This window comes from Tamandua tetradactyla, chromosome 5, assembly GCF_023851605.1.
Source record: "Tamandua tetradactyla isolate mTamTet1 chromosome 5, mTamTet1.pri, whole genome shotgun sequence".
In the NCBI taxonomy this organism is placed as follows: Eukaryota; Metazoa; Chordata; class Mammalia; order Pilosa; family Myrmecophagidae; genus Tamandua; species Tamandua tetradactyla.
In genome coordinates, this window is record NC_135331.1 from 20,992,075 (window position 1) to 21,252,187 (window position 260,113).

At 38.4% G+C, this 260,113-nt stretch overlaps 1 protein-coding gene, 1 long non-coding RNA gene, 2 other non-coding genes and 1 pseudogene across 9 annotated transcripts; 4 read left to right on the forward strand and 1 right to left on the reverse strand.

The window, feature by feature from the left end:
- Window positions 1-7,830: 7,830 nt before the first annotated feature.
- On the reverse strand, window positions 7,831-224,521 carry SPPL3 (signal peptide peptidase like 3). Of its 6 annotated transcripts, none has more exons than XM_077160041.1 (12): window positions 224,272-224,521; window positions 87,469-87,546; window positions 51,883-51,971; window positions 47,066-47,185; window positions 46,238-46,316; window positions 45,271-45,383; window positions 20,153-20,259; window positions 19,502-19,665; window positions 18,607-18,806; window positions 17,325-17,434; window positions 16,574-16,639; window positions 7,831-14,715 (listed from the first exon to the last, which is right to left on the reverse strand). In XM_077160041.1, the coding sequence occupies exons 1-12, from the start codon at window positions 224,292-224,294 to the stop codon at window positions 14,683-14,685; spliced, it is 1,182 nt and encodes a 393-aa protein (XP_077016156.1). In that variant the 5' UTR covers window positions 224,295-224,521; the 3' UTR covers window positions 7,831-14,682. The 6 variants fall into 6 exon arrangements, with proteins under 6 accessions (XP_077016156.1, XP_077016155.1, XP_077016159.1 ...); XM_077160040.1 differs by having other exon boundaries at window positions 7,831-14,718; XM_077160044.1 differs by lacking the exon at window positions 224,272-224,521 and adding an exon at window positions 223,952-224,203 and having other exon boundaries at window positions 7,831-14,718.
- On the forward strand, window positions 174,557-175,283 carry LOC143683744 (large ribosomal subunit protein uL30 pseudogene; annotated as a pseudogene).
- LOC143683745 (uncharacterized) lies at window positions 188,223-211,928 on the forward strand. The gene is made up of 3 exons (XR_013175629.1): window positions 188,223-188,324; window positions 189,303-189,418; window positions 211,429-211,928. It is a non-coding gene; the product is annotated as an uncharacterized LOC143683745 (long non-coding RNA).
- Window positions 224,522-236,719: 12,198 nt separating the features above from the next.
- On the forward strand, window positions 236,720-236,910 carry LOC143685383 (U2 spliceosomal RNA). The gene has a single exon (XR_013176623.1). It is a non-coding gene; the product is annotated as a U2 spliceosomal RNA (small nuclear RNA).
- A 9,204-nt stretch (window positions 236,911-246,114) lies between these two features.
- LOC143685302 (U6 spliceosomal RNA) lies at window positions 246,115-246,221 on the forward strand. Its single transcript, XR_013176548.1, has one exon. It is a non-coding gene; the product is annotated as a U6 spliceosomal RNA (small nuclear RNA).
- Window positions 246,222-260,113: the final 13,892 nt, after the last annotated feature.

Below are 260,113 nucleotides of genomic sequence, written 5' to 3' on the forward strand. Positions count from 1 at the left end.
TCCATTTATGTCTTTGCCCTCATATCCTCTGAGTAGATACCTAGCAATGGTATTGCCGGGTCATATGGCAATTCTATACTTAGCTTCCTGAGGAACCACCAAACTGCCTTCCACAGCCGTTGTACCATTTTACATTCCCACTAACAGTGGGTAAGTGTGCCTCTTTCTCCACATCCTCTCCAGCACTTGTCATTTTCTGTTTTATTGATAGTAGCCATTCTGATGGGTGTGAGATGATATCTCATTGTGGTTTTGATTTGCATTTCTCTAATAGCCGGAGAAGTTGAGCATCTTTTCATGTGCCTTTTGACCATTTGTATTTCCTCTTCTGAGAAGTAAGTGTCTGTTCATGTCACTTTATGGGCAAAATTGCTTGTGTTGGCTGAGAGAGATAGGCCACATCTGAGCAACAAAAGAGGTTCTCTGGGGGCGACTCTTAGGCCTAATTTTAAGTAGGCTTAGCCTATCCTTTGTGGGTTTAAGTTTCATATGAACAAACCCCAAGATTTGGGGCTCAATCTATTGCTTTGGTTGTCCCCAGTGCTTGTGAGAATATTAAGAATTCTCTACTTGGGGAAGTTGAATTTTCCCCCTTTCTTGCCTTTCCCCCAAGTTCTTTGCAAATGCTTTTCTGCTCACTGTTCCAATCACTCTGGGATTTATTGGGGCATCACTCTGGACAAATCTACAAAATCTCATGCTCTACTCAAGGTTCCATGTACTTATGGTGTTCAATTAAGCTATCCACGTAAATTATATTAAGAACTGCACTAGTCGAAATATAAATTTTGTACCAAATAAACATTTTTTTGCTTTAGTCTCACACATAAGTTAAAGTTTTAAAATATTAAATACCATTTATTTTCAATACCTTGCAATATTGACATTCCTTTGTTCTTCCTCATGCAAAAACATTTTTAAATTTGTACATTTAGTCACTATCATTTGTATAGGTCTTTTGTGTCCTTAGTTAAATTTATTAATATTTTATTCTTTTGGTTGCAATTGTAAATGGATTTTTTTCTTGATTTCCCCCTCAGATTGTTCATTACTAGTGTATAGAAACACTACAGATTTTTGAGTGTTGACCTTATAACCTGCCACTTTGCTGTACTCATGTATTAGCTCTAGTAGTTTTGCTGTGGATTTTTTTTTGGTTTTTGACATATAGTATCATATCATGGGCAAACAGTACGAGTTTTACTTCTTCCTTTCCAATTTCGATGCCTTGTATTTCTTTTTCCTGTCTAATTGCTCTGGCTAGAACTTCCAACACAATGTTGAATAACAATGGTGACAGTGGACATCCTTGTCTTGTTTCTGATCTTAGGGGGAAATTTTTCAGTTTCTCCCCTTTGAAGATGATGTTAGCTGTGGGTTTTTCGTATATTCCCTTTATCATACTGAGGAAGTTCCCTTCTATTCCTATCCTTTGAAGTGTTTTCAACAAGAAAGGATGTTTGAATTGTGTCAAATGCCTTTTCTGCAGCAGCTGAGATTATCGTGGTTTTTCTGCTTTGATTTGTTGATATGGTGTATTACATTAATTGATTTTCTTATGTTGAACCATCCTTGCATACCTGGGATGAATCCTACTTGGCCATGGTGTATAATTCTTTTAATGTGCTGCTGGATTCGATTTGCAAGAATTTTGTTGAGGATTTTTGCATCTATATTCATTAGAGAGATTGGTTTGTAATTTTCTTTTCTTGTAGTATCTTTGTCTGGCTTTGGTATGGGGGTGATGTTGGCTTTGTAGAATGAGTTAGGTTGCCTTCCCTCCTCTCCAATTTTTTTGAAGAGTTTGAGCAGGATTGCTACTAATTTCTTCTTGAATGCTTGGTAGAATTCACATGTAAAGCTATGTGATCCTGGACTTTTCTTTTTGGGGAGCTTCTTAATGACTAATTCAATTTCTTTACTTGTGATTGGTTTGTTGAGGTCATCTATTTCTTCTCGAGTCAATGTTGGTTGTTCATGCCTTTCTAGGAAGTTGTCCATTTCATCTACATTGTCTAGTTTATTAGCATAAAGTTGTTCATAGTAGCCTCTCATTACTTCCTTTATTTCTGCAGGGTCAGTGGTTATGTCTCCTCTTCCATTTCTGATTTGATTTATTTGCATCCTCTCTTCGTCTTTTTGTCAACCTCGGTAAAGGTCCATCAATCTTACTGATTTTCTCGTAGAACCAACTTCTGGTTTTGTTGATTTTTCTCAATTGTTTTCATGTTCTCAATTTCATTTGTTTCTGTTCTAATCTTCATTATTTCTTTCCTTTTGCTTGCTTTGGGGTTATTTTGCTGTTTTTTCCTCTAGTTCTTCCAAGTAAGTCCTCAATTTTTGCTCTTTCTTCTTTTTTTCATATAGGCATTTAGGGCAATAAATTTCCCTCTTAGCACTGCCTTTGCTGCATCCCATAAATGTTGATTTGTTTTGTTTTCATTTTCATTTGCCTCGAGATATTTACTGATTTCTCTTGTAACTTCTTCCTTGACCCGCTGGTTGTTTAAGAGTGTGTTGTTGAGCCTCCATATATTTGTGAATTTTCTGGCCCTCTTCCTATTGATTTCCAACTTCATTCCCTTATGATCTGAGAAAGTGTTTTGTATGATTTCAATCTTTGTAAATTTATTGAGACTTGCTTTGTGACCCAGCATATAGTCTATCCTTGAGAATGATCCATGAGCGCTTGAGAAAAAGGTGTATCCTGCTGTTGTGGAGTGTAATGTTCTATAAATGTCTGTTAAGTCTAGTTCATTTATTGTATTATTCAGATTATGTCTCATTATTGATCCTCTGTCCAGGTGTTCTGTCCATTGATGACAGTGGGGAATTGGAGTCTCCAACTATTATGATAGATGTGTCTATTTCTCTTTTCAGTGTTTGCCTCATGTATTTTGGAGCACTGTGGCTTGGTGCATAAAATATTTATGATTGTTATGTCTTCTTGTTGTGTTGTTCCTTGAATTAATACATAGTGTCCTTCTTTGTCTCTTAATTGCTTTACATTTAAAGTCTAATTTGTTGGATACTGGAATAGCTATTCCTGCTCTTTTCTGATTGTAGTTTGCATGAAATATCTTTCCCCAATCTTTCACTTTCAACCTATGTTTATCCTTGGGTCTAAAATGAGTCTCCTGTAGACAGCATATAGATGGGTCCTGTTTTTTAATCCATTCACATTTCATGTTATTACTGTAAGGGCAGTATTTTCTGCTACCATTTTGCTTTCTGGATTTTATATCATATCTAATTTTTCTTCTTTTTACCTTTACTGATAGTCTTCATTTCTACACTCTTCTCCACACCTCTCTCTCCTGTCTTTTCCTATCTGTCTCTAGTGTTCCCTTTAGTATTTCTTGCAGAACCGGTCTCTTGGTCACAAATTCTCTCAGTGATTTTTTTGTCTGAATGTTTTAATTTCCCCCTCATTTTTGAAGGACAATTTTGCTGGTTATAGAATTCTTGGTTGGCAGTTTTTCTCTTTTAGTATATTAAATATATCATGCCACTGTCTTCTTACCTCCTGGTTTCTACCAAGAAATCTACGCGTAGTCTTTTTGGGCTTCCCTTGTTTGTGATGGATTGTTTTTCTCTTCTTGCTTTCAAAATTCTCTCTGTTTTGACATCTGACATTCTGATTAATAAGTGTCTTGGAGTACGTCTATTTGGATCTGTTCTGTTTAGGGTACACTAAACTTCTTGGATCTGTAATTTTATGTCTTTCATTAAAGCTGGGAAATTTTCAGTGATAGTTTCCTCCATTAGTTTTTCTCCTCCTTTTCCTTCTCTTCTTCTTCTGGGACACCCACAACATGTATATTCATATGCTTCATGTTGTCATTAAATTCCCTGAGTCCCTGCTCATATTTTTCCATTCTTTTCCCTGCATTTTCTTTTGCTTGTTGGACTTCAGATGTCCCACCCCCCAGTTCACTAATCCTATCTTCTGCCTCTTAAAATACAACATTGTAGTTTTCCATTGTTTTTTTTCATCTCTTCTACTATGCCTTTCATTCCCATAAGTTGTGTTTTGTTTTTTCAGACTTCCAGTTTCATCTTTTTGTTCATCCCTTGACTTCTTTATATCCTCCCTAAATTCATTAATTTGATTTTTTTTCTGATATAGGCATTTAGAGCAATAAATTTCCCTCTTAGCACTGCCTTTGCTGCATCCCATAAGTTTTGATATGTTGTGTTTTCATTTTCATTCGCCTCGAGGTATTTGCTAAATTCCCTTGCAATTTCTTCTTTGACCCAGTCGTTGTTTAGGAGTGTGTTGTTGAGCCTCCACGTATTTGTGAATTTTCTGGCACTCTGCCTATTATTGATTTCCAACATCATTCCTTTATGGTCCGAGAAAGTGTTGTGTAAGATTTCAATCTTTTTAAATTTGTTAAGACTTGCTTTGTGACCCAGCATATGGTCTATCTTTGAGAATGATCCATGAGCACTTGAGAAAAAGGTGTATCCTGCTGTTGTGGGATGTAATGTCCTATAAATGTCTATTAAGTCTAGTTCATTTATAGTAATATTCAGATTCTCTATTTCTTTGTTGATCCTCTGTCTAGATGTTCTGTCCCTTGATGAGAGTGGTGAGTTGAAGTCTCCAACTATTATGGTATATGAGTCTATTTCCCTTTTCAATGTTTGCAGTATATTCCTCACGTATTTTGGGGCATTCTGATTCGGTGCGTAAATATTTATGATTGTTATGTCTTCTTGTTTAATTGTTCCTTTTATTAGTATATAGTGTCCTTCTTTGTCTCTTTTAACTGTTTTACATTTGAAGTCTAATTTGTTGGATATTAGTATAGCCACTCCTGCTTTTTTCTGGTTGTTATTTGCATGAAATATCTTTTCCCAACCTTTCACTTTCAACCTATGTTTATCTTTGGGTCTAAGATGTGTTTCCTGTAGACAGCATATAGAAGGATCCTGTTTTTTAATCCATTCTGCCAATCTATGTCTTTTGATTGGGGAATTCAGTCCATTGACATTTAGTGTTATTACTGTTTGGATAATATTTTCCTCTGACATTTTGCCTTTTGTATTATATATATCATATCTGATTTTCCTTCTTTCTACACTCTTTTCCATATCTCTCTCTTCTGTCTTTTTGTATCTGACTCTAGTGCTCCCTTTAGTATTTCTTGCAGAGCTGGTCTCTTGGTCACAAATTCTTTCAGTGACTTTTTGTCTGAGAATGTTTTAATTTCTCCCTCATTTTTGAAGGATAATTTTGCTGGATATAGGAGTCTTGGTTGGCAGTTTTTCTCTTTTAGTATTTTAAATATATCATCCCACTGTCTTCTAGCTTCCATGGTTTCTGCTGAGAAATCTACACAAAATCTTATTGGGTTTCCCTTGTATGTAATGGATTGTTTTTCTCTTGCTGCTTTCAAGATCTTCTCTTTCTCTTTGACCTCTGACATTCTAACTAGTAAGTGTCTTGGAGAACGCCTATTTGGGTCTAATCTCTTTGGGGTGTGCTGCACTTCTTGGATCTGTAATTTTAGGTCTTTCATAAGAGTTGGGAAATTTTCAGTGATAATTTCTTCCATTAGTTTTTCTCCTCCTTTTCCCTTCTCTTCTCCTTCTGGGACACCCACAACACGTATATTTGTGCGGTTCATATTGTCCTTGAGTTCCCTGATACCCTGTTCAAATTTTTCCATTCTTTTCCCTATAGTTTCTGTTTCTTTTTGGAATTCAGATGTTCCATCCTCCAAATCACTAATTCTATCTTCTGTCTCTTTAAATCTATCATTGTAGCTATCCATTATTTTTTCTATGTTTGCTACTTTATCCTTCACTTCCATAAGTTCTGCGATTTGTTTTTTCAGTTTTTCTATTTCTTCTTTATGTTCAGCCCATGTCCTCTTCATGTCCTCCCTCAATTTATCGATTTCATTTTTGAAGAGGTTTTCCATTTCTGTTCGTATATTCAGCATTAGTTGTCTCAGCTCTTGTGTCTCATTTGAGCTATTGGTTTGTTCCTTTGACTGAGCCATATTCTCAATCTTTTGAGCGTGGACAGTTATCTTCTGCTGCTGGCGTCTGGGCATTTATTCAGATTTCTCTTGGTGTTGGACCCAGCAAGGTTGTAATATTTTTCTGTGAAATCTCTGGGTTCTGTTTTTCTTATCCTGCCCAGTAGGTGGCGCTCGTGGCACCCGTTTGTCTGCGGGTCCCACCGGTAAAAAGTGCTGTGGGACCTTAAACTTTGGAAAACTCTCGCCGTCCTGGGGATTCGCTAGCCGAAACGGCTTGAGCCGGCCCGGGGTCCGAACGCAGGGAGGGTTGCTGGTCGCCGCAGCCAGGGGAAGAGCCCGTCCGAATTTCCTAGTCGGCCCTGGGCAACAAGCGTGGCGGGAGGGCGCCAGCGGCAGCGGCCCGCCCGAGAGAGTGCACGTTCCCCGGGAGTCACGGGTTTGGAAGGGGCCTCCCCCACCCGTCACCGTTCTCCGCGGCCTGGGGGTTTCCGATCCAATTCTCTCAGTTGGTCCGGGGGCTGCGCGTGGTGTGGGCGCCAGCCGTCTTTGTTTCAGGGGACCGCCTCTCCAATTCTCCCAGCCGGCCCGGGAAGGGGGAAGGGAGTAACTCCGGCCGCTTGCCACCCCGCCCGGTAAGGCCCGCGCGCCTCGGCGATCTCACCCGAGCTGCTTCTCTCAGCCAGCCAGCCGTTCCAGGATGGGGTACGCTGTCTTTTTTTATCTCTGTTGTGGCTTTGGGCGCTTTCTGTATCGTTTCTCCATTAATTTGATTTTTGATGAGATGAGATTTTCCATGTCTTTTTGAACATTCTGAATTAATTGTTTCGACTGCTGAACCTCATTTGTATTGTTGGTTTGTTCCCTTGACTGGGCCATATCTTCAATTTTCCTAGTGTGATTCATTATTTTTTGCTGGTTTCTAGGCATTTAATTTCCTTAGTTTATTCTGGAGATTGTTTTTACTTTTTTTTTTTTTTACCTAGGATTTTCTTGCTGGATGACTTTGTTGTATGTCTGTTCTTTGACATTCAGTTCAGTTTATTCTAGGCCTCTAGCTGAGGTTTTGTCTAACAGATCAGAATTTTTCAGTTCTTGTTTTCTTGTTTCTTGCCCTGCCTGTATGGGGTTTAACCATGGGGTTAAAACTTAACTTACCTTAGGAGGGTCTATTCAGGTATTATAGACCCCGGTCAGATTTTTCCAGACCAAACTGGCCTCCTCTCAGGAGGAAAGAGTCACCGGCATCAGTTTTCCCTGAGGGTGACACCCAGCAGGTTGAAAGACTTTCCTATGAAGCCTCTAGACTCTGTGTTTCTTGTCCTTCCCAGTGTGTGGTACTTGTCTGCCTGCGGGTCCCACCAGCATAAGTGATGTGGTACCTTTAACTTCAGCACATTCTCCCTCCTGGGGGGTGTGGTTGAGACAGAGGAGAGGTTGTAGGCTGGCTTTAATCACTTCAGTTTTCTAGACCCTAGGGTCTGAATTCCTTGAGGGAGGGATTTTACCTAAGCTGGGCCCTACCCCTCTCCTGGGGGAAGGCACAGCCTCCAGACAAGCTCTCAGAGAAGCTTAATTCTGCCCTTGCTTCGGGCAGTTGTAGCCTGAGAAGCCTTGCAGTTGTATCCAAAGAGCAGTCAAGCCATAGAAACACAGCTACAAAAAAGAAATCTTCCTTTTCAGAGCAGGACCCGCATTCCTCAGGTTTGCCATTCAAGAGCTTAACTTGGAACATTGCTCTGTGTATCTCTAGGTCCTGTGTGCCCCCTCCTTTCCTTCAGGGCCCAGACCCTTTCAAGTATTTTGGCCGATCTAATTGAAAAAAAAAAAAAAGGAGTTTTTTTTTTTTTTTTTTCCCTTTTCCATCAGCCCTGCCCCCTCTGCACTGGGGTGAAAACCAGCAACCTCAGCTTTTACTCGAGGTTCAGCTGAGCTGGGGGCGAATGTAATTCCTCCAACTTCATTCTTCTTTGTTAAGGTGGCTTTATCTATTTGTGGCCCCTTGATCTTTCATATGAATTTGATGATTGGCTAAGAAGGCTGTTTCGATTTTGATTGGGATTGCATCGAATCTATAATTTGTTTTGGGTAGGATTGAACGTCTTCACTATATTTAGTCTTTCAACCCATGAATGTGGAATGTCCTTCCATTTATTTAGGTCTTCTTTGATTTATTTTAGCAGTGTTTTATAGTTTTCTATGTACAAATCCTTTACATACTTGGATAGATTTATTCTTAGATAATATAGAACTGTCAGTTTCTCCCTTCAAATTTGCCAGTATATGCTTTGTATATTTTGGGGCTCTGCTGTTAGGTGCATATATATTTATAATTGTTACATCTTGTTGAATTGTCCCTTTTTAAATATATATATGTCTATCTTTGTGCCTCCTGTTTTTTACTTAAAGTCTATTTTATCTGATATTAGTATAGCTACCCCAGCTTTTTTTTTTGATTACTGCATGATATATTTCCCACCCTTTCACTTTCAGCCTACTTGTATCTCTGAATTTAAGCTGAGTCTCTTGCAGATAACATATATTTGGGTCATGCTTTTTTATCCATTCTGCCAGTATCTGCCTTTTGACTGGAGAGTTTAATCTATCTATATTTAAAATCATGACTGATAATGCACTTTTTCCTGCCATTTTGCTATCTAGCCTTTATACATCTAATACCTTTATTGTCCCTCAATTCCTTGATTTTGCTGTTGTTGTACCATATTGGATGGTACAACAATATGTTTTCTATTTGGATATATTTTTTAAAAATCTGTTTTCCTTGTGGTTACCATGGGGTTAAAACTTAACATCCTAAATATATGTCATATTTGGTTTGCTGCCAACTTAACTTCCATAGCATACACATATACATTTCCTATTTCCCTCTGTTCCCTCACCTTATTCTTTTGGACTTGTTACCACCTATACCTTTATACATTGTAGGTCCCAAACCATAGATTTATCATTAGTTCTTATAGTTACATACCAAACAGTACAGTACAATAAAAGTGGCCTTTTATAATTACTCAAGTGGTTACCTTTACTGCAAATTTTTACCTTTACTGCAGGTCTTTATTTCTTTATGCCACGTTGAATCAGGTAGCATACTGTCCTTTCCTCTCAGGCTGAAGAACTCGCTTTAGCATTGCTTGTAGGGCAGACTTAGTGGTGATGAACTCCCTCAGCTGTTGTTTATCAGGGCATTTCTTAATATCTCCATCATTTTTTAAAGAAAGCCTCACTGGATATAAAATTCTTGGTTGACAGTTGTTTTCTTTCAACACTTTAATATTTCAACCCATTGACTTCTTGCCAACCCAGTTTCTGATGAGAAATTGGCACTCAGTCTAATTGGATCTTCCTCACATGTAACATGCTGCATTTCTCTTGCAGTTTTTGGATCTCTCGCCTTGTTCTTTGCATTCATTAGAGTGATCAATATACGATAGGTTGTGTTTCTCTTCATGTTTATCCTGTTTTGGGTTCTCTGGGCTTCTTGGATGTGCATATTCACGTCTTTTGCTAAGTTATGAAATTGACGTTTTCTGTCATTTCTTTTAATATTCCTTCCATCCCTTTCTCTTTCTTCTTCTTGGGCTCCCATAATGTGTATACTGGTGTGCTTGATGGTCACCAGTGAGCTAGCCAGGGGCTGGGCCCTTTGGCAGCCTGTTGCAAAAGTGGGAACCCTGGAGAAAGCCATTTACTACTGTTCTTTATCATAATGTGCCAGCCTCTTCCTCTTGCTTTCCCCTGGATGCTGTACAGTGTTTTGGCTGGTGCAATTTCAAAGTAGTTGTTTCAGACTGTTCCTGCCTGTTTCATAGTTGTTCTGGTAGAAGGACTGAGTCTTGGAGCTCCCTACTCCGCTGTCTTCCCACAATCCTCTCAAAAATTATAATTTTGATGAAGTTCGATTTATAATTTCTTTGTTGTTGTTGCTTGTGCTTTAGGTGTTGTATCTAAAAAAAAATCACTGCTTTGTTTAAAAATAGGTAGGGAATTTGACTCATTGAGCCTAATGTTTTCATGTTCTTCCTAAGATATGAGAACTGCTAATACAGGCCCACAAAAAACTGGCACAAAAATAACTTCACAGCACAGCAGTTAAGGGTTTCCTCAAAATGGGCAGGACTTTAAAAGTACACTGATGCTAAAGAGTGGATAGCTAACATTTACTACAGGGAAAAAAATCATAAGTGTAGAAAACTAAAACCCATTGGCATTGGTTTATTTCCAGAATCTGGCTTCAGGTTGATTCTCCTGGCCTTAAGCAGCCAGAAGGTTGAGGCTCTATTAAGCAGAACCCTTCCCAAAAGAGTTACTCCAAGAGCAAACTCAGGGCTTCTCCTGGGCACCTGTGTTCTGTGCTGGGACACTTGGTGCTTCTGTTACAAGGATTAGGTTCCCCCTGAGTTGCCAAAAAAAAAGTAGTAATAAAATAAAGTAAAAATAATAGTAGTAAGAAATTAAGGACTAAGCTAACCTCTTCAGGAATGGCTCAGAGAAGGCTCTGAAAGGATTCTCCTTAAACCTGAATGAGAAGTGAGGCACACAGGCTGGACCCCATCTCAAGAGGTGCTGTGGCAGCAGAGGGGCTTTGGTAACCTCAGAGCTATCCTACAAAACATTCTGCTCAGACACCCCAGAACACACTGATGTGGACACAGCTATGCAGAGTTAGCCATCACTCGCAAGAGCTAGTATGCCCAGCTTTATGCACAGAGCTTTGTATCCAGTCTCTCTGTGTGTAAAAGAAAATGTCAAGACTTTTATTGGCTGAGGCTTCATATCCCTTTATCTATTCAGAATCCACTGAGTTGGACTAAAGTGCCACATACCCACCTCCCACCTCAACAACTGAAGGGGAATCAGTTTTTTCTCCAAACTGGAAGTAGTACAAGGAATCGTGTAGTGATTATTTGAATCATGAAACAGTGTATATGTTCAAACTGGAACATTAAAAATTTTTTTTCATTTTTAAAAAATACTTTATCGTGAAATATAACATATATACAGAAAAGAGGTAAATTTAAAAGTTTTTTAGCTTTCACTACCCTACTGGATAAAATAGAATTCTCCTCCTCCTGTTTCTTCCTTACCTGTTTCGGGAACTTAGTTGTTCAGGTCAAAAATACGTGGCGTCCTCTTTGAATTGTCACTCTCTCCATCCAATCTGGCAGTTCTTCTTGTCACAGCCACCACTCCCACTCGAGTCCAGGTCACTGTCTTCTTTCCCTGGGATTGCACTGATAGTCTCTGCAGTAGCAGGAGAGGCTTGTGGTAAAAAGGCTGCGGAAGGCCATGCTGAAAGCTAGATGGCAGGAGTGAGGTTCACGGGGCAGCATCCAGTGATGCTGGCCCGGAGGGAAGCAGGGTTGGAGTGCACCTGTGGCTGTTCGAAGGGCTTGGGATGTGGAAGGTGGTGGTGGCAGCCTGGAGCATGCAGGGGAGGACAGGGTTTTTCTCTGTACACATCCTTCTGTTCAGTGGAGCTTCTGAATGGGTGGGGCTCTTGGTTGGCATTAAACATCCCCTGCCAGCCCCAGCCAGCCTGCAGACGGTCTTGCGGAGGGCAGCACTGTGTTTTCAACAGCTGTTAAGCTGGCAAGTCCATGATTCATCTCTAGAATGTTTTGTCATTTTAGAGGTCAAGACTACTCCTCCCTGAACTAGAAAGTCCTCAACTTTCTTGTTTGAAATCACCTTCAAACCCTCACCAGGAGACTGCAGTCAGGTACAGATGCCCCAGTGTGCATTACTATCTACCTGGGAAAATGAGACATGACTCTGACTGCATGTGTGAGGAAATTCACTACTTCCAGTGGGAAAGCTTCAAATACACAGGCCTAGATAAAGCTGCCTGTACTTGAAAAATCATGGAAAATCCAGTGGGTCAAATGAAAATGTCTCATTAGAAGGCTGATAGGTAATTTGCAAGGGACCAGTCTGTTTGGCAGAGGATCTGGCGCTAGGATTTCCTGTTTAGTAGACAAACTGGCACTGACAATTCCAAGGCTGGAATGCTGGCAGTGACCATTCTCACTGCCCTCTCATCTTCGTCCTTTGGACGCCCATTTCCTGCCTTTCATTCCTCACCAGGCAAAAGCCCACAGCCCACTGCTTGGCAGATTTCCTAATGCCCAATCTATCAAGTCTTGTTTACTCTCCCTAACTAGTTTTCATTTCTGTCTTCTTTTGATCTAGTGAGAATTCCAGACTGGAGAAAGCTCACATACTGATCTGTTCCTGGGCCCTCAGAGCCTCTGTTCACCTGTGAACCAGTGGCAAATTTTGTAGGCTCTACCCAGCAAGAGGCCAGACTTGTTGAGACTTAGAAACTGATGAGGTAGAATCCAAATTGAAGGGACCATAAACTAAGCCGAAGTTTGCCCCATGAATTTTACATATTTTAAACGTGGAAGCCCTAATGCACACATGATCATTGCTAAGGAAACACTGCCTGAGCTTCCACAACCTACCTGCAGGGCCTTTAGATGGTGCTTAGTAACTTTTGGCTCCAAGTGATACATCCATATTGTGTTGTGATTAAAGAACAGGGCGCTTGGTGCTGTAAAAGGCTTCCACTTCTTTCTGTTGCCATGTAGGCCTGTGTCATCAGGATTACCTGGCTTCTCCCTCCTGGCACAGGAAAAAGGAGCATTTGTAACTATGCTTCCCACCCTTCCCTTAGGCGCCTCTGGGCCTGTAAAAGAGGTTTACCAGGCACTGCTTCTCAACTGCAACTCTGTGACTTACAGCAAGGCCCAGAGCCATGGACAGAAAGGTGTGTGCTCCTCGGGTTTGGCGCTGAGTCACTGCAGACCTGTGTGTGGGGAAGGCCGTCAGCCCATTTCTCCACATGTGCAGCCGCCAGAGCACTACCCGAGAGGAAGGATGAGGGTGATGGTTTTGTTCACTCCAGGGCTCAGTATCTGAAACAGCTTGGGCACTGAGAACCAAGACTCAGTTACCGCAAATGGATGGAGAGTGCTTTAAATTTCAAGGTTAAGGTTGAGGAGGAAACACATTATGGCTTAAGTGATCAAAAGGAGTGGAGGAAAAGTATCGCTTGGGGAGAGGCCCTACCAACATGAGAAGTAGGAATCTGAGCTTGAAGAAGTTAGTCTTGCAAATAGAAGGTGGTCTATAAATTATATAGGATTCAAAATAGTTTCTGGATTGAAAAAATAATTCTTACTTGGCTTATCTATTCCAGAAGAGGGAAGAAGCTTGAGCTCTATTTCTAGATTTGTAGTACTTCAAAAAAATACTCTTATAGCAAGTCTGACATCTGTGTTAGGAGCTATCTCTTCTTGAAGTATTTCATTGTTGGAAATTGCCAAAGAAATGTGATTTAGTGACAGGGAGGGGGAGAGTTTGTATAGGTCCAGGGTGCTTTGGCTGACCATCGGTGGAATGGGCTGGTTTCTTTCCGAGCCTGGACTTGGTCTCGCGCGTCTGTGGAGGAGGACTGCACAGCTAACATTCTTGACGGACATACTTCATGTATATACAAAACTGCTACATTACAAGGCTTTGACATAAATTTTATGTTAGACTTTACAAAACAGAAATTTCTACATACAATACTGGATCTGGTGAGCAGTAACGTGAGAGCTGCTATGCAGATACAGCAGATTCTATTTTTAACACTTTATTGGCAAAACAGAGAGACACTTTTCCTTCTCCCTGATGAACTAGTACTTTTGTTTTTCTTGTGGGTAACAACTTAGCTGATTAACTGAGGCTTATATTGACATGCTACAAAAGTAATTCATATCACTCTGAATTCTGTGATTCAGCCTTGGACTTCATCCAAGTCCCCACAGTTTGAACAGGAGGGCGGATAGTTAATTCAGAAAGGCATAAGCTGTAATAAAATAATACAATATGCTGGGCTCTGGGTAAACTCTGTTATTCTATCTTCATCACTTCAAATTAGAAAAAAGAATATTACTATTATTGAGAGTTTGAACATGCAGAGTCTCTTTTGGTGGAAAAAGAGCCTCAGATCAGTGAGGAAGGAAGGGGATCCATGCTGAAAACAGAAAAACATGCTATGACTAATGGAAAATACTTCCTAGATAGAAAATCGCAACCCCCAAACCCACATATCCGAGACACCAGAAAAGAGGAGGATGTAAGTCTTCTGAGCTGGTGGAGAGGAACGGAAAGGGAGGGGGACTATAAGAAAAATCTGAAGCATTTGCTTTAATACCACCCCCACCACACTTCCCCATCAAAACAGCTCTACTTCCAGAACTGGGTACAATTCAAGTGTACCTACTGTAGTTAATTTAGAATAAGACAAATATTTGCAGATCTTCTGTCAAAGTTTTTAAGGGGTATTTTTAAGGGCTTTGAAAAGACAAGCAACTGGAATCTAAGTTACTTTCAGAAGTCACGTGTAGGGTTTCTCCCCAAAACTACCCAGAAGGGAATATAACAAAAAATCACATTCATTCTGTTTGAGATTTAATTTCTTATTGGGGGGGGGAAGGCTAGAAAAATTAAAATTGTCAGGAAAATGGTTATTTCTAACCACTAAAGCTCTTGCGATTAATGAGTCATTTTGAACCCCATCTCCACCCCTATTCCCCCATTTAATTAGCCATTTGCATCCCCAAATCCAGAGGCTGTTCTGAGTTCTGTAGACAACAGAAGCTTTAATTCTTTGACATCCTTACGAATAACCCAGAGGTGCAGGTCTTCCTGTCTTCTGAAACAAAGCAGAACAGGTAGGAAGTGACTGTTTGGTATCAGCAACTAAAAGTGAAGATAGATAATGTGACAAAGGCTAGAAAGGAGTCATTTATTTAAAAAAAAAAAAACCCAAAAAACAAAACAAAAAACCCTCAGCAGGATTTGAAGACAACAACAGAGGAATCCAACAATCCCAATCGCTTCCCACTCCATTGACAACACAATGTGCACTACCTCTGTGAGCTCTGTCCACAGGGGCTCTGAGCAGTAGAAATAACAACACCTCAGTTTATTACACAGGTCAAGTCAAGTCAGGGCACTTACTTCAGGGAGGTGGCCCACATGGGCCTTTCTCCCATTTTGGCCACTGGATATTCTCAGGCGAGTGCCAGGCTCTCTTGGCCTCTGAATAACTTATCAGGCTTGGGGCTACTTAAAGAAAGACAAGTAGACATTACTCACAGTTACTACCAGAACGCTGGACCTTCTCCAGCAAAGACCTTGGCACACAGATTCTAGGGGACAGAGGAGCCTATTTTTTCCCCCAATTCCTGGAATTCAGGGCCTATGTCAGAGGGTCATTTGACATTTGTCCCCAATAGCAGCTATCACTGCAGATATACCAGGACCACAATCACAACAGCATGGTCAGAGTTGTGTTGTTTTCCTTTTTTTTAAAGGAGTGAGGCCATGGAAAATACAGCACACCAATGAAACAAAATGCAAAAACAAAAAACAAAAAAAACCAAAAATACAAAAAAATAGAAAATAGAAAAATGTATTTACAAGTAGTACATTACTATGATCAGAAAGCACAAAGACACCTGCTGCTATAATACATGCATTGGTTTGAGGAACTACTAAAAAACCTGCAAGGGAGAAGCCTGTAAAAAGATAAAACAGGGCAAAAAGCTTTAACTTTTTCCTCCCTAGTTTGCTATACTGATCAAAACCAAATAAGAGTCCCCTACAGTCCATGAGTATATAAGTACAAATACTACACTGGTTTTTAACTGCAGGTTCAGTTGTGAAGGAGAAACACAGCAGCTTATCCATATACAACAAGGAAGCCATAGTAAACTGCTCTACATGCTAAAAATTACAGCAAGCCCCTGTCTGCTATACAGCATGATTTTAGCAGGTTTTAATTTTTGTTTATTTATATATAGCTATATGTATTTGTGTGTGTGTGTGTGTGTATGAATGTATGTATGTATAAAAACCGTGCCCTTGTTCACTGCCAACATGACATCTGGGTGGACATGAACTCATTACAACAAATTCTTATGTGTATGTTGTAAGAAGTCACTCAATGTCTGTGGATTTAATAAGTCACTTCACACCACAGAAAATATTTAATATATCCAAAAAAAGGAAAAAAGAATATAATGACAGAAGAGCTTCTGTCTCAGTTCTCTGAAACTGAGTCCCCCAAAGGAAACTGGTCCCAAAGTTCTTGAGGGTTCACTGAAGAAACTTGGGTTTGCTAATTATTTTCATTCTTTTAGTGTTCAAAAGTTCTAAAACGACTCCTTGCCGTTTTCAGTTTTTTAAATAGTCAACTCTCCATCTCCCCCATAAGGTAACCGTTTGCTGCAGGTCCATAAAAACAGGAGGGAGGAAGGAGTGCTGGGGAGGGGCCTGTCACTTTAGGGAGGGGCTCCATCTCTACAACCACAGGAAGAGAAGGAACCAAACAGGGTTCCAGCACTTCTCCCTCTCAAACAAGCCCGCTTAAATGTGAGATCCAGTCACACGTCAGTTCCTTAAGCTCTGAGTACCAGGCCAGCTCTAAGAGGAAACAAAACCACGCGTTGAGAGAAAGGGACTAAGATGGCCATTCTGGTCACTTTCTGTATGATGCATCATACTTCCAGGAATCGGGAGCTGCTGGACTTGGAGTGGAATGGTTCGGACCACATCCGCCGTAGGTCACCCTAGAAAGAAGGAACATTACAGATTTGCACACGAGGCACACACCTCTACAAATCTTTTCTGAATCCCAATCTCAGATCAGATGGCTTCTGTGGAAGGTCAATGGGCAGTCAAATCAGTCTTACAAATCACTAGACGAGAAGCTCTGAGGCCCCTTGAGCAAAAAAGGGCTTTTACCAACGCCACCCTGATGTAAGTTCTATCATTGATGAGTCATATGATCTAGGTTACTTCATTAACCTTGGTGTCTCTGTTTCCTTATCTGTAAAATGGGGATGATATACATCTTATAAATATTATAATGTTCTCTCTCAGTCTAATTTATATCACATATTGACTCAATACTATTAAGTATTTCTTGGTTATTTCTAAACTTTAATGCAAAGTATTAAAAAACTGTTATATGGCAATAGGGAGTTGCTTTTAAGAGAAACAGGAAGTCTCCAAAGCTGAAGTTCTTTAGAAGTGTTAATTAATAATCCAAGGTGGTATACTCATCTAACTCATTAGCATTTTCTGCCAGCAACAAGCAAGAATCTGGAAGAGACTGCTAATGCCAGGTTAGCAAACAGAAAAATACTGTCAAAAGCAAGAGCCTGGGATCTTTCCCAGCAAGGAAAATAAATATCCAAGCACAGGGTTAATGCTAAGTTATTGCTTGCACAGGTTTATAACTGCTTCTCTCACCTTTAAATAGGCCATTGTGAGGAGTGGCAATAAGGTAAATGGCACCAAATAGAGAAGGGCAGGCTGGGCTGCTCGATGAATACGAGATGCCACAGTAGCAGTTAGCAGACCTATGAAGAGAGAGAAATAATCATGAGTAACTCCAAGAGGCCAGTGAAGACATGAGAACCTGACTGCTTCTTGGCAAAGTCTTGAGATGGTACGAATCTAATGTGATATATTCCATCCAATGGTTAGGGTGTGAAACCCAGTTTGAGCACAGCTTTAAAAAGCTTGGAACTCTTAGGACCCATGATTGGCCCAAGTCCCACTCCTTGTTCCTAGGTTCAATCCCTTACTACACTTAGCCCTGAATGTGCCTGGCCTCCCTTTGCCTCCTGTGGTATGTGATGTTGGACTTGGAGACCAAAGACCTGGGTTCTTTGATTCCTGGCCCATGTACTCCGTACCCATCTCCCGCCACCCAATTCAACAAATGGTGCTGGAATAATAGGGTAGTCACATGGAGAAAGAATGAAGTGTGATCCCTACCATATTTCATATAAAAGAAAAAAAAAAAAAGACCTGGGTTCAAGTTCCAATTCTGATACTGATGATAGCCATGATGTAGCCCTGGTTAAGGCATTTCAGAAGTACCTCTGTAAGCCTCAGCCTCTTCATCTGTCCAGAGGAGATAATACTGCCTCTGTCTTGCCCCTTTCAGTGAAGTCAGACATAAGAAACTGCTGATGTAAGCAGGAAGCAAGACGGAGAGAGAAGGAGCTTCTCTCCACTCATTTTGCTGTAGCTGTCACATGTACAGATAGGTTACTCTTCCTATTCCTAGATCAATTACAATTCTCTCTTCCTCTCTGCCTGTAAGTGAGCTGGCTACAGAGAAATGGGAGAGTCCTCCGTGGGAGATAACAGAATTGTTAGAGTAAGTTTAAAGTAAATATCTATTTAACAAAGTAGGAACTAAACATGACATTTCTTAAATCAAACCTAATGATTTAAGCACACAAACTGATTCATGATCTGTGTCTTGGCTTTGAGCACTGATCAGGCTTTTTCTACAATGTTTTTCAGATGTACTATTGGACAGGGAACCAAGCCTTTCCAGTATAGAGAGCGTTTATCATCTCATGGGCCATTAGGGTTACTTTCTAGTTGTCTGTACTGCAACCAGAGGTACTGATCACCTCCCATCCAACATCTGGGCCTAGACGACCTGATTTAAATCCAAGGGGTTGGAGGACAGCCAGAGAGGGGATCAGATGCAGTCTCTTTGGTTCGCTCTTACCTACAAAGTATCCAATGAGGGTGCAATGAAAGTAGGAGACCTTCTGCATGCGTCCAGAAATGTTTGCGGGTCCGGAGGCACCACAGGAGTCACCACTGGCTTGTTTTTTATAGTTGTCGTAACGAAGGACAAAGCACAACAGGAGGCCAGGCATCACAATGTCTCCAATGCCCAACATTGAGAAATGACTGCCTGTGGAGCTGGAACGTAGTTTTATATGTTAGGGGAACCACACTCTACAATTCAGTTTCTATTCCTTCAGAAGTCAAAGAACTTATCTTAATGGTAAATGGAAACTCTCTACCGGTCAAACAATATCTTTAAGAGTTGAGAGATTGAAAGGCACAAGAGGAACAGCAAAGGAGATCTTCAACCTGGCTCCTCAGGTTTCCAACAGAGCCCCTGACCATGGAAGTGATAGCTTAAGTACTCCCTCCCCTAGAAATGTGAGGCAACTTGTCACTGGTGCCACACTCACTGACGGCGACCAGACAGGAAATTAAAGCACCATATATAATTTTTCATACCAGAAACTATATCATTTTAGACATTTTCACAAATGTCTAAGAAGTGTAAAAAAAGAAATTTAGATTCTCCTGTTAATTACCTCCAGTTACTTTAAAAATGTGATAATGGAAAAAAAATGAGATAATGGCAGTGACGTAGGGTTGTATAAGATCAAAAATAAAAAAGCAGCACTGGTATTACTTAGGAAAAATCTTTGTGAGTTATGTCAGTATTCTTTTCCTCATTTGCAAAACGGAGATAATGACACAACTCTTTTCCATGTTAGGATAGGAGTGCTGAAGACAAAAGACTAATCAAGGCAAGGACAGAGAGGTCCAGGAAGGCAGAGTGATCTCTCACAGGCTGAGGCCCAACATACCAGTCCTACCTTGGAAAGACCAGTTTTCCGGGCAGAGACAGGCGAGGAACATCACGCCCAACGTTGGGCCCCAGGTGGAGCTTCCGGGATAGAACGTCAAGGGGATTGTCAGCCGGCTGTGTGGCCACCTTCACCATGACATTGCTATTGAAGATGTAGGCTGAGAAAAACACCTGCCAAGTTGGAGAGATGCCTTTAACAGAGGGAGCTGAGAACAACCTGCTTTCAGTATCAGCACTCTTTATTCTTAAGAGCTGAGTCTTGGAATACTGTGACATGAATGCTTTTGTGAGTGCATGCTTTGAGAAGGAAGAAAATCCCTGTTCTCTGTGTGTACTTGCAGACTTCTGAACCTCTCTCTACACCCAAAGATTAATCTCTTATGGTATAACTCCGTGTTCTCTCATGGCAGGGAACTTTGCCTGCCTGCTACCTCTTTCACCATAAGCCAAACACATACTACCTATTATAACATCTCAGCAAACAAAAGGCTCAAGCAGCTGCCTGTAGACATACGAACAAGTGCTATTCAGGAGCAAAGCGAGTGCTCTTTTCATGGGAGTCTGGCAGCCCAGATTTTAGATACATACGGATAACAATTTTTAGGATGAATGTTCCAGTTAAAACACAAAGGAGAGCAGGGGGGAAATACACACTTACCCAAAAGACATCGTAGATTAGAAGTCCTGAGAGAAGAAGGCAGGAGACCTTGAGGCTTGGCAGGCGGACGAAGGCGATCATGGCGACACAGAGACCCATGGCCAAAGCTGGGGAGAAGACGGCATGTAGCGGTCAGGGTGTGGAACACAGGCACAGCCTCTTTCCACAAGCAACTCAGCTTAAAAATGTAATAAAGTTTGCAAGTCCCCTCAAAAATCATGCAGCCCTAAGTGCCAGTTTAAGACATTTATACCCCACTGGTGCAAAAGGCCCACTTCAGTCCATGCTGACTTGAAGGTATTTGGGGAGATACCTTTTCCTTATGCTACAGAATTCAACTAAGATCCAGGAGGTTCTCTATTTTGACCTTCTTAACTTATTCAGAAAGGAATGAACCTGGTAAAAGTCACCCCCAACTCCTCTCCCACATGCTAATATCCACCAGCCTAAATGTCAAAGAACAGCTCATCTGCCCTATGGCTGGGCTATGCTGGGGATATCCTACTTCTTGTTTATTGCCTCTCTCCCCACCCCAATACTATTGATGAATTGTCCTTGCTCTTTAAAGTTAACTCACACCCTAGACAGCATCCCCTTTTGTTGACTCATGGATGTTATTTCAGCAATTTTCTGTCTCTACTGGATTTTCCCCCATCAACATACAAGCATGCTATATAATACTGATCTTAAAATCAAACCTCCCCCACAAAATCAAAACAAACAGAAAAAACCTCAATTCCCTTTCCTTCACATTTTCTTTAGGTTTTAAATCTTACTATAAAAGCAGTAAGTATACTGTAGAAAACTAGAAAATACAGATAAGCAAAATTATTAAGAATTTATATTGCCACCATCCAGAAATTACCACTATTAAAGGTCTCCCCAGAATTTCTGTATATGTATTTTTTAAACAAATTGCTATTTTTGGCCAACAATTTCCAGATTCCATTTCAATGAGTTTTCACATCATTTGATCAATTTTCCCCAACAGAGCTCAACATGTCTTTTACAGATGGTTTATAAGCCAGCTAAGTCTGTATCTGATCCAGGACCTGCATATCTGTGTATGTCTTTTAAATATTTTTCAATCTGGCAGTCTCTTTTTTTAATGGCTTTTGAGACTGGAGCCATTCGTCTACAGAATGTCCGACTTTATGGATTTTTCTGGTGCTTCCCTTCAGCAGTGCTTGGCTTTTCCCTCTCTCACAATTGGAAGTTATGCATTAAGTTATGCATTAAGTAGGTATCACCTTGTTATTCAAGATGTAATGGAGAGACTGGAGGGAACTGCCTGAAAATGTGTAGCTGTGTCCCAGTAGCCATGTTTCTTGATGATGATTGTGAAAACCTTGTGTCTGATGCTCCTTTTACTACCTTATCAACAGACGAGTAGAACACATGGAATAAAAATTCAAGCCATTCTCTCTCATGCCCACTCTAAGAAGGCTTTCTAACTGTTACTCCACTGAACCATGGTTCAGGGTTACCAAAGATTGTTCTTATTGCTAAACCCAGTTATCTCTCTCCTCAATTCACCTGACTTATATGCAGCAACTAACCTAAGCTGATGGCTCCCTTCTGGAGACACTTCCCCACTTGGTTTTCAGGATACTTTCCTTTTCCCTCTCATCTCACTGGCCATTTCTTCTTCTTCTTTTTTTTTTTATTAATTTTTAAATTAAAAAAATATATATTACAAGAAAGAAACAAACATTCTCAACATATTCCGTTCTATATATATAATTAGTAATTCAGAATATCATCACATAGTTGCATATTTATTTCTTAGAACATTTGCATCAATTCAGAAAAAGAAACTAAAAGACAACAGAAAAATAAAACGAAAACAGAAAAAAAATTATACATACCATACCCCTTACCCCTCCCTTTCATTGATCACTAGCATTTCAAACTAAATTTATTTTAACATTTGTTCCCCCTATTATTTATTGTTATTCCATGTGTTCTACTCGTCTGTTGATAAGGTAGATAAAAGGAGCATCAGACACAAGGTTTTCACAATCACATTGTGAAAGTTATATCATTATACAGTCATCATCAAGAAACATGGCTACTGGGACACAGCTCCACATTTTCAGGTAGTTCCCTCCAGTCTCTCCATTACATCTTGAATAACAAGGTGATATCTACTTAATGCATAAGAATAACCTCCAGGATAACCTCTCGACTCTGTTTGGAATCTCTCAACCACTGACACTTTGTCTCATTTCACTTTTCCCCCTTTCAGTTGAGAAAGTTTTCTCAATCCCTTGATGCTGGGACTCAGCTCATTCTAGAGTTTTTCTCAATCCCTTGATGTTGAGTCTCAGCTCATTCTAGAGTTTTTCTCTATCCCTCGATGCCGAGTCTCAGCCTCATTCTAGGATTTCTGTCCCATGTTGCCAGGGAGGTCCACACCCCTGAGAGTCCTGTCCCACGTAGACGGGGGGAGGGTGGTGAGTTTGCTTGTTGTGTTTGGCCACTTCTCTTTAAGACTCCTCTGTAGCTCTTTCTCAACTGCTGGACCTCCTTGGGCTTGTCCTCAGATCTCTTCTTTGACCTCCGTTTACTCTCTTGGTAATCTCATGCAGTCTCAAGGCTTTAAGGACTATTTTATATGCTAATAATTACACATTTTTATGCCTGTAACTCTTCTTTGAATTCCTGACTCACACATCTTAGGCTTAAGTGACATATTTAATAGGCATCTCAATTTTATCATTGAGCCCAAATTCAACTTTTCTCTAAATTGAGTCCCTCTTGGTACATTTTTTCCTATTCTTCCAGTTGTTCAGACCACAAATCGGTGAAGTCATTTTTGACGCCTCTCTTTCTCCTACACCCAGTCTGGCACAAGCCATTTTCATCTCTTGCCTGGATTGCTGCAAAAATCTCTTACATGGACTTTCTGCCTCCATCTTGCCCCCTACAGTCTCTTCTCCACGTAACAGATATAATGAATGATTTTCTTAACATAGAATTCTGGTTTTCCTGGTCCCTTGTGAAAACTTTTAAACAACTTCTCATTTCACACAGAGTAGAAGTCAAAGTCCTTACAGTGGTCCATAAGGGCTGACTACCTATTACCTTTAGACCATTTCCTATTACTTCCCTTGAGCCAGGTATCCTAGCCTCTTTGCTGCACCTCCAGTATGCCAGGCATGTTCTTGTTTCAGAGCTCTTGTGCTTACTGTACCCTTTGTCTCCAACAATCTTATCACAAATATCCATATGGATAATTCCTTCAGCTAAGGTCTTTATTCAAGTGTTAACTTTTCAATGACAATTGGCCTTTCCTAAAAAATGTACATCCTTCCCATCTTTGCCTTATTTTTTTCTTCCCTTGAACTTTTCAACATCTGTCTCTCCCTTTAACCCCTAAACTACAATGTAAGCTCCTTGATCTCTAAGCCCAACTCTGTAAGTGAAATCAGTGCCCTCCTCCCAACGTGGCACATGACATTCAAGGTTCGTGAAAGTCTCTGGCAGCATGGGAGATGACTCCCAGGGATGAGTATGCCCCTGGCACTGTGGGATCAACAAGGCCAACCTGACCAAAAGGGGAAAAAGAAGTATTAACTATTAAATTATCAGTGGCTGAGAGAGTTCAAATAGAGTCAGGAGGCTACTCTGGAGGTCACTCTTAGGCAACCTTCAGTTAGATACTGCTACCTACCAAACCTGCCAACCCTCAACCAAAACCATTACAGCCAGTCCTAAAGAATACCTAGGGCAATATAAAAGATTCTACAAAGGTCCCATCACTAGGGTAACTTTCCAGAGACCTACAACTTCCAGATGGGTTCCTGGACCACATAAATCCTAAAACCTAGAGGGCCCAGCCTCTTCAGAGTATCAGCTAGTTCCATCTCCCTATCCCATATTATTGATAGCCCCTTCCAACATGAAAAAGTTAGAATGGGAAGTGCCCAAATACCCCTAAAGAGCAGGACAGAATGATCAAAGGTGATGGTGGAGTTATACAGAGAAGGTAGGGTTTAACAAACAAATATGACTGCTGCATCATTAAATTGATATTTCTTTTAGTCTCTAGTATTTTATTAGAGCAGCGAGAAGTAAAAACCTAAAATTGTGGAATTGTAATCCATACCAAACCCTGAAATCTGTTCTACAACTAATTGTTGTGCTGTGCTTTGAAATTTACTGCTTTTTTGTATGTATGTTATTTTTCACAAAGAAGAAAAAAAAAGTCAATTGGGATGATAAAAAAATATTCCTTCTAGCCTTCTATATTTTGGAGCAAGTGGAAGGAAAAATCTGAGATGATGTTATGGAAGCCCATGACAAGCTCTGGGATCTGTCCTGTAATTAGTTGTTGAAGAGTGCTTTGAAAACTATTGATTTTTCCTTTCTTTGCTTTGTATATATGTTAGGTTATACAATTAAAAAAGTTAAAAAAAAAAAAAAGTAAGCTCCTTAAGGGTCCGGGTTCACTGCTACATCCACAGGGTTACCTAGCAGATAAACAGTCTCTTCTAGCCTTCAGCTCTCTTCCTCCATTTTTCTGATTAGTTCACATAGCTGCTTACAAATTTTGTATGTTCTCGCTGTAGTGGGATGAATGTCTTAACTCCTTGGCCAGGAACTGGTAGGTAGACAGAAGGGCATTCTCCATGGGTACTAACGTGCTTTTTCTGCTGTTCTGGTCTCTAGCCACTCAAACAGAATTATACCTCTCATACTGGATTGAACAGTGCCCTGTCCCCAAATTCATGTCCCTCTAGAACCTCAGAATGTGGCCTTATTTGGAAACAGGCTCTTTGCAGATTAATTATTTAATAAGATGAGTTCATTATGGATTAGGATGAAAACTAAATACAATAACTGGTGTCTTTACCAGAGAAAGAAAGAGGGAGATTCAGTCACAGACAGATATTCAGGGAAGAGGGTTCTGTGACAACAGAAGTAGAGACTGGAGTGATCTGTCTACAAGTCAAGCAACGTTAAATTGATGCTGTGCTGGTTTGAAACTGCCATGTACCCCAGAAAAGCCATGTTCTTTAATCCTCATTCAGTACTGCTGGTAGGATCTTTTTGATTGTTTCCATGGAGATGTGACCCACCCAACTGTGGGAGGTAACTTTTTTTTTTAAGTAGGTAAAATGGGAAATTTTATGGTGCGTTTATGGTACCACAACAAAAGAAAAAACCCCATAGACTTCTACAACAGTGAACCCTCATATAATTATATTAGTTCATCATTTTAACAAATGTACCACACTAAGAGAAAACTCTGGAGGTGGGAGGTAGACATATGGGAGCTCTGTACTTTCTGCATAATTTTTCTGTAAACCTATTGCTGCTCTAAAAAATTAGTTTTAATTTCAGTTGAAAGGAAGATATACTGAGCTGACAAGAAATGCAACGTGTTTAAGAACTGTTCTTTCCCAAATTTATATATTCAAGTCCTTCCACCCCAGAATTAATGCCATGCTATGTTTCCCTTTGGCTGGGAACCCATCTCATATTTCACTGGTTTCATGCAATCCATAATAGTGTAGTGGTAGGCTTTTTCTGAAACTTAGAATCATCTTAAAAAGTGGCAGGCAGCAGAGTGATAGTAACCACACCTAAGAGAAATCTCCCTTTCCTCTAACTTCATGCCCTTAAAAAAAAAATCATCAAAATCCATTGTGTTCTTCAGAGGATATTCAGTGGTGGACTTTGTGGCCTCAGAGGCTCTGTCCTCAGAGCTGGAAGTGGAGGACTGCACATCAGGAAAAAAATCAAACTCCAAGCTGTTCTTCAGAGGCTCTTCAACAGTTGACTCTGGCCTCAGTGGCTTCGTCCTCAGAGCTGGAAGTAACTGCACATCAGGAAAGAAATCTGTGGCCTCAGTGACTTTGTCCTCCATGCTGGGGGTGGCTGACATTGTGCTGGTTTGAAAGGATGGAAGCACCCTAGAAAAGCCATGTTTTAATCTTAATCCCATTTTGTAAAGGCAACCTTTCTTCTAATCCCTATTCAGTACTGTATGTTTGAAACTATAATCAGGTCATCTCCCTGCAGATGTAATTCAATCAAGAGTGGTTGTTAAACTGGATTAGGTGGAAACGTATCTCCACCCATTCGGGTGGGTCTTGATTAGTTTACTGGAATCCTATAAAAGAGGAAACATTTTGGAGAAAGTGAGAGATTCTGAGAGAGCAGAGAATGACAAAGCCACGAGAAGCAGAGTCCACCAGCCAGCAACCTTTTGGAGATAAAGAAGGAAAATGCCTCCTGGGGAGCTTCATGAAACAGGAAGCCAGGAGAGAAAGCTAGCAGATGATGCTGTGTTCGCCATGTGCCTTGCCAGATGAGAGAGAAACCCTGACCGTGTTCGCCATGTGCCTTTTCACTTGAGAGAGAAACCCTGAACTTTATCAGCCTTCTTGAACCAAGGTATCTTTCTCTGGATGCCTTAGATTGGACATTTCTATAGACTTGTTTTAATCGGGGCATTTTCTCTGCTTTAGAACTGTAAACTAGCGACTTCTTAAATTCCCCTTTTAAAAGCCATTCCATTTCTGGTGTATTGCATTCTGGCAGCTAGCAAACTAGAACACATACCCTGTGTTTTCTCATTCTCATGGTGGCCCTGCCAGGCTGGGTTTTTCGTCATGCTTACCTTGCAGGTGAGGAGCTAGAGGCTTTAAGAGTCTCTGTGGGGTGTTCAGGCTCCTACATGCACAGGGGATGGACCCCTGAGCCTGCTGGAGCCCAGGCCACCCTTTCCTTCTTCATCTCCAAAGTGCTAGCTGATGGACTCTGCTTCATGGTGCTGCAGCATTCTCTGCTCTCTCTGAATCTCCTTCATTCTCCAAAATGTTTCCTCTTTTATAGGACTCCAGAAACTAATCAAGACCTGCCCAAATGTGTGGAGACATGCCTCCACCTAATCCTGCGCAACAATGATACTTGATTAAATCACATCTCCAGGGGGGTGATCTAATTACAGTTTCAAACATACAATGCCGAATAGAGATTAGAAGAAATGGCTGCTTTTACAAAATGGGACTGAGTTTCAAACATGGCTTTTCTAGGGTACATACATCCTTTCAAACCTGTACATTCCACCCTCTGGATCTTAAAAAAGACATGTTTTTCCCATACACAAAATACATTAATTCCATCACAATATCAGAAATCCTTTAACCATTTCAGTAGCAGTACAAATGAAATACAAAGTTAGAAACAGTACAAACCCCTATCAAAGTCAGATACAGGCATGGTCTGTCCTACAGCAAATTTATCCTTTGGCTCTGGACCTGTGAAACTCAGAACAAGTTATTTGCTTCCAATATATAAAGAAGGAACAGTCATAGGGTACATATACCCATTTCCATAGGGAGGAAGGAACACAGGGGTCACCAGATCCGTACAGTCTCAAAAACCCGCAGGGCAAAGACCATTAGATTTCAAAGTCTGAGAGTCATTTATCTTTGGGGATTTAGAAAGCAACAGTTCTACCCTTTCCAAAGGCCTACGCAGAGGCCTGCCTCTCTCTGAATGCAACCTTGGGGGATACTGGGGAGACCACCTTTTTCTTGGCTCCACCCTCTCCAAGGATCGGGGCTGCACCCAGACTCTCTGCTATCTCTGGGGCACATGTTCAACCCTTCCATGTGGTGGCAGCCAGGTTCTCCCTAAACACCAAGGAATATGCTTCACCCTCTCCAAGGCCTGAGGCAGCATGACTCTTCCACTGCAACAAGGTGGAAGGCGCATCCTCTCTATGAGCTTGGGTGGATTCACTCTCTTAGCCCAAGGCTTCTTGACTTCAGACTCTGGCCTCCATGGTTTTGTCTCTGAAGTTATTTTTCCTCCAATGTGTCCCTTCTCTGAACCCCTCAGTTCAGACTGGCAGAGGCTCTGTTTATACAGGTTCCACAGCTCTCTCATTGGCTTTCTATGCAGTAGCCTTGGATCATGCCCATCAGACATAAGGAGTTTCCACAAATGCTTCCTGGATAACTCCATGTCTAGTCCTGGCTTTCTCTGAAATGGCTGGCTGGTTTCACATTTGGCCAAGACCTCATGTGGAGCACGATTACTTGGAGTCTCCCTTTCTGGAGGCCCAGAACTTTCCAAAACTTCAATTTCTGGTTTCTTTGTACCCAGGAGTTCAGTTTTCAGCTTATCTCTTTCCTGTCACATTTCACTATAAGTTGCAAGGAAAAACCAAGCTGCACTTTCCACATTTAATTTGGTGATCTCTTCTGCTAAATATCCAAGTTCATGGCTTTTAAAATCTGCCTTCCAGCCAAAGCTACTATCAACTTTGCCAGATTATCTGCAATTTTAAAACAAGGCTCGTCTTCCTTCTAGTCTATAATAACATACCTCATTTCTGTCTAAGGCTTTATCAGAAGTGTCTTTATAGAGTCCACATTTCTACCAACAGTCTCTTCAAAGCATTCTAGGCCTTCTCTATCAAACCTCTCACAACTCTTCTAGAATCTTCCCCTTATCCATTTAAAAAGCCATTCCAACATGTCTGGTGTTTGCAAACCACAGCAGCAGCATCCCATTGTCTGGTACCAAAATCTGTTCTAGTTTGCTAGCTGTTGGAATGTAATATACCAGAAACAGAATGGCTTTTAAAAAGGGGAATTTAATAAATTGCTAGTACAATTCTAAGGCCGAGAAAATGTCCCAATCAAAAGAAGTCTATAGAAATGTCCAATCAAAGGCATGCAGGAAGATACCTTGGTTCAAGAAACCGATGAAGTTCAGGGTTTCTTTCTCAAGTGAGAAGGCACATGGTGAACACAACAGTCACGGTTTCTCTTTTGGTTGGAAGGGCAAATGGTGAACACAGTGTCATCTGCTAGCTTTCTCTCCTGGCTTCCTGTTTCATGAAGCTCCCTGGGAGGCGTTTTCCTTCTTCATCTCCAAAGCGCTGGCTGATGGACTCTCTGCTTTGTGGTGCTGCAGCATTCTCTGCTCTCTCTGAATCTCCTTCATTCTCCAAAATGTTTCCTCTTTTATAGGACTCCAGAAACTAATCAAGACCCACCCAAATGGGTGGAGGCCTGTCTCCAGTTTAACAACCACTCTTGATTGAATCATATCTCCAGAGGAATGATCTGATTACAGTTTCAAACATACAATGCTGAATAGGGATTAGAAGAAATGGCTGCTTTTACAAAATGGGACTAAGTTTCAAACATGGCTTTTCGAGGGTACATACATCCTTTCAAACCTGCACAAAAGCCATTCCATTTCTGTTATATTGCATTCCAGCAGCTAGCAAACTAGAACCGACACCATCATCAGGACAGAAATCTGTGGCTGGGGTGGGGAAAGCCACAGCCAGGGCAAACAGGGCAGAGAAAAGCAGCGCTTTCCGGAGCATGGTGCTGGCAGGGGTGGCTGGAGAGGAGGCAGGGGAGGTGAGCAGGAGGGAGGTGCCACGGTGTGTGTGAGTGGCAACTTTTGATTGGATGGTTTCCATGGAGATGTGTCTCCACTCATTCAAGGTGGGGTTGCTTACTGGAGCCCTTTAACAGGGAACCATTTTTGGAGAAAGCTTTAGAGCCAACAGAGCCCACAGAGCCAAAGATCTCTAGAGATGGAAAAGGAAAATGCCCCCAGGGAAGCCCTATGAAATGATAAGGCTAGCAGATGTTGCCATATGCCCTCCCAGTTGAGAAAGAAACCCTAAACTTCATCGGCCCTTTCTTTGGAGTTAAGGTACCTTTATTTGGACATTTTCATAATCTTAGAACTGTAAGCCTGCAATTTAATAAATTCCCTTTTAAAATGCCATTCCTTTTTTAAAAGCCATTCTATTTCTGGTACATTGCATTCTGGCAGCTAACCAGAATCTAAAGCATCTAAAACAGATGCTAACCAACTGAAGTTAGGAGAGAGGCATGAAACAAAGATTCTCCCTTAGAGCCTCCAAAAGGAACCAACCTTGCCAACCCCTGGATTTTGACTTCTGGCTTCCTGAATTGTAAGAAAATAAACTTTTGTTGTTTTAAACCACCTTATGGGTGGAAACTAATGCACTTCCCAACATTAACTACGTGCTTTCAGAAGCACAGAAGGCCCTGCCATAAAGCCCTTGTTCAATGAGTCTTTCCTGATCTAACCAGAATAAACTATTCCTTCTTTGTGATGACACAGAACCTTGAATATTTCTCAATGAATTCATCCATCCTATAATAGTGTGGTTATTATGTACAGTGAACTTATTCTGTTAAGGTGCTCCTGGTGGGCAGAAACCACAACTTATTTTTTTCTCTGGTCCCCCAGCAATTGATAGAGTAGTCAATCAATAAATACTTCCTGAATGAATGACAAATTATATTAATTTCAAATTACTCTAAGGAAAGAAAGAAAATCCATATTATCAGATGTCCATTTGAAATAAACATAATGAACCATATTAACTAATTAGGATCAATTAGGCCTTGCAAAGGATTAAAGCATTCACAGATGCATAGGGGGATGACTAGGTGGAATTAACTGGCATACAGACTCACAGTCACCTTTAGCAGGAAAGAGAAAGCCACAATGTTTAAGTAATTAAGAGCCATACCTAAAGCCCAAAATACAATGAACTGGCTCCCATTTCTTAAAGGATGAGATTTCACATTTTAATTAACTTTAGGAAATGAAGTTCAGCTGTGTTGTTAATCAACAAACAGTGTATCAACAGGGATAAGCTCAGCTGGCTTGAGGAACAATGGCCATTAGTGGGTAGAAAGCCCAATGGGCAGAGGCTGGGAACTGATGACCAGGGACCAGGTAAGGAACATGTCTGTGTATGGCCGGGGGTGGTGGTGGCAGTAGGGCAGCAAGAGGTGATTTGTTCATGAGCTTATAGGCAAATACTTGGTATGCAAAGCATCAAGGGAGCAAAGGAAGAAATAAAGTACATATATAATGAAGCAAACTGGACAAAGAAGAAAAAGTGTTGGGTCCTCAGGTTAAATTTAAATGCACATGCAGGTAATTATTTAATTGACTACAGAATCACTGCAAATCCTAAATTTGCAGGTGCCTTTAAAGATCATCCACTTGCTTGTCACTCATCTGATGCTAATTCCACTCCACCTGGGTCTAAACTAAACATGGAAAGTAAAGAACTGCTTAGTGACAGGACTTTTCATGACGCCACACAATGCCATTCTATCCCTAATCTTCCAAACAAGAAACTGGGTTCATTTTCATCTTATTACAGTCTTTCGTCATGTATACTCAATTTGTAACCATTTTGGGGCATTACTCACTCTTTATTGTTACTGCAGACCTTGGTCATGCCACTGCACACTAGCAACTTTGATGTGTGTCCTTTCCTACTTATAATATTTAAAAATTCTTTAAAAAATTTGTTTATTAACTTTTTTCAACTTTTTAAATTGTATAATGTAACAAGTGTTTATTAACTTTTTATCTTTTTCCATTTATTCTTCATTGCTATTGCCAAAAAGCAGTTTACCTCACCTCCTCCTTTAAGGGTCACTGTTACGGTCCTTACTCTGCTGGACTGAGTCTAAGCTCCTTATGCCATTATAAAGTTGCACAATTTTGGGGGGTGGGGGTAGCTACAATGCTTACATAATGGAGCTAAGCAATGTGGTGACTCTCCCTCAGTGTCTCTTCCTTTGTTTCCTATTCCTCAATCTACTTCTTTACTCCTAAATTAAGTTGAGCAATACCCTCCTTCTAATCACACCAGCTAAATCTTCCCACAATGCTCTAAGTTCTTTGTATGAAGAGGCATAAAAAAGTATGCCTCTTCAAACACAGAACTTCGAGTATTCAAGACTTATGTCATGAATGGTAACATACTTGCATTTCTTTGGACTATTTCAGAGAAGGTCCTTATAATAAGTATGCTGAAGAGCATTTCATTACTCCTACCCCTGAACTGATTATCATCAAGAGCTAAGTCATATCCCAGAAACACAAATATTCATCTAGTTTGCCTCTCTTTTTCTTTATTCTTTCATTCAAGTAATCCTCAAAAATCTTACCTCCTCCTCAGGTTTTTCAAGGCCAAAGTGAAAGGAGGTAACAATCTTTCTTTGCTTCATGCTACTTGGAAAACTCTGAAGACTGTCCCTGAAAGCTTTACCAACAAACTTAACTTCTGGTTAAATGTAAATTAGCTAAAAATGTTATGGAAGTAGACTATAAATCTTAGCCACTTATTTTTAATTATTTTCAATTTAATTATTATTGATATAATATTGGTACCACTTTGTCTTTCACAGCCAGTAGGGCCAGGGACAAAGACAATGCAACCTAACAAAACTAAAATGTATTCTAAAAGCGTCACATAATCTTTAAGGTTTTAGCAGGGCTCATATTCTAAGGTAAAGGATTCCTAGATACCTCTGCCCTAAAAGGAATAAACACCAGAGTCTATCATTTCAAAACTAGGAAAAAAAAATCAACAGATTTGAAACTAAACATTTCCTGTTCATATGTTAGCTAAACCAAACATCTGTCAAGACTCTTTTAGACCCTGAAGAATCTAGTTTTGGTTTACTGATCTTTGAACAATAGGTGTGCTCAGGATTCATCAGCTTTTAGCTAATTTACCACACCACCTATTGCTCAAGTTCTTTCAAGCTTTTCCAAATTCAAAAGGTTAGTTCGTCAGATAAAATTAAGAGCACAGATAAAACAGCTCTAGATTTCAGTTCAAGAAAACTCTATAGTCCCTTCTTACCAATAACAATTTTTAGTATAAGCATGATATATTTCACACCTTGCTCTAACTTAACAACATTTATTATCCTATTTTCACTCTACATTAACTTCAAAGAATGTCTAATTAAGGATCACTCATTTTAAAAACCCTACTACCAAATCGCACTGCCTACAACATGATTTCTGATTCTGCAGAGAAGTACGGAACGATGATTTCCATGGCAGAGAGTAACATATTTCAGCATCTTAAGAGCATGGCTAGAAAGCCACCTTATTGTAATAGTGAAAGCAAGTTAAATACATACTAAACACTAATTCTGAGAAATTTAAAAATCTCAAAGGCCCTTTTTTTAAAGAAAAATTATTTGGTTTCAAGGGCAATGTAACTTAGGCAAAACTGGTAGGAAGAGTGATCACTGAATAAGTAAATATCAAGAAACTGTAATAATGTAAAATGATATAAAATGCTGTAACGTCTACTAGGTAAGTTAGGGTTTAGTGGAACCTTACAGAACACCCACCAAAATTTTCTATTATTAGAGGACTTTTACAATGGAAATGTATGTTTGATAATGGTCATTGGGACAATAAAGTTTTTCTTTCATGGCCAATTTTCTGTTGATGCTACTACAGTATAGAGGAAGAGGACCCTGTGGTAAAATGGGCCCTTTAGTATGTCTTACTGAGAGGTGCTTCTCCTGTTCCTTTTTTAGTGAATATAATAAATCTTCCCATAGAAGTACACAAAGAAAATTCTGCTGACTTGTTCGAAAATACGTATTTAGGATGGCTGTGTAACCAGTTTATCTTTAAAAGAGTGTCATCTTCCATCAGAACAACCTTTTCTTTTTTTAAAATCACATAGTAGTATGTGATATTCTGTCCTGTGCAGTGGTGGGCCAGAGTGGGACGAGAGTACAGAGAACACACTTCTTGCTATTTAAGAGGTATCTAATCTTCTTTAGGTCAAAATTCAGCACTTAGTAAGGGTCTGAAACCCTTAGCACAACATACAAATAGTATCATGTGTGCCACTGACAAATAGTATCAAGTGTGTCACTGCATGAATAGAAAGATGCATGAAAAGCCACAAAAAGTTAGGGGTGGGACTAGGGAAGCTTAGATTACACAAGGGGTGGAGATACTTGCATGAAGCTAAACATCTGTCATAATGAAGCTAAACATCTGTCAATGTCTTGAGTCTGCTAGCATCTAGACTCATCAGTCCTGGTTAGGTAGTTATTGCTTTATATTATTTTAGTTAAACCAAAGCATCTGAGGCTATCATCTCATTTCACATATTTGTGTAAGAGAATTTAAGTGTTATTTATGGGTGTGGACACTCAACCTGACATTTAAGGACCCCATCATAAAATAATCTCTCATAAGAACAGGTAGCTAACAATGATAAAAAGTCAATTTATACTTATTGAAATAATCATAAGGATTTAGATTTTAACCAGCTGACCAGCATTTTTAAAAGGTTTTTGATTAGAAGTAAAAGAGATTCTCCTCAGTGCTGAAGCCAGTGGACTAGATGAGTTTTAAGGGATATAATTATAAAAGCAGGTATGATTTGGACTAACATTTACTATCTCTGCTCCAATTATCACCATGATGAAGACTTCTTAATATTCTATAATACATACTTTAAAAAGAGATTAATTCTATTAAAGTCATTCAAAATCCTCTACATGCCCAATTCATATCCTGCTTACTTCTTCCTGCCTACTGTTATTTGCCTACTGTAATCATCCTTCTGTAGAAATCAAGAGTTAATCTCAGGAACAATTTAACGCACATACCTGCCAACTTTATCATTAGGAACGATACCTCGCCTATGTAAAACAGGTATTTACCCTTCTACTACAAGCTGGGCAAGCAACTTGTTGTGTGACCTTGAATATAATTTCTTTCTCTCAACTTATTCTTTATCTACCCCCAGAAACACTGACGTATTAAACACAAATCCATACGAATACTGAAAGCAATAATAATTGACTTGGGAAATTTAGCAGTTCTTATAAATCAGCAAAGGTGAATTATTGCACAGACCAGGCACTGGTGATACTGACTTTGCCTTCCTATTCTGAGGTCTGTAAAGGTCTGTATGTAAATCTAAAGGGTAACTTGATCTGCAACACCAAGGAACTGCTTTTGAGTTGCAAGAGCTTGGTGTATAGTTAGCACCCAAACAAGCACTGAATGACACAAATACACATACACACACATATAACATATATGTACATATGCATACATATACACACAAAATTTATATATTTACATGAGTATAAATGTTTAACATTTTACTTTTAAAATTATATAGTAAAATTGAGTTTTCTTAAAATATACAGTTCTGTGAATTTGAATACATGAAAACATGTATAGATTCATAGAACCACCACCATAATCAGCACAAAGGACAATTACATTACTGTAACAAAAAAATCCTTTGTGCTATTATCTCTTTGTAGTCATACCTTCCCCTCACTCATTACCCTCTGGAAACCAATGATCTGTTTTACATCAGTATAATTTTATCTTTCGAGCAAAATATGTCTTTTAAAATAATACCTATATCTTATAGTTGTACGTTTTAAAATTTAAAGAATGCTTCCTCTATAATCATCAACTTGGATTAAAATAATATGTGCCATTTAAAATAATTGTACAGGGCTTGAAATCTACTCTAGACTTTGTTTCCTCATAATATCCAATTTCTTTCAGCTTTTTACTAATTAACTGGCCACATATGAATTCCAAATCTTTGTACTGGTCAAAGTTTCTCCAGAGGAAAAAAATCCTCTTGAATAAAAGCTTAAATTTTTACTTTTCCTAAAGGCCTAAATTTTCTTCCTGATTATGATTATATCATAACATACTTTCCTTTCCATTGCACATTTTCAGAGAGCATTGATAAGAAACTCATTCTGGGTCACAGAAAAAAATGCAGTTTAAAATCCTTTTTGTCAAATTATATCTAATTTAATCTTGAACAGAATATACTTATTTTGAGTTAATCCATAGTTTTGATGCAAGTTTTCTTAAAATTATATATCTAAAAACACCAGTTAAAAAAAACAAACTATGCACCAAATACTATTAAGCAGATTTAAGATGAGGCATAGAAAGTATATACATATCCTGATATCATGATAGTTAATATTTGTTTGAATAACTTATAGCTACTCCTGGGCCTGAAGCATGGATAGCAGGCCTCACTCTGGGTGGCTCTGTGCTTAGAAAATAGTAGCTGAGCCAGCGTGAGCTTCAGGAAGACAGTGCCTGGCAAAGAGAGCAGAGGAACCACTCAGATGTGGCAGCTAGTTCCAAAGGGCTCGGTTTCCAAGGTCTTGATTAGTCTTGTGGTCACTTGAAACAGATAACGGGAACAAATGAAATCCATGCCTGTAATCTCCAAATTTCAAATTCCTCTTTAAAAAACTCTTTAGATAAGTATTACAAACAGTGTAAAATTGGCTGCCCTTATATTTTAACCACTTCTTCTGAACCACTGAAAGAAAGGAAGAGGTGAATAGACTATGTGGAGCTGAGAAGTTAGAGAAAAGTTTCTTGGTGTCAAGGTAGTATACTGTGAAAATGAGAGTAAGGTGTAAGTGAAAAACAAGGTGGAGACAATGCCAGGATCTTAAATTTAGAAAAGTTTTAAAGAAATCAGAAAATGATTTTTCGGTAAACCTACAACTTTTCTAATAAAAAATCTTATATGAAAAAAAAAAAAAAGAGATTTTGTGCCTCAAAAGACTTGATCAAAAAAGTGAAGAGGCAGCCAACTAAATGGGAGAAAATATTTGGAAATCACACATCAAAGGTTTGATATCCTGTAAAAATAAAGAAGACATACAACTAAACAACAAAAGAACAAACAACCCAATTATAAAATGGGGTAAAAATATGAATAGGCATTTACTGAAGAGCAAATACAGATGGCTAAAAAGCACATGAAGAGACGTTCATTTTCATTAGCTATAAGGGAAATTCATGCCCAGATTACAATGAGATACCACCTCATATCTACAAGAATGGCTGCTATTAAGCAAAGAGGAAATTACAAATGTTGGAGAGGATGTGGAGAAGTTGGGACACGTATGCACTGCTGGTGGGAATGTATACTGGTACAACTGCTATGGAAGACAGTCTGGCAGTTCCTTAGGAAACTATTGAATTGCTCTATGACCTAGCAATACCAATATATACCCAGAAGAGCTGAAAGCAGTGACACAAACAGATATTTGCACATCAATGTTCTAGCAGCATTATTCACAATCACCAAAAGATGGAAACAATCCAAGTGCCAATCAACAGACCAGTGAATTAACAAAATGTGATATATACACATGATGGAATATTATGCAGCAATAAGACAAAATAACATCCTGAAGCACATGACAAGATGGATGAGACTTGAGGACATAATGCCAAGTGAAATAGGCCAGACACAAAGGATAGATACTATATGATTCCACTTTTTATGACCATGGTAAAATGAGAGGCTTATAATACAGAATATAGGGGACCTAGAGATACATGGAAGCTAGAGATGGATGAACAGTTAGCTAATGTGGTTGAACTCAAATGTAATGGAATTGACAGATGTAAAGGCAATTCACCAGTGGATCTATAAGTAATATTACCATATTGAAGGTGAACATGATTGAAAGTGGTTGTACAGACCCATGTGTCCCACCAGTTAACACCACAAATATAGAAAAGTCCTTGCATGACTACTTCAAAGATATGAATCTTATACAAAGAATGTATAAGTTTGGAGTACGGGGAGAAGACCGCCATTGCATGCTATGGGCTGTGTTTAACACGAAAACATCAACAGTGCCACAGCAACACCGGGGTAAATAATGGGAGGAAGGATAACAGCTAAGGGGATGTGCTGGTTTGAAAGGATGTATGTCCTCTAGAAAAGCCATGTTTTAATCTAAATCCCATCTCATAAAGACGGAATAATCCCTATTCAATACTGTATGTTTGAAACTGTAAACAGATCATCTCCCTGGAGATGTAATTTAATCAAGAGTGGTTGTTAAACTGGATTAGGTGACATGTCTCCACCCATTTGGGTGGGTCTTGAGAAGTTTCTGGAATCCTATAAAAGAGGAAACATTTTGGAGAGTGAAAGAGATTCGGAGAGAGCAGAGAATGCTGCAGCACCACGAAGCAGAGAGTCCACGAGCCAGCGACCTTTGGAGATGAAGAAGGAAAATGCCTCCCGGGGGGCTTCATGAAACAGGAAGCCAGGAGAGAAAGTTAGTAGATGACGCCATGTTCACCATGTGTCCTTCCAGTTGAAAGACAAACCCTGAACTTCATCGGCCTTCTTGAACCAAGGTATCTTTCCCTGGATGCCTTTGATTGGACATATCTATAGACTTGTTGTAACTGGGACATTTTCTTGGCCTTAGAATTGTAAACTAGCAACTTATTAAATTTCCCTTTTTAAAAGCCATTCGTTTCAGGTATATTGCATTCAGGCAGCTAACAAACTAGAACAGGGAGGTTTATGATTTTCTATTTGGTGACAGTGTGCTTACTGGTTATTTTTCTCTTGGGGACAATGAAATTATCTAAAACTGAGAGTGTTGATGGACTGTTGACTTTGGACATTATACACAATGCCTAATGAATGGAGGTGGCTAAAGGATTCACTGACTAAGAAGTAGGCTGGTGAATGATGGTGTATACATATGGTCGAATATTGTGCTTCTACAAAAAGGACCAAAGTTGTGAGGCATGCAACATTGTGAATGAACCTGTGGGACATTTGGTAAGGCAAAATGAGCCAGAAACAAAAGAGCAATTACCGCATGGTCTCATTTAGAAAATACTTTAAAGAATGTAGGGGCCTAGATCATAAGCTCTGACAGCAGTCACATTTAGTCCAGAGTGGTAATTATTATTTCTGGATTTTGGGAGGCTGTTTTATACATGCCTAACTTGGTATTTAGAGTTAAGAATGAAGTTGAGACCCACACAGCCACATCTTCCCTGCCGCTGGGTGCCCGTGCATTTGTACACTGACTTCTTGACCTCAATGTATCACTGCACGGTAGCGCCCCACCCCGCACCCTGCATCCTCCTCCATACCCATCCCACAAATACAAAGTTTTAGACTACTGAAGGAAATCAACTTCCAAAGCAAAATAATCAAGATATTTACATGCCACGGAGACAACAGAAGATTGATCTACTAAGCATATCATGATACAGACAGACATAGCCCAGTCTAACGACCAAATTAAAACACCAGAAGAGACAAAGACCATGGAACAGCTAATCAAAGCTGTTCATATAACTCTACTAAATAAAATAAATGGATGGCTAATGACATAAAGGAGATCAAGAAGACACTAGAAGAGCATAAAGAGGAATTTGAAAGAATTAAAAAAATAGCACATATCAAAGAGATTAAAGATGCTGTAGACAAAATGAAAAATATACTCGAGACATATACATCAGCAGATTTGAAGAGGCAGAAGAAAGAATAAGTTACCTAGAGGACAAGCCAAATTATTTCAAGCATTCAAAACAGCAAATGGCAAAAAAGATGGAAAAATCTGAATTGGACCTCAGGGAAATGATGGACAAAACAAAGTGCACACATATAAGAATCACTGGTGTCCCTGAAGGGGAAGAGTAAAGGGCTAGGAAGATTAGTTGAGGATATAATGGTGTGGAAAACTTCCCAACCCTTATAAAGGACATAAATATGCAAATCGAAGAAGCCCAATAAACTCCAAATAGAATAAATCCAAACAGGCCTTCCCTAAGACATATACTAATCAGTCTGTTACATGTTAAAGAGAAGCAGAAAATCCTGAAAGCAGCAAGTGAAAAACAATGTACTACATACAAGGAAAATTGCATAAATCTGAGTTCGGACTACTCCATGTGGAGTATGGAGACAAGAAGGCACTGGTATGATACATTTAAGATCCTGAAAGAGAAAGACTTCCAGCCAAGAGTTCTGTACCCAGCCAAATTGTCCTTCAAAATTGAGGGAGAGATTAAAATTTTCACAGACATACAAATCCTGAAAGAATCTGTCAACAAGAGACCAGCCCTACAAGAAACACTACACGGAGTTCTGCCAGTTTTAAAAAAAAAAGACAGGAAAGGGAGGTCTGGAGGAGGGTACAGAACTGAAGAGTACCAGTAAGGGTAACTTAAAGGATAAAAAGAGAAAGAGAAAAGAATATATAGATCTGACAAATAAAACAAAGGATAAAATGGTGGACTCAAGAAACACCTTTTCAGTAATAACTTTGAATGTTAATGAACTAAACTTACCAATTAAAAGATACAGATTGGCAGAATGGATTAAGAAATATAATCCAGTTACATGCTGCTTACAAGTGACTCATCTTAGACACAAGGATACAAATAGGTTGAAAGTGAAAGGATGGAAAAAGATGTTCCACACAAGCTGTAACCAAAGGAAAGCAGGAATAAATATATTAATATTGGACAAAATAGACTTTAAATGAACATCAAAAAAGACAAAGAAGGACCCTATGTATTAATAAAAGGGCAATTAACCAAGAAGAAAAAGCAATCATAAATGTTTATGCTCCCAATCAAGGAGCTCCAAAGTACATGAGACAGACATTGGCAAAACTGAAGGGAGCAACACATGTTTCAATAACAATAGTAGGAGACTTCAATACACCACTCTCCTCTACAGACAGAGGATCAATAAGGAAATAGAGAACTTAAATAACTTGATATAAATTAATTAGACCTAACAGACATATATAGGTCATTACATCCCAAAACTCCAGGATATACCTTCTTCTCTAGTATGCTGGGGAACAAAACAGGTCTTTATAAATTTAAAAGCATTGAAATTATTCAAAGCACTTTCTCTGATCACAATGGAATGGAGCTGGATATCAATAACCACCAAAGAACGAGACCTTTCACAAATATATGGAGATTAAATAACACAATCTTAAACAACAAGGGGATCAAAGAAGAAACTGCTAGAAAAATCAGTAGCTATCTAAAGATGAATGAAAACAAGAATACAACACATCAGAATTTATGGAATGCAGCAAAGGCTGTGCTGAGAGGAAAATTTATTGCCCTAAATGTCTATATTAAAAACAAGAGCAAAAATCGAGGACTTAACTGCTTGCCAGGAGGAACTTGAGAAAGAACATCAAACTAACTCCAAATCAAACAGAAGAAGAGAAATAATAAAGATTAAAGCAGAGTTAAATAAATGGGAGAACAAAAGAACAATAGAAAGAATCAATAAAACCAAAAGTTGGTTCTTTGAGAAAATCAATAAAATCTATGGGCCACTAGCAAGGCTGGCAAAGAAAAAGAGAGAGAATGCAAATAAAATCAGAAATAAGGAAGGGGTCATTACCACAGACTCTGCAGGGAAAAAAAAAAAAATCATAAGACCATAGTATAAGCAACTAAATGCCAACAAACCAAACAACTTAGATGAAATGGACAAATTCCTGGAAACACACAAACAAGCTATACTGACTCAGGAAGAAATAGAAGATCTCAACAAACCAATCACAAGTAAAGAAATTCAATCAATCTTCAAAAATCTTCCTACAAGAGAAAAACCTAGGGCCAGATGACTTCACAGGGGAATTTTATCAAACATTCTATAAAGAACTAACACTAATCCTTCTCAAACTTCTCCCAAAAATTGAGGAAAAAAGGAAGAACGAAGCCAATCAGGTCAGGATTAAGGTAATTCAGACTACAGGGGTTAAGGAAAACATTGTTTATATTTTAGAACCTCATCTACTCTTTAAGACCAAAGGAAGAAAGGTTTATTTTGTCCAGAACCTTAATTTTCTATAGCATATAATCTAACTCAATCATCTGGATAGATCATTTAAACAATCCAAATACAGGGAGCCCAGAATAAGAGTGAGGGCCTTTAATCCTGTATAGCTTAATGTAATGCCTGGATACAACCCAGAGTATATTATGCAGATAATCAAAAGTATTGACAAAGTCCCATGAGGGATGGGAGAAAAAATATGGAACTATTAAACTTTACCACCAGGGAAACCCCGGATAACTGTGTCAAACATTAGGGACACCTAAATCAGTAAGCCAAGCCCTTAATCTTGAGGCTTGCTCTTGTGAAGCTTATATATGTAGCAGAGAAGATTAGCCTACCTATAGGCAGGCCTAAAAGTTACTTCCAGAGGACCTCTTTTGTTGATCACATGTGGCATCTCTCTCTCTCCAAGCCCAATTCTGCAAGTGAAACCACTGCGCTTCCTGCTACATTGGATATGACATCCAGGGATGAAAGTCTCCCTGGAGGCATGACAGATGACTTCCAGGGATGAGTCTGGCCCTGGTACCATAGGATTGCCAATGCCATCCTGACCAAAAGGGGGAAATGAAGTGTAACAAAGTATTAGTGGCTGAGAGAGTTCAAATAGAGTCGAGAGACCACTCTGGAGGTCACTCTTATGCAAGCTTCAGTTAGACATTGCTACCTACCATAATTTGCCAACCCCCAACCAAATCCATTCCTGTCAATCCTAAAGAACAGCTATGGTATTATATAAGATTCTACAAAGGTTGCATGCACTAGGGTAACATTCCAGAAGCCTACAACCTACAGATGGGTTCCTGGACTACTTAAGTCCTGAAATGCAGAGCAGCTAGCCTCTCCAGAACATCAGCTAGTTCCATCCCCATATCCCATATTATCCACAGCCCATTCCAACATGAAAATGTTAGAATGGGCATAGCCCAAATACCCCTAAAGAGTGGGAGAGAAAGATAAAAAGTGATGATGGAGTTATACAGAGAAGGTAGGGTTTAACAAATGAGTATGACTGCTGAGTCATTAAACTGATATTTCTTTTAGTCTCCAGTATCTTATTAGAGCAGGTAGAAGTAAAATACAAACTGGAATTGTAACCCATATCGAACTTTGAAATCTGTTCTACAACTAATTGTTGCGATGTGCTGTGAAATTTATTGCTTTTTGTATATATGCTATTTTTCACAAGAAGGAAAAATATTTCTTCTAGCCTCCAGCATTTTGGAGCAGCTAGAAGGAAACATCTGAAATAGTAGAATGGCAATCTATAACAAACTCTGAAATCTGTTCTGTAACTACGTGTTGAAGTGTACTTTGAAAATCATTGCTTTTTCTTTCTTTTCTTTGTATATATATTATATTTAACAATAAGATTTTTTTTAAAAGAATAGGGAAGATAAAAACATTTACTGTGTTAGAGTGATGGAATAATTATGGGGGATTTTCAGAAATATGCTTATAAGATATTGAAAGTTGATTTAGTAAATATGAAATATACACAGAATTTCTGTGACTCTGAGCAAATTACTTAACTTCTCTGAACCTGTTTCCTCCACTGCAATATGGGAAACAGTCATGCTACCTACCTTCATAGAGCTGTTTTGATGATTGAGACAATCTATATAAAACATCCAGATTCTGTGATCCTAAATTGGGTTTTTGGTAAACACTTTTTAAGATAAGGTAATAATAAACAAATTGTGAGCTAGTACTATACACAAATAATTAGGAGATATTATAGTATGTTAGAAATTTTATTGAATATTAATTTATTCAATACTAGGATTTAATCTGTAAATATAACATTTTCATAGAGTTGTAAAATCTTATTCATTTTAAATATCCATCCCCCCCTACAATTTCTTCTACTTATTCAGAAAGAACTTGCTAGTAAAGGGTAAATGTCAGATATGCTCTATTTTTTCATTCATTAAAGTTTTCTGATCACTCTGTTTATTGTACACTGATCATGGATACTGTACTTGTGTATACTATATTGATGATATAGTGTATGGTGGTTTCAAGCTGTAAGCACCCCAACAAAACATGCTCTTAAATCTAATCCACTCCTGTAGGTGTAAACCCATTGTAAGTGGGACTTTTTGATGAGGCTACTTCAGTTAAGATATGTTCCACTTCAATCAAGAAGGGTCTTAATCCTAAACTGGAGTCCTTCATAAGAGAATGAAATTCACACAAAGAGAAAGAAAGCCACAAAGGCGAGAAGCTGAAATTCACAAAACCCAGAAGAGAAGGGAGAGACCAGCAGACGCTGCCATATGCCATGCCATGTAGCAAAGGGCCATAGATATATATTTTCAATTCTCTTCCATATATGCCTATGAGTGAGTCATACAGTAATTTTATGTTTAACTTTTTGAGAAACTGCTTTCCAGCTATTTTCTAAAGTGGCCGTACCATAACGGCCACTTTAGAAAATCTGACATAACGGTATTTTTGTTGTTATTCAATTCTATATATTTTCCAATCTCCATTATGAAATCTTTCGTAACCCATGAATTGTTTTTAGAAGAGTTTTTAGGTTTCTGTACAGAAAAGGCCTTTCTTGTTATCTTTTTTTATTAATATCTACCTTAATTGTATTAAATGATCAAAGCATGTTGATTGTATGACGTTAATCCTTTGAAACCCATTGAGTTAGCTTTTGACTTAATATCATGGGTACTTCCATAAATGTTCCATGTATGCTTAAAAGAATGTTTATTTTTGAATTGTGTTATAAATATATGTTTATGCATGTATGCTAGTCATGTATCATCTAACAGACATACATTATCTGGTTAAAAAAAAAAAAATCCAGCAGTGTCCCAAATATACAGTAACTACTTAGTAAAATTTAGCTACTATTGTTATCACTATTTTATTATTATTATTATTGGGAAATTCTCATATGCTATAGGTAGGAGTGGAAATTGGTATGGCATTTCTGAAAGGCAGCTGAATAACAGATATAACTAACATTTTTAAATAAAAAAATCCTTTGTTGCAGAATTTCATAGCTCAGAATTCATCCTTAGCAAATAATCTTGGTGAATAAACTGATAGAGGTGGAACAATAATGTTTATCTCAGGGTTACTTATAACAGGAAAAGATGAAAACAATCTAAGGATCTACCATAATTAAGCAAATTATGAATCATACTGTGGAATAATCTGGAGTTACTTGTACACAAATGTTCACTGAAGCATTATTCAGAATAGCCAAGAAGTCAAAACTGATGAATGGGTAAATACAATGTGGTAAATAAAATGCTCTAAAATTGATTGTGGTGATGGTTGCACAATTCCATGGACATGTTAAAAACCAATGAATTATACACTCTAAATAGATGAATTATATGGTGGGTGAATTATATCTTGATAATTAACACATTAGAAAATGTGGGGAAAATGTGGGAAAAATAATAAAAAACCTAATTACACATTAGTGCCATCCTTTGGACATCTAATATTCATGGTAATCATGGGTAATATTTCTAAAACACAGAAAGTAGAGGAAAGGAAGACAAATACATTTAACTATCTATAAACTATATTAAGTAGAATTCCAACGTGTCACATGTTAGTTACTCACCATCCATGAGAAGCCAATGGCCAGTAAGAACCCAGATGAGGACGAGCATGACAGACAGAGAGAATGACAGTAACTCGGCAGCAGTGAAACGCCCACAGCAACCAAAGGATATCCTGGAAAACACATAACATTTACTGGACTAATGGGCAGACTTTGTTGAACAGCCAAACTCTTTTTGGTTTTTCATCATCAGATTTCAAGTTGGCATGATTAAAACAGAAGACAATACCTAGATACCTGGAAATTCCAAAGATTCAAACTCCTTTGGAGTAAGCCACAGAAAAAGGAATTAGACTTTTGCACCCATTTCATAATGCACAAATCAAATTGTCAGCATGGGTATTTGGAAGTTTAATGTGATACTATCAACCTTTAGAGAATTTAAGTATAGAGGAAATTCTATTCTTATTAATAAAACAAAATGAAAGTCAACAATTCATTTAATAAAGATGAATACATATTTATAAAATGGCAAATCTATTCAGTTATCTAATCCTTGAGAAGATCAGCTACCTCAAGTTACTGGTTTCCTAAGTGCATAGGGCACCTCTGTCAGCATAAGCATTTTGCTCCCAGGAGAAATGGCTTGAGGAGTTAAGGTGTGAAAATTGGATTAAACCTATGTGGCCATTATGTATTCTAGTTTACCTAAGATAAAAAGGAAAGAATGTTTGAGTTTGGCCACTATTCTCAAACCGCTTCTAAAGAAAAATTCTCATCTTTCAATTATCTAAGCAGGAACCATATTACAATGTTTCTGACTTCCTAAAACTTAATATTTTCTCTGCCATGAAAAGGTGCAAATGAAAGTAACATCTTCCAGTTTTAAAGATCAAATATCTCACTTCCCAGTCTTTTGTCATCTGTGTGCCCCAGTGAATAATAACAGACTCCTGATAATGTTTAGCAAGTATGAGAGAAAAATATATACAACTTTATAACTGAGAGGAAAATCCCAAGTCCTTACTTGTTCTGAGGTGAACAGGGTCTTGTTAAATACTGGCACATCGGGAGAAGAAGAAAAGCAAAAGCTATCGTTGCAAGAACTAGAGACAGAAAATGCAAGGTTACTTTTTTTTTTTTTGGTTTATTTTCTACCAATTTTAAGAAAAATGGCATGATGTATAGGAACTCAATCATTTTCTGGCATACTTTTCTTGACAAGAGGATATAATTAATTAACTAGGGAAGAAAAAACATTTTCTTTATCATTGAAGAATACCTCTAAAAATATATAGTACCTGACTTGAAGGTGGGGCAGCATGGGTAGGTTTTCTCATTCTCTCCTCTCTCGACAAGAAAGGATAAAGGAATGGAGAGTCAGGGGATGATCCCCAAACACGCCTTGTAGCATTTTGTTCATACTTTATACATTTTCATCATTACTTAGCTTGAAAACAGATCAGAGAGCTGATCTTAATCAGCTATCAATCCTTTATATCCAGAAACATTTATAGGTGTTGCCAACAACCACTTTGCAAACTGGACCTTCTGGTAAACTACCAGAAAAGGAGCTACAGCCAAAGCAATACAGCCCTGGCATCATAAAACTCACATGCTTTCAAATCCCTGGCCTTTGTTTCAGGTTATGTTGGCAGGTCTGAACGGAAGATACACATACATAGATATAAAAAATCTCCTTTTTCCAAATGGCTCAAAGGTGGAAGATGGGGGAAGGGGAGAAGAAAAAAGCCAGACTTATCAAGAAAAACTTACATGGAATGGTATATAAATCAGAATTTTTGAATGATGACTTTTAAAAGGTGAAAAAAAAAAGACACAAACCCTCATTTACCTGCTGTACATATTGTAAAAACTACTTGAACTGAGTCAAAGAAGAAGAACATTACTAGAAGAGAGACAGATGCTCCAATTGGAAGGAACAGGGCCTGGGTAGAGTCAATAGTTTGGATACCTGAAAGAAAGAAGTAGGGATATATTAACCACATACTATGTAACAGACACTGCGCCCATGCACTTCACAAACGTTAACTCATTAAACTGCAGATGGTTCTAGGGACTAGTTTAGTTATCTGTTGTAGATTATCCAGGCCCTACACTTTTCTCCGTCCCTAGGAGATTAGGAGCTACTCTCTTCACAGTGCCTTCATTATAGTTGGTACTCAAGAAATATTTGCTGAATTGAATTGCTACCTCCTCCTGTTTACCATGTAGATGGCACTGCAAAAAATCATCAGGAACATTAGGGAACAGTAAAAATTCAGATTAGTCCATATAAGTGCACTTGTAGTCCTGTGTAAATGCTTGGTAAAAGAGATGGATTACGCCTACTGACTAAAATAATTTCTCAACTGCGAATTTAATATACTCATATTTATTCTTCCCTTTATGGTTAATAATTGAGGACTGCCTGAGCAGGATAGGGAGAAGAGGACAGCTGAAAGAAGCAAATTAGAAAAATTATTTTATGGGAACATTTTAGAGTACCAGAAGAGAATCTCTTGAATCAGGATGGGTGGTGTAAATACATGTCAGCTATGAATTCACACTATAACACCGTAATCCCTCAGACCAAAACCCAGTTGACAGCAGGAGCGGTGGCCGAGTGAGTGCCCAGCACCAGTGGTCTCCTGGCTCAGCTGAGGGCTGGTTAACATTTGGATTGTTTACAATTTTTTGGTTATTATCAGTGACGAAAGCACAGCAAGAATTCATGAGCATTCTTATATGACTTGCTGGCAAACACGTGCTGGCATTTCTTGGGTATGTAATTAGGAGTGACATTGCTGGACCCTAGGATATATATATCATCACCTTTAAAAGATAATGCCAAGCTGTTTTCCAAAATGACTGTGCCAACTTACACTTCCTTCAGCAGTGCAAGAGATTCTTGTTATACATCCCTACTAACACTTCGTGTCGTCAGGTTTTAAGATTTTAGCTATTTTGGTAAATATGTAGTACTATTTCATTGAGGTTTTAATTATCATTTTCCTGTTTTCTAATGAGATCAGTACCATTCTTCCTGGGAGGTGTGTTTATTCCTTCCCCTTATTTCAAGGTGGCTGAAGTTGCCCAGATGGTGTGATATTCTATAATCTGAAGTAATAATTCCTCAGACTTTTGGTCAAATGCTCTAGAGAACTCTGCACTGAAACCTTTAGCAAAAAGAAACATTCATTTACAAAGTGACCTCTTTTCTTTAAGTTTTGCTTTTTGGTATGCATCCCATGGCCCATGTCATTTTTCAAGTTATCACTTTATGCTTCTTCCTAACTTCTTTTATAATCAAGGTAAACTTAATCATTTCTGATATATCTAAAGCACATATCATAAAGTAATCCTTCACTCCTTTTCCTGCATTTTCAAATCTATTTCCAACACCATGCTCTCCACTCTCCGACACGGATCTTGGTCTACACTTAAACCTTTTTCTTCTCATGCTTTCTTCATAAATTTTTTGATCCTTATAATTTTGGGAACGGGCAATTTCAATTGTTTAAAAATCGCCTTCTGGTCACTTTCTCCTTCAATCAGTTCAAAACACTCTTGCCAAAGTCTTAACATTGAATTAATGCCTTCATGAATTTAGAACCTTTTTTAGAACATTCCCCTCAATTCTTCTACACTGTTAATCTTATTAGCACCTACACAATCTTTCATGTTTCTCTGTTCATCTTTCTGGTTGTGGTTATTTCGTTGATTTTGGATAAATGCATCCTAGTTTGCATGCCATACTTTCAATGTGGAAAGATGTCATACTCCATAATCGAATGCTGGCCTTTCTGCAACGGCCTTTTCTTTCATTATGGTCTTCCCGATTGTGCTCTCTCTCTTCAGAGAGAACAGAGCAGAACGACGCAGCCACGAGAAGCAGAGTCCACCAGCCAGCGACCTTTGGAGGTGAAGAAGGAACATGCCTACTGGAGAGCTTCATGGAACAGGAAGCCAGGAGAAGAAGCTAGCAGAGGATGCTGTGCTTGCCATGTGCCCTTCCACTCGAGAAAGAAACCCACTTCATCGGCCTTCTTGAACCAAGGTATCTTTCCCTGGATGCCTTAGATTGGATATTTCTATAGACTTGGTTTAATTGGGACATTTCCTTGGCTTTAGAACTGTAAACTACCAACTTATTAAAGCCATTCTGTTTCTGGTATATTGTATTCCAGCGGCTAGCAAACTAGAACATTGATCATATGGAAATCGGCTACACTCATCCTAACCTGTCAATAAAGGCTGGGACTCTAACCTTATCCCTTTGGGTATCCTTGACCCAGAGTAGCTGCTGAAGAAACATATGTTGTCCAGGGTAATTCAGCACATCACAAGTAGATTAAAGAAAAATTATCCCTTAAAAAGGGCTGTTCTGCTACTCCTTAGATTCTGATTAATAGCAAGAAATAAAAAAGGAGGTAATTTTTTCTTCTTGTATTTGAGAACAAATTTATACTCAGACACACACTATATATTTTGCTTACATTACTGACCTAGATGTGATGCAGTGTACATGAGATTTATAATCTGGTTTAAGAACATCACATACATATTTTATATAGCACAGGACTTTAATGTAGTTTATAAGAGTATAAAGTTATTTGTCCTAAAATACTGATATTAGGTCAGCTGCTATGTAATATTTCATCCGAAAATCAGATTCGGTCACTGGAGTTTTTACTTGGTTCCTAGTAAGTTATTGGCATGGTATTTTACCTTATATCTGTACCATAAGTTTAATAAAGACATTACATTTAAATGTCTCTACTAATTGTGTTTATCATACCTATTTTGCACCATTGGGTGACAATGAAACACATTTAACGGGTGAAAACTGGGCAAGTGTAATTTGGTTGTTGGAGTATCATACAATAACTAGAGAAACTGAAGTTGATATTAAGGGATCGCTTTTCAATTTAAATTCCAAGGTCTTCCATCAATATACATATCTAATTTTATTTTAGATGCCTGGCATATCCTCCCTATTAGGCTGATAACTTTACCTATAAATTATGCTCACTGTCCCTCTGTATCTGTTATTAACTGCTCTTTCCATCTAGACTAACTTCTTTCCCATCAATCCATGTTCACTATTTCAAGTTACACTTACCTTTTCCAGTCAAGAGTCCCTTACTAACTTGACCCGCTGTTGCTCCCCCTGACTTTCTCTTTACCCTCTTTGTAAAGGACGTCCACTGATTTCATCTCCAGAGCTCTTCTCATCCACTGAGAGCAGCTGCTTGGTTGAAAGGGTTCTCAGGTTACGGTGAGGCTGACTGAGAAAAAGTACCTGCCCCACGTACAAGGGGGGAAGTGGTATTTGTCGTCTCTGTCTTAGCACTTTCTAACACCTTGGGAAGTATTTTGGTCACACTGCTCATGTGACAGCTTGGGTAGCAGCTCTTATACTTTTACATCTTTCAAAATATCTTAACAGAGTATCAAGTACATAGCAGGTACTCAATATAAATCTCTTAATGTCAAATTGAATCTCTCCTTATTTCTAATTCAATTCTCTTTCCATAGTAATCACTGTAAATTTTCCATAACTCAAAGGTATAATTTACAATACCATAAAATTCACCCATTTTTAGTCTGTAATTCAATGACTTTTTTGGCAAACTTAGCAAGTGGTAAAACCATCACTATAATCTAGTTTTAGAACATTTTCATTACTACAATAAAATCCCTGATGCACATTTACAGTTAATCCTCCTTCCCACTCTTAGCCCCAGGCAAAAACTAATCTACTTTCCATCTCTCTGTATTTGCCTTTTTAGAACTTTCATATAAATAGAATCATATAACTCATGATCTTTTGTGTCTGGCTTCTTTCACAGAGCATACTTTTTTTTTAATTATCAATTTTTATTTGTGGTAAAATACACATAAGATAAAAATAATTTCAACTACTTAAAGTGGATAATTCTTTGACATTAAGTACACTGACAAGATAGTGTAACTTTCACCTCTATCTATTACCAGACCATCTTCATTATCCTAAACCCAAACTCATACCATTTTGAGTTTGGGTATACCAGTAACTCCCCATTCCTCCCCTGCAGCATGTTTTGAGATTCATTCGTGTTGCAGCATTTATTAATACTTCATTCTTTTAATTGCAGAATAGTATTGCACTGGGTGGATATATCAAATTTTGTTTACACATTCACTAGTTTATGAACATTTGTGTTATTTCTACTTTTTTTAGCTATTATTAAATATGCTGCTGAACATTTACCATATAGCACATTTCTTTTTTTAAATCAAATATTCTTATCATTTCTTAAATACCAGAGAAGATTAGTTTTACAAGTACTTTAAGAAGCTATCTTTGAAGAGTCATTGAACAGAACTGATGATCCACACCTACAAAAATATCAACACTGCCAAAGTATTTAATGAACTTATACCCAGATAGATGTTAATTGATCCTGCTTATCTTCAATAAAGAATCAAGTTTTCAAAAAAGCAAACTTTCAGGGATGAGCTGAAAAGTATATAAGAAATCAGTAGTTTAAATTCAGAAGGGTAAGAATCGAACAGGTATACCATATAAATGAAATATTATTATTACACTAAGCATACGGGGGGTATAGGAAGAATCACATTAAGACAAATACCTGTGAGAAAATTAACTGACATAAAATGCCTTACTATTATTGGTGCTGTTGCCATTGAAAGACCCAGAAGAATTGTTGTTGTCTTTCTCCTTATCTTGATTTTCAAAATCCATATTAAGGGACCTGTGCAGGATAAAAATTATAGGTAAGTTTTAATTCTGCTTAAGAAAGCAGTAGGTCATAAGGTCAACAGTGAGACAATATTTTAAAATGTTAAGATATTAGGAATAAAAGGAACATTTTGAACAATTCTGCAAAGTAGTTCTTGTTGCCAGATTTTAAAAAACAATCTATTCTTTCCAGTATGTCAGCCCAAGACTCTTCCTTACTGTAGCTGAAAGCATTCTGCTGTGGATGAATATTCCGGCTAAATCTCTGTGCACATCTATAATTACTTCCTTATGATCACTGTCTAGGAGAAATGCTGGGTCAAAGGGTAAAAACAATTTTGAGACTTTTATACACCTACACAACTGCTTCCAGAAAGGTTGTAGCAATTTATTCTCTCTGATAGCAGTATATGGGAAGTATTCGTTTCTCTATACCTTGACAGCTCTGATTCAAAAAACAACAAACATTTGAGCATCTGTTATTCTAGATACTGGGAGGACAATAAATAGTGACCCAAATAGGATCTCATAAATTTTACACTCAAAGAGGGCAGACAGACAATAAACAAGAAAAGTTAAATATGTGGTGTGGTAATGGTAAGTACTAAGGAGAAAAAGTAGGGAAGGAGGTGTAAGGGTTTGAAATTTTAGACAGGTTAACTTGGGGGGAAGACTCACTAGTGACTTTTGAGTCAAACACCGAAGGAAGTAGTTATTATCAATCTGATTGGGGGAAGAACTAAAAATATCTCAGCTTGTTTTACTTTACAATTCTTTAATAATTAAACAATTGTGTGTTATAGAAGCTTAACCTTCTGATTTCTTTCTTTGTGAACTACTTGTTCTAGTCCTTAGCTCATCTCCTACTGGCACATTCCTTTAAAGGGGATTGTGTATGTCTGTGTCCAAAAGAAAATGTTCTGTATCTGCACTGGCCAATGTGGTAGAGACTAGCCATGTGAGCACTTGAAACGTGGACAATGCAACTGAAGAACCGAATTTTAGATTTGATTTAATTAATCTAGTTATTTCTTCTAGACTAAAGCTTTGATAAATAATGTTTTTCAAGGAATTCATTCATTTCATCTGTCAAATTTTTTGGCATGAAGTTGTTCACAGTTGTCCCTTGTTATCCTTTTAACATCTGTAGACTCTAATACTATCACCTCTGTCATTCTTAATACTGATAATTTGCATGCCTTTTTTTTTTTCCTTAATAGAGGCTTATTAATTTCACTGATTTTTCAAAAAAATCAGCTTTTGGTGTCACCTATTTCCTTGAAATAAATAGAGAAACTTCTTTCATTAGTTTTGGCTTTGATCTTCATTTTTATTTTTCATCTGTTTACTTTGGGTTTCATTTGCTCTTAAATGAAGGTCATTAATTTGAGAGCTTTTTTTTTTCTTTTCTAATACAGGTGTTTAGAGCTATAATTTCCCTCCAAAGTAGTGCTTTTGCAGCATACCACAAATTCAGAATTCTTGCCTGCCCTATGCCAGAAACCCAGGTCCGATTCCCGATGTCTGCCCATGTCAAAAAACAAAACAAAACAAAACAAAAACCTCTAATTCTGGCTGTTTAGTGGAAAAGTTTTCGCCCTTTCAAGTACCAGTAGGTTGTGGTTATCGTCAAACTAGTTTTAGCTGTCCCATTTCCTTAAAACCTAGTTTGACAAGAATTGCTGCAAGGAAACCTTTAGGCAGGCTGATGAGGTACTACTGGGGTTTGGGAGGAGACAAGAAGGGAGGTGGAAGGGAGAAAAAGCACTCTTCTTCAGTCCTCACGTAATGTGAAGTTTATTTTGAATTGCTCATTGCCTCAAATAAGGTTAGTTAAAATCAAACCTTGTCCAATCATCAGAAGCAGATCATGGGGTCGCTACTACACAAAACAGATCTGGTAAAATGAAGTTGGGGGGGTCCTAAATATGAACTCAAAGGATTAATATCTTCCAATTTTATGAAGCAAGATCAATGGCCAGGGTTTAGCAGATCCCAGGCCACTGTGACTGGGGTCCAGTAACAGTTACCCATAGTACACAGCTGACGGCAAACTTAAGTTGTTTAAATAAAGCCTTTTCAGAAGATTGCTTCCAGAAGTATCCAAAAGCCATGCTGAAATGTGAGCTTTATCCTCACTTACTTGCTCATCTTTATCAACTCGACAGACATGAAACTGCTTGGCTGGATCTAGAACAGGTTGTTCTGACTTCATACAAGACTACCCTTCACACACACATCCACCCACCACTGCCCCATCACCATCATAATCTTATTATTACTAGACATTCTATCCAAATTGCACCCTGGCTATTTGTTTAACAGACAGCAAGTCTGGGTTAATAAAATTAATGATTACATGACAATAGAAGGACTTGAGCTATGGTTATTTCATCATAAAAAACCATTTACCATCATAGAAAAAAAAATCACCTAAATTATAGCATATCATTTGCTTTTTCACCAACTAAGAATGAACATGAAGTGGTTGTGGGTCAAGCTGCTGAAGGCAAACACATTGCCAATTACTGATGCTTGCACAGAACCAACATCAAGATACTAAGTATTACTAATAATCAGGATGGGAAGAGACGGCTTCTGACTAAGTAGCTGAAAAATTCCTGAGGGTTAAAATAATGACAATAGTTAACTTTTATTGATCTTCTAATGTCAGATATTGTACTAGGTGCTTTACAGGCAAGACTTAATTAGAATTTTATAATTAACCTATGAGAAGGGTGACAACAAATTCCAGATTATGCCTGCTGTACTGTGACTTTATTAAGTTTCCACTTTTCAAACAATGCTAAAAGGGGTCTCAGTTTAGATAATAAATAGTACGATCATTCTACCTTTTAAGGATGCACTACTATACAACTAAGGAAACCAAGGCTCTTATACACACTGGTTGGCTGTATTATCTCATACTCATCACAAACAAAACAAAACAAACACAAAATCTATGATTTTTACTCCTGATAAATATATGTCATGGTTAAAAAACTCAAACAGAGATTCAGAGAGAGCAGAGAATGCTGCAGCACCACAAAGCAGAGAGTCCACCAGCCAGTGACCTTTGGAGATGAAGAAGGAAAATGCCTCCGGGGAGCTTCGTGAAATAAGAAGCCAGGGGAGACAGCTAGCAGATGACGCCGTGTTCACCATGTGCCCTAACAGCTGAGAGAGAAGCCCTGACTGTATTTGCCATGTGCCGTCTCACTTGAGAGAGAGAAACCCTGAACTTCATCAGTTTTTTTTTTTTTTTTTTATTAATTAACGGAAAAAAAGAAATTAACCCACCATTTAGAAATCATACCATTCTACATATGCAATCAGTAATTCTTAACATCATCACATAGATGCATGATCATCGTTTCTTAGTACATTTGCATCGGTTTAGAAGAACTAGCAAAACAACAGAAAAAGATATAGAATGTTAATATAGAGAAAAAAAATAAAAGTAATAATAATAGTAAAAAAAAAAAAGAAAAAACCTATAGCTCAGTTGCAGCTTCATTCAGTGTTTTAACATGATTACTTTACAATTAGGTATTACTGTGCTGTCCATTTTTGAGTTTTTGTATCTAGTCCTGTTGCACAGTCTGTATCCCTTCAGCTCCAATTACCCATTATCTTACCCTGTTTCTAACTCCTGCTGGACTCTGTTACCAATGACATATTCCAAGTTTATTCTCGAATGTCGGTTCACATCAGTGGGACCATACAGTATTTGTCCTTTAGTTTTTGGCTAGACTCACTCAGCATAATGTTCTCTAGGTCCATCCATGTTATTACATGCTTCATAAGTTTATCCTATCTTAAAGCTGCATAATATTCCATCATATGTATATATCACAGTTTGTTTAGCCACTCTTCTGGTGATGGACATTTTGGCTGTTTCCATCTCTTAGCAATTGTAAATAACGCTGCTATAAACATTGGTGTGCAAATGTCCGTTTGTGTCTTTGCCCTTAAGTCCTTTGAGTAGATACCCAGCAATGGTATTTCTGGGTCGTATGGCAATTCTATATTCAGCTTATTGAGGAACCGCCAAACTGCCTTCCACGGTGGGTGCACCATTTGACATTGCCACCAACAGTGGATAAGTGTGCCTCTTTCTCTGCATCCTCTCCAGCACTTGTCATTTTCTGTTTTGTTGATAATGGCCATTCTGGTGGGTGTGAGATGATATCTCATTGTGGTTCTGATTTGCATTTCTCTAATGGCCAGGGACATTGAGCATCTCTTCATGTGCCTTTTGGCCATTTGTATTTCCTCTTCTGAGAGGTGTCTGTTCAAGTCTTTTTCCCATTTTGTAACTGGGTTGGCAGTCTTTTTGTTGTTGAGTTGAACAATCTCTTTATAAATTCTGGATACTAGACCTTTATCTGATATGTCATTTCCAAATATTGTCTCCCATTGTGTAGGCTATCTTTCTACTTTCTTGATGAAGTTCTTTGATGCACAAAAGTGTTTAATTTTGAGGAGCTCCCATTTATTTATTTCCTTCTTCAGTGCTCTTGCTTTAGGTTTAAGGTCCATAAAACCGCCTCCAATTGTAAGTTTCATAACATATCTCCCTACATTTTCCTCTAACTGTTTTATGGTCTTAGACCTAATGTTTAGATCTTTGATCCATTTTGAGTTAATTTTTGTATAAGGTGTGAGATACGGGTCTTCTTTCATTCTTTTACTTATGGATATCCAGTTCTCTAGGCACCATTTATTGAAGAGACTGTTCTGTCCCAGGTGAGTTGGCTTGACTGCCTTCTCAAAGATCAAATGTCCATAGATGAGAGGGTCTATATCTGAGCACTATACTCGATTCCATTGGTCGATATATCTATCTTTATACCAATACCATGCTTTTTTGACCACTGTGGCTTCATAATATGCCTTAAAGTCAGGCAGCGCGAGACCTCCAGCTTCGTTATTTTTCCTCAAGATGTTTTTAGCAATTCGAGGCACCCTGCCCGTCCAGATAAATTTGCTTATTGGTTTTTCTATTTCTGAAAAATAAGTTGTTGGGATTTTGATTGGTATTGCATTGAATCTGTAAATCAATTTAGGTAGGATTGACATCTTAACTATATTTAGTCTTCCAATCCATGAACACGGTATGCCCTTCCATCTATTTAGGTCTTCTGTGATTTCTTTTTTTTTTATTTTTTATTTTTTTTATTAACGGAAAGAAAAAAAAAAAGAAATTAACCCAACATTTAGAAATCATACCGTTCTACATATGCACTCAGTAATTCTTAACATCATCACATAGATGCATGATCATTGTTTCTTAGTACATTTGCATCGGTTTAGAGGAACTAGCAACACAACAGAAAAAGATATAAAATGTTAATATAAAGAAAAGAAATAAAAGTAGTAATAATAGTAAAAAACAACAACAACAAACAAAGCAACAAGCAAACAAAAACAAAAAAAACCCTATAGCTCAGATGCAGCTTCATTCAGTGTTTTAACATGATTACTTTACAATTAGGTATTATTGTGCTGTCCATTTTTGAGTTTTTGTATCTAGTCCTGTTGCACAGTCTGTATCCCTTCAGCTTCAATTACCCATTGTCTTACCCTGTTTCTAACTCCTGCTGAACTCTGTTACCAATGACATATTTCAAGTTTATTCTCGAATGTCCGTTCACATCAGTGGGACCATACAGTATTTGTCCTTTAGTTTTTGGCTGGATTCACTCAGCATAATATTCTCTAGGTCCATCCATGTTATTACATGGTTCATAAGTTTATCTTGTCTTAAAGCTGCATAATATTCCATCGTATGTATATACCACAGTTTGTTTAGCCACTCTTCTGTTGATGGGATTTTGGCTGTTTCCATCTCTTTGCAATTGTAAATAACGCTGCTATAAACATTGGTGTGCAAATGTCCGTTTGTGTCTTTGCCCTTAAGTCCTTTGAGTAGATACCTAGCAATGGTATTGCTGGGTTGTATGGCAATTCTATATTCAGCTTTTTGAGGAACCGCCAAACTGCCTTCCACAGTGGTTGCACCCTTTGACATTCCCACCAACAGTGGATAAGTGTGCCTCTTTCTCTGCATCCTCTCCAGCACTTGTCATTTTCTGTTTTGTTGATAATGGCCATTCTGGTGGGTGTGAGATGATATCTCATTGTGGTTTTGATTTGCATTTCTCTAATGGCCAGGGACATTGAGCATCTCTTCATGTGCCTCTTGGCCATCCGTACTTCTTCTTCTGGTAGGTGTCTGTTCAAGTCTTTTTCCCATTTTGTAATTGGGTTGGCTGTCTTTTTGTTGTTGAGTTGAACAATCTCTTCATAAATTCTGGATACTAGACCTTTATCTGATATGTCGTTTCCAAATATTGTCTCCCATTGTGTAGGCTGTCTTTCTACTTTCTTGATGAAGTTCCTTGATGCACAAAAGTGTTTAATTTTGAAGAGCTCCCATTTCTTTCTTTCTTTCTTCAGTGCTCTTGCTTTAGGTTTAAGGTCCATAAAACCGCCTCCAGTTGTAAGATTCGTAAGATATCTCCCTACATTTTCCTCTAACTGTTTTATGGTCTTAGACCTAATGTTTAGATCTTTGATCCATTTTGAGTTAATTTTTGTATAAGGTGTGAGATACGGGTCTTCTTTCATTCTTTTACTTACGGATATCCAGTTCTCTAGGCACCATTTATTGAAGAGACTGTTCTGTCCCAGGTGAGTTGGCTTGACTGCCTTCTCAAAGATCAAATGTCCATAGATGAGAGGGTCTATATCTGAGCACTATACTCGATTCCATTGGTCGATATATCTATCTTTATACCAATACCATGCTGTTTTGACCACTGTGGCTTCATAATATGCCTTAAAGTCAGGCAGCGCGAGACCTCCAGCTTCGTTATTTTTCCTCAAGATGTTTTTAGCAATTCGAGGCACCCTGCCCGTCCAGATAAATTTGCTTATTGGTTTTTCTATTTCTGAAAAATAAGTTGTTGGGATTTTGATGGGTATTGCATTGAATCTGTAAATCACTTTAGGTAGGATTGACATCTTAACTATATTTAGTCTTCCAATCCATGAATATGGTATGCCCTTCCATCTATTTAGGTCTTCTGTGATTTCTTTTAACAGTTTTTTGTAGTTTTCTTTATATAGGTTTTTTGTCTCTTTAGTTAAATTTATTCCTAGGTATTTTATTCTTTTAGTTGCAATTGTAAATGGAATTCGTTTCTTGATTTCCCCCTCAGCTTGTTCATTACTAGTGTATAGAAATGCTACAGATTTTTGAATGTTGATCTTATAACCTGCTACTTTGCTGTACTCATTTATTAGCTCTAGTAGTTTTGTTGTGGATTTTTCCGGGTTTTCGACGTATAGTATCATATCGTCTGCAAACAGTGATAGTTCTTCCTTTCCAATTTTGATGCCTTGTATTTCTTTTTCTTGTCTAATTGCTCTGGCTAGAACCTCCAACACAATGTTGAATAATAGTGGTGATAGTGGACATCCTTGTCTTGTTCCTGATCTTAGGGGGAAAGTTTTCAATTTTTCCCCATTGAGGATGATATTAGCTGTGGGTTTTTCATATATTCCCTCTATCATTTTAAGGAAGTTCCCTTGTAGTCCTATCTTTTGAAGTGTTTTCAACAGGAAAGGATGTGAATCTTGTCAAATGCCTTCTCTGCATCAATTGAGATGATCATGTGATTTTTCTGTTTTGATTTGTTGATATGGTGTATTACATTAATTGATTTTCTTATGTTGAACCATCCTTGCATACCTGGGATGAATCCTACTTGGTCATGATGTATAATTCTTTTAATGTGTTGTTGGATACGATTTGCTAGAATTTTATTGAGGATTTTTGCATCTATATTCATTAGAGAGATTGGTCTGTAGTTTTCTTTTTTTGTAATATCTTTGCCTGGTTTCGGTATGAGGGTGATGTTGGCTTCATAGAATGAATTAGGTAGTTTTCCCTCCACTTCGATTTTTTTGAAGAGTTTGAGGAGAGTTGGTACTAATTCTTTCTGGAATGTTTGATACAATTCACATGTGAAGCCGTCTGGTCCTGGACTTTTCTTTTTAGGAAGCTTTTGAATGACTGATTCAATTTCTTTACTTGTGATTGGTTTGTTGAGGTCATCTATTTCTTGTTGAGTCAAAGCTGGTTGTTCATGTCTTTCCAGGAACCCGTCCATTTCATCTAAATTGTTGTATTTATTAGCATAAAGTTGTTCATAGTATCCTGTTATTACCTCCTTTATTTCTGTGAGGTCAGTAGTTATGTCTCCTCTTCCATTTCTGATCTTATTTATTTGCATCCTCTCTCTTCTTCTGTCAGTCTTGCTAAGGGCCCATCAATCTTATTGATTTTCTCATAGAACCAACTTCTGGTCTTATTGATTTCCTCTATTGTTTTCATGTTTTCAGTTTCATTTATTTCTGCTCTAATCTTTGTTATTTCTTTCCTTTTGCTTGCTTTGGGATTAGTTTGCTGTTCTTTCTCCAGTTCTTCCAAGTGAACACTTAATTCCTGCATTTTTGCCTTTTCTTCTTTTCTGATATAGACATTTACGGCAATAAATTTCCCTCTTAGCACTGCCTTTGCTGCTTCCCATAAGTTTTGATATGTTGTGTTTTCATTTTCATTCGCCTCGAGGTATTTACTAATTTCTCTTGCAATTTCTTCTTTGACCCACTTGTTGTTTAAGAGTGTGTTGTTGAGCCTCCATGTATTTGTGAATTTTCTGGCACTCTGCCTATTATTGATTTCCAACTTCATTCCTTTGTGATCCGAGAAAGTGTTGTGTATGATTTCAATATTTTTAAAGTTGTTAAGACCTGCTTTGTGACCCAGCATATGGTCTATCTTTGAGAATGATCCATGAGCACTTGAGAAAAAGGTGTATCCTGCTGTTGTGGGATGTAATGTCCTATAAATGTCTGTTAAGTCTAGCTCCTTTATAGTAATATTCAGATTCTCTATTTCTTTATTGATCCTCTGTCTAGATGTTCTGTTCATTGATGAGAGTGGTGAATTGAAGTCTCCAACTATTATGGTGTATGTGTCTATTTTCCTTTTCAGTGTTTGCAGTGTATTCCTCACGTATTTTGGGGCATTCTGGTTCGGTGCGTAAATATTTATGATTGTTATGTCTTCTTGTTTAATTGTTCCTTTTATTAGTAGATAGTGTCCTTCTTTGTCTCTTTTAACTGTTTTACATTTGAAGTCTAATTTGTTGGATATTAGTATAGCCACTCCTGCTCTTTTCTGGTTGTCATTTGCATGAAATATCTTTTCCCAACCTTTCACTTTCAACCTATGTTTATCTTTGGGTCTAAGATGTGTTTCCTGTAGACAGCATATAGAAGGATCCTGTTTTTTAATCCATTCTGCCAGTCTATGTCTTTTGATTGGGGAATTCAGTCCATTAACATTTAGTGTTATTACTGTTCGGATAATATTTTCCTCTACCATTTTGCCTTTTGTATTATATATATATCATATCTGACTTTCCTTCTTTCTACACTCTTCCCCATACCTCTCTCTTCTGTCTTTTCGTATCTGACTCTAGTGCTTCCTTTAGTATTTCTTGCAGAGCTGGTCTCTTGGTCACAAATTCTCTCAGTGACTTTTTGTCTGAGAATGTTTTAATTTCTCCCTCATTTTTCAAGGACAATTTTGCTGGATATAGGAGTCTTGGTTGGCAGTTTTTCTCTTTTAGTAATTTAAATATATCATCCCACTGTCTTCTAGCTTCCATGGTTTCTGCTGAGAAATCTACACATAGTCTTATTGGGTTTCCCTTGTTTGTGATGGATTGTTTTTCTCTTGCTGCTTTCAAGATCCTCTCTTTCTCTTTGACCTCTGACATTCTAACTAGTACGTGTCTTGGAGAACGCCTATTTGGGTCTAATCTCTTTGGGGTGCGCTGCACTTCTTGGATCTGTAATTTTAGGTCTTTCATAAGTGTTGGGAAATTTTCAGTGATAATTTCTTCCATTAGTTTTTCTCCTCCTTTTCCCTTCTCTTCTCCTTCTAGGACACCCACAGCACGTATATTTGTGCGGTTCATATTATCCTTGAGTTCCCTGATACCCTGTTCAAATTTTTCCATTCTTTTCCCGATAGTTTCTGTTTCTTTTTGGAATTCAGATGTGCCATCCTCCAAATCACTAATTCTATCTTCTGTCTCTTTAAATCTATCATTGTAGGTATCCATTGTTTTTTTCCATCTTTTCTACTTTATCCTTCACTTCCATAAGTTCTGTGATTTGTTTTTTCAGTTTTTCTATTTCTTCTTTTTGTTCAGCCCATGTCTTCTTCATGTCCCCCCTCAATTTATCGATTTCGTTTTTGAAGAGGTTTTCCATTTCTGTTCGTATATTCAGCATTAGTTGTCTCAGCTCCTGTATCTCATTTGAACTATTGGTTTGTTCCTTTGACTGGGCCATATTTTCAGTTTTCTGAGCGTGATCCGTTATCTTCTGCTGGCGTCTGGGCATTTAGTCAGATTTCCCTGGGTGTTGGACCCAACAGGTTGAAAGATTTTTCTGTGAAATCTCTGGGTTCTGTTTTTCTTATCCTGCCCAGTAGGTGGTGCTCGTGGCACACGTTTGTCTGCGGGTCCCTCCAGTAAAAGGTGCTGTGGGTCCTTTACCTTTGGAAAACTCTCGCCGTGGGGGAGGTTCGCCAGCCGAAGCGGCTTGGAAGAGTGCCAGCCGGCCCGGGGGTCCGAACGCAGGGAGGGTCGCTGGCTGCCGCAACCCGGGAGAGAGCGCCCGTTCGAATTTTCTAGTCAGCCCAGGGCGCCAAGCGTGGCGGGAGGGCGCCAGCCGCCGTGGCCTGGGAGAGTGCACCGTTCCCAGCCGGACCGGGGAGTCACGTGTTTGGAAGGGACCCCCTCCGGTCACCGTTCTCCATAGCCTGGGGATTTCCAATCCAATTCTCTCAGTTGGTCCGGGGGGCCGTGCATGGTGGGGGTGCCAGCTGCCGCGGCTTCAGGGGACCGCCTGCCCAATTCTGCCAGCTGGCCCGGGAAGGAGGAGGGGAGGGACTCTGGCCGCTTGCTACCCCGCCCGGGGGTGCCTGCGCCCCTCGGCGATCTCACTGGAGCGGGTTCTCCCAGCCAGTCAGCCGTTCCAGGATGGGTTATGCTGTCTTTTTGATCTTTGTCGTGGCTCCAGGAGCTGTTCTGTATCGTTTCTACTCCCCTAGTAGCTGTTCTTTGAGTAGCTTCTCTTCTTCGAGAATATTTTGGGAGATTAATGCTGTGTAATCTTCTTCCAAGAACCCAGACTTACAGTTCTGTCTGGACGTAAGATCCCCATATGGGCCCAGAGTGAGCCGGAGAGCGAGAGCAGCACAAGGAGCACGCCAGAGCCCGCGGTCATCTTCCTTGCCGCGCCGCGACCCGGCGCCCGCCTGGTGTCTGGCGCCCAGAGCCCGCTCCCCGCCGCCGTCGCCGCTGGTGCCACTGTAGCGCAAAAATCAGGAACAAGGCTGCAGGCCTCCAGGAACGTTATTGCATGTGGCCCAAGTACTCCACGAGCTATGGGCGCCTCCTCCGTGGGTCCAACAGGAAGAAATTGCTCTCATCAGCCTTCTTGAACCAAGGTATCTTTCCCTGGATGCCTTTGATTGGACATTTCTATAGACTTGTGATTGGAACATTTCCTCAGCCTTAGAACTGTAAACTAGCAACTCATTAAATTCCCCTTGTTAAAAGCCGTTCCGTTTCTGGTTTATTGCATTCCAGCAGCTAGCAAACTAGAACAGTCATTTCATTGGGTCATTGACTATTTCCATGCCACCAGCACGCTCGAACATTGTTGATGGGAATGTGGAATGGTGGAGCCACATTTTTTTTGTTTTTCATTTTTTTTATTGCTGGTAATTCAGGGAAAAAAGGTTGCATAAAATCCAATCTGTTCTAGAAATATAAGTGGCCTTTCCAGTACATAACATTTCAAATATCAAAGTATATGGTAAACATACAAATAAGGAGAAGGTAATATACCTCCTATGTACAGTACAGTATTTTAAATCATAAAATAAGCTCTATAAAGTATAACTGGCAAGTGATTCACAACGCATCCATACGTGGCTTATCAAAGGTTAAAGGTTAAAACATAGAGTTACCATGTGACCCAGCAATTCTTCTCTTCAGTACCAATAGAGATGAAAACATATCTGTTGTGAGTTTCCTGGTTGGCTTAAATAATGGGAATTTACTGGCTCACGGCTTTTGAGGCTAGGAGAAGTCCAAAATCAAGGCATCAACAAGGCAATGCTTTCTCCCAAAAGACTGTGTGACGTTTTGGAACTGGCTGCTGGTGATTCTTGCTTGTTGGCTTTTCTGTCAAATGGCAGTGCACATGGTGGCCTCCCCTGGTTTCTCTGGGTACCGTTGACTTCCAGCTTCTGGCTGCTCCCTGTGGCTTCCTCTCTATCTGTGGCCTTCCCTATAAGGCCTCCAGTAAAAGGATTAAGACCCATCCTGATTCACTTGGGCCACACCTAAACTGAAGTCACCTCATCAAAAGGTCCTATTTACAATGGTTTCACGCCCACAGGAATGGATTAAGTTTAAGAACATGTGCTCAGGGGAGACAGTGCCACACCTGTGCACAACTTCCCATACCAGACCGGCCAAGTGAGCTCCCTTGTGCACAGGATGGCAGCATCCACAGGGTGCAGAGAGATTTCAGCAGAGGAGAGTTCTGTGTTGCACGGAGCAATGGTCAGTGGGTAAGCACCAGACGCCTCTATGCGAGGCTGGTGGTCAGCCCTGGGATGACTGACCTCCAGCAGACGCAGCTCCGAGTGGGCTGTCTGGATCTGGTTAGTGTCCTGGAGGATATGACAGTGATATCAGCCAAATTTTCAATGGAAACAATGATTCACCAGCAGAAGCTTCTCCCAGGTTTATGAGGTAGATGCACTGCTCCATTTGGAAGTCAAGGTTGGTGCCACTTAAGTCGGTTCCTGCTGCAAGGAATTTAAGAATGTTCTCCTCCTCTATCTGCAGGACCACCAGGGCTCCAGACATTGGGAGAGTTGCCCTGTAAGTTGTGATGGGAACCCAGGACAGCGCTGCAGGGACCCCTCTCTGGGTAGGACGGAAAGGTCACAGCAGCATTATTAATTGACAAAAAGCAAACCCACCCAAGTGTCCATCGACAGGTGAATGATAAACAAAATGTGTTCTCTCTATACCATGGAATATTATTTGGCCATAAAAAAGGAATGAAGTACGGACACATGCCACAACAGGGACGAACCTTGAAGACATCATGCAAAGTGAAAGAAGCCAAGCACAAAGACCACATATTGTATGAATCCATTTATGTGAAATGTTCAGCATAGATTTCCAGGGAAAGGGGGTGTGGGGAGAGATGAAGAATGACTGCTATGGAGGTGGGGGTTCCTCTCTGGGATAATGAAAATTTTCCAAAATTGATGGTGGTGATGGTTGCACCACTCCCTGAATATACTAAAAGATATCGAATTGTACAATTTAAATGTGTGAATTGTATGGCATGTTAAAATAAAGCTGTTATGTTCCAGTTAAAAAAAACAAACAAACAAAAAACTCAAACAACAGAGAACGGTATAAAACAATAGAGAACTATAATCCCTATCTCCAAAGATATACTCATTTAGTATATATTTGTCTTTTAAAAAAAAATAAGGATTGATGGGGTGGAGTGGTAGAATTAGAGGGATATGGGAACCCTGCATTTTCTTCATAATTATTCCGTTAACCTACAACTACTCTAATTAAAAAAAAAAGATAATGTATGTACCTCATTTAGTATACTGTTAGTACACAGTAGGCACTCAGTAATGCTGGATGCTAATAAAAAAGAGAGGATTATCACATATACTATTTAGAAAATTTGTTTTCACTTACCAGTATAACAATGACATCTTTTTGTATCAGTATATACAGCTCTTTCTCATTTTCTTTTAATGCTATACAATCTTTGTTTTTGAGTTAACTTGACCTGGCATCATTTTTGGATAAGCTGCATATATGCTGACTTATTACAGTGGAATAATTAAGATAAACATCATTTTATATGCAGAAAAGTTTTTTCTTGCACTAGCTGAGGTCCAATCAACAACTGACCCTGCAGGTAATTATTGTCAGGACAAATGACAACATATTGAAAATTTTAAACTGTTTCATAAGTAAAAAAAAACCATTTTGCTTTTCTTTGGTTATTTTGATGTACATTTTACAAGTAGTTTGTCATAGGCAGTATACTAAGAAGTTAAATGTTAAATAAGATTTTATTTTGGCTGATGTAGAGATGAAGTTATAATTGCTGTAACTTAAAAAAATTTTTATTAGAGAAGTTGTGGGTTTACAGAACAATAGTGCATAAAATACAGGATTCCCATACACCTCCCTAACACCAACACGTGCATTGGTGAGGGAAATTTGTTACAATTAATGATAGTACTTTTTTTTGTAATTCTTTTTGAACAGTGGTTATATTTGTTACAATTGATGAAAGATTACTAAAACAGTATTATTAACTACAATCTATAGTTTACATAGGAGTATTTTTCTCCCTGATATTCCCAACCTAATTTTTTTTACACATTTTTATTATTACTTTTCTATCCATACATTGGATAAAGGGGGTGTCAGTCACAAGGTTTTTACAATCATATGGTCACAAGATGAAAGCTATATATTTAAACAAACATTACCAGAAGATCAAGACTACTGGATTACAGCTTGACAATTTCAGTATTTCCTTCTGACTATTCTAATACTCTAGAAACTAAAAAGAAAAATCTATATAATGAATTAGCAAATGATTATCATTTGTTAAATCCTAACTTCTCAGTTACAACTCCTCCCTTTCATCTGTGTGATCTCTCAATTCTCAGGGATATCTGGGCAATGACCATTTTAACTTCTTTGTGCTGCAAAGGGGTGTCAACCTTACAGGGTAGAGGAATGAAACTGGTTGATGGTCTTGGAGAGACTAGTACCTCTGGGTTTCAGGGCTTATCTGACATAGGAACAATAAGGAAGCTTTAAGTTTCTGTAAAAATAAACTTAATAGGGAAAACTTTTTATAGAGTCTTAGAGTCCAGGATTTTTTCAGAAATACTGTTGACAGGCATACTGTGGCAATTTGTAATATCTGGCTGAAGCTTGTGTCATAGTGACCTCTAGAATGTCCTCTCAACTCTACTTGAAATCTTTTAGCCACTGAAACTTTATTGTTTCATTTCTCTTCCACCTTTTGGTCAAGAAGGCATTGTCAATCCCATCATGCAGACTCATCCCTGGGAGTCATGTTCTATGTTGTAAGGGAGTCTTACACCCCTGGGAGTCATGTCCCACACAGGGGGAAGGGAGACTGCTTCAGCTTTTTACAGGCTAAAAAAATAATTCAGCTGTAATAAATAAAATTTTAGAAACTCCGCTACTCATTTCTCCATGTATTAGACTGGATTAAAAATGATTTTCTGAGAATTCAAGGCCTGCCTTTGTGAACTTTCACTGCTTGCCTCAGAGCAAGGGGAAACATGGGCTTATATTAAGATCCTGTTAGGTTTCTCAGCTCTGATAAAAAAACACACAAATGTGCTGTGGGTACTGTTAAGTCACCCAGGTCTGTATTCAGGATGCGAGTACATTTTGTGCTTACTGTTGCTAATATTTACCAAGAAATCAATACTCAGGAATAATCAGTTGAAGGACTAACAATCTATTCTCTTCTCCAGATATTCTAAAATATAACCTTGGATCATATCAGTTCAGCATTAAGCTAGGCATCTGGTTCACAACTTTCTACTGCTATCTATGTACCTCCAATTCTGGCAAAACTGCTTTTACTGAAATGCACTGTGGTGCCGCGCCAAGAGCTTATATTAAAGGATAATACAATTCATTCCACAAAACATCTGAATACCTACTTAGAAATGCTCTGCTACTCAGTGCGGGATCCTTCTTATGAGAGTCACTGGGATAAAAATCTGTCTGAATTTAAGACCAAAAACAGTTGCAATTCTCCTGAACAACTGGGCTCTTTTTATCCAAGGGCAAAGTTTTTAATTTTTTGCTTTCCTGTTTCTCTTTTTTTAAAGTTGGCTATTAGAAGGCTTATCGTGTTGATGGTGGGCCTTTGGGGCAAGCACTTTTAGACTTATCTGTGGCTCTACTTTGTCTCCATTCATACTTTTTCTTTTCTTCTTTTTTTGATTCCATTTTAATTTACCTTTTCTCATCACAATTTGCAAAACTTAAAAAAATGGCCTGAAATTCTTTGGGAACAGGGCGGAGCAAATATAAACAATTATAGGAAGACAAATGGAGCTGAGAATATATTCGTTTACTGGAAGTCATACTGTGTCATTTACTTGAATTCTTATAACTACGAGTATTCTGTGAATATTGGAGGGGAAAGACAAATTGGAATTTTTAATCTTAGTATTTTGCTTTAAGAATGCCATGTTTTTTTATTGTTTTAATATTGGATATAGGTACAAGAATGGGGAGAAATCACTTGGTTAAGGTCAACACTATATGGTTGAATTTGGCTTCAAGCTAAATATGTTCCTAGAATATTTTACAGTGGTTTTTATAAATTGAACATTTAAAAATTAATTGAAGGGCACACAGGTGGTTCAGTGGTAGAATGCTTGCCTTCCATGTGGAAGACCTGGGTTCGATTCCTGGACTATGCACTCAACACCCCCCCAAAAATTGATCAAACTTATTAAATATAAAAAGGAACTCATTTACATTAAAATTTATATAATCATCCCCTATATTATCTAGTAAGTTGAGATTTCTCTATATAATGGTTTTCATAAAGTAGTACTGAAGATTTTGGGATTAAAAAAAAGAGCAGCTCAAAAACCGAAAAAACACATTTGATACACCATTAGAACATCATGATATCTGTGAACCATATTAAGACTTGTCTTAGTTAACCAGTCTAATTTTACAGTTATATGCATTTAGTATGAATGATAATACAAATCGTATGAAGTATAGTCCTTATTATCTCAGCATCTAATTGACCTGTTGACATTGTCTTACTAGAGCAGGTCTGGGTATAAGCAAATAAGTTGCCTTCACCATTAAAGAAAGGACAGGTAGGTGTTTGCCTTAAAAAGTAATAGAAGGATACACAAGTAGTTCGGTGTTTAGAAAGCCTGCCGTCTATGCGGGAGACCTGGGTTCGAATCCTGACCATGCACCCCTCCACCCCCTCAAAAAAAAAAAAGTAGATACTCTATAAATGCTCTTTATAGTAACTTTTAAAGAACATTGAACATAAAGTGTATATTCCGTTTAAACCTGTGATTTCTTGTTCTACACCTCCTAATAGGACAGAACTTCCCTTAAGGTCTCACTGGTAATAAGGTGTCTGTGAAATTTAAAGCCAGCCTCATGTTGTAATTCCTGGGTCTACTTGGCTTATCAGATTTGGTCACTTTTTTCCTATTGATCCTGCCACCCCTACTGTCAGCTTTTTTGTTTCCATCTCTCTGTAATGCTCTCCAAGAGGTTTGTCAAACTCTTCTGGGACACACTGATTATATGTGTAGTTATATTTTTCTGAGCAGATGAAAAAATACGGAGACATGGGTGTAAGCCTTAGTATTATAGGAAGTTAAGCAAAATTCAGCCAACAGACAGCAATTTGCTTTGGTTTTCAGAATCTAGTTTTATTTTGTATGGTTCTTCCTACTGCTTGAAATGTGAAAGTTAGGTGGGAAATAAATTGTGTAATTTATAAATCTTTTATCCTAAGAACATGTTTGGTTGTACAGGTGGGGGGTGGGAAATAAGAGTAGTGCTCATCAAATTCAAGAAACATTTTTTGAGTATCTCCTAAATGACAACAGGCAGGGATGGAGACAATTTCAATTCTAAGTGTGGTACTAATTGATCATCAAGGATAGATCAAGGATGAAGACTGAAGGGGAAATTTCTTATTTAAACTTCAGGGGAGTTTCAGTAAGGCTGTATAAAGGATAGATATTGTACAGACAACAATGAATGGGTTGTTAAGATATTTAAGGCAATTAAGAATCAACAACTTGCTTCTATCAGGAGACACTTAGGATGGACTGCATAGTGTGTGTGAATAAAACTGTTTTTAAAATAACAAAGATACAAGTGCTGGAGAAGATGTGGAGAGAAAGATAAACCTATTCACTGTTGGTAGGGAAGAAGACTTGGCGTAGCCCCTCTGGACAGCAAGGTGGTGGTTCCACAGAAGGCTAAGTATAAGGTTGTAATATGATCTGCAACCCCGTTATTAGTTATGTATTTGGAAGAACTGAAAGCAGTGACTTGAATGGACATTTGCACACTGGTTTCTATGGCCACAGTTTACACAATTTGTAATGGATAGAGGTGGCTTAAGGGTACACTGGCTGATGGATGAAAGGGCAATCATATGCGGGAATACTGAGCGGCTGCCAGAAGTAATGCTGGGAGGAATGAAATTGTAAGAAATACAACTAGGTGAATGAAGATTGAGGACATAATGTTGAGTGAAATAAGCCAGAAATGAAAGGACAAATATTGTAAGACCTCACTAATATGGACTAACTATAATGGGCAAACTCTGAGAATTGAATTTGAGAGCACAGGTTATCAGAGGATAGAAAGTAGGCAGAGATTGGGTAATTGACAATTAAGGGGTACAGAATTTTCAAGAAAGTTCTTTGTAAAGGTTCCTAGATGGTAAGTTCTTATAGCAGTCACATCTGCTCCTGAATTTTAACTGTTACTTCTAAATTCTGAGATGATGGGGTCTTTGTGTATAACCTGCTAGCTCCCTAGAACTTTGGGTATCTGTGTGACACCTGAGACTCAAGTGATAGAGTTCTGCAGCTCTGAAAGTCAGCATTATTTCATACAGCAACTGTTAAAGCAGCTCAAAAAGAGATCAGACCTTATTAGAGATATGAATGAAAAGGACCTGGTTAGGACTAAGGTAAATCAGAATACATGGTAAAAGATTATATTATATTTTAAAACTTCAACTTCTATGTTAGAACAAAGGAAGAGATGCTTACTTGGTCCAAAATTTAAACTGTCTGCAGCACACCATTTAATTTAACCTGTATGGTCAGTTTATTTAAACAACATAATTACACGGGACCTAGAATAGGGAATGAGATCTTGTTATTATGTACAGGTTAACATTACACTCCGATACATTCCAGAATATTTTGTGCAGAGAATATAAAAGTATTTGCAAAGTCACATGGGGAGGGACTGGCGAGAAAGGAGGAAATACTAAACAACTCCATTTGGGGAATTTCTGATATTCCCACAAGCAGTGGGGACAACCAATTCAATAGGATGATCCTGGGGTTCGCCCCTATGAAACTTATTCCAGCAAAGGAGAAGCTAAGCTTACTAATAATTATGCCTAAGAGTCACACCCAGAGAAACTCTTTTGTTGCTCAAATGTAGCCTCTCTCTCTCTCTCTCTCTCTCTCTCTAAGCTAACTTGGCAGGTGAACTCACTGCCCTCCCTGCTACACAGTACATAACTCCCTGGGGTGCAAGATGGAGAGATTGAGCAAATGATCTTAATCTCAAGGAGTTGTAACAGAGAATTTGGGATTTAACAAAAGATTGTGACTAGTGATTCATTACACAGATACTTCTTTTTAGTTTATACTTTATTAGAATAGTCAGAAGGAAATACCTGAAATTGCTGTAATCCAGTAGCCTTGATCTTTGATAATTATGACTGTTTGATTGTTAAAACCTTGTGACTGACACTTTTCTTTATCCAGGATATAGGAAGATGAATAAAATAAAGATAATAATAATAACAGTGACAATAATAGGGGAAATAAGGCATATGGGATGTTTGGGCTTTTCTTTTTAAGTTTTATTTCTTTTTTTTGGAGTAATGAAAATGTTCTAAAATTGACTACAGTGATGAATGCATAATGGTATGATGATACTGTGAACCACTGATTGCATACGTTGGATGGATTATATGGTGTGTGAATATATCTCAATAGAATTACTTCAAAATATCAAATAAAAAAACAATAACAAAAAAAGAAACAACTTAAAAAGTGAGCTGAGTGTCAAAGTGTAGTGTATAATCACCTGAATGAGGTTGAGGTGCTGTGTCCCTATCCCAAGCCTACAGAATCCATCTCCCTCAGGTGATCCCCCCCACCAATATGTAATTTTTTTAAAATTATTTTTTATTGATATTCATATATCATGTAATCATCCAAGTATACAATCAATGGTTCACAATATCATTATACAACTGTGCATTTATCATCACAATCAACTTTCTTTTTGCAAAAAATAACATTTATACAAAAAAAGCATTAATTTTCAAAGGACATCACAACAATTAGTTGTAGAACAGATTTCAGAGTTCGGTATGGGTTATAATTCCACAATTTAAGGTTTTTACTTCTATCAACAGGTAATTTTTATACAGTATAAGGTTTAAGAACCTCTGCTGAGGGAAAAAGATTCACCAAAGAAAGAATTTTTAAGAATAATTCTCATTTTTTCTGACTTTACTGCTTGATCAATTTATTTGCGTCAGATACGAAATTTTATATTGTTTGCAATATCAAACAGCAGTATAGCTCTGCCTAGGTTTGAATCCAGCTCTATTACTTATTCACTAGATAAGCTACTTAACATTTCTGTGCCCCAGTGTCCTCATTTGTAAAATGGAAATAAGTTACTGTCTATCCTGTACTACTGATGCAATAATTAAGTAAGACTTTATACAAAGCGCTTAGTACTATAACTGGCACATAAATTGCTCAGTAAAGTGCTAGCTATCTTCCTCTTCTTCTTTTTCTCCTTCTCCTCTTTCCTCCATCATCATCATTTTTATTTAATATAGTTGATGTTATCTAAGTCAAAAGATATTTAATGGCCAATGCAAAATCACACATTTCCACCCAATCCCTCCAGAACAAGAAATGGAAGTCACAACAATGAAGAAGCATCTAAATTGTAGAAATCAGCACCAGTTATAGAAGTTAAATACTAGTTAGTCTGGGAAGCATCATTCAACACATGAACGGTACTCTACTGGCTATTCCTTAATGAAGAATTTCCTATAAGTATTTTAATCAATGAATTAATGTTTAAGAAAGACATAGGTGAATTTATCATTCAACTATTCCTTGTTTATGTTAAAGCAGGAATCAAGAAAATCACTTAACTACAAGTTTTACCCCCATTAATTACTGAAATTTCTGTTTCTGTTCCCACAAAGTATTTCTGAGAAGAGGAATATATAAAATGTCAATGAGTAAAAAGAATCTCCAGGTTGAACTATACGAAACTGCCAATATTATGAAAAGTTTTGAACTATCAAGGCAATAATTTTGGCAAAAATTTTGGTTCATTTATGAAACACTTTGAAAGAAAAAAGATGCGAGCATTTTACTCTAATAGCTCTGCTAAAATAATACACTTACAACTCACTCTAGAAAGCTTAATGAGAGATAGCATTACACAGTCAGAATATAGTTAATACTATAACACTGTCATTATAAATTACAGTAATATTCATACTTAATGAAATAACAAGTGGATTAAAATGAGGTATAAACTTTCAAGATAGAGTTCTGGAAAGGTTAAGTTATTTGCCCCAAATCATAAAGAGGTAAGAAAGAAACTAACCAATATTAGTTTCTTGACAAATTATATTTGCTTAGTATGTCAAGTTTCCATGAAAAAAATCTGCTTCTCTTACAGAGCTTTCCATCTCAAAACAGAACCATCAATGAATCAAGTTATTCGGACCTTAAATAAACCTGATTCTTCTTTCTCTCATATGTACTATATCTATTGTATCAGCAAATTTTGTCCTAAATCCATTCATATTTCATTTAATCACTATTAGTTTAGATAAAGCCATCCTCATTTCTTTTCTGTATTATGAGAATAGTCTCCCAAGTTTCCCATCTTTCATTCCCCACCCCAACCATCTATTTCCCACAGAAGACAGAACAATCCTTTTAAAGCACAAGCAAGATTGTCACTCTCTGCTCTCAGCAGAGAGTTGACTGGATTACTCTGGAGCAAATCTCTTAGACAATTAGAAAACTGGACAAAAACAAACAAAAACACATCTTTGTGAAGGCACTGGATACCTGTTTAGGCAGTGAGAATTTGGAGCACTGAATCTCAGAAGTGGAGGGAAATGAGGAGAGAGGTAAGTCTGGCATACAGGCAAATAGCCAATTCTTAAATTCAAAGGGATGGCTGAGGTGCTGAATAGGTAAACAGTACTTCCTAAAGCCTTGCTACAAAGGGGAAACAAAAATTAGAGTTCAGGGTCCACCCCAGGCTTCTATAAGACGGACCCACAGGACTAAAGTGTAGATACAAGAATCAACTGGAAATAGACTAGCCTATCTAAAACTGAAGCCCACCTTTGAATAACTCATTTACCACTGGATTAAGTTAATCCGTCCCTAGCCTAGTTGTCTATGAAAAACAATAGTAAATTCTGCTTGGAAGAAAATAACATCTCCAGAGTCTCATACTCCTGTAATTTTTCATAAACCATGTCTAACAAGTAAACATTATTTAACTGAAATCCAAAAGAAGCAGAACAACAGGAGATACAGATGTGGAGTTATTAAAAATGAACTTAAATAACCATGATTTAAATGTGCAATGAATTAAATGACAAGACAAAGTTTCTGGAGTGAACTGGGAAATGACAAAGAATCAAATAAAAATTCAGAAACTGAAAAATCAATTTGAGAATTTATTGCACGAGTTTAACAATAGATTAGACACAACAGAAAACATAATAAGTGAACTGGAAAAAGAGTTGAAGAACATATTCAGAATGAAATCCATAAAGACAAAGGACCAAACATATAGAAAAGAATTAAAGACATGGGTCATAGTGAAAGGGTTTAAAATATGGGTAACTGAAATCCCAGAGGAAGAGGAGAAAAAAAAATTTAGTAGAAGCAGTGCATGAATGGTCTAGAACTTTCCAAAACTGATAAAAGACAGTATATTAGTTTGCAAGTTGCTGGAATGCAATATACCAGAACTGGAATGGCTTTTAAAAAACAAAAATTTATACACACCATGATTGGAGTGGCTAGAGGGAAGTACTTGAAACTGTAGAGCTGTGTTCCAGGAGCCAGGTTTCTTAAAGATAACTTATAATGACATAGCTTTTACAATGTGACTGTGTGATTGTGAAAAGCCTGTATCTGATGCTCCTTTTATTTAGGGTATGGACAGGTGAGTAAAAAATATGCATTAAAAAATAAATACTGGGGGAACAAAGGTTAAAATAAACTGAGATTTAAAAAAAAAAGGAAATTTACTGAGTTGCAAGTTCACAGTTCTAAGGCCGTGAAAATGTCCAAATTAAGGCAAGGCTGTAAGAGTGTCCACATTAAGGCATCCAGGGAAAGATACCTGTACTCAAGAAGGCTGATGGGTCCAGAAAACCTCTGTCACAGCTGGAAAGGCACATGGTGACACCTGCTAGTTTTCTCTCCCAGCTTCTTGTTTTATGAAGCTCCTCTGGGGTGTTTTCTTCTTCATGTCCAAAGGTCTCTGGCTGTGTGGACTCTGTTGGTTGTGCTCGGTCTAAAGATTTTTCCAAAATGATTCCCTCTTAAAGGGCTCCAGTAGGCAACTCCGCTTTGAATAGGTGGAGACACATCTCCATGGGAACAATAAAAAAGATCTGAACCAGCAATACTGAATGAGGATTAAAGGATATGGCTTTTCTGGGGTACATAATAGCTTCAAACCGGCACAGACAGGAACTCACAGATTCAAGAAACACTGTGAACCCTAAGCAGTTTAAAAACAAACAATATTCAAATCAAAAGACAGCGAAAACCTTCAAAGCATCCAGACCTGGTATGGTTAAATGAGTAGGTTGGCAAACCCTCTCCTCAAAAAGCAATGTTTACAGTGGACAAAACTGTAAACAAACAAACAAACAAAAAACCCAACCATTTCAGGGCTCTGAAAATTGATCAAAGGTACAGCAAATCAAGTAGCAGTTATTCGAGTTTTCCAGACGGAGGTGGGACAAGATGGCAGCCTGGGAGGTGTGGAATTTAGTTAGTCCTCTAGAGCAGCTAGTAAATAACCAGGAACTGTCTGGAATTGTTTGAGGGGCATCCGTGGCTGGCTGGACATACACTGTACACCAGTCTGGAATGGGTAGAAGGGTCGAGATCATAGCACAGAAATGTAAGTAAAGCTCCCAAACTGCAGAGGCTGGCTACCCTCCCCTAGTATCACAGGAGGCTGTGTTGGAGACATTTTCCCATGGGAAAAAGAAGCAGATTCTACTTAGGAGAAAGGGAAGGTAGCTCAACAAAGCTAAAACTGTGGTTTTAAAGAACAAATCTGGACTGCTGAGTACAAGCTCCCAGCACAGATAAACCCAGAGCAAGCAGGAAAGGAACCCTGAGTATTCTCCTGGCAGAGAGGAGGTGAGGTTGATGGATGGTGGGGGGAATAAAAGGCGGCTTTTGGAGTCGACCAAACATAGAGTACTGGAAAAGGGCTGTGCCCCACGAAAGGGGCACACAGAGCCAGATATTAACTCCAGCTCTTGAATGGTGTGCTGGTTTGAAAGGATGTATGTCCCCTAGAAAAGCCATGTTTTAATCAAAATCCCATTTCATAAAGGTAGAATAATACCCATTCAATACTGTATGTTTGAATCTGTAATTAGATCTTCTCCCTGGAGATCAATCAAGAGTGGCTGTTAAGCTGGATTAGGTGTAGATGTGTCTCCATTCATTTGGGTGGGTCTTGATTAGTTTACTGGAACCCTATAAAAGAGGAAGCATTTTGGAGAAAGTGAGAGAGTCTGAGAGAGCAGAGAAGAACGACATAGCCACGATAAGCAAAGAGTACACCAGCCGGCAACCTTTGGAGATGAAGAAGGAAAACGCCTCCTGGGGACCATCATGAAATACAGGAAGCCAGGAGAGAAAGCTAGCAGATGACGCTGTGTTCACCAATTGCCTTTCCAGATGAGAGAGAAACCCTGACTGTGTTCACCATGTGGCCTCTAACTTGAGAGAGAAACCCTGAACGTCACTGGCCATCCTGAATCAAGGTATCTTTCCCTGGATGCCTTAGATTGGACATTTCTATAGACTTGCTTTAACTGGGACTTTTTCTCAGCCTTAGAACTATAAACTTGCAACTTATTAAATTCAACTTTTAAAAAATCATTCCGGAGGAGGGGCCAAGATGGAGGCTTAGCAAAGTGTGGGATTTAGTTCATCCTCCAGAACAGTTAATAAATAGCCAGGAACAGTGCAGAACAACTGCTGGGACTGCTTCAGTGACTGGACACACAGTGTACTCCAGTCTGGACCAGCTGGACTGGCTGCGAGCTCACCCAGAACCATGAGTTCTTCAAGCCAGGGCAGCCGGTGCCCCTCCCCCACAGGCTGCTTTCCAGAGGGGAAAGGAAAGAGACTTTACCAGCAGCAGGGGAAGAGTGCAACCAAACTCCAACTGCGGAAATAATCAACACATTCTGACTACTAAAAATAGGCCCCAGCTCAGCTGAACCTCGAGTAAAAGCAGAGGTTGCTGGTTTTTGCCCTGGCGCAGAGGGGGCAGGACTCGCAGCAAAAAACAAAAACAAAAAACAAACAAAAAAACCAAACAGAGGTTTTTTTTGGATTTGAAAAGATTTGGGCCCTGAAGGAAAGGAGGGGGAACATGGGACCTGGAGATACACAGAGCAACATACCAACTTAAGTTCTTGATTGGCAAACCTGAGAAACGGGGGTCCGACTCTGAAAAGGATTTTTCTCTTTCATTTTGGTGGCTGTTTCTATGGCTTGACTGCTCTTTGGATATAGCTGCAAGGCTTCTCCCGCTCCACTGTCCCAGGCATAGGCAGAATTGAGCTTGTCTGAGTGCTTGTCTGGAGCCTGTGCCTTCACCGGGAGAGAAGTGGGGCCCAGATCAGGTGGATTCCCTCCCTCAAGGAGTTCAGACCCCAGGGTCTGGAAAAGTGAAGCAATTAAAACCAGACCACAACATCTCCTCTGTCTCCACCACACCCCCAGCAGGGAGAGTCTGCCAAAGTTAAAGGTACTGCATCATCTTATATTGATGGGATCTGCAGGCAGACAAGCGCCACATACTGGGCAGGATAAGAAAAACAGAGCCCAGAGACTTCACAGGAAAGTCTTTCAACCTGCTGGGTCTCACCCTCAGCGAAAACCGATGCAGGTGACTCTTTCCTCCTGACAGGAGTCCAGTTTGGTCTGGGAAAATCTGGCTGGGGTCTATAATACCTAAGTAGACCCTCCTAAGGGGGGAAATAAGGCACCATACCAGCAAGGCAAGAAATAGGAAAACAAGTACTGAAAAATTCTGATGTGTTAAACAAAACCTGAGTTAGAGGCCCAGAATAAGCTGAAATGAACAACAAAGAACATATAGACACCAAAGTCATCCACCGAGAAAATTCTAGGTAAGAAAGTAAAAACAATTTCCAGAATAAACTAACTAAGGTAATTAAATGCCTAGATGTCAGTAAAAAATAACAAACCACACTGAAAACTGAAGATATGGCCTAGTCAAAGGAACAAACCAACAATTCAAATGAGATACAGGAGTTGAATAAGTTAATTCAGAATGTTCAAACAGACATGGAAAACCTCATCAAAAATTAAATCAGTGAATTGAGGAGGATATAAAGAAGGCAAGGAACTAACAAAAAGAAGAAATGGAAAGTCTGAAAAAAAAAACAAATCACAGAACTTATGGGGATGAAAGGCACAGTAGAAGAGATGAAAAAAACAATGGAAACCTACAATGGTAGATTTCAAGAGGCAGAAGATAGGATTAGTGAACTGGAGGATGGGACATCTGAAATCTGACAAGCAAAAGAAAATATAGGGAAAAGAATGGAAAAATATGAGCAGGGACTCAGGGAATTGAATGACAACATGAAGCACATGAATATACATGTTGTGGTGTCTCAGAAGGAGAAGAGAAGGGAAAAGGAGGAGAAAAACTAATGGAGAAAATCATCACTGAAAATTTCCCAACTCCTATGAAAGACTTAAAATTACAGATCCAAGAAGTGCAGCATACCCCAAACAGAATAGATCCAAACAGATGTACTCCAAGACACTTAATAATCAGAATGTCAGAGGTCAAAGAGAAAGAGAGAATCTTGAAAGCAGCAAGAGAAAAGCAATCCATCACATACAAGGGAAGCCCAATAAGACTTCTCAGCAGAAACCATGGAGGCGAGAAGACAGTGGTATGATGTATTTAAATTACTAAAAGAGAAAAACTGCCAACCAAGAATTCTATATGTAGCAAAACTGTCCTTTGAAAATGAGGGAGAAATTAAAACATTTTCAAACAAAAAAATCAGAGAGAATTTGTGACCAAGAGACCAGCTCTGCAAGAAATACTAAAGGGAGCATTAGAGACAGATATGAAAAGAAGGAGAGAGAGATGTGGAGAAGAGTGTAGTAATGAAGACTATAAGGAAAGGTAAAAGAAGGAAAATTAGTTATGACATATAAAATCTCAAAGGCAAAATGGCAGAAGAAAGTACTGCCCGTACGAGTAATATCACTAAATCTTAATGGATTAAACTTCCCAATCAAAAGACAGAGGCTGGCAGAATGGATGGAAAAACAGGACCCATCTATATGCTGTCTACAGGAAACACATCTTAGACCCAAGGATAAACACAGGTTGAAAGTGAAAGGTTGGGAAAAGATATTTCATGCAAATAACAACCAGAAAAGAGCAGGAGTAGCTATACTAATGTCCAACAAATTAGACTTCAAATATAAAACAGTTAAAAGATACAAAGAAGGGCACTATGTATTAATTAAAGGAAGAATTCAACAAGAAGACACAACAATCATAAATATTTATGAACCAAGCCAGAATGCCCCAACATACACGAGGCAAACAGTGAAAACACTGAAAAGAGAAATACACATATCTACCATAATAGCTGGAAACCCAATTCCCCACTCTCATCAATGGACAGAACATCTACATAGAGGATCAATAAAGAAACATATAATCTGAATAATACAATAAATGAACTAGATTTAACAGACATTTATAGAACATTACACCCCACAACAGCAAGATATATCTTTTTCTCAAGTGCTCATGGGTCATTCTCAAGGATAGACCATATGCTGGGTCACAAAGCAAGTCTCAACAAATTTTAAAAGATTGAAATCATACAAAACACTTTCTCAGATCATAAGGGAATGAAGTTGGAAATCAATAATAGGAAGAGGGCCAGAAAATTCACAAATATATGGAGGCTCAACAATAAACTCTTAAACAACCAGTAGGTCAAGGAAGAAGTTACAAAAGAATTCAGTAAATAACTCGAGAAAAATGAAAATGAAAATGTAACATATCAAAATTTATGGGATGCAGCAAAGGCAGTGTAAGAGGGAAATTTATTGCCCTAAATGCCTATATAAAAAAAGAAGAAAGGGCAAAAGTCAGGGAATTAACTATCCACTTGGAAGAACTAGAGAAAGAACAGCAAACTAACTCCAAAGCAAGCAAAAGGAAAGAAATAATGAAGATAAGAGCAGAAATAAATGGAATTGAGAACATGAAGACAATTGAGAAAATCTACAAAACCAGAAGCTGGTTCTGTGAGAAAATCAGTAAGATTGATGGACCGTTACCGAGGTTGACAAAAAGAAGAGAGAGGATGCAAATAAATCAAATCAGAAATGGAAGAGGAGACAAAACCATTGACCCCACAGAAATAAAAGAAGTAATGAGAGGATACTATGAACAACTTTATGCTAATAAATTCGACAATGTAGATGAAATGGACAACTTCCTAGAAAGGCATGAACAACCAACACTGACTCGAGAAGAAATAGACGATCTCAACAAATCAATCACAAGTAAAGAAACTGAATTAGTCATTAAGAAGCTTCCCAAAAAGAAAAGTCCAGGACCAGACAGATTCACATGTAAAGTCTACCAAGCATTCAAGAAAGAATGAGTACCAATCCTGTTCAAAATCTTCAAAAAAACTGAAGAGGAGGGAAAGCTACCTAACTCATTCTACGAAGCCAATATCACCCTCATACCAAAGCCAGACATAGTTATTACAAAAAAAAAGAAAACTACAGACCAAAATCTCTCTTGTGAATATAGATGCAAAAATCCTCAACAAAATTCTTGCAAATCAAACCCAACAGCATATTAAAAGAATTATACACCGTGATCAAGTAAAATTCATCCCAAATACGCAAGGATGATTCAACATAAGAAAATCAATTAATGTAATACACCATATCAACAAATCAAAAGCAGAAAAACCACATGATTATCTTGATGCAGAAAAGGCATTTGACAAAATTCAACATCCTTTCCTGTTGAAAACACTTCAAAGGACAGGAATAGAAGGGAACTTCCTCAAAATGATAAAGGGAATATATGAAAAACCCACAGCTAACATCATCCTCAATAGGGAAAAACTTAAAGCTTTCCCCCTAAGATCAGGAATAAGACAAGGATGTCTACAATCACCACTGTTATTCAACATTGTGTTGGAAGTTCTAGCCAGAGCAATTAGACAAGAAAAAGAAATACAAGGCATTAAAATTGAAAAGGAAGAAGTAAAACTTTCATTGTATGCAGATGATATGATACTCTATGTTGAAAACCCCCCAAAATCCACAGCAAAACTACTACAGCTAATAAATGAGTACAGCAAAGTGGCAGGTTACAAGATCAACACTCAAAAACCTGTAGTGTTTCTATACATTAGTAATAAACAATCTGAGGGTGAAATCATGAAAAAACTCCCATTTACAATTGCAACCAAGAACAAAATATTTAGGAATAAATTTAACTAACTAGACAAAAAACCTATAAAGAGAGAACTATAAGAAATTGTTAAAAGAAATCACAGAAAACCTAAATAAGTGGAAGAACATACCCTGTTCATGGACTGGAAGACTAAATATAGTTAAGATGTCAAGTCTACGTAAACTGATTTACATATTCAATGCAATACCAATTAAAATCCCAAAAACTTACTTTTCAGAAATAGAAAAACAAATAACCAAATTTATCTGGAGGGGTAGGGTGCCCTGAATAGCTAAAAGTATCCTGAGAAAGAAAAATGAAGTCAGAGGTCTCACACTACCTGACCGACCTTAAGGCATATTACGAAGCTACAGTGGACAAAACAGCATGGTACTGGCATAAAGATAAGATAGTTATACTGACTGTGGCAGAGTCAGTTGTCAACTTGGCCAAGTGAAGATGCCTAGTTATATTGCTGTGGCCATGAGCCAATGGCATGTGAACCTCATCTGTTTCTGATTTTACAGCTGCAGTCAGTTAGGAGGCATGCCTGCTGCAATGAATAATATTTGAGTTAACTGGCTGGTGCTTAAATGAGAGAGCTCAATGTAGCACAGCCTAAGCAGCTCAGCACACCGCATCTCAGCACTCACAGCTCAGCCCAGGCCTTTGGAGATGCAGAAAGAAATCACCCTGGGGAAAGTTGTTGGAACCCAGAGGCCTGGAGAGAAGGCCAGCAGAGATCACCCTGTGCCTTCCCACATAAGAAAGAACCTCAGTTGAAAGTTAGCTGCCTTTCCTGTGAAGAACTAATGAAATAAATTCCCTCTAATTAAAAGCCAGTCCATCTCTGGTGTGTTGCATTCAGGCAACCAGCAAACTAGAACATTGACCAAAGGAATCCAGTAGAGTGCTCAGATATAGACCCTCTCATCTACGGACAATTTTTTCTTCTGGAGAATCTAGGTTAGGGAAGGATAGGTAGGACAGAGAACTGCAGGACTTTTTGACTATTATGTACAATATTACTTCAATAAAAATTAAATTTAAAGAAAAAGAAACACAATGAGAAATCACATCCTACTAGAATGGCTATAGTAAAAAAGAATAACATTGTCTTTAAAAAGCCCTTACCAATATTTTTTTTAATGGAAAAAAATTAAAATAAAGCAATGACCTGAGCAGGTAAAAACAAAGATAAAAAAAAGTTGTTTTTCCATCAACAGTACCACAGCAATACCAGGGGTACATGACACGAGGAAAAACAAGAATTACGGGAAGTTTGGATTTTCTATTTGGTGAGGGTATTTTATTTGCCATCTTTCTCTTGGGAACAATGAAATTATCTAAAATTGAGAGGGTTGATGGACTGTTGACTTTGGACATTATACATGAGGCCCAATAGATAGAGGTGGCTGAAAGATACACTGAGAAGTAGACTGGCGAATGATGGTGTATATGTATGATCTAACACTGTGTTACTACAAAAAGGAATGAACTGGTGAGGCAAGCAACAATGTGAATGCACCTGTGCGACATGTGGTGTGGCAAAATAATCCAGAAACAAAAAAGCAAGTATTCTTTGGTTTCATTTAGAAAATACTTATAAGAAAACTGGGGCTTAGACTGTAAGCTCTTACAGCAGTCACATTTATTCCAGAGTGGTAATTATTATTTCTGTTTTTTGAGAGGCTGTTTTATATATGTATAACCTGGTATTTAGAATTAAAAACAAAGCTGATTAGGTTGGATCTAAGGTAACTTAGAATATAGGGGTGTGACAGTTTGAAAGGATTTATGTACCCTAGAAAAGCCATATTTTAATCCTAATCAATCTTCTGGGAGCAATGGTTTCTTCTAATCCCTATTCAGTACTATATTTGGAAACTTGATTAGGTGGAGACATGTCTCCACCCATTCTATGCAGGTCTTAATTAGTGTATTAGTTAGGGTTCTCATAAATATAAAATTTATATTTTATATTTAAAATATAAAATATTTTTATAACAGGGAACACTCGTAAATATAAAATTTATAAAAGTGTTTCACGTGACCATGGGAATGCAGAGTCCAAAATCCACAGGGCAGGCTGTGAAGCCAACGATTCTGATGGAGGATCTGCACAAACTCCACTGGAGAGGCTTGCCAGCCAAGCAGGAAGGAAGAGAGCCTGTCTCTTCTGAATCCTCCTTAAAAGGCTTCCAGTGATTAGATTAAGCATCACTCATTAAAGAGGACACTACCTTTGACTGATTACAAATGGAATCAGCTGTGGATGCAGCTGATGAGATCATGATTTAATTCTATGAAATGTCCTCATTGCAACAGATAGGCCAGCACTTGCCCAACCAGACAAACAGGTACCACCACTTGGCCAAGTTGACACATGAACCTGACAATGACAATTAGTTTACTGGAATCCTAAAAAAAGAGGAGACATTTTGGAGAGAGTGCCTTTTGAGAGTGAGGAGAGAGCTGCAAAACCACAACAGAAGGACGAGAGAAAGACAGAGTCCACCAGCCATGACCTTTGGAGATGATGAAGGAAAACATCTCCCAGGGAGCTTCACAAAGCAAGAGGCTTGAAGAGAAAGCTAGCAGATGCTGCCATGCTTGTCATATGCCTTTTCAGCTGAGAGAGAAATACTGAAAGCCATAGGCCTTCTTGAACCAAGGTATCTTTCCCTGGATGCTTTAGATTGGACGTTTCTATAGACTTGTTTTAATTTGGACAATTTCACAGCCTTAGAACTGTAAACTAGCAACCTATTAAATTTCCCTTTTTAAAAGTCATTCTGTTTCTGGTATATTGCATTCCAGCAGCTAGCAAACTAAAATGAGGAGCCAGGAAGACACTGTCTATATTTTAGAACCTCATCTACTCTTTAAGATCAAAGCAAGAAAGGTTTTTGTCCAGAACCTAAATTTCCTGTAGCACATAATCTAACTCAACTCATGTAAACATTCCAAATACAGGGAGCCCAGAATAAGAATGAGGGCTTTTAATCTTGTATAGCTTACTGTAATGCCTGGATACACCCCAGAGTATATTATGCAGATAATCAAAAAGTAGTGGCAAAGTCCCTTGAAGGATGGGAGAAAAAACATGGAACTATTAAACTTTACCACCAGAGAAAACCTAGGTAACTGTGTCAAACATTAGGGACACCCAAATTAATAAGCCAAGCCTGTAATCTTGAGGCTTGTTCCTGTGAAACTTATGTATGTAGCAGAGAAGCTTAGTGTACTTATAGGTTTGCCTAGGAATCACTTCTTCAGGACCTCTTTTACTGCTCACATGTGGCCTCACTCTCTCCGTCTAAGCCCAAGTCTGCAAATGAAACCATTCCCCTCCCCGCTATGTTGGATATGACATCCAGGGGTGAAAGTCTCCCTGGCAACATGGGAGACAACTCCCAAGGATGAGTTTGGCCCTGGCACTGTGGGATCAAACAATGCCATCCTGACCCAAAAGGGGAAAAAGAAGTGCAACAAATAAGGTATCAGTGGCTAAGAAAGCTCAAATAGAGTCAGGAGGCTACTCTGGAGGTCACTCTTATGGAAGTTTCAGTTAGACACTGCTACCTATCGTAACTTGTCAAATTCCAATAAAACCATTCCTGCCAATCCTAAAGAACACCTAGAGGGATATATAAGATTCTACAAAGGTTCTATGCACTAGGGTAACTTTCCAGAAACCAACAACCACCAGATGGGTCCCTGGACCAGATTAAGTCCTGAAACAGAGAGAGGCCAGCCTCTCCAGCACATCAACTAGTTTCATCCCTGTATCCCATATTATTGACAGCCCTCTCCAACATGAAAAAGTTAGAATGGGCATAGCCCAAATACCCTTAAAGAGAAGGAGAAAGATTAAAAGTGCTGGTAGAGTTATACAGAGAAGATAGGGTTTAACAAATGAGTATGACTGAAGAATCATTATATTGATATTTCTTTAGTCACCAGTACTTTAGAGCAACTAGAAGTTAAAACCTAAAATTGTGGATTTGTAACCCATACCAAACTCTGAAATCTTTTCTACAACTAATTGTGATGATGTACTTTAAATTTCTTGTTTTGCATGTTATTTTTCACAAAAAAGAGAAGGAGGAATATATGAGAAAAGAAAGGATTTAACAAATAAGTATGACTGCTGAATCATTATATTGATATTTCTTTTGGTCTCCAGTGTCTTGGAGCAGCTAGTAGAAAACATACTGGAAATGTCACCTATACCAAACTTAAAAATCTCTTCTGTAACTCTTGTTAAAATGTACTTGGAAATATATTGCTTTTTGTATAACTGGTATATTTCACAATTAAAAAAACGTTAAAACAAAAGTTGCTTTTCATAAAGAAAGGCCTGACCTTTAGATAGCTTCACTGGTGAATTCTATCAAATAAATAGTTAAAAAAGAAATAATACAACTCTACATAATCTCTTCCAGAAAACAGAAGAAGAAACACTTCCCAACTCATTCAATGAGATTATTTTAAATGTATAATTAAAGACCTCATGATTTACCTTTTGCAGAAAATGCATTATTAAAGCATAAAAGACAAGGTACTGGACCAGTAGTCTTGAGAAGTGGATTCCAATACCACTTGGCTACCAACTAGTTGGGCAATCTTTGTCAAGTTACATCATCTTGGGCTTCGGTCTTTCATATGTAAAATAAGAGGCTTTGCCAGAGAAATACTTTCTATTTGTATGCTATAATACATTTTTTTTTTTTTTTTACCAATTTACACTGGAAATTACCAACTTACTTGTAAGTCTGTGATTTTACAAAGTATCCATTAAAAGTCTAGATATTATAGTGTATAGCTTGAAATCCTTATGCCTGGCTCTTGTTTCATTTGTCACTGTTATTTTAAGTTCTCAATTTAAAACTCCTAAAAGCAGCTTTTTTTAAGCAGGTAGAAAATTTATTGAGAACATATGTGAGAGCACATGTGGCTACTTCTGCAAAGGCAGAAGTGAGACAAGGGAGAGGCCAACTTTCATTTTTAAGTGTATCAGCCACAATTTATCTTCTTTAATTATACAATACAACTACTAACTTGCTTTCAAATATGGAGAATGGAAAGAAGAAAGGAGTGAGTGTTAAGCTTCGTGATTTTTCTTCCTACTCTGATGGCTGCCTGCTATAATGAGGGTTTCACCAGGATCCAGTCTCAGCACTCCCAAGATCAGAAGAGAGAATCCTTGGTAACACTATCATCACAGCTCTAACAACACTAGGTTGAACTATATGAAACTGTGGGTTCTACAGGTCAAAAACGTTGACTACTGACAATTTCTTATGGTTCATATTATGTCTAATGTCTTTGTATTAAGAAAAATGTATGGTAAATTTCCATAAGGATATTATCTCCTTATTTTAAAGTACTCTAAGACAAGGTAAAGAACTCTACTAGTTTCTTAAGGACAGTTTAACCTTGGTTTCCCTTCTCTTTGTAAGTCTATTAAAGTTTTGAGATTATATCTTGATTTTTGGTTAAGAAAAACATGAAATTTTCTTTGTCATTTAATTGTCCCATTCTAATTCATCCTTTCAAAGTCATGCTTTCCTTCACAGAATAATAAACTTTGATGCCAACACTTTCAGAACAATACTTCTTCCATCTCCAATCGAAATCAATCCCATTCTGAAAGCACCTTACCTGAAACTACCATAGACTATAAGTAGAATGGATATCAGAAATGTAGACACTTGACTGGAATCCACCAGGGAATAAGCCCTAGAGAAATGAGAGAGAAAAAAATTTAAATCACAGGGCAAGAAGCTCTCATGGAGTGTACAGTCTAATGGAGTCCTACAAACCCCACTAAGTTTTGCTTTTGTCTTGAAGGAAAAAGAGGCATATATTAGCATTTACAAGAGAACATAATTAAAAATGATATTTGCTTGTTTAACATGAAGAATAAATTTACAAGCTCACACCTATTATCAGTTAATATTCATAGGATGTTAAGTGATACTAATATAAATATCACATCTCTGTATGGTATACAGTATCTGTATATCCACTGTACTAACATCCACTCCCAATGTAAAAAGCAGCAACCATGTCCAATGACAAAGTGTCAGTGATAAACTTTTATGAGTTTACACTTGAATCACCAATAGTATTTTAATGGGTTTACTCCTGCTGAGATAAAGCCTGTTTGTTTTCTGAATTCCATTTCCATTTTTATGACTACCTACTGATTAATTCCATATGGTTGTTCTATAGGAGCTTCTTCAAGTCAAAGGTCCAAACAAAGTCATTCTTTCCATTATTCACGATCCTCTCAAGGAATGGTACCATCGTCCCTTCAGATCCCAGAACTAGAAAGCATTTTTGACACCTCATTCTACTTTCCACACATACCAGCAGTCAGCAAGTGATGCAACTTCCACCTCACCAACTATTCAGTTTATCCCAGTCCCACTGCTAATTCTTTAGCTCCCTTCTCTGGCTTGATTATCGGAAATCTTGTTTCCAATTTCACCTCTACGAGCTCACCCTCTACACTGCTCACAGAGGGGTGTTTCTATAATAAATTCCTCTTTATACTTTCTTTTGGCAAATATTTAATCATATCTACGTACCAGGCACTCTGTTAGCCACTGGGGATATATAACAAGAAATAAGATTGTTTTGGTCCCTGCCTGCATTCCTTTTTTGTTTTTTAAGGAATGTTAAAAAAAATTAACATAGGTAATTGACTGTCATCATGGAAAGTGTTACGAAGGGGAAGAAGTATAGAGTATTTTAAGAATGTATAATAGGTGGACCCCACCTATGAACTGGGCTTTCCTTGGGGAGTGGATGAACTTTCTATAACACAAAGCAGAATTTAATGACTGTTCATAGGAGTTGGAGACGGAGGAGCCAAGGATAATTCCCAGGTTTATGCCGAGCAGCTGGTCGGATGGTTGAACCATTTACTAAAAAAGGCTACAAAAGAGGTGTGGAGTGATTCAAAGTTTTGGATGTGTTGAGGAGACCGTTGGATAGCTGGGTCTGAGCTAAAGCAGCTCTGAGCTAAAGATAAATACTGGAAGTTCATCAACTTCCCCCTTGATAACTAAAGCCATAAGCATGGATGAGTTTGCCTAGCAGTGAAAAGAGAACCCACAATCAAGGCGAGAAAACTCCAAATTTTAAGATCAGGTAAAAGGAGGAGCTGCAAAGAAAACTAAAAGTGAAACAAAGAAAGATAGGGAAAATACAGGATAGTAGGTTAAGTGACTAGTATTCCAAACAGGCAGAAGGACAGGATGGTACCTGAATTTACTTCCTTGATTGATACTAGTTTTGGGGCTAGTTACTTAACCTCTCTAAGCTTCAGCTTCTTCATCAAATGATGACACACACATACCTCAAAGAATAGTTAAAATTAAAGATAATTCAGATAAAGAACTTGGCACAGTAAGAACTCAACTTTCATTATTTTTATTTGGAGGAAACAAGATAAAAACTAAGAAGTGTCCATTGACTTTAACATTTAGGTCACTGGTGACCTTAGTAAGAACAGCTTAAGTAGAATGGTGGGTTGGGAATCAGACTGGAATTGGCTGAGACATTAATGGTATGGAAACAGAGACAGCTTTGTGAAAAGTATAGGCAAGACAATGGAGGGGAATGCAAGAATAAAGGAGGGCCTCGTTTGTATTTTTTTAAAGATAGGAGATAATTTAACCTTATGCTGACTTGAAATTATCACAGTGAAGAGGGAAAGACTAATGTATAAAGAGGAGAATAAGTCAAATTTCCTTTATTCTTTCGAGAAAATAGTATGTGTAATAAAATCTCATGCCTGTGATAAGATACCATTTTGGGGGTGTCCTTAGTTTTTACAGGTATATACTGAAGTATTTTATGGATGAAATGATATGATTTAAGACTTGCTTTAAAATGCTCCAGGGGAAAAAAATAAGATGGGAAGAATAGCTCAAACAAGAATGGTGAAGCTCTTTATAATGACTGATAAGAAGTGCATGGGACTTCATTATACTCTTCTCTGTACTTTTGTGTTTGAAATGTCCATAATAAAAAGTTGGTTTTTTTTTTTAAAAAAAGCAAAACCTTCCTTTTTGCTCAGCAATGTTTTAGTCAATCTGAATACAATTTAAATCATGAGAAGCAGATATGTATAGGAATTATACGTTGTAGGTCATGAGTTACCACAGCACCTCACAGAAAGCAGTCATCCTTTCCTAAAATTTCAGTGAGCAAGTGGAGTGAAGGGGAAGGCAGAAAATATAACTTCCCATCTAGTCTCTCTTACTGCCTGTCCAGTAATACTATTGGGGTGGCCGGCATGTCCTCTTTTGGACCACCAGATTACACAGACAGGGCTTTGAGATATTTCATATATTAGAAAAACTTATTTAATCAATTAATATTTATCTAAACTTGATACTTATTCTGACTATCTTCGCACAGAACTTTCACAATTCTGAAAATAAATGATCTCTGTTGAGAAGAAGCACTTTCTTAATGTTCTACTTTGTTAGCTGCCGGAATGCAATATACCAGAAACAGAATGGCTTTTAAAAAGGGAATTTAATAAATTGCTAATTTACAGTTCTAAGGCCAAGAAAATGTCACAATTACAACAAGTCTACAGAAATGTCCAATCTAAGGCATTCACGGAAAAGTTACCTAGGTTCAACAAGGCCGATGAAGTTCAGGGTTTCTCTCTCAAGTGAGAAGGCACAAGGCAAACACAGTCACAGTTTCTCTCTCATCTGGAAAGGCACATGGTGAACGAGGTCAGGGTTCCTCTCTCACCTGGAAGGGCAAATGGCGGACATGGCATCATTTGCGAGCTTCTTTTCCTGGCTTCCGGTTTTATGAAGCTCCCTGGGAGGCATTTTCCTTCTTCATCTCCAAAGGTCGCTGGTTTGGAGACTCTCTGCTTCGTGGTTATGTAGTTCTTCTCTGCTCTCTCTGAATCACTTATTCTCCAAAATGTTTCCTCTTTTATAGGACTTCAAAACTAATCCAAATGGGTGGAGACATGTTGTCACCTAATCCAGCTTAACAACCACTCTTGATTAAATAGCATCTCCAGCGAGATGATCTAATTACAGTTTCAAACATACAATACTGAATAGGGATTAGAAGAAATGGCTGCCGTTACAAAATGGGATTAGGATTAAAATATGGCTTTTCTAGGGGACATAAATCCTTTCAAACCAGCACACTTAAAATTAAAACCATTTCTTGAATAGGTCATAAATTCATGTGGTACAAAAATCAAAACTATAAAAAGACACACTGAGAAGTTTCACCCCTGTTCAAGTTCCTCTTCCCTAGGTCCTCTTTTATGAGCATTTTGTATAGCCTTCTGAAGTAAATGCATATATAAATTATATTTCACTCTTCTTACACAAAAGGTAGAACATTAAATAAACTGCTCTGTACTCCTCAGCCTTTTACAATATAGCTTAGAGATCTTTCTATATTAGTATGTGAAGAATTTTCCTCTTTTCATTTTTATTTTCTTTTAAACACCTGTATAATATTCCAATGTGCGGATATACCACAAGTATATCCCTTATAGATGCACACTTGGGTTATATCTAAAAATTCTGCTATTACAAACAAGTTTGTAATAAAGAGCCTTGCAAATATAACTGCATTGCACACACATGAAATGACATATCTTTAAAGAATAAAGTTCCTGGATCAAAGAGGAAATATATTTGCAATGTGTTGCCAATTGCTCTCAACAGAGGTTATACCATTTTGCACTCTTACCAGTAATGGGTAAGAGCTCCTGTTTCCCAACCTTTGTCAAAGTGGTTTTGTCAAACTTTATGAATTTTTACCAATCCAGTATGACAGACAAAAACTGGTATCTTAGTATGGTTTTCATTAGCATTAATTAAATTTCTATATAATTAAATTAAAAAAATTTTAAGGGAGATTGAGCAGCTTTTCATATGATTAACTGCTAGTAGGTATCTCCTAAAAATAATTAAAAAAAATTTTTTTAAACTCCAGAGCCACAATAAACAAAGGCAGTTTTCTTTTAAGGAACTTTTCTTTCAACGGGGTTTCATTTGGATGACTTGGCTTTTGTACCCTTGTATTCTGAAGCACACTGTCCTTACCCTCAAGGCAGATTAAACTAAACTTCCCAAAATCACTGTCTTAAAGTCTGATATTGTTGTTTAAACTATTTCTTTAGCTACATCTCTCAAATCAATGGAAACTCTCCAGAGGCTCATAACCTAAGACTTCTGGAAGTCTGGGTTGAATTATATTTAAAAAAAAAAGTATTAAAAATTTTTTTCCAAATTAGTTCCTCCTCCTTTATGCTCTAGCCTGTGTGGCTGAGCAACCTGTATTCATAGATGTTTTTCTTGACAAAGGCATGACCCCATGCAAAATAACTTTACAAAATAGCTGATTAGGAGGGCTATCCTGGCCATAAGTACATTATCCACTTGTTTCAGTGTACAACAACACATTTCTGTCTAAGGCCTGACTGGAAGAACCCTTAAGCATCCATATTTCTACCAACAGTCTCTACAAAGCATTCTAGGCCTTTCCTTTCATGTTCCTCACAATTCTTGCAGAATCTTCCCCTTATCCATTTAAAAAGCTGTTCCAACATGTTTGGTATTTACAAACTCAGCAGCACCACACTTCTTTGGTACCAAGCTGTCTTAGTGAGCATTCTCTGAAGAAACAGAACCAACAGAAGATATCTGTAAATATGTGATTTTGTAAAAGTTTCTCATGTAACTGCAGGGATGCAGAAGTCCAAATTCTGTAGGGATGGACAATGAAGTACCTGGCAACTCCAATGAAGGTCATCCACGAATTCTCTAGGAGAGGGTGGGTGGCTGAAGAAGAAACCAAAGTTCTCTCTTCTCCCTTAAAAATCTTCAATGATTGGATTAAATACAGCTAACTGGATTCTCTCATTGTGGAAGACACACCCTTAGTTGATCAAAGCTGTATTCAGCCACAGATACAATCAACTGACTGATGATTTACTACATCAGACTTTCAGTTTATCAACCAGCCAAGAAATGGCCTCACAGTAATAGTTAGTTAGGCCAGTGCTTGCCTGACCAGACAACTAGGCACCATCACCTGACCAAGGTGACACATGAACCTAACCATGAAACCACTGCAGAACTAAATGTGTGGTTTCAGGAGAAAAAAAGAGTTTTGATATTTAATAGTTTCTTCTAGACTGAACAGTTTTATCTTCCAAATAAATCTATTCAAGAAAGTCTGTCTAAAGCTGACTTCCAGACTATAGTCCATGTTATTTTCTCATTTGTAATACAAATATTGCAAACTGTACTTCATGGTGTTATTTGAAATTGTGTTATCTTTTCAATTTCAACTACTTTAATACAAGTTTTACAAAAAGCCTTTTAGCAGAGCTCCAATTTACTCCCACCCCTCTATGCTGCCCAGATACCCAGATGAACCAATTTTAACACCCTGCCACCTTTGCTGCATCCGTCGTCCCTCCCTTCGTCCTTCCCATTCATCCATCCATCCATTTTCTGAACATTTGAGAGCAGATTGTACATATCACACTCCTTGAACACATTAATACCTCCATGCACATTTCTTAAGAATCATACTATTATATAACCACTTTAAGTGCAATAATCAAGTTCAAAATATTCAATATTGATATAAAGCTTACACTCTATATTCTAATTTTTTCTTATGTTCCAAGAATGTCCTTTGAGTCTTTTCTCCTCTGTTCTTAGCTCTCACCCAGGATCATGTATTGCATTTAACTGCGGTTACCTCGTTTCTTTTATTTGCTGTTTTTTAAATTGTACAAACATACATATACACCTCATCCCAACCCTTCTCAAACATACATTGAGTGGATTAATCACATTCACAATGTTGCAGTATCCTCACTGCCCTCCATTACTACAACTTTCCCTTCACTCTAAACAGAAATGCTACACTCATTTTGAATTCACTCTCCATTGCCCCTGCCCCACCTATCCCTGGTAACCTGCATTCTACTTTGTCTCTCCGAGTATATTCTCTGATATTTTCTTTGTGGCTCCCATGGGGCTTAAATTTTAAATTTAGCATACAACACACAGCATTCTCATTTGGTTTGATACCAACTTCACTTCAATAGTACATATAAAACTATCTTCCTATATCCCTCTGTTCCCCCATTTTTCTCTTCCTTCAAATTACATATTTATATATTATCAACCCAAAGCATTGATTTATCATTACATTTTATTCATTTACCTTTTAGATCCTGAAGGAAATAAAAAGTGGAGCTATAAATCAAAATCACATTATTACTGCATTTATATTTACCCATGTATCCTTATGGGAGATCTTTTATTTCTTCATGCAGCTTTGATTTACTGTCAGTTGTCCTGTCCTTTCAACCTGGAGAACTCCCTTTAGCATTTCTTATAGGGTTGGTCCACTGGTGTCAAATTTTCTCAGTTTTTGCTTATATAGGACAATCTTAATATCTCATTTTTAAAAGACAGTTTTGCCAGATAGAGAATTCTCGATTAGCAATTTTTTTTTACTTTCAACTCTTTAAATATGTCATCCCTCTGCCTTCTTGTCTCTATGGGTTTCCAATGAGAAATCGGCACTTTGTCCAGTATGTCCCAAGTCTGGTCCTCCTCATTAATGGTCTCTAAGACTTTCATCTTCTCCTTTGCCTGGGCCATCACTTCTTGTTTCTTTGTATGTTTTGAAATATTTTTGTTGAAACAAAAAACAAAATGGCCTGGCCATTTTGATATTAAAATGTGTTATCACTAGAATTAGACTGAGGCATCTATTCCTTAAGCTTGTATCAAGCTAGTGTTATGACAATATGACAGAACGTTCCTTAAATGCTGAGAGCTAACAAAAATTAAAAAAAGAAAACTTTCTCAGTCTTTGGAGATTTGACCTGTGCAAGTGCTTTCTCCTTCAGGACTTATCCATACAATGAGTTTAGAGAATACATGCTGGCCTCCCTGATCCTTTTGGTGCATGTGTCTTGTCTTGGCCATGACCATCTGGTTCTACAAATTCCACTAAACAGTGGAGTATATATATAGGCATGTCCCTTCTTCCCTAGTAAACAATGCTGTCATGGTTCCTGGGCACTGCATTGCGTATGTCTACTGGTCAGCAATCCCTTGTCCCAGGCAACCATGACTTGAGTGCTCTCTCCAAATGTTTAGTACGAGAGTACTGTGAACTGCCTTCTGTATACAGGGCAAATTCTTGGACAGCAAACTTGAATGGAATATCCTGATTCAGTCCTTCAGGCCTCTGCCAGATACATGCTCCCAGGAAGTACACGAGGGTTACTCTGTTTCCTCTGAAACCAGGACCAGAAATCAGCACTGGGAATGCAAACTGGCTCCACACCGAGCCAGTGAGGGGGTATGGGAGGGACCCGCTAGGGTACCATGGGATCCTACCTCATATAACCGGCCATTTCTTTGATTTGACACTTGCCCTATTATTGCAGACCTTAAACTGTTTTCTAGGGTTCTGAGAAAGATGCTTCTGCTAGTTCTTGCTGGTTGTTCAAAGATTCTGTGGGGGGACAGGGCCCTGAAGCTTCTTACTCTGCCATCTTGATGGTCCCAACTTGCACTTTAAAAATACTTTATCAAATTTTCTTTTGAAAAATCACAAAAATAATTCATGCTCATTATCGAACTTCAAATAACAAGTATATAAATAAAGCAAAAGTAAACGTTTGCCTCCCTTCATCCCCCCTGTGCTCTTCCATTCCCTACGAGTAGACACTACTTACAATTCGGTGTATGTAACCTTCCACAGACTTATGTAGAATGTATATGTATCATAAAAATTGAAATACACATATTCTTCTAAAAAAAAAGCATGTTCTTTTTAAAACTCCACAATATACCAAGAACTCCTCTTTTTTATATTCTTATAATCTTTTCCTATTATTTATTATATGCTACTCTACTTAGGAGGTGTGGGAGAAGGGGTAATGGGGAAATGCTATATAGAAAGTTAAATTCTCAAAAGATATAAATCCTCAATCTTTACTTGGTAATGGAGGATGCTGTTATATTTTCTGACCCAGCAAAAAATTACCATTTTATTTATGATCACTTTGATGCATTTAGTTTGAGACTATGGCAAAAAATTCTTTTGTGGTCTTTTATTTCCAACTAAAATTTTGGGGAAATCAGAATGCTACATAGAGATAACATTTGGGGGAAAAACGTGAATTACTTACATTTAAAAACCAGAAAGTATTGCATAAAGAACTGTCAAGACTGGGCCTAGTTCTTACATATAGACAACCAGCTGGAGCAAGGAGGAAACGGCCTCTTTTGTTTGTCAGCACCACCCAAAGGACTTTCTCACTTCAGTTATCTGCCTGGCCCCTGTAGCCATTAGTTTGGCCAGTTACTTTTACCTCTGCTAGACCTGGATCCTAGTCTTCTGATACTAGTTTGAAATTCCACTCCATAACATGTGTCCAAGGCCAACTTCCTCTTTTCTCCAAAACAAGTAACCACAACCTCCAATCCTGAGCCTCTGTTTAAACTTGGGTCCCCTCTGTGTCCATGGTACTTATACTACCACCTTTTACCCACTATTCATGTTTACACTACTCAGAAAATAACATTTGATATGAAAATGCTGGCCTAATTTAATCAGATAATATTATAAGAGTATTGACTTTACTTTTAAATGTCCTACATTTTTATTGCAAACAGCAGTGAATTGCTAACTTTGAGGAATGTAACCTCAGTTTTTAACTATCAAAAAGAAATCACTGGTGGGCCATGGTGGCTCAGTGGCAGAGTTCTCACCGCCATGCTGGAGACCCAGGTTCAATTCCCGGTGCCTGCCATGCAAATTAAAAAAAAAAGAAATCACTAAATTCAACAATAGAAAAAACCCATCATAATTTTAAAAAGCATATTTTTCTGGACGTGGAAAACTTCACAATACAGAAATGCTCCCCTCTTTTCTTTTTATAAAGGGAAAACTTATAGGTTCAATGAATGTTACTTCTAATCAAATGTTTAGCCATTCTCATTTTCTGAATTATTAACAATGGCATATCTTCCAATGTTTCACACTGAGTCGTCATTTTATTTATCGTTAACTTTTTGAGTTAGGAGGGTAGATTCTTGGTTCTAACCTTAATAGAAACAAATAGATGCCACTGTCTGTGCCTCTTTTACTAGTCACTTAAAATTTAACGAAGACAGAAATATTTCTAACTACTTTTTATCACAGGTAAACCATGGAATTTCACTAGTAAAGATAATGTACATATTGTGATAATGAACATTCAAATCTGTGAAAATAGCATCTAGAAAAAATATACCTTGTGCTTTGGCAGGTATATTTGAACAATTCCTATCTAGCCTACAGGAATTATAAAAACATTGACATTATAGGTAAGAATATATTTGAAATGTATATAGAAATCATTTTGGAAAATAGCATCTGCTTAACAAAAGCCAATATGTTAGCACAAACATTTTGCTAGAAAACAACTTTACAATGAAACTTTTCATTCTCCCCAATTTTCAGGGAACTTTCTGCCACTTAAATTGTCTAAGTTTAAAACTTCTTAGAATAGACATATTATAATTAATGAATTCCCTAAGTTGATTTTGTCATAGGGCATATGTATCAAATTCCATGAAAGCATGTGCACTTTACTATTAAGTCTTTAAAGAGTTCTGTGCTGGAACTATTAGCTGATGCTAATACTAGGATGCATTTAGAAACACAAGTTCTCCGTCTCACACTAGCCACCTTAGCCAATAAATAATTTGTGTACCTTAAATAATAGAAGATAATTACTAAAATAACAAAAAATGAAGTATGAATGGATATGAATTCATATGAATTATACAGAGCTGTGTTGTCCAATATGGTACCAACTAGCCACATGTAGCAGCTTAAATTTAAATTAAATTAAAATTTCAGTTTCTCAGTTGCACTGGCTCTAAGAGCTCAATAGCTAGTGGTTACTGTGTTGGGCAGTTAAATATATAACATTTCTATTCTTGCAGAAAGTTCTAATGGATTGCACTGACATAGCACTGTATAGAAACACAGGCATGTTTAATTTTGAAATTGAGGTTCTAGGGTTTTATTGGTAGTAATAAAAACAATACCTAGCATTTTACTGAGCATTTTCTTCTTACAACCATTCTATAAGATTCTAAGTACTACATATCCATAACCTCTTATTCAGAACCAACCGACAAAACAAACTCTTGAGAAAAGATGTGTTTAAGAATTCAAAATTTTTTGGATTTTACAAAGAAAAACACCTATTGAGGTCTGAGAAGTACTCTGTAATCCAATATTAGTATTTTGATAGTAAAGCATATGAAAATTCACTCTAGTATAAATAGAGATTACTATATAAATCGCCTATTATCAGTTTAGGATAGGTTTTGATGCCAAATGAGTTACATAGAATTCTGAATTTTCAGAGTTCTGGATTTCAGGAATTGTGGACCTGTATGATTATCAATATTTTTGAGATTACGAGCCAGGTGCAGTTCTGAAGCTAGGCAGCCTAACTCTAGAGTCTCTGAAATCAATTTCATATTCTGCTATAAACTGATTGAGAGAGTTGGAGCCAGGAGACTCCAGTTTCTATTTTTAATTATATCATGATTACCAACCATGTGGTCACCTCTAGGCAAACTTGCATCTCTGTGGTCTTTATAAAATTCTCTTTTGGCCCAGAAGAACATGAAGGCCCAACTGATTTTAGGTTGGGCCTAAAATTAAGATTTAAGATTCTAGGTTTTAACAATGTATTTTTATTTTTACTCCCTGTGTTAGTTAGATTCAGTTGTCAACTTGGCCAGGTGAGCATACCTTGTCTTGTTGCTGCGGACAAAAGCCAACGGTATGTGAATCTCATCTGTTGCTAATTACATCTGCAGTCGGCTAGGAGGTGTGTCTGCTGCAATGAGTGACGTTTGACTTAATTGGCTGGTGCTTAAATGAGAGAGCACAAGGTAGCACAGCCTGAGCAGCTCAGCATTCCTCATCTCAGCACTTGCAGCTCAGCCCAGGCCTTTGGAGATGCAGAAAGAAGTGACCCTGGGGAAAGTTGTTGGAACCCAGGGGCCTGGAGAGAAGACCAGCAGAGACCATCCTGTGCCTTCCACATAAGAAAGAACCTCAGTGGAAAGTTAGCTGCCTTTCCTCTGAAGAACTAACAAAATAAATCCCCTTTTATTAAAAGCCAATCCGTCTCTGGTGTGTTGCATTCCGGCAGCTAGCAAACTAGAACACTCCCCAAACCAGAAATATAATCTTACAGGTATGTCTCAGTTGGCTGATCACTAACATTCTATAGAAAAATGAGTACTGAAAAAGATGACACTGTTCTCAGGCTACAAAAAACTGTTAATATTAATTTTCTTTTAACCACCAATATTTACAGATGTAAAAGTGGTTTATGGGCTCAGTGGCAGAGTTCTCGCCTGCCATGCCAGAGACCCGGGTTCAATTCCCGGACCTGCACTAGCCAAAAAAAAAAAAAAAAAAAAAGTAGTTTATGTAATTCCTACATTATACCAGCAGAGCTGGGTGAGGATTAGACATCATTGGGGACACAGTCTCTGGTTAGTTTATTTAAGTCAGGAGAAATTCTTCTCTTGGGTCACTTTCTTTTATTTGGCCAGCCCTAGTTTCTTTCATCCACAAGCTTTTTAAAAAAACTCGGCCGAACAGATTACTTTGCCCAAGATTTGTATTTGCTCACTTTTCACCTATTCTATAAACCCAAGAAATCATACAGTTGTTTAACAAATGTCTAAGGGTATTTTACTGATAGTTTAAAAAAATAAGGAAGAGAATCCTTCTGGGATCTCTACTTTCTCTGCTAATAATGCGCTGCTGCCCACACAAAGAACAGAAGTAAGATGATGAATGAAGAAGTAAGATTCATCATCTTACTTCTGTGTGTATCTAAAGTATCATCTAAAGTGGTACACACAGATCCTAGGATCTTACTATAGGAACTGGGATCTGGGCACAGAGTAAGAAGAGAAATGGGTAGGCAAGGAAGTAAGGGTATTTAGAGGAAAAGGGTGGGATGTCAGGCCAATTCCAGGAAATCAAAGTTCAACAATCTTATTTATTTCAGAGCCTCTCCCTATCTCACAACTTCAGTTTCTACCAAAGCATCAACAGAAATATGTTGTCCCTCAGACACTCCTACTGAACTGTCTGTTCCCACAGAGACTCTGGATATGACATTAAAGACTGGAACTACTCTTTACTCGAAAATCAAGAAATTTTTACTGAACTGCAAGAAGCAATTAAAATCTGTGCATTGGAAACAAGCCAAATTCAGATTAGCCAAAGGTACTGAAAACAGACTTAAAGACTTTATAAAGTGTGCATTAGTACAGGTAAGCTGTTGATTTGAAATATTACTCATCATTAAAAAATACTAATTTTTAAACTATCCCACCCCTGCCCCCAACTTTTACCACCTATGCTAGTCTGAGGCTGTTATGTACCCCAGATAAGCCATGTTCTTTTTCCTAGTCTAGTCTTGTGAGGGGAGACTTATTGTTTGGGAGGGATCTTTTTGATTAAGTTGTTTTCATAGAGATGTGACCCACCCATTTGTGGGTGGGACCTTTTGATTAGACGGTTTCCATGGAGATGTAGCTCTGCACATTCAAGGTGGGTCTTTATCCACTTACTTGAGTCTTTTAAGAGGGAACCATTTTGGAAAAAGCTTCAGAACCCACAAAGACAGAGACATTTGGAGATACAGAAAGAAAATGTCCCCAGGGTAGCTGTTTGAAAGGAGAAGAGAAGACAGGAGGGAAGTTAGACGTGTCATCATGAGCTTTCCTGCCTGACAGAAGTGTTCCTTACCTATTAACCTTTCTTCAAGTAAGGTATCTTTCTCTGGGTGCCTTACTTTGGACATTCCTTATAACTTAATAAATTCCCTGAATAAAGCCAATCTTTTTCTTAGTATATTACAATTCTGGTGCATGTACAAACTAATATACCATCTTAATGGATAAAGACAAAGAGCTACTAGAAAGTTCTCTCATATACAAGATTATACTCTATGTCCTGAGATTTTCAGAATTATGCTAAATTTTAGTAATGGCTCTGCAGTCAAACATCTGTTTCTAGTTGTTTTACCAGCAAGTGCTTATAACACACATCCTGCTGATGTGTGAGCATGACAAACCGAGATACAGAGAGTACTGTGCTACGTGTCAATCTTCCAGCTATACAATGAAAGCATTCTTGTCCACACAACAAACCAAACCAACTACTATTCCAACCCTGCACAGACATTGCCTTAGACCTGCAGTTTTCAAACTTTTTGATCTCAGGACTATTTACATTCTTAAAAACTACTTCAGTAGTTTTTAAGAACTACTTAAAACTGTTCTTAAAACAGTTTTGTTCACATGGGTTATAACTACTAACATTAACTATGAGACATTAAAAATGAGAAAAGTTTAAAATATTTATCCATTTGAATATCATAAAACCATTACAGGTGAATATAAAGAACATTTTTTTAAAGGAAAAATAACTACATATTCCCCCTCCCCCCCAAAAATTCAGTGAGACAAGGGGCATTCCTTTACGTTTCTGCAAATATCTTAAATAGAAGATGTGGTTTTTCACATCTACTTCTGCATTCAATCTGTTGCCATATGTTGCTTTGGATGAAGTCTAGGAAAAGACAAATCTGGCTTTACACAGATGGACAGGTGGAAAGGGAAAAAGTATTTTTCTTTGGTACTACACTGATATTTGACAAGTGGTAATTTTTCAGAGGTAAGTTTGCAAAGTAGAATCTGAAACACTATCAACGAAATTTACCTTACTATATATTATAAAATTCACTGGATTATCCTGTACTTCGAATGGATCTTTTACCCACAAACGACTGTGTACCATAATGCTTTGATCATTTGGAAAATAGTAGTTCATTGAGTTACAGAACTCTTGAAAATGTAATTTTTCATTATGCAACATCTGAAGGATCACAGTTTTTAAGTACATCCCTGAACTCACAGTAGTGGATAGAAGTTTTCCAAATTTATAAATTTCAATTGAAAGCTCAAATTTTTTATCAGCACAACATACTTTCGGGTTTTTTTTTCTTGAAGTGACAGGCTCACCGTTTTTTTTTATTTTTAAATTAAAAAAATATATATGACAAGAAAGAAACACAAACATTCTTAACATATGATCATTCCATTCTACATATATAATCAGTAATTCGCAATATCATCACATAGTTGACAGGCTCACTTGATTCATTTTTGAGAAAAACAGCCGGCCGCATGCCCAAATCTGAATAACTCTACTTTGTCCACCATTCTTTCAAGTAAAAATGGTATGCCAAACAAAAGTTTAAACTAGAATCTCAAATGACTGCATAAGTGTTTTTCTGAAATCAATCAATGGTATATCAGTATGCAGAAGTATTTTATAGGAACTTTCTGTTTATCTCCCAAAAAAAAAATGTGTGAATTGTTGAGATTTAATAAAACAATTTTTACTGCTTTAATCAAGAGCATTCTAAACGAAATATGCCTTTTTTTAAAAAAATTGCATTATGTTGGTAGTGAAGAATACAATTACTAGTACAGTTTGGTTCCAAAGCCATGATTCATGTTACAATATACCAGTAGTTTTACCCTCACTGATTTTTTACCATGAGAAAGAAAGACAAAAAGGCAAATAAATTTAATATTATGAAAATAGTTTAACCTTACAGACCTCTTGAAAGGGTCTAAGGAATCTGCAGCATAATTTGGAGAACCTTGCCTTAGATCTTTATCTACAAATGTGCCTGCAACTTTTAGCTAGCACCTTTTCACATGCAATTCTAATCGTACTGCAAAACAACAAGAGATAGTTAAAATCAGCACTTCCTCAATAGAGCGAACGTCTTCCACTCTCCCCTGAGGGTTGTCTCCTGAAGTCGTGTGCTGTGTGTCTGTGTCTGCGTGACTGACTCAGTATGGCCGCTGACCCCCAGCCATCAGCTAAGCAGCTGTCAGCTACCCCACAAGTGGCGCCGGCGTGGGGCCACCCCACCCTCCGGCGGTTCTCCGTGACAGCCGCCCCCTCGGCGATTCCACGGCGGTTCTCCGTGACAGCCGCCCCCGGTTCGCGGCTCTCCAACCACCACCGTCCCCTCTTCCGCCTTCACCGGCTCCTCCGCCACCGTCCTCGACAGCCTTGCCATCCTCACCTTTCCTCCTCCAGAACAGCTACTAGGGGAGTAGAAACGATACAGAACAGCTCCCGGAGCCACGACAGAGATCAAAAAGACAGCGTACCCCATCCTGGAACGGCTGACTGGCTGGGAGAACCCGCTCCGGTGAGATCGCCGAGGGGCGCAGGCTTCCCCGGGCGGGGTGGCAAGCGGCTGGAGTCCCTCCCCTCCTCCTTCCCGGGCCAGCTGGCAGAATTGGGCAGGCGGTCCCCTCAAGCCGCGGCGGCTGGCGCCCAAACCAGGCGCGGCCCCCCGGACCAACTGAGAGAATTGGATTGGAAATCCCCAGGCCGCGGAGAACGGTGACCGGGGGGGTCCCACCAAACACGTGACTCCCTGGTCCGGCTGGGAACGGTGCGCTCTTCCGGGCCGCGGCAGCTGGCGCCCTCCTGCCACGCTTGGCGGCCGGTGAACCTCCCCGCGTTCGGACCCCCGGGCCGGCTGGCACTCTTCCAAGCCGCTTCGGCTGGCGAACCTCCCCCACGGCGAGAGTTTTCCAAAGTTAAAGGACCCACAGCACCTTTTACTGGAGGGACCTGTGGACAAACATGTGCCACGAGCGCCACCTACTGGGCAGGATAAGAAAAACAGAACCCAGAGATTTCACAGAAAAATCTTTCAACCTGTTGGGTCCAACACCCAGGGAAATCTGACTAAATGCCCAGACGCCAGCAGAAGATAACAGATCACGCTCAGAAAATTGAAAATATGGCCCAGTCAAAGGAACAAACCAATAGTTCAAATGAGATACAGGAGCTGAGACAACTAATGCTGAATATACGAACAGAAATGGAAAACCTCTTCAAAAACGAAATTGAGAAATTGAGGGAGGACATGAAGAAGACATGGGCTGAACAAAAAGAAGAAATAGAAAAACTGAAAAAACAAATCACAGAACTTATGGAAGTGAAGGATAAAGTAGAAAAGATGGAAAAAAACAATAGATACCTACAATGATAGATTTAAAGAGACAGAAGATAGAATTAGTGATTTGGAGGATGGCACATCTGAATTCCAAAAAGAAACAGAAACTATCGGGAAAAGAATGGAAAAATTTGAACAGGGTATCAGGGAACTCAAGGATAATATGAACCGCACAAATATACGTGTTGTGGGTGTCCCAGAAGGAGAAGAGAAGGGAAAAGGAGGAGAAAAACTAATGGAGGAAATTATCACTGAAAATTTCCCAACTCTTATGAAAGACCTAAAATTACAGATCCAAGAAGTGCAGCGCACCCCAAAGAGATTAGACCCAAATAGGCGTTCTCCAAGACACGTACTAGTTAGAATGTCAGAGGTCAAAGAGAAAGAGAGGATCTTGAAAGCAGCAAGAGAAAAACAATCCATCACAAACAAGGGAAACCCAATAAGACTATGTGTAGATTTCTCAGCAGAAACCATGGAAGCTAGAAGACAGTGGGATGATATATTTAAATTACTAAAAGAGAAAAACTGCCAACCAAGACTCCTATATCCAGCAAAATTGTCCTTGAAAAATGAGGGAGAAATTAAAACATTCTCAGACAAAAAGTCACTGAGAGAATTTGTGACCAAGAGACCAGCTCTGCAAGAAATACTAAAGGGAGCACTAGAGTCAGATACGAAAAGACAGAAGAGAGAGGTATGGGGAAGAGTGCAGAAAGAAGGAAAGTCAGATATGATATATATATAATACAAAAGGCAAAATGGTAGAGGAAAATATTATCCGAACAGTAATAACACTAAATGTTAATGGACTGAATTCCCCAATCAAAAGACATAGACTGGCAGAATGGATTAAAAAACAGGATCCTTCTATATGCTGTCTACAGGAAACACATCTTAGACCCAAAGATAAACATAGGTTGAAAGTGAAAGTTTGGGAAAAGATATTTCATGCAAATGACAACCAGAAAAGAGCAGGAGTGGCTATACTAATATCCAACAAATTAGACTTCAAATGTAAAACAGTTAAAAGAGACAAAGAAGGACACTATCTACTAATAAAAGGAACAATTAAACAAGAAGACATAACAATCATAAATATTTACGCACCGAACCAGAATGCCCCAAAATACGTGAGGAATACACTGCAAACACTGAAAAGGAAAATAGACACATACACCATAATAGTTGGAGACTTCAATTCACCACTCTCATCAATGGACAGAACATCTAGACAGAGGATCAATAAAGAAATAGAGAATCTGAATATTACTATAAAGGAGCTAGACTTAACAGACATTTATAGGACATTACATCCCACAACAGCAGGATACACCTTTTTCTCAAGTGCTCATGGATCATTCTCAAAGATAGACCATATGCTGGGTCACAAAGCAAGTCTTAACAAATTTAAAAAGATTGAAATCATACACAACACTTTCTCGGATCATAAAGGAATGAAGTTGGAAATCAAAAATAGGAGAAGTGCCAGAAAATTCACAAATACCTGGAGGCTCAACAACACACTCTTAAACAACGAGTGGGTCAAAGAAGAAATTGCAAGAGAAATTAGTAAATACCTCGAGGCAAATGAAAATGAAAACACAACATATCAAAACTTATGGGATGCAGCAAAGGCAGTGCTAAGAGGGAAATTTATTGCCCTAAATGCCTATAACAGAAAAGAAGAAAAGGCAAAAATGCAGGAATTAACTGTTCACTTGGAAGAACTGGAGAAAGAACAGCAAACTAATCCCAAAGCAAGCAAAAGGAAAGAAATAACAAAGATCAGAGCAGAAATAAATGAAATTGAAAACATGAAAACAGTAGAGAAAATCAATAAGGCCAGAAGTTGGTTCTATGAGAAAATCAATAAGATTGATGGGCCCCTATCAAGACTGACAAAAAGAAGAAGAGAGAGGATGCAAATAAATAAGATCAGAAATGGAAGAGGAGACATAACTACTGACCTCACAGAAATAAAGGAGGTAATAACAGGATACTATGAACAACTTTACGCTAATAAATACAACAATTTAGATGAAATGGACGGGTTCCTGGAAAGACATGAACAACCAACTTTGACTCAAGAAGACATAGATGACCTCAACAAACCAATCACAAGTAAAGAAATTGAATCAGTCATTCAAAAGCTTCCTAAAAAGAAAAGTCCAGGACCAGATGGCTTCACATGTGAATTCTACCAAACGTTCCAGAAAGAATTAGTACCAATTCTCCTCAAACTCTTCAAAAAAATCGAAGTGGAGGGAAAACTACCTAATTCATTCTATGAAGCCAACATCACCCTCATACCGAAACCAGGCAAAGATATTACAAAAAAAGAAAACTACAGACCAATCTCTCTAATGAATATAGATGCAAAAATCCTCAATAAAATTCTAACAAATCGTATCCAACAACACATTAAAAGAATTATACATCATGACCAAGTAGGATTCATCCCAGGTATGCAAGGATGGTTCAACATAAGAAAATCAATTAATGTAATACACCATATCAACAAATCAAAACAGAAAAATCACATGATCATCTCAATTGATGCAGAGAAGGCATTTGACAAGATTCAACATCCTTTCCTGTTGAAAACACTTCAAAAGATAGGACTACAAGGGAACTTCCTTAAAATGATAGAGGGAATATATGAAAAACCCACAGCTAATATCATCCTCAATGGGGAAAAATTGAAAACTTTCCCCCTAACATCAGGAACAAGACAAGGATGTCCACTATCACCACTGTTATTCAACATCGTGTTGGAAGTTCCAGCCAGAGCAATTAGACAAGAAAAAGAAATACAAGGCATCAAAATTGGAAAGGAAGAAGTAAAACTATCACTGTTTACAGACGACATGATACTATACGTCGAAAACCCGGAAAAATCCACAACAAAACTACTAGAGCTAATAAATGAGTACAGCAAAGTAGCAGGTTACAAGATCAACATTCAAAAATCTGTAGCATTTCCTCATATCATCCACATATCATCCTCAATGGGAAAAACTGAAAGCTTTCCCCCTAAGATCAGGAACAAGACAAGGTTGTCCACTATCACCACTGTTATTCAACATTGTGTTTGAAGTTCTAGCCAGAGCAATTAGACAAGAAAAAGAAATACAAGACATCAAAATAGGAAAGGAAGAAGTAAGGCTGTCAGTGTTTGCAGATGATACGATACTATATGTTGAAACTCCCGAAAAATCCACAACAAAACTACTAGAGCTAATAAACGAATACAGCGAAGTGGCAGGTTACAAGATCAACATTCAAAAATCTGCAGTGTTTCTATACACTAATAATGAACAAGCTGAGGGGGAAATCAAGAAACGAATCCCATTTACAATTGCAACTAAAAGAATAAAATACCTAGGAATAAATTTAACTAAAGAGACAAAAAACCTATATAAAGAAAACTACAAAAAACTGTTAAAAGAAATCACAGAAGACCTAAATAGATGGAAGGGCATACCGTGTTCATGGATTGGAAGACTAAATATAGTTAAGATGTCAATCCTACCTAAATTGATTTACAGATTCAATGCAATACCAATCAAAATCCCAACAACTTATTTTTCAGAAATAGAAAAACCAATAAGCAAATTTATCTGGAAGGGCAGGGTGCCCCAAATTGCTAAAAACATCTTGAGGAAAAAAAACAAAGCTGGAGGTCTCGCGCTGCCTGACTTTAAGGCATATTATGAAGCCACAGTGGTCAAAACAGCATGGTATTGGCATAAAGATAGATATATCGACCAATGGAATCGAATAGAGTGCTCAGATATAGACCCTCTCATCTATGGACATTTGATCTTTGATAAGGCAGTCAAGCCAACTCACCTGGGACAGAACAGTCTCTTCAATAAATGGTGCCTAGAGAACTGGATATCCATATGCAAAAGAACGAAAGAAGACCCATATCTCACACCCTATACAAAAGTTAACTCAAAATGGATCAAAGATCTAAACATTAGGTCTAAGACCATAAAACAGTTAGAGGAAAATGTTGGGAGATATCTTATGAAACTTACAATTGGAGGCGGTTTTATGGACCTTAAACCTAAAGCAAGAGCACTGAAGAAAGAAAGAAAGAAATGGGAGCTCTTCAAAATTAAACACTTTTGTGCATCAAGGAACTTCATCAAGAAAGTAGAAAGACAGCCTACACAATGGGAGACAATATTTGGAAACGACATATCAGATAAAGGTCTAGTATCCAGAATTTATAAAGAGATTGTTCAACTCAACAACAAAAAGACAGCCAACCCAATTACAAAATGGGAAAAAGACTTAAACAGACACCTACCAGAAGAAGAAATACGGATGGCCAAGAGGCACATGAAGAGATGCTCAATGTCCCTGGCCATTAGAGAAATGCAAATCAAAACCACAATGAGATATCATCTCACACCCACCAGAATGGCCATTATCAACAAAACAGAAAATGACAAGTGCTGGAGAGGATGCGGAGAAAGAGGCACACTTATCCACTGTTGGTGGGAATGTCAAATGGTGCAACCACTGTGGAAGGCAGTTTGGCGGTTCCTCAAAAAGCTGAATATAGAATTGCCATACAACCCAGCAATACCATTACTAGGTATCTACTCAAAGGACTTAAGGGCAAAGACACAAACGGACATTTGCACACCAATGTTTATAGCAGCGTTATTTACAATTGCAAAGAGATGGAAACAGCCAAAATCTCCATCAACAGAAGAGTGGCTAAACAAACTGTGGTATATACATATGATGGAATATTATGCAGCTTTAAGACAAGATAAACTTATGAACCATGTAATAACATGGATGGACCTAGAGAATATTATGCTGAGTGAATCCAGCCAAAAACTAAAGGACAAATACTGTATGGTCCCACTGATGTGAACGGACATTCGAGAATAAACTTGAAATATGTCATTGGTAACAGAGTTCAGCAGGAGTTAGAAACAGGGTAAGACAATGGGTAATTGAAGCTGAAGGGATACAGACTGTGCAACAGGACTAGATACAAAAACTCAAAAATGGACAGCACAATAATACCTAATTGTAAAGTAATCATTTAAAAATACTGAATGAAGCTGCATCTGAGCTATAGGGTTTTTTTTGTTTTTGTTTGCTTAGTGGTTTGTTTGTTGTGGTTGTTTTTTACTATTATTACTACTTTTATTTCTTTTCTTTATATTAACATTTTATATCTTTTTCTGTTGTGTTGCTAGTTCCTCTAAACCGATGCAAATGTACTAAGAAACAATGATCATGCATCTATGTGATGATGTTAAGAATTACTGAGTGCATATGTAGAATGGTATGATTTCTAAATGTTGTGTTAATTTCTTTTTTTTTTCTTTCCGTTAATAAAAAAATAAATAAATAAATAAATAAAAAAAGAAAGAAAACCACAATGAGATATCATCTCACACCCACCAGAATGGCCATTATCGACAAAACAGAAAATGACAAGTGCTGGAGAGGATGCGGAGAAAGAGGTACACTTATCCACTGTTGGTGGGAATGTCAAATGGTGCAACCACCGTGGAAGGCAGTTTGGCGGTTCCTCAAAAAGCTGAATATAGAATTGCCATACGACCCAGCAATACCATTGCTGGGTATCTACTCAAAGGACTTAAGGGCAAAGACACAAACGGACATTTGCACACCAATGTTTATAGCAGCGTTATTTACAATTGCAAAGAGATGGAAACAGCCAAAATCTCCATCAACAGAAGAGTGGCTAAACAAACTGTGGTATATACATACGATGGAATATTATGCAGCTTTAAGACAGGATAAACTTATGAAGCATGTAATAACATGGATGGACCTAGAGAACATTATGCTGAGTGAGTCTAGCCAAAAACTAAAGGACAAATACTGTATGGTCCCACTGATGTGAACCGACATTCGAGAATAAACTTGGAATATGTCATTGGTAACAGAGTCCAGCAGGAGTTAGAAACAGGGTAAGATAATGGGTAATTGGAGCTGAAGGGATACAGACCGTGCAACAGGACTAGATACAAAAACTCAAAAATGGACAGCACAATACCTAATTGTAAAGTAATCATGTTAAAACACTGAATGAAGCTGCTTCTGAGCTATAGTTTTTTTTTTTTTACTATTATTATTACTTTTATTTTTTTTCTCTATATTAACATTCTATATCTTTTTCTGTTGTGTTGCTAGTTCTTCTAAACCGATGCAAATGTACTAAGAAACGATGATCATGCATCTATGTGATGATGTTAAGAATTACTGATTGCATATGTAGAATGGTATGATTTCTAAATGTTGGGTTAATTTCTTTTTTTTCTGTTAATTAATAAAAAAAGAGATAGTTAAAATCTATTTGCTATGCAAAATTTTGGATTTCAAGTATAATATGCAGAAAATGACTTGTATTTCAAACCTAAGAAATGCTACAGATTTTCCCCTTATGGTGAGATATCTTGAAATATAACTTAACTTGTATTTATATATATATATATACAAAATCATCTAACATTATAATGTCCACAATAATTCTCTTCCACAATTTAAGGGAAAAAACAAACGTATTTTAAGATCAGTAAAGAAACAGGTATCTTGTCAAGTAAAATTTTAATAAGAAATTAAATTAAATCATTTAAATGCAATGTACACAAAGCAAAGAAAAGACAGTTTAAGAATGTTAAATATACTAAGAAAGGCACACCCTACAAGGTGATCAAATATGTTTTAATAGAGAAATAAAGTGCTATGGAAAATACTATGGGTTGTTATCTACCAGGAGTTGGAAAAATGTGACCTGCTGCTATTTCGACAGACACAAGCTGAGTTCGTGTATTATTTCAACAGACACAAGCCATGTTCATGTATTTGGGTACTGTTTATAGTTGCTCCGTGCTTCAAAAGAAGAGTTAAGTATGACTCTTCAGATTGTATGGCTTGCAAAGTTCAAAATAATTTAACACCTAGCCCTTTACATAAAAAAACAATGAGTGATTCTTGCCAAGATGTTATATAGGACACAAGGGCTCCTACTCAAGAGGGTGACTGTTAAAATAAAACCCACCCCTTCCTCCTGGTGGATGTACCTCTGTATTGTGCCGCCTATGGCCTGAAAAGAGGCACCTTGTGCCTGGTGGGTAGATGCAGTCACCTGGAGAGAGGGGCATCTTTTTCTTTCACTAAGGAGATATTTGTGAACTTGAGCTCACCTGGCCAGGGGATGCCATTTCTATTTCGCACAAATGTGTGTGTTGAGTATGGGTTAGCAATATAGCCATAAACATCTCTGAGTCAGAAAAGAAAGATGGGATATATGTCAAATATTAAAATATTTCCTCTTATCCCTTCATTAGAACCAAATACTTAATGGAAAGAATATATATGAGATGCATCATATGTTAATATTGCACATTTTACCAAGACTAATTTAGTGAAAACCTGATAACTTCCACCAAGATACAAAATCTGATGACTGGGTAAATTCATATGAAAGAAAGGTCTGCAGGGCAGTAAAGATGATTTAGAGTAATTTTATTTTCAGGCACATTTTATTGCCGAGGACAGACAAGAAAGGAATTATAGTGGGATGAAACAGAAGACTCCACATTAAAGGCTTCCACAGCAATATGCTTCAACTCTTTGCCATAAATTACTCTCTTAGATGGGTATTCATATTTCAGTTTTAAAAGCATGTGTACTTTATCATGATTTGAGCATATATCCAACAACTTCATTGTGACTCTTGCATGAGTACATACCAGCAGCCAAAAATAGTCCTGTATTGTCTTAACTGCCATGTTTATAACGCAAAGGGGGAAAAAATGTAACTGAGTTTCTCAGACAAAGGAGATCAGAACAAGCTGAGTTAGTGGTTTATACTTTTCCATGTGACCAAAAAGGGGGGTTAAATAAAAAAATACATAGTGCAGTTTAGGAAGAAATGCTTGTTATCACTAACTGTTCTGCTTTAGAACTTAAATACAATTAATTTCCGTAAAAACTTGAAAAATTTGTGTTAACATGCTGGTCAAAATTAATAATTTCCTAAAGGAATTGAAAGAAAGAGAGAGGAATCAAATAAGTACAATCAGAAAAGAAAGGGGACCATTAAGATCAATCTTACAGAAATAAAAAGGATTTTAAGAGCTTACTGTGAACACTGTTCACCTCAAATTAGATAATCTAGATTAAATGGGACAAATTCCTAGAAATACACACTACCTACATTGACTCAAGAAGTAACAGGACACAGAATGAGAAAGAGGGCCTTTAATCCTGTATAAATTATTGTAATGCCTGGAAACATCCTAGAGTATATTGACTAGATCATCAAAGATTATTGGTAAATTCCCCTGAGGGAAGGGAGAAAGACTCGGGAACTATTAACCCTTACCATCAGGGAATCCCCTGATACTGTGTCAAACTTTAGGGACACCCAAATCAATTGGCCATGCTCTTGATCATGAGGCTTACTCTTGTGAAGCTTATGTAGGTAGCATAGAACCTCAGACTACCTATAGGCATGAGTAAGAGTTATTTCTGGAGGACCTCTCTTGTTGCTTAGATGTGGCCTCAGTCTCTCAAAGCCCAACTCTGCAACTGAAATCATTGCCCCCTGCTACATGGAGCATGACATCCAGGGGTCATAGTCTCCCTGGTGACATGGGAGAAGACTCCCAGGGATGAATCCAGACCTGGCACCGTGGGATCAACAATTACATCCTGACCAAATGGGGGAAAAGAAGCGTAATCAATAAAGTATCAGTGGCAGAGAGAGTTCAAAGAGAGTCGAGAGGCTACTCTGGAGGTTGCTCTTATGCAAGCTTCAGGTAGACCTATCATAACCTGCCAACCTAAAAAACACCTAGGGCAATTTGTAAGATTCCACAAGGGTATCATGCACTAGGGTAACTTTCCAGAAACCTACAACCTCCAGATGGGTCCCTGGTCCAGATAAGTCCTGAAACTTAACCCAGCCTCTCCAGAACATCAGATGGTTCCATCTCCCTACCCCATAATAGCGACAGATCCTTTCAATAAAAAAAAATTTAGAATTGCCATAGCCCAAACAACTCCAATGAGAGGTATGGAAAGATAAAAGATGATGGTGGAATTATATGTAGAAGATAGGACTTAACAAATGAATATGAATGTTGAATCATTAAATTGTCATCTCTTTTACTCTCTAGTATTTTAGAGCAGCTAGAAGTAAAAACCTAAAATTGTGAAATTGTAACCCATGTAAATGTCTGAAATATGTTCTACAACTAATTGTGGTGCTGTGCTTTGATTTATAGCTTTTTTTGTATATATGCTATTGCTCATAAAAAGAAGGGGGGATCTATATTAACATTCTATATCTTCTTCTGTTGTGTTGCTAGTTCCTCTAAACCAATGCAAACGTACTAAGAAATGATGATCATGCATCTATGTGATGATGTTAAGAATTACTGATTGCATATGTAGAATGGTATGATTTCTAAATGTTGGGTTAATTTCTTTTTTTTCCGTTAATTAATAAAAAAAATTCAAACAAATTAATAATTAACTATTTGTGTTGTTAAACTGCTACTAGCTAATCCAAATTCTAGGATGTCTGCCCACTTATTTTATTATATATTTTCTAAAACTAAAATACCTATGACTATGTGTAATTCTCTACCCTCCTAATAAATTTCCTTTACACATTAAAAAAAAAAAAAAAAAAAGAAGGGGGGAAAAAGTCGACTGCAATGACAAAAAGATATTTAAGCCCTCTAGCCTCCTATATTCTGGAGCAGTTAGAAGGAAAAATATGAGAGGATCATATGGTAGCCCATGACAAACTCTGGGATCTATTCTGTAACCACTTTTTGAAGTGTGCTTTGAAAACTATTGCTTTTTTATTTCTTTGCTTTGTATATATGTTATACTATACAATAAAAAATATTAAAAAAAAAATGAGACAGACCACCTTAGTCTAAACAAAAAGACTCCATGCTTAATTAACAGGCCCACGAATGGATGATTAAACTGCAGAAGTCTAAAATTTACTGCAGTCCTGCTATCTTTTCCTTCTCATGCTTCTATAACATCATCTCTAGCTTATTTTCTTGTGTTGGGACTGAATTGTGTCTCCCACAAATGGCATGGTTAGTTCTTAAGCCCTGGTCCTGCAGGTGTGAACTCATTTGTAAACAGACCTTGCAGAAGTTAAGATACACCCAAACTGAATGAGAATGAGTCATTATTCAATATGGCTAAAGTCTTTATATGTAAAGGAAACTGAATACACTGAGAGAAGCCATAAGGAGAAGCCAGAAGTTGGAAGTCAATGGAACCAGAAAAGTCAAAGAACCCCAAAGACTGCTGGCCAGACAGAAGGTATAAACTCCAGAAGGAAGCAAGCCTTCTAGCTTTTGAAACTGGAGCCAAAAAATTAAACCAATCCATTGTATGGTATTTGTTTTAGCAACTGAAAAACTAAAACAACTTTTTAACCTATATATATATAAAAAGAAGTAACAGAAGATCTCAACAGACCTACAACAATATTGAATCACTAATCAAAAACCTCCCAACAAAATATCTGAAACTGCTGAACTATAATCCAATAGCCTGGATTCATGAAGAGGATTGAATAATTATAGAGCTTTTAAGGTGTGAGTGTGAAAACCTTGTGACTGACCCTACCTTTATCCAGTATATGGACAGATAAATAAGAAAAAAATAAACAAATGGGAGGGGAGTGTAGGCCACAGGATATGTTGGGTGTTCTTTTTAAATTTTAGCTTCATTTTTATTTTTATTCTTTATTTTTTACTGTTTTTGGAGTAATGGAAATGTTCAGAATGGATAGTAATGATGAATGGCACAGCTATATGATTTGTTAATGACTGATTGTACACTTTTGGATGATTATATCTCAATAAAAAAGTCATTGGGAAAAAAACAAAAACAAAAACAAAATTCCCAACAAATTAAAGCCCAGGAGCAGATGACTTCACTGGTGAATTTTACCAAACATTTCAAGAAAAATTAATGCCACTCCTGCTCAGAGGCTTTCAAAATATTGGAGGAGGGAACACTTCGCAATTCATTCTATGAGCCCAACATCACCTTAATACCAAAGCCAGATAAAGACACCATAAGACACTTGGAGACCAACATCTCTTATGAGTACAAATGCAAAAATTCTCTACAAAATCCTAAACAAACAGAATCCAATATTAAAATTATATACGATGACCTGGGGTTTATCCCAGTTATGCAAGGGATGCTCCAACATAAGAAAATCAATTTGAAATACACCACATTAATAGAATGAAGGGGGAAAAAAAACCATCATCATCTCAATAGATGTAGAATAGGCATTGGTTAAAAAAACATTCAGAAAACTAGGATAGAAGGAAATTTCTTCAATATGATAAAGGGCATAAGTGAAAGCCCACAGCTAACATCATATCCAATGGTGAAAGTTTGAATGCTTTCCCTCTAAGATCAGGAATAAGGCAAGGATACCCACTGTCATCACTGTTACCAACACTGTACTGGAAGCTCTGGCCAGAAAAATTAGGCAAAAAATAAAAGGCATTCATTTGAAAAGGAAGAAATAAAACTTTCCCTATTTGCAGATGACATGATCCTATATACAGAAAATCTTGAAAATACATAACAGAATTACTGGTGCTTATAAACGAATTCACAAAAGTGGTGGGTTACAAAATCAACGTAGAAATCAGTAGTGTTTCTATATAGTAGAAATGAACAATCTGAAGAGGAAATAAAAAAAATATTCCATTTACAACAGCAACTAAAATAACTAAGTATCAATCAATAAATCTAAACAAGATATAAAGGATTTGTACATGGAAACTAGAAAACATTGTTAAAAGAAATCAAACAACCTAATCAAAGGAAGAACATTTCATGTCCATGGATTGGAAGAATAAATATAGTTAAGGTGTCAATTCTACACAAAGTGATCTGCAGAGTCAACACAATACCAAAACCTTCTTTGCAGAAATGAAAAGCCAATCATCAAATTGAGATGGAAAGGTAAATGGCCCTGAATAGCCAAATCCTCCTTTTTTCCAAAATATTTTTACCGAGCCATCTTCACACACCATACAGGTAGTCCTTCCAAAGTATACAATCAATGGCTCACAATATCATCACATAATTGTATTCATCACCATGATGATTTTTAGAACATTTTATTACTCCAGAAAAAGAAATAAAGAGAAAAAAGGGAAAAAAAGCATAACCCCACACCCCTTACTCCTCCCTCTCATTGAGCACTATTATTACAATCTACTCATTTATTTACCCCTTCTCACCACCTGCCATTATTTATTTATTTTTTGTCCTTACTTTTAACTCATCTGGCCATACTCGGGATAAAAGGAGCATCAGTTGCTTTTTCACTTTTGTGAAAACAAGGTTCCACAATCACAGAGGCACAATGTAAAAGCTATATAGATAACAATCATCTTTAAGAATCAAGACTATTGGAATACAGTTCAACAATTTCAGGTACTTTCCTCTAGCCACTCTAATACACCATAAATTAAAAAGGGATGTCTCTATAATGCATAAGAGCAGCATAAGAATAATCTCCAGGATAACCTCTGGACTGCTTGAAATCTCTCAACCACTGAAACTTTGTATCATTTCTCTCTCCTTCCTTCTTTTGGTCAAGAGGCTTTCTCAATCCATGATGCCGGGTTGCAGCTCATCCCTGGGAGTCATATCCCACACTATCAGGGAGATTTACATTCCTGGGAGTCATGTCCCACAAAGGGGGTGGGTAGGGCAATGAGTTGACTTGCCTAATTTAGCCAAATCCTCTTGAAAAAGAATTAATTCACATTTCCAGATTTTAATCTTATTACAAAGCTACAATAATCTAGGCAGAAAAGGCAGAACTAGAACAAGGACAGGCATGTCGATAGGACTGAATCAAAATTCAGAAATAAACCCTCACATCTATGGCCAAATTGCTTTTTTTTTTTTAACCAAACAAAACAACATACAAACATGAATATTCTTAATATATGAACATTCCATACTTGGTATATAATCAACGGTTCACGATATCATCACATAGTTGTATATTCATCACCATGATCACTTCTTAGAACACTGCATCATTTCAGAAAAAGAAATACAAAGAAAAAAGAAAAATCTCATACATACCGTACCCCTTACCCCTCCCCTCTCATTGACCTAAAATATTTCCATCTATCCAATATATTTTAACCTTTGTTCTGCCTATTTTTTTCCTATACTCCTTACCAGTACCTTTCATTGATTATTAGTATTTCAATCTACTGAATATATTTTAACATTTGTTCCCCCTATTTATTTATTTTCACATGGGAAGGCACCAGGAATTGAACCTGGGGCTCCAGCATGGCAAGCGAGAATTCTGCCACTGGCCCACCCTATTTATTTATTTTTAATCCATATTATTATTCATTTTTCCAAACTGTAGATAAAAGGAGCATCAGACACCAGGTTTTCACAATCACACAGTCACACTATGAAAGCTCTATCGTTATACAATCATCTTCAAGAAATATGGCTACTGGAAAATAGCTCTACAGTTTCAGACACTTTCCTCAAGCCTCTCTAATAATACACCTTAAACTAAAAAGGTGATATCTATATAATGCATAAGAATAACCTCCAGGATAATCTCACAAATGTTTGAAATCTTTCAGCCACTGGCACTTTATTTTGTCTCATTTCTCTCTTCCCCCTTTCAGTTGAGAAGGTTTCCTCAATCCCTTGAAGCTGAGTCCCAGCTCACCCTAGGATTTCTGTCCCACATTGCCAGGGAGGTTTACCCCTGGGAGTCATGTCCCACATAGAGACAGGGGAGGGCAGTGAGTTTGCTTGTCGTGTTGGCTGAGAGAAAGAGAGGCCACATCTGAGCAACAAAAGAGGTTCTCTGGCGGGGGTGGGGGGAGGGTGACTCTTTAGGCCTAATTTTAAGTACGTTTAGCCTATCCTTTGCAAGAATAAGTTGCATATGAACAAACCTTAAGATTGAGGGCTCGGCCTACTGATATGGTTGTCCCCACTACTTGTGAGAATAACAGGAATTCTCCAAATGGGGAAATTGAATTTTCCCCTTCTCACCATTCCCCCAAGGGAGCTTTGTAAATACTTCTTTATTCACTGTTCAAATAACTCTGGGACTTATCAGACCATCACACTGGACAAACCTACAAAATCTCATGCCCTACTCAAGGTTCCATGTATTTATGGTATTCAATTAACTTGCCCTTATAAGTAAAATTAGGAAATACACTAGTCAAAATACAAATTTTGTATCAAATAAACATTTTTTTGCTTTGGTCTTACACAGAAGTTAAAGTTTTAAAATATGACTATTTTTCAACACCCTGCAATACTGACATCCCTTTGTTCTTCCTCATGCAAAAACACCAAATTGATTTTTGATAAAGGTGCCTAGTCCATTCAATGGGGAAAGACTAGTCTCTTCAATATACGTTGTTGGGAAAACTGAATGTCCATATGTAAAAGAATGAAGGTGGACCTGTACCTCACACCGTACCACAAAATCAACTCAAAATGAATCAAAGAGCTAAATATAATAAGCAAAACTATCAAATGCCTCCAAGAAAACATAGGGAAGCATGTTTAGGATTTCCTAGGCAATTTTTTCTTAAACTTTATACCAAAAACACAAGTCACAAAGAAAAAACAGAAAAATGGGACTCCATCAATGCTAAAACTTTTTGTATATCAAAGGATTTTATCATCTCTGAAATGACAACCTGAAGAATGGGAAAAAAACATTTGGAAACATATATCTATACAGGTTTAATTTTCAGAATAGATTTTTAAAATCCTACAACTGAACAACAAAAACATAAACCAATTTAGATATAGGCAAAACACTTAAATAGACAATTCTTCAAAGAATATATACAAAATGCCAATGAGAACATGAAAAGATACTGAACATCATTAGTCATTAGAGAATAGAATGACTATTTAATGGCTACTTAAATAACAACAAAAATAACTGGTGTTGGAGTGGATGTAGAGAAATAGGAACACTTGTTCATAGTTGGTAGGAATGTAAAATAGCACAACATCTGTGGAAAAGAGTTTGGTGGTTCCTCAGAAAGTAATATATAGAATTACTGTATGACTTAGCAATCCCACTTCTGGATATATACCCAGAAGAATGGAAAGCAGGGACTCAAACAGATGTTTTCACACTGATGTTCACAGTGGCATAACTCACAATTGCCAAAAGATGGAAGGAACCCAAGTATCTAACAGATGAATGGATAAACAAAATGTGGTATGTACATACAATGGAATGTCTTCTACCATAAAAAGGAACGAAGTTCTGATACATGGGACAACATGGATGAACCCTGAAGACATCTAGTTGAGTGAAATATCTGTCTGAACATTGTGAATTAGTTGTACTGTAGTTGAACATCCTGTATCTCATTTGAAATGTTGATATGTTCCTTTGACTTGGTCTGTATCTTTGATTTTTCTAATACGACTTGTTATTGTTTTGCTGGCATCTTAATTAGTTTATGTGGGAGGTCCTTTACACTCTTTTACCTAGGGTTTTCTTGTTGGATGGCTTTGTTCTCTGTCCTGTTCTTTGGCATTCAGTTCAACTTATTCCAGACCTTCAGCATAAGTTCTGTTTAACGGATCAGAAGTTTTCAGCTTTTGTTTTACTATTTCTTGCCCTGCCTATATGGAATGTTTTTTTTTTTTTGAAGAGGGTCAGATACGACAGACCCAATCAGATTTTCCCAGATCAGACAGGCCCATGTCTCAGGACTGGAGAGGAGCCAGTATCAAGTTTCCCTGAGGGTAAGACCCAGCAGTTTGTCTGACTTTGCTAGGAAACCTGTGCTTTTCCTATCCTGCCCAGCACATAGTGTTTGTCTGCCCACAACCTACCACTAGTAAGAAGTGATGTGGTGCCTTTAATTTCAGCAGCGTCTCTCTGCCAGTGGTGTGGTTTAGACAGAGGCTGAGGTAGAGGACTTCGGTTGCTTCTGTTTTCCAGTCCCTGGGGCCTGAATTTCCAGAAGGAGGGCTGTCACGTGAGCAGGGTCCCACCCTTCTTTTCTTAGGGAAGACAAACACCCTTTAGGGAATTAACCCATTTATATGACAAGTTATTTTGACCCTCAGACATGACTTAATTCTATCCTTGTCTGGGGCAGTGCTGGAGCCTGAGTGTGTTCAAAGTTCTATCTATTGAGCTGTTAAGGAATTAAAAAACAAAACAAAACAAGACCTTTTCAGAGCAGGACCCCAGATTTCCAGGTTTGCAAATCAAGAATCGGAATGAGTTATGGCTCTGTATGTCTCCTTTTCTTAGAGTCCAGTCCTTTTCCACTATTTTGTGCTGCCCAACATTAAAGGCCTCTGGTTTCTTTTCTTTTTTTTTGTGAGCCCTGCCCCTTCTCTGCAAGAGGGGTGGGGGTGGGAACTAGTAGTTTCTTTAGTGCTTACTTCAGGTTTATCTCTGCTTAGGGCCTGTTTTCAGCAGTCAGAATTTGTTAATGAATTCCACAACTGGAGCTTGGTTCAGCTAATTCCTTGCTACTAGTAAACACTGTCCTTTCTCCCGGAGGAACGAGCCTGCTGTGACCTTGGAGGAGGGGCGCTGGCCCCTGCAACTAGGGAGATTTAAAATTCTGTGTGTGTGTGCAAGGGTAGTTCAGCTCACAAATATGTGTTATAGGTGTTCTAGAAAGAGAAGAGAAGGAAAAAGGATCAGAAAGACTAATGGAGGAAATAATCACTGAAAGTTCCCCATCTTTTATGAAAGACACGAAATTACAAATCCAAGAAGTGCAATGTACACCAAACAGAATAGATCCAAACAGACTTGCTCCAAGACACATACTAATCAGATTGTCAAATGTCAAAGACAAAGAGAGAATTTTGAAAGCAGCAACAGAAAAGCAAGCTATCACATGCAAGGGGCGCCTGATAAGACTATGTGTAGATTTCTCAGCAGAAACCATGAAGGCATAAAAGGCAGTGGTATGATATATTTAAGATTCTGAAAGAGAAAAACTGCCAATCAAGAATGCTATACCCAGCAAAACCATCCTTCAAAAATAAGAAGATTGGGCGGGCCGCGGTGGCTCAGCGGGCAAGAGTGCTTGCCTGCCATGCCGGAGGACCCCGGTTCGATTCCCGGCCCTAGCCCATGTAAAAAACAAACAAACAAACAAAATATAATAAAACAAGAAAATGTTTAAAGATGTTTCCCTTCCTTCCTTCTATCCTTCCTTCCTTCTCTGTCTTTCCTTCCCTTCCTCCCTCTCTCTTAAAAAAAAAAAAAAAAAGAAGATTACAATATCTTCAGACAGTCACTGAGAAAATTCGTGATTAAGAGACCAGCTCTACTAGAAATACTAAGGGGAGCACTACGGCAGATGGGAAAAGACAGGAGAGAGGTCTGGAGAAGAGTGTAGAAATGAAGATATCAGTAAAGTTAAAAAGAGAAAAAAAATTAGATATGACATATAAAATCCAAAAGACAAAGTGGTAGAAGAATGTACTACCTTTACAATAACAGCATTAAATATTAATGGTTAAACTTTCCCAATCAAAAGAAAGACTAGAAGAATGGATTAAAACACAGGAACCATCTATATGCTGTCTACAGGAGACCCACTTTAGACCCAAGGTCAAAAACAGATTGAAAGTGAAAGGCTGGAAAAAGATATTTCATGTAAACAACCAGAAGAGAGCAGGGGTAGCTATATTATATTAAACAAGTTAGACTTCAAATGTAAAACAATTAAAAGATACAGAGGACTATATATTAATAAAAGGAATAATTCAACAAGAAGACATAATGAGCATCAATATTTATGCACTAACCCCCTAGTGCTCCAAAATACATGAGGTAAACATTGACAACACTGAAGGGAGAAACAGACACTTCTACCATAATAGTTGGAGACTTTAATTTCCTGCTCTCAACAATGGACAGAACACTTAGACAGAGGATCAATAAGGAAACATATTTTGAATAATATAATAAATGAACTTGAGTTAGCAGACATTTACAGACCATAACACCCCAAAACAGCAGGATGCACATTTTTCTCAAGTACTCGTGGATTATTCTCAAGGATAGATCATATACTGGGTCACAAAGCAAGTCTGAATAAATTTAAAAAGACAAATTATACAAAACACTTTCTTGTATCATAATGGAATTAAATTGGAAATCAATAATATGGGGCCAGAAAATTCACAAATATTTGGATGCTAAGACACACTCTCGAACAACCAGTGGGTCAAAGCAGAAGTTACAAGAGAAATCAGTAAATATTTCAAGGCAAATGAAAATGAAAACACAACATATCAAAATTTACAGAATGCAGCAAAGGCAGTGCTTAGAGGGAAATTATTGCCCCAAATGCCTGTATTAAAGAAAGATGAAAGAACAAAAATCTAGGAATTGACTGTTTCTTGGAGGAACTACAAAAAGAACAGCAAACTAACCCCAAAGAAAATAAAAGGAGAGAAATGACAAAGATTAGAGCAGAAATAAATGAAATTGAGAATATGAAAACAAAAGAGAAAAATCAACAAAACTAGAAGTTGTTTCTTTGAAAAAATCAATAAAATTGATCGACCCTTAGCTAAAAGTTGATATAAGTAAATAAAATCAGAAATGGAAAAGGGGACATAGCCACTGACTCCGCAGAAATAAAGGAGGTAATAAGAGGATACTATGAGCAACTACATGCTTGGGTAGGGACTGAGTACTTAATACTTAATACATTTCTATTTGGGATGATGGAAACATTTTGGTCATGAATGGTGGTAATGGTATCAATACACTGTGGGTGTAATTAAACCCACTGCATTATATACATGAATATTGTGTAATGAGGACATTTTAGTTTATATATATTTAGTGGAATAAAATTTTAAAGACCAATAGGAGTGTATAACACAGTGAACTCTAATGTGAACTATGGACCACAGCCAATAGTACAATTATAATATAATTGTACAATTATAATATAGTACAGTTTCACCAACTGTAACACAGGTACCATACTACCAAACTAATGCAAAGTATTGATAACTGGGAAAACTGTGTGTGAGGTGGGTTACATGGGAAACCACTTTCTGCATGATTTTTCTGTAAACCTAAAACTTCTACAATAAGTGCTTTAAAAACGGGAGGAAAAAAATTAAATCCTGCCATTTAATGTTGATAATAGCTTTGGAAATGATTCTAGAAACTGTCTTGAAAGCATTTGTGCATTTCTAAACTCTAAGATTTAAGAAGAAAATTACCTATGACTTAAAAAAAAATGGACGCCACAGACTAACATTTAGTTATTTTCTGGCAGTAAGCCTCTCCTAGTGACAAATTTCTGTGCACAAGGGAAAGGAGCCTAGCAATTTAAGTCATCGTGCTTCTATTACTTCTAACAAGATAAACCAGAAAAGTTGAAAAAGAATGTCTCCTGAGTCCCAGAGCAAGGGAGATCTCCAAGACAGATTGCACTGACCAGTCTGAAGAGTCTACTGAAATGTGTCCTCTACTAGGACAGCTCGTGCTCAAAACTATAAGTTTTTTCTTTTTTTTTAATTGATATATATCATATAATCACATAGCATATAATCTTCCAAAGTGTACCACAATGGTTTACAATATCCTCATATAAGTTGTGCATTTATCATCACAATCGACTTTTTCTTTTTTGTGAAAATTAACATATACACAAAAAAGCAATACATTTCAAAGCACATCACAACAATTAGTTGTAGAACAGATTTCAGAGTTTAGTATGGGTTATAATTCCAAAATTTTAGGTTTTTACTTCTAGCGGCTCAAAGATACTGGAGAGTAAAAGAAATATCAATATAATGATTCAGAAGTCATACTCTTTTGTTAAATCCTATCTTCTTTAAGTCCTCCTTCTCCTTTGATACATCTCCTACTCTTTAGCAATATTTGGGCTGTGTCCATTCTCATTTTTTCATGTTGGAAGAGGCTGTTTATAATATAGGATAGGGGGTTGGAACTAGTTAATGTTCTGAATAGGCTGGCTCCTCTGCATTTCAGGACTTATTTGATCCAGGGACCCATCTGGTAGTTGTAGGTTTCTGGAAAGTTAACCTAGTGCAGCACGTCCCTAGATGTTCTTTAGGATTGGCAGGAATGGTTTTAGTTGGGGTTTGGAAAACCATGATAAACAGCAATATCTAACTTAAGCTTGCATAAGAGTAGCCGACAGAGTAGCCTCTTGACTTTACTGGAACTCTCTCAGCCACAATACTTTGTTTGTTACAATTATTTTCCCCCTTTTAGTCAGGAAGGCATTGTCGATCCCACAGTGCCAGGGCCACGCTCATCCCTGGGAGTCATACCCCATGTTCTCAGGGAAACTTTCACTTCTGAATGTCATGTCCCATTTAGTGGGGAGGGTAACAATTTCACTTGCAGAGTTGGGCTTACAGAGAGAGCAACAAAAGAGGTCCTCTGGCATTAGCCCTTGGGCATAATTATAGGTACGCTCAACATACTCTGGGATGTATCTGGTATTACATTAAGCTATACAGAATTACAAGCCCACATCACCCTTATGGGTTTCTTGTGTATGGGTTTTTTTAATGAGCTATCCAGACAGGTTGAGTTAGATTATGTGCCTCAGAAAATTTAAGTTTTGGAGAAAATAAACCTCTCTTCCTTTGGTATCTCAGAGTAACTGAAGTTCTAAAGTACAATTTCTCCTTACAGCTGTTTTCTGATTTACCTTAGTGCTTTGGGCTTTTTTTTTTTTTATACAACACCATACAAGCACATACATTCTTAACAAACAAACACTGCATACATGGTGTACAATCAGTGGCTCACAATATCATCACACAGTTGTATATTCATCATGATGATCTTTTTTTAGAACATTTGTATCACTTCAGAAAAAAGAAATTAAAAAACAAAGAAAAAACTCATACTACTCCTTACCCCTCCTCCTCACTGACCACTAGTATTTCCATCTACCCAATACATGTATTTTTTTAATTTTAACATTTGTTCCCCCTATTATTTATTTTCCACAATCACACAGTCACACTGTGAAAGTTATATCATTATACAATCATCTTTAAGAAACATGGCTACTGAAACACAGTTCTACATTTTCAGGCACTTCCCTCCAACCTCTCCAATATACCTTAATTAAAAAGGTGATATCTATATAACGCATAAGAATAACCTACCTCCAGGATAACCTCTTGACTTTGTTTGAAATCTCTTAGCCACTGACACTTGATGTTGTCTCATTTCTCTCTTCCCCATTTCAGTTGAGACCGCTCTCTCAATCCCTTGATGCTGAGTCCCAAATCACCCTAGGATTTCTGTCCCACGTTGCCAGGGAAGTTTACATCCCTGGGAGTCATGTCCCATGGAGAGAGGGGGAGGGTGGTGAGTTTGTTTGCCATGTTGGCTGAGAGAAAGACAGGCCACATCTGACCAACAAAAGAGGTTCTCTGGGGGTGATTCTTAGGCCTAATTTTAAGTAGGCTTAGTCTATCCTTTGTGGGGATAAGTTTCATAGGAACAAACCCGAGGATTGAAGGCTCAGCCTATTGACTTGGTTGTCCCCACTGCTTGCGAGAATATCAGGAATTCTCCAAATGGGGAAACTGAATTTTCCCCATTCTTGCCATCCTTAAGGGAACTTTGCAAATACTTTTTTATTCACTGTTCAAATCACTCTGGGATTTATCAGGGCATCCCTTTGGACAAACCTATAAAATCTCATGTGTTTTGGGCTATTTTTAACTATGCTGCTATAAATATTCATGAAGACGTTTTTGTGACATATGTTTTCTTTTCTCTTTCTTGTGTAAATAGTTAAGAGTGTAACTGTTGTATCATATGGTAGCTCTATTTTGAACATTTTGAGGAACAGCCACTCTTTTCCCAAGTGGCTGCACCATTTTACATTCTCACTAGCAGTATGAGGGTTGTACGATGGTTTACCATTACATGAGCGTTCTGATTTCTCCACATCTACTTGCTATTTTCTGACTTTTTGACTCTAGCCATCCTAATACATGTGAAGTAGTATCTCACTGTGGTTTTGATTTTCATTTCCCTGATGATTATGATGTCCGGCATCTTTCCACGTGCTTTTTATACATTTTCTTTGGAGAACTATTTAGATCGTCTGCCAGTTTAAAATTGATTTGTTATCTTTTTTATTATTGAATTGTAAGAATTCTTGATATATTCTAAATAGAAGTCCTCTATGAGATATATAAGTTGCAAAATTTTCTCCCATTTTGAGGGTTGCCTTTTTACTTTCTTGATTGTGTCTGTGCTAAATGTTTTACATAATTATCTCCAATTTTACAGATGAAGAAGCTGAAGAGCAGCAGTGTGAATCAATGTGTCTTATTCTTTTACTGTACAATTCACTCTACTATGAAGAAATTTAAAAGATGGCATGCAAAACTATAACATGAAACAGCAATTTGAAGAACAATATATCACATAATCCCTTCTTTATTAAAAATAGGGCTCGCTATTTCACATTTCTGTATGATTTCAACTTTTAGAAGTAACACTAACATTTTAAAAAATTGAGTTTAGGCTCCTAATGAACACATTAAGAAAAAATACAAAGAAGTGTTTATGATTTCTGATTTGGTTACTTTTTTCACTTTCTTTCTTTCTTTTTTTTTATACACATGGGCAGTCTCCAGGAATCGAATCTGGGTCTCCGGCATGTAAGGTGAGCTGTCTACCACTGAGTCACCATTGCACAGCCCTTCACTCACGTTTAAACAAATGTCCAAAAGTTATTTTCTACAGTTAAATGTAACATCTCATCTATTGAATTTATTTTCAAAGAACGACATTTAAAGAAAGGTTTCCCAACCGTTAAACCAAAAAAGAGATCAGACGCAAATTAGAGATAAGAACAAAGCTGATCTGGTTGGAACTATGGTAAATTAGTATTATGAGTTTCACCTTTTGTATGAGACCAAAAGCAGAGAGGGTTATTTTGTCCGAAACCAAAATTTCTATAACACAATCTAGAGCAACCTATCTGGATAGTTCATTTAAGCAACCCAAACACACAGAGCCTGGAACAGGAAAGAAGGCTTGTAAATCTGCATAGCTTAATGTAAAACCCGGATACATCCCAGGGTATGATGGACAGATAATTAAAGAGTATTGGCAAAGCCCCTTGAGGGACTGGTGGAAAAAATAAGTAACTATTAGTTTTTCCCACCTGGGAAACCCTAAAACTCCCTCAAACATTAGGGATTCCCAAGGTAATAGGTCAAACCCTTGATCTTTTTTTTTTGACAAGTCTTCACCCTTATGCATTCCATACATCAGTGCTCACAATATCATCATATAGTTGTGTTTTCATCACCACAATCACTTTTCAGAACATTTGTATCACTCCAGAAAAAAGAAATAAAGAAAAAAGAAAGAACTCATGCATACCATACCCCTTACCTCTCCCTCATTGATACATAGTATTTTAATCTGCCCAATTTATTTTATCCTTTATCCCCCCATTATTTATTTATTATCTATATATTTTTACTCATCTGACCACATCCTGGATAAGAGGAGCATCAGACACAGATTTTCACTATCACACACACTGTAAAAGTTATATCTTTATACAATTGTCTGCAAGAATCAAGGCTACTGGAACACAGCTCAACAGTTTCAGGTACTTCCCTCCAGCCACTCCAATACACCATAAACTCAAAAGGGATACCTATATAACGCATAAAAATAACCTCCAGGATAACCTCTTGACTCTGTCTGAAATCTCTCAGCCACTGAAACTCTATTTTGTCTCATTTCTCTCTTCCCCATTTGGTCAAGAAGGCTTTCTCAATCCCTTGATGCCGGGTCCCAGCTTATCCTGGGAGTTCTGTTCCACAATGCCAGGGAGATTTACACTCCTGGGAGTCATGTCCCACAGAGGGCAGTGAGTTCACATGCCACATTAAGCCCTTGATCTTGAGGCCTGCTCTTATGAAATTTATTTCTGAAGCAGAAAAGCTAAGCCTGAGTATAATCATGCTGGAGTTACTGCCAGAAAACATTTGTTGCTCAAATGTGGCCTCTCTCTCTCTCTGAACCAAATTTTGCAAGGAAAATCTTACTCTCCTCACTACATGGGATATGACATTCAGGGCTGAAAGTCTCCCTGACAATGTGGTACATGACTCCCAGAAATGAGGCTGGCCTTGGTACCACGGGACTGATAATGTCTTCCTGACTAAAAGGGTTGGTTAAAGAAACATAACAAAATAAGGTATCAGTGGCCAAGAGTTCAAATAGAGCTGAGAGGCTGTTCTGGAGGCTATTCTTATCAAGTTTCAGCTAGATATTGTTAACTGCCATGAGTTTGCCACATCCCAACCAAAACCATTCCTCTCAATCCTAAAGAACACCTAGGGCTCTATCTGAGTTTGGACAAAAGTTTCATGCACTACGTTTACTTTCCAGAAATCTGTAACTTCCAGAAGGTTCCTAGGCCAGAAAGTCCTGAAACCCAGAGGGGGCATCCTCTCCAAGAGTATCAACTAATTCCATCCCCATACTTGATTGTCAACACCCCTTTTCAACGTAAAAGTGTTGGATCAGGCAGAGGCCTAATACCCCTAAAGACTGGGAGAAGGATCAAAGGAGAAGGAGGAGTTATAACAGAGAAGATAGGATTTAATAAATCAGTATGACTGCTGAATCATTATATTGATACTTCTTTTAGTCTCCAGTGTCTTAGAACAACTAGAGGGAAAAACTGAAATTGTGGAACTGTAACACATACCAAACTTTGAAATTTATTGCTTTTTTTGTATATATATTTGACAATAAAAAATGTTTTTTAAAAAAGGTTTCCTTAAACTTCTAAAATCACTAACATTACAATTGCACATTGTTCCAGTGTGAAAGCTTCCAGAGTGCAATATACCAGAAACAGAACAGCTTTTAAAAGGGGGTATTAAGTTGCAAGTTTACAGTTCTAAGGCTGTAAAAATCTCCAAATTAAAACAAGCCTATAGAAATGTCCTATCTAAGGCATCCAGGGGAAGATACCTTGGTTCAAGAAGGCCAATAACGTTCAGGGTTTCTCTCTCAATTGGAAAGGCACATGGCAAACATGACGAGATCTGCTAGCTTTCTCTCCAGGCTTCTTGTTTCATAAAGCTCCCCCGGGGGCATTTTCCTTCTTCATCTCCAAAGATCACTGGCTCTGTGGGCTCTAAAGCTTTTTCCAAAATGGTTTCCTCTTAAAGGGCTCCAGGTAAGCAACCCCACCTTGAATGGACAGAGATACATATCCATGGAAACCATCCAATCAAAAGTTACCATCCAAAATCGGGTAGGTCATATCTCCAGGGAAACAATCAAGAAGCTCCCACCCCCCTGATGAACCCCAGAGTGATTTGATCAGTGAGTGGAAAAGTATTTGCAAAGTCCCATTCGGGGAATGGTGAGAACGGGGGGAAAACTCAACTTCCCCAAGTTGAATTCTTGATATTCTCACAAGCAGTGTGGACAACCAAAGCTATAGGCTGAGCCCCCAGTCTTGGGGTCTGTTCATATGAAACTTAACCCCACAGGGGATAGGTCAAGCCTACTTAAAAAATTAAGCCTAAGAGTCACCCCCAAGAGAACCTCTTTTGTTGCTCAGATGTGGCCTCTCTCTCCAGCCAACACAGTAAAAAGACTCACCACCCTCCCCCTGTCTACGTGGGACATGACTCCCAGGGGTATGGATCTTCCTGGCAGTGTGGGATAGAAATCCCAGAATGAGCTGAGATTCAGCATCAAGGGATTGAGGAAAACCTTCTCAACCAAAAGGGGGAAGAATGAAATGAGACAAAATGTCAATGGCTGAGAGATTCCAAACAGAGTCGAGAGGTTATCCTGGAGGTTATTCTTATGCATTAAGTAGAAATCACCTTGTTATCCAAGATGTAATGGAGAGGCTGGAGGGAACTGCCTGAAAATGTAGAGCTGTGTTCCAGTAGCCATGTTTTTTGATGATGATTGTATAATGATATAGCTTTCACAATGTGACTGTGTGATTGTGAAAACCTTGTGTCTGATGCTCCTTTTATCTACCTTGTCAACAGATGAGAGGAACATATGGAATAAAAATAAATAATAGGGGGAACAAATGTTAAAATAGATTTAGTTTGGAATGCTAGTGATCAATGAAAGGGATCAGTAAGGGGCATGGCCTGTAAAAATTTTTTTTTCTGTTCGTTATATTTTTCTGTTGTCTTTTTATTTCTTTTTCTGAATTGATGCTAATGTTCTGGGAAATGATCATGATGATGAATATGCAACTATGTGATGATATTGTGAACTGCTGAGTGTATGTGTTGGGAATGTTTGTGTTTCTTGTAATTTTTTTTAATTAATAAAAAATTAAAAAGAAAAAAAAAAAAGAAGCTCCCACCCAACAATACTGAATGAGGATTAAATAACTTGGCTTTTCTGGGGTACACAACAGATTCAAACAGACACACATATATACTTCAAGATTTCTTTAGTAATATAATCACATTAATTGAAATCAGATTGATCCAGTGCCAAATGCTACTTTAACATTTAGGTAAACATTAATTTTCTGGTTAATAACAGTTTCTCATGTAAGAAATGGTAGCAAAGCCTCATATCCAATTCATCTGAAAAGGAAGGTTAAACAGTTTAAGTAGCTACTTCACGTTTTTTTTTTTTAAAGCTTAACTGCAGATGAACCTGAACAAACATTACAGGGTAAACAGATTTCTCAGTCCCTTCCCACCATGTGTCCCCTTCTCTAAAACACTACCTTAAAACTATTGGATTTAGTCATTAAATTTGGATCACTAAAGTCTTAAAATCATTTTTTAAAAGACAGACACCCTACTTTCTTGATATGGAACTGAGAGACTGCTGTTTTTTTTGTTTTAAAAGACCCATTCACTTCCCGTTCTTCAAACCTCATCTCCCAAGGCCTAGACTCTGTGCTGGACTGACCTCCCTCTTTGGCAGTAAAATGTTTCTAGTCAGCACTCAATCTTTGGTTTCATTTTTCTCGAACAGTTGGCCTATTGGATATCAGAAGTTCCTGTGGCAAGCAATTAGAGCTGAGAGAAAAGACCACATGGGTATGCAACAAAGAAGAGGTGAATGCTGAGTGCATGTACTGAGGAAACTAAGGCAGAAAGACATTAAGAAACTTGCACGAGGTTATATGGATAGAAAGTGTCAGAGACAAAATGTGAACATAGGCAGTATAGCTCCAGTATAGTTTATAACTATAAACTATAGTTTATAAGGGTTGAGAATAGGCCATTCAATTTAAGAGCGATCACAGATGGTTTTCAAGATCAGTTTCAAGAGAATATTGGATAGAGAGAAAGTGGAAGTTGTGAGTTCACATCATTTCCTTAGGAATTCTAGAGCTAGAAGATAGGGACAGAATTTGCTTTTATATGTTCTAACGACAGTAGAAACTCATGTCATTTTTAGGACAGGAAAAACAGAAGTCCTCAGAAAAGGAAAGATAACCAGAGAAAAAGGGAAATGATTGTATGGGCAAGATTCTAGAGAAAATGGGAAAGAAAGTTAGCTTTAGAGAGTACAAATAACTCCACTGGGCTCAGAAAGGCCAGACAGTCAACAATGGGCTGAAGTAAAGATGAGGTTTTATGGTAGCTAGAAGGTATCAATCTTCTCCATAAAATTGGATGCAGGGTTAGTTATTTAATAACATTAAGAAGGTATGATAGGTTCCAAGAAAAGAGAGCAACTCGAAGTATCTTAAGCTAAAATTTCCTTAAATTCAAGGCATAGGTTTCCAAAATAAATTAATCACCTACTTTTGTAAAATTCACAAAACAGAATTTCTTTACATTGAGTTAACACATGAAAAGGGACACTTGAATTCCCTTCAAAGAATGATGAGAATCTAAGGGCAGTGTAAATCGGCCAAGTAAAGATACTGAAGAAAGATAATCAAGGATTGGGCAAAATGCACTATAGAAGACCAAAAAAGGGAGGTATTTCAAGCAGAAGAGATGGTATATAAAATGGTATGAAGATGGAAATGCACCAGATTAGCTTGGCTTGAGGCGGAACAATATCTATAAAAATATGAAACAGTCTGACAAAACATGTGGAGCAGACACAGAAGTACCTTATGAGGTTGTATAGTACAGTTAGAACATAGACTCTGGGTAGTGTTTGTGAAAAAAATTTAAACTAAAAAAAAATTTTAAACAGGGGGGAAGTTCCATGAAGCTGAGTCATGACAATAAATTGCTGGAAAATTAGGTATGAGTGAAAGAATTGTAAAAGATTAAAAAATTACTTGTAAAAATCTCAAAGAAGTCTGCACTCTGATTGTTCAGGCAGGTATCACTAGATTCTCACTCCAATTTAAAGAAATCAGGAAATCATAGTCTATACACTATCAATCTCATTTATGCAAGAAAGATGATGTGAGGCCTCAATTAGCAGACCCACACTCAATAAAAAGGCCTTGGCCCCACATTAAGTAGCAAAAGAATTAGTACATTTATATATTTAAGTTAAAAAAATTTAAATGATGTTAGTAGGAGCTCAAGAGTAAAAAAATGACACGATGAAATTAGATACTTTAGGAGAGATTAATATAAGGAGAAAGAGGGGAGGGGAAGGGATGTGGGGGTAGGGAAGGGGAGGGAGGGGAAGGTGAGGCAAGAACACTGGCTCTGCAATCAGTCTGAGTGCAAAATCTTGCTCTGTCCTTTTTGTAGTCTGTGTGACTTTGGGCAAGTAACTTAACCTCTCTGTTCCTCAATGCTCTCACCCTCACAGAGTTTAACACTCAATGAACATTATCTGGTAGGTGGAATACTAATAACACAAGTTTACTGTTGATGTGAATCACTATAAATTCTTTGGCTAAGAAAGGGATAATGAAATGAGAAGAGTAAGAAAAATTACTTTAAAAATTTATTTTAATTCTATAGGAGGGTTGCTAATGGCAACAGCTAACAATTTATTTGGCTCATTCTGAATAATTCTGTTATTTAGTCCTCCTTACCACCCCATGGAATAGTTTACTTTTATTAGCCTTAATTTACATTTAAGGAAACAGAGGAACAAAGAGATTAAATAACTTGCTCAAGATTACAAAGCTAGTAAAAGACAAAAACAGCTTGAGTACAAAGCTCTAAAGTACTCTACTCACTCTGAATATCTGTAATTTGGGGTTTCCCAAGTAAACCTCCTCTTCATTAATAAAAATAATCAAGGATTGACTGCAGATACAATTATTTGTCATTTACCAGCAGACAAGTCAAAGTCATCCTCAGGATCCCAATTGTTCCACAAAGTTCCAAGAGTGAGTATAGTGATTTAGGGGTGCTTGCAGTAGGGAGCTGGGGGAAGAAATGTTAATGCTTGCTGAAGTTAAACTTTTTCTCTTTTACTGGGATATGGGTTCCCAAGAGGCTATTACTTATTCCCCATCCTCCTTCACTTCTATGTGTTTCCAGAATGCTAATGTTCTGTTTCAACTTGATCCCCCAAGTTATTCAACTAGATTTCATCTGAAGGAAATATTACTACAGAATATGAGGAAAAGGCATACCTACACTTAGTGAAGCAGATGCCAGGACTGGCCATAGATGAAAGTCTTCAAGAGGAGAAAACAGACAATTTCTGTCTTACAATTATATTGCAGGCAATCTGTTAACTGCCTCAAAATTAGTAAGTAGTAAAGCATAAGGCTTCTAAAAAATATATTCAAAAATAAAAGCTCTTAGGATTCTGAAAGTTGTTGATTTATTTTTTGTTGTTTTTCTGAAAATGTTTAAATGTTTACATTACATTACTTCTTTTTTTTTTTCTCACATGGGTAGGCTCCAGGAATCGAACCCAGGTCTATGGCATGCAGGCAAGAATTCTGCCACTGAGACATGACTCCCAGGGGTGTGGACCTTCCTGGCAACGTGGGACAGGAATCCTACAATGAGCTGAGACTCAGCATAAAGGGGTTGAGAAAACTTTCTAGGCCAAAAGGGGGAAGAGTGAAATGAGACAATGTCAATGGCTGAGAGATTCCAAACAGCAGGGAGAGGTTATCCTGGAGGTTATTCTTATGCATTAAATAGATACCACCTTGTTAGTCAAGATGTAATGGAGAGGCTGGAGGGAAGTGCCTGAAAATGTAGAGCTGGGTTCCAGTGGCCATGTTTCTTAGTGATAACTGAATAATGATATAGCTTTCACAATGTGACTGTGTGACTGTGAAAACCTTGTGTCTGATGCTCCTTTTATCTACCTTGTCAACAGATGAGTAGAACATATGCAAATAAAAATAAATAATAGGGGGAATAAATGTTAAAATAAATTTAGTTTGAAATGCTAGTGATCAATGAAAGGGAGGGGTAAGGGGTATGGTATGTGTGAATTTTTTTCTGTTTTCTTTTTATTTATTTTTCTGACTAGATGCAAATGTTCCAAGAAATGATCATGAGGATGAATATGCAACTATGTGATGATATTGTGAATTACTGATTATATATGTAGAATGGAATGATCACATGTTAATGTTGTAATTTGTTTGTTAATTTTTTTTAATTAATAAATTAAAAATAAATAGATAAATAAGAATTCTGCCACCGAGCCACCGTTGTACCACCCATCATTACCTTTTATTCTATTTCTTATATACTTCATAATGAATCCAAGACCAAGGATACAGAGACTGACTTCAAAATCTGAAGTATTCTAGGGCAGGCCAACCTGGCTCAGCAGGCAAGAACGCTTGCTTGGAATGCCAGAGGACCCGGGTTTGATTCCCGGTGCCTACCCATGTATTAAAAAAATCTGAAGTATTCTAACTACAGCATGTTAAACACGGCATTTCCCAATTCAGAGTAAAAGGCGATTTATTGTGAAGAATTCATTTAATAAAAGTCAACTCTCCCTGCAACATCCCCACTCAAATGAAGAAAGTTTTGTTGCTGCTTTTCTCGCACATTATAAATATATGGTTACTCTATGGTCATATTTGTATTCTCAGTTCCCCCTAGTCCTGCTTTACCTTTATTTGGAAAGTAGCCTAACTTTTACTCCTTCACCTTGCACAGTACAGCCTCTTGTAGACAGAAATACAGTATACTTATTTTACAAGTGTCCTGATTATACTGAGGATTTAGTGACTCTAAGAGAACAGAAATGGTTAAAACAGAACCATAATAAAATTAGCCACAGCTGGGCTAATATCTTAAACCAAAAATAAGTGTGAAAATAAAAGACATTTGTCGAACTTCATTATCACTCAAAAAACTTTTAAACAGTGTTTAAACAGTTGAAGCAGGTTTCTATAGGACATTTTCTTAGGCAACTTTATAGATTTACATGACTAAGGTGATAGAGAGTGATAGACAAGTAGGTTTGGTAAATGCCAAATTAATCAAAGTTAACTTGACTATTGGACTTTATGTGCCAAGTGCCATTATCTGGTATTTTAATTTCATTATTTAACCTCATTACCACCCTATCAGATAGGCAATTTTTATTTTCCCTAATTTCCATATGAGGAAATCAACAGACAGAAAGGTGAAATAACTTGCTTAATGTTACAAACACAGTAAGGTACAGAATTTGGATTCAAATCCAGACAGATTGAGTCCAGATCTCTAAAGTATTCTACTAGCTCTCTCCAAAGAATAGACACTTAGCTGTCTGGAGAGGAATCTACTGTCTACAGCAATAATGAGAGTATTTAATATCCTTGTTTATTCAGAAATATTCAAAAAGGATCAATGACTAAGGTCTTTAACTAGAATTAATTCTCCTTCACTCTTCTAATTAGATTCAGATCAAATAACAAACCTGCAACTGCTGTCTAGGATGCCAGGAAGGGAAAAAAAGCAAAAAAAAGAACACATATACTATTAGAAACTGAAACAAGAATGAGAAATACTAGGTGATTTTGCATATAAATTTTCTAATTAACCTTGACAAAAACGGAAACAATCATAAAATGACTGTCAAAAAAAACCACACTAAGAAAAAGACTACTTCTAGTTGACAGCCATAAAGGGCATCAGGTCTGTCTACAGTTGGAGATTTCTGGCACTCTTGAAAATGTTTTCAGAGAAAACCACTGACTTAGCAAAAGCTGAATTCTTGGTTAGTCATTCAGATGAAGTCATTTAGCTATGAGGAAGCTGAGCTAGAATACTAACCTAACTAGTATGAGCCAAAGTTCATGCTCTTAAGCCATTTTAGAATATTTCCTTTCAACTTTGCTTGTCTCCCAACCTCAGTCCAGAGATCATTAAGACGAATCATGGACCAAAATAGAACATTATAAAAGTTAACTGTAAACAAAGCACACACGGATCATGAATTTAAAATTAAAGGGGCTGAAATGATACAAAATACGTTCTCTGATGATAATGAATTAAATTAAAAATCAACCACAGAAGTTTGGGTTGTTTAAATGAGCTACCCAGACAGGATGATTTAGATTGCATGTTACAGAAAATTTAGATTTTGGACAAAATAAACCTCTCTGCCTTTGGTCTCATATGGTAGGTGAAGGTCTAGAGTACAAACACTATAATCTTTTACCCTGTATTCTGATTCAGGTTAGCCACAGCCAGACTAGCTTTGTTTTTACCTCTAATTGAAGCCTGATTTCTTTTTCGGATACTCTGTTATTGTGTAACCTATGCTAACTTTCAGAACTGCAGCACTCTTTTTCTGGGTCTTAGGGGCCACAGAGTTACTCAAAGTTCTAAGGAAATACCATCTGATACATGGCTCAGTGTCTCAGAACCCAAACAGAAAGGGAAGGAGGCCTTGTGAGTCTGTATAGCCTAATATAATACCGGATACATCTCAGAATATGGTGGGCTGATAATTTGAAATTATTGGTAGAGTCCCTTGAGGGTCCAAAGCAAGGAAAATGGAATTATTAAACTTTCTCATCTGGGAATCACTGGGTACCCTCTCAACCATTAGGGACTCCCAAGAAAATTAGTCAAGCCCTTGATATTGAGGCTTGCCCTTACGAAACACACTTCTGTAGTGGGGAACCTAAGACCTATAATGAGGCTTCAAAGTTACTTCCAAGGAAACCTCTTTTGTTGCCCAAATGTGGCCCCTCTCTCTCTCTCTGTCTCTGTCTCTCTCTCTCTCTAAGCCCAACTGTGCAAGAAAAATTATTCCCTCCCCCCTACATGGGACATGACATTCAGGAGTGAAAGTCTCCTTGACACTGTTGGATTGACAATGCATTCCTGTCCAATAGGGGAGAGAGAAGTGTAATAAAATAAGGCATCAGGAACAAGACAAAGATGCCCTCTATCACCACTATTATTCAACACTGTACTAGAAGTTCTAGAGAGAGCAATCAGGCAGGAAAAAGAAATAAAAGGCATCCAAATTGGAAAAGAGGAAGTAAAACTTCCATTATTTGCAGTTGACATAATACTATACTTGGAAAATCCTGAGAAATCTACAACAAAGTTAGCTGAGCTAATAAACAAATTCAGCAAGGTTGCAGAATATAAAATTAATGTGCAAAAATCGGTAACGTCTCTATACACAATAATGACCTAAACGAGGAGTCAGTAACGGAAAAAATTTCATTCAAAATAGCAACTAAAAGAAACAAGTACCTACGAATGAACTTAACTAGGAATGTAAAGAACCTGTACACAGAAAACTACATAACATTGCTAAAAGATATCAAAGGAGATCTGAAGAGGTGGAAAGACATTCCCTACTCATGGATAGGAAGGTTAAATATAGTTAAGATGTCAATTCTATCCAAATTGACCTACAGATTCAACACAGTACCAATCAAGATTCCAACGATCTATTTTGAAGATTTGGAAAAGCTGGTTACAAAATTCATATGGAAGGGGAAAAGACCCTGAATAATAAAAGCATTCTAAAAAAGAAGAACAAAGTGGGAGGATTAACATTTTCTGATTTTAAAGCTTATTATAACGCCACAGTGGTCAAAACAACATGGTACTGGCACAAAGACTGAAGCCCTGACCAATGGAATCAAATCAAGAGTACAGAAATAGACCACCAAATCTATGGTCAATTGATTTTTGACAAGGCCCCAAAATCTACTGAACTGGAACAAAATAGTCTTTTCAATAAATGGATATGGGAGAATAGGATATCAATAGCCAAAAGAATGGAAGAGACTTTTACCTTATACCCTACACAAAAATTAACTCAAAGTGGATCAAACACCTAAATATAAGAACTAGCACCATAAAGCTTCTAGAAGAAAACACAGGGAAACATCTTCAAGACCTAGTAATAGGAGGTAGCTTCCTAAACTATACACCCAAAGCACAAGCAACAAAAGAAAAAATAGACAAATGGGAACTCCTCAAAATCAAATGCTTTCGCATCTCAGAACACTTTGTCAAAAAGGTGAGAAGGCAGCCAACTTAATGGGAGAAAACACTTGGAAATCAGACCTTGGGCAAAGATTTGATATCCTGTATACATAAAGAAACTATCCAACTCAACAACAAAAGAACAAACAACCCAATTACAAAATGGACTAAAGATATGAATAGGCATTTTCTGAAGAGCAAATATAGATGGCTCAAAAGTACACAAAGAGATGCTCATTTTCATTAGCTATAAGGGAAATGCAGATCAAGACTACAATGAGATACCACCTCACAATATAAGAATAGCAGCCATTAAACAAACAGGAAACTATAAATGCTGGAGAGGATGTGGAGAAACTGGGACACTTATGCACTGCCATCGGGAATGTATAATGGTACAGCAGCTATGGGAGACAGTCTGGCAGAGGAAACTAAATATCAAGTTGTCCTGTCACTCGGCAATAACACTACTTGGTATACACACCCAGCAGAGCTGAAAGCAGTGACACAAACAGACATTTGCACACTGATGTGCACAGCAGTATTATTCACAATTGCCAAAAGGTAGAAACAATTCAAATGCCCATCAACAGATGAGTGGATTAACAAAATGTGGAATATACATGGGATGGTACTATTATGCAGCAGTTAAGACAAAATGACATCCCAAAGCATATGACAAGATGGATGATCCTTGAGGACATAATGTTGAGTGAAATAAGCCAGACATAAAAAGATAGATACTGTATGACTCCACTTTTATGATCAAGGTAAAGGTAAAATCGGAGGCTTATAATACAGAAGAATATAGGGGACTTAGAGATACACAGAAGCTAGAGATGAGTGAACAGTTAGCTAATAAGGTTGAACTCAAATGTAAGGGAATAGATAGAAGTGAAGGTGGTTTGCTAGTGGGTCTATAAGTAATATTGCCATATTGAAAGTGAACAGGATTGAAAAGGGTTATATAGACCTATGTGTCCCAGTGATTAACACTACAAATATAAATAAGTTCTTGCATGAACCAATAAGATAAATAAATAAATAATAAGGCTTCAGTGGCTAAGAAAGATTAAATAGAGTCAAGAGACTATTCTGGAGGCTACTCTTATGCAAGCTTCAGTTAGATGGTGCTAACTGCCATGCTTTGCTAAACCCCAACCAACATCACTTCTGTTAAATAATTCTTCAGAACATCTAAGGTTTGAACTGAGAGTCTATAAAAGCTTCATACACTAAGTCTGCTCTCCTGGAACCTATAATTTCCAGAGGGTTCCTAGGCAGATAAATCCTGAAACCCTAAGGGCCCAGCTTCTCCAAGATTATCAACTAATGATATTTCCCTATCCTTTAGTGTCAATACCCCTTCTCAACATGAAAAAGTCAGAACAGGTATTGCCTAAAGAATCCTATAATTGGGAGAAGGATCAGAGGAGGAGGAGTTACAACAGAGAAAATAGGATTTAACAAATGACTATGACTGAATTACTATATTGATATTTCTCCTACCCTCCAGTGTTTTGGAGTAGCTTGAAGGAAAAAGATGAAATAGGAGAATGGCAACCCAAAACAAATTCTGAAATCTGTTCTGTGACTACTTTCTGAAGTACACTTTGAAAATTATTGCTTTTTCTTTCTATATGTTATATTTCACAAAAAACATTTTTTAAAAAAGAAATCTTTGAACTCCCCAAGTATATGGAAAGTAAATAACACACTTCTAAAGAGCCCATGGGTCAAATAAAACATCACAAGGGTGATTAGAAATCTTCAACTGAATGAAAATGAAAACACAGCATGTCAAAATTTGTGGGATATGCAAAAGCAGTGTTTAGAGGGAAATTGTACAGTTTTACAGGATTATATTGGGGGAAAAAAAGGTTTCAAATCAAAGATCTAAACTTCTGCTTCACAAAACCAGAAGAAAGCAATGAAACTGGAAATCACAAAATGTTTTTGTAGAAATCAACAAGCTAACTGTAAAATTTGAGTGGAAACCAAAGAACTAGCACACCAAAACTATTTTTGGCGGGGTGGGGGGGGCTGAAGGATACACACTAACTGATTTTAAGATTTACTATAACTAAGCTTATAGTAATAAGCTACAATATTAAATTCAAGACAGTGTGAGATTGGTGTAAGAACAGACATTCTAGAACAGAATCCAGAAATTCACTTATTTATGATACACTGATTTCAACAAAGGTGTCTCAAGAGGAAAGAATAATATTTTCAGCAACTACTGTTTGAACAGTTGGACATCCATTTGCAAAATGAAACAAAAAAAACCCCTTCACAATGGTATTCAAAAATTAACACAAAATGGACACAGACCTAAACGTAAAACTAAAATCCATAAAGCTTCTAGAAGAAAAAAAAAACCTTTGTAACATGGGTTTAAAGATTTCTTAGGACACAAAATGCACAAATCATAAAAACTGATAAATCTGACTGACAAAATAAAAATTTCTGCTCTTTGAAAGGCACTCAAGAAGATGAAAAGACAGCTTTCAGACTATGAGAAAATTCTATAAAATACTTATTAGAAAAAAGACTGGTTACCAGAATACATAGATGACTCTCCTAACTCAATAATAATAAAACAGACAACCTAATTTTAAAAATGAGCAAAGGACTTAAACGGACACTTCACCAAAAGACATACAGAAGTCAAATAAGTACATGAAAAGACGCTCCATGATCATTAGTCATAAGAAGATGAAAACATACTCCCACCATATGACTCAATGAACGTTCACACAAAATTCTGAATGAATGTTGAGAACTGCCCAAAACTGAAAACAACCCAAATGTCCATCAACAGTGAACTGGATAAAGATATCATAGTACCTTTATACAGTGAATACTAATTCGGCAATAAAAAGATATGAATTATCAATAGATGCAACATGAATAAATCTGAAATGCATCATGCTAAGTTAAAGAAGCCAGATTCAAAAGACCACAAATATGATCGCACATATAGGACACCGTGGAATAGATAAATCTAAAGAGATCTGCTGTCAGGGGCTGGGCTTGGAAAAGGCAACTGGTTACAAAAAGACCTGAGATAACCTTTTGTGATGATGGAAATGTTCTATTTCTTCCTTGTGGTGGTCATTACAAGGCTCTATATATTGTCAAAATTCATGGAACTGTATACCTAAAAAGGGCAAATTTTACTGTATGTACACAATACCTTAAGAAATATTTTTGAAAAAGTAGGGAAAAAAGGATGAATCTGGTTGATGTACTGAGAACTGATTACAGTGGAGTAATAGAATATCTCAGCAAAAACAGGCAAAAAATAATCAATGGTGGCTGGCACTGGGATGAGCACTGTGGTTGTGCTGATCTGACTCTAGATATTTTTTGAAGATAGTACACACAAGATTTCCTAATGAACTGAATGTGGAATATCAGAGAAAGGAGAGGAATCAAGGATGACTATCATAATTTTGTCTGAGTCAACATCAGCTGTGATGGGTAGAATATGTGTGTGTGCTTGTATTGGGGGAGAGAAGTGATCAGGAATTCAGTTCTAAGCTCCAGTCTGCTCTAAAATCAAGATAATACTATTACTTGCCCCATAGATTTTTTGTTTTTTAAAAACATAACTTCAAGAGATTGAGAAAAACCCTAGAATGAGCTGAGACTCAGCATCAAGGGATTGAGAAAACCTTCTCGACCAAAAGGGGGAAGAGTGAAATGAGACAGTGTCAGTGGCTGAGAGATTTCAAACAGCTACAAGGGTTGGTTATTCTTACCCATTAAGTAGATATCACCCTGCTCTTCAAGATGTAATGGAGAGCCTGGAGGGAACTGCCTGAAAATGTAAAGCTGAGCTCCAGTAGCCATGTTTCTTGATGATGACTGAATAATGATATAGCTGTCACAGTGTGACTGTGTGATTGTGAAAATGTGTCTGATGCTCCTTTTATCTACCTTGTCAACAGACAAGTATAACATATGGAATAAAAATAAATAATAGGGGGAACAAATGTTAAAATAAATTGTTTAAATGCTAGAGATCAATGAAAGGGAGCGGTAAGGGGTATGGTATGTATGTTTTTTTTTCTGTTTTCTTTTTATTTCTTTTTCTGAATAGATGCAAATGTTCTAAGAAATGATCATGATGATGAATATGCAACTATGTGATGATACTGTGAATTACTAATTATATATGTGGAACAGAATGATCAAAAATAAAAATGTTTGTGTTTGGTGTTTTTTGGTATTTTAAAAAAAAAATGTAAAAAAACAAACAAACAAACAAAAACCCATAACTGCATCCCTCCATTTCAGATGGAGTCCTGTATCACGCAGACGTTGTTGTGGCCCTAGAAGGAAACCTAGCCATCAGACAGGTCTTTTAGCTCTCACCCCTAAGTGAAATGAGTTCCTCTTATTTGTGTCTGCTCCCTATGGCTCCTTTAATGAAGTCCTTTACTCACACACCCCTAGAATAACTTCCTTCAAGTTACTATATCTGTATTTCACTGCTAATGCCTACTGTTCACCCCAGTGTTCATGAGAGGGAGAAGTTAGATGCTTTGAGAGTTCTGAACTACCTATATCTTTCTCTCTCATTGTGAAGATAATCATCCCCACCAACAAGTACGTGTTTAATAAAACAACTGTTCTAGTTTGCTAGTTGCTGGAATGCAATATACCAGAAACGGAATGCCTTTTAAAAGGGGGGAATTTATTAAGTTGCAAGCTTACAGTGCTAAGGCCATGAAAATGTCCCAATTAAAGCAAGTCTATAAAAATGTCCAGATTAAATCACCTAAAAGAGGCTACCTTTATTCAAGAAAGGCCAATGAAGTTCAGGGTTTCTCTCTCAACTGGAAAGGCACATGGTGAACATGGCGACACCTGCTAGCTTTCTCTTCAGGCTTCTTGTTTCATGAAGATTCACTGGGGGTGTCTTCCTTCTTCATCTTTAAAGGTGGCTCTCTTGCTTTTTCCAAAATGTTTCCTCTTTTAAAGGATTCCATTAAACTAATCAAAACCACCTGGAATGGGTGGAGTCACATTTCCCCTCTAATCAAAGGTTAATACCCACAACTGGGCGAGCCACATTGATAATCTAATCAAGTCTCCAATTTACAGTGCTGAATAGGGATTAAAAGAAATGCTGCCTCCACAAGATGGATCAGGATTAAAATATGTCTTTTCCAGGGTGCACAGTCCTTTCAAACCAGTACAACAAACAAAAACAAAACAAAAAAAGTCTCTTTTGTTTCTTCCCTCTCTTCAAGCAGTCATTCCTCTATAGTTTCTGGTGTTTTTTTTTTCCCAGAAGTTCTCCAATCTCTCTCCTATACAGAGACTGCCAATTTTTAAATCTGGTGTTAGGAATGATGATTCTGATAACAACAACAAAAATGTAGCAGCAGCAAAAACCAATAAAAAATTTTAAATTAGCATGGATTCCCATCGAAAGCCTTTTTCTCTGACGGGAGAGTTAGTTCTATTTCCTAGAAACCAAAATTCTCAGCACACATAACATTTCAGGTCTAATCTAATTCCTAGGAAACTACTCTACTCAGCACAGTTTAAAACGAAAACCATCAGTAGACTTGCCATCATACCACCAAAAACATGGAATCTCAAGTTATAAACTCCTACTAGTAATTATAGCTGCTTAGTTTCACTGAACTCTTAATATGTATGGGATTTTCTGCCAAGTGCTTCAAATAAATTGGGTCATCTAATACTCAAAATAACCCTGTGACGAAGTTATCGTTACTGTTATTCCCATTCCACAGATGAAGAAATAGGCTTAGAAGGCTTAAAAAACTTGTCTAAGGTCATACATCTAGAAAAGAGAAAGGAAAAAATTCAGACCCAGATTTGGCTTTATAGCCCAAGCTCTTAAACAATTACAATTTACTGTAATTTACATTTCACTAAACTCCAGAGGTCTTTATATAAATAGTTGGAGCAAAAATTATTAAGAGGCAGGAAGTAAAATGTACTGCTTCCTAACATAACAGAAATTTCATCATTGATGAACACTTCAGGACCCTAGAGTCAATTGTCAAGAGTCACCTTTTCTATCATTCAATACATACACATCCTTAACCAGAGTACCAGAAAGAGACCAACAGCAGGATCTCAGACGCTGCTATACAAATATTTTTTTTCAACACACTCTCTCAAAACATTTTTAACTTCTTTACTGTTATCCTAGATTATAAACATCCATGCTTTTTCTCTCTGTGTACAGTGAAATAAAAACTATAAATGATATACCCAATCTCTGTATATTTTGCTGTGTTTAGTGAGTCCAAGTGACTAGAAGGGTAAATTCTTCTTTTTCATATGCAAACTTAACATTAGTTGCAGTATACTAAAGAATATGACATTGATTATTCTCCAAAGGATTATGAGAAATTGGTTTTTGCTTTATGCTATTAATTTCTGTCTCTAACAACAACAGAATATAGGAGTGCCCCTTCTTAAAGGAAATGAATTATTTGAAAACGTTACATTTATGGAAGCCAAGGTTGCCCTCATAGTCAGTTCAGAGCTCATTATACCATAAAGGCAGCTTGTTTCCACACTGTCATTTAAAAAGAAATCTGCATTGCACAGCAAGACTCTTCTTTAAAACCAGGACAAATGCTTTATGTGATGATATTAAGCACTACATTCAGCAGTATGGAGATAAGGTGATAACTCACGTGACTCCTGACTCCAAGATTACGATTTAAATGGGGAGATAAGTCATGTGCATAAATAACTCTAAATGCACTAAAAGGAGATCTAAATTTCAGTAAAAGGAACAGACAGCCAAGGGGAGTTCTGAGAAGGAAGAGACTTCTTCCAACTGTGGAGGTCAACTTCTTCTGAAGACATGACATTGGAGTTGTTCTTGAAGGATAAGAAGGATCTAGACATGTGGAATCCAGTAGGAAGAAGAGCCCCCAGAAACGAAGTGTACAAGAATTATGGTGTAAAGAGAAGAAAGTGTGGGACATGTGTTAAGTATTTATGCTAACTCTGAAAGAAAATAGAGGGAAAAAAATTTCCGGAAACTTTAAGATGAACCATTGCAGGCCTTAGAAAGTAGAGTCTAATGGGAGAACCTCGATAGAAAACTACTATAATACTCCAGCAAGAATACAAAATCAAAGGAAACGCTAGAAATACTTTACGGGGTAAAATGGACAGCATTTGGCAGCTGACTTGGTATGAGGAGCAAGGAATAAGTAGGAATAAAGGTGGATAAATCAGAGAATGATAGTCCATTAAGGAAAATAAGGAACAAAGGAAGAAAAATAGATGTTCATGGGGAAGGAGAGTTCTTCAGTTTTATACTGTGAGCTTCAAGTGATAAAGAGACACTTAGGTGGTGAGACCCACTATAATTTATATAACTACTGTGAATGTAGTACTAGATTCAGGACTGAGATCTTGTCTTAACATACAGACATGGAGGTTTGTAGAGCATGGATCTTTGAAGACTCATCATAAAAATATATCAAGGATTAGACACTTCACATACATTCTCCTTTAGTCTAAAAACTGCTTATCATTATTTCTGGAAGTTATATTGGCCTGTAAGTTCTTACAAGCTAATGATTTCACAACGAGAACTAGCTTTATGTTACTCACAATCTGCTGGATGCAGAGTCAAAGAAAACCTCACCTCAGATGGAGTTTTAAAACTGTCAGTTGGTAATAGGCAACAATAATGGGAGAATCTTTCAGTTCTTTTTTGTATTTGTTTTTTATTCTTGTTGTTTGTGAAAAATAACATATATACAAAAAGCAATAAATTTCAAAGCACAACACAATTAGTTGTAGAACAGATTTCACAGTTTGGTATGAGTTACAATTCCAGAATTTCAAGTTTTTACTTCTAGCTGCTCTAAGATACTGGAGACTAAAAAAATATATATCAATAAAATGATTCAGCAATCATATCCATTTGTTAAACCCTTTCTTCTCAACCATCACCTTTGATCTTTCTCATACTCTTTAGGGGTATTTGGGTTATGCCCATTCTAACTTCTTCATGTTGGAAGGGCCTGACGATAATATGAGATAGAGGGACGGAAATAGTTGATAATTCTGAAGAGGCTGGTCCCTCTGCATTTCATGACTTATCTGGACCAGGGACCCATCTGGAGAGTTTCTGAAAAGTTATCTTACTGCATGGAATCTTTGTAGAATCTTACATAATATCCTAGGTGTTCTTTAGGATTGGCAAGAATGCTTTTGGTTGGGGTTTGGCAAGTTATGGTAGGTAGCAATGTCTAACTGAACCTTGCATAAGAGTGATCTCCAGAGTAGCCTCTCAGCTCTATGTGAACTCTCTCAACCACTGATACCTTATTTGTTGCATTTCTTTTCCCCCTTTGGTCAGGATGGAATTGATCCCACGATGCCAGGGCGGGACTTATCCCTGTGACTCATCTCGCAGGCTGCCAGAGAGACTTTCATCCCTGGATGTCAATGCCCCATGTAGAGGAGAGGGCAATGGCTTCACTTGCAGACTTGGGCTTAGAGAGAGAGAGAGACCACATCTGAGCAACAAAAGAGGTCCTCCAGAAGTAACTCTTAGGCATACCTATAGGTAGGCTAAGCTTCTCCACTACATACATAAGCTTCACAAGAGTAAGCCTCAAGATCAAGGGCTTGATCTATTGATATGGGTGTCCCTAATGTTTGATACAGTATCTAGGATTTCCCTGGTGGTAAAGTTTAATAGTTCCATACTTTTTCTCTCATCCCTCATGGGACTTTGTCAATACTTTTTGATTATGTGCTTAATATATTCTGGGATATATCCAGGCATTGCATTACACTATATAGGATTATAGGCCCTCATTCATATTCTGGGCTCCCTGTGTTTGGATTGTTTAAATGATCTATCCAGACAGATTGAGCTGGATTATGTGCTACAGAAAATGTAGCTTCTGGATAAAATAAACCTTCTTCCTTTGGTCGCAAAGAATAGATGAGGTTCTAAAATACAGAATATGTCTTCCTTACCACTGTGTTCTGAATTACTTAATGCCGACCTGAATGTCTTTGTTGTTAACTCTAAATACGAGGTTATACATATATAAGACAGACTCTCAAAATACAGAAATAACAATTACCATTCTGGACTAAATATGACTGCTCTAAAAGCTTACAATCTAAGTCCCAGTTTTCTTGTAAGTATTTTCTAAATGAGACCATACAATAATTGCTCTTTTGTTTCTGGCTTATTTTGCCTCACCACATGTCCCACAGGTTCATTCACAATGTTGCATGCCTCACAACTTCATTTCTTTTTGTAGCAGCACAATATTCTAATGTATGTGTACACCATAGTTTGCTAATCTACTTCTCAGTCAGTACATCCTTCAGCTACCTCCATTCATTTGGCATCATGTATAATATCCAAAGTCAACAGTGCATCAACACTCTCAATTTTAGATAATTTCATAGTCCTCAAGAGAAAGACAACCAATAAGCATACCGTCACCAAACAGAAAATCTAAACCTTTCCTTACCTCTTGTTCTTCCCATAAAATTTACCCCTGGTGTTGCTCTGATACTGTTAATGTTTTCCTGTTAAACATAGCTTATTTCATTTCTACTTGGCTTAGATCTGTGACTTCTTCATCATTACACATATTAACTGCTTCCAGGACAAATATGCCCTCAGTTAAAATAAGAGAGAAAAGAGTGGCGAGGTGGGTTCAGTTCAGTGATCCTTGATGTCTGATCTACTGTCTCCTACAGGGTCTGAGGTAGGCTCTGAGTGGGGGACCAGCAGGGATTCTGCCTGAGTTCTCAAGTACCTTTTCAGAGAACGCTGAGAACAGAGACAGATGGACCACAAACAGCTTCCATATGAACACCTAACATTCAGGAGATGGGAAACAGAAGAGGACCAAAGATACTGCCAAAGAGAAGTTAGAAATGTTATTTCTAAAGGAAATAACAAAAGAAGACATTTCCTTCCCAATGTCTAGGTGATAATTTCTTTCTGCAATTTTAAACTCACTCTCTTTTTTTTTATAAGAACAGAGACCAGCTTGTGCTCTTCTCACCATTAGTACAAAAAGCACTAAATACAGGTTCTGACTACCCTGATTTAACAAAAGATAAAATGAGCTCTCCGTACTTTCTTTTCTGTAACGATGAATAAAACACATGCTCATAATTGTGTGTACGTAGTTGGTAAATTACGCAAATAATTTAGGAATAAATCTTTCAAATCATTAACATGAAATATGATATATCTTATATGTCCCCAACTGAAAGCTGAAACATGCATTTTAGAATCACAGCTGTTCCAAGATGGAAAAGAACCAGTCCCAATTTATTTTACAAAAGCAACAAGTAAGGTTCAGGCAGCTTAGTTTATTATCCATAATGATTTCTCTCGTTATTTTGAACCTCTTCTATATTATCACTTTGGTATTTTATATCTGCTATTTGTATACATCTTATTTGCTCTCTCAGACCACAAGCTTCTGGAAAATAAGCACCCTGTTTTAATTTTCTTTTAAAAATGAACTGACAGGACTTCCAGGAAGCTGGCCAAACACAGTAGCTCAAGATTAGCCCTTCTCCATGGAAAAATGAGAGAAGGGACAGGAGGGCGACTGACGCAGCGAGTTGCGAGTGCAGCTGACCTGGGAGAGCCTTCTGCACCACATGCGGCAGCCCAGGTCGCAAAGGCCGAGGAACTGAGAGGCAGAAAGCTCAAGCCTGACATGGAGGTACAGAGCCTGGGGAAGCGCACAAACAGGAGCCAGGAACTAGGAAGTAAGCCAGGACGTGTTCCTTGGGTGCATTACCCTCACCAGTGTAGCCACGTGAACAGCAACTCACCCCACACCCCATGTACCTGAACCCTGTCACCTGCTGCCATTACCCACACTCCAGGCACCCCCACCCCACCAGCTCCCAGTACACATACTTGCCCCACACCCCCACCCCAAGTATAGCCCAATCCACCTCTCCTGCACTCCTTCCAAATACGACCTCCTGCTCCCAGTTCCCTACAGGCTGTTGCCCGTGCATAAAGGTTGTGGGGCACTAACCTCCATACCCAGGCTACCCCTGCCCCGTTTCCCATAGTGTTGCACAGCCTCACCTTGCCTGCTCTGAGACCTGAGCTTCAGTTTACAGCATTCCTAGGCCCACACATGTGCATGGGCCGCCCAATCACATCATTCAGCTCTGGGAACTGCACTTTACAGCTGTCCTAGAACCGTGCATGTGCACAGACCTCAGCCACATTTCTCAGTTCTGAGAAAGTGCTGACTTCTGCAGCCAAGTCATATCTGCTCCCAATTCACGAAGGCGTTACACCAACCTGCTGCCACAGCTCTATACATGTGCACAAAGGGCCCCATGCCCTAGACCAGTGCACAGTAGGGTTGCACACCAGGGTTACACCACCCAAACCAGTGCATCTGCACCGATGTAACCTCCCTGGCCACTGGGCACCCACGTTCACAAGCATCAGCGTAACACCCCCAACCTGCGCTGATACCTGCCCTGAAACAAATCACTGCACTGAATGCTTCACCATGTACCCTGCACCCTGCTGTACAACCATCCTGTAAACACAAGACCTTAGACTACTGAAAGAAATCAACTCCCAGAGTAAATCAATCAAGATGTTTACATGCCACGAAGACAGCAGATCACCAAGCATATCACAATGAAGACAGATATAGCTCTGCCTAATGACCAAATTAAAACGCCAGAGGAGATACAAACGTTGGAACAACTAATCAAAGATGTTCATACAAGTCTACTTAATAAAATAAGTGTGATAGCAAATGACATAAAGGAGATTAAGAAGACAGTCGTAGAGCATGAGGAGGAATTTGAAAGAATAAATAGAAAAAGAGCATATTACAGACTCTGTTAACCAAACAAAAACCATACTAGAGGCACACACCACCAGATTTGAAGAAACAAAAGAAATAAGTGATATAGAGGACAGAATAACTAACTTTGAAGACTCAAAACAGCAAATGGCAAAAAAGATGGAAAAAATTGAATGGGAACTCAGGGAAATGAAAGACAAAACAAAGAGCACAAATATAAGAATCACTGGTGTCCCAGTAAGAGAAGAGGGGAGTAAAGGGCTAGGAAGAGTAGTTAAGGATATAATGGGGGAAAACTTCCCTACCCTCATAAAGGACATAAATATACAAGTCAAAGAAGCCAAAAAAACTCCAAACAGAATAAATCCAAACAGGCCTTCCCCAAGGCACACACTAATCAGTCTGTCAAATGTTGAAGAGAAGCAGAAAATCCTCAAAGCGGTAAGAGAAAAACTAACTACTTCATATAAGGGAAACCAAATAAGACTGAGTTCAGACTACCAAACTAGCACCTGGAAGTGAGAAGGTAGTGGTATGATATATTCATGATCCTGAAAGAGAAAGATTTCTAGCCAAGAACTCTGTACCCAGCCAAACTGTCATTCAAAACTGAGGGAGAGATTAAAGTTTTCACAGACGAAGAAGTCCTAAAAGAATCTGTCAACAAGAAACCGGCCCTTCAAGAAATACTAAAAGGAGTTCTGCTGGCTGAAAAAAAAAGACAGGAGAGGGAGGTCTGGTGAGAGACACAGAATTGAAGAGTACCACTAAGGGTAATTTAAAGAATACAAAGAGAAAGAGGGAAAAGAATATATAGATCTGACAATAAAATTAAAAAGATAAGACGGTGAAAACAAGAAACGCATTTTCAGTAACAACTTTGAATGTTAACAGACTAAACTTATCAATTAAAAGATACAGATTGGCAAAATGGATTAAGAAACATAATCCAGCTCTATGCTGCTTACAAGGGATTCATCTCAGACACAAGGATACAAATAGATTGAAAGTGAAGGGATGTAAAAAGATTTTCCAAGCAAGTTGTAACCAAAAGAAAGCAGGAGTAGCTATACTAATATGGGACAAAACAAACTTTAAATGTAAAGACATCATAAGAGACAAAGAAGTACACTATATACTAATTAAAGGGTCAATTCACCAAGAAGATATAACAATCATAAATGCTTAGGCTCCCAATTAAGGAGCTCCAAAGTACATGAGACAGATGTTGGCAAAACTGAAGGGAGCGATAGATGTTTCAACAATAATAGTAGTAGACTTCAATAAACCACTCTCCTCTATAGATAGAACAACCAGACAGAAAACCAACAAGGAAATAGAGAAGTTAAATAACTTGATAAATGAATTAGACCTAACAGACATATATAGGTCACTGCACCCCAAAGTACAAGGATACACATTCTTCTCTAGTGCCCATGGGACATTCTCGAGGACAGATCATATGCTGGGCACAAAACAGGTCTTTATAAATTTAAAAACACTGAAATTACTCAAAGCATTTTCTCTGATCACATTGGGATGAAGCTGGATCTCAATAACCACCAAAGAACGAGAACATTAACAAATACATGGAGATTAAATAACACACTCTTAAACAACCAGTGGGTCAAAAACGAAATTGTTAGAGAAATCAGGAGCTATCTGGAGATGAATGAAAATGAGAATAAAACTTATGAGAACTTATGGGGTGCGGCAAAGGCTGTGCTCAGAGGGAAATTTATAGCCCTAAATGCCTATATTAAAAAACAGGAAAAGAGCAAAAATCGAGGGCTTAACAGCACACCTGGAGGAACTTGAGAAACAAAACAGCAAACTAGCCCCAAAGCAAATAGAAGAAGAGAAATAACAAAGAATAAAGCAGAGATAAATAAATGTGAGAACAAAAGAACAACAGAAGGAATCAATAAAACTAAAAGTTAGTTCTTTGAGAAAATCAATAAAGTTGATGGGCTACTAGCAAGACTGACAAAGAAAAAAGAGAGAGGATGTAAATAAACAAAATCAGAAATGAGAAGGGGTATGTTACCACAGACCCTGAAGAAATAAAAGAAATCATAAGAAGATACTATGAACTATACAACAACAAACTAGACAACTTAGATGAAATGGCCAAATACCTGAAGACACACAAACAAACTATGCTGACTCGGGAAGAAAAAGAAGATCTCAAGAAACTAATCATAAGTAAACAGATTCCATCAGTCATCAAGAATCTTCCTACAAAGAAAAGCCCAGGGCCAGACAGCTTCACAGGGGAATTTTATCAGACATTTCAAAAAGAACAAACACCAATCCTGCGCAAACTTTTCCAAAAAATTGAGGAAAAAGGAACTCTACCTAAACTCATTTTATGAAGCTAATATCATTTTAATACCAAAACCAGATAAAGATGCTATAAGAAAGGAAAACTACAGACCAATCTCCCTAATGAACACAAATGCAAAAATTCTCAATAAAATATTAGCAAATCAAATCCAACAACACATTAAAAGAATTACACACCATGACCAAGTGGGGTTTATACCAGGAATGCAAGGATGGTTCAATATAAGAAAATCAATTAATGTAATACAGCACATTAACAAATCAAAAGGGAAAAATCACATGATCATCTTGATTGATGCTGAAAAAGCATTTGACAAAATTCATCATCCTTCTCTGATAAAAACACTCCAAAAGATAGGAAGCAAAGGTTACTACCTCAATATGATAACAGGAATATATGAAAAACCGATAGCTAGCATTGTACTCAATGAAGAGAGACTGAAAGCTTTCCCACTAAGATCAGGAACAAGACAAGGATGTCCACTGTCACCACTATTACTCAACATTGGGTTAGAAGTTCTAGCTAGCGCAATCAGGCAGGACACAGATAAAAAAGACATCCAAACTGGAAAGGAAGAATTAAAACTCATTATTTGCAGATGATATGATACCATACTTGGAAGATACTGAAAAATCTACAGCAAAGTTACTTGAGTTAATAAACAAATTCAACAAGGTGGTGAGATATAAAATTTAACATTTCTATACACAAGCAATGATGCAGATGAGGAATCAGTTAAGGAAAAAATTCCATTCAAAATAGCAACTAAAAGAATCAAGTGCTTAGGAATGAGCTGAACTAGGGACGTAAAGGATTTATATACAGAAAACTATGTAACATTGCTAAAAGAAATCAAAGGAGATCTAAATGTTGGAAAGACATTCCCTGCTCATGGATAGGAAAGCTAAATTTAGATCAGATGTCAATTCTACCTAAATGATCTGGTGATTCCACCCAGTACCAATCAAAACTCCAACAACCTACTTTGAAGATCTGGAAAAGCTAATTACTGATTTCATTTGAAAGGGAAAGAGACCCTGAATAGATAAAAGCATCCTAAAAAGAACGAAGTGGGAGGATTAACAGTCCCTGACTTTATCTATTATAAAGCCACAGTGGTCAAAACAGCACAAAATACAAGCACAAAGACAGAAGCACTGACCAATGCAATCAAATCAAGAGTGCAGAAATAGACCACCAAATCTATGGTCAACTGATTTTTGACAAGGCCCCCAAATCCTCTGAACTGGGACAAGATAATCTTTACAATAATTTGGTATGGAAAAACTGGATATCAATAGCCAAAAGAATGAAAGAGGACCCCTAATCTTACACCCTACACAAAAATTAACTCAAAGTGGATCAAACACCTAAATATAAGAAATAGAACCATAAAGCTTCTAGAAGAAAACATAGGGAAACATCTTCAAGACCGAGTAATAGGAGGTAGCTTACTAAACTTTATACCCAAAGCACAACCTACAAAAGAAAAATAGATAAATGGGAACTCCTCAAAATCAAACGCTGCTCACTTCAAAAGACTGTCAAAAACGTGAGAGGCAGCCAATTCAATGGGAGAAAATATTTGGAAATCCATTATCAGACAAAGGTTTGATTTCCTATATATAAAAAGAAATTACACAATTCAACAACAAAAGAACAAAACGCAATTATCAAATGGGCTAAAGAGACGAGTAGGCATTTTTCTGAAAAGCAAATTACAGAAGGCTCAAAAGCACAGGAAGAGATGCTCATTTTCACTGGCTATCGGAGAAGTGAAGATCAAGACTACAATGAGATACCACCTCACACCTATAAGAATGGCTGCTATTAAACAAAAAGGAAACTATCAATGTTGGAGAGGATGTGGAGAAACTGCGACACCTATGCTCTGCTGGCAGGAATGTATAATGGTGTAGCCACTATGGAAGACTGGTGGTTCCTTAGGAAACTAAATATCAAGTTGCTCTATGACCTGGCAATAACACTACTTGGTACATACCCAGAAGAGCTGAAAGCAACGACACAAACAGCCATTTGCACACTGATGTTCATAGCAGCATTATTCACTCGCCAAAAGATGGAAACAAACCAAATGTCCAACAACAGGCTAGGGGATCAACAAAATGTGGTATATATATGATGGAATATTATGCAGCAGTAAGACAAAACGGCATCCTTAAGCACATTGCAAAATGGATGAGCCTTGAAGACATAATGCTAAGTGAAATCAGCCAAACACAAAAGGATAGATACTGTATGATTCCACTTTTATGACCAGCAAAAATGTATAATCAGAGGCTTAGAATACAGAATATAGGGGACTTAGAGATACACAGAAGATAGAGATGGGTGAACCGTTAGCTAATGAGGTTGAACTCCTACGTAAGGGAATAGAGAGGAGTGAAGGTGGTTCTCTAGTGGGTGTCTAAGTAATATCACCATATTGAAGGTGAACAAGATTGAAAGGGATTGTATAGACCTACGTGTCCCACTGATCCACACTAGAAATATGAATTAGTTCCTGCAAGAATTATTTCAAAGATATGATCCTTGTATAAAGATTGATTAAGTCCAGGGTACAGGGGGGAACTGCTATTGCATGCCATGAGCTATGTTCAAAAGGAAACTATCAGCACTACCACAGCAACAGCAGAGGAAAATAATGGGGGAGGGACAAAAGTTAAGAGGAGGTTTAGGTTTCCTATTTGGTGAGGGTGTGTTTATTGGTTTTCTTTCTCTTCGGAACAATGAAATTATCTGAAATTGAGTATGTTGATGAACTGTAGACTTTGGGCCCTCTACATGATGCCCAATGAATGCAGGTGGCTGTGGAATGCACTAACAGAGAAGTAGAATAGCGGACGATGGTGCATACTTATAAACGAAGGTTATGCTGCTACAAAAAGGAACATCGTGAGGCATGCAATGATGTGAATGAACATGTGGGACATCTGGTGAGACAAAAGGCAGGAACAAAAGAACAAGAATGTTCACCTTTAGAAAATGCTTATAAGAAAACAGCAGCCAAGACCGGAAGCTTTTAGAGCAGACACATAAGTCTGGAGTGGTGATTATTATTTCTGGATTTGGGGAGGCTGTTTTATATATATAACCTGTTATTTAGAGATAAGAACGAAGCCGAACAGGTTGGGGTTAAAGTAACTCAGAACATAGGGGTAAGGAAGACGTGTTTGTATTTTAGAACCACACACACTCCTTGAGACCAATGGAATAAAAATTTACTTGGTCTGGAACTGAAATTTTCTGTAGGGCATAATCTAATTCATCCTATCTGTATAGCTCATTTGAACAACTGAAACACAGGGAGCACAAAATAATAAAGCGGTCCTTTAATCCTGCATAGATCATTGTAATGCCTGGAAACATCCTAGAGTACATTAAGCAGCTAATCAAAAAGTATTGACAAAGTCCCCTGAGGGAGGGGAGAAAGACTATGGAACTATTAAACCTTACCATCAGGGAATCCCCAGACACTGTGTCAAACTTTAGGAATACCCAAATCAATAGGTCATGCCCTTGATCATGAGGCTTACTCTTGTGAAGCTTATGTAGGTAGTGGAGTAGCTTAGATGACCTATAGGCATGCCTAAGAATTACTTCTGGAGGACATCTTCTGTTGTTCAGATGTGGCCTCAGTCTCTCTAAGCCCAATACTGCAAGTGAATTCCTTGCCCTCCCCGCTATGTGGGACATGACATTCAGGGGTGAAACTCTCCCTGGCGACGTGGGAAAGGACTCCCAGGGATGAACCCAGGCCTGGCACTGTGGGATCAACAATTCCATCCTGACCAAAAGTGGGAAAAGAAGTGGAATTAATAAAGTATCAGTGGGAGAGAGCATTCAAAGAGAGTCGAGAGGCTACTCTGGAGGTTACTTTTATGCAAGTTTCAGTTAGACCCTGCTACCTATCAAAATCTGTCAACCCCCAATCAGGACCATTCCAGCCAATCCTAAAGAACACCTAGGGCAATATATAAGATTCTACAAGGGTTCCATGCACTAGAGTAACTTTCCAGAAACCTCCAAATAGGTCCCTGGTCCAGATAAGTCCTGAAACCTAGCCCAGTCTCTCCGGAACATTAGATAGTTCTATCTCCCTATCCTATATTAGTGACAGACCCTTTCAATATGAAAAATTTAGAATTGCCATAGCCCAAACATCCCTAAAGAGAGGGATGGAAAGATCAAAGGTGATGGTGGAGATATACAAAGATAGGATTTAACAAATGAATATGAATCCTGAATCATTAAATTGATCTCTTTCAGTCTCCAGCATTTCAGAGCAACTAGAAGTAAAAACTTAAAATTGTGAAACTGTAACCCATGTCAAACTCTGAAATCTGTTCTACAACTAACCGTGGTGCTGTGCTTTGAAATTTATAGCTTTTTGGTATATATGTTATTTTTCACACACACACGCACACAAAAAGTCAATTGTGATGATAAAAAAAGATTTAAGCCCTCTAGCCTCTTATATTCTGGAGCAGCTAGAAGGAAAAATCTGAAAGGATCATATGGTAGCCCATGACAAACTCTGGGATCTGTCCTGTAACTACTTGTTGAAGAGTGCTTTGAAAATTATTGCTTTTTTTATTTCTTTGCTTTGTATATATGTTATATTATGCAATAAAAAAGTTATTAAAAAAAAAAAAAGCCTGACACAGATATAAAAAAGAAAAGTAAAAAAAAAGAAAAAAAATGCCTGACAAAATACCCATGCATAGAGGGTTCAAAGCAAATGTTTGTGAAATCAAAAGCTCTCAGAAAGGAAAGCAGGAAGGAGACTCTTACCCAAGTAACATCGTTATAAAAATCAGAGTGAAAAAATTCATTTCTATATTTGAAACCACATGTATACACTTAATCATCTATCTGATTTATTAAATGTTCTTTAAACATGTAGTCCTCACTGAACAACAGCTCTTTAGTTACCTCTCATTCCCAAAATCCTATGAAAGCTTACAATCTTCATTGTAAAAGATGATCAAGAATTCTGCCAATGAAGTTAAGGAACTAACCTTTAGACCCATTGGACTGCTCCTCTCACAAAACTAAGGAAGTCTAACATTTCCTAGCCAGAAAAATCTTCAGAGAAAAAGTTCTCCAGGTTTCAAATTCTCAGCTGAAACGAATGTCTCTTTCCTTCTGTACCCTAACTCTCCCTTAAAAGATCTTTTTTTCTGAAGGTGAAAATATCTTGAAATTCATTATTCTTATGTCTAACCTAAAAAGTTCAATGTAAAGAGAAAAATCTGTGTGGTCTCTCTAAAATTATTACAGAAATCGGGAAATAGGTATACAAGTCCCTGGTATTTTACAATCACAAGAAACAGAGAGCCTGGGAAAATGAAAGAGGTGAACCATTCCTAACATCTTGACAGCCACTTTAAGCAACCAGTTATTCAGCAAATAACATGGGCCTCTTGGGAATTCTTAGATTTGGTTGATAACTTGAACTGTGGCAACACTGCTTGCAAAGGAACTTTTTATTTGAAACAAGCATCAGCAGCAGTAAACTATGTAACTTTACCACATTCTGTTTTGTACTTTCCTGAGATTCAAACTAATACATCGATTATACCCAGGCAGACACATGCTCCAGGATTCCTATAATCCAACTATCTTGCTCATAGTGTGCACTAGGCTGCATGCAAAGCTGGCCACCAACAATTTCCCATCCCTGTACATACCTACTGCTCCTTCCATCAAGAGGTGAAGTCTATTTCCCTTTCTTTTAAATCTGGACTATTTTTGCAACTTGCTCTGATCAAAAGACTTTTAGAAAAGTGAGGCAAGAGTAAGGCAGCGTCAGTTCTGTACCCTAGGTTGGAAAAGGCGTGACAACTTATGTTTTTGCTTTCTTGGAGCCCTGAGCTGCCATGTAAGGAACTTCAGGCTCTCCCACTGGAACAAGTGGCCATATGGAGATAGTGGCCCTACCGTAGAAGAAACTACATGTGACAGATGCCATGGAGAGGAGCACTTCAACACTCCATTTGAAAGCCTGTACCGAGGCTTCATACATGTGAGTGAGACCAACCTCGATCCTCCAGTCCCAGTTGAGTCTGCAGACACTATGCAGAGCAAAGACAAGCTACGTCATTGGGCCTGCCCCAACAGCAGATAAATCATCAGCAAGTACCACATTTTTGAAAGAACAAAATTTTAGAAATGGCAGACAGATTAGTGGTTACATGGGTTAGGGACAGGAGTGGGGGTGAAGGTGGGGGGTCAGCACTGGGAAGGAGGGAGGGAGGGAAGGAGGGAGGGAGGGAAGTGTGGTTACAAAACCACAAATAAACACTTTTTTGGTGTGGAACCTGTTTACTTGCCTGTGGTGGTAGATACACAAACATACATAGATGATTAGATCATTTAGAACTTATACACACAAATGAGTACAAATAAAACAAGGAATCTGAGTAAAATCAGTAGATTATATCAATGTCAATATCCTGGTTATGAAATTATACTCAGTTTTTGTTTTTTTTTAAATTTTTTACGTGGGCAGGCACTGGGAATTGAACCCGGGTCCTCTGGCATGGCAGGCAAGCATCCTTGCCTGCTGAACCACCGTGGCCCACCCTATACTCAGTTTTGCAAAATGTTACCACTGAGAAAAACTGAGCAAAATGTACAAAGGATGTCTACTTTTTAATTTTATGAATCTACACTTATCTAAAAAAAATTCAGTTAAAAGTAATTACTTTAACCTACTAAATTTTGAAGTACTCTATTATGCAGCAATAGATAATTGATACAAAGTAGTAATATTTTAATGCAATTTATCAGCTCAGCTTCATAAGAAAAGACTAATTGGGTGTATAACTGATATTAACAAGCACTATTTATTAGCATGGTACATTATTTTTGCCTAGTTTATTTGCATTTGACCAAACAGCTCTCATTACATACAGTAACTACCCCTTAAACTGGCTAGAGTGAAATCAAAGGAGACAAAAAACAGATATGAAAAAGGTTAATTACAATACACTGTTCCCACATTTTAACAGTCTGAAATCAGAGTGCATCTTACAATTGGCAGCATTTTTTTTCTTAGTGGTACATAAAATAATAGTCCACCTTAAATCAACAGTCTTAGATTGGCTGAAATACATTATATTAAAATCATAGTTCTTTTTCAGTCCAAATATGTATTTAGCTGCATTTTAAAAAAAAAGATTTTGTTATTTTCTATATTATTATTTGCTGTATAAGCACTGAAAGTGAGAATCAGTACTATATTTGGGCCTAGTCTTTATACAGTAACATTTCATTTTTGTTAAAAGGGAATGAGATTCCTAAGCAACAGTAACTAAAATTTACCCCTTCAAGTATCACGATTTTATTAAACAATTTATCTTAAAAAAACACCCATTTATCATTTAACAAATAAAAATGATGGAACTCAAGCAGCCCCCTTGAACAACACACTAAGGTGATAGATGGGTACGCTAGAAGGATCCTGGATCCCTAATCACAGTGAAGTTATACCATATCAGCTCGCATACTCTAGCCACCTTTTACGTGAAAAAAAAAATTGAACTAATCTAAACCACGATTATCTTGAGTTTTTCTTATCACACATAGCTGAACTTAATCTTAACTAATAAAAAAGGCCTACAACAATGCTATCTAAAATGTATCCCATGGAATCTTAGTTTTTAAAAATATCCTTTTCTTGGGGAGAAGAGTTCCGTAGTTAATAAGGATGCAAAACACCATTCTGTGCATTAAAACCTAGATTCCTCCACCTCACAGTTTACAAAACCACTTCCCTACCACCACTGGAAACTCTCTAAAAAGACAAAACAATTTTTTCTAGGGACACTGCATATGTTTTAAAATGTACCTTAGATTACCTAGATGTCTCTACATGTAATTTCAAAAGACTCATCTTTTCATTAATTTTATAGTCTGTCATGAATCCTTGCAACAGCTAATATAAGTTGATTAATTAGTAGCTTGCTAAATTTTAGAGAAAGAATGGGAATAAGAGTTGGCGTTTTAAGTTTCCTTGTTGCTAAAGCAAATACCATGCAATGAGTTGGCTTAACCAATGGAATTCACTGGCTCACAGTTTTGAAACCAGGAAAAGTTCAATTCAAGGCATCATTAAGGCAATGCTTTCTTCCCAAAGACTGGCATTCTGGGGTTGACTAATGGTGACCCTTGGTCCTTGGCTCCTGTCACAAAACAATGCACATGGCAGCCTCTCCAGGTCTCTCACTTCTCTTCTGGGTTCCAACAACCTTCAGCCTCTTGCCTCCCATGGCTTTCTCTCTATTGTCTGAATTTCTTTCTGCTTATAAAGGACTCAAATAATAGGACTAGAACCCATCGTGATTGAGTTGGATCACACCTTAAGTGAAGTAACCTCATCAAAAGGACCATCTTACAATGGGTTCACATCCACAGGAACAGATTAAGTTTAAAAACATGTTTTTCTAGTGTACAAAGCTCCAAACCACCACAACTGGTTAAAAATTTAAACCACAGGCAAGAATTTCAGCCCTTTGTAAATGTACACAAGAGGCTAGTACAAGGAATTACTAAACAATTTAAATTTAGCAAATGTCTACAGACACTGAGGTAGAGGAGCTGAACATATCATTAGTGTCTTTTGTTTCAGAGGTAGCAATATATATCATTTAGTACTTTAATTTGAACATCATTAATGATTTTACTATTAGACTGTGATGAATTACTCTTCCAAAATCCTAATATACTCACTCTAAAGGTAAATTCATTTTTATCACACCAAATTCCACAATAATACCTATGGCTAAATAGATCAACATTCCCAATTCTTTACTCTCCCCCACAGAATTATATCCCCATGCTGTTTGCTGTGTGACTTTGCAATGCCTATCACTGTGGAAGGAGTATATTTCCTTGTCCCACTGATATTGGGTTTGCCCACGTGACTTACTTTGGCCAAAGAAATTAGGAAGAAGTATCAGTGTGCCAGTTCCAAGCTGAAGCCTTAAGAGACACTGCATGTTTCTACTCACCCTCCTTATAACTCCTGTGATCTTACCTAAGAACATGTCCATGTACCCACTACCTCTCAGTCTGGGTCCCAGAGTAAAACTTAAGAAATAGACCTGAATCCATCCAGAAGCCTGAAGTACAACCTGGCCTAGCTGAGCAAAGCCTAGATCAGTGGATATGCACTAAGCTGTAGAACCCTGAGAGTGAAAATAAATGCTGCTGGTTGAAATTCACTGAAATGTTTAGCTTGTTTGTTATGCAGTAAGAGGAAAAAAAAGACGAGTAACAACTATGCAAGCAAAGTGATTTCATTGGATAATTCATATGATATGTGGAAGCGCACTTAAAGCCTATCTGCATTAAAATAATTTTTTTATTATTTTATAATAATATAAAATAAATTACTATTATTATCATGGTTAATTCCTACTGATGTTCAGAGGAGAATGTTTAAATCATCCTTTGCCCTGTTACTTTTCAGAGTTAGCAGGAAGAGTCATAAAGAGATGCTTCTTTATATAAATTCAGCTTGCACTGGTCATTAATAACCCAACCTTTTTCAAACAAGGGACAGTCACTAAGCAAAAATGAAACATTCTTAACAGTGATAAATACCTCTTTAATATTAAAACTCAGACATAGTGATTGTGAATGAACACAGCCCAAACTTAGCATTTAAAACAAAGGGGACATTTTTGCTTAACAAAGTTATAAAATACTTTCCAAAACAATTACTTAAGAATAAAAAGGCATACAAATATAAAGAGTCCTCAGGAAAGGCCAGAAAAACAAAAGGTTGGTTTCTTGAGCAAAGTTAGACTTTCTGAATTCAGTAGGTCATCATATACAGACTCAAATGCCAGACATATGCATTTATTTTTTTTCTTAGCTCTCCAGAAGAGTTATGTCTAACTCTGTAGTGGGCCCTTTCTGGATATCTCTCCAGAACTCATTATTCCTTTCTTTCCTAGAAGCACTCTGATTTGGATTGTACCTATTTCCAAACTTAGTTTTACCCAAACCCTGGCCAAAAATGAGCACAACAACCTAAGGCAGACCAATCAGGACCAATACAATTCAATTTTGCAACTCTCTTTAAGACATCAGGGAACACTGTCTTGCTTAAAGTCAGCACTAGCTGTACTTTTCAGAACTGTTCGAGAAAAGTCCCATTATTGCACCACTGAGCTTTCTGTTATTCACATCTAAACATTCAACTGATAAAACTATGAGAATAATCAAGGAGCAGAGGTGACATTAGGATTGGGGGTATTACCAAAGTATATAGTCGTTATTCCAAGAAAGTGGCAGACTCAAACAACACCTAATGAACTTTTCTCAATGCATCTCTTTAAATAATCAAAAGTGGGAAATCACATTAAAATCTTTAGCTCCATGATAAAATAATTTTTTCAGTATACAGTAAAATCTGACAGAAATCCATTACTGGACTAGTCAATAACTAGTCTACCTAAGAAACAACAGACTTTAAAATGGTGCAATCACTTTGGAAAACAGTTTGGCAGTTCTTCAAAACATTAAACAGAGAGATTCTATATGACGCAATTCCACTCCCAGGTATATTCCCAAAAGAACTCAAAACATCATGCCCACATAAAAAACTTGTACACAAATTTAAAAGCAGCATTATTCATATTATCCAAACAGAGGAAACAACCCAAATGAAGAACGGATAAACAAATGTGGATATACATACCATGGAATATTTTTGGCCATTATGTTAATGAAAGAAATCAGACACAGAAGGCCATATATTATATGATTCCATCTATATGGAGTGCCTAGAATAAGCAAGTTCACAGAGACAGAAAGTATGTTAGTGGTTGCCAGAGGCAGGGGGAAGAGACTGGGGAGTGACTTCTAATGGGTATGGGTTTCTTTTAGGGATGATAAAAATTAGACAGTGATAAAGGCTGGTCAACCAGAAACCACGGAATTGCATACACATTAAAAGGGTGGATATTATATGTGAATTATATCTCAATAGAGCTGTTGTGTCAAAAAATAACACAAAAGCTTTAAATTAATTAGCTCTTTATTATTCACCAGTTTTCTTTGCTAGTGAACTTTTATGTGAAAAGAACAGATAACTTTTATGTAAATATCTGGGCCTCAGTTTGTTCATTCATATAAATTAGCTTAAATTACTTGACTATGTAAGTTTAGAAGTCTTGGCATATGAAACAAAATGTATTAATCAGGCAAGTCCCCATCTGTGCTTTATACCATTATTCCAAAGTTACAAAAACAATAACCTCTTATTATCCAAATCTATTCCACTTTTGAGTGTGGAAAGTGAAAGGTCAGTTATTGAGTGAAAATGGGATTTTCCTTTGGTCAGAGAAGTTCAATAACTAACAATTAAAACTTCTTATTTCAAAGCCAGATAAGTATCAACTTAAAACATCGTTCTGCTCTAACCACAAATCAATAGCCTGAGTCACAGAACTACTAGCCTGTACATATAAATGTATATAACTATTATTAGACATTTAAAGAAAAATTTGACATTTAATAACTATTATGCCCTAAGCCTATATCATGCCTTAGTATTATCTTACTATCTGGAATAATAAGTCTGAGGATTCAGAAGGCTGAAGGAATTTTGAAAACCAACACAAACTATCTGTATCTCTTTTACTGGACTACACTAGTAGACAGGAAATACAACACAGCTAAATATGGTGATGGCCAGGAGAAAAGGACTTGGTTTCTGACATAAAGGGTCAAAGGCACATGCCCAGCAAACTGACTAAAACTTAGAGTATGGTGAGAGAAAATAGACATAAAAGGTCCCCAAAAGTCTACTAAATTGATAAAGGTGGTATTGCCAAGAGGCACCACGAAGTTACAGACAGCTATAGACAAGCATCAGAAACTCTTTTTCCTTAACCTAAGACAGTAGCACTTGACTGACTGTATTAGTTAGGATACTCTAGAGAAACAGAATCAACAGGAAATATTCATAAATATAAAATTTATAAAAGTGTCTTACATAACTGTGGGAACATAGAGTCCAAAATCTTTAGGGCAGGCTGTGAAGCTGACGATTCCGATGGAGGGTCTGGAAGACCCTCAGGAGAGGCTCGCTGGCCAAAGCAGGAAGAGAGCCTGTCTCTTCTGAATCCTCCTTAAAAAGGCTTCCTTCCAGTGATTAGATTAAGCATCACTCATTAAAGAAGATATTCCCCTTGGGTGATTACAAATGGAATCAGCTGTGGATGTAGCTGGCGTAATCATGATTTAATTCTATGAACTTTCCTCACAGCAAAAGACAGGCCAATATTTGCTCAACCAAACAGGTACCATCACCTGGCCAAGCTGAACCTGACCATGACAGTCCACTCCTTGTCAACTTGGCAGCTATACTCATCACCTTAAACCATACCAATTTCTAAATAGGAAACAATAAAAGACACTTTTTTTCCCTCTCACCTAACAATATTCAACTGTCCTACATATAACCGGAAACACCTTAAATCTCTCCAGAATAGGGTGCAAGTCCTTGGGTAATATTCATTCTTAAACTTGATATCTTACAACTTAAATAGTATAACATGAACAAAACAGCATTACACTCCTCTTTTCTGTAACTGATCACATGGCCGTAGCTCATATTTTTCACTACCTTTTTCCACTACCCATTTCATGTTCCCTTTATCCTCAGCAAGCACTTCAGCTGGCCGTGGTTCTTTGCCTGGTGGGGTGACCCAAACCTTCATTCCTGAAGTTTCAGAGCCACTGGTAGATCTGCCTGGATTCAGTTGTTGCAGTTTTTCACTGATTTTAATCACAAGGCATGGTAGTATGAAAAGACGTCCTAGGGGATCTCCTATATTCCAGGAAAACTCTTCTTTACCTTCACTGTGTAGTTGCAGTCCTATTTCCCCCTGATAGTCAGGGTCAGTCATGCCAGCTGGTAATGTAATCCCCTTCTTGGCTTGCTGATCCAAGGGCATGAGTAGCCCAAAGTGACCAGGTGGCAGTCTTAGATTCCAGTTCAATGGAATCATTGTTGTTTCTCCTGGTGGAAGCACTCCCCCTTTTGGAACTAAAACCTGTAGACCAGCAGAGCTCAGGGTTGCAGGGACAGGAAGCAAAAATTTTCCTACTGGATCACTAGGGGTAATAGTAAGTGGTGCCACTCCCGTTTCCACCCCTTGGTTCCTGGACCCATGCATCCTGGCTATGGGAGAAACAGCACCATACAATGGATGCTGATTCAAAGCATGCACAGCTTCCTGGAGAACATTACCCCAGCTTTTAAAGGTATTGCCACCTAGTTGGCACCATAATTGAGTTTTCAAAAGACCATTCCACCTTTCTATCAATCCAGCTGCTTCTGGATGATGGGGAATATGGTAAGACCAGAGAATTCCATGAGCATGTGCCCATTCCTATACTTCATTTGCTGTGAAGTGTGTTCACTGATCAGAAGCAATATTGTGTGGAATACCATGGCGATAGATAAGGCATTTTGTAAGCCCACGGATGGTAGTTTTGGCAGAAGCATTGCATGCAGAGAAAGCAAACCCATATCCAGAGTATGTGTCTACTCCAGTTAGAACAAATCGCTGCCCCTTCCATGAAGGGAGTTGTTCTAGTTTGCTAGCTACCTGAATGCAACAAACCAGAGATGGATTGGCTTTTAATAAAAGGGGATTTATTTTGTTAGCTCTTCAGAGGAAAGGCAGCAATCTTTCCACTGAGGCTCTTTCTTACATGGAAGGCACAGGATGGTCTCTGCTAGTCTTCTCTCCAGGCCCCTGGGTTCCAACAACTTTCCCTGGGGTGATTTCTTTCTGCATCTCCAAAGGCCTGGGCTGAGCTGCAAGTGCTGAGATGAAGAATGCGGAGCTGCTTAGGCTGTGCTACATTGCGTTCTCTCATTTAAGCACCAGCCAATTAAGTCAAACGTCACTCATTGCAGCAGACACGCCTCCTAGCTGACTGCAGATTAATTAGCAACAGATGAGGTTCACATACCATTGGCTTATGTTCGCAGCAACAAAACTAGGTATGCTTACCTGGCCAAGCTGACAACTGAATCTAACTACCACAAGAGTGGTCCAATATAATCAACCTACCACCATGCAGCTGGCTGGTCACCTCGGGGAATGGTGCCATATCAGGTGCTGAGTGTGGGTCTTTGCCGCTGGCAGACTGGGCACTCAGCAGTGGCTGTAGCCAGGTCAGCCTTTGTGAGTAGAAATCCATGTTGCTGAGCCCACACATAACCCCCATCCCTATCACCATGATCACTTTGTTCATGAGCCCATTGGGTAATGACAGGAGTTCCTGGGGAAAGAGGCTGACTGGTATCCATAGAACAGGTCATCTTATCCACCTGATTTTTAAAACCTTCCTCTGCTGAAGTCACCCTCTGGTGCTCATTCACATGGGACACAAATATCTTCATATTTTTAGCCCACTCAGAAAGGTCTACCCACATACCTCTTCCCCAGACCTCTCTGTCACCAATTTTCCAATTATGGTCTTTCCAAGTCCCTGACCATCCAGCCAAACCATTAGCTACAGCCCATGAGTCAGTATATAAATGTAACTCTTTTCCTTCCAAGAAAAATGAACAAGCAGGTGCACTGCTCGAAGTTCTGCCCACTGGGAGGATTTTCCCTCACCAATGCTCTTCAAGGACATCCCAGAAAGAGGTTATAGTGCTGCAGCTGTCCACTTTTGGGTGGTACCTGTGTATCATGCTGAACCATCTATAAACCAGGCCCAAGTTTTCTCTTCCACAGTCAATTCACTGTAAGGAACTCCTCAAGAGGCCACAGCTCTAGTCTGAGAAAGAGAAGGTAATGTGGCAGGAATATAGACCACGGGGATTTGGGCCACTTCCTCATATTATTTACTTGTGCCTTCAGGACCTGCTCTGGCCCTATCTTGTATGTACCATTTCCATTTTATGATGGAGTGCTGCTGCTGCACATGCCCAACTTAATGGCTTGGTGGGTCAGACAAAACCCAGCACATGATAGGCAACTCAGGTCTCGTGGTAACTTGGTAGCCCAAGGTTAAGCATTCAGTCTCCACTAAAGGCCCAGTAGCAGGCCAAAAGCTGTTTCTCAAAAGGAGACCAGTTATCTGCAGCAGATGGTAAGGCTTTGCTCCAAAATTCTAAGGGTTTGCATTGAGATTCTCCTATAGGGGCCTGCCAAAGACTCCAGACAGCATCTCTATTTGGCACTGACACTTCCAGCACTATTGGATCTGCTGGATCATACGGCCCAAGTGGCAGAGCAGCTTGTACAGGAGACTGGAGCTTGTACAGGCTCTGTCGCAGAGCCTCCTCTTGTTCAGGTCCCGACTCAAAATTAGCAGCTTTTCTGGTCACTCGATTAATGGGCCAGAGTAGCACACCCAGATGAGGAATATGTTGTTACCAAAATCCAAAGAGACCAACTAGGCATTGTGCCTCTTTTTCAGTTGTATGAGGAGTCAGATGAAGCAACTTATCCTTCACCTTAGAAGGGGTATCTCAACATGCCCCACACCACTGGACACCTACAAATTTCACTGAGGTGGAAGGCCCCTGTATTTTTGTTGGACTTATCTCCTATCCTCGGACAGGCAAATGCCTTACCAATAAGTCTAGAGTAGTTGCTACTTCTTGCTCATTAGGTCCAATCAACATGATATCGTCAGTATAATGGACTAGTGTGATGTCTCGTGGGAGGGAGAAAGATCAAGGTCCCTGCAGACAAGATTATGACATAGGGCTGGAGAGCTGATATACCCCTGAGGTAGGACAGTGAAAGTATATTGCTGATCTTGCCAGCTCAAAGAAAACTTCCTGGTGGTCCTTACTAACACCTATTGAGAAAAAAGCATTTGCCAGATCAATAGCTGCATACCAGATACCAGGGGATGTACTGATTTGTTCAAGCAATGATACCACATTTGGAACAGCAGCTGCAATTGGAGTTACCACCTGGTTGAGCTTACGATAATCCACTGTCATCCACCAAGACCCATCTGTTTTCTGCACAGGCCAAACAGGAGCGTTGAATGGGGATGCGGGGGAATCACTACCCTCACATCCTTCAAGTCCTTAAGAGTGGTAGTAATCTCTGCAATCCCTCCAGGAATCCAGCATTGCTTCTGATTTACTATTTAGCTAGGTAGGGGCAGTTCTAGTGGCTTCCACTTGGCTTTTCCCACCATAATAGCCCTCACCACATGAGTTAGAGAGCCAATGTACGGATTCTGCCAGTTGCTCAGAGTGTCTATTCCAATTATGCATTCTAGAACTGTGGAAATAACTACAGAATGGGTCCGGGGTCACACTGGACCCACTGTATGACAGTCCTGAGCTAAAACTCCACCGATCACCTGACCTCCATAAGCCCCCACTCTGACTGGTGGACCAGAGTGACATTTTGGGTCCCTGGAATTGACGTCACTTCTGAACCAGTGTCTAATAATCCCCCAAATATCTGATCATTTCCTTTTCCCCAATGCACAGTTACCCTGGTAAAAGGCCGTCAGTCTCCTTGGGGAAGGCTTGGAGGAAGATTAACAGTACAAATTTGTGGCAGTGTGTCATGGTTAGGGACAGGTGTCAACTTGGCCAAGTTGTGGTACCTGTTTATCTGATTGGGCAAGTGCTGGCCTGTCTGTTGCAATGAGGACACTTCATAGGATTAGGTCATGATCATGTCGGCTGCATCCACAGCTGATTCCATTTGTAATCAGCCAACGGGGAGTGTCTTCTGCAATTAATGATGCTAAATCTAATCATGGGAAGCCTTTTAAGGAGGACTCAGAGGAGACAGGTACCATTCTTGCTTTGGCTGGTGAGCCTCTCCTGTGGAGTTCATCCAGGCCATCCATTGGAGTCGTCGGCTTCGCAGCCTGCCCTGTGGATTTTGGACTCTGCGTTTCTATGGTCACGTGAGACACTTTTATAAATTTTATATTTACAAGTGTTCCCTCTTGATTCTATTTCTCGAGAGGACCCTAACTAATACACAGTGTTACAGAGTTCTCCCCCAAAGTGACCTGGCCTTCCCTTCATTCAAGGGGCTCTGGGTCTGTAAACTGTCTCAAGCCTGGAAACTGATTAAGGGTCCGTGACTCTGTCTTTTTGTAATTCAAGTTAGACTTCTGTTCACTTGACCTAGAACTCTTGTTTTATACAGCTCAAACAAGAATTCAGTAGACTGCCCATGTATTGTATTTCTATGTATCCCATGGTTTACTAGCCAATGCCACAAATATCTGTGAGTCAGATTATTTTGACTCCTGCTTTGAGTTTGCTGTCTATTATAATAGCCACGTCCACCCTGTCTTTGGTGATTAAGTGTTGCTACCTGGCTTCTGCCAACTCGGGAACCAGTCATCCCCATTGTGTTTAAGGATTCCAGCTCAGTGACAGCAGTTCCTACAGTAATATCTGACCTACAGAGAAGTGCAACTACAAAGCTCTTCAGGGATGATGGCACTAGTCTCACAAAATTATTTCTCACTGTTCTGGTGAAAGGTACATCCTCCGGAAATTCCAGGGGTGTAAGAGCAGGCTTTGCATGATAAATCCACTCTAACATTCCAATCTCTCTAAGCCTCTGGATCTCTTCATCTACATTACACCAGGGCAGTTCTGGCATTTCAACCTCAGGTAATGTCGGCCATCTTTTTTTTTTTTTTTTCATAAAGGAAAGACAGAGAGAAGGAAGGAAGGATAGAAGGAAGGAAGGAAGGAAGAAAGGGAAACATTTTCTTGTTTTTTATTGTATTCTGTTTCTCCGTATTTGTTACATGGGCTGGGGCCGGGAATCGAACCGAGGTCCTCCGGCATAGCAGGCAAGCACTTTGCCCGCTGAGCCACCGCGGCCCGCCCCATGTCGGCCATCTTTTGATCCATGTTTCAGCCAACCATCCAAACAAGCTATTAATGCCTTTTCTAAACCCTTGAGCTATATAACGTTAAACACAGAATCTCTGCTTACTGGACCCATATCAATAAATTCAGCTTGATCCAGCTTTATATTCCTTCCATCATTATCCCACACCCTTAAAATCCATTGCCACACATATTCCCCTGATTTCTGTCTATATAAATTGGAAAACTCACACAGTTCTTTTGGAGTATAACATATCTCTTCATGTGTGATACTTTGTACCTCATCTTTAGGGGCCTGTTGGAACTTTAGTCTAGTTATAGGTCTGGAAGAAATGAGAGGTGGTGGGGGTGGGTCATGAAAAGAATTAGAAGTATCTTCCAAGCAATTTGCTTCAGGGCATTCATTTGCAGTTTCAACTGTTGAAACAGGATTAATCACTCTATGGCTAATACCTTTAGGTAGAGGCTGGTGGCTAACTCCTCAGGGCAGACTATTACAGGGTTATCTAGAGAAGACTCCACATGACTTAGGGTTTCAACCTCTCCACCAACATCATTATCAATCCATATGTCGCCATCCCATTTTTTCAGGGTCCCACTCCTTTCCAATAATGACCTCATTTTAACAGCAGACACCATGCAAGATCGAGATTTCAGTTCACCTTGTAAAGGTGCTACTTTAACAATAAGATTCCGGGTCTGATTTTCAGAGATTTCAAGTCTAAGGCTACAGGATTAAGATTTTCCTTCAGGACACTCACAGAAATGTCTATACCTGCCAGATGGCACTTAAGCTTCCCGTTTGAAGACTTAAGCCCATCCCTTTACTCATTAATGTAAACAGTGTGTCTAACAACAACCAGCCAACATCTCCATACTCTGTAAAGGTGTCAAAAACATTATCCCCCAGAGTCTGGCTTTGTACAAGCGAAGCATTAGAAGAAAAGAATGGTGATATTTTGATTATCTCTTTTGCCAACTCACTCCATGGAATGGTAATGTTATTCTGATTATGGAAATCAGAGTCCTTGGTGCCTTTTAGTCCAGTCAGTTCAGAAAACCACACATAAAAACCCATTTTTAAGATTCTGTTTCTTAAGAACCACTCCTGGTACCAAGTCATATTAGTTAGGGTTCTCTAGAGAAACAGAATCAACAGGAAATATTTGTATATATAAAATTTATAAAAGCATCTCACGTAACTGTGGGAACGTAGAGTCCAAAATCTGTAGGGCAGGCTGCGAAGCTGACGATTTCAATGGAGGTTCTGGACAAACTCCACAGGAGAGGCTCGCCGGCCAAAGCAGGAAGAGAGCCTGTATCTTCTGAATCCTCCTTAAAAGGCTTCCAGTGATTAGATTAAGCATCACTCACTGCAGAAGACACTCCCCTTGGCTGATTACAAATGGAATCAGCTGTGGATGTAGCCGACATGATCATGATTTAATTCTATGAACTGTCCTCATAGCAAAAGACAGGCCAGTACTTGCCCAACGAGACAAACCTGGCCAAGTTGACATATGAACCTGACCACGACACTGACAGATTATATAAAACACAGTATTGAAGACAGAGCATTAGCAAGTATTCCTAGATAATGGAAGAAATGCAAAGAAGGAACTGGAAAAAATGCAGAAGAAAAGGACCTGAGATCTGTGATTTGGAAGCTTGCAGGAGGCGGTAAATGAAAAAAACATTTAACTGTGCCTTTTACATCATTTCTAACTTGAAATAAATTAAATCACAGCCTACTAAAGTGAGCTGCTTAGCACATCACTTGGAGTATGACTACCTGAAGGACCTCTGTGTTTATGCTGCGTTCAACAACATTCATTCAGGTCTACTAATACGTAGATGGGTGAAAGATATACATATATAAATTCGAGTGACATTTCTGTAGACCCATATTAGGAACAAAGCACAAGTTTGTTATCCCTCTTCTCAGAAAATATAATTACCTGTTATCACTATATAACATAATCCCTTGTGATTCAAGAGTTATCTATAATCACTCTCTCCTTCCTTACTCCTTTTCTCTCCTTTACCCATTCAAATTCTCTTATCAAGCTCATGAGGGACTCTGAAAGCTAATGCCTGTCGTTTTATCTAAAGTGACCTTCTCAGTAGCATTTGAGAGTTTCCATCTCTTCTTTTTTTTCTTGAAACCTTTCATTTTTGTTTTATCTGATGCCTCAGTCCACTGGTTTCTTCCTCCTACCTCTCAGGCTGTTCCTTCTCAGTCACGTTTGCTGGCTTTTTCTCCGCTACAAAACTTCAAAATGATGAAGTGCTGCAGGAGGCCGGATCTCTTCCTTTCCTCAATCTACACAACTTCCTTAATGACTTTTATCAAATTCAGAGAACAAAACTTGCTCTCTGCAGCTTAATTCCCAAATGTACACTACTAGTTTGGTCTCTCCACAGAACTGCACGGTCATATATGTTTAATTCTTATTTGACATCTCCAATTGCTTATCTAATAACTCGTGTCTTGAACTTAAGATGGGCAAAAGAGAACCCTCCATTTTCCTAAAAAAACGGTTCTCCTTCAGTTATCACCCTATCAAGTAAAGACACCATTCACCCTGGCACTCAAGCCAAAATCTACAAAATAAGTGAATTGACCATACCTCCAAAACATATCCCAAATCCTTATACTTTTCTCTAACTCCATTATTAGCACACCAATTCAAGTCACCACTCTCAATCCTGAACTACTGCAAAAGCCTCCTTAACTGTCTCTTTACTTGTTCTCCAAACTCCCTCTTCCTATAACCATTCTTCAGATCCAAATTGTATTATGTCATGTCTCTGTTTAAAATTCTCCAAAGGCTTGCCACTATCCCAATAAAATCCAAACTCCTATCTGACCTCGATCTTACCTTTATTCCCTGTGCTGCCACTGCCACCCTAGCCACAAACACAGGGCTTCAGCCTCACTGAAGCCTCACTCATTATGCCTTAGGACTATTCCCTCTGCTTAGAATTTGTTTCCTCTAATCTTTGCATTCCCTCTGCTTAGAATTTGCTTCCTCTCATCTTTGGATTGTTGGCTCTTATTATTCAGAAATCAACTTAAATATCACCTCTCAGAAAGGCATTTCCTGCCTGCCTCAATTTCGGAGTTACCCCAACCACTGTATCATCCCATTTTAATACTCTGCTTAGAATTTATTATTGATATTTTTCTGATTTGTTGATTGTTCTCTTCTACTCCCCACCCCAGCCAGAAGGTAAGCTCCATGAAAGCAGGAACCTTGCTACCTTGTTCACTGCTATATCTAGCACCCAAAATGGTGCCTGGTACATAGTAGAAGTTCAATAAATATGTTAAATGACTTAAGAATAGAAACTTTCATGCAAATGTACTAAGAAATGATGATCATGCATCTATGTGATGATGTTAAGAATTACTGATTGCATATGTAGAATGGAATGATTTCTAAATGTTGTGTTAATTTCTTTTTTTCTTTAATTAATTAAAAAAAAGAATAGAAACTTTCTAAGAGGATCAATAAAATAATTTTCCAATAGCATAAATTAATCTCAAATATACACACAGTATGGCACATTTGTTTAGAAATCACTTAACTTTATCAAAGATATACAGTGAGTTCTTCAAATAGATTTCTAACTACTTTAAAAGCAATGAATTTTAATGTTTTAAATTGATAAAATAAACTTCTAAAATCACTGGTTTACTTACACAGCTATTATTTTAATTTAAAACTGTTTTCTTAGAATTCTAAAGCCAGAACATGTTTGATTCTATAAAGTCTATGAAGTGTAAATAGTGGGTAAGGCATGTTGTTTTGCTTATTTACTATATGTCATTTAAGACTAGAAAGAGAGAGAAGTCTTAAAATTGGATTTTTTTTTTAACCTACAACAAATTAGATATAACTTCTTTAAAACATATCACAATTCTCAAGGAAAATAACCAATTATTTTTATTTTTAATTTAAAAATAATGGTGTCTGATTAGAATTGAAGATGTCGAAGAGAGGAAGAAGGTTCCAGCTATGCCAGAAACCCTTAAGAAAAAGCAAAAAAATTTTGCCAAACTGAAGATCAAGTGCCTGAGGAAGAAGTTTGCCCGAAAGATGCTTCAAAAGACAAGAAGGAAACTTATTTATGAAAAAGCTAAGCACTGTCACAAGGAATACAGGCAGATGTACAGAACTGAGATTCAAATGGCCAGAATGGCAAGAAAATCTGGTAACTTCTATGTACCCTGCAGAACCCAAATTGGCATGTGTCATCAGAATCAGAGGTATCAATGATGTGAGCCCAAAGATTCGAAAAGTGTTGCAGCCTCTTTGCCCTAGCCAAATCTTTAATAGCACCTTTGTTAAGCTCAACAAGTACTCAGTTAACATGCTGAGAATTGTAGAACCATAGTGCACAGGGCTACCCGAACCTGAAGTCAGTAAATGAACTGATCTACAAGCGTGGTTATGGCAAAATCAATAAGAAGCAGATTGCCTTGACAGATAACTCTTTGATTGCAAGATCTCTTGGTAAATATGGCATCATCTGCACAGAGGATCTGATTTGAGATCTATACTCTTGGAAGACGCTTCTAAGAAGCAAACAACTTCCTGTGGCCCTTTAAATGATCTTCTCCCAGAGATGGAATGAAGAAAAAGACCATCCATTTGTTGAAGATGATGGCAACAGGGAAGACCATATCAAAAGCTTATTAGAAGGATGAACTAAGGTGTTTACTACGATTATTTTTAGTAATCTGGTGAATTAATAAACAATGAATGCCTTCATATTGAAAACAATAATAATAGTAATAATAATAGTAATGGATTGCATGGAGAAAGCTGGCAAAAAAAAACTGGCAATAGTCCAGAATTTTTAACTTTAGTTAAAAATCTTTAGTTGACTTATAAAATTTCTACACCAGCTTCACAGCAGCTCTTGGAACAGATTCCAAATTTTTGTTTGCTAGATAGGGAGGCAGGAATAGAAAAACCCAAGAGAGTTGATGGGGTGGAAGTGTGGAGGCTTCATTCAGGTCCTCACCTGGGGATTTATATTTTGACAGCAAACTCTGTGGTTAAGCTCGTGCAGTAATTAAGTAGTGTGTTTATAACTTAAATCTCAATGGACTTTTCTAAGATTTCCCCTCAGGCTCAGGAAGAAGTAAAATAGGATTCTGGTTTATGAACGCATATAAATGAAGTTTTATGTGACTAAATATCTGCACTGATAGTCTCAAGCTTCACCATGTACAGAACTAAACACAAGGGGAGAAAAGGAAGAGGATATTCAAAGAAACAAAATGAACTCAAAGAATATGTAATATTGATGTCAATTCTAACCAGGGAGGGAAGAGGAAAGAAAAGAGAGTAAAGAAAGAAAAAGATTAATTTACTTAAGATTGCTGGGGAGGCTGGAAATACAGATTTGGATATTTTCATGATAACCATTTGAATTGGCTTTTAATCTAATAAAAGTATTAATATTCATACATTAATGTTCCAAAAGGAGAGCACTGGTCTTCCTGATCTCCTCTTTCTATACACCATAATCACATCGGGTGTGTCCCCTTACTTTTAGAATGTTACAGCAAATGTAAATTGCACTCATCCTAATTGCTGAGATAAAGGGGATACTTTGGTTTTGGTATAGTCTTACTCTTCTTGTTCATTTACCTACAGCATCTCATTTAATCTTCAGTAATTTTTTATGGTGACCTTTAAGCTGTAAGAAATATCTATTGGTTCTGTTATACCCAAACAAAAAGTATTTTATTTTTTAAACATTTTATAAATTGTGAAAAATAACACATACAAAAAAGCAATAAATCTCCAAGTACATTTTAGCTAGCAGTTGTATAACAGATTTATAAGTTTGGTATGGGCTACAGTTCCACAATTTTTCATTTTTTCTTCTAGCTGCTCCAAGACACTGGAGACCAAAAGAAGTACAATACTGATTTAGCAGTCATACTCATTTGTTAAGCCCAGCCTTCTCTGTATAACTCCATCATCACCTTTGATCTTACTCTCACCCAAACGTAATAACTATTTATGTCCTCACAATTTAGCCTTTGGGACAACCCATAACTTTCCAAATCTTGGAATTAGACTAGAAACTGTCACTCTCATTTTCTGTTCCACATTCATTTTCATACAGTACTTGTTTTTATTGCCAAACAATTGCCAAAATCCCATCTTCACAAAGATATCACATTATCTAAGGGAATGTAGTGATTTAAGGCTGAATCATGAACTACCTTAGGTAGTTTGTATGAAGGCTGACAGATGTCACTGTGTGTCTCTGGAAAATAAAAAATATCCTGTGATGCCCATGTGAATTTGTTGAGGCACCCCAAGGCACCTCGGCAAACTGAAACTGTGGTCCTTCACCCTTTTCATCACTGCCTGTAATCTGTTCTTTCGTATGTGTGGTAGGATGACTTATTATGTACTGTAGAAAAATTTACATGCCAATCTGACATTTTCTATTAAATATACATTCCTCATTACCATCTTATCTGCTCATGCATTGTTTTCTTCTGAGGAAGGCAAGCAAAGGAAAATGTCTGTATATAGTAATGATTTTGCTTTATAAGTCTTTAGGACTATATTATATCTAAAAGCAGAGAATTCTTGTACTATACAAATAAAATATACCAACATTTTTAACCGCCAAAAAGGAATTGCACTTATTCATTAACATAGCACAAGGACACACACCTGACTAAATATAAACAATATACATATTTTCACCAATCTTACAAAAGTAGCATAGTGAAAAACGGTAACATGTAATAAGCATCCTAAAAATTTAGCACCTTTGTGGCACTCCATAACTTCTCAAATCTTGGAATCAGATTAGAAACTGTCACTCTCAAACTTGTCATATTTCTTGACTCATTTGACATCATTTAAAGACTGATGATAGGAAGGAAGGATATGAAGCAAATGAAAGCATATGGGGGTAAGATTTCAGAGTTTGTCCAATTTATGCAAATTCATGGATCTTTCAAATCAGTGTTTTTCAAACTTGAGGGAAGCATCAGAATCACCAGGAGATTTGTTAAAACACAGAGTGCTGGGCGCACACCAGAGTTTCTTGTGCAGTATATCCAGGTAGTCAAGAATCTACATTTCTAAAATGTTTCCAGATGTTCGGGGAAACCCTTGATACTGTGTCAAACATTAGGAAGATCCAAATAGGGCAAGCCCTTGATCTTGAGGCTTATTCTTGTGATGCTTATGTATGTAGCAGAGAAGCTTAGCCTACCTATAGGTATTTCTAAGAGTTACTTCTGGGGGGCCTCTTTTGTTGTTCAGATGTGGCCTCATTCTCTTTAAGTCCAACTCTGCAGGTGAAATCATTGCCCTCCCCCCTACATGGGACATGTCATCTATGGGTGAAATTCTCCCTGGCGGCAGGGGATCATAAGTCTGGCCCTGGCACTGTGGGATCAACAATTCCATCCTGACCAAAAGGGGGAAAAGAAGTGTAACTAATAAAGTATCAGTGGCTGAGAGAGTTCAAATAGAGTCGAGAGGCTACTCTGGAGGTCACTCTTACACAAGCTTCAGTTAGACATTGCTACCTATCATAACTTCCCAAACTCAACCAAAACCATTCCAGCCAATCCTAAAAAACACCTAGGGCAATCTTTAAGATTCTACAAAGATTCCATGCCCTAGGGTAACTTTCCAGAAACCTACAAACTGCAGATGGGTCCCTGAACCAGGTAAGTCCTGAAACCTAGAGGGCCTAGCCTCTCCAGAACATCAGCTAGTTCCATCTCCTTACCCCATATTATTGACAGCCCCTTCCAACATGAAAGAATGGGCATAGCCCAAATACCCCTAAAGACTGGTATAGAAAGATAGAAGGTATGGTGGAGTTATATGGAGAAGGTAGGGTTTAACAAATGAGTATGATTGTTGAATCAGTATATGGTATCTCTTTACGTCTCCAGTATCTTAGAGCAGCTAGAAGTAAAAACCTAAAATTGTGGAATTGTAACCCATACCAAACTCTGAAATCAGTTTTCAACTAACTTCTGTGCTTTGAAATTTATTGTTTTTTTATATATACATTATTTTTCACAAAAAAAAGTTGATTGCAATGATAAAAAAAATATGTATTCCTTCTAGCCTTCTATGTTCTGGAGCAGATAGAAGGAAAAATCTGAGATGATGGTATGGTAGCCCACGAGAAACTCTGGAATCTGTCCTGTAACTACTTGTTTAAGAGTGCTTTGAAAACTATTGATTTTTTTTTATTAAACATATCAACATATAAACACAAACATTCTTACCATATGATCATTCCATTATACATATATAATCAGTAACTCACAATATCATCACATAGTTGTATATTCATAATCATGATTTCTTAGAACATTTGCATTAATTCAGGAAAAGAAATAAAAAGAAAACAGAAAAAAATTCATACATACCATACCCCTTACTCCTCCCTTTCATTGATCACTAACATTTCAATCTACTAAATTTATTTTAACATTTGTTTCCCCTATTTATTTATTTTTAATCCATATGTTTTACTCATCTGTCGAAAAAGTAGATAAAAGGAGCATCAGACATAAGTTTTCAATCACACTGAAAACAGTCACATTGAGAAAGCTCTATCATATTATACAATCACCTTCAAGAAACATGGCTACTGGAACACAGGTCTACATTTTCAGGTAGTTTTGTCCAGCCTCTCCATTACACCTTAACTAAAAAGGTGATATCTATATATATATTTTTATTGATTAAAAAAATTAACAAACAAAACATTAAGATATCATTCCATTCTACATATACAATCAGTAATTCTTAATATCATCACATAGTTGCATATTCATCATTTCTTAGAACATTTGCATCGATTTAGAAAAAGAAATAAAAAGACAACAGAAAAAGAAACGATAATAGAGAAAAAAAGATTATACATACCATACCCCTTACCCCTTGCTTTCATTTACCACTAGCATTTCAAACTAAATTTATTTTAACATTTGTTCCCCCTATTATTTATTTTTATTCCATATGTTCTACTCTTCTGTTGATATAGTAGCTAAAAGGAGCATCAGACACAAGGTTTTCAATTCACAGAGTCTCATTGTGAAAGCTATATCATTGTTCAATCATCATCAGTAAACATGGCTACTGGGACACAGCTCCATATTTTCAGGCAGTTTCGTCCAGCCTCTCCATTACACCTTAACTAAAAAGGTGATATCTATATTATACGTAAGAATAACCTCCAGGATAACTTGTTGACTCTGTTTGGAATCTCTCAGCTATTGACACTTTATTTTGTCTCATTTCTCTCTTCCCCGTTTCGGTCAAGAAGGTTTTCTGAGACCCTGGATGCTGAGTTCCAGCTCATTCTAGGATTTCTGTCCTATGTTGCCAGGAAGGTCCACACCCCTGGGAGTCATGTTCCACGCAGACAGGGGGAAGGCAGTGAGTTTGCTTGTCATGTTGGCTGAGAGAGAGAGAGAGGTCACATCTGAGCAACAAAAGAGGTTCTCTTGGGGGTGAGTCTTAGGCCTAATTTTAAGTAGGCTTAGTCTATCCTTTGCGGGATTAAATTTCATATGAACAAACCCCAAGATTGGGGACTCAGCCTATTGATTTGGTTGTGAGAATATCAAGAATTCTCCACTTGGGGAAGTTGAATTTTCACCCTTTCTTGCCATTCCCCCAAGGGAACTTTGCAGATATCTTTTTATTCACTATTCAAATCACTCTGGGATTTATCTGGGCATCACTCTGGATGAACCTACAAAATCTCCTCCCCTACTCAAGGTTCCATGTACTATGGTGTTCAATTAAGCTGTCCACATAAGTTATATTAGGAAATGCACTAGTCAAAATATAAATTTTAGTACCAAATAAACATTTTTTGCTTTGGTCTCACACATAAGCTAAAGTTTTAAAATATGAAGTAGCCATTAATTTTCAACACCCTGCAGTACTGACATTCCTTTGTTCTTCCTCATGCAAAAACATTTTTAAATTCGTACATTTAGTCACTATCGTTATTCACTCTAGGCATTCCTAGATTATACCATCTCAGTCTTTATTGTCTATCTTTCCTTCTGATTTCATTTGTGCCCCCAGGCCTCCTCCCTCTATCATTCTCACATTCAGCTTCATTTGGTGTTCTAAAATAATTATATTACAGTTAGGTAGTATTGTGCTATCTATTTCTGAATTCTTACAATCAGTCCTGTTGCACAATCTGTATCCCTTCAGCTCCAATTGCCCATTATCTACCCTATTTCTATCTCCTGATAGTCACTGTTACCAACTGAAGTTTTCCAAGTTCATTCACTAATGTCAGTTCATATCAGTGAAACCAAACAGTTTTTTGTCCTTTTGCTTCTGGCTAATCTCACTTAGCATAATGTTCTTAAGGTCCATCTACATGTTGTTACATACTTCATAACTTTATTCTGTCTTATAGCTGTGTAATATTCCATTGCATGTACATACCACAGCTTGTTTAGCCACTTGTCTGTTGATGGACATTTAGGCTGTTTCCATCTCTTGGCAATTGTAAATAATGCTGCTATAAACACTGGTGTGCAAATGTCCATTTGTGTCCTTGCCCTCATGTCCTCTGAGTAGATACCTAGCAATTGTATTGCCGAGTCATATGGCAATTCTATACTTTGCTTCCTGAGGAACCACCAAACTGCCTTCCACAGCAGCTGTACCATTTGACATTCCCACCAACAGTGGCTAAGTGTGCCTCTTTCTTCACATCCTCTACAGCACGTTGTTTTCTATTTTATTGATAATGGCCATTCTGGTGGGTGTGAGATGATATCTCACTGTGGTTTTGATTTGCATTTCCCTAATAGCCAGGGAAGTTGAGCATCTTTTCATGTGCCTTTTGGCCATTTGTATTTCCTCTAAACTATTGCTTTTTTCTTTCTTTGCTTTATATATATACTATATAATTTAAAAAGTTTAAAAAAAAAAAGGTTTCCAGGTGTTATAGATGGTGCTAATCCAAGGACCACAATCTGCAATAAAATTCTAGAAAAACATTTATATTTTTATGGCAAATCAGAAAAGTCACTGAATGAATTACGAAGGCTGGTAAGGATTTAAAATAGCCAAAAAAAAAAAAATTAGGAAAAGAATAATGACAGTCAGTTCTTACTCAAACAGAACAAAATTGAGCTACTCATATTTTACACAAATTATCAATTTATCCTTTTTTGACTGCTCTGTGAGGATTAAATGCGTTAACACATGTAACAGCCTCCTGTTAGATGGGCAGAAGAAAATAAAGCACAGAAATGCCAAGGGTTCACCATGAAGCAACAGATTATTTCTCAATATTTAAGTGGAAGGTGTTACATTTGTAAACACACTCCAACCCTAAACCATTTTAGAATGAAGAAATTAATATATTTTGGTGATGCTTGTCAAATTATACTCTAGCATTCAGGTATAAGTAAATCTGGTCTTACTGACATAAAATGGAGAAAAGAAGTAAGCAAGCAGACAGCATAATTTTTTTCTTTTCAAAGCAGGGGCAATGTGATGTGGTCAGCTACCTCTTCCAGCATATATATCTATTTAACAGAAACAGTAACTACTAATGGGTATGTACCTAAAATACCGTGAAGGCCTGAATAGTTACGTTAAACGTTAAAGTGCATTCCGTATGTTTTATTAAAGAAAGCAAACTCACACATACTTAAAAAGACTTTTTAAAAGACTCAGAAGTGGCTATCAACTGAGTCAACCAAAAATTCAGTCAGCCAGAATGCCCTAATTTATAAGCATTATTAAATTATAGAACCTTGTAAAAGTTATCAACAATGAAAAACTAAACTTTCTGTTATTCCTATTCCTCTTAAATAACAGGCAGTCAAGTGTTTCTAAAGCTGGGCATTTTGGTTTTGGTATAATCAGGACCTGCTCAATTGAGAGACACAGCTCAATAATAAGAAAACTCTTATATTTATGATAATCATGATGTTTGGGCCTAAGAAAAAGTCAGGATTTTCAGTCAAAGCATTTTAACTGATTAATGAAGACTTTCCACAAGGGGAAAGGCAGCAAGAGAGGGAAGAGGTACGCAGGGCTTGCCTGATTCTACCTGAGTACACAGGAAAGAGGAGAGGAAGATTTGTATCCTTCCAGTCATTGTTTCTTCTCGTTTTATGGAAAAACCATAGGAACCCAGAAAATGCAAGAACAAGTAGGGAAGCAAAAAGGAACTAGCAATGATCTTATTTCTGTTCTGACACCATAATGAAGAGAGTAAAACATGCTATTTAGGTAATGGCAAGCACTAGAATTCAACTTAAAGGCACATTCACAGTACTAATAACTTACGGAAGGAGATTCTCCAGCATAAGAGTTTCCAGGCAGCACAATAAATTAACAGATATATAGTTTACTAGTATTTTTCAACTATCCAATTAGAAACTGACAAATGTATATAAATCCATTTTTATCAAGTAAATCATAGTCTCTGTTATCTAGCACTATGACTTCCAAGATTAATTTTCAAATAAAATGACTGGTTTCAAGCAAACAATACTTTCTTCAAAATGTGTTCAGCCCTCTTTCAAACGGCCTTTCTACATTCAGAAAATATGTCACTTGTGCAAAGTAATGGAGGTATACCCAAAGCCCAAGAGCCATACCAGGGGGGTCTCATTATCAGATACTGCGTCTATTCACCATGTAGTTGTCCCGAGAAGGCAGCTGAAAGAATCCCAGTCTTAGGACAGAACATAATTCTGAAAGTTAGCAGAACAGATAAAACAGACGCTACTGACAATCTATTCACTAGTCATTCCCCAAATTTCCCATTCAAAAAGGAACTCCAATTTTGTCTAAGTATCTATTCTTCTCTCCAGAATCATGTGCTTCAGAAGAGGCAGATTCAGAGGGTGAAACATGGCTAATCTAAGCCAGCACTGTACAAAAGAAATTTCTATGATATGAAAACATTCTTTAACTGCACTGTCCAGTAAGGCAGCCACCAGCTACATGTGGCCATCCAGCACTTTAAATGTGGTAAGTGCAACTGAGGAACTAAATTTGTACTTTTATTTAACTTTAATTAATTTAAATATTCCATGTGGCTAGTGGCAACCTTACTGGGGACATCAATCCAGCCAATCATGGAGATCCCCATCCCAGGAGTAGCAACCTGTTTAGGCATAGGTTTATGGTTCATTTCTGACCAATGAGAAAGAAGGAAAAAGTTTTCACTAAGAAAAAAAAAAAAAGACACACAAAGAAAAGAAGAGAAAGTCCTTTTTGCTGCCTCTGGATGTAATCTTAACAATGTGATGTCTAAGAATGTAGTAGCCACTTTGTGAATAATAGGGTAGCAAACCTACAGATGAGGTTAGTATGTTAAAGAGAACAGAGCAAACAAATGGAAAGAACCCAGGCCCTTAATATTATCTAAATTCTTACTGAGTCAGGAATTTTTGTTACTTTCTGATGAGGATATACTAATTCATAAGAGAAACAAAGTAAAAGTGGATGAAAAAAAAATGGATGAAGTATAAACTGTTTTCCTTGGGAGAGAAGTTAAATAAATCTAGGTACTTATAGATGTTAATTTCAAAGAAAGAACTTTCAGAATAAATGTAGTCTAATAATGGGCCATAGGTATTTAGTTAAAAATAATTTTGTTAGTATGTATTAAGGCCAAAATACTAAGAAAAAATAAATATGGTTTATGGTAAACTAACCACCAATACACTACCATCCAGGACTCATTTTAAAGATATCTTTCTTAAGGTGTAGGTACAGAAAGAAAATTTTTCTAACTTAATTTCTCTTTCATTTACCTCCCTACCTGTTTCTTTCAATTAGGCAACTACAAAATGCATCCAATTAAATTATCAGCTCTCAAAGCAAGGAACAGTCCAGTAACACATTATGGATTTTCCTAATCATATATATGTATACACACACACACACACACACACACACACACACACACACAAACACAGACTAAATCATGTTTCCAAAGTGAAATTATTCAAACTTGTTTTCCACCATATTGACTTCAGCACATATGACATTAAAAAACAAAACCAAATATAAAACACTATCATTTTCCATTTTTGGCACTTTCTCGCTCAAAAAGTATACTAAAAACATTCAAATATGGGAGAGGATTCTGGAATTATCTCAGCAATCAGGACATAGTTGGTTTTGAATCCTCCTGAATTCTTTCTACAAAGAAAAGAGAGAGTAATGGGTAGCAAACCTAAAATGTATAAACATCTACCAAAAAAAAGCTATGTTGACAAGGAAATAAAAGTATAATCGGTGGGGACAAACCACTGACTTTCAACGCCAATGTGGAATTGGCATCTGTATGAAAAGAATCAGAAAGAAGCCACAGGGCATTTGATGAATATGAAATTAGGAAAACCCCAAAGACATAAAATAGGCATTCATCGGAAAGTGTAGTGGGTCAAATTGAGAATAGCAGCTGAGAATGAAAGGAGTTTTGCACATTCCAATTTGTGGGTGAGTGCAAGGAGACTGTGGCAAAGTTTAAAGGGGATATAGCAATCTGGGACTTATAAACTCAAAGCTAACCATCTGAAGCTACCTTTCAGGATACAGTCCGATAGGGAGTAATGGGAACAGAATCCAAATTAAGCAGAATACAGACAGCAGCACTAATGAAAGGGAAGGCTCAAATAAAGGACCAGGAAGAGTAAGCACCAGGAGATCACTGAAAATATAAGGCTTTTTCTCCCCTAGAAAATTCAGAAGAAGGAGTGCTAGGGCCATGACGCTAAAAAAGCTTTCCTGACTCATCTATCTTTTCAAATAGTTCAGGAAAAATAATTTCACTTAAAAGAGCATCAGGAAAGCACTGCAGTGAAGTCTCAAGGACAATATGAGAAGAAAGAATAAGAGGCAGAAGAATCCCCAAAGACAGTGAAAGCATCCAAAAAACAATAACAAAAAAACACCCCATGCCTTTAAAAGAGATGAAAACCATAATCTGATATTTCAAAACAAGCTAAAACAAATGAAGGATATAAAAAAATGACAGAATATAATGAAGGGGCAACATGAACTCAAATGGGGTGGTAAAATACAAGAAAGAATTAGAAATAAAAAATCATTAAAAAAATCGTTTCAGAATGAAGAGTAAACTAAAAGAAACACAAGAATGAACAAAACAACAGGTAACAGATAATGTCTTAAGAAAACTAGAAGATGAAAGAAGGAAATATGTTAAAACCCAAAAGAAAAAGATAAAAAAAAAAAAAAGATTAAAGGGAGAGTGAAGACCTATAGAGGATGGACAAGAAATATCCAACATATGTATAACAGAAGTCCTGAGGGGAGAAAATCAAAGCAATGGAACATAACAAATACTAAAAACCATAACTTAAGATCAATGTTACGAAATATTTAAAAAGGGAGCTACATAGAAAACCAATCCCTAATGAACAACTCTGAGACATATTCTATTAAAATACTGGAATTTAATAAAGAAAAAAGTTCTCTGAGTACCAAATAGACCAAATCACTTACAACGGAAAAACTATCATCAGACCTTGAGAGCAACACCAAACAACAGAGGAAAATGCAAGAAAACAAACGTGAGCACCAAAAATTTTACATGAAGTCAAACTTATAGGAATGAAATTGCAGAGTCATATGGTAAATTTGTACAGTTTTTTTTTTTTTTGGATGCCATTTGGCAGGGGTCATATTTCATTCTTTTTCCACTTGAGAATTACTGCAGCACCATTTGCTGAATTTTTGTTTGGTTTGTTTTTTGCTTTGGGAAGTACATGGGCTGGAAATTGAACCTGGGTCTCCCACATGGCAGGTGAGAATTCTACCACTGAACTACCCTTGCACCCCCAAATTGTACATTTTTTTAAGATCAGTTTCCTTCTATAATTTATTATTGTTTCCTTTACCTATTTTGTCACTCTGTGTAGGGTCCTTACAATAAATACTTATATTTTCATTTTTTATTCTACCTCATTATGTTTCTTGGAGGAACAGTAAGAAAATTTTCCTTTGGGGAGTGTCAAGTTCTATCTTTAAAGAAAACTTGTAAGGTGTTATAAGTGAAATATGGAAATAAATGCTTACATATCATCCTAAACAATATAAAGATTACCAAATCTAAGCGGACAGTCTCTTTTCAAGCAGTAATTGTGAGATAAAAATTAGGATAGTGTTTTAGCTTACTAAGGCTGCCTGAATGCAATACACCAGAGATGGACTAGCTTTTACAAAGGGGATTTATTTAGTTATAAGTTTATAGTTCTTCTGAGGAAAAGCAGCTGGCTTTCCTCTGGCTTTCTCTGTCACATGGGAAGGCACATGGTGACCTCCCCCCCACCCCCACTCCCACACCCCCTCACCCACACCCCACACCTGGCTTCTGAGTTCAAATGGCTCCCACCCCCGAGATTCCTTCCACATCTCCAAATGTCTGGGTCTGAGTTGCTGAGCTCTCTTCTAAACTCTGTGTTAAGCCTCCAGCTACTTAAATTAAACTTCACTCATTGTGAAAGTCACTCCCTTTAGCTGACCACAGATATATTCAGCCACAGATGAATTTCACATACTGATGGTTTAAGTCCATAGCAGCAGAATAACTGGATACTATCACCTGGCCAAGTTAACACCTGAATTTAACTACTACAGATAATATATACTAGATATGCTATAGTATGCAGCATTGCATTTAACCATATAAATACATGGTTTCCATTTGTTTGTTTGTTTGTTTTGCATGGGCAGGCACCAGATTCGAACCCTGGTCTCCGGCATGGCAGGTGAGAACTCTGCCTGCTGAGCCACCATGGCCTGCCCTAAATACAGTTTATTTATTTATTTTCTTTAATACAGTTTATTTTGACACACACACAAATGCAACAGTATTTGAAACAAAAATCCTATGGAGTTTTCAAATAATTATTTCTGAACATTTATATCTGCAGTCATATTACCCTTTTTAGTAAGGAAACTATGGAAAGCCTATACAGAGTCAGAAAGTCTATGCACTCACCGGGCAAGGTTTTAAAGGTGCCAAAAGTGCACATCGGATATTCCAGACAGGACTTGACTCATCACCAGATCACTTTCAGGACATGATTTTGGCATACTTAAACAGAAATACACAAATGTATAATTACAGTGGTTAACAAAAATACTTTCAGGAAAGGGATGAATCAATTTATCAAAGCTGTATATAAAGTTCTCTAGTAACAGATCAACTGCTAGAACAGAGCTATTAAAAGTATGGTCCAGCACAGATGCTGGTTCATGAACTGTTGGTAACTGATCCATGCCAAAGTTAAGTACAAAAATGGAGAACACGGTGGCTGAGAGAGTTCAAATAGAGTTGAGAGGCTACTCTGGAGGCCATTCTTATGCAAACTTCAGTTAGACACTGCTACCTATTATAACTTGCCAAACTCAACCAAAATCATTTCAGCCAATCCTAAAGAACACCTAGGGTAATATATAAGATTCTACAGAAGTTCCATGCACTAGGTTAACCTTTCAGAAATCTACAACCTGCAGATGGGTCTCTGGACCAGATAAGTCCTGAAATCTAGAGGACCCAGCCTCTCCAGAACATCAGATAGTTCCATCTCCCTACCCCATATTAGTGACAGCCTCTTCCAGCATGAAGAAGTTAGAATGGGCATAGCCCAAATACCCCTAAAGAGTGGTACAGAAAGATCAAGGGTGATGGTGGAGTTACACAGAGAAGGTAAGGTTTAACAAACGAGTATGATTGCTGAATCAGTATACTGACATCTCTTTTAGTCTCCACTATGTTAGAGCAGCTAGAAGTAAAAACCTAAAATTGTGGAATTATGACCCATACCAAATTCTGAAATCTGTTTTCAACTAATTGTTGTGCTGTGCTTTGAAATTTATTGCTTTTTTTGTATTATGTTATTTTCCACACACACACAAAAAAGTCGATTCTGATGATAAAAAAATATTTATTCCTTCTAGACTCCTATAATCTGGAGCAGCTAGAAGGAAAAATCTGAGATGATGGTATGGTAGCCCATAACAAATTATGGGATCTGTCCTGTAACTACTTGTTTAAGAGTACTTTGAAAACTATTTGCTTTTTTCTTTCTTTGCATTGTATATATGTTATATTACACAATTTAAAAACATTAAAAAAAAAGCCTCTACAAATCCTTTATTAAGGATGGATAAGCCTATAAGCTTTATTTTTATTAAAAATACCGAAAATGCTCTTTCTTTTTCTTCTGGGATTCTAACTGCAATTGGGTTGTACTTTTTTGTGTGTGTGTGAAAAATGTGATAACTTATTTTTATTTCTAAGAATAATTTATATCAGTATAAAATATATCTATTTTTACCATATCAATATCTGAAATTTTAAAATGAGTAGTGAATAAACAAAATTTTATTTATTATTTGAAATCCTGAAAACAAAATACTTTTTCTTAATTTCAGAACATCCTAGAATTGTTTCAGGAATTAAAATTAACTCTGTATAAAAATCCAATGCTGGGTGGGCCATGGTGGCTCAGCAGGCAGAGTTCTCACCTGTCATGCCAGAGACCCTGATTCAATTCCTGGTGCCTGCCCATGCAAAAAAAAAAAAAAAAGGAAAATCGAGTGCTTTTTGAAATGCTATGGCATTTAAGCATTTCTTTTACGTGAAGACCTTTTTGAAGGTCATGTATTGTTTATTCTTTTTTAGGCCAGCTCTAATGACCATAGTTGATGGAAGCCAAAAGGTTTGCATCCATGTGGGATCAGAGCTGACAGAGAAGATTCTTCTTAACATTTCTCCTGGCTGGCTCAACAGAGTTATAGGTAACATATCAAATGCTGAGATTGTTCTTGATGAAATCTTAATTTCAGGAATATATCCTATTTATTGTGATACTGAACAAATGCGAGGTTCTCTGCCTGATGTGTTTAATAGCCAATCTGTGATACCCGGTGTTCTAGTTTGCTAGCTGCTGGAATGCAGCACACCAGAGATGGACTGGCTTTTAATAAAAGGGGATTTATTTTGTTGGTTCTTCAGAGGAAAGGCAGCTAACTTTCCACTGAGGTTCTTTCTTACATGGAAGGCACAAGATGGTCTCTGCTGGTCTTCTCTCCAGGCCCCCGGGTTCCAACAACTCTCCCCAGGGTGACCTCTTTCTTCATCTCCAAAGGCCCGGGCTGAGCTGCTAGTGCTGAGATGAGGAATGCCAAGCTTCTTAGGCTGTGCTACGCTGCTTTCTCTCATTTAAGCACCAGCCAATTAAGTCAAACGTCACTCATTGCAGCAGACATGCCTCCTAGCCGACTGCAGATGTAATTAGCAAGAGATGAGGTTCACGTACCACTGGCTTATGTCCGCAGCAACAAGACTAGGTATGCTCACCTGGCCAAGCTGACAACTGAATCTAACATGTCCACCCCTTGTCAACTTGGCAACTTCAAGCATCACCTTAAACAGGTGCAAAAAATTCTGTTCTTGCTGTGGACCTGTGAATCTCAAAACAAGTTGTCTGATGCCAAGATGCAAAGGAGGATATTAGGTTTTCATTTCCATAGGGAGAAACTGGAAGAACACAGATGTAAAACCTGCAGGGCAAACACCATTGGATTTCGAAGTCTGAAAGTCATTCATCCTTCGGCTTTAGGAAGTGGCAATCCCACCCTTTCTGAGGTCCTATGCAGTGGCCCGCCTCTTTCCAAATCAACCTCGGGGAACATCGAGGAGACCACCTGTGGGCTCCACTCTCTCCAGGCATCAGGGCCACCCCTGGGCTCTCTGCCATTTCTGGGGCACACGCTCAACCCCTCCACATGGTGGCAGCCAGGCTCTCCCAGTCCCCCAAGGAGCGTGCTATGCCTTTTCCAAGGCCCAAGGCTGCACAACTCTTCCACTGCAATGAGAGGGGAGATTCATCCTTGCCCTTCAGGGTAAACTCACCCTCTCCATGTACATGGGTGGGTCCACTCTCCTGGCCGAGGTTTCTTGGCTTCAGACCTGAGTTTCCATGGTTCTTACTCTGCAAACTCCAATTTTTCCCTTTTGTGTCCTCTTTTGCCAAGATTGGCAGTGGTTCCATTTACACCAACAGTCTCTTCAAGCCCTCCAGGACTTCTCCATCATTCTCTTCACAGTTCCTCCAAAGTCTTCCCTTTAGCCATCCAAAAACTGTTCCAACATATCTGGTATTTGCAAACCACAGCAGCACCCCACTCTCTGGTACCAAATCTGTTCTAGTTTGCTAGCTGCTGGAATGCAACACACCAGAGATGGATTGGCTTTTTTTTTTTTATTAATTAACAGAAAAAAAGAAATTAACCCAACATTTAGAAATCATACCATTCTACATATGCAATCAGTAATTCTTAACATCATCACATAGATGCATGATCATCGTTTCTTAGTACATTTGCATCGGTTTAGAAGAACTAGCAACACAACAGAAAAAGATATAGAATGTTAATATAGAGAAAAAAATAAAAATAATAATAATAGTAAAAAAAAAACTATAGCTCAGATGCAGCTTCATTCAGTGTTTTAACATGATTACTTTACAATTAGGTATTGTGCTGTCCATTTTTGAGTTTTTGTATCAAGTCCTGTTGCACAGTCTGTATCCCTTCAGCTCCAATTACCCATTATCTTACCCTGTTTCTAACTCCTGCTGGACTCTGTTACCAATGACATATTCCAGGTTTATTCTTGAATGTCCGTTCACATCAGTGTGACCATACAGTATCTGTCCTTTAGTTTTTGGCTGGACTCACTCAGCATAATGTTCTCTAGGTCCATCCATGTTATTACATGCTTCATAAGTTTATCCTGTCTTAAAGCTGCATATTCCATCGTATGTATATACCACAGTTTGTTTAGCCATTCTTCTGTTGATGGACATTTTGGCTGTTTTCATCTCTTTGCAATTGTAAATAACGCTGCTATAAACATTGGTGTGCAAATGTCCGTTTGTGTCTTTGCCCTTAAGTCCTTTGAGTAGATACCCAGCAATGGCATTGCTGGGTCATATGGCAATTCTATATTCAGCTTCCTGAGGAACCGCCAAACTGCCTTCCACAGTGGTTGCACCACTTGACATTCCCACCAATAGTGGATAAGTGTGCCTCTCTCTCCGCATCCTCTCCAGCACTTGTCATTTTCTGTTTTGTCGATAATGGCCATTCTGGTGGGTGTGAGATGATATCTCATTGTGGGTTGCACTTTTTAAAAAATATTTTAGCCCTCATCTCTGGATGCTATGTTCTGTTTAGACTTTTTTTCTCTTAAAAAAATGGAGAACACATATTTTGAAACATTTACAACAATTTGCTAGAGTATTCTGTCTGTATTTAATAATGAAGACTCTGGGCATGCATTTTATTTGTCTATTTTTTTTTCTGGTAGTTTATTTTTATTGTATTTGCACAAAACAATCTGTGAAAAGTTGGGGCCAGGAGAGGACTAGTCTTTCACTACAAAGACTCTGAGAAACAGAAGTAGACAAACTTTTCCTGTAAGGGGTCAGAGTAAATACTTTAAGCTTTGAGAGCCAACTGGTCTCTGCTGCAACTACTCAACTGTACTGTTGTAGCATGAAAGCAGACATAAGATGATATATAAATAAATGTGTTACAATAAACTTTATTTACAAAAATAAGTAGTGGAAAGATTGGGAGAAGGATCAAAGGCGAAGGAGAAATTATAACGGAGAAGATGAGAGTATGAGTCTCCAAGTGTTTCAGAGCAGCTAGAGGGAAATACCTGAAATTTGTGGAAGTGGAACCCATACTATACACTGAAATTTGTTCTATAACTACCTGTTAAAATGCACTTTGAAATTTTTTTTAAAAAGCAAAAAAAAAAACCATACAGTGGGGCCAAATTTGGCCCATAGGCCCTAGTTTGCTGATTTCTTTACTAGCACATTCAAAAATAGAAAAAGGAAGAATATAGCACAGAATTCTAAAAAAGGAAACAAAAGGAAAGGGTTTTGGCAATAAAAGAAAGGGGAAAAGCATAAGAAAGAGATCTGAAATCTAATTCAGATGAGACTGTTATCAATGTGGTTTAGATTTCATCAAAGTAATCCAGCAGTTACATTTCTATCGTATGATAACCAGGTTGTGGTGGATCCTTGTTTTACTATTGTAAACCACAGTATCATCAGTGTGACATTACACAGTTAAGATGCCTTTATTTATGTGCATCATAACAAAGGCCTGAATTTTGGCATATCCGGAAGAAGATTCTGAGTATATTTAGTATAAATATAAATCTCTGAGCAGGCAAGGGTAGTTCAGTGGTAGAATTCTCACCTGCTATGCAGAAGACCTGGGTTTGATTCCTGACCCATGTACTTTCACCTGCCCCAACAAAAACAAAATCAACAAATAATGCTACGGTAACAGGATAATCATATGTAAAAAGAATGAACTGTAACTCCCACCATACAGCATACAACAACAACAACAAAATTTAAACCTCTGGCAGATAAAATCAAATCCTTGAAATTCTAACTACAAAAAGGCAGCCCACTCTCATAAAAGATTAGTCTTGTTCCACATTACTTATGTCATGAAACGGTTTCTGTGCCTAACATATACAAAGCTCTGACGCTATGCATTATTAAAGATGTAAAAAAAAAAAGGATTTGCCTTCAGAATAGGTTCTAACCTATTAGAATATGTTAATATTAGAGTAAATTCTATTCTAAATAGAATTTAGATATTTAGAATAGAATTAATTATTAATTCTAATAATTAAGATACGATATATCTATAAATAATCCAAATGCAAAGCAAGAGTGACATTACCTCTCCTAATAGATCCTAAGCTACTAAAGGGTAGAATTCATGCCTGTTACCTCTTGGTATTTTCTCTGTCAATCACGTTAAAAAAAAACATAACCATTTGCTAAATGAGTAAGGTGTGAGTAAGGAGGGGTAATTACTACCTTCCTTTCACAGATCAGGAAACCAAGGAGACAGAAAGGTTTATAGTTGGTTAAAAGTAGATTCAAGACCAGAGTCCACACTTCCTAACCTCGGTTTATGCAGGATATCTCACCAGACCAGTATGTATAAGGAACAAAATTCCACCCACAGTCAGAGTTCCAACCATCTGAAATAAAACCAGGAAATTTTTAAAAGACCCAGAACATCTCTGAAGAGCAATTTCTCAATTTTAAATTTAGGGTCAGTAACCATACTACAGAAACAAGAAGAATAAGAGATATATGGTTGAGGAGAGAAAAGCAGAAAGTACCCTTTAGAATATGCTCCAGATCCCTTATTCCTAAAATGTTTGAGATACCAGAAGGAGAACAGGCAAATTGTGAGGGAGTTAAGCATAAAAGAGAACACTGGCAACTGGGATAGCCAAAAGACTAGTGTTCTAGTTTGCTAGCTGCCAGAATGCAATATACCAGAAACAAAAGGGCTTTTAAAAGGCGGAATTTAATAAGTTGCTAGTTCACAGTTCTAAGGTCTAGAAAATGTCCCAATTAAAGCAAGTCTATAGAAATGTCCAATCTAAGGCATCCAGGAAAAGATACCTTGGTTCAAGAAGGCCAATGAAGTTCAGGGTTTCTCTTTCAAGTGAGATGGCAAATGGTGAACATGGTCAGGGTTTCTCTCTCATCTGGAGGGCACATGGTGAACACAGCGTCATCTGCTAGCTGCTTCTCTCCTGCTTCCTGTTTCATGGAGCTCCCAGGGAGGCATTTTTCTTCTTCATCTCCAAAGGTTTCTGGCCAGTGGACTCTGCTTTTCATGGCTATGTCATTCTGCTCTGCTCTCTCTGAATCTCTTCATTCCCCAAAATGTTTCCTCTTTTATAAGACTCCAGAAACTTCTCAAGAGCCACCCACTTGGGTAGAGACATGTCATCACCTAATCCAGCTTAACAATCACTCTTGATTAAATCACATCTCCAGGGAGATGATCTGATTACAGTTTCAAACATACAGTATTGAATAAGGATTATTCTACCTTTATGAAAGTGGGATTTTGATTAAAACATGGCCTTTCTAGGGGACATACATCCTTTCAAACCAGCACAACTAGGAACATGGCTTTCGGTGGTGGTTCTCAATATTCTGACGTTTACCACATGTTTTCAATACTAGAATTTTGGGCAACATATGTGAAGAAATCAAGACTCAAAATTAATAACAAGTCAACAATAATTGCAATGCAACCAGTTCCACAGTAAAACAATTTCTACAGAAATGGTTCTCGAACTTTTGGTCTCAGGACTCTTAATGAGGCCCCCCAAAAAAACTCTGCTGACATAGGTTATATCTATCATTATTTACCATGTTAAGACAGTAAAACTGAGATTGAAAAATATTCACTTAATAATAAACCATTACATATTGACATAAATTTTTATTTTGATAAAGATAACTATTTTCTAACCCAAAAAAAATTCAGTGAGAAAAGTGGTATTAGTTTACATTTCCACAAATATCTGTGTGCCTTAATAGAAGACAGCTGCATTATCATTTCTGTTTCTGAATTTTTATCTGTTGTGATACACTGTTTTGACTGAAGAACATGAAGTAAATCCAACTTCACATAGATCTGTACTTTAATAGCTTTTTCAGATAACTGTTAATATTCTTCTTTGGTATTACAACAAAATTCAATAGGAGGTAGTTTTTTAAAGGTTAGTTGCAATGTGGAATCTGAAACCGTATCAGCAAACATTTTTGGTCTATTACATTAAAATCCATTGGTCTATCTTGCACCTTGAATGGATCTTTATCCATGTATTATTTTGTACCATCATGTACTGGTGACTAAACAAATACTAGTTTGAGCTATGCAGCTTCTTCAAATATTGACAAATTATATTATTCAATACCAAGCATTGATATTTGTTAATACTACTATTTGATCTCATCAGAGAAGTCTTTAAGTACTGAGAAGATGTCACACTCAAGTTTTATCACTAGTAGCAAATACTGTGTCAGTTCTTTCATTTATGAGAAAATATCTGCCAAATACCCAAATCTCTATAACCATAGTTTCTTGGTTACTCCAAGTAAAATTACTGTTGTGACAAAAAAAGCGACTAGCTCACTTTGCAACTCAAACAGGATTACAAGTGCTTCTCCTCATAACAACCATGACACCTTAGTATGCATAAGTACCTTAAACATCCCATTACACATAGCAATGTGTGCTTTAGAAGTTGTATTCAGTAAAATACTTTTTACTATTTCAAGGACATTTTTAAGTAAAAACGGCACGGTTTTTTGTTTTTGGTTTTTAACTGTGGAGTATATGGTGGTGAGGAATACAATGGTTGGGCAACAGCTGGGCATCACTGCTTTGATGTGCATTTTGGTGTCAGGAGTTTTATTCAAAATGCATCTGTACCAGCAACTCAAATGTCAACATAGGGAAAAGGGCGTAACTTTCCAGTACTACTATGAAAGCAGTTTCAGCCTCAAGGACCTCATAAAAGAGTTTCAGGGATTCCCAAGGGTATAGGGATCTCACTTTGAGAATTGCTCATCTATGGAAGCATCAATACTTAACTGATCATTCTGTAGTCCTTCAAGACTGGTTACTGTTTGAATAGAGCTGTTTACTGTCCTGACTCTAGTCTCTCATATACTCGTGAGGCAACATCTTAGTTAAGCATTCAGTCTTTTTCTGTGGCTATTTCATGTTTTGTTATGTCTCATCATAGTCAGTGAATTGTGCACTCCTCTATAAAGCAATCAGCTTAGCTCAGTATTTGACCTACTAAACAGCCAGTATAGTGTGCTTAGGTGCAAAGAGTCTACAGTCAATCTGCGTGGATTCCAATCCCGGCTCTACCACTTACTAGCCATAAGACCTCAAACTAATTATTCAGCCTCATTTGTGAAATGAGGATATTAGACCCAATCTCTGAGAGTTGAGGATTCAGCATATTTTGTGTTTAGCATGATGCCTAATACATAGGAAGTACTCACAGTGTTATAACAATATGTTAACAGGGAGGGTAGGTGTATCCTGAGCTGTAGAAAAGCAAAGAAATTTTACAGAATAGTTAAAATGATGCAGCACTCCCAGGAATGAGCACAGGCTCTACAGAAGTTGTTCTAGTTTGCTAGCTGCCAGAATGCAAAACACCAGAAACAGAATGGCTTTTAAAAAGGGTAATTTAATAAGTTGCTAGTTTACAGTTCTAAGGCCATAAGAATGTTCAAACTAAGGCATCCAGGAAAGACACCTTGGTTCAAGAAGGCCAATGAAGTTCACAGTTTCTTTCTCAAGTGAGAAGGAACATGGTGAACACAGGGTTCCTCTCATCTGGAAGGGCACATGGTGAACATGGCATCATCTGCTAGCTTTCTCTCCTGGCTTTCTGTTTCATGAAGCTCCCCGGGAGGCTTTTTCCTTCTTCATCTCCAAAGGTCACTGGCTTGTGGACTCTATGCTTCATGGTGCGGCAGCATTCTCTGTTCTCTCCAAATATCCTTCAATCTCCAAAATGTTTCCTCTTTTATAGGACTCCATAAACTTATCAAGACCCAACCACATGGGTGGAGACATGTCACCTAATCCAGTTTAACAACAACTCATGATTAAATCACACCTCCAGGGAGATGATCTGATTACAGTTTCAAGCATACAGTACTAAATAGGGATTATTCTGCACTTACGAAATGGGATTTAGATTAAAACACGGCTTTTCTAGGGGACATACAACCTTTCAAATCAGCACACAAGTATTTCCAGAGCTAGTCTGGAAGAATCACCATGGGTGCCCCTTCACAAATCTAGATTCCTGGGCCCCACCATAGCTTTAACTGATCCAAAACACCAGGGAAGTGACCTGGGGATCATATAAAACAGCAGATTAGGGAATTCTTATTATTACGCATAGTTGGGAAACATAATTCTACAGGCAACACCATATTTGAGGAATTTAAATCATACGCCTTTCTCATTACACAACTAACACATTTTGCAAGTGCAAAGTCATTTTTTGAATAAACTGAAATGATAAGTAAAAGGGCACTAATTTTAAAAGACAGGCTTTAAAAGAGAGAAGTAATTCATTTCTTCCACTTTGACATACCAACCACTGTAAAATAAGGTCATACATTTCTGTATATTATGCATGATTGTTTTGTAAGCCCAAAACTTCTGTAATTAATAAAAAAAAATTAACTAAAGGGATAGAAAAAAATATACAATGCAAACACTAATATAAGGAAAGCTAAAACGGCACAAATATTAACAAAGTAAACTTTGGAAGAAGGAATATGAGAATTGACATTAAATAAAGTTAAAAGGGCCGATTCATCAGGACGTTAACAAGCCTAAATATCTATCAATCAAATAAAAGAGTTTGAACACTCACAGAACTGAAAGGAAAACAGACCAATTAAAGTTGGAAACTTCAGCACCACTTCCTCACCAACTGACAGAAGAAGTCAAAACAACAACCAGAATATCAGCAAGGACTTGGACACTATCAATCAACTTACCTCATATATATTTGTATAACACTTTACCCAACAACATACTATATATTCTTTACAAATGTACTAAAGAATATTCACCAATATGACGATATTCTGGACCACTAAACCCCCTCAAATTTGAGGAGATTGAAATAATACAAAGAATATTATCTGAGAATAACAGAACTAAATTAAAAGCTAATAAAAATATATGAAAATGTTTAAAAAGCCCACTGGCCAAAGAAACCAATTTAAAAGAAACTAGTAAACATTTTCACTTGAATAAAAATGAAACAGATCAATGTGCATGGAATGTAACGAAAATAGCACTTAGAGGAAAGTTCGAAACTTTAAGGTTTCAAATCAATAATCTAAACTTCTACCTTGAGAAAACTAGAAAAAGAAAGGTAGATTAAATACAAAGTAAAAAATAAATGAGTTGCAAATAAATAAATGAGAGCAGGCATCTATATAAAGGAAATGAGAAAAACAAAAGAAGAAAAGTGGTAAAACCAAAATTTTATACTTTGAAAAGAACAATTAAATTGATAAATCTCCAGCTAAAGTAATCAGGAAAAACAGGAATGAAAGAAGGGATATCACAACAGGTATTATTGACACCGAGATAGTAATAAAGCTTTAACATTAGGATGTGAAAGTCTTCCCAATTTGCGCTTCTATTTTAGGATATCCCTAGCTATTTGTGATCTCTTTTCCTTCCAAATAAATTTGATAACTAGTTTCTCCAAGTCTTCAAAGTAGGTTGTTGGGGTTTGGATCAGTATTGCATTGAATCTGTAGAACTGACATCTCAACGACATTCACCCTTCCTATCCATGAGCATGGAATATTTTTTTCATTTATTTAGGTCATTTTTAAATTTCTTTTGGCAATGTTTGTAATTTTCTGTGTACAAGTCCTTGACATCCCTGGTTAAGCTTATTCCTAGACACCTGATTCTTTTGGTCGTTATTTTGAATGGAATTTTTTCCTTAGGTATTTCCTCAGATAGGTCATTTTTGTGTGTATAGAAACATTACTGATGTTTGTAAATATTAAATACTTAAATTTTAAATTTAAAACATTTTAATTTAGAGAACTAAATGAAATGGGAATAAATAAATTACAAATTTAATCGTAGACTATGTTAAGTTAAAAATGTATACTATAAAGCCTAAATCAACTTCTGAAAGAAACAGATAAGGAAAAGGATTACTGGCTTAAAGACAAAGCATAGGTCTGGGACCAGGAGGAAAGACTAAATTTCCTGAGTGAACAGGGACATTAGGAACTTCTGTGTAAACGGGAAAATCATACGCCTATATGCATACATCCAGGACAAGACACATGCTCAGAAAACATCAACGAGAACCCTAGACTTTTGTTTTGGGCTATACTTTCGGCCCATTTTAAGACTGGTTAAGCTCTAAAGTAGAACATTCTCACATAGTCAATCCTGCCAAGACTGGGAACCATGGTCTTTTTCCTTTATTTTTGTCCTTAGCACCTGGCATTCAAGGAAATAAATTTCTGGTAACACTAGTTGGATATAAGCTTAAGGAACAGATATTTCAGTGATGAAATTCCAAAGCTAATACATTAAAAGAGTAAAACATTCAGTGAGCAACAAAAAATTATAAGGCAGGTATTGGGTGGGCGATGGTGGCACAGTGGCAAGAGTTTTCCCCTGCCATGCCGGAGACCCGGGTTTGATTCCTGGTGCCTGCTCATGCAAACAAACAAACAAAAAAATTACAAGGCATACAAAGAAAGAGGCAATTGTGGTCCATTCAAAGGAACAAAATAAAGTGTAAAAAAACCATCAGTGAGAAAGCCCAGACTCTGGACATACCAAATACTTTTATTTTTAATGGTTTTTATTGTGAAATATATATACAAAAAAGCAATAAATTTCAAAGTACATTTAATATGGTCTATAAAAAGTTACAGACCATATTAGTGGCAGACCCTTTCAATATGAAATATTTAACATCGCCATAGCCCAAACACCCCTAAAGAGAGGGATGGAAAGATCAAAGGTGATGGTGGAGTTATACAGAGAAGAAACGATTTAACATACGAATATGAATGTTGAATCATGAAACTGACATCTCTTTTAGTCTCCAGTATTTCAGAGCAGCTAGAAGTAAAAACCTAAAATTGTCAAATTGTAAAACATGTCAAACTCTAAAATATGTTCTACAACTAATTGTGGTACTGTGCTTTGAAATTTATAGCTTCTTTGTATATATGTTATTTTTCACAAAAAAAAAGAAGAAAAAAGTCGATCGCGATGATTAAAAAAAGATTTACGCCCACTAGCCTCCTATATTCTGGAGCAGCTAGAAGGAAAAATCTGAAAGGATTGTATAGTAGACCATGACAAACTCTGGGATTGTTGAAGAGTGCTTTGAAAACTAATTGTTTTTTTATTTCCTTGCTTTGTATATATATACGTTATACTATACAATAAAAAAAAAGTAAAAACTCTTAAGAAAAAAAGCAGTTATAGGACAAATTTCAAGGTAAGGTATGGTTACAGTTCCACAATTTCAGGTATTTCCTTTAGCTGTTCTAAGACACTGGAGACTAAAAAGATATCAGTATAATGATTCAGTAGTCACACTTGTTTATTAAATCCTACCTTCTCTTTCGTAACTCCTCCATTTCCTTTGATCCTTCTCCCAATAGTTAGGGATATTTGGGTAATAGCTATTCTAATGTTTTCATGTTGAAAAGGGGTGTCAACATTATGGGATAGGGGAATGCAACTGGTTAATGCTCTTGGACAGACTGGTGTTGATGAAGATGTGGAGAAATTGAAACCGTTATGCATTACTGGTGGGAATGTAAAATGGTACAGCTCTTTGGGGAACAGTTTGATGGTGCCTCAAAAAATTAAACAGAATTACCATATGACCCAGGAACTCTAATCCTAGGTATAAACCTCCAAGGAATTAAAAATAAGGACTCAAACAGATTCTTCTACACCAATATTCATAGCTGTATTATTCACAACACTCAAAGAACAGAAAGAACCCAATGTGCTCATTCATGGATGAATGGTAAACAAAATGTGACACAGACATACAGTGGAATATTTTTCAACCCTGTAAAAGAGTAAAGTCCTGACAGATGCTACAAAATGAATGAACCTTGAAGACATCATGATAAGTGAAATAAGCCAAACATAAAGGGCCAAATATTGTTATGATTTGACTTATGATAAAAACATAATATGCAAATCACAGAGGCAGAAAGTAGATTAAAGGTTATTGGGAGGAGTAGAGTCAATTCTTAATGGGCACAGTTTCTATTCAGGGTGATGAAAGGATTTTGGTAATGAAAGATGGTGATGATAGCACAACATTGTGAAGGAAAATTAGTATCACTGAATTGTATCCTTAAAAGTAGTTACACGGGGGTGGGCCACAGTGGCTCAGCAGGCAGAGTTCTCTCCTGCCAGGCCAAAGACTCAGGTTCCATTCCTGGTGCCTGCCCATGCAAAAAAAAAAAAAAAAAAAAGTAGTCACATGGTTTGTTCCCGGATTTTGGCACCAAAAAAAGCAGTTAGAATGGGAAACTTTATGTTGTATATGTTACCACAATAAAAATTAAAATAAGAAAACATCAATCAAGATTTTTAAAACTATATAATCACTTCAGGAGATGCAAAGATAGCAGTTGATAAAATCCTATATTCACTCCTGATAAAACCTCACAGCAAACTAGGAATAGAGGAGAACTTCTTAACCACTATGAAGATATCTAGGAAAAATATAGGTTATACACAACAGCTCAATCCTTTCTACCAAAGGTCAGCAACAAAGCAAAAATGTACACTCTATCACTTTTATTCTATATTGTAATGAAAGTCCCTGCCAGTGCAGTGAGGCAAGAAAAATAAATAAGTTATCCAAATTAAAAAGGAGTTAAGCCCCGATGAATCCCAGAGTGACTCGATCAGTGAGTGGAAAAGTATCTGCAAAGCCCCCTTCGGGGAGTGGTGAGAACGGGGAGAAATTCAACTTCCCAAGTTGAATTCTTGATATTCTTACAAGCAGTGTGGACAACCAAAGCTATAGGCAGAGCCCCCAGTCTTGGGGTTTGTTCATATGAAACTTAACCCCGCCAAGGATAGTTGAAGTCTACTTAAAATTTAGGCCTAAGAGTCACCCTCAAGAGAGCCTCTTTTGTTGCTCAGATGTGGCCCCTCTCTCCAGCCAACACAACGAGCAGTCTCACCACCCTACCCCTCTCTACGTGGGACATGACTCCCAGGGGTGTGGACCTTCCTGGCAACGTGGGAGAGATCTTGGAATGAACGGAGACTCAGCATCAAGGGATTGAGAAAAACTCTAGAATGAGCTGAGACTTAGCATCAAGGGATTGAGAAAACCTTCTCCACCAAAAGGGGGAAGAGGGAAATGAGACAAAGTGGCAATGGCTGAGAGATTCCGAACAGAGTCGAGAGGTTATCCTGCAGATTATTCTTATGCATCAAGTAGATATCACCTTGTTAGTCAAGATTTAACAGAGAGACTGGAGGGAACTGCCTGAAAATGTAGAGCTGTGTTCCAGTAGCCATGTTTCTTGAGGATGATTGAATACAGCTGTCACAATGTGACTGTGTGATTGTGAAAACCTTGTGTCTGATGCTCCTTTTATCTACCTTGTCAACAAAGGAATAGAACATATGGAATAAAAATAAATAATAGGGGGAACAAATGCTAAAATAAATTTAGTTTAAATGCTAGTGATCAATGAAAGCAAGGGGTAAGGGGTATGGTAGGTATAATCTTTTTTTTCTTTCCTGTGTTCGTTTTATTTCTTTTTCTATTGTCTTTTTATTTCTTTTTCTGAATTAATGCAAATGTTCTAAGAAATGATGAATATGCAACTAAGTGATGATATTGTGAATTACTGATTATGTATGTGGTTTTATTTTATTTTTAATAAATAAATTTTTAAAAAAGGAGTTAAGTAAAAATTTTTAATTGTAGATAACATAATTGTGCATATTCAAAAATCCTAAGAAACTGACCCCCCAAAATCTGCCAGCATAAGTAAATTTAATAAGAGTACAGAATACAAAGTCAATAAAAATCAATTGTACTTCTATTTACTAAGCGATGTAAAGCTAGAAATTGAAATTTAGAAAACAGCATTCAAAACCACAAAATAAGTGAGACACATTTAACAAAATATGTGAAAGAACGGTACACTGAAAATTACAAAGCACTGTTCTAATAAAGATGGTCTAACTAAATCAAGAGTATACTATGTTCATGGATTGGAAGATTCAATATTCTTGTCAATATCCCCCAAATCAATTTAAAAATTCAACATGATCCCAATAAAATCCACTTAGGCTTTTTATTAGAAACGGAAAAGCTAATTCTAAAGTGGTAAGGACCGAGGATAGCCCAAACAATTTTAAAACAGAAGAACAAAGTTGGAGGAATAAATTAGACTTCCTATAAAGTTATGGTAACCAAGATAATGTTGCACCCATGTAAAAATATGACACAGATTAAGAGACCAGACTAGAATCCAGGAAGAATCCACAAATTGATCAAATGATTCTTGACAATGGTGCACATAATTTACTGGGAAAATGTAGTCTTTTCAGTAAATAGTGTTGTAACTATATGGATATAAAAATGAACTTCAACCCTTACTTCATACCATATACAAAATTTAACTCAAAATGGAACAAAGACCTAAATAAAAGACATAAAGTGTCTAGAAGAAAGCATAGGAAAAAATATTATCTCAGTTCAGGCAAGCACAAAAAGCACAAAGCCTAAAAGGAAGGGGAAAAAAAAAAAAGACTGCACTTCATTGAAATTAAAAAAGAACCTTGTTCTTCAAAGATGCTGTTAAGAAAATGAAAACAAAAGGACCAACTAGAGAAAAATCTCTGTAAAGTACATATCTCATAAGGAACCTAAATCCAGAATATATATAAAGAACTCATACAACTCAATAACAAAACAACCCAAAGGGAAAAAAAATGGGTAGATTTCAAGAGACATTCAGCAAAGAAAATACACAAATGGCATTTTAGTATGTGAAAAGATCAACATCATCAGTCCTCATAGAAATAAAAATTAAAAGCAACAGTGAAATATCACTATGCACCCATTAAAATGGCTAAAATTTTAAAAGATTGACAATACCCAAGGTTGGTAGAATGGAGCAATCAGAACTCTCACACATTGCTGGTGGGAATGCAAAATGCTATGGTCTTTAGAAAACAGTTTGGCAGTCTGTTTTAAAAGTTAGACATACATGTACAATTTGTCCCACCAATACCACTCCTAGTTATTTATGCAAGAGAAATAAAAACATGGGTACACAAAAATACTTGTACCGAATGTTCACAGTTTTATTCATAACAGTTCAAAACAGGAAACAGACCAACTGTCCATCAACTGGTGAATGGTAAATGAACTATGATACCTCCGAAAGTTAAGTACAGAACTACCATAGGACCTGGCAATCTCACATCTCAGTATACACACAGAAGAATTGAAAGCAAGGACTTGAACAGATATTTGCACACTGATTCATAGCAGCATTATTCATAATTACCAAAACATGGAAGCAACAAAATGTGCTATATATACACAATGGAATACTATTCAGCTATGAAAAGGAATGAAGTTCTGATACATGCAACCACATGCATGAACCTTGAAGACAGCATGTTGAGTGAAATAAGCCAGACATAAAAGGACAAATATTCTATGATCTCATTGATATGAAAAAATTAGTATAATCAAACTCAAAGAATCATAATCTAGAATACAGATTAACAAGGGAGGGGGTGGGGTAGAGAATAGGGAGTGAAAACTTAAAATGTACAGTGTTTCTATTTGGGATGATGGAAAAGTTTTGGTAAAGGATAGTGGGGATGACAGCACACCACTGTGAATGCAATTAACACCAATGAACTATGTATTTGAATATGGTTAAAAGGGGAAATTTTAGGTTGTGTATATGTTACTAGACTCTAAATAAATAAGTAAGTAAAATAAACTATGATATATCTATTCAAAGGACTATATTCAGCAAAACAAAATAAAACAACTTCTGATATACCCAACATGGATGTATTTCAAAAACATCATGTAAGTAAAAGAAGCCAGAGACTCTATGATATCTGACTCCACTTACATGAAATTCTAGAAAAGGCAAACTATAATGACAGAAAGCAAAACAGTGATTTGCCAGGGCCTAGAAGTGACAGAATTAACTGTAAAGGTGCACAAGGGAATTGTTTGGGTTGATGGAAATGTTCTATATTTGATTGTGTTGCTGGTTTTACAATTGCATATATTTGTCAAAAACTCAATGAAGTAAACACTTAAAGTGGGTGAATTTCACCGTAATTAAACCATAAAAATAAAAATTTTTTAATTTTAATTTTCTAAACTTTAACTTTAATAAAAATTAAACAGAAAAAGAGAAATCTCAGTTAAAAATGAAAAAAATCATAAAAGCCAAAATTTAAAAATCAAAATTATTAGAAAATACCATATATTAGGTTCTAATATATTTGAAAAATTAAATTCAATGGATAATATGCTATTAAAATATTGAATGCTTAAAACAGAATGAAAGTTGAGTAAATAAATCTATAGCAGCTAAAAGGAAAAACCTGAAATTGTGGAACTGTAACCCATACCAAACTTTGAAATCTGCTCTACAACTACATGTTAAAATGTACCTTGAAATGTATTGCTTTTTTGCATACATGTTGCATTTCACAATAAAAAAGATAGCACCTCTTCCTTAGTAAGTTATCTAAGACTTTCAAGCACATTTCAAAAGAGAAGTTAATAAACAAAGTGTCAAATATGAAATGTTTGGAAATTACCAAAACCATAATGTATACCAAAAATTAAACACAGCCACCAAATAAAGTATTGACCAAAAGGATAAAACCACTCAGAATATTCTTTAATTGCACAATTGCCCAACAAGGGCCTCCAAAACATGTTATGTGGCCTTCAAATTCAAATCTATGGATTCACAAGTCTGCCAGGATTTACATTATTACAAATGACAAGAGTTCAAAGACAAGCAGAGTAGGATTTAGCATGTAAATTAAGTAGTGACCCTTGCTCTTCCAGTCAGAATATCATTCATGACCCAAAATCAAAACCATGTGAATTCTATTTAAAACAACCTTACGTCAATGCTCAGAAAACCAGAATGATAGCAGATGAAACATGTGTTAAAACATTAAGGTCCCCAATAGTCAGCAATACTTACTACAATTAAATCTGGTGAAAGCATTTGTGTCTAAATACCCAGGTTCCCATAGGCAATTTTTTTTTTAAATCACTGTAGCTAATCAGCTATGACCTTACCTCCATCCAACCCTTGAGATGAGGATTGAGAACTAACTATGGAAAAGGAATCACAACTCAAATGTTTTCAGGGGCTAGGAAGATAATATAAATTAGTGATGTAGAAATTTCTGTTTTCAGGCAACAGAAAGTGATGGGAACTGAGGCAAATTACAGAATGTAAGCTATGAGTAAAGGCATTTAGTTCTGGTAATCAAGGAATTGATTAGGACACAGTCTATAACATGGCTCACTCTAAAATCTACTTTTTCTTAAAGTCTTAATTACATTTGCTGGCATCTGACAATCAGTCTGTAACAAAACTATAAACTTCTGGAGGAGAGAGAATCCTTTTCATTTTAGTTACTATAGTGGACTTTATAGGCATCAAGTCATTCATAAATGACAGAGATCAACTCGGCAATCTTGTCTCTCTAATCAAGTAAGCTAAATGGTCACACAGTACTGATAAGGAAGAGGCCAAAGCAGACCCTGAACATCTGGAGCAAACAGAAAAGACCAAACAGCTGTAGTTCCAACAAATTTCTTTCATTTGCAAAGAACAGTATCTGATACATATCTAATGGTGGGAGTGAAAAATTTTTTTCCTCTTCCTACTAATTAATCTCTACCCCCAACCAAAAATCTGGTTGTTGGGGGTAGAGCTATAAGAAGCTTGTCAATCCAGATCCCTCTAAATGCATTTGACTAATACATGCTCATTAGCCTAAAGATTACATTAAAAACTCAGAGAGAGCTTAAGTGGACTTTCTCCCATGTTAAAACAAACAAACAAACAAAAACAGTAACAATATAATTAAAGAATCAAATATATAAGCTGATCAACAATCCATCTGTTTTTTCCTACAGATACACAGATCACTGTATTCATGTAAGCAGAAATTCTGGTCCTAAACTCCTAGAAAGATCCTTCAAAACCGCTGTTCAATACTGTATGGTGTCCAGTAGACAAATACAGCTATTGAGCACTAGAAACATGGCTAGTCTGAATTGGGAAGATTTTATACTAAAAAAGAAAAAAAATTAAAATCTCATTTTCACCTTTGGGGAATGGTGAGAAAGGGGGAAAATTCAACTTCCCCAAGTTGAATTCTTGATAATTTCACAAGCAGTGCAGACAACCAAAGCTACAGGCTAAGCCCCCAATCTTGGGGTTTGTTCATATGAAACTTAACCCCTCAAAGGATAGGCCAAGCCTACTTAGAATTAGGCCTAAGTGTCACCCCCAAGAGAACCTCTTTTGTTGCTCAGATGTGGCCTCTCTCTCCAGCCAACACAACAAGTAAACTCACTGCCCTCTCCCGTCTGCGTGGGACATGACACCCAGGGGTGTGGACCTTCCTGGCAACGTGGGACAGAAATCCTAGAATGAGCTGAGACTCAGCATCAAGGGATTGAGAAAACCCCTAGAATGAGCTGAGACTCAGCATCAGGAGATTGAGAAAACCTTCGTGATCAAAAGGGGGAAGAGCGAAATGAGAGAAAATGAAGTGTCAATGGCTGAGAGAGTTCAAAGAGTCGAGAGGTTATCCTGGAGGTTATTCTTAAGCATTAAACAGATATCACCTTGTTAGTCAAGATGTAATGGAGAGGCTGGAGGGAATGGCCTGAAAATGTAGAGCTGTGTTCCAGTAGCCATGTTTATTGAAGATGATTGTATAATGATAAAGCTTTCACAATGTGACTGTGTGATTGCGAAAACCTTGTGTCTGATGCTACTTTTTTTTTTAACTTTTTATTAATTAAAAAAAAAATTAACAAACAAAACATTAAGATATCATTCCATTCTACATATACAATCAGTAATTCTTAATATCATCACATAGTTGCATATTCATCATTTCTTAGAACATTTGCATCAATTTAGAAAAAGAAATAAAGACAACAGAAAAAGAAATAAAACGATAATAGAGAAAAAAAAGATTATACATACCAGACCCCTTACCCCTCGCCCTCATCTACCACTAGCATTTCAAACTAAATTTATTTTAACATTTGTTCCCCCCTATTCTGATGCTCCTTTTATCTATCTTATCAACAGAAGAGTAAAACATATGGAATAAAAATAAATAATAGGGAACAAATGTTAAAATAAACTTAGACTGAAATGCTAGTGATCAATGAAAGGGAGGGGTAAGGGGTATGGTATGTATGAATATTTTTCTGTTGCCTATTTCTTTTTCTGAATTGATGCAAATGTTCTAAGAAATGATCATGATGATGAATATGCAACTATGTGATGATATTGTGAATTACTGATCATATATGTAGAACGGAATGATCATATGTTAAGAATGCTTGTGTTTCTTGTCATTTTTTGTTAATTTTAAAATTAACAAAAAATTGAAAAAAATCTTTTTTCAGTTTGATTACATATAATCACCGATACAGTATTTTATATACTGAGTTAAAATATATTATTAAAATTAATTTCATCTATTTCTTTTTACTTTTTAATGTGGCTACTATGAAATGTTAAATTGCATATGTGGTTCACATCATATTTCCACTGGACAGTGCTGTTCTAGAAATTGTTTTACTTTACAACTAATTTCTCTTGTTATTATCTTCCTGGCAAGGAACTGATACAAAAGGAAAAAAACAGAAGCAAACAAAAAAATTTCAGTCATTAAACCAATCCCAGGTCTACTCTACTGACAATGTGTATAGCAGGCTGCCAGAGTAATTTGGTCATTCACCTATGCAAAGGGAGGAAAGTAATAATAATAATCATTTGAGACCAACATCTTTTTAAATGATTCTAATATGTAAAAGAAATAAGGAGTAGCTGAGTAGTCTGAATAAATATCTATGAGCTAAAACATCTATTAATTTTATTCCCAGAAGCTAGATTTTCCAATAATTAAAACTGAGATTCAACTTTGGTACTATACTGCTAAAGACAAACAGGTCTGACATATTTTAAGCCACTGCTTTTTCTCTATGTAAACCCTTTATAAAATATAAGCATTACCCAACAACCACAGTGAGATACCACGTCACACCTATTAGAATGGCAATAATCAAAAAGATGGACAATAACAATACAGGGAAGGATGTGGAGAAACTAGAATGCTCATCATACAGTGCTGGTGGGAATGTAAAATGGTGCAGCTACTTTGGAAAACTATTTGGCAGGTCCTCAAAATATTAAACACAGAGATACATATGACCCAGCAATTCCACCCCTAGAAATGAAAATTCATCCATGCAAAAATGTGTACAAGAATGTTTATAACAGTATTATTCAGAATAAAAAAGTAGAAACCCAAATTTCCACCAACTGAAGAATGGGTAAATAAAATGTGGTATATTCATACAATGTGATATTTTTTGGCAATAAAAAGGAATGAAGCACTGATACACGCAACAACATGGATGAACCTTGAAAACATTATGCTTAGTGAATGAAGTCAGACACAAAAGGACAAATGTGTATAATCTCACCGGTATGAAATAACTAAAATAAGCAAATTCAAAGAATCAGAAACAAATTCAAACACAAAAGAATAATGTGTCCATGTGATTGTGAAAACATTGGGGCTGACACTCCCTTTATCCAGGGTATGGACATATGAATAAAAAATTAAGGACAAGAAATAAATAAATAATGGGGAGGGAGACAACAGTTAAAAAAATAAATTGGGTAGACTGAAATAATAGGAGTCAATGAGAGGGAGGGGTAAGGAATATGGGATATATGAGTTTTTTTTTTATTTCTTTTCCTGCAGTAATGCAAATGCTCTAAAAACGATCATAGTGATGAACACATGACTCTGTAATAAAAAAACTGTTATAAAAAATTTTTAATCTACAAAAATATCTACACATATTGTTATAATTGATTCCGTTTATATGAAATGTGGAGCATAGATAAATCCATAGAGACAGAAGGTATATTAGTAGCTGCCAGGGACTGAGGGGATGAGGAATGGAGAGTGACTGATGATATGGCCTTCTTTTTGAAGTGATGCAAATGTTGTAAGAGTAAATGCAGTGACTGTTGTACAACCCTGCGAAAAAACATTGAATTGTACACTTAAACTGCATGAATTGTACAATATGTGAATTCCATCTTGAGTCAGAAGATCAAGACTTCTATCTTGATTTTAAAATAAAAATATTAGAATGAAAAACAGAACATTACAGAAAGGGACCTACTTGAAATCTGCCACTTGCTTAATTTTATAACAATAAAAAGAAGTAGCCTATGACAGTGAAAAGGGAACTTCAACTGTGGTCGACTGTATTATCAGCCCTAATTCCTCACCACTCCCAAGATTCATTCCTGTAGCCATGTGACTTTGCAGTTCCTCCTACTAAAGGGGCAAGGCTTGTTACTCTCTCTGTGTCTTTGGTTTTGACCTTATGAGTTGCTTTGGCAGAAAGAATGAGGCAAAAATGGCAGTGTGCCAGTTCTGAGGCTGAGTCTTAAGAAGCCTCACTAGTTTCTATGTGTCCTCTTGTGATTCTGCCACTGTCCTGAGAAAAGCATACCCTGGATAGGTGTCGCCTCAACCTGGGCCCCAACTTGAACATAAACAAAGTAGAGCCAACTGAGCCAATTTATGGATCTAAAGAGAAAAGCAGAGTTGCCCCAGCCATCACAGGTCCACATCCCTGTGGACCCATGAGAATAACTGATTACTATTTTAAGTCACTAAGTCTTAGCGCAGTTTGTTATATTATTGCGGCAATAGCTAAGTGATATAGTAACTCCACTGTATTTTGAAGAGTTTCTGTAAGTGAAACAGTGATTATCATGGTAAGTATGGGCTAACATATTGAAAAAGTCATCTCTTTCTCTCAGCATTAAGACAGTGATTTATATATTTGCTACTTGTCCCTTTAAGCTATTAAACTGAAAGCTGACAGTAACTTAAAATATCCCATACTTTCACCTTTCTAAATATAATTTTACCTTTTCAGGATTATCATTATGAAAATTAAATATGGAATAATATTCATTTTTTTTTTTTAACATGGGCAGGCACCAGGAATCGAACCCAGGTCCTCAGGCATGGCAGGCAAGCACTCTTACCTGCTGAGCCACCATGGCCCGCCCGGAATAATATTCATTTTAATAACTATGTACCAGATCACTGAGGATAAAGACAAGAACAAAATAACTATGTCATCAAAACCTTACAAGGAGATGAACAAGGAAACAAGCAGAAACAACTGAAAGAAGCATCCTGGAACAAAGATTCAGGGGAACAAAGACAGGAATGAAGAGGAAACAGATTAAAAACATATATATTAGACAAAAAACAAAGAGAAAAAAACAAAAACATATGTATTAGAATAAAAAAATCAACAGGACTTTCTGGGCTTTTTTGATGAGAATCAAGAACGTCTCTGAGGTCTCTAGTACCAATGTCCAAACCAAAACACTCTCAATAGCTACTGGAATAGGCATACATTGCCTATCACTGACTGTTGACTCATTATCAATTTGATAAGTCTAAACCGAAGCAAAAAGCTGGACTTTTAGAGATGTATAAGGCCATTTGGACCTTTGCTACATAATGACTCAGGTTATAGTTTCCTATTTTCTAGTAGTTGACCCATTTTCCATTTGGTCATACTACTTGAAGCTTGCTAAAACGTGGGTCTCAAAAACCTTTCATCTTTCTCTGCTTCTATTATCCAATCACATCTGCTATTAAAGTTCTTCCTTACTTCTATTACTTCCTTTTTTTTTTTTCTAAGTTGGTTGATAACATTTAGCCTTCACTTTTATAACTTTTGTCATCTTTGAATACCAGTATAATACATTATCCTTAGGTCTGCTGGTTATTTTTACCATTGTACAGAATGCAAAGGTTCAAAAACAAAACAGAACAAAAACTTCTCAATGCCCTAAACTTGTTTTATGCCTATTCCAGATGACTAGATTACCAAATTTTGTCCTAAGATTGAGAAACTGTTATAGCGATTAAATAATAAAGTACGCACACACCAGCTCAAGAGATTTTTTTTAAAAGATGGTCCTTTCTGAACAATCATTATTAAACAAGGGACAAGAAATAAGATAGAAAAGTCCTTTAGAAAAACATAAACACAAAATAGTTCATTTTAAAAAACATTTTTTACTTTTCAAACAAAAGCTTAAATACAAGGAATCTGAATTTCTGAAATACAGGATGAGCTGGTTTGAATCTTTTGTGTACCCCAGAAAGGTAAGTTCCTTCATCCTCGTTCAATATTGCTGGGTGGGAGCTTTTAGATTGTTTCCATGGAGAGGTGACCCACCCAAGTGTGGGTGGTAACTTTTTATTAGATGGTTTCCATGGAGGTATGTGTTCACCCATTCAAGGCAGGGTTGTTTACTGGAGCCCTTTAAGAGGGAGTAATTTGGAAAAAGCTTAAGAGCCACAAGAGCCCACACCACCACACACCTCTGGAGATGAAGAAGGAAAATTTTTGCCCCCAGGGGAGCTTCATGAAACAAGAAGCCAGTAGAGAAAGCCAGCAGATGTCACCAAGTTCACCATGTGCCTTTCCAGTTGAGAGAGAAACCTTGAACATTATTAGCCTTCCTGAATCAAGGTATCTTTCCCTGGATGCCTTAGTTGGACATTTCTATAACCTTGCTTTAATTTGTAATTTTCATGACCTTAGATCTGTAAACTAGCAACTTAGTAAATTGCCCCCTTTAAAAGCCATTCTATATCTGGTATATCACATTCCAGCAGCTTGCAAACTAGAATACAAGCCAAAAACAAAAGAGAGAGAGGGAAGTCAAAGACAGAAATATTAAATTGCTCAGCAGCTCGTTTTCCACATAGCGTACAGCTTCTCATACCTTGAAAGAAGTTTCCTGGAAAATGTTTTCATTTTAGCATGCTACTGAAATTTTCCCCCTAAAATAGCTTTGCTAACCAAAAAATAATCGCTAGAGCTTCTCCATTTAAAAAAAATATATGTGCGGGGGTTCAGTGGTAGAATTCTTGCCTGCCATGCAGGAGACCTGGGTTTGATTCCCAGTCCATGCACTTCCCAAAAAACAAACAAATAAGCAAAAACAAACAAACAAAAATTCAACAAAATGGTGCTGTAATAAGAGGATACTCACACAGAAAAATAATGAAATGTGACCCCACCATACAGCATACAAAAAGAAATATATTTATGATTGAAAATTTGTGTGTGTGTGTGTGTATATATATATATATAAAATTGAAAAAATAGAGCCATGCCATGTTGTACACACACACATATTATATATATATATATTCACTGGAAATAAATTATTAATAAATTAGTTGCAGTCAGTCTATGGCCAAGTTCAAGCAGAAGAACTAGAGATAAAGAAAGATGACTTTGCTAAAGGGCCTGTAGACTTCTATGGTAAATGGCTCGCTTATCTGTTCAGTTCCTGGGTTGAGCCCATTTTTTTCTCTAGACGTTGTTCAGATGTAGTAAGTTAGGCAAAACTGGCTACCATATTTAACCCAATCTGACAGTAACAATGTTACTTTTCTATTTTCTTCAAAGAGCAATAAGATGTTAGGAAAGTACCCTTCTCCTCTCTTCTAGATGCCCTATCATTTTATTTTCAGGTAGCCATGCTGTCTCTAAAATACTCATTTTAAAAAGAAAAAAATCTGAGCACCTACTATGAGTCAGGTTGCTGTACCGTGAAATTAATAACTTGAATCCTATCCTTACACAGGTCACTGTTATGGTGAGAATATTTATCACCACATAATTATTCACAAGGTCAGAAAATCTTAAATCCTAAGATATGATAGAGACAGATAAGAGCTATAAATATGAGAACAGTTTTTTTCCTGGGCCAACCAGAGGCCCTATTAACAGGGGACACATTTCAGCTGGATCTTGAAAAGACGGGTAGGCCTCAGACATTTAGGGATTTAGGATGAGGACTAACCACACAGAAGAGTCTATTTAAATAAAAGCACACAGGCCAGCTACTTAGGGGAAACAATGAGTAATGCAGTTTGGCTGAAATGACAAGTATTTTAAAGAAAATATAGGGAAGAGGGATTATAAGGTCAAACTGTTTTATAAGTCAGACTAGAGAGGCTGGATTTATACACAGGCAATGAAAAGTCCCGAGAACCCAAATATAATACAACCCAGGGTGGGCCACGGTGGCTCAGCAGGCAAGAATGCTTGCCTGGAATGCCAGAGGACCTGGGTTCGATTCCCGGTGCCTGCCCATGTATAAAAAAAAAAAAAAATGAAAAATACAACCCAAACTAGTGACAACGTAAAGACCAAGAGAGGAAGATTACTACATGGATGCACCAAGCATTCACCCCCATTGCACCAAGCATTCACCCCCATTAAGTTCTCTTCACAACTTTTGGCTGAAATTCATGAATGTAAAAAAGCAAATATCTGTAACTTTAAGCTACAGTATTTTCTCCAATGAAAATCTCATCTTTTTCCAAGATCAATTTCTCGACCTGCCTCTTAATACACAGTTCTCTCCCGTATTAAAAAACAAAACCAAATAAAATCCTTATAGCCCTATACCAACCATCCTCTTTTATTTTTTTTACAATTTATCTTCTCAAATAAACGGCTAGTACCCCAAAATGCCTTTAATTCTTCATTACCCATCCCTATTGTGGCTTTCACCTTTACTACTCTGATCTTTACTGTTTATTATACTTTCAACTTTAAAGTTAACTTTAAACTTTAATATAGTTAACTATATTGTTTATACTTTCAACAATGACTTCTGCAAATTCAATAGCCTGGTTGTTCTTCATTCTCTTTGAACCCTGTAGCTTTTTACACTCTTGCCCCTAAAAATTCTCTTGTGCCTTTTCATTAATTATCACACTTTCCTAATCATCCTACCTCTCATGGAACTTCCTCTGACTCCCCTTCTTCCTGCCATTTCTCAACTATGACTTTCCCAAGCCTCACCTTCTGGTTTTTCATTTTCTCATCTCTACACTCTGATCTTATTTCAAATCTCAACTAACTCTAGCTAGCTTAGCTGGGGTTCCTGGGGACATTTCTAAAGATGTGTATGCTAATCAATGGCTTACATGAGAGAATTTGTTTTTTAAAACACAATTTTTGCCCATGCAAAAAAAAATAGAAATTCCCATTAAAACATATTTTTATTTCTAAGAGTAGGGATATTTCGCAAGCATTTTTGAAAAATGACTGCAAATTTCTTAACTTCATAAAATCAGAGCATACAAAAGTTTAAAAGCTTAGGCTGTCAGGCAAAGTTGAGAAGGTCAAGCTAGACAACTCTGGACAAAAATTAAGACAGAGAAATCACAAAATAAAGTCAGGTACAGTACTCAGGTCAACAGGTCTGGATAATCAAGTTGAAAAAACAATGAAAACTTTGCTATTTAGGGAAACAAATCAAAACCACAATGAAATATCTCACGCCCACCAGAATGGCCATTATCAATAAAACAGAAAACAGCAAGTGTTGGAGAGCATGTGGAGGAAGAGGCACACTTGTCCACTATTGGTGGGAATGTCAAATAGTACAATCACTGTGGAAGTAGTTTGACGTTCCTCAGGAAGCTAAGTATAGAATTATCATATGACCCGGCAATACCATTGCTAGGTATCTACTCAGAGGAGATGAGAGCAAGGACACAAACAGACATTTGCACACCAATGTTCATAGCAGCATTATTTATAATTGCCAAGAGATGAAAAAAGGCCAAATGTCCATCAACAGTTGAGTGGCTAAACAAACTGTGGTATATACATATGATGGAATATTATGCAGCTGTAAGAATAAAGTTATAAAGTATGTAACAACATGGATGGACCTTAAGGACATCATGCTAAGTGAGATTAGCCAGAAACAAAAGGACAAGTACTGTACAGTCTCATTGATATGAACTGACATTAGTGAATGAACCTGGAGAATTTCAGTTAAGAACAGAGACCATCAGGAGATAGAAATAGGGTAGATATTAGGTAACTGGAGCTGAAGGGATACAGATTGTGCAACAGGACTGATTGTAAAAATTCAGAAATGGATAGCACAATACTACCTAACTGTAATACAATTATGTTAGAACACTGAATGAAGCTGAATGTGAGAATGACAGAGGGAGGAGGCCTGGGGGCACAAATGAAATCAGAACGAAAGATAGATGATAAAGACTGAGATGATATAATCTAGGAATGCCTAGAGTGTATAATGATAGTGTGAGACTAAAGTAAAAAATGTTTATTTGGTATAAAATTTATATTTTGACTAGTGCATTTCCTAATATAACTTATGTGGACAGCTTAATTGAACACCATAGTACATGGAACCTTGAGTAGGGCATGAGATTTTGTAGGTTTGTCCAGGGTGATGCCCGGATAAATCCCAGGGTGATTTGAACAGTGAATAAAAAAGGATTTGCAAAGTCCCCTTGGGGGAATGGCAAGAAAAGGGGAAAATTTAACTTCCACAAGTAGAGAATTCCTGATATTCTCAAAAGCAGTGGGGACAACCAAAGCAATAGGCTGAGCTCTCAATCTTGGGGTTTGTTCATATGAAACTTAACCCCACAAAGGATAGGCTAAGCCTACTTGAAAATTAGACCTAAGAGTCACCCCCAGAGGAAAAAAAAGAATTTTTGCTATTTGGGTCAAGAGTAAAATTCCAAGCCTGGGGCCCTCAAATAAAGGGAAGTGGAAGTGCCTGGCTGGATTGGTATAGAGTAAGGAAACCGATAAGAAACATCTTTACAGCCCCTCTTCAAGCATTTCAAAAGGGAGAAAGGCTTCCTGTGCATTTCAAAGAAAACCAGGAAAGACTTGAACTATCCACACCACTGTTCTTCCTTCATTTGAGTAGGTGATGAAGGAAATGGTGTTCAAAAGATCAAAATAAAACGATATATGAAAAAACTGTTTTATTCATTTTCCGTTTTTGTTTTGTGGAATACAGTGATGGCCTGTGAAGCTTTTAACTAAAAGAAGATGACCTGATAACATATTTCAAAGGCAACAGTATAAATCAATGACAATTTGCAAACTAGTATTTCTATTCCTTTTTATTTGGCATACCCAACAGAAGGATGAGACCATGGACTTCTCAAAGTTTAAATTATGAAACAAGAAAAAAATCATTTCACATTAAGGGAATCTATCTGGAATTTACAATGTAGAAAATAAATAGCTCGCCTGTAAATAGCACCACTCAATTTACAAAGCATTTCCATACATATTATATCATGATCGTATTCACAACAAACCTGTAGAGTAACACAGGAATAACCATCGTATAAATGATAACCCTAAGACTAAGACAAGGCTAGGTCCTAGCTAATCAGAAATGAAAATCACCCTCAATAGGAGAGATTTCCTGATTCAAAGAAACCAGAACAGTGGTAGGGTCTCCTATCTTAGAATCTTAATTGAAAATTTAATGACAGTGGTATAAGACAGAAATGAATATTTTGGGGGTGGTCACTTAAATTCAATGTAATTCCACAGACTTAAAAGCAGAACAACACTCTACTTCAGAGCACTTTAAAAATTCTCTAGTGGTTCTTCACTATCAACACTGGGACTCCAAAATAGAGATTACCAAATTTTGCTACCAGGTTAGGGTGAGCTCTAAAAACTCATTAGAAAATGGGATTATCTATAAAGTCTTGAGCCTTACTGAAAATAAATTCACTGGTCTTAATGCCTTAAAATCATCTATAAACATAACTTGTCCACAGGGACTCAATCTAGTCTTATCACAGCAACTGTGTGAGATTTGAATTTTAATCTATGGCCTACTGAATATGTGATGGACCTATTAATAAAATCTGAGGTAACAATTCATCACAAGGATCCTGGTGACTAACTGTAGATTTTTCCTGAAAATCTGAATTCAGTCACCTGAAGCCTCTCTAAGCATCTAACAGGTTAAAATCCCAGAAGAGGAGTACCTTGCCTCTAATCTTTAAGCAAAGGATTTGAAAACATGCTATAAAAAACCAAAAGCTGCAAATTTGTCTTAATATATATATACAACAAAGAAAATCAATATTTCTAACTCCTAAAAAAGGAGGCACTAAATTCCAGAAACACCTCAAAAAAAGATTACAGAATTTAAAAAATCAAATCATATTCATGGTTCTACAGCCATGGGCAGCAGTTACAGTTTCAGATACCAAATACAACCAACTAAACCAGCGTTTGATTAGATACTATCTTATTAGGACATCTCTTGATTTTCTTAAGATGGCTTGACAAAAGAAGCAAAAATGATGAAAAGTGTTATTGCTGAAATAAAATACAATTACTTAGAACTACATAATATCTCATAACTAAATGGAGGTTGCCATTTTTTAAATAAATAATCACATAGAAATCTATTTTGAGATATACATGAGCGTTAGGTATTTTAATTCCTAGTACTACTTTAGTTATAAATTCTCAAGTTTTTTCCTTCCTTTTTTTCCCTTCCTGTAAAGCCTTTATAGCAAACATTGAGGGGAATGACTTAAAAACAAATTCACAGTGTTAGCTTTGGCTTATTTTAATTTAAATCACACATCACCAAAACGACATCACACAGCACCTTAACCAAGGGCAAAACATGTTTTAAAAATAATAGGCAGGGTGGGCCATGGTGGCTCAGTGGTAGAATTCTCACCTGCCATGCCGGAGACCTGAGTTCAATTCCCACTGCTTGCCCATGCAAAAATAAAAAAATGAATTACAAATAATAATAATAATAATAATAAAGTAATAGGCAGGGGACAGGCCACAGCAGCTCAGTAGGCAGAGTTCTCACCTGCCATGCCAGAGACCTGGGTTCAATTCCCCATGCCTGCCAAAGAAAAAAATAAATAAGAAAATAATAATAATAAAATAATAGGCAAGACTTCTAAAGTCAATACTGCTAGACACACATTTTCAACTAAGTAATTTCTCTCTGGAAAACCATCAGATACAATAATCACAAGGTATATACAACAGTAATCCAAATGTACAACTGACTCCATTAGTTATGGAGAATTTGTATTATTTTTCAGTCTCCAGGTTAGCACTACTTGCAAATACCTTACATGATAATATCTATTTACCACAATATATTACCTCAATATAATGTAGTCCTTTGATTAGATCTTAAGATAAGTTGCATTCTTATTCACCTGTTCAATGAATATTTGTCAAATACCTATTATGTGCCAGGCACTGGAGAAGTACCAAAATACAAAGCATCTTACCTTTTCGTAACTTCTGGTTTATTGTCTGTTATCCCTCAGACACACATACAAGGCCAACCCATAAAGAGTCCTACTAAGGAATTTGAAATTTTATTCTTAGTATGATCAAAAGGCAGCAAAGAGATTTAAGCTGAGGACTGATATGATCTGACTTGGATTGTTAAAAGGGCCACTCTGGCTACTTGTATGGAAAATGAACTGTTGAGGAACAAGAGCAGAAGAAGCAATCCAACGTGGAGGCTAATAAAGGAACCCAGGCAAAGGAGCACAAGCTGGCTTAAAGTAGTGCTGTGGAACATAAGTGGACAGATTCAACATCAGAGCCTTGGTGTCAAGGGGTCTTAACTTTGAAGGCTTTTACCATTTACATCGCAGGGCAAGTTAAATTTTTTAAGCCTGACTTTCCTTACTTAGCAACTTTTGTAAGGCCTAGCACACAAGAAAAACAATAAATTCATCATCATTATTCACAGATTCTGTATTTGCAAATTCACATACTGAAATTTATTTTAACCCCAAAATCTATACTTGGGGCACTTTTGCAGTAATTCATGGACACATGCAGAAGGGTGAAAACTTTGAGTCACCTGACATGCACATTCCCAGGTCAAGAAAGATGACGCTCTACCTTCTTGTTTGGGTTATGCTGTGAATAAGTGTCCTTTTTGTGGTATATTCTGTGCCTCATTTTTCACATTCTTATACTTTTTCTTGGTGATTTTACTGTTTAAGATGGATCCCCAGGTATGGTGTTGAAGTGCTTGCTGTCTAGTGGTCCTAAGTACAAGAAGGCTGTGATGTGCCTTCCAGAGAAAACACATGTATTAGCTAAGTTTCTTTCAGGATTGAGCTACAGTGTGACTTCAATATTAATAAACCAACAACATATATTAAATAAGGTATCTTTACACAGAAACATACATAAAACAAGGACATATATTAATCCGTTGACAAAAATGCTGTGGACAGAGGCTCACGGGAACCTAACCCTGTATTTACCCTAGAAGCATCGCTTCATTATTCACTAACTCAGTGTTCGTGCTAACTTTAAAAGATAAATACCATGAACAAGAGGAATCAACAATATTATGATACTATTTTGCAAACTAAATTCACTTAAAAGAGGTTCCAAAAGACAGACTTTCTTTTTTCCCCCTGTACACCAACATTAACTCTAACATAGTAATTTTTGGCAGGGTTGAAGTAGAGTTATATGAAAGTACTACCTAACTCCATCAAGAGACAAGTTCCTTTTTCTTGGAGAACTTAGGCTAAAATGACTGCTCATAAACATACACTGAGTGAAGTGTTTTTCTCAAATTAGTAAAAATCTAGTTTGCACCTTCAATTTGTGTTTTCACATGTATTTTACTTTTTCAGTGTATCTGAGCGAAAAGGACACAAGTTGAGTTTTTGTGGTTAAATCGTGATTAAAATTCTAGTGTTACTCTCAATTATTTTAATTTCTTCTATCAATAGCTTTTATTTAAAATTTTAATAAGCATGGCATTCTTCATACAGCATGACAACACAAGGAAACAAAAAAAAGTAAGCAAAAGGACCCTTTTATAAATATATGGACTGCAAATATTCATCCATCTGTAGATATTCCTTACGCTTAAAATTCTTTCAACTAATGATGAACCACCCTGAAAATCCAGTATCATAATCAATCACCCAGCATTTTACTATGGGTGCTATGTGCAAAACTGTGGGAGAACAAAGGTTAGTGTAATATGGTCCTTACTCTTAAGGGGCTTACACTACAGTGAAGAGAGTAAACATTTCCATATGAAAAGCAAGGGGTGATACAGACAAAACTACAAATATTAAAAATAAAGGTCACTTTCAGAAGTGGCCAGAAAATGCTTCACAGTTGGGGGAATTTGAGCTAAGCCTCAATGTAACAGGATTTTGACAGAATTCGCTAGGAAGAAAGCAAGCTCAGAAATCAAGAAAGGGATAAACTTACATATTAGGGCTTTAAAAAATTTTTTTGTATCATGAAAAATCTAAACATGTCAAAGATGACAGAAAATGAACATCTACGTTCTCTCATCACTTAGCTTCAACAATTATCAACTCATGGCCAATCTTATTTAGCAATTTACTTGTTCTCTTCTTATAAAGATCCAAACGGAGTCTGTTTTCATATGCTTCTACATTATTCATCAATTTCATCACTAAACAAATCTATAGTGTCACAGTAGTCTCCACAAGGATGATTTTCCTAAAGGCCGCATACAAATAAAATATGATAAAGGCTATAAGTCTGTGTTAAAAAATTAATCAACTCTTGATTATTTGCACAAACCAAGGTAACAGTGACAAAGATACTGCAAAATGATAGATAATCTAAAAACCAGTTTATGTATACTTCTGAATTTCTTTTCTGTATTTTTATTTCATTGACAATGAATACAATGATAGGAAAATTCATGTCAAACAAAACAAAACATCACAGGTGCTAAAGTATTTTAGGCAAATCACTTGGCCTCCTGAGCCTCAGTTTCCTCCTCTGTAACCTAAATCTGGGATTTATTTAAAGTAAATAAAGGAAGCTGAGATCAAAGGAATATTTTAGTAAAATAAAATTTTAAACTGAAACTTCACAATATAATCACCCTTTAACTAATAGAGTCAACCAAAATCACACAAAGGGTGTTCGTGGTCAACCTATGTAGTGAAAATACTCTCATTTTCCCCACTTCTTAGCCACTATTTACTACTATTTAAACCATCCACAGTCTCTCTAGGGCCAGGTAAAAACACGAAGGCAGCCATCAGGAGTCTCAGCTCTCACAGTATGTAAGACTTTTGAGAGGAGTTAGCACAGAGTATGACAGGATCACCTCTACCTTCATTTCTAACTCTGTCCATAAGAAAGAGAGACTTGTAATCTTATGTTCCACATCACTTGCTACAAACGGGCAGTTTACTTCATCTCAAAACTATCAAATTAATTTAAATGATTTTTTCTTAAAGTACATGAACAGTCACAACTGATCAACAAGATTTTAATTCTTCCTTTTAAGTTTCTTTCAATCTCTCAGTTATCTTCTTGAGATTGTATATGCATCACTGAAATTCCCTTTGAATTATCTTCAATCACCTCTTTCCCTATGTGAAGACATATTAAGTTCTTGACTTATCACAACCCAAAACACCACAAACTATCCACTAAAGTTTTCTACCTAAAATTCATCTTTATTTTCAAAGATGTTAGCCATTTCTTTGATGTTTCCCTGAGATAATTATATTACTGTAGTAAGTATAGTTCTTGACAATTTGTCAAGTGTTTTGTAAAGTTTTCTTTATTCAATCTTCACAGCCTGTAAAAAAAGATAACTCCCCTATTTTAGAGGTAAGGAAACAGGAATGGAGAACTTTCTACCTTGTCCAGTTATAAAACAAGTTAGTGGAGAATCCCACTTCCAATTTCAATGCTTTGCTCTTCCCCATCTACTAAACCCTTTTCTAAAAAGGAGAAGTCTAGAGTTCCGTTTCGAACCATATTTGCTTCCAAGTGTATGCCATCTTCAAACAATCTCTCTAAATTGCAACCAGATTTCTCACACACACACACCCCACACATCTACAATCATCCCATTTCTTGCTTTCTCACCCTCCAGCCATTATTCCCTTCCCAGGATCCAATTTCCACTCTCACGGATACTATCACCATTCCTTCAACTTCCTCCTGCAAAATATTTCATTTCTGCATGCTAAAGGAAGGCCTCTAATCCCCCTTTCCCCAAACCTTGGCACCTCCTTCAAAGGATATGTATGTTGTCACTCCATAAGCTACATAACAAGCTTCTCAGTCTTTAACAAGCTACTTAACTCTGAAAGTCCAACAAGAGTGGGCATAATTCAGTCTTCATACTTGGCCCAGGGCACCAGGCCAGTTAAGGAAAGAGCCCCAGTCCTTACTAGAGACTGCCCATGTCCCACAGTCACCAACAACTTTTCTTCCCTGAACTCTCTTATCCCAACAGGCTCCTCTTCCAACCTCTCCACCTGTGACTCCCCTCTATGGTTTTCCTTTCCTCACTCCTGGGCCCCTGCCCACCTTTCCTCTCCCTTCGCTCCTCGTCCCAGAGCTAAGCAGCAGCCCCACAATCCAGGCGGCTCCTCCTCTTTCACAACTTTGAAGTTCTGCCTCTCATCGCCTGTTTTTCCCACCAAAGCTTCCCGCTCAGCCCAGTAGTCCACCTCTGCCCCGAACCGTTTCTCTCCATCCTTTCGATTCCTTCTGCCTAGGAGCCACCCCCACAACTCAGTTCCGGGGTGCCCGTCGAATTCAGCTTGCCATCGTGGGATTCCCACCTTCGGGATCATGCTCCCCTTTCTCCATCACCTGCTCCGCCCAGGGCCAGCTGACATCCGCCGTTGCCACCGCAGCCTCCTCCTACATCCCCTTCTCGGACGCCGGGTCCCGAGCCGCTCACCGCCTTCCGCGAGAGCCAGTCAACGCCTCTCGTCAGGGTACGGGGGGACCGTGCACCCCCCAAACAGCGCATCCCCCCGCCAACACGCACCTGTTCCTCTTGCTCTTCTCCATCTCTCTTCCTCCCCCGCGGGTCGCCCGCACCAGCGCCCTGACCCCCACCTTCACCGCGCCCGGCCCCCCGGAGCCCCGCACTCACCAGGAGTAGGTCTGCTCCGCCATGGCGCTGACTCTGGCGGGCTCCGCTGCAGGCTCAGGCCGGCCCGGCAGCAGCGGGCGAAGGAACGGGCGGCCGGTTCGCTCCGGCCGGGAACGGAAGGCGCGGCCGGGGCCCGGCACTCGCTCGCTCGGCGGACTGGGCTGGCGGGCGAGAAAGCCTGAAGGAGGGGAGAGGCCGGGCTGCGAGGCGGCCCCGCTCCCTGGGCCCCGGGGCGGGGCGGGCTCCGCTCTCGGCCTCCCTCACCCGCGGCGGCGGCGGCGGCTCCGCTGCGGCTCTAAACCCAACATGGCGGCGGCGGCGGCGGCGCTGAGAACAAGGGGGCCCCGGGGCGGGCGAGCGAGAGAACGGCAAGTGGGCCCCGCGCTCACTGCGCGCTGGGCCACGGGAGCGCCGCGCTCAGGCGGCGGCGGCGACGGCCTGGGGACATGGCCGGCGGGTGGAGGCGGCGGCGGTGGCGGCGGCAGCTGAGGGGGGCGCTAGGCGGTGAGGCGAGGCCGCACGGCTCACACCCGCCGAGGGGAGGAGGGGAGACGGCGGGGGCGAGCCTTGGCCGGCTCGAGTCACGTGCACAAAACACGCTCACGTGACGCGCGCGTCCCGCCCCCGCGCCGGGCCCTGAAGCGGAGACGGCGCTTCGTTGGTTCTGGGCGACTGTTGTTCGCACAGCCTCGGGCGGTTGGGCCGCTTCCAGCGGCCTGGTGCCGCCCTCCGCCCCACGCGGAGCGGTTGCCTCGCGTCCCCTATCCCGTCCCTCTCCGAGGGCTCCTTGCAGCCAGCCAATCGGGAGCCCCGATGCGCGTCCTTTGGCTGCCACTCAGCTGTCAACCGTCAATCAACAGTGTGCTGGCCGTGGGTCCCCAACTGTCAGTCAACCTGTCAGTCTGCAGGCAGAGCACTGGTTCATTCATTCATTTAGCAAGTAGCCTACGCTCTGCGCCCTTTATTGCGCTCAGGCTCTGTGCTAAGTCCTTGCGGTGCCAAGTCGAATACCCCATACCCATCTTCGTTTAATCAGCGGATATTTATTGAGTGCCAATTATGTGCGAGCTGGGTCTCTGCCCTCCGGGAGCTTACAGTCTAAAGGAAACAACTTAGACAATCCAAGCCGACAAATAAACGGAGATGATTTCAGATGTTGCTAAGTTTTATGAAGACTGTAAAGGCAGGTGAATAGGGATAGGGGCTACTTTAGATAGGGTGGTCACGCAAGAAGTTGCTGAGTGAACATATGAACTGACACCTGATGGGTGAGAAGGATCTGGCCCTGCATAGATCTTGGAGAATAGAGTTCCTGGCAGAAGGAACAGAGAGAGCAAATAAATAGCTCAGGGAACTGCTCATCTAGAGGCCTGGAGGCAGGCACAAAAGTAAACACAACAGAGCTAGACCAGAGAAAGTAAAAGTGAACTGAACCGAAGGCAAAGGGGAAGAGAAAGGAGAGGTGAATTGAGCCCACCTCTGAAAGGATGAGAGGCTCATAGGCAGAAAAGCATCCTTAGAAGGAGAGAATGGCAAGGTCCAGAAAGGTGAGAGTTCAAGGTGATCTTAAAGCCCAGGAGTGAGATGGACGATTGGGCTGGGAGTGGTGAGAGAAGAGATTAAATGTTGCATCGAGGCCAGACTTCGAAGGGCCTAGGTAAATCTTCCCTGCCAATTACTATGTTCATGAGTGAAAATGATCAGTGCAGCCCATGTTTTAGAAGCATGCATGGATAGTAGATACACTAGCCCTCTTGGACCTGCAGAGAGGAAAGCTTTCACACCTGCAACTGGCATACACAGGCTGCACTGAAGCTTGCCCAACTTTAGCCCAAGACCTAGCTCTGCTCCAGTTTCCCAGGGCCTGCCCAGGCTTACGGGGAATTACAGGCTTACTGCATCTATCTCCAAATGGATCAATTGGCCATTGCCCATACATATGCCACTTGTCTCTTCCCCTAGGGGAACCCTTTCATGAGAAAGCCAAGTACACTTTTCCTTCAGAAGTAAGCTCTCCTTCTTCCTCCTTCCCCTACTGCCAGATGCCAGGACCAGTCAGGTTGGACTTGTTTCCTCTAGAGCTCCACCGGAGAACCCTGGGAAAGAGCCAGCTGATAAGATCGAAGTCCTAGGAGAGGGTTTAAGATAGGGCTCCACGAAACTACCAAACTACCAGGGACCCTTCCTCTTAACCATTCACAGAAAGACACACAGCCTGCAAATATCTGCCCAGCCAGAAATTGCACTGGATGTGGGGATATCATGGGGCGATGGGAAGGCAATTGTTCAACTCTAACAACTTCGCCAGGTGCTTTCACAGAAAGCAAGCTGTATACTTGAGCATGAGACACAGTCACTCTGAGTCTCACTTGAACAAAGCTCCAAACTCCATGGGAAAGGCCAGAAGCCATTAGCACAAGGGGCTTTGGGAGGTACAGAAGCTCCTTCTGTGGAAAGCCAAGAACAAAATCAACCAGACATGTCACTAGTAGAACAAAAATGACACTGAGCCCTGGGAGATTTACTTGGGCTTTGGTTCCCAATGAGTCATAGAAGGCAAAGCCAAATGAAAAGTTGGTATTGGGCGGATGGAATAGGATGGAAAGAAAGTCAATGCCTTCCCAGAAGTAAAGGGATGATTCTTTCCATGAGAAACTACTGATGGGAGGGAGAAAGGGGAAGGGGTTTGGGTGAAGAAAGTATGGGGTCTGAAATTAGATGAAAGGTTTTCTTCTCTCCATTTAAACCAGGGGCTCTTGTGGAAATGCATGAATGCAGACCTTATAAGAAGCCAAACAGCATTTGACCAAGTGGGGAGGGTATCAGGCCATATGTGGCCCCAGGAGCGCAAGGAGTGTGCCAGAGACAGATAGCTTGAGCATCTCAGGCTATTGTTGCTGAGATATAAAATGTTCCTCCAGGTCCTGATCAAGATCTCTCTGGGCTCGAAGTCTCCCCAGAAGGCCAGGATGAAATGAATCTGAAAATCACAGTTTGGCTGGAGCCTGCCCAGGCACTTGGGAAGCAACCTTTATTCCCTCTGTCAGCAGCACTCAGCCCCAAGTTGGAGCAGCCCCAGGTGTATCTATGGCACCTCTGGGCCTCAACGGGGGAGTCAGATGTGCTTGGCAGGAAACGCAAGCATTGGCTCACCCAGGAGTGGTGCTTGGCTACCTTGCAGGTGAGGGCCACAGCTTGTGCAATGTTTGTTGAAAGAGCCAAGGAAGTTCCTCTAATTATCTCCACAGCAATTATAGAATCACTCCTTCTACCAAGTATGTTCAAAGGAGACTTAGTGAGTCTCCCCTGGACACGTCATCTGCCTCAGGCATAGACTCCTGGGAGCATGCATTGTCAGGACTGACTGGCTTACTTAGGCGATTCTTTCTGAGAGGGTCACAGGCTTAAGTCCAAGCACCTTAGTGTGGCTTTCATGGCCCTTTGGGAATTGTCATCTGCCTGTCCCTCCAGCTCCATCTCTCACTTCCTTCTATCCCCACCTCCCCAGTATACTCATACCCATGCACACTTCCTATTCCACAGTGAACGATTGCGGCTTCATGATGGGCTGTGTTCTCTTCTGCTTCCAGATCTCTGACCGAGCCCAGAAGGCTTTCCCATTGTCTCCCTAACTTTTGTTCATAACTTTGGGGCTTGGTGTCAATGCCACCTCCTCCAGGAAGTCTCTCTTGACCAAACCTAGGCTGGATTAGATACTCCTGCCCTGCAGTTCTACAGCCCCCTGAATTTACCTGCATCATAACACACAATAAACCAACATTGCTTGTTTGTCGCTCTTTCCCTCTGGACTATGAATGCCTTGTGGGAAGGAATTATGGCTAGATGCCAGTTACAGCCTCAGCACTCAGACCAGATCTTAGCTCAGAATAGAAACTCAGAGTTTGTAGGATGAGTGCTTTAGTGAGCAAGAAGGTGAACCAAGATCCAGGACAATAAATCATGCTTGATATTCCTTGTGATTCTCTCCATGATCTAATAATCCACATACCCTCCCACACCCCCATCTCTCCTCTCCTGGACTGAAAAAGAGAATCCTTAAGGACAGAAATATCTGTGAGAGACATTATGAGAAGACAGATAGAAGATCCAAAGTAAGGTATTTTGTGAGTTTCTTAGGAACCAGATCACTTACATTCTTTGATCGTGGGTTGTTGTTTTTTTTGGAAGCATGTTGTAAAATTTCCAAACCTTTTGGCCTTCCCCAGATATTTTATTATTATTGATTTCTAATTTACTTCTGCTATGGTCAGAGAATATATTCTGTATGATTTCAATCTTCTGAAATTTATTGAAATTTATTTTATGACCCAGCATATGGTTGATTTTGTCGAATATTCCAGGTGCACTTGCGAAGAATTTGTATTCTATTATTTTGAAGGTGTAGTATTCTATAAATGTCAATTAAGTCAAGGTTGTTCATGTCTAAGTCCTTACTGATTTTTCTTCTAGCAGTTTTATCAATCACTGACAGAGTAGCAGCAACATCTTTAATTATGATTTTGAATATGTCTGCTTCTCCCTTTACTTCTATCAGATTTTGCTTCATGTACTTGAAGCTGTATGATCAGATGGCTACACATTTTTAATTGTTTTATCTTTCTGATGAATTCCCTCTTTAATCATTGTAAAGTAACCCTCCTATTTCTGTTAACAGTCTTTATTTGGAAGTCTACTTAATCTGATATGAATATAGCCTCTCCCATTTTCTTGTGAGTACAGTTTTCATCTTATATCCTTTTCCATCCTTTTACTTCAACCTATCTGTGGTTTTCCATTTAAAGCGTGCGTCTTGTTGACAGCACTGCTTCTCTTTCCAATGACAATTTCTGTGTTTCAAGTAGAGTTTTTCCTATTTGTATTTAAGTAATCATGGTTCTGTTTAGGTTTAATTCCACCATTTGCTATCTGTTTTCTGTTTGTTGCATCAGGTTTTTGTTGTTGGCTTTCCTCTGTTTCTTCTTTCCTACCTTCTTTTGGGTCAAATGAATATTTTTAGTATTGCATTTTAAGTCCTCTATTGTCTTTTTTAGTTATACACTCTTTGAATTATATTTTTAGTGGTTGCTCTAGTGATTAAAACATGACTCTTTCATTTATCCACAGTCAATTCAATTGATATTGTACAACTATATATTAAATATAGGGACTTAACAATGTAATTCCATTATATTATCCCCACTCTCATCCTTTGTGCTATTGTTATGATCTGAATTACATTTATCTGTGTTATAAATCTCATCATACAATGTCACAATTTTAGCTCTGAAATTATAATTAAAAATATAAAATAAAAAGCCATATGTCTCTTAAAAAAAGCCAAGAGAAGGAAACATATAGCTCTATATATTTATACTTCCTGACATATTTACCATTTTGAGTGATTTTCATTCCATTCTATAGATCTCAGTTTTCATCTGTGTAATTTCTCTTTGCTGGCTAAACCTACTTTGGCATTTCTTGCAGTACAGGTCTACTGGTTACAAATTCTCTCAGTTTTTGTTTATTCTGAGAAGTCTCTATTTTGTTTTCGTTTCTGAAGGATAGCTTCAGTGGATAGAGAAATCTGGTTTGAGTTTATGTAATGTTTTCCATCAGGACTTCACAGATGCTGACACACTGAATTCTAGCCTCCATTGTTAGCAGTAAGTCAGCCATCATTTATATCACAGGTCTCCTGTTTAGGTCATTTTTCTTTGGTTGTTTTCAAAATTTTTCTCACTGGCTTTGATTTTCAGCAATTTGACTATGCTATGTGTAGGCCTAGTTTTCTTTGTGTTTATACCACTTCACCGACATCACTGAGCTCTTTTGAATCTGTACATTTGTCTTTGGCTGACTTTGAGAAATCCTCAGCAAATATTTCTTCAAATATTTTTTATGCCCCATTCTCTCTCCTCTCTTTTCCTGGAATCCAAATTACATTTGATGTGTAGATCTTTCAATGTTGATGCACAGATCTGTAAGGCTTGGTTTAATTTTTTCAGTCTTTTTTTCTTTTTTTCTCTCTCTGGTCTTCTTTTGTCACCACCATTCTGCTATTGAGCCTATCAAATTAATTTTTATTTCAGTTACTGTATTTTTCAGTTCCAGCATTTGAATTTGGTTCTTTTATATAGTTTCTCTGCTGAGATTCCCATCTGTTCCTTCGTTATGACTACATTTCCCTTTAAGATTTTTTTCCCTGAAAATTTTTTATAACAGTTATGTTAAAATTCTTGCTGTTGGGTGATGCAACGGTGGCTCAGTGGCAGAATTCTTGCCTGCCATGCCAGAGACCTAGGTTCAATTCCCAGAGCCTGCCCATGGCAAAAAAAAAAAAAAAGAGAGAGAGCGAGAGAGAGAAAATCCTCACTGCTATACCAACAACTTGGTCATTGCTTTTTTCTCTTTGAGAATGAGTTTTGAGTATGAGTCATAGTTTCCTGAGTTTTTTTGTTTGTTTGTTTTGTCTAGTACTTGGTTTTTGTGTGCTGGGCATTGTGAATGATACATTGTAGAGACCCATATTCAGATATGTTCCTCTGAAGGTATTATTTTCATTCTAGCAGGCAATTAATTGGCTGGACTGGACCCAAATTCCAAACATTGTCTCTCTTGAAGAGGGCAGTAGTTGAAATTTCCACTCGTTTATTTCAGGTTCCAGCTGCTGATTTCACTGGGATCCTTGGGGTATTCTCTGTAGTTCAGTGGGCAGCCAAGGAGTTGGACAGAGTTTATAAATAGATGTAGGGACTCATCTCCTCTATGGATCCCTTCTTTCTTTCTGGGATTTCCCTCATAATATTTCAGCCACTCTGTTTACCTGGAAACAAGCTAAGTTGTGGCTAAACTTGAGAAATCTTCAGCAAATATTTCTTGAAATATTTTTCATGCCCCATTCTCTCTCTTCTCTTTTCCTGGAGTTCAAATTACATGTGGTACATAGAGCTTTCATTTCAACTCTTTTCTGACACTTCAATCAAGTAAGACTACTATTTTCCACATATGTCCCCTCCCTCCCCAGAGATTAGAGAATACCCTCAAAGAGAAGCCATTAAAATTAGAATCTCACCCAATGCAGCTTCCCTCTTTCAAAGGTTCCCTTCCCTCCCATCTCTGCCTCCTGTTGGGTGGTCTCCAGGGCTTTCAAATAGTTGGGGAGCTTTGGCACATATTTGTTTTCAAATTTTATAAAATATTTTATTCTTTTACAATCTCTAATTTTTTTAATCCTCAGAGCAACCTTTTAAGGTCAGTATAATTAGCCCCTCCCCTTTTAAGCTGTGGAATCTAAGAGTCTGAAAAGTGAGGCCATTTGCCCCAGGTCATACAGCTACTTCATGGCAGAGCCAGAATTTGAAACCAGTTTGCTGATACAGCCCTGTACTTGTCCTCTTTACCACCATTCATAAATACTACAAGGTAGTTTGGATTCCAGCTTAAAGCCCAATGGAAAATATTTGGGGATTGAGAAGGGGAGAGCCCTCAAAGCCCTATTCAGGCTAGGGCAGTAGTTTTAACCCACAACATCAGAATCATCTGAAAAACTATGAAAAATAGAGATGCCATGCTCCACCTACTGAGCCAGTGTCTCTAGTGGTAGAGAGTGGGGATTTGCGTTTCATACTGTTTCCCTAGTGATTCTAATTCCCATTTACGGGATTTCCCAGTCCTGCCTCTGGTAGGAGCAAAGTATCTCTGATGTCTATTGTAGCTCAGGAATCTCACCTTTCCTTCATGTTGTAGTTAGTTGACAACACCCATGCTGAGATTAGGGCTGTGGGCTCTGGAGTCACTGGACTCTGTTTCAAATTCTGGTTCTCCAACTTCCTAGCTGTGTGGCTTTGAACAAGGTGGCTCCACCTTTCTAAGCCTCCTGCTTTCCCCTTTCATAAATGGAGATAATAATAGCAGCGACTTCACAGGGCTGTTTCAAGAATTAAGTGAGTTCATGCATGTGAAGTGTTTAGCAAAGTGCCTAGTACCTGTAAGCACTCACTACGTGGTAGCTATTATTAGTAACACACCTTGGCTTTTCTGCTGTCGTGAAATTCTGCTTTACCTCCTATCTAAATCCAACTTCCAGAATCAGACTAGACCTATGCCTTCTAAACTAGTTCAGAATTCTTCTCCTCTTAAAGTTAACCCAACCTCTAGCCTTACAACTGATAACCAACCCCTCCCTCCCATTCCCTCTTTCCCAGAGCAGGAAACATCTTGAATTGAACCCAACGCCTGGGAGAATTTGTTGCACTTGGTTTAAGAAGTCCCCAGCTCCAGGATATGCCCTTTCTTGCCTGTGAGTTGAACCTCAGTGACCATACCTTCAGTGAAGCCCTGAAAGGCAACTTCTGAATACAAGAATCGGGTGTGAGAATCGCAAAAACCACACTTAGATTGCTGAAACTAACCACCTGGGAGAGGCGCATGAGTCAGAGCGTCCCAGAGGAAACCCAGACCTGACTAAGAGGACCCAAGGGACGGAAAGCACTTAACACCCCATTTCCAGACGCCAGCTGAACAGGTCGGTGGCTTTCTGAGAGGGGGCTTCTCTGCTACCCTCACAACTTGCCTCGTGCCTAGAAGACTGCCCATCAAGGCTCCTCCTTTGGGAATCCTTTCCTTGGGTGCACAGCCCAGAGGTGACTAGTGTCCAGCACACTCCTGGAGCCCTTCTGCTGGCCAGAGCATTCACTCAGCCTCCATCACAGGTCAGGTTTTAAGGTTTCAGTGAGCTGAACAGCCGGAGCTGGGACATTGAACTACAAAGGAAGGGAGGGCCACCATTTACTAGGGTCCATCTTTGGGCCACGTGCTGTGCATCCTTTATTTCACCTCGTCCACCACAATGGTGTCTGTTTTCCTCAACATGGAACCCCCAATGCCTAGTAAATATTTAATTAGGATTATAGCAAAATAGCTGACATTTATTGCATGGTTATTAGGCACCAAGCACAGTCCCAAGTGCTCTGTATCTTTTAAATCATATAATATTTGCCGGATGAAACATCTGATAACAACTCTATGAGGCTAGACTCTTTATTTCCATTTCTCATAAGAAGAAACTGAAATGCAGCAAAGGTAAGGAGCTGGTCAAAGGGGGCACAGATCATAAATGGATGGTGGGGCCAGGGCTTCAAGTCCAGGGAAGTGTGATGTCCCAGGAAATAGAAAGGTCTGGGTTTGAGTGACTGAGAGGCAGAGTGCAGAGAGAGAAATACAGTGTGCACCAAAGGAGACGCTTCTGAGCAAGAAGGAGCAAAGGCTGGTGGTTAATTGGGGGAGGCCCCTGCCAGGTGGGTACATCTTAGAGCAAGTGTCTCGGATGCTGCAGCACAGCCCCAGGCCTCTCCCCTAGGAAATGCTGATTTCGTGTCCTCAAGATCCACACTCCCTTTCGCCCAGAAGAGGCAGGAATGAAACGAACCTCCAGTTTCACTGTGGCCTCTGTGGGGCGTGCAGGGGCAAGGGGTATGGATCCTGCCTCAGTGACAATCAGCCCTAATTTCTGTAGGTACCTCTGCGAGCGTCTCAGATCCTCTCCTAAAGCCTCTCCCTAAAAGGTGGCTGGAGGTTCCCCAGCTCTGCCTGCAATGAGTCACAGGTGACACCCTCTCCCTGCAGCCTGGGCCTACCTGGGCAGGTAGAAGCATATCCCAAAGCCCTTCCGCCCCTGCTGAGCATTCAAAGGACACCCACCCACTCAGCCTTATCCCTAAGGCAAGACCCCCCCACCCCCGCCCTGGGGATGGCACTCAGAGGGAGCTGCAGAGCCAGCCCTGTTTGCTCCCCACCCCCTGCCCCCCAGGTAAGGTAAGTCTGGGACCCCGTTGAGGCGAGGCCATCTGGAAGCAGTGCCCGGCCAAAAAGGAAACATCGATGTGACCCCCTGCCCCTGGCTACGTGCATTTCCTTCTCACAGGGCCAACTTTGGTCACTCAGCATCACTGACCTTAGCATCTCCCTCACATCGTCTTGTGTCCATCACAGCACTGGGTATTATCAAATTCCATGCGATGGATGCATCTGTTGACTCATTTGTCGTTCCCTCTCCTACCACCCCCAGCTCCTGGAGAGACCTTGACCGTAGACCTACATCATCCACCTGGAACGGAGCTTGGCACAGGGGGCTCCGTAAGTGTGAGGGAACAGTGAGAGTGTAAGGGACACGCTCACAGCCACACCCAGTCTTGCTGCTCCGAGCTGGGGTCAGCTTGGCCGGAAGGAAGTGCGTTTACTCCATGGGTCCCCTTAACCAATATTTCGGTGACCCTCCAGGCTCTGACAGGGGTTGTGGGTTGGAAGAAACTGGAAGGAGGAGCCTCGGGTGTGCACAGAGCTGCCACTTGCAGTCGGAAGCCCTCTGCTCTCCAGGTCTGTGGGTCTCCAGTTCTGCACACACCCCCACCTCCCCGCGGGGCCTGCCCGCCCACCTCGGGCAGCTTTCTGCTGACTGCTTTCTCTCGCTGGCCAGACTTCTGCAGCGTCTCCTAACCAGCCCTTTCAGAGAGGAATCCTTTGGCAGTGCTGTCTGGGCCCCACGGGACTTTATTCTAGCCTTCACACCACTGACCCACATCCATCCGGGAGCAAACGAGGAGCTACGTGGGGATGAAGAAAGGCTGGTTCTGGATGTTTCGAACCCGGTCTCAGATTGCTCCTTGAACCCCATTCTCTCCGCTCTCTAGGCACCCCTCCCGAAGAGAGGTCTTCCTCCTGTGATTTTCTCTCTGGGGCCCCTTCTCTCCCTGCATCTAGCTTCTCTCTGGCCCTGCCAAGCTTGTTGGGCTGGTTTGGACCTGTTTGAACCCAGGTTCAGACACCTGAACAGGGTGGTGGTTCTTTGTAAATGAGCCCATGGGTCCCATGCGATGCAGGGGTGTGGATGGCCGTAATTCCTGAGGCGTCATTCCCATCCCCCGTACCTATATCCCATCCCCCGTACCTAGATTCCATTGCTGTTAGGGGATGGGGCATGTTCCCGACTGTTCCAGAGCTACCAGGGGCCTGGTTTGCCCCCTCTGGAGGGAACCATGGCCCGATTGCTCAGCCCTGACCCATCTGCACCAAGTAACTCTGCCTGGTAACGAGGAAGCTGGGGGAAGTGGACGGACAAATCCCAAGCACCCACGCTGACTCAAGCCTGCTGCTAGGCTCTTTCAAATTTAGGATCTTCAGAATTCCCTAACTCTTTAACCACCTTTTACTGAATACCTACTCCATGCCATGCTTTACTGACCTTAGCTCATTGCATTTTTACATTCCTGGGAACGATTAATTCCAGTTCAGATTTGGGGAGACAGGGGTTGAGGGAGGTTAATGGACGTGTCCAGGTCACACAGCTAGTATGTGACTCCAAACCTGTGCTCACCTCACTGTGCCACATCCTGTCCCCAAGTATGGCCTTAAAAGACCAGCTCTAGGTTAAACAAGGCGTGAACCAGAATATTCTATTCACCTAAACAAGGGGTGCAAACTCAAATGCCTCCTGGACCCAAATAGACCATTTCAATGTGTAAGGCAGCCCAGGTGTAATACAACAGGAGTGGGTGGCCAGCTGCGGATAACCAGACAAATCAAACCCCAGCTAAGGGGGGCAGGTGCAGCTGCCTTTGGGCTATTCCTTTACTTTGGGAGGAGAGTTTGGTGACAGAGACAAGAGATACGCATCCAAATGGCATAACATACTTAACCCAATCACAGGACTGCTGAAGGTCTGGGCCCAGCAGGGGCCTCACTTGCTAGCAGCAGAATCCAATTCTAATTAACTTAGGCAGAAAAGAATTTGTTGGAAGCATATCTGGATGCTCAGAGAACTGGCAAAGAAACAGGATAAAAAAGCTGGCAGGTACTGAGAGGGGCTGGATGGCTGGAACCATGGATGAGGACGTTGCCACACACAGCCTGCTGCCACTGTGGGACAGCGGGGGCCACGTGAATTCCAGACCGCTCTGCCTTCTCGGTGTCCTTTCCATGTCCCTCCCCCACTTCCAAGAGGTTCCACCCAAATGACCTCGCCTGGGGACAAGAAACCCTATCTGATATTTTCAGCTCTGATAGTGGCTGGCCGACCCTGCCTGCCACCGAGACTCACGTAAGGTGGAGGAGATCTTGAAGATCCTCTTAATTTTCATTTTCAGAATGGGGAGACTGAGACCCAGGGCAGGCCAGTGGCTTGCCCAAGGTCACAGTGACTTGTCCAAGGTCACAACAGAGATCTTGTAATCGAGCGACATGTGGCACCCAGACCGCCTGCCTCAGCTTTCCTGACTGAGCTGTAAAGTACTCCAGAAACCCTGTGAGAAGGGAGGGGAGAGTAAGGAGTGGCAGCCAGGAAGGCACCCTGGAGGAAGTAGAGGGAGGAATAGGGAGGAGATTAGCCATAAGGAAGAAGCCGAAGATAATCACGTGAACGCTGGAGCTTTGCTGTTAGAAATGCTGAAACGTGGTCGCTTCTCGGCCTTTTGGCTAAGATCAAGTGTAGTATCTGTTCTTATCAGTTTAATATCTGATGCGTCCTCTATCCGAGGACAATACATTAAATGGATTTTTGGAGCAGGGAGATGGAATGGGAGCTTGCTCCGTCCACTCCACGCATCGACCTGGTATTGCAGTACTTCCAGGAACGGTGCACCCCCTCCTCAATTGCGGTGTGAACTGACAGACTTGATATTTCCTTGCTCTTCTGCTTTGCTTCTTTTCTTTACCAGACCGGGATGTCTACAGCTCTCTTTGTGTTTTTCCCCCTGAGCTGCTTGTACGGTCATTTCTTCTTCGTCTCTTTCTTTCTTTTTACTGACACATCCTTTATTCGTGGTGATGGCCAACCCAAGTTTTGCGCAAGTGATGAATAAATGCTAGGAAGTAAAAAAAAAGAAAAAAGAAAAAAAGAAATGATGAAATGTGGGTCTGGCCCAGACCTACTGCATCAGAATTTCCAGTTCAACACGATCCCCAGGGAATTCACGTTGCACAGGAAAGTTTGAGAAGCTCTGCTCTAATCTGTGTGTGTGTGTGTGTGTGTGTAAACAAGTCTCCCAAAAATCACAGCTTCAGGAGTGACAATGTTCTATTCTTAAATTGGGAGGGGGTTCACGGATGATATTTATTTTGTGATTAAGCTTTACAACTTATACATCAGGGGGTTAGCTCAAAAGTCACCTCCTCACTGAAGCCTTCTATGGTTACACTATTTAAAATTGCGTGCATGCACACACACACACATACACACACACAGCCGTCCCATCATCCACATGGTGTTTCTTAAGCTCTTGCCTGCGTTATTTTTTTTCTGGACCACTTATTACCACCCGATACATAGAAAGTGTCAGTTTTTTAATTTTTATATTGCCTGTCTCACCCTTCTACAAGGAAAGCTCTATGAGAAGAGTGATTAGGTCTGTCTTAGTCCCTGCTATATCCATAGTATCAACAAAAGGGCCCAGCACACAGATATAGTCTCAGTATTTGTGCAATCAATATATAATTTGGTATGTGTCAAATATTACAAGAGACGGGGGGGGGGGGTCGTGGGAGAGAAAACGCCCTCCTAATTCAGGACCTGTCCTTTTTAAAAGCTGGGGTTGGCTGGGCAGGGTCCGGTGTATCTGGGGACTCTGAAGCCATGTAGAGACATGCAGTTGTCAGTGCCCCGTGAAGCGTGTCAGGAGGCACTCAGGTTACAACAGTGTTCTGAGAAATGCTGAGAAGGCAGCTTGGGGCTTTCCAGGCTCACCCCTCCCAGTCCAAGGAGAGGCCCAGAGAGGACAAAGCCAGTGGCCCAAAGACACACAGCCAGCAAGCTCACAAGTCTGAGACTTTCTGAATGCCAGTACTGCATGGCCTCTCAATTCCATAAACAGCCCTGACTGGGGAACGGGGACTTCCTCCACAGTTGCTGCTGCTTCTGCTTTTCTCCAGATTCACACGGAAATGAACCCACCTCCAGAATAAATCCCCAATTCAGCTCCTTTCCTCCCTTGGGTCCAGGTCACATTTCCTTGGGCTCCTTCTTTTCTCTTAAATGGACATCATAATTTATATACCACCCAATTCACCCTTGTTGAACATATAATTCAGTAGTTTTTCGTATATTCCCAAAGTTGTACAACCATCACTACTATCAAATACCACAATATTTGCATCACTCCCAAAAGAAACCCCACACCTGTTAGCAGCCCCACCTCTGACAGCCTGGTCTCTGTCTCTCTGGATTTGCTTATTTTGGACATTTCATATAAATGGAATCATGCAATGTGTGGTCTTTGGTATCTGGCTTATTTTATTTAGCATAATGTTTTCAAGGTTCATCCATGCTGTAGCAGTAGTTCATTGCTTTATGGTTGAATAACATCCATTGTATGTACATACTCCAATAAATTTGCACTTCTGCCCCACTGGCTCTCTCTCAGAGAGAGAGCAAATATGCTCTCTCGGCTCCGTCTTCCATGTCTTTGTAGGTGCTGGCCCTTTGCTTGGAAAGCTCTTCCAGCTCCGTCTTCCTTTTTGTGTGCTAACTCCTTCAGGTCTCAGGGGGAGATGCACACTTTCCTAAAAGCTTTCTCTGACCTTACCACTAGGAGAGGTTGGGGGTAGGGCAGTTGGGTTAGAAAGGTGGCAGTGAGGATTTGACTAGAAACTGCCTAGTAGCTATAGAAGATGCTCCTGGTGCCCTGTCCACATCCCCTTTCCCAGAAGTTGCATCGATTCCTTGCCTCTATGGGTATTGGCTGCTCCCTTCTCCTGAGGACAGTCTTCACCCAAGGGGGTCAGCCACAAAAGAAAGGTGATGGCACTGCTCCTCTCTCCCAGCCACATGCAGTCAATGACTGGCTGATAGAAGAACACAAAAGGCTAGTCCCCTTGCCTCAAAGTGGGACAATGCCATGGTGCAATTTAGACTTGAGAGTAGCCACACCAATGGATCAGGCCAAGACTAGACTTTACCCAAGACACATACTTGCTTGGCCCCTCCCCTCCCAATCCTGTTTTCCTCACTTAAAAAAAAAAAGTGTTATATTGTAAAATATATATACCAAGAAAAGAAAGACAAAGCAATAATTTTCAAAGTACACCTCAGCAAGTAGTTACAAAACAGATTTCAGAGTTTGTTTTGGGTTACCATTCCACTATTTCAGAATTTTCCTTCTAGGTGCTCCAAAACACTGGAGGCTAGAAGAAATATCAACATAGTGATTCAGCAGTCATACTCTTTTGTTAAATCCTATTCTCTCTGTCATAACTCCTCCTTCTCCTTTGATCCTTCTCCCAATCTTTAGGGATCTTTGGGCTATGCCCTTCTGACTTTTTCATTTTAAGAAGGGGTGTGGACACTAAAGGAGAGGGGGATATAATTAGCTGATAATCTTAGAGAGGCGGGTCCCGCTGGGTTTCAGGATTTATCTGACCTAGGAACTCTCTGGAAATTATAGGTTCCAGGTTCCAGCAAACTTAGTGCATGAAACTTTTATAGTTTTAGTTCCAGCCCTAGGCATTCTTAAGAGGTAACAAGAATGATGCTGCTTGGGGTTTAGCAAAGCATAGCAATGAGCACTCTCTGAAGCTTGCATAAGAGTAGCCTCCAGAATAGCCTCTTGACTCTTTTTGATCTCTCTTAGCCACTGATGCCTTATTTTACTACATTTCTTTTCCCCTTTCTGTCACAAAGTCATTGTCGATCCCACAGTGCCAGGGCCAGACTCATCCCTGGGAGACATGTCCCACATTGTCAGGGAGATTTTCACCCCTTCATGCCATGTCCCAAGTAGGGGAAGGTCATAGTTTTCCTTACAGAGCTGGGCAACAAAAGAGGTTCCCTGGAAGCCGCTCTCAGGCCTCATTATAGGTTATCTTAGCTTCTCCTACGCAGAAATAAGTTTCATAAGGGCAAGCCTCAAAATCAAGGGCTTGGCCTATTTTCTTGGAAGTCCCCAATGGTTGAGAGGGTACCTGGGGATTCCCACATGGGAAAGTTTAATAGTTTCACTTTTTTTTAATCCCCCTTCGGACCCTCAAGGGACTCTACCAATACTTTTTAATTATCAGCCCCCCATGTTCTGAGACGTATTCTGGTATCACATTAAGCTATACAGAATTACAAGGACTCCTTACTGTTCTGTACTCCAGGAGTTTGGGTTGTTTAAATGAGTTATCCAGACAGGTTGATTTAGATTGTGTGTTACAGAAACTTAGGTTCGAGACATAATAAGCCTCTCTGCTTTTGGGCTCATTCAGTACGTGAAAGTCTAGGGTGCAAACACTGTCATCTTTTTACCCTGTATTCTGGTTTACCTTAGTGTCACCCAGATTGGTTTCATTGTTATCTCTAATCAAAGACTGATCTCTCTTTCGGTTATTTTAACTGTTATTGTGTAAGCTATGCTGACGCTCGGGGCTGTAGCACTCCATTTCTGGGTCTTAGGTGTCACAGAGTTACTCAAAGTTCCAGGGAATTACTAACTGAAACACACAGAGTTCAGTGTCTCAGAATCTAGAAACAGATTTACAACTTCAGGCTAAGTGGGGCTGTGATAAGAGTTTACAATCTAGGCTCTGATTTTCTTATAAGTATTTCCTGAAAGAGACCACAGCACATTTGCTCTTTTGTTCCCAGCTTATTTTGCACAGCACATTGTCCTCAAGGTTTATTCAGTTTGTTGTGTGCCTCTGACATCCTTCCTTTTTGTAACCGCTCCATATTCCATCATACAGATGCATCACACAGTTCGCCATTGTGCTTCTCAGTCATCGAACCCTTTGGCTCCCTCCATCTCGCGCACCATGGATAATGTCTAAAATAAACAATCCATGTCTTACACTCTCCTCACTTGGTTGTCCAATCAGCAGCACTCTGAACTTTAGACAGTTTTCATGGGTCTATAGAGGCAAAGAACCAACAAACACAACCTACTAAGTATCAGATCAAATCTATCTCTTATCTCTTTTCCCTCCTCCCCAGTTGGTTGCTGCTAGTAGAGCTGTAGTACTGCTGATGTCTTCCTGTTAATTATTAGCTATAGCTCGCAATTTTAGCTTTCCCGCTATACCCTATACTACTAACTCTTGTCCAATATTGAACCTTTGAAACAGTTCATGCGAGAACTTCTTTATAATTGCAGATTTAATCAGTGAGATACATGGCACTATGCATCCCCTTTCAATCACATTCATCTTCAATATGGCAATGTTATTTGTAACCCTACTAATTAGTTACCACCACTTCTATCCACTCCCTTGCATTTAAGCTCAACCTTAATGGGTAGACTTTCCCCCATCTCGAGCTTCTGTGTACCTCTAAGTCTGCTCTATTCTACAGGGTAATCTCTGAGATTACCTTTACCAGAGACATAATAGAGAAATCATACAGGATCAGTCCTTTTGTGTCTGACTTATTTCACTCAGCATTACGTCCTCAAGGTTCATCCACATTGTCTTATATGCTTCAGGACCTCATTTCATTTTACTGTTGCATAATATTCCATTGCATATATATACCGCATTTTGTTTATCCACTCATCTGTTGATGGGCGTTTGGATTGTTTCCATCTTTTGGTGATTATGAATAGTGCCGCTATGAATATCGATGTGCAAATGTCTCTTCATGTCGCTGCTTTCAGCTTTTCTGGGTATATACTGAGTATTGGTACTGATGGGCCACAGGGCAACTCAATATTTAGTTTTCTGAGGAATCACCAAGCTGTTCTCCACAGCAGCTACATTATTATACATTCCCACCAACAATGAATAAGTGTTCCAATTTCTCCACATCCTCTCCAACATTCGTAGTTTTCTGTTTGCTTAATAGCAGCCATTTTTATAGGTGTGAGGTGATAGCTCATTGTTGTCTTGATTTGCATTTCCCTTATAGCTAATGAAAATGAGCATCTCTTCTTGTGCTTTTTAGCCACCTGCATTAGCTTTTCGTATTTTTGTTTATTCATATCTTTGCCTATTTTATATCTGAATTGTTTGTCCTTTTCTTGTTGAGCTGTATAATTTCTTCATGTACACAGGATATCAAGCCTTTATCCGATATGTGGTTTCCAAATATTTTTTTCCCATTGAATTGGCTGCCTTTTCACGTTTTTGACAAAGTCCTTTCAGGCACAGAAGCTCTTGATTTTAAGGAGTTCACGTGTATCTATTTTTTTTCTTTTGCTGTTCATGCTTTAGGTATAAAGGTGTAGAAGCTACCTCTTACTACAAGATCTTGAAGATATTTCCCTATAGTTTCTTCTAGTAGTTTCATGGCACTGGCTCTTCTATTTGGGCCTTTAATCCACTTTGAATTAATTTTTGTATAGGGTGTAAGGTAGGGGACCTCTATCGTTCTTGTGGCTATTGATATCCAATTCTCCCATGCGCATTTATTGAAAAGACTGTTCTACCTCAACTCAGTGGATTTGGGGGCCTTATCAAAGATCAATTATCCATAAATTTGGTCGTCTATCTCTGCACTCTCAATTCTATTCCATTAGTCGATGCTTCTGTCTTCGTGCCAGTACCAGGCTGTTTTGACCACTGTGGCCTCATAGTAGAGCTTAAAATCAGGCAGTGTTAGTCCTCCCACTTCATTCTTCTTTTTTAGACTAATTTTAGCTATTCTGAGGCTCTTTCCCTTCCAAATAAATTTGATAACTAGCTTTTCCTAGTCTTCAAAGTAGGTAGTTGGGATTTGGATTGGTAATGAATGCATTGAACCTGTGGATCAGTTTGGGTAGAACTGACATCTTAGCAACATTCAACCTTCCTATCTATGAGCATGGAATGTCTTTCCATCTGTTTAGGTCGTTTTTGGTTTCTTTTATAGTTTTCTGTGTAAAAGTCTTTGATATCCCTAGTTAGACTTATTCCTAGATACCTGATTCTTTTGGTTGCTATTTTTTTTTTTTGGTTGCTATTTTGAATGAAATTCTTTCCTTAATTGTCTCCTCCAGTAGGTCATTATTTGTGTCTAGAAACATTACTGAATTTTGTACATTAATCTTGCATCCCACCACTTGACTGAATCTATTAGCTTACGTAAGCTTTGTCATAGATTTCTTAGGGTTTTCCAAGTATAGGATCATGTCATCTGCAAATAATGAAAGTTTTACTTCTTCCTTTCCTAAAGGAAAACTGTATTTAAATGGTTAAATGTAATACTGCAAAAGTCTCCTTCGGGGAATGGTGAGAAAAGGGGAAAACTCAACTTCTCCAAGTTGAATTCTTGATATTCTCATAAGCAGTGTGGACAACCAAAGCTATAGGCTGAGCCCCCAGTCTTGGGGTTTGTTCATATGAAACTTAACCCCGCAAAGGATAGGTCAAGTCTACTTAAAATTAGGCCTAAGAGTCACCCCCAAGAATACCTCTTTTGTTGCTCAGATGTGGCCTCTCTCTCTCCAGCCAACACAACAAGCAAACTCACCACCCTCCCCCTGTCTACGTGGGACATGACTCCCAGGGGTGTGGACCTTCCTGGCAGCGTGGGACAGAAATCCTAGAATGAGCTGAGATTCAGAATCAAGGGATTGAGAAAACCTTCCCGACCAAAAGGGGAAAGAGTGAAATGAGAAAAAGTGTCAATGGCTGAGAGACTCCAAACAGAGTCGAGAGGTTATCTTGGAGGTTATTCTTATGTATTACAATAGATTTCACCTTGTTAGTCAAGATGTAATGGAGAGGCTGGAGAGAACTGCCTGAAAATGTAGAGCTGTGTTCCAGTAGCCATGTTTCTTGAAGATGATTGTATAATGATATTGCTTTCGCAATGTGACTGTGTGATTGTGAAAATCTTGTGTCTGATGCTCCTTTTATCTACCTTATCAACAGACAAGTAAAACATATGGAATATAAATAAATAATAGGGGGAACAAATGTTAAAATAAATTTAGATTGAAATGTTAGTGATCAATGAAAGGGAGAGGAACGGGGTATGGTATGTATGATTTTTTTTGTTTTCTTTTTATTTCTTTTTCTGAATAGATGCAAATGTTCCAAGAAATTATCATGATGCATATGCAACTACGTGATGATATTGTGAATTACTGATTATATGTAGAATGGAATGATCAAAAGTTAAGAATGCTTGCGTTTGGTGTTTTTTGGAATTTTTAAAAAATGTAAAAATTAATAAAAAATACATAATACTGCATACTATAGCATATATAATGTATACTCTCTGTAGTTGTTAGGTTCAGGTGATGGTTCTCAGTTGTTCTTTTGCTGTGGACTTAAATCACCAGGATGTGAAATTCATCTGTGGCTGATTACATCTGCCGTCTGTTAAGTGTCTTGCCTTCTGCAATGAGTGAAATTTAATTTAATTAACTGGAGGCTTAAAAGGGAGAGGTCAGAAAAGAGCTCAGCAGCAGGGAAACTTTCACCCCTGGATGTCATGTCCCATAGAGTGGGGAGGGCAATGGTTTTACTTGCAGAGTTGGGCTTAGAGAGAAAGAGGCCACATCTGAGCAACAAAAGAGGTTTTCTGGAAGTAGCTTTTAGGCATAACTATAAGTAGTCTTATGTTCTCCGCTTATACTTCCTTCTTCAAATCTGCCATTGTGTGTCTCAGGTATATTTCTAATTTGATCTACTGTATCTTTCATCTCTTTGAGATCAGGTCTTTTTCTACTTAATCTTTTGAAATCTTCTTTATGCTCTTCCAGTATATTCCTGATATCCTTTATTTCTTTATAAATATCCTTGAGTAGCTGTTCTGTATTCTGTGTCCCCTCTGGTGTCTTGATTTGATCATTTGCTGGGTCATTTCTATTTGAGGGTCTACTAAAAGCTAGGCAGGGGTACACAGAGACCTGGTCTCTACTCCTGTTCCATTCACCCCCACCTCAAAAAAAAAAAAAACAACCCACACCTCAGCAATAGTAGGCCCCAAAGCCAGAAGGTAATACCACAGATATACTGGGAAGGGACTCAGACTGGTGCCCACAGAAAAGAGAGAAATTAAAAAGAAATAAAAGTATAAATACATTAAAATATGTAAATAAAAACTTAAAAATAATAACAATACTAATACTAAAGAAATGTAAGAAAGATATATTAAAGAAAAAAACTAGGCAGATAGGGCGTTTGCAGACGGCACTTACCACTTCTTTCCAGCAGATGGTGCTGCTGGGGCACCTCCAACCCTGAGGCCCGCCCCTCCCCTATGGCAGTGGCTGTCTGGGAAGATGGCATGTGTGGTGGGTGGGGGTCGGGGAAGTGGCTGCTGCGCATGGCGCAGGGGACTGGGAAGACTATCACAGTGTCCTGTGCCCCGCAGATCCACCATTCACTGTGTTCGGTGGGACAGCTATTCATGGTGCCGCCACCCCCAGTGGGGGGGGTCACAGCTGATCTGGTCCACCTGCCCTCCCTGTCCCATCTCTCTGCCTCTCTCCTCCCTGTGATCCCTGGGACAGTAGTCCCTGTGCCCTAACTTGCTCTGTGGAGCAGTGGAGAATCCAGCCTGCCCTACTCTGCTTTCTTCCTGGAAGTCCTCTTGCTTCCCTTTCTTTTTCAATGAATTTCTTTGAACATGTCTCAGTCTCTGTTTCTGTGGAACTCAACCTAAGGGAATAACATTTTTTCAATGAAGAAAACCCCAAGATCATATGGCTTCCCTGGCGAATTTTACCAAACGTTCCAAGGAGAATTAAGACCTACTCAAATTCTTCCAAAAGACTGAAGAGGAGGGAACGCTTCCTAACTCTTTCTTTGAGGCCAACTTCACCCTAATACCAAAGCCAGATAAAGATACCACAAGAAAAGAAAATTACAAATATATTTTATGAATATAGATGCAAAAATCCTCAATGAAATACTAGCAAACTGAACCAAACAGCACATTAAAAGGACTATACAGTGTTCACTTCAGCAGCACATATAGTAAAATTGAAACGATACAGAGGAGATTTGCATGGCCCCTGCATAAGAATGACATGCAAATTCATGAAGCATTCCATATTTTTTTAAAAAAGAAAAAATAAAGAAGAAGAAGAAGAAAAAAAAAGACTATACACCATGATCAAGTGGGATTTACCCCAAGTATGAAAGAGTGGTTCAACATAAGAAAGTGAATTGATCAATTAATAGACTGAGGAGAAAAAAAACAAAACAGAACATGATCATCTGAGTTGACAAAGAAAAGGCATTTGACAAAATCCAGCACCCTGTCTTGGTAAAAACACTCAGGAAAAAATAGGAATAGAAGGACACTTCCTAAATATGATAAAGTCATATAGGAAAACCTACAGCTAATATCATACTTAATGGTGAAAGACCGAATGCTTTCTTTCTAAGATCAGGAATAAGACAAGGATGCCCACTGTCACCGTTGTTCAGTATTTTACTGGAAGTTCTAGCCAGAGCAATTAGGCAGGAAAAGAAATATAAGGCATCCAAATTGGAAAGGAAGTAAAATTTTCCCTACTCACAAGATGACTTGGTACTATACATAGAAAATCCTGAAAAATCTGCAACAAAGCTACCAGAGCTAATAAATGAATTCAACAAAGTGTTAGGGTAGAAGATTAACATGTAGAAATGAGTAGTGTTTCTACATAAAAGTGATAAACTATATATATGAAGGGGAAATCAAGGGGAAAAATCCATTTACAATAGCAACTAAATGCATCAAATATCTAAGAATAAATTTAACTAAGAATGTGAAAGACATATACTGAAAACAAACAAACAAAACCAAAAAAAAATTGCTAAAAGTAATCAAAGAGAACAAATAAATGGAAGCACATTTATGCTCACGGATTGGAAGAGTAAATATTGTTAAAATGGAAAATCTACCCAAAGTGATTTATAGATTCAATGCATTCCCAATTAAAATTCTAACAGCCATCTTAGCAGAAATGGAAAAACCAATAATTAAACATATAGGGAAGGGCAAGTGCCCTAATAATTAAAACCATCTTGAAAATGAAAAATGAAGTTGGAGGACTCACACATCCTAACTTTAAAATTTATTATAAAGCTACAGTAACCAAAAGAGCATGATACTGGTACAAGGACAGACATATAGACCAATAGATTTGAATTGAGAGTTCAGAAATAACCCTCTCATCTAGAGCCAACTGACTTTTGACAAGCGTACCAAGTTCACTCAATTGGGAAATAAAAGTTTCTTCAGTGAATGGTGCTTGGAAAACTAGCTCTCCATTTACAAAAGAATGAATGTAGATCTCTACCCAAAAAATCAACTCAAAATGGATCAATGACCTACATATAGGAACCCAAATTATAAAAATCCTAGAAGAAAACATAGAGAAGCATTTTTAGGATCTTGTGTTAGGCAATGATTTCTCAGACTTTATGCCTAAAGCATGAGCAACAAAATAAAAAACAAACAGGACCTCATCAGAATTAAAACCTTTTGTGCATCAAAATGGTTTATCATAAAGAAAAATCTAACCTGCAGAATGAGAGGAAAATATTTCAAATCCACATATCCAGGAAGATTTAATATGCAGACTATGTAAAGAATTCTACAATTCAACAATAAAAAGGCAAAATTTACCCAATTAAAAAGTGGGTATAATACCTGAATAGACATTTATCCAAAGAAGATATGCAAATGACCAATATGTCCATGAAAAGATGCTCAACATCATTAGCCGTTAGGGAAATGCAAATCAAACCCATAATGAGATACCATTTACACCCACTAGAATGGTTACTATTAAAAAACAGAAAATGACAAGTGTGGCAGAGGATGTGGAGAAATAGGAATGCTTGTTCATTGTTTCTGAACAATGAACTGTGGAAAACAGTTTGGCAGTTCCTCAGAAAGTTAAGTATGGAATTACCATATGCCTGGCAATCCCATTTCTAGGTATATACCCAGAGGAACTGAAAGGAGGAACTCTAAGAGATATTTGTACGTCAATTATCATAGCAGCCTTATTCACAATAGCCAAAAGATGGAATCAACTCAAGTATCTATCAAATGATGAATAAATGAACAAACTATGGCATGTACATACAATGGAATATTTTCAGCTGTTAAATAGAGTGAAGTTCTGATATATGTGATGACATAGATGAACCTTGAAGACAGCATGTTGAGTGAAATAATTCAGACACAGAAGGGTAAATATCATATGAGCGCACTGATATGAAATAATTAACATATGCAAATTTGTATAGACGGAAACTGGAATACTGGTTACCATAGGCTTGGGTGGGGGTAGGGAAAAGAGAGTTAATGTTTAAGGAGAAGAGAGTTTCTGTTTGGAGAGATGAAATAGTTTTTATAACACTTGGTGGTGATGGTAGCACATCATTGCAAATGGAATGTACACTGCTGAATTGTATAACTGAATGTGACTAAAAGCAGAAATTTTTTATTATATATATGTTAGATTAAAAATTAAAAAAAAACACATAAGACTGTATAACACAAACAGTGAGCTCTAATGCCAGCTATGGCCCTATTGTTCATAGTATACAAATAATAAAATTGTCTCATGATTGTAATAAAGGTATCATACTAATGCCAAATGTTAATAACAGGGAAAAGTAGAAACTGGATGTGTGTATTGGGGGCTGTTATATGGGAGCTCTGCATTTTCTGCATGATTTTTCTGTAAGCCTACAAATTCTGTAAGAAAAAAAAATAAATCTGTTCTCCTGAAGACTTTTGTGTGATTTGAGCCAAGATGCTTATGCCTGGGGAAAGGGGAGGGTGTCCATTTAAAGGAGTCCTGAAAAAGAGATCATCCTTTTGCCACTTGTCTTCATCCCTGCTGCAAAAAACCCTCCAAAAAAACAGAATCTAATCATGTCACTGTCCTGTTCATATCTCTCAACGGCTCCCCACTGCCTTGAGGGCTGTTCTAGTTTGCCAGCTGCCAGAATGCAATATACCAGAAACGGAATGGCTTTTAAAAGGGGAATTTAATAAGTTGGTAGTTTACACTTCTAAGGCCGAGAAAATGTCCCAATTAAAGCAAGTCTATAGAAATGTTCCATCAAGGCATCCAGGGAAAGATACCTTGGTTCAAGAAGGCCGATGAAGTTCAGGGTTTCTCTCTCAAGTGGAAGGGCACATGGCGAGCCCAGTGTCATCTGCTAACTTTCTCTCCTGGCTTCCTGTTTCATGAAGCTCCCTGGGAGGCGTTTTCCTTCTTCATCTCCAAAGGTCGCTGGCTGGTGGACTCTGCTTCTCGTGGCTGTGTCGTTCTGCTCTGCTCTCTCTGAATCTCTTCCATTCTCCAAAATGTTTCCTCTTTTATAGGACTCCAGAAACTTCTCAAGACCCACCCACATGAGTGGAGACATGTCGACACCTAATCCAGTTTAACAACCACTCTTGATTAAATCACATCTCCAGGGAGATGATCTGATTACAGTTTCAAACCTACAGTATTGAATAAGGATTATTCTACCTTTATGAAAATGAGATTTTGATTAAAACATGGCTTTTCTAGGGGACATACATCCTTTCAAACCAGCACAAGGGCCAACTCTAAACTTTTCATCCCTATAGGTCTGAACTCATGGATCTCTATAGCCTTCTCTCTCACCATCTTCTCATGGCTTTCTGAGCTTCTTCGATTTCTAGAATGTCTTGCTCCCTTCTGCCCCCAGCTTTTAAACACTGCTCTCCACCCAATAACCCTCTGCTCACCCAGCACTTCCTCAGGGGAAATCCCCCTCTGTCATCTTCTGATCCAGACTGGATTCCACTGTCCACCCTTGCACAATTCTTTCTGCTTTTCCTCCATGGCAATAATCGAAGCTTGTGATTTGGTACTGACATCTCCCACCAGACTGCAAGTTCAAAAGGAATATGCCCAGTGCTTTAATTTCTCCTCTGTAAAAGGGAGGTGATGCTAAAACCTACCTTTAATGATGTTTTGAGGATTTGATATTAACATCTGTAAAGTGCTTAGACTATGTACTTAGTCCTACTGTCACAAATCAGATATATTTGTGAAATGAATAACTGAATGCATTTTATAGGTCTAAATTGTTACACTTATGAATTTCTTAACGTGAATTTACCTTTATTATTCTCCTAGGCTACTTGAATACAGATGAACTCCTTAAAAGGGGAACTTAAAAAAATATCCTGTCGAAACGGGCAGGTGGTTGGAGAAGAGAGGTCACTAACTCTTTTTTTTTCCCCTAGAATGACCATGGAAGGTGCCTTGAGCTCTGCCTCCCTCTCTACCTCTCTGTCTCTCTCAAGCTCTCCTTCAAAAGCATTCCAGCCTTTAGAAGTGACCGCTGGGAAGGAAAAGCAAGTAGAATGGGTCAAACCTTTTGAACGGCAGCTCATATAAAAAACACCCTCAGGTCCAGTCTAGCTCTATGACAGGAAATATCCCAAATATCCTGGACATTATGAAATGCCCTTCTCAGTAACTCCTGGGTTAAAAGAAAAATTAAAGCATAAATTGTAATTTACTTAGAAATGAGCACACTGCACATCAAAATATGTGTGGAGGGGCCAAAGCTGTCCTCAGAGGAGAATCTATAACTTTAAATGCATAATTAGAAGAAAAAGGTCCAAAAGCAAATGAGGCCCCTAGGGCAGGGGCACACTGCAACCCCAAATGATCATAGGTATGGCTGGGTGAGAAGTACGTTTGGATCTAAGTTTTACTGGCCCTGGGCTGAACTCTTGGTGACATCTCTGAATTTCAGTTTCCTCATTTGGAATATGTAACTAATCTGATCCAGTGTACAGGGCTGTTGAGAGGACCAAACAAGAACATTCTGTAAATGTTAGCTGTTGCTATGGTATCTGTAAATTGCACAGACCTACTTTACATGCAGTATCTAAACATAAAGATAGCACAGTGGACCTCCAGAGATGCACCCAATTCAGCTCACAGGTATCTGTTGTTTGGTACGTAGAATCTGAACGCAATTAGACTGAACATGCATTCTGTTTGTCGGACTCTCTGCCGTTACCCATTGCACATGCTGGTCTCTTTTTACTTGCTTTCTTCACCCGTCTGGTCTCTAAAGCCTTCTGAATTTGCAACTTCAGGTCTAGAATAGAATTCTCTTCTGCATGAGTCAGATGCTATCTGGAATGCTGCATTAATAATCTCAATCACAGCTATTTATGGAACTAGGGACCAAGGCAATATGTCTGACACGTATAAGCCAAATATAACCGGCGCTTCTTTGTTGCCTGGTCTCAACATAATGACTTGTTTGGCAGAAAAATGTAATTAGAAGTAATTAAAATCTCTTCTCTGTCCCTCAAAAAATGTCCAAGGAGTTGGTACATTTTTTAAAAGGAGAGCTTTGTTGAGGTATAACTGACACACAATAAACTGCATGTATTCAAGGTAGGTAATTTAATGTCTTGACGTATACACCTGTGAAACCATCGCCACAACTCAAGATAATGAATAGATCCATGGCTCCTAAGGGTTTCCTCTTGGCCCTTTGTAATCCCTTCCTCCTGTCTGTTCCCACCCTCCCCCATTTCCAGGCTACCACTGATTTGCTTTCTATTGTTGAAGATTAATTTACATTTTCTAGAATTTTATAGACATGGAATCATGCATTCTGTGCTCTTTTTTGTCTAGCTTCCTTCATTCAGCATATTTATTTGGAGACTCACCCAAGTTGCTGTATGTATAAATGGTTCGTTCCTTTTTATTGCCAAGCAGTATTTGATTGTATGGTTGTCCCCATTTGCTGGTTGGTGGTCATTTGGGTTTTTACCAATTTGGGGCTATTACAGATCAAGTTGCTATGAACACTTGCATGCAAGTCCTTGTGCCGACATATATTTTCACCTCTCTTGGGTAAATAGCTGGGAGTGGAATGTCTGGATCAGTTAAACCATAATCTATATTTTACTTTTTAAGAAATCGCGAACTATTTTCCAAAGTGACCGTAGCATTTTGCATTTCTACCAGCAGCGTGTGAGAGTTCTATTTGTTCCACTTCCTTGACAGCACTTGATATGGGCAGCCTTTAAATTTTAGCCATTTGGATAGGTGTGCTGTTTTTTTTGTTTGCTTGTTTTGTTTTGTTTATTACTTTCTATCATAACAACATATATATAAGCTTCAAAATATCCCATTTCAACCACTGTCAGGTAATAGGTGTGGTTGAGGGATAAGTATCATTTTAATGCACAGAGAGACTTCTTTAAAATATTTCTTGTCTGGGGGGTAGTTCTGCTTGGGGGACGCAGTCCTTTAGGAGGTAGACATAGGTCTCTAACTTTCAGACTGCTTTCTCCCAAAGATGTAGCCCAATTGCTGGGATTCTGCACAAAAGGAGAAGAGGGGAGCTGAGTGGGGGAAAAAATCCCCCTTCCTTAGAAGATTGGGAAGGAAAGATTATGAATCACTATACCTGGGTAATAATAAATGAGCTCATTTCATCCTCAGACCAACCGTGAGAGATTACAAAGATCCTTAACCAAACTGCCGCGATCAGGAAACAGGCTGAGAGAGAGAAAATGATTTGCCCGACATCAACCTGTGCTGCCACCTTTCTCCTGAAGAATTCAGGGTTCTGGATGCCACAGTCTCAGAGGAGCCTCACCAGACTCTAGGGGTAGCAGAGTTGGGTAGGTGGATTGTCTGAAATGTGTTGGCTAAGGAGTGGCCAAAGGAACTGGGGGTCATTCAACCAGGAAAAGAGAGTATTTGATTGTATGGGTGTCCCCATTTGCTGGTTGGTGGTCATTTGGGTTTTTACCAATTTGTGCAAAAACTCTCTTCAGATATTTGAAGGACGGCATTTGCACTTAAAATAGTTGTAATACTCCCTTCCTCTATACGATAAAACTATTTTCGTTATTAATCATGTAATAATGATCATTTTCTTGATTCTTTCTTCACTGTTAACACCATTAACAATTAGGAAAGAGGAAGCGTTCCCGTTTTAAACATAGCATTTAAATTCAGTAAAAATGTTTCGTGTAGGAACTAAAGTTAGCACTTAACAAAATTATTACACCTTGCTATGCACACTTGGGTTTCCCTGTTTTTTTATTTTAAACACAAAGTGAAACTCCAAATAGGCACATAAAGGGACAGAATTGAAGTGACTGAAGACTCTTTCTTTGTCTGTACAATCACCGTGCCATCATTTTCTTTCTTTTTTTTTTTAACCTGCAGTTCAAATGCGACCTATGCAGAGTGTTAGGGGCAGGCGTCAAAATCTTTGCCCTATGATTTCATGTCATTATAAACTTATTCTTGAAATCAACATACCCATGAGTGAGTTCACACGTGGCAGGAATCAGCTGATAACCGGGAATTCTCTGAACTAAAAGTTCCGTGTAGTATACAATGTCTAGGATAAGATAAGGTATTAAAAAGTGCTAAATTTTATTTGTCTATTATTTTCAACTTTTCTATTCTCTCTCCGTATTATTTACACTATCATTTATATTAAAACTGAACTCACCCACGACAATTGTTGAGAACCTAAACACCTTGGGAAGGGGGATTTTGTCCCTGACATTGTTTAGAATTGCTGATGCATGATGATCATCAAAAGCAGACTTTTAGTTGGTTTTATCATTGTTTTTAAATTCAGTACACAGAATGCATCCCTTTATTGCTGACTGCTCCTGCAGCCCCACCCTTGGCCTGCGACTGGTCACAAGGAGAGGGACTAGGCATCTCCTGGCCATAGAGGCCCAGACCCAGACAAATGAATCCATAGCTGTGTGGCTTTGAGCAAGTTCCTCACCTTCTCTGAGCCCCAACTTCCTCATGGCTGAAATGGAACTTACTTCTCCTTTAAAGGATGACACAATATATCCATTAATGCTTTCTTTTTCTGTTCACTGAGGTTATTCCTCTTCTCTGGGAGGTGGGGAGCGGGAAGGGGAGGAAACCTCAGCCTTACTGTCTTCCCAGCTGGGCCAGGGACTGCAAACGGGGCTCCTTTGCTCACAGCCATTCCTGCCGTGTTCCCATGGGGGAGCTGGTATCACCCTCAGAAGAAGACCTTTCTCCCCTCCCTGACCCCGCACGGCCTCACCTGCCTTTCTCCAAAGTCACCTTCCTGTCTGGACCTGCAGGGTGCTTGCAGCAGGCTTTTCTCCAAGGCACATTTGAGCTTGGATCAGAAGCACTTGGAGGGCAAATGACCCTCCAGATTCTTGGGTCCCACCTGCAGAATTTCTGGTCCAGCAGGCCTGAGGGGAAGCCTAAGGATTTGCATTTCTAACAAGCTTCCAGGTGAGGCCCTGCTCCCGGGATGGCACCTGGAGAGCTGTAGGTGTAAGTCAGCCCATTCCTCCCGAGCCAATGATGGATTTGGGGGTGGACCTGTGCCAGGGAACCAGTGACAGAAACGGCGGGGCTTGCTGTGCCAGCTCTTCTCTCTCCCGCTCGCCCAGGTGCCCGGTGGCAGTCAGCTTGTGTCCACGAGGGGATGCCGGGGCTGTGGAGAGAGAAGATGGAGAGCACCTGGGGCCCCTGAGGAGCTCGTCCTCAAGCCCTCCCAACTTCGCGATTTTTCCCTTCTCATCTACCTTCATTTGAAAATGTCCTTGTTGACCCCCCTAGCCAAAGCCACATGAAGATGGGGTGGCCGGGTGGAGGTGGTGAGAAGGGCGTGGTCATCTGCCTCTAATTCAACACCCTCATTTCCTTGCAATTTGGTACAGCTGGGAACTTCGAGTGCAGGTGCTAGAAACATCACTTGGTTCCACCCCCACCCACCCAACCCAGTCAAATTAAATATACCCCCCAGGGACATTCAAACTCAGTCATTTCATGGGACTTCCTGTTTCTAGTCTTGGCCGTAGGTTGTGGGACTCCTACACGGGCCAGAAGGTTTGAGGGAGGCCCTCTAGGCTTTGGGTCACACTGGTGGCCTCGACATACCCTCTGTTCAGGTCTGCCTGGGCCCTGGACACCAGCAAGGCCACTGGCCCGGGCCAAGCTCTGGTGGCCTGGGTTTGCCAACGTCACTGAGTCTCAGCAACCCCAAACTGTGTCTCCAGACTCGAGGCAGTTCCAACTTCCCAGGGAGCCTCACTTCAGCCTCCAGCAAGCCCCTTCCTCCTCCTGGCCCCAGGAAGGTGGGGTGTGGTCACCTTTAGGAGCAAAGCTGGCCTCTCTTCTCTGGAAGTGGGTGGCACCACGAAGTAGGCTGCGTAAGGCTCCCTTCCTCTCCAAATTGCCTGCCTCTCTCTCCTGTCTTTCTATATATAACTAGTCCTCGGGCCTCACATGAAACTTCACCCATCTCTGCAAAAAAAATGACAACGACTCGAAGCTCCTTTTTATAAACTGCAAAGTACCCAGTTCCCAAAGTCTGCTGACGGTCAGAGTTTTTCTTCTCCGAGTTTCTGCTGACTCGTAGAGGGGAACAGGGGGACTTTGGTCTCACCATTGGTTGACTCCTGTGGGGGGCCGGGGGAGGAAGTAATCTCAGGCTCTCCAAGGCGCTGGCCGGAACGGTGGGGAGTTGCCACGCCAGCCCGTAGCCAGTTTTCATGCTCAATATATTTCAAATCAAACATGTCTCAAGCCACAAAGCCTAATTTCCTTTGGAGAACATCCCCCCCCTCCCATCTTCTGCATGGGAAACTCATCCTCCTCCTAGGTGCTTTATTATTATTATTTTTTAATGTTTTGACAAATTTTTTTTAACTTTTTTTTTAATTAAAAAGATTAACAAACAAAACATTAAGATATCATTCCATTCTACATATAAATCTGTAATTCTTAATATCATCACATAGTTGCATATTCATCATTTCTTAGAACATTTGCATCGATTTAGAAAAAGAAATAAAAAGACAACAGAAAAAGAAATAAAACGATAATAGAGAAAAAAAAGATTATACATACCAGACCCCTTACCCCTCGCTTTCATTTACCACTAGCATTTCAAACTAAATTTATTTTAACATTTGTTCCCCCCTATTATTTATTTTTATTCCATATGTTCTACTCTTCTGTTGATATAGTAGCTAAAAGGAGCATCAGACACAAGGTTTTCACATTCACAGAGTCTCATTGTGAAAGCTATATCATTGTTCAATCATCAGCAAGAAACATGGCTACTGGAACACAGCTCTACATTTTCAGGCAGTTCCCTCCAGCCTCTCCGCTACATCTTGAACAACAAGGTGATATCTACTTAATGCATAAGAATAACCTCCAGGATAACCTCTCGACTCTGTTTGGAATCTCTCAGCCATTGACACTTAGTCTCATTTCACTCTTCCCGCTTTGGTCGAGAAGGTTCTCTCAATCCCTTGCTGTTAATTCTCAGCTCATTCTAGGGTTTTTCTCAGTCCCTTGATGCTGAGTCCCAGCTCATTCCAGGATTTCTGTCCCACTTTGCCAGGAAGGTCCACACCCCTGGGAGTCATGTCCCACGTAGACAGGGGGAGGGTGGTGAGACTGTTCATCATGTTGGCTGGAGAGAGAGGCCACATCTGAGCAACAAAAGAGGCTCTCTTGGGGGTGACTCTTAGGCCTAAATTTTAAGTAGACTTGACCTATCCTTTGTGGGGTTAAGTTTCATATGAACAAACCCCAAGCCTGGGGGCTCAGCCTATAGCTTTGGTTGTCCACACTGCTTGTGAGAATATCAAGAGTTCAACTTGGGGAAGTTGAATTTCTCCCCACTCTCACCATTCCCCAAAGGGGGCTTGCAAATACTTTTCCAGTCACTGATCAAATCACTCTGGGATTCATCAGGGCATCACTCTGGACAAACCAACAAAATCTCATGTCCCACCTGAGATTCCAAGTACTTATGACATTCAATCAAACTATCTACATGAGTTATATTAGGAAATACTCTAGTCAAAATATAAATTTGTAACAAACATTTTTTGCTTTAGTCTCACACATAAGGTGACATTTAAAAGTATTAATTATCATCTATTTTCAGCACCCTGCAATAATGACATTCCTTTGTTCTTCCTCATGCAAAAACATTTTTAAAATTTGTACATTGTACTTTTCACTATTTTTATACACTCAAGGCATTCCTAGTTTATACCATCTCGATCTTTAACATCTATCTTTCTTTCTGATTTCATTTATGTCCCCAGCCCTCCTCCCTCTGTCATTCTCACATGCAGCTTCATTCAGCATTTTAACATAATTACATTACAGTTAGGTAGTATTGTGCTGTCCATTTCTGAGTTTTTGTATCCAGTCCTGTTGCACAGTCTGTATCCCTTCAGCTCCAGTTGCCCAATATCTTACCCTATTTCTATCTCCTGATGGTCTCTGTTACCAACGACATATTCCAAGTTTATTCACTAATGTCCGTTCATATCAGTGAGACCATACAGTATTTGTCCTTTAGTTTTTGGCTAGTCTCACTCAGCATAATGTTCTCTAGGCCCATCCATGTTATTACATGCTTCATAAGTTTATTCTGTCTTAAAGCTGCAAAATATTCCATCGTATGTATATACCGCAGTTTGTTTAGCCACTCGTCTGTTGATGGACATTTTGGCTGTTTCCATCTCTTTGCAACTGTAAATAATGCTGCTATAAATATTGGTGTGCAAATGTCCGTTTGTGTCTTTGCCCTTAAGTCCTCTGAGTAGACACAAAGCAATGGTATTGCTGGGTCATATGGCAATTCTATATTCAGCTTTTTGAGGAACCGCCAAACTGCCTTCCACAGCGGTTGCACCATTTGACATTCCCACCAACAGTGGATAAGTGTGCCTCTTTCTCCATATCCTCTCCAGCACTTGTCATTTTCTGTTTTGTTGATAATGGCCATTCTGGTGGGTGTGAGATGATATCTCATTGTGGCTTTGATTTGCATTTCTCTAATGGCCAGGGACGTTGAGCATCTCTTCATGTGCCTTTTGGCCATTTGTATTTCCTCTTCTGAGAAGTGTCTGTTCAAGTCTTTTTCCCATTTTGTAATTGGATTGGCTGTCTTTTTGTTGTTGAGCTTAGGTGCTGTACTTTGATTTAATTTCCTGGGCACCAGTAATCCTGACCTTATTAGGCTAGAACCTCTCTGCCTGGGGTCACATGGGCACACAGTGAAGGGGGCCATGCCCAAAGGCTGCTCTGCCATTGTGTGTGTGTGTGTGTTTCCTTGACCACGGGAGAGACCGAAGTCAATCTGATTGACCAGGCCACACTCGTTAAGTGCTTGGCACAGTGTCTGGCAAATTGAGTGCTCAATAAATGGAGATGCTATTATTATTATTATCAGTTAGAGTGAGTTATCCACCTCATATATACATTCTTCCCATTTTCTTCATTAGTAACTGTGCCAGATTGAATTTACTGTGGAACCCAGAAAAGCCATGCTCCTTTATCCTCATTCAATATTGCTGGGTGGGATCCTTTGAATTAGTTTCCATGGAGATGTGGTCCACCCAATTGTGGGTGGTAACTTTCGATTGAATGGTTCCCATGGAGATGTGTCTCCACCCATTCAGGATGGGATTGCTGGCTGGAGCCCTTTAAGAGGGAACCTTTTTGGGAAAAGCTCAGTGCCAACACAATCCAGGCAACAGAGACTTTTGGAGATGCAGAAAGAAAACGACCCTGCGGAAGTCATTGAAGAAGCCTGGAGAGAAAGCCAGCCGATGACATGTGCCTGCCAGCTGAGAAAGAAAACTCCAAACATTATCAGCCTTCTTGAGCCAAGGTATCTTTCCCTGGATGCCTTAGTTTGAATATTTTTATAGCCTTGCATTAATTTGGACATTTTCACTGCCTTAGAACTATGAACTTGCAACTTAATAAATTCCCTTTTTAAAAGCTGTTTGTTTCTGGTATATTGTGTTCCGGCAGCTTAACAAACTAAAACAGGAACAGAATCCCGACCTTGTTGCATGGAATCAAGATATCTCCTGGCCTCCTTTGCAGCTAGATGCAGCCGTGTGACTAAATTCTGTTCAATGGATTGTGGGTACAAATATTGCATGAGACTCCAGACAGATTCAGCCTTGCAGTTTATCACTTTTGTCCTTGCTCCGTCTCTTCTCACTGCCCGTTATTTGGACATGATGGCTGGAGCTCCAGCTGCCATCTTGGATCATGAGGTGATGTTGAGTACAGAAACCACCCACTGAAGATGATAAAGCAGAAAGGTCACAGCATTGGTGATTTATAGATCCTCCATACTAGCCTTGGACTATCAACTTCTGGAGGAAATATATGTTTACACTATGCTACTTTGGGATTTCTGTTCTATGCAGCCAAAAATATAACATCTGATTGATCCATTTTATTAATATCAGAACTGACTGAAGACGGAATGACATCCACTGGGATGTCAAGAGTTTCCAGTTATGAAAGTGATCAAATAGAAGTTTGTCAGATACGAAGAGGAGAGAAGTCATTTGTTGATTCTTTCTTCATGTGTTTAAGGAGCATCCGGTAGGGGGTAGGTCTTGCTCTAATCATGAAAACAGACCTCATAAAGTTTACAGTCTGATGGAGGAGATCACCATATAATCGTAAACTTTCAAAAGCACTACAAAGGAGGAAACACAGAGCTGGTATAGAGAATAACAGAGGGGAACCTGTTTAAATATGTCAGGAAGGGCTCTGTGCTGAGAACTAGGTAAATGAGAAGGGGCTGGGGAAGGGAAGAACATGAAGAGTGGTTTGGGCAGAAGGAATAGCATGTGCAAAGGCCCTGAGGCAAGAAGAAAGTTGCACATCTGGAAGCCAGTGCTCTGGTGGAGAGCAGAAGGAGGCGATGAGGAGGTAGGCAGGTGTCCTATGCCCAGCCCCTTGTAGGCTGAGGTAGCAAGGCTGGATTTCACATGCAGATGGCAATCCTAATGCAAGATTTCCACTTCAGTGCCGTTTGAGCAGTTTCCAGGCAGGATTCTGAGTTGCAGGTTGCAGAAACCCAACTCAAAATAACTTCTAGCAAAATAGGGGGACCAATGGAA

Bases quoted from the DNA above. Each gene is read 5' to 3' on its own strand.
- SPPL3 (XM_077160040.1), bottom strand. From the start codon at position 224,294: ATGGCGGAGCAGACCTACTCCTG. The intron at 87,547-224,271 runs GTGAGTGCGGGG...TCATTTCTCTAG, and splicing joins GCGGAGCAGACCTACTCCTG to GGCTTATTCCCTGGTGGATT. The intron at 18,807-19,501 runs GTAGGACTGGTA...ACTACGTTCCAG, and splicing joins GGAAAACTGGTCTTTCCAAG to CTCCACAGGCAGTCATTTCT.